A 288,358-nucleotide genomic window follows, 5' to 3' on the forward strand; every position below is an offset into this window, starting at 1 on the left:
CAAACACAAAAAGAACTTATACTGCTCCTTTTAAAATTTTTCCAAAAGATTGAAGAAGAAGGAAAACTCCCAAGGACATTCTATGAAGCCACCCTAATACCAAAACCAGACAAAGATATGACCATAAAGGAAAATTATAGGCCAATATTTTTGATGAATATAGATGTAAAATTTATCAACAAAATTTTAGCCAACTGAATCCAACAACACATTAAAAAGATTAGACACCATGACCAAGTGGTATTTATCCCACTTGGGGGATTCAACATATGCAAATCAATCAATGTGATACACCACATCAACAAAAGAAAAGTCAAAAACCACATGATCATCTCAATATATATAGAAAAAGCACCTAACAAAATACAACATCCATTCATGACAAAAACTCTGACCAAACTGGGTATAGAGAGAACATACCTTAACATAATAAAAGCCATTTATGACAAACCCACAGCCAATATAATAGTCAACAGAGAAAAGCTGAATGCCTTCCCACTAAAATCTGGAACAAACAAGGATGCCACTCTCACCACTTTTATTCAACATAGTATTAGAAGTCTTGGCCACAGCAATCTGACAAGAGAAAGAAATAAAATGTATCCAAACTGGAAGGGAAAGGGTAAAGTCACCACTATACACAGATGACATGATACTATTTATAGAAAACCCTAAGGACTCCAGGGTTCAATCTGATAAACGAATTATGCAAACTAGCAGGGTACAAGATTAACATTCATAAATTGGTTGCATTTTTGTATACTAAGAATGAAACATCAGAAAAGGAATATTTAAAAAAACTTTTTAAATTGCACAAAAAAAAAACCTACAAAAAAACTTTGACCAAGGAGGTGAAAGACTTATACGCTGCAAACTATAAAACATTAATAAAGGAAATTAAAGAGGATTCTAAGAACTGGAAAGATATCCCACTCTCTTGGACTGGAAGAATTAATACTTGTAAAGTGGCCATACTACCCAAAATAATCACCAGATTTAATGTGATTTGTATCAAATTATCCATTATCAATGTCATTTTTCACAGAACTAGAAAAAAAATCCAAAAATTTATATGGAACTATAAAATACCCAAAATTACCAAAGCAATCCTGAAGGGGTTAAAAAACCCCGAAGCAGGAGGCATAACTCTCCAAGATTCAGACAATGTCACAAAGCTACAGGAATTAAAACAGTGCGGTTATGGTACAAAAACAGACACACACACAGATCAATGGAACAGAATAGAGAGCCCATAAATAAACCCAGACGTCTATGGTCAATTAATCTTTGACAAAGGGGGCAAGAATATAATATGAGAAAAGAGAGTCTCTTCAGCAAGTGGTGCTGGGAAAACCAGACACCTGCATCTGCATGTAAATCAATGAAACTAGAACACACACTCACATTGTGCAAAAAATAATCTCAAGATGGTTAAAGACTTAAATATAAGACAACACACCATAAAACTTCTACACCAGAACATAGGCAAAGCATTCTCTGACATTGACAGTACAAATGTTACAAATGTTTTTGTAAGTCAGTCTCTCAAGGCAATAGAAATAAAAACAAAAATAAACCAATGGGAACTAATCAAACTTACAAGCTTTTGCACAGCAAAGGAAACCATTAAAAAAATGTAAAAGACAACCTATGGAATAGGAGAAAACATTTGCAAATGATGCAACAAACAAGGGCTTAATCTCCAAAATATGCAGAGAACTCATACAGTTGAGTTCAACAGCAAAAAAATAAACAGTCCAACTGAAAAATGGGCAGAAGATCTAAAGAAAAATTTCTCCAAAGAAGACATATGGATGACCAACAGGCACATGAAAAAATGCTCAACATCACTAATTATTAGAGAAATGCATATCAAAACTGCAATGAGGTATCACGTCACACTGTTCAGAATGGCCATCATTAATAATCCACAAATAGCAAATGCTGCAGAAGGTGTTGAGAGAAGGGAACTCTCCTACACTGTTGGTGGGAATGTAAATTGGTACAACCACTATGGAAAAGAGTATGGAGGTTCCTCAGAAAACTAAATATACAACTACTATATGATTAAGCAATCCCAATCCTGGGCATATATCTGGACAAAACTTTCAATCAAAAAGATACATACAACCCTATGTTCATTGCAGTGCTGTTCTCAATAGCCAAGACATGGAAACAACCTAAATGTCCACTGGCACATGAATGGATTAGGAAGAAGCAGAACATATACACAATGGAATAATACTCAGCCATAAAAAAAATAATGCCATTTGCCGCAGCATGGATGGAAATAGAAATTCTCATACTAAGTGAAGTAAGTCAGAAAGAGAAAGACAAATACTGTATGATATCATTTATATGTGGAATCTATGGCACATATAAAATATGTGCACAGATGAACCTATCTACAGAATAGAAACAGACTCAAAGACATGGAGTACAGACTGATGATTGCCACGGGGAAGGGTCAAAGGACTGGGACATACTGGGAGTTTGGGGTTAACAGATGCAAACTATTACATTTAGAATGGATAAGCAAGGAGATCCTGCTATATAGCACAGGGAACTCTATCCTATCACTTGTGAAAGAACATGATGGAAGATAATATGAGAAAAAAAGAGTGTGTACACATATGTACGACTGGGTCACTTTGCTGTACAACAGAAATTCTCAGAACAATGTAAATCAAGTATGATAATAAAAAATTTAAAAAACAACATCCATCTTAAACACTTAACTCTTTAAGAGTAAAATACTAAGGGGAGTTCCTATTGCAGCTCGGTGGTTATGAACTTGACTAGTATCCATGAGGGTGCGGGTTCGATCCCTGGCCTTGCTCAGTGGGTTAAGGATCTGGTGTTGCTGTGAGCTGTGGTGTAGGTCACAGGCACAGCTCGGATCCTGTGTTGCTGTGGCCGTAGTGGAGGCCGGCAACTGTAGCGCCGATTCAATCCCTTGCCTGGGAACTACTACATGCTGTGGATGCAGCCCTAAAAAGCAAAAACAAAAACATTACACCATAAAATTCCTAGAAGAGAATATACGCAAAACATTCTCTTACATAACTCATACAAATGTTTTATTAGGTCAATTTCCCAAGGCAAGAGAAATAAAAATAAAAATAAACCAATGGGACCTAATCAAACTGACAAGCTTTTGCATAGCAAAGGAAACCAAAAAGACAACCTATAGAATGGGAGAAAATATTTGCAAATGATGCAACCAACAAGGGCTTAATCTACAAAATATATACACAACTCATACAACTCAAAACAAAAAACAAGCAACCCAAATGAAAAAGAGGCAGAAAACTTAAAGAGACATTTCTCCAAAGAAGACATAGGAATGGTCAGTAGGCACATGAAAAGATGCTCAACATTCTTAATTATTAGAAAATGCAAATCAAAACTACAATGAGGTGCCATCTCATACCAGTCAGAATGGCCATCATTAGTAAGACTACAAATAACAAATGCTGGAGACGGTTGTGGAGAAAAGGGAACCCACCTACACTGTTGGTGGAAATGTAAATTGGTACAACCACTATGGAAACCAGTATGGAGATTCCACAGAAAACTAAATACAGAACTACCATAAGATCTAGTAATCCCACTTCTGGGCACATATCTGGACAAAACTATAATTCAAAAAGATACATGCGGAGTTCCCATCGTGGCTCAGTGGTCAGCGAATCTGACTGGGAACCATGAGGTTGCGGGTTTGATCCCTGGCCTCGTTCAGTGAGTTAAGGATCTGGCGTTGCCGTGAGCTGTGGTATAGGTTGCAGACACAGCTCAGATCCCACGTTGATGTGGCTCTGGCGTAGGCCGGCAGCTACAGTTCTGATTAGATCCCTAGCCTGGGAACCTCCATATGCTGTGGGAGTGGCCCTAGAAAAAGCAAAAAGGCAAATAAATAAATAAAAAGATATATGAACACCTATGTTCATAGCAGCACTTTTCACAATAGACAATACATGAAAACAACCAAAATGTCCATCAAGAGATGAAAGGATTAAGAATGATATAGTACATATATACAATGGAATACTATTCAGCCATAAAAAGAATGAATAATGCCATTTGCAGCAACATGGATGAAACTAGAGAGTCTCATGCTAAGTCAAGTAAGTCAAAAAAAGAAAGACAAATACCATATGATATCACTTCTATGTGGAATCTAAAATATGGCACAAATGAACCTATCTACAAAACAGAAGCAGACCTACAGACATAGAGAACAGACTTGTGGCTGCCAAAGGGGAAGGGGAGGAAGTAGGATGGACTGGGAGTTTGGGGTTGGTAGATGCAAACTGTTATATTTATAATGGATAAACAACAAGGTACTAATATAGCACAAAGAACTGTATTCAGCCTCCTATGATAAACCATAATGGAAAAGAATAATTTTTTTAAAAAAGAATGTATAGCACCAGGAACTCTATCCAATCTCCTGGGATAGACCATGATGGCAATAACATAAAAAAAAGAATTTGTATATATGTATGACTGAGTCCCTTTGCTGTACCACAGAAATTGCTACAACTTGTACCCTAAAGAGACGTTTTCTTATCTAACCTTACAAACATGTGAGAATTAGTGTATTTGCAATAGCAAGAAAAATAGAAACAATGCTATTACTGTAGACTGGAGAAAAAAAAAACTAGTGTATTAATACACTGGAGCAGGGCACAAAAGAATATCTAATCTGTGCTTCTGCTAAATTAAGTATGTTAGCATATTAATAAGATCAGTAAAAATGAACTACAGCTATATACATCAATAATGGGTGACTGTTAAATATAACATTGAGTAAAAAAGCCAGTCACCAAAGAATGTACACAGTAAAATTCTGTTTTTTATCAAATATTCAAAAACCTGTGAAGTGAAACAAAATTTTGTTTAGGAATGCATAAGAATTTTGGTAAAAAAAAAAAAAACCCAAGGGAATGACAAATACAAAATTTAGGATAGTAGTTACCTGTGGAGGTGGGATGGGCTACAAAAGTAATGTGCAGGAGAATTTGGGGGAATTTCAGAAGTTTGGGTAATATTCTCTTAAGAGTTGAAGGGTATGTGGATTATTTTAGTATTATTTAAACTTTATATATTATATACTCTTTTACGTCTATGATATATTTAATAAAGTTATAGTACCCATGAATGGAACAGTTCTTCTAGAACTGTGCTTTCCAATATGGTAATCCTGAGACACATGTGGCTATTTAAAATCAAATTATTTAAAATGAAAGAAGCTTAAACATTCAATTCTCCAGCCATACTGCCACACTTGAAGTGCTCAACTACCACATGTGGCTTCTAGCTACCATTTTGCAAAGTGCATATTGGGCAGCACTGTTCTACAACATTCTTGTCTCCTTGGAGACAACTTTTATCCACTTTTAATAAAATCAAGGAATTCATTGGCTTTCTGCAAAAAATGAAAGTTTCCGTAATTCTTCCAACAACAGCAGTAGGAGATGAAGCAAAGATTTACTTCCTATGGATTTTGTTGCTCCTCTTGATTGAAGGAAATTCCATGAACAAATTTGTTAGACTTAATACTTCAGTTCACTTAACTCATCAAATGCCAGCATGAGCCTGATTATTCTTCTGCTTCAGGAAGTCAAAGATTGTTTCCATGTAGCTTCTTGTGCCAACAGGGTGAGAAGAATTTCATCTGCCAAAAAATTTCATTGTGTGAAGATTTCCAAAGTTATGTATCCTCCAGGGTAGAATTCAAAAGCAGACAAGGGTCTTCTAGAATGAGATCCATAGGAATTACAGAGAAAGGAAATCTTCCTTCTTTCTATTTTTTAAGGTCCTCTCTGAAGCAGGTGTTGCTGATCTGAGTGGTTCGGACTCTAATTCTTTAGTGTGTGTTTTGACCCTGTGTGTTAGAGGGTCAGATACGTGGGTATATTGCTTTGTTTCTCTGGCCTCTATGGAGCAGAAACCAGCCTTAGACTCTAGCTTCCTTTCCTTCTTTTCTATCTCACATACACTTGGATGTTCTAAAGCTTGACCTTACATTCCTAATACAGTATCCATAATGGTGATAAAACTTGACAGTGCGCTTTGGGGTTGATTAGAGGAGGGGTGAGCTCACACTGCACCCTTCCTCCTGGTCCTTGGTCAAAGCCATGGATTCTTGTCCAGCTGCCTAGAAGTCTCTGCATTGGAGTTTCAGGCACAGGCTCACTGAAAAGAAACGAAGCCTTCCTTCCCTTGCCATTGTCCACTGTGGGCACAGTGACCTTGGGGTCTTCAAGGAGAAGAGAGGGGATGAACCAAGATAAGATTCAGGTGATGCTTTATCCTTTGCTTAAAATTTCACTTAATGTCACTCGAAGCCCTATCATCACCCCCAGAGATTCCAGATGATGATTCACGATTCAGAGTTCAATGGGGAGTTAGAGAAGTGGCAGTCATGAGTCTGCTCCCAGCTAGTGTACCACTCTGTGAGCCAACATTCCTCTTTAAACAGGTCTTTCCTCAGCTAGTTTGATCATCATCCCATCACCACCAGAGGTTCTCTGGGAGGAAGCATCAAGTTACCTTCCACTTTTGCTTAGGGCACTTGGGACATGCCTACCCATCCTGGCAATATTACATCTCAAAGCCATGAATGTCTGCATACTCTGCAATCCTGAATCCCTGAAGGTAACAACCGTCTTTAAAAACCATTGTAGGGAGTTCCCATCGTGGCGCAGTGGTTAACGAATCCGACTAGGAACCATGAGGTTGTGGGTTCGGTCCCTGCCCTTGCTCAGTGGGTTAACGATCCGGCGTTGCCGTGAGCTGTGGTGAAGGTTGCAGATGCGGCTCGGATCCCGCGTTGCTGTGGCTCTGGCGTAGGCTGGTGGCTCCAGCTCCAATTCAACCCCTAGCCTGGGAACCTCCATATGCCGCAGGAGTGGCCCAAGAAATAGCAACAACAAAACAAAACAAAACAAAAAAAACCCATTGTAATAGCTAAAACCTACTTTTCATGAAGACTTATGATGGCTCCATTAACAGTTTGTTTACTCAAAAGCAGTAAGTACCCCTAAATTCATCACAGATATTCACAGCAATAACAGGAATTATCACAAAATAATTCGCCCTTTACCAATCAAAGTAACGTAATTCCAGACTCAGCAAAGAGATTTGCTTCTTTCTGTTTTACCAAGTCCAGGTTTGTTTCTCTCCCGCCCCAATTATTTCTTTTTTGTATTTATTCATCTGCCTCTTTATTTAATAGCATTCATTGTCTAAGTCACTGGCTTCAAATCTGTGCATTTCAGACACTCAGAAATTCTGATTTCTATGCTAAAGGACCTTTCATTCCTCTGCTCACCAAATGTTGGCTGCATCATCAATAAAAATAGATCTTCCTATACATGGACTGCTACTTGCAAATGTATTCAGTTGCTGTGACTGATCAGGTAAAAATCATTTAAAATTGGTTTTGAAACTGTAATCACTTATTTTCCTAGTACAAGTATTTGCTCGACCAACGAATATTTGAAACATAGGTAAAATTATATGATGATTTGGAAATTTTTCTGATGGTATAAAGGGGTCCTCAAACTCATAAGGATTAGGAAACTCTGGTTGAAGACCCTCAAAGCTGGCTCCTCTCACATTGTGAATTAAGCTCCACAAATGGGCTTTCCATATCCTTGAGTAACGGGAGCCACTGATTACATTAGAATATGGCTGGAGCAGAACCTGGGACAGATATCTGGGATGTTAATGATACAAAATAAATAAAACCCTCTCACAACCAAAGAAAAAAACCTTTGGCTGATATAAAATGACTGTTTCCTTCCTCTTTCTGAAAAATCCTTTAACACTACAATTTCTTTTCCAACATAAGGGAAGACCAGCACCTAGAGGGAGCATGCTGAGTAATCAAGGGATCCCAGGCACCTGTCCACTGAGTCGCTCCCACAAGCATTCCCTCCTCCTTCTTCTGACTTCTCTAGGTGTTCCTGGATGCAGGCAGCAGCCAGTTGGTCTGTTAGTCGGCACCCCTATCTTTCAGACAATCTTTTGCCTCTTTCTCAGGCTACTCATCTATCTGCCTGGCATTCAAGCTGCAGGAAGATGAGTAACCAACTATGATTCCTCCAGAGGATGCTTGGGCAATGTGCCAAATATCTCTGAGGTTCTGGTTTAACAGTCAATGCCTCTCCTTCTTCAATGGGCTGCAGGTGAAGTCTAGGTGGGGCAAAAGTCTAGATGTGGCAGAATGAGGACTAAAACTGATAGTGCACCTGAGCTCCAGTCCCAAGAGCAAGAGATGAGATATGATGATTAATTTACTTCTTTTTTAGAAATGTTTTACTTTTTAAGAAAAACATAAACATTTTAGACTCATTCATCTCTAATGAATTTTTTCATAGAGAAACTAATTGGAAAAACATATCATGTGCTATGTCTCTTATGCTTAAAGTTTGAAGAGCAGGGATAGAAAATTCACCCACAAATAAAATCCTTCTGAATTATAATCCCTTTTAACGCAGGTCCATGTCCAGGTCCTTTACCCCCCTGGATTTCGGTTCGTCAGCTTGCAAAATGCATGTTTTTTTGTAGTAACTGGGAAGGAGGAAGGTGAATTAGAGATTCTTCATTGCTGGATGAAACAAAGAAACAGTGGAAGTCCTGTGGCCTTAACGCTAAATCAGTAATGTGAGTTTCCTTGTGGAGGAAAACATACCTTGATAAGGGGTGGGTAGGGAGACTGCAGAGGAATGGAAGGGGAGTACAGAGGGAAAAAAGAAAACTTTATCTTCTATTGTCTACATGAGTTTTGGTGGACATTTTATAAGGCTAGCCTATCATACTTCCAAATTGGTATAATGATGGCCAGCCTCAGCATGAAGCACATGCTCTGCCCATAATAAGCACCCAATAAATATTTATTAGCAGCATCTGACCAATTCAAGACCAATTTAGAAGACTGGCTTCTGTCTTTTTGCCAGCTTTTCCAGTTCCCCTCTAGTTAATTTCAGCTCTCAAACTTCCTCTAACTAGGCTTAAGACTGAGAAGATATCCAGAATTACTCTAAAACTTGTTCAATTTGCCCTACTGTTATACTCAGAAAATAATTTCTTTCCTGAGGGAAATACACCACAGATAGCTCTACCTTTTCCCCCGTTTTTTGGTCATTATTTTTTTGGCTGTTCCCATGGCATGCAGTGTTCCTGGGCCAGAGATCAAACCCGCATCACAGCAGCAACCCAAGCCACAGCAGTGACGACACCAGATCATTAACCTGCTGAGGCACCAAAGAACTCCTGAATATTACTTTCCAAAACATTAATTATAAGGAAAATAAGAAATTTTCTTTGTTTAAAAATTACTTTATATTGTGGGCATTTCCTAAAATAGTTCAAAAATAGGGTTGCATTTTTACCTACACTTCACAATACTATTTTACCACCTATAATTGTAAAAAGAGAGCTACACACTCATCAGTTGGAAGTTTTGTTCACTGCTATTACTGAAGCAATCTTAGTTCCTCTTTTTTTTTTTTTTTAAGTGTAGGGAAGTCTGGTCCTAAAAGAGTAATAAATCAACACTCAGTAGAAATTTGAAAGTATTGGGAAAGGCATCTCATTTCCTATTTCCAGCTTTGAAATTCAGCTTTGTGATAAGTATAAATGACTAAGCAGTGGTTCTTGAACTTCAGAATGCTTAAGAATCCTTTGGAAAGCTTGTTAAGATACAAATTCCTGCATCCTCCCCAAGAGATCTGATTTAGAAGAGGTTGCCTGAACACTGTGAGTTCTAACAGGCTCCTAGGTGATGTCAGTCCTGCAGGTCTGCACACCATATTTTGAATAACACTATCCTCATAGCCTGGATGAGTTCATGGAGCCATCCAAAACACCTGACATCCTTCTAGAGGATTACATGTGGGTTCAAGTAATCCTGCCTAATAAGTGAGAATGGATGTCAATACTTGGGCATCTTAAGACTTAAGCTTTGGCTATCCCAGAAATATGTTTTGAGACCAGGTCCAGGTTGACAAATGTGTTGTCATCATCCTGACCCATGCCTACAAATTCTGTTGTCAAGGCAGCCTAATTGAGAACTATGTGTCCTTTAAAGGAAAGCCTTTTCCTTCCCTTCCTTGAAAACTACTGCATCAATTCCAACTGTGGAAAAGGGAGAAAGCATCCAAGCAGATCCAATTACTTTCTATGATAGCCATTTAAAATACCATAACCCAAGGGGAACGGGTGAACGTTTCTCCTTGGGAAGCAAAATGGGGGCGACAGCCAGAAAAGTGTGGGGTATATTTTCAGTTAACTCCCTCAAGTTCTTTTGCCCCCTGGAATTTTGTAGGAGCTTATACAGAACAGCAAACTCTCAACAAACTGGGAGACATGATTCAAGGCATAGAGATGTCCTTGAGGGTCATGGAGATGTGTTTATATCATCTAGACTCCTCATTCTGTTAATGCTCCATTTATTTGCTGTGTTATCTGTGAGATCAAACGAAAGCACAGTCGCTGAGGAGTATAATAAACTAGATTCAAAAGGTATTGAGGACTTCGCAACTACCTGAGATGGAGCAAGCACCATTCACCCTATCCTCCCACTGATTACAAACAAAATACCCTGAACAAAGTACGTAAAGTAACTATCTGAGGATGGCAAGTAAACACATGAAAGTATGTTCAACATCATTAGTCATTAGGGAAATGTACATTAAACCAACGATAAGAAATCACTCTGTAACTATCAGAATGGCTCATAAAATAACCTGACAGTAATAAGTGCAGATGAGGGTGCAAAGCAGCTGGAGCACTAATCCATTCCTGATAGGAACTCAAAATGGGACAGTCATTCCAGAAAACAATTTTTCAGTTTCTCATAAAGGTCAGCAAAACACTAAATAAGCCACTCTTCCTAAGTAATTATCCTAGAGAAATGAAACTTAACATTCAAACACAAACATGTATATGCATGTTTATAGAAGCCTTAAAGTGGAAAAAAAAATCCGTTAACAGATGGATGAACTAACAGTGATCCAAACAATGGAATGCTACTAAGTAATAAAAAAGGACTGAACTAAGCATATATAAACAACCTAAATGAATCTCAAATACATTGTGCTAAAGAAACCATTCTAAAGGAGTTGATATACTGCATAATTCCATTTATTTAAAAAAGAGGCACAACTATAGAGAGTGATCAGTGTTTCATCAGGGAAAGTGTAGGTGAGGAGTTGATTAAAGAGGGGCAGAAAGTGGGGGAACTTTTGTTGTTTAATCTTGATTGTGGTGATGGTTACAGGATTCTATGCGTTTGTCAATACTCAAAGAACTTTATGCCAAAACAAAAATAAATTTTACTATATGTAAATTAAAAATAAATAAAAAACGGTCTCTACTAAGGCTAAATATATGCATATTTTGGGACTCAGCCATTCTACTTTTTGCTTCATATCCTATAGAAATGCACACATTTGTTCACCCAAAGACATGCATGAAAATGTCTATAGTGATACTATTCACAGTTCAAATCTAAAAATGACCCAAATGTCCATGAACGATGGAATGGATAAATAAAATGCGGTATGTTAATCCAATGAAACATACATGGAAGTTCATGAACAGCAACTCAACTACATATCATATGGTCTAATTTCAAAAGCATAATGTTGAATTTTAAGAAGCCAAATATTAAAGTGTGTATACTACATGATTTCATGTGCATGAAATTCAAAAGCAGGCAAAAACTAAGGTGTTAGAAGTTGGGTTAACATTTACTCTTGGTGGGCTAGTGACTGAAAGGGGAAATAGGTCCTATAAAGGTACTAGTAAGACTTTTTTTTTGACAATGTTCTATTTTGGATCTGGGTGCTATTGATATGGGTCTACTTATTTTGCGAAAATTTATCAAAGCTGTGACCTTTTGATTCATACACTATCTAAGCTATACTTCAACAATGTGAATATACATAGTTTTCCTTGGAAGACTTTTCACAGCTTTTATCAGTTTTGCAAAGGGGTTCATGCCTCAAAAATAAGTTTAACTATTGAATTGGAGAACAGGGAGTAGATCTTAGATGGCATTAGATTATGGGCTGACCAGAATTGTTTTCTTGATTTTCCTAAATTGAACGAGTGACATTTCCCAGCCATGGCTCTATTTATAAGAAAGCTTGTGGTGCTTTCCTGAGACTGCAGGGTTTCCGAGGTAAAGCTGGTAAAGTCCTGGGCAAAATGAACAGAAGTGAAAGAGACTCCTGTTTTGCTTTTTAAAGAAAAGAATAAAGCTTTGAAGTCCCATGTCATTGGAGTTTTGGGGATTTAGGCATTAATTGTCCCCACAGAAGCACCTATATGGGTTTTTTAGAGGACACAGAGTGGAATTTCCCACATTTCTTGTGTTAGAAGAAAACAAATGCGGGTCAGGGCAGCATTTAGAATTTGTTCTGAGGCTGAGGGTGACCATATAGTACCTGATCTTAAATTAACCCTCTGTAGGATTTCTCCTTTCATTTCCCACTCTAAGCGCAGGGACTGGGCTTCCTGTGTCACTTCAGCTGGCTGCAATTTCAGCAGCAGTTTCAGGACAAGTGATTAAATGAATGTCTTTCAGAGTCCTCGCTGGTAGATCAGACTTAGCCAAGGCAATCATGTGTCTCCATACGAGTTCCCTAATGCCCAGAGAGAAGGCATAAATGGCCCAAGAACCCCTGAAGGTTTTCAGCGTGGTGGTTTCTCTCTCTCTGGGACTGTGGGTTTTGATGGTTAAACACCACTTAAAAACATTGCATATAAGATAGTCAAAACTTGTCCCCTTAAGAAAGGACCAAAACAAGCTTTTTTTTTTTTTAAATAGGTGGTCTCTTTGCCTTTTTAACAATCATGTTTTTTTGCACTTGGGTTTTTTTTTTTGTCTTTTGTCTTTTGTCTTTTTAGGGCCGTACCTGTGGCATATGGAGGTTCCCAGGCTAGGGGTCAAATCAGAGATGCAGCTACTGGCTTACACCACAGACACAGCAACGTGGGATTCAAGCCACGTCTGTGTCCTACACCACAGCTCATGGCAACGCTGAATCCTTAACCCACTGAACAAGGTCAGGGATGGAACCCGTGTCCTCATGGATACTAGTCAGGTTAACCGTGAGCCATAAGGGGAACTCCATGCTTTTTGCACTTGTGATTAACAAATGATCTCAGCATAGAGTGGAGGAACAGACAAAGTGGCTGGATTCGCTAAACATGGTAGACAATTATAATATAGGCTGGTGGACCACATGTTTTACTTTTGAACGTGGTTTTAAATTTCCTCCAAAGGCACAGATGTACACATGGATTTTTTTAGGTGACACAGGGTCCTACTCTAGCCTCTAGAAGAGCTGCCATGATTGGTTTGAGAACTGGAAAAATGGCAGAGAGAGATTACTATCGCTAAACAAGCTTATTCAACACAGTACTTACATGAAATTTCTGGCTGTATATCTATATAGATATCTGACCATATGTGTCTATTTCATGTCTATATCTGTATTATCCTCACATATGAGGATATATATGTGTAAGTAATGTATATGCACATACCTATTATATATGTAATATATATTATGTGTATTATGTGTGTACATATATTACACATATATATCCTTATTTAATCTCAATGACTTTTGAGTGTATTATGATCCATTTGTAAGTGACAATCTAAGATTGAGAAAGATGAACTTGCCTTAACTATGCATAAGAAACAACAGAGAAGGGATTTGAATCCAGTTCTTCTTGATGCCTGGTGACACATTAGGGGCTTTATGAATAATGTGGGCCTGGGAAAGAAAACAATCCATTTTTACAAAGAAGAATTCGGTTTACAGGATAATTTTTTTTCAGATCATTTGCGAGAACTATAAAAAAATCTCAACCAGAAAAATTCAGTACTTATAAAAATATCACTAAACTTCACTGAAAGCCATATAGGAGATTCTCCCCCCCCCCCCAAAAAAAAAAGGAAAGGGCAGAAGTTTGTGAGCCTTTATGTCTGCAGCTGTGAAGAATTTGGCATGTTTTGGGGAGGGAGGAGAAAAAATAAATGAGTATGAGCAAAATGCAAGCTCTGCCTGGAGTAATGGCAAGGGCGTGAAAAAGAGATGCTCAGACTGCGGGGGGAGGGGAGGACCAGAACCCCAACTAATGCATATTGGCTTAGGTGACCCAAAAGTCCACCTTGGCATTGAAAGAGGTGACTGAAACCCAAATGAAGCCATTTTACATTCTCTTTATGGTGCTATCCATCTTTATCCTGAGTTTCTCCTCTTTGAAGTGACAGACTTCTCTATGATCAGCCAAATTAATGCTGTTTGAATCTCACATATGTGCACTGACCTCAGACATCATAACTCAGATTATTTTTGAAGACTTTGATATGCTTTTCCTCAGTTTTCAATGCCTTTATCACTACTTACCATCCTCGACATTATTGTCTAAACATTCATCTCAGCTACAAGGCAGGCAGAGAGACTGCTAACACTGTGTTTGCCTTAGAATCTCGGAAATCAGCGATTTAGCTGATCCTGCTTCCCAACATTATCTTTGTGCTAGCACCAAATTATGACAAATCCAACATATTTCCCAAGTGCATTTAGTCTGAAGAATTCAAACTGTTTTCTGGATTCTTTATTAATCCTCACAATATGTGCCGGAGGGACATGCTGTCAAATGTCAGGCCCATTTTACAGATGGAGGATTTAGCAGCTTAACCAAAGACGTGTCCGTCTCATCCTCCAAGGAGCATGAATCCAGCCCAGCTGTGATCCTGGACCTGCTTGTTCCTTCCTGCTTCTCTGTGTTTCACTCTGGTGCTGGTCTTTGGGTGGTTACTAGGCAACTTGAGCTATTGCAGTCTGGCTGGTTCAAAATACCAGAGCATCAAAGTCCCATAAAAATGAGGTGAAACCTTCTCATTGTACACATGTTAAATTTAGTTCAGTACAATGCCATTCCAGTGAGGATTGGCCAAGAAAAATACAAAGCTTTGAGGGGCAACCAAACAGTGTGCATCTGATGGATTGGGTTAATTTTAGGATGATCATTATTACAGGTGTCTCAGTGCAGAGAAGAGGAAAAAGAAAGTACAGCTGCATGCTCTCCAGAGCTCTGAGCCCAAGGCACTCAAATAAATGCTTGTACCACATGGAAAGATGATATGAAGGGGATGATGAGGGGTCAAGATGGAAGAGAGAAATCATCTGATAACTGGGGCAGCTTGACCTTGGCTTCTCTGAGCTGGCCCAATGATTTCAAAGGAGGGAAGCAAAAAAGGCAAAAGTAGAGAGAGCAGCACCCCTGCTATTTGTTTCTAAATTGTTAAAAGGAACTCCTCTTAAGAGTAAGAGGAGAAAACAAGCTCTGTGAAGTTGTTTACAATTCTTGGGATGTGGATTCACATGGGCCTGGTTATGGGAAGTGGGCTTTTTGTCTTTGAGGACAGAGAAGGGTATACAATGTGGTCCTGGACCTTGCAAACAACAGTGGAACCCCATGCCTGCAGCATAGTCCTTACACACAGTGAGGGGGGTGGCTGATTGGGCTTCTAGCTTCCCACCAGCCCCACATACTTTGCTGGGAGTTTTCAGGCCATTTTATTTAATGAGGGGACATTTTGACCACAGCTAAAAAGTTAAAAAGTTCAAATTTTCTTAGTTTTTTAAAAATGTGGCTACTCAAGTCTTATTATAAAACTACACGAATCAAGACAATATGGCATAAGCAAAAACAGAAAAAAAAACTATCAATGAAATAGAATACAGATACAAGAAATATACTCAGACATGTATAGACAACTTATTTTCAACAGGGGTGCAAAGGCAATTCAGCAGAGAAAGGGTGATCTTTTTCAACAAAAGTTGCTGAAACAATTGGATATCCATAGGCAAATACATAAACTTTGAACCATGTTTCACACCATACTGCTAAATTCACACAAAATAGAGCATACAGCTAAAGGAAAAATCTAAAGCTATGAAAGTACTAGAAGAAAATATACAAGAAAAATCTATGTGAGCATGGGTTCAATAAAGATTTCATAGATACAACATCAAAACCACAATTCATAAAATTAGAGAAAATTGACAAAAATTTAAAACCTCTGCCTTATTATATGTCAATTATACCTCAATAAAGCTGTTTAAAATAATTTTTTTTAATTGTGTGGGACAATCGACCTGAAATGTACTTCTCACCCTGACCCATGTGCTCCATTTCCTTGCTCTCATCAACATCACAGCTAGGGAGAAGAACTCTGTCAAAAAGTGTCCCTTAAGGGAGTTCCTGTTGTGGCTCAGTAGGTTAAGAACCAGACATAGTATCCATGAGGACATGGGTTCAATCCCTGGCCCCACTCAGTGGGTTAAGGATCTGGCGTTTCTGTGAGTTGTGGTGTAGGTCACAGATGTGGGTAGGATCCCGTGTTGCTGTGACTATGGTATAGGCTAGCAGCTATGCTAGCTAGCAGCTACCATGCTGCACAGTAGAAGTAAATATATATATAAACAAATGAAAATAAAAATAAAAGGTTAAATGAGATCATTGATCATCATCCAATATGACTGGTATCCCTACAAGAAGAGAAGATTAAGATACTGATAGGCACAGACGAAAGGCCACATAAAGACATAGGAAGGAGACAGCCATCTACACACCAAGGAGGGAGGCCCTCAGAAGAAATCACTCCTGCCTGCTGGCAACTTGATCTTGGAATTCTATCTTTCAGAAATGGGAGGAAATAAATTTCTACTCTTTAAAGCACTTAGACGTTAGTAGTAACAAACTAATACAACTCCAATATCAGAGTCTGTCTGATAAATAAGACATGGCCCCAGACTCCAAATCGCTCAGAGTCTAGACACTTGTTAGCATCAACTGGAGGCAGTTTTCTCCAGGGAGGTAGCAGTACAGTTACAAATGAGGCTATGGCTAAATCTGGGATTCTGGAACTGCCTGCCAGAATGGGGCAAGGGAGGAAAAGTGCTGGATCTTGGGCCAAAGCCAAGTGGAACATAAAGATGGCCAAGCCAGAACAAAGCACTGGGAGGGATGCCAACTCACAACTACAAGCAAAATGGGGAGGACTTGTGCTGGACAAGAAACACACCAATGATCCACCCAAGAAAGAGGACCCAGTCACAAAGGCCAGTGTTTGAAAAGCAAAGCCTATAGGGATAAAACAGTGGGAAAGGGATCATGAGGACTACTTTCCAGGTCCATAGCCCATCTGAGATCCCATTGACTATAACAGATAGCTTTAAAAAGCTTAAACTCACTTCCCTTTCATGATCTTTTCTCTCTATGAAGCCAGTGTTGAAACAGTTCTAGCATCTCCATTAAAATGCGGTTGAGTGACAGACTTCATAACTGTGTCATGTTGGGTTCTGCAGAGGCAGGCACTGAGAGGAAGACTCTGGAATATATTGTGGTTTTTTAAATAATGATTTTTATTTTTTTCCATTATAGCTGGTTTACAGTGTTCTGTAAATTTTCTACTGGACATACATGTATACATTCTTTTTTCTCGCATTATCATGTTCCATCATAAGTGACCAGACCATAGTTCCATAGTACACAGCAGGATCCCATTGCTAATCCATCCCAAAGGCAACATTCTGCATCTATTTACCCCAAGCTCCCAGTCCCTCACACTCCTTCCCCTTCCCCGTTGGCAACCACAAATCTATTCTCCAAGTCCATGATTTTCTTTTCTGTGGAAAGGTTGATATGTGCCATCTATTAGATTCCAGATATAAGTGATATCATATGGTATTTGTCTTTCTGTTTCTGACTTACTTCAGTCAGGATGAGTCTCTAGTTCCATCCATGTTGCTGCAAATGGCATTATTTTGTTCTTTTTTATGGCCGAGTAGTGTTCTATTGTGTATATATATACCACATCTTCCTGATCCAATCATCTGTCAATGGACATTTGGGTTGTTTCCATGTCTTGGCTATTGTGAATAGGGCTGCCATGAACATGCGGGTGCATGTGTCTCTTTTAAGTAGAGTTTTGTCCAGATAGATGCCCAAGAGTGGGATTGCTGGGTCATAAGGTAGTTCTATGTATAATTTTCTAAGGTACCTCCATACTGTTTTCCATAGTGGTTGTACAAGCTTACATTCCCACCAAGAGTGCAGGAGGGCTCCCTTTTCTCCACACCCCCTCCAGCACTTGTTATTTGTGGACTTCTTAATGATGGCCATTCTGACTGGTGTGAGGTGGTATCTCATGGTAGTTTTGATTTGCATTTCTCTTATGATCAGCAATGTTGAGCATTTTTTTCATGTGCTTGTTGGCCATCTGCTTATCTTCCTTGGAGAAATGTCTATTCAGGTCCTTTGCCAATCTTTCAATTGGGTTGTTGGCTTTTTTGCTGTTGAGCTGTATCAGTTGTTTGTATATTTTAGAGATTAGGCCCTTGTCAGTTGCATCATTTGAAACTATTTTCTCCCATTCTGTAAGTTGTCTTTTTGTTTCCTTTTTGGTTTCCTTTGCTGTGCAAAAGCTTGTCAGTTTGATTAGGTCCCATTGGTTTATTTTTGCTTTTATTTCTGTTGCTTTGGGAGACTGACCTGAGAAAACATTTGTAAGGGTGATGTCAAAGAATGTTTTACCTATATTCTCTTCCAGGAGTTGGATGGTGTCCTGTCGTATATTTAAGTCTTTCAGCCATTTTGAGTTTATTCTGGTGCATGGTCTGAGGGTGTGTTCTAGTTTCCTTGCTTTGCATGCAGCTGTCCAGGTTTCCCAGCAATACTTGATGAAAAGACTGTCTTTTTCCCATTTTATGTTCTTGCCTCCTTTGTCAAAGATTAATTGACCAAAGGTGTCTGGGTTTATTTCCGGGTTCTCTGTTCTGCTCCATTGGTCTGTCTGTCTGTTTTGGTACCAGTACCATACTGTCTTGATGACTGCGGCTTTGTAATATTGCCTGAAGTCTGGGAGAGAGATGCCTCCTGCTTGGTTTTTGTTCTCCAGAATTGCTTTGGCAATTCTGGGTCTTTTGTGGTTCCATATAAAGTTTTGGATAGTTTGTTCTAGTTCTGTGAAAAATGTCCTGGGTAATTTGATAGGGATTGCATTGAATCTGTAGATTGCTTTGGGTAGTATGGCCATTTTTACAATATGAATTTTTCCAACCCAGGAGCATGGAATATCTTTCCATTTCTTTACATCATCTGTAATTTCCTTGATTAAAGTTTTATAGTTCTCGGCATATAAGTCCTTTACCTCCTTGGTCAGGTGTATTCCCAGGTATTTGATTAATCACCTCTTTAAAGACCCTTTCTCCAAATACAGTCACATTCTGAGGTCCTGGGTGGGTAGGACTTCAACACACGAATTTTGGGCAGACACAATGCAGCCTATAACAGTAGTCAAGCTGCCTGGATTCAAGTATACATTCATCTGTTTCTAGCTGAGGGACTTTGACCAAGCTCCTTCATTTCTTTGGGCCTGTTACCCTCTCTGTAAGATGAAGAAGATAAGTGTTTTTCTCATAGGACTGTTGTGAAGATTAAAGAATATAATATATACTCCAATTGCCTGGTTCATAGCAGCAGTCAATAAAGGTAAGCTAATGTTGGTCTCTTTGAGATCCCAAATTTGATGTAAGTATACATTAAAAATTTTGTATACGTAAAACATGTAGATTTTCGATTTTTATTCAGTTGCTCATTTGCCCAACAAGGATTCATTAAGCACATTCCATATACAGTTGGTTCTCCTTATTTGCTTTCGTTATGTTCTATTAAGTCATCACGAACACTGAATTAGCAAAGATTACTACTGAGAGTTTCCAGTCACAACATTTTCATCAACTGATCAATACATAACCTATCTTTATGTATGTTTCTGTTCAAGATACCTATTTAAAAAATATATATAATATATATATATATATACTTGATTCATTAACATTGACCTCACATTCAACATCGTTATAACTCAAGCCAGAACAAACCTTATTGAACATACAGATTTTCTTAGCTCATCACAGCCTTCCTGTGTTTAGCAACACTGGACAGTACCACAGCATTGTAATTGGGAGCCAGTTTCAACAGTTAAATCACTAAGAAAAAGCGCACAAAGTTTTAAAGCAGGAGGCACAAAATTGACCAAGACGAGGACACTTGTTTACAGTGTGAAAGCAAACACAAGTAGGCAGCCCTTCCACTTGTTCACCAGCTGCAAGCATGCCATGGGCTTGGGTGGCTAAAGGCTTTTGTTTCCCTGCACATTACCACAAATTACCATGAAAGCACTGTATTGATTTGTGGGTGACAAAGAAACTTAATGAGTAGATGAACTCACCAGCATGGAACAAGCAAATAATGAGGAGTTGCCCCTACATGAGGTAGTGTATTGGGTTCTAGGGTACACTGCAGAACTAGGGGGTTTCTTTAGTGCTGCTCACTGTCCAGCAGGCACAGAGGGACAGGGTGGTAAAAGGGGCTTAGTGAATCTGCTGACTTAAGCAGTTGGCAGGAATGTTCTGATCCCTTGGATCCTCTGGAAAGGAAGAGGATTCCAAACATCTGCCTCTTGAAGGAGCTGCACCACCACTCTGTTTGCTAGATGATTAACATCACTTTTCAGAGGGGACCACAAGCAGGGTAAATCCAAACTGAGGTATGGAGTATGGCAGCATGTTCTTGTGTGTCCTGTGTCTCTTGGAAAATGCTTGGTGTTGCCTTACACTGAGCTAGCCTTCTCTGTCTTACTCGATTCCTGGCTGCAACATTTTTTCCTTCTCCTGCATGGTTGTGGCACACCTAACTCCAGTGACCTCTGCAATGCCAGTGGCCAGCATTCTGCAAGGTGGCAGCATGTGGGCTGTGGACACAATTCTGATCTGGGTCTCACATGGCCTCATCCTATTCCACTCTGCCAATGAGCTTTAAAACAGGGATTCTGGACAACGGCTGTGTATGAGAACCGCCTGGGGGAAGGCTTTTAAAAAACCATCAGTGTGGTTCAAGATCTACGAATGCATCAATATGATACACTACATTAACAAAATGAAGGATAAAAATAATTTAACCAACTCAATAGATGCAGAAAAAGCATTTGACAAAATTCACCATCCATTTATGATAAAAACCATCAAAAAAGTGAGTGTAAAAGGAACCTACCTCAACATGATATAGGCCATCTATGACAAACCCATAGCTAACATCATACTCAATTGTGAAAACCTGAAAGCTTTTCCTCTAAGATCAGAAGCAAGACAAGGATGCCCACTCTTACCACTTTTATTCGCCATAGTATTGGAAGCGCTAGCCACAGCAATCAGACCAAGAAAAGAGAGAAAAGAAAAGGCATCCAAACTGGAAAGGAAGAAGTAAACTTGTGCGTATTTGCAGATAACACGATACTATATATAGAAAACCCTAAAGATGCAACCAAAAAGATATTAGAACTAATAAAGGAATTCAGTAAATTTGCAGGATACAAAATCAATATACAGAAATCTGTTGCATTTCTATACACTAATAGCAAGCTATCAGAGAATAAGAAAACAATCTTATTTACAATTCCATCAAAAAGAATAAAATACCTAATACATAGGAATAAGAGAAGATATTTGCAAACGATATGTCCAATAAGGGGTTGATATCCAAAATACATAAAGAACTCAAACAACTCAAAATCAAGAAAACAAACAATTCAATTAAAAATGGGCAGAGGACCTGAATAAACATTTTTCCCTAGAGGCACATGAAAAGATTCTCAACATCAGCAATCACCAGGGAAATGAAATAAAAACTTCAATGAGCTATTACCTAACACCTGTCAGAATGGCTATTATCAAAAAGAGAAGAAATAGCTAGTGTTGGGGAGGATGTGGGGAAAAGGGAACTCTTATGCACTATTGGTGGGACTGTAAATCAGTGCAGCCACTATGGAAAACAGTATGGCGGTTCCTCAAAGAGTTAAAAATAGAACTACCATACAATCCGGCAGTTCCACTTCTGGGTATTTATCTGAAAAAAAAATTGAAAACACTAATTCAAAAAGATATTTGCACCCCTGTTCATTGCAGCATTATTTAGCCAAGATATGGAAGCAACATGGGTCCATCAACAGATGGATGGATAAAGAAGATGTGGTACATATGCACAATGGAATGTTAGCCACAAAAAAGAATGAAATATTGTCATTTACAATAACATGGATGGACCCAGAAGGTATTATGCTAAGTGAAATAATTCAGACATGGGAAGACAAATACCATGTGATTTCGCTTACATGTGGAATCTAAAAAACAAATAAACAAAACAAAATAGAAACAGATTCAGAGACAGAGAGGAAACTAGTGGTTGCCAGAGGGGAAGGGAGGAGGGGTGGAGCAAAACAGGTGATGCAGATTAAGAGGTATGAACTTCCAGTTGCAAAATAAGTCACAGGGATGTAACTTACAGTAAAAAGGAACGTGGTCAATAATATGATAATTTTGTACAGTGATAGATGTTTACCAGACTTATAGTGGTGATCAATTCATAATGTATTTAAATGTCAGAACAATATGTTGTACCCCTGAAGCCAATATTGTATGTCGACTAATTTTTTTTTTGTCTTTTTAGGGCCACACCCACAGCACATGGAATTTCCCAGGCTAACAGTCAAATCAGAGCTGCAGTTGCTGGCCACAGCCACAGCCACAGCCATAGCCATAGCAATGTTCAAGCCACATCTTTGACCTACACCACAGCTCACTGCAACACCAGATCCTTAACCCACTCAGTGAGGCCAAGAATCAAACCTGAGTCCTCATAGATACTAGGCGGGTTTGTTACTGCTGGGCCACAACAGGAGCTCCTATATCAACTACTCTTCAATAAAAATTATTTTATTTTATTTTAATTTTTCCACTGTACAGTTAGAGTGTTCCCATGATGGCTCAGTGGAAACGAATCTAACTAGCATCCATGAAGATGTGGGTTTGATCCCTGGCCTTGCTCAGGAATCTGGCATTCCTGTGAGCTGTGGTGTAGGTCACAGACGTGGCTCGGATCCCACACTGCTGTGGCTGTGGTGTAGGCCAGCAGATACACCTCCTATTCCACCCCTAACCTGTGAACTTCCATATGCCTCGGGTGCGGCCCTAAAAAGCAAAGATAAAAATAATAAAATAAAATTTAAAAATTAATTACGATTTGAAAAAATTAAACTTTAACTAAAACATCAAAAAATTTAATAAATAGCAAAAAAAAAATCATCAATGCCAGGCTCCATCCTTGACCAATCGGGTTGGCTCTGGAGGTGGGGCTCAGGCATTCCTATTTTCTACCACTACCAGATAGATTTCATGTGCAATGAGAGTGGAGAACTACCACTTGGATCTGACTCTCACTTTCCTAATCTGTAGAAAAAGATGTTGGTATCCAATGAGTCCCAAGGCAGTGTGCTGTGAGCTACAATCCTAAATTCCAGTTTGAAATTACCCCCTTTATTATTTCTTCCACTGATGTAGCTACTAAGATTTTCTTCCCCATAGCATGTTTACAATATCACTGATGTCTATCTCACTGTTTAGGCTTGGTGGGAAGTAAAGTAATTTTCCCCCTCCAAAGAAACTAGAAATGAAGGGTCAAAAATAAAACTCCATGTTTACTGAATGGAAAGAAAATCACCATGATCTTTCACATGCTAGTTGAACTTGAATGCTCTATGGCTTGAATTTCAATGTCATTTCATGTCTCTAATCGCATCCCCTAAGCACAGAGGTCTGAGTGCCATCTCTGCAGCTGGAAAGAGCAGGAGAGGCACAGAGGTGAGCTGGACTGGTTTTTTTGTTTTTGAAAAAGAACATATCTGAGTCTCTGAAAAATAGTTCCGATCAGAATCTACCAAGTGAGCCTAGAATAGATTTGAGTGGGCAGATGAGCAGAGCAGAGGCCACAAGGTTCTCCCCACAGGCCAAATGCTGAGTGAAGTAACAGGAGCACTTTGGCAGAGTTCTCGTCAAATAAGACTTTACAATTCCATGCTTGAGTTACTTAACAAAACGCTCTTTGGATGCTATGTAGCAAGTCTTCTTAAGGTAAAACTAAATGGTAAGAAAATTTTAGATATACTGATCAGCAGTGGTCTAAAGAGACTTTCTAGTTGCTTGATATATGGAGTTTTTTAAAAAGTATCCCCTTCTAAATGTAATACTTGGCATCCACTAACCCCAAACTCCCAGTCCATCCCACTCCCTTCCCCTCCTCCTCAGGCAATGAGGACCTACTGTATAGTACAGGGAACTATATCCTATTTCCTGGGATAGAACATGATGGAAGATAATATGACAAAAAGAATGTACACATGTGTATGCTTGGGTCACTTTGCTGTACAGCAGAAATTGGCACAGCATTGTAAATCAACTACACTTTAATTAAAAATACATTTAAAAATTATTCCCTACTAATCTGATTGGTCTAAGCACTCAGGTCATGGACTGCATGGGGGATAACATACAAGGTTGATTTCTACCAGCCAAGATACAGTATTTCCCAAAACTGTCAGTAATGAAGAGAAAAAAGTTGATGGAAAGAAGCTCTTGACGCAAGTCTGAATTTGGGTCTAGGACCTTCCAGAATGTATGAGAAGTTTGGCAGGACTGATTAGGAAAGTAGCCAGCAATTCACAGTTACTGAAATTCGCATGGACAGCAAATGATACTCAGTTACATCTTCCATGACTACATGTGATTGGATTCCAGAGGTTATGGGGAAAAAATCAAGTCCGGACAGAGGGTGTTGTCCAGGATAGAAGTAAGCAGACAGGATGCATCTACACAAGTAAGAATCAGAAACCTGGAGGCCAGAAGGCAGAATTGAAAAAGCCAGGCTCAAAGACTGGTCTCAAGGTTGAAGGACTCTCTGAGGCTCTTAAGTGAGACCAAAACTTACTCAGGATTTCAGCAACAAAAACCAGAGTTGTTAGTAAAGAAAAATCTGGCAATCAAGGGCTTTTTGATAGGGTGACCAAGTGCCCTGGTTTGTCTGGGGCTTTCTAAGTTTTAGCACTCAAAGTTTGACAGCCAGGGCAACCTCTGAGACCCGGGAAAACAGGGATGGTAGATTACCCTGTTGCTGTATAATCCTAAGCCAAGGTCAGATGTTTTCTGAGTAAGAGGAGGGCTATTCTAAAGAAGATTGTGCAAGAATACAGCTGATCTAGGGGCAAAGTCAGAGAACGACGAGGGACTCAAGGGTGCTCCTTATAGCCACCATACCTGGCCATGAGATCTTCTAAATGACCTTTCATCTCTTTGGATCTGTTTCTTTATCTGCCAGATGATTGCATGGCCTTCAATCGCTTTTATCTTTCTCTTTTAAAAGCAGCAGAATCCTTTCCTCAAGTGAAATCTTATCCCAAAAAGGAATATATCCAGGAATTAAAACAGAGCCACTAGGTTGAAGCCTGGCAGGGGACCTATAACCCAATTGCTCTACACTCAACCCTCCCCTATTCTGCCCCAGACAGCCCCTGAGACATCTGTGCTGAACCAATACATCTCTGAAGAGCAGACTTTTAAAACTACCAACTGGACGATCTTCAAGTTCTCTCTGGGTCAGAAATCCCACGATGCCTTGGCCATCTGCAACATTATCACTAATTTACAGAAATGGATTAGCTGCCCCTATTTTCAGAGCTCTGGCCTCTACAGCTCTCTGTCTCTTCAACACACACACACACACACACACACACACACACACACACACACTACTGCAAACACATTCAAAGAGCCAGCTTGAATGGGCTTTGCTTACTTTCAAAGTCAAATCACATATAGAAACACTTTGAAATAATCATCTCTGGAAGGCAGGAATATGGGCAACTGATTTCTTAGAGAGACAGTGTGTGAGTGCTTTTCTGTATTTTCTACCATTTGAATGTAATACTTATTCCTGGGCCTTGGACAAGTGTTCATCTTATCTATGACATCTGACCTACTACCTCCTCCTGCTCAGACGCTTTTTCCTTGGCTCTCCCCCTTTGCCTTGCACCCCTACTTTGACAAGGCACTTTCTTCAGCTTCTCCTATACCATTTTCCACCTTGCATTTCTTCCTTGACTTTAGCTTGCAATGCAAGTTTCTATTATTAGCTTTAATGTCCCCTGCTCCCAGGGGACTGATCCAGCCCTAAGACACCATACTTTGTTTCCATTGGGTCTTCCTGGGAGCTAATTCCCTAGTGAAGTCCTCTTCTCTCCGTGCAAATAGCTGACTAATCCCTCTCCCTACCCACCTTCCAGCCATAGGGGGTGATCTACTCTCAGTTCTACTGGTCTCATAGGATGAGCTTCCAGGTGAGGAGGATGTTCTGATGATGAGGAGCCAAGTTTTTGAATTGTATGACCCTGGATAGTACACCATTTGGTTTCCATGAGGATAAAGACTCTCCAACTGAGCCTCAAATCGCACTAAAGGATATGTCCTTCCCTCTGCCATATAGAGTAAAGTGTTATGGATAGATATTGATGACCTTAACATCTTAAAAGAATCAGGACCACAGAGTTATAGTGAGATCCAGAGAGTATAATGGAATGCGGTAGAAGAATCAGGTAACAGCTGTTAATAAAAATATTAATATTTGGTTGCTTTAGGCAGTAAAAGAATCTTAACAAAAGGAGAATCTTTTTTTTCCACTTTTTTATTGGGGTAGTTGCTTACAAGGAACACTCCAAAGCCTGGCAGCCAACCCAGTTTCAACCATTCTTATCTTTAATTATCTAGTTTCTGACTCATGCCTGACCTGGTTCTCCTGGTCTTTTGCTTCCAGCATTAATTTGTGACCTTGGACTATCGAATCTGATTCTTCCTGATGTCACTGTCTGTCAGTAACCCTGCACATTGCAACCATCCAACCTTACTACTTGCTCATCCTTAAGAAAAGATGGCGGTGGATGGATTTGAGTCAGGAGGAAGCATTCCAACCTGGATTCATTTTGTGACTTTCAGCCTATAACCTAAACTCTGTCTAAACTTCATTTTTCATCTGTAAAACAGAAAAGAAGAATTGCCTCACAGGACTGTTCTGAAGATTAAATTATGATATTTATAAAACATTTGGCATAATGTTGCCATTAAAAGGTGCTGACCATTATTTACTTAGAACCAGGCTAATCAAAGTGTGGTTCATGGACCAATACTGGTTTGTGATGAAAAAGAGTACAGAAATTGAGAGTTAAAAACTTTTAGACTAGAAATTTTCTTTTAAAAAATGAGTCTTTTCCATAGATACTTAGAGAAGCAATGATAGGAATGGGGCCTCAGTGGAGGAAACTATCCAATACACAGTATAGCATATGTCGCCTGGAAAGACATCCTTAAGAAATATTACTCGACCTGTCCCTTTTCTGTTGGCCTATTACCTTCATGGCATGGTTAATCCTTGAAAGTCCTGCCATCACCATCACATTTGTGAAGGACCTTTTTCTCTTTTCTGCTCATCTGCTGGTGTCTGTTAAGAAAACACAAATTAATGTTAACATTTGTTCAAAACATAACTCAGAAAATCTGTTTCAAAAGCACGCAGGATGCATTCCAGGGCCAACTGGCATTTCTGATTTGTGTTACCCATGCCATTTCCCAAAGCTGTCAGGGGATAATTAAAAGTCAGAGGGGAAAATTTGATTCTCTTCATGTTAAGGTATAGTAGCTGTAGTAGAGAGAAAGCATTAACATTTTCAGGGGAGGAGGGGAGGGGAATTGATTAAATCAAAAGAAAACAATCAATTCTAGGTGTATGCTGCGGTCACTTTATCCATTAGCTTCAGGACAAGAGTGCCATTTGGAGCACAGTCTTTTCAAGGCATTGGCACCAGGCCATTCCTGAAACACACAGTCATTGTGGAGACATTTAATTAGTGCATTTTGCATGATTGCCTATGGACACAAGAGGGGCAATGTGCCATTTAACCCTTTTAGGGTCAACTGATGGCTGGAGAGGAGTCCGGCCTGCAAAGTCATGGTAAATTCTGTAAGGTTAGGGACTCCGTATTACCTTCACTTTTAACATTCCCCATGCCCAAAATAGGTCTGGAACATAGTAGGCACTCAATGAAATATCTGTTGAATGAATATATGATTTCAAGGTCACCAAAATGAGAATACCTCAGGAAATCTGGTTTTATCCAGCTTGCCTGGTTCTAGTAAATGACAGAAGCAAGATTCAAACACAACTCTGAAGTTCAAGCTTGCTCTAGAGATGGACATCAGAAACAATCACAATGCCCTCCACATTTGGGGTGACCCCAGAATACCCCCTCCCTTCACTGCTCTCACTCCTCCCTAAAGAGGGGTACAGACAGGTGCCTCTTAAGCTTATTTCCAGGAAAACTGAATTTGACCCTTCTACTATGGGCTAAGAAATCCTCCCTCTCCCTATCATCCTCTACAGAGTGTGTTCTGGCCACATATTGAAGAACATAAGCAGACCCTCGAGAGTATAAAAGGAGACATTACTGTAACAGACTGAAGTATAAAGTTGTTCTAAAAATCCATTTCAGCCTCCTTTTTACTTATCCTCTATGGTCCAACAGCCTCATGTACTATGTGACCCTAGAGCATCTTTCACTTGAATTTTTAAAAATACAGTAAAAGAATTAACAACACTGTTTAGTTTAAGTAAACATGATAGCACTTTCCAAGTAAATTGACCTCCTTTCTTTGATAAGCCCCCAAAAATGTTTAAGATGAGCTCTGTGTTTTGCCCTGAAGGGTGAAAAATTCAGACTTTGCTATATTGGGAGAGCAAAGGGCTTCCAGACTCATAAACTCAGAGCCCTTTGCTTTGTCATCAATAATCTAATTTAGTGACTTTATAAACGGATGCTCAGGACTTAAAGGGTTATAAGAATAAAAATAGGAATGAATGCATGGGTTAAGACTGGAAGAAAAAAATAATGGTTAGAAAGAAAGAGAAGCAAATCAAGAAATAATGAGTTAAAATCTCAATTCTTGCTCCTAACTAGTGCCTCTTCCTGGACCAAAGGCTGTGAGAAATATGAAGAATGGATTTCTGTGTCATCTTTAGGTGAAATGTCTTACACTTAACCAAATATTCTATATGAATTTAAAACAAAATGTAAAAATCATATTAGAGCATAGAAAACATGTGCTAGAGGTGATAGCAAGAAGAGAAAGTAAAGTTGAATTGCACCTTGCAAAACAGACGCAAAGAATAGGAAAGGAAGTTAAAGATCAGAGAGAAGAGTTGGGAATGTGATCCATGGGTAGGCAATGGTGGCCTGTATGGGTTCAGTGAACACAGTTTACTAAAAGGACTATTTATAAAGGCCTGTGGTCAGCATTAAAGTAAGCTAATCAGAAGCCAACAACAAGGGGAGCTGTTACCCTCCTAAGGCTGAAGGCACAAGAGTGGAGCCATTACTAATAACTGGAAAGAACAGCAGCTATAAGAGAGCCCCATCTTCCAGGAACTCTGTCTTTTTTCTGTCAATGTACTTGGGTTGATATAAATGATACATTTTTCTTCATCTGTATTTTTAATATTATAATTTTAGCTTTTAGTGTTTTCCTTTTTGATTATCCATAGTTTTTGTTTTGTGCTACGAAAGTTTAGTTTGAGACTTTTCTATCCATTTTTTGAGGTATAATTAGCATACAACTATATTAGTTTCAAGTGTCCAACACAATGATTCCATATTTGTACATATTGTGAAATGATCACCAACGTTATCTGTCACTATATATAGTTTTAACATTTTTCTTGTGATGAGAACTTTTAAGACATGTTCTCTTAGCAACTTGCAATATTATTATTATTATTATTATTTTTGCCATTTTGCCATTTCTTGGGCCACTCCTGCGGCATATGGAGGTTCCCAGGCTAGGGGTGGAATCAGAGCTGTAGCCACCAGCCTACACCAGAGCCACAGCAACGCGGGATCCGGGCCGCGTCTGCAACCTACACCACAGCTCACGGCAACGCCGGATCCTTAACCCACTGAGCAAGGGCAGGGACCGAACCTGCAACCTCATGGTTCCTAGTCAGATTTGTTAACCACTGTGCCATGCTGGGAATTCTGCAATATTATTGTTAACTTCAATCACCATACTGTATATTACATCCCCATGACTTACTTTATAACTGGAAGTTTGTACCTTTCGACTCCCTTTACCCATTTTGCCCACCACACCTCCACCTCTGGTAACCACCAATCTGTTCTTTGTATCCATGAGCTTGTGTTGGTTTTTACTTCCACATATAAGTGATGTCATGTGGTATTTGTCTTTTTCTGACTTATATCACATAGCATGTCTTCAAGATCCATCCAAGAATTCCAGTTGTGGCTCAGCAGAAATGAATCCGACTAATATCCATGAGGATGCAAGTTTGATCCCTGGCCTCACTCAATGGGTTAAGGATCTGGCACTGCTGTGAGCTGTGGTGTGCGTCACAGACATGGCTTGGATCCTGCCATTGCTGTGGCTCTGGCTAGACAGGCAGCTGCAGCTCTGACTCGACCTGAAGCCCGGGGACTTCCATATGCCACAGGTGCAGCCTTGAAAAGCAAAAAACAAACAAACAAAAAAACAGGATCTATCCACGTTGCTGCAAATGGTAGCATTTCATTCCTCTTTATGGCTGAATAATATTCCACCTGCATATTTTCTATCATTTTAAATTGAGAAAATTCATCCTTTTAATATGCACAATTAAATGGTCTTAATATATTTGCAAAGTTTTGCAACTATCACCAATTCAAGAATATTTTAATCAGCTGCTAAAGCCCCATATCCATTAGCAATCACTCCCCATTTTCCTCTTCCCCAAGTTGCTGGAAAACACCCATTTATTATCTGTCTCTTTGAACTTAGCTTTCAATAGAAAAACAAAGCCACTAGCAAATTTCAGCACAGCTGGGAGGGAGCAGATGGAGTAACTATTCTAACTTCACCTTGCTTCTCAACACTGATCACCTGTTGGTGCCTCTCACTGGCTGAAATCAACTGGAAATCAGATGTCAGTAAAGCCTAATTTGTATAGCCCATTGACATCAGTCTCCAGGGGCAGGAGAAAAGAAAGTGCCCAAGGGCCCTAGAGATTCTTGAGAAGAAGATCCTGGGAAGAGAACAGACTGCCAGACAGAAATGAAAAGTAGAAGGGGCATGTAATCCTGATGCAAAAAGCTGTGACTCTGGAGTTCCCATCGTGGCTCAGTGGTTAACAAATTCAACTAGGAACCATGAGGTTGCAGGTTCGATGCCTGGCCTTGCTCAGTGGGTTAAGGATCTGGCGTTGCCGTGAGCTGTGGTGTAGGTCGCAGACACAGCTCAGATTTGGCGTTGCTGAGGCTCTGGCAAAGGCCAGCGGCTACAGCTGTGATTAGATCCCTAACCTGGAACCTCCATATGCCACAGGTGTGGCCCTAGAAAAGACAAAAAAAAAAAAAGCTGTGACTCTCTCGTGAAAGGATGGATCTCTGGGGATAATGAGTATATTCAACATAAAGGAAAAAAGAGTCTAAAGTCCACCACAAGACTGTTTTCAATGTCTTTATGTAAAAAAATATTCATCATGGCACCCTTTCATTTTAATTTTTAAGTGGCTTCTGGAGACCCAAGAAAATGATTCATCATCCATTATTCATATTTCATTTCCATTCTTATCTGTATCAATGTGACTTTATATACATGACCTTGAGACTTGCATTTATTCTTTCTTTATGGTACCCTATCAATAAATAGAAAAGCTTATTTTCTGATTATATGATGGGAGCCTATGCAACTAGATTTGTCTAGTATTTATTTAAAAACTGATTTAGTTTTACAATGTAATTTCACCTTATCTTGAAGGCATCACAAGCCAAAACAAAAATAGTTTTCCTTAAAAGGAGAAAGATAAATGGTTACTCAATTGTTTCTGTCTCTTTAGTTGATTACATTTCTTAGTGCGCTGGTTGAGAAGCAAATACAACTCAGTATTCTCCAGACTTGGTCTTACGGTTACATTAAATTATCTTAAATCCCCTTCGAATTTTTTTCTGACAGGAAAACCTTTTCTTTGTGTCAATTTAATTCTCTCCTACGAATATTTAGCAATTTATCCAAGTTATTTGGCGTGATTATTAAACACACTTTTTATTATTAAAGTCAATAACTTAAAAGTTGAATTGGGTTTTTCATTCCGAAAACTCATATGATAATTTCCCACCTGAAAAATAATAGAACCTTGTTTCTTCACCCACGTTTTGCACATACTATCCATCATCACTGAAAAATACATCTCTTTTTTCTATTTCCCTAAATTAATGTTAAATGTTGAATACAAAGTATAACCCTCTCCTTATAATTAAGTAAATGATTAAGGAAGCTATTATACAAATGGCCTCATGTGACTGGGATAATGAAAGCATTTATTGAAGAATAACAATAACTTACATTTATTGGAGTCTTTGAAGTTTATATAGCCCTCTAACCCATGTCATTGAACCCTTCCTACAACCAGGAGGGTAGGGTAGAAAAGGAAGGAGAGACATCTCCCATTTTAGTGAAGGGAAACTGGAGCTCAGAGAGTTAGTCATTTGTCTAAGATCATAGAGCTAGTAAGCAGAAGCTAGAAACTGGACATACATCTTCTCTGTCCCCAATATCATGTGCCATAGATACATAAGTCTGGAAGGGAATAAGTAGGTTTATGACAGACTTGCCATGTTTTTCAAAAGGCTTGGTTGATGGAGATTTCATCCATTTTTTTCCTTGTCTGGTCCAAGAGTCAACCGTTTGGCAGGAATTCCCATCATTTATGTATCCTAGACCCATGACCCCTATATGGCTGTCCTGAAAGATGGAGCTGTGAACCTCTGGCATATTTTAGAAAATGGATGTTATATTCGTGAAGGCAACAATTATGTTGTCCTTTAACATTCCCTTTTTTTTTTTTTTTTAATGGCTGTCTCTGCAACATACGGAAGTTCCCAGGCCAGGAATTGAATCAGAGCAGCAGCTGTGACTTAGGCCACAGCTGCTGTAAGACTGGATCCTTTAACTCTCTGCTCTGGGCCAGGGCTCGAACCTGCACCTCAGCAGCAACCCAAGCCACTGCAGTTGGATTCTTAATCCACTCTGCTACAGCAGAAACTCCTGTCCCTTAACATTCTTATATAAAGTGAGCTGATTCAAGCATCTTGGTCTCTGAGAAGGGAGTTAAGGGGAGAGGGAGAGTAGGGTGGGGAAAGGGGGAGAGGGAGAGAGAGAAAAGAAGAAGATGAAGAGGAGGAAGAAGAGGAAGAAGAAGGAAGAGGAGAAGGGGATGGGGGAGGATGTAAGGGATATTCTGGGGTAACTCTTGTCTTTAGCATTTGAACTTCAATCTGGACTCATGCTATCTTGTTTTGGGTCTCAGAATTTTTCAGTCCATGGTCAATTCAACTTTTCTCTTAAAAACAGATTTTTACCCATGAATTTTAGGTGTTTTTTTTTTTTTTTTTTAGTCTATCTACTCTTCTTTATTACTTGAATTAGGTGACACAACACTCTGAGCAAAATTAATCCAGACAATACTTTGATACAGCTGTCTAATGAACCATAGCCTCTAATATTCACACCCTAGAGAGGTTCCCTTCTATACTAAAATGGAGCTGGCCATGGGTAACCAGTAAAGTGCAGCAGAAGTGACACAGCATGACCACCAAGACTGGATCATAAGAATCCTAGCAGTGGTATCTTCCTTGCTCTCAGAATGCTCACTGTTGAGACACACCTTCTCAGAACCCAGGTACCATGGTGTACGAAGCCCAAGTCCTAGGGAAAGGCCATATGTTGGTCCTCTGGTTTATCCAAGCTGAGTTCCCATCTAGTATGCAACAACCAATATCAACACCAATCATGCAAGTAAACTACCTAGAAGTCTGACTCAGTTGAGCCCTCAGATGACTCAAGCCTGAGCTTCCATACACCAACTTCAAAGATCCCAACTAAGAATGTCTAGAGGAACCCACTCCACATACAGAACCTTGAAAGATAGTAACGGTTGTTCTAAACCATAAAAGTTTGAGAGTAGCTTATTATACAGCCATATATTACTAGAACAGCCATTAAATCTTTTTGGATTACAAGCCATTTTATCTCTTTGAAGTGACTTTGCAAAGTTAGGCTCTAATGTGCCATGCTGATATCATAGGGCATTTTAATTTTCAAATTCTTAGAAGGATAGCACCTAGTTCCTATATTCATATATGATCTACACACATCAACTAATGACTAAAAGTACATGACAGTCACATAGATAATTAGACAACATTTGCTCTAGGTACTAATTGTTCAAATGTGAATGGAACTAAAAACAGAATAGAGGAATACATCTTCGTAATTGCAATATTGATACAGATATTATAAGACAAAAACAGCAAAAATCATAAGGGAAAATTAATAAATTTTACATTAGTTATATGATAAAGAAAGTGAAAAGCCACAAACTGGGAAAAGATATTTGTAAAATAGACAACTAGCAAAAGATCACTATAAAATAGTTTTTACACATAAATAGGGAAAAGTTTTCCCTATTTTTCAAAAGAAACAGGTGTTTCACAGATAAAACACAAATGGTCAGTAAACATATTGAAAAGGTACTCAAGCTCATTAGTAATTAGGTAAATGCAAACTGAAACCACAATGAGATGCTATGCTATTTAACATTCTTCAGATTGGCAAAAATTAAGAAGTCTGATAATGCCAACTGTTGGTGTGTAAATAAAGAAACTAGAACTTATCTCCACCATGGTGAAAGTGTCAGTCATTAGAACACTGTAGGAAACAACTTGGCATCATCTAATAATATTAAAGCTCTGTATACCTTAGGATTCAGTAATTCTTTCTCTAAATATGCACATGTACAGGAGAAGAAATGTACAAGAATATTATGCAGCATTATTTATCATAGCAAAAAACCTGGAAACAACTCAAAAGCTCATCAGCAGTGGCATGGATAAATAAATTATGGAATGCTCAGAGAATGGAGTGACATGGTATAAAAATGAATGACGTCTTGCTATGTACAAAAACAGATTATGGACCAAACGAGTCACGATAACATAATACAATGCAAAAGAATATAATATGGACCAAGCAAATCATAGAATAAAAACAATCTCATTGAATTTATGTACCATTTAAAACATGAGCAACTAAACAATATATATGCATTAGAATAAAAAAGCTAAGCAAGAAAATGTTGACAGAGTAGATGAGTATTCAGGAGGCTTCAAAAGTGCTGGTTCTTTTCTATGTCTTATGTCATATGTGGTTACATAGAAATGTGTTTTATCATTATGTATGCTTTATATAATATATGTCATTATGTATACTTTACATATTATGACATATGTAATATTTAATAATAGACCATTTTCCAAAAGCAATGTAAGGTAATAGTTAGCAGTGGAGTTGATTAGACATAAAGTATAAAAAAGATGTCTGAGAGCTAAATCAAATCCCAAACCAAGGAATGACTAATAAGAACAGATAATACAAATATTCGGTTTCACAAATGGGAATTAAGAAGCTGGGGATAGCTCCATCAGTCAATATGAGATATATTCTACTCAACTTTTTCACATTTCATACAGTCAGATCCTATAAGTCCAATCTCATGCTCATGACGAAATCTTCCCAGGCAAAGTGCACCCAAGAAGCTTACACACTGCTCAGCCGGCATGGGCTGTTTGGTAGCCCAATAGCTGTATTATCTTTTTGAAAAAATATTTTTATTTTTTTATTTTATTGCTGCACCCGTGGCATATGGAAGTTCCCAGGCCAGAGGCTGAATCCAAGCTGCAAGCTACGCCACAGCTATGGCAATGCCGGATCCTTTTAACCTACTGCACAGGGATGGGGATCGAACCGTGCCTCCTCGGTGACCTTAGCTGTGGCAATCAGATTCTTAACCTACTTCATCACAACGGGAACCCCCCAATATCTCTATTTTCATTCTGGTTTATATGTCAGGCTCTTACATCTTATAAAGTTAGTATGTCACATCCTTTATTAGCGACATATTTGGGGCACTGACAAGACTAATTTTGGGAACTTGCCAAGCTAAGAACCAGAGTTTAAACTGTGAAGAATACATAGGTGAATGCCACATTTTGAAGTTTTGGGTGTCAATAAGCTGATCGTTCCAGATAATACTCTGACCTAGAGTCCCAATTCCATAACGTTTATTTTTCTTACCTTCACATTGAAATCCTAAGTCCCTAGAAGGCAGAGACAGTAGCTTATATTTCTATGCCTCATCTTCAGAGAAATACACAGTACTTTGCATATAGTAAATGCTCAGTTAATATTTGCTGACTGGTTGATTGACAGGACTGTTGATTACATAGGTACTTTGCTGTTAGCATCTGTACTATGCTTTACCACAACAATGATACAAATGCCAGTCACTGAATTTTATGAATGGAACTCCAACTACCTTGTACTAGCTTCCTTGCAAAAGTAAAACTATTGTTATTGTTCAACTTCAAATAATTCACTCTTTCAAAATCAGCCTCTTTTCGGCCTTCTTTGAACCAAGAAGAGGCATTTTATATGGGGGGGGGGAGCAGACATTATCAAGTAAATAACAAAACTTGAAAATCTGAGAACACTCCCAAAGAAAATTTCAGCAAGAGTATCATGATAATGAAGGTGATGCTGAGGCAGTTTTAAAGTCAGCTGCAGAACCAAACTTAGGAGATTCTAAGACAAATGAGACTGCAGCAGTCAATCGTATTGTTATTCATTATTTTCATTTTGAGAATTGTAGCATAGGAGGAAGCTTTCTAGTACATTCAAGTGAGATTATATTTGATTTATCCTCCAAATTATTGTTTGGCTACTTGATATTTATGAAAAGAAATGTTGCATTTCTCACATTAGCCAACAGAGAAGCAATCACTTGTATGAATCATCACTGGAAATAGAAATTGTTTCAAGTGCTGGGCACATTTGTGGTCTGTGAACACTGAACACTAATAAGCTGAAGAATTCCAATCCTAAAATGATTTTTCTGACTTCCAAATGATCTAATCCAGAAATGTTCTGGTCAAACATCCAATTGTCTGCATGGAACCTGGAAGAACATTGATTTCACATTTACACTTTATGGCCACGAAGCTTTCCTCTCCACATGCGGAGCATCTTTATTCATTCCACAAGATAAAGAAGAGAGAAGCAAGCCAGATTTCTAAAAATTAAAGAGAATAGAAGCAGGGTGACATCAGGCTCTTTAGGCATCTTTGCCCTGTGGACAATGCTGGCTATTGAAAACAGCTTTAAATTCATCAGTCCTAGTGCTTGTAGCAGTCTGCACAAATAAACAAGCAGGAACTATGCTTCACTTTTTACCTTCCATTTTTTAAAAATTCCTGTCCTCCTCTCAACTTATTTAAGCCAATGGAGTGTGCTCTATAGTGTACCTTTTATTTCTAATATAACCACTGCAAGGAGATAAAAGACATATGAGCCAGGGAATGGCAATGAAAACTGAGAGCCAACTGTTGACTCTGCAGTGATCACTTAGAGATCTAGGGTTTAAGAGATAGACTCTCTACCTGATCCTTGAGATATTAGATATGGCCAAAAAATGGCAATCACTAATCTTTAACCTAGGGTCCTATACTGAGAAGAGGGTCTGCTGGAGACAGGAGAATTTCTCTTAAAATTCAAAAGGTGCATTTTATCCAGATGAAATTGGCCTTATTCTCTGTATAGAAGCATCCTCAAGCAACTAAAGCTTTGGTAAAACAACTTCTTGCCCTAACTTTTCTCTAACCTCTACTTCTCAGGTGATGTTAATTACAAATTAAAAAGTCCTTTCTTGATCTCTACTTCAACTTTTCAAATAGAGGAAAGAATGTCCTCCATTCGAGGAGGACCATCTATCTCTGCAGGAAGACCTGTAAGAGTTTACGAGGAGACCTGATGCAGGATATTGATATATTAGACATCTTTCAACCTTTTTCATAAGGAAATTGACTTTGAGACTCTTAATAATAGGCTTTCATTTGTCATTTGTGTGCATGAATATAATGGAGACCAAAATGCCATCAAGAAAGGGGTATTTACTGAAATGGAATCATAAACACAGTTCTTAAAAAAATACTTGTGGGTATACAGTAGGTTTTCAGTGACTTGAAAAATATCAAACATACCATCAGAAGTAAGTTTGTTCACTTGGTAGGAAAAACAGTATGACTTTGTCACTTAATAACCATGTGGACTTGGGATAATTGATCAACTTACATGAACTTTAAATTCCTCATTGGAAAAAAATATGGTGGTTAATTATTTTTCTACCTATCACATAGTATGGGTATTTTGAAAAGTATAAAGCATTTTGCATATATTAGAGATTTATCAGTGTCAGTAAATAATGCTGATGTTCGAATGATTCTGATGTTCATAAGAAATGTCTATTTTGTTTATATCTATTTAGTTTTTTTTAATACATAGCTTCACATAGACCAAATACTGCGTACTGGTCCTTGTGATGTTATAGGATGCGTCAGAATTGTCTCATTTCTCTAAGATGAGCAGAAAACAAGGGTGCCCCACGTCTTAACCAGCTGTAATTTAGTGAATTAGAAGCATAGGTGGATTTCGCTTCATGATTCCATTGCATTGCAAATAAGAACTTTTCCAAGCTCTTAGGTTTACTGTTCTTGAAAGTGAAACTAAGGGACAGAGTGAAAACATGAATTTTAGTAGTCAATAGATGCTAAGAACTGAGAATAAGAGACTAAAACACATAGTTAGCTATGTTTTCATAAGACCTTCCAGAGTAGTCCATATTTTATGTAGCAATATCATCATCTACATTTTAATATTATAACAATCAGTGGTATTAAATGACTTGGCAAAGGTCATATAACTGATCCGTGTTAGAAGTAGTATCTGAATTAAGGACATCAGATTCATAGTAGTATATTGTTTTCTTTAAGCAGCACTTCTAGGTGTATTTTAAAAATTACATATTCTAATCACCATCAATACCATTATGATTACTGTCATTAATATTGAATGTATGGATATTCAATGGTGGAGAAAAACCGATGCTATCTCTGTCTGTTATAATGCACATTACCTAAGCAATTAATCATACACATGTATACATGCAGTGGTAACAAGCTCTTTGAATCAAAGTTGTGGAGTACTAAGAGAGCCTGTAACAGGGTGAATTGATGAAGTCATGAGGGTCAGGGAAGTCCTTCTTGAGGAAATACCACTTGAGCAGAGGATTGAAAAGTAAGCTGATGTTAACAAGACAAAAATGGGAGGCATGAGCACTCTCAAGGATCAAGAAATATTGTAAGAATGAGAGACTAACAAAAGACCAATATGGCTAGAGAAGAAGTAATGAGATGAAGGACAATTATATACGTGGGCCAGACTCTGAAACTTTTAAGTAGTTTTCTCATTCTACCCAAATCTCAATGGAGACTCATCACGTTAATCATAGGGTATGACACAATCAGACTTTGATTTGTGAACAACCATTCTGGATGTAGTTTAAGAATGAGATAGAGGAGGATCTGCTGTTGGTCCAGGGAGAGTAGTAAGGTTACTATTGCTGCAATACAACCAAGAGAGAACGATAGCTCAATGAGGGCCATGGAGGTTGAGAAGGAGAGAAGTGTACAGACTCGGGAAATATTTGAGAGGAAAATCAATAGAGCTTGGTAAAAAAATGTATATGAAAGGTGATAGAGAGGGGGTCTTAAAAGTTGATGCTTTGGGAGTTCCCGTCGTGGCGCAGTGGTTAACGAATCCGACTAGGAACCATGAGGTTGCGGGTTCGGTCCCTGCCCTTGCTCAGTGGGTTAACGATCCGGTGTTGCCGTGAGCTGTGGTGTAGGTTGCAGACGCGGCTCGGATCCCGCGTTGCTGTGGCTCTGGCATAGGCCGGTGGCTACAGCTCTGATTCAACCCCTAGCCTGGGAACCTCCATATGCCGCGGGAGCGGCCCAAGAAATAGCAACAACAACAACAACAAAAAGACAAAAAGACAAAAAAAAAAAAGTTGATGCTTTGGCTTTTGGTTGGTGACAGTGAAACATGAACAGTAGAATAGAAACAGGATTTGAAGTATTAAAAATTTGCTTTTGAGGAGTTCCCATTGTGGCGCAGCAGAAACACATCTAACTAGGATCCATGAGGATGCATGTTCGATCCCTGGCCTCGCTTAGTCGGTCAGGGATCTGGCATTGCTGTGAGCTGTGGTGTAGGTCACAGATGAACCTCAGAGCCCATGTTACTATGGCTGTGGTTTAGGCTGGCAGCTGTAGCTCCAATTCGACCCCTAGGCCTGGGAACTTCCATATGCTATGGATGCGGCCATAAAAAGCAAAAAAAAAAAAAAAAAGTTTGCTTTTGATATGTGGATCTTGTGGAGCATTTGAGCTATTCAACAGGAGTTGCTTAGGAAGCAACTGCATGTGCAGGTTTGGCTAGAAATATTTATTTGTGTGTAAACTGCATAAAAGGAAAATGCAAGTTATAGATGTGTATAATATTGTTGATGAAAGTGCAGTGTAAGAAGATAAGAGGGTCTAGCGTATAGACTTCTAGAAAATCCAATTTACCTCTTAAAGCCAGGTAAAGGAGGATATATGCCTGCCAAGGAGATTGAATAGGAGGCAAGCCAGAAGTGCACTGTGTCACAGGGTCAAGAAAGCACTTCCAGAGAGCAGAACGGTGGCTGCTAGGGACTAAGGAGGGGGGAAAAGAGGAGCTGCTAATCACTGGGTATAGTTTCAGTGATACAAGATGAATACATTCTAGAGATGCACTGTACAATATTGAGCCTAGAGTTAATGACATTATATTTTACACTTAAAAATCTGTTGAGAGAGTAGACTTCAAGTGTTCTTACCACAATAAAATAAAAATAAATTTATTAAAAAGGGAAGAGATCGATGATGCGAAGTGCCATGGAAATGTCAAGTAAGATGACAACAGAAAAACATTCCTCAGGTTTAATTCCAAGAAATCCACTGGAAGACTTAGTGAGAGTTGTTTCTGTAGATTGACAAAGCTGGAATCCAAACAGAAGAGCAGAGAAGCAAGATGAGGTTATACTAGATCCTCCCTAAAGTTCCTTCCAACTCTAAAATAATACATGTGCTGACTTCATGCTGCTGGCCAGAGTCTCCCTTTGTCACAGGTTTCCCTACTCACCCTACTCTTGGATAAGAACGAAACTCTGCTGTTGAAAGAAAGTACTTGCAAAGACTATATTACTTGAAGTATCATCACAGCCTCAAAAATTTTTTAAACAAATCATTTTCAGATATTTTACATATCATTTTTCTCTTTTGGAAAGAATCCTGAGCATCAACAAAAATCTTGTATGATTTTTCCATAGCACCAAGTGAAGAAATATATTTCCAGGAATTGCTTTTATTTTGGGGGTCAGGATGGCAGGGATAAAACCAGGTCTAGAGTTTCCATGTGGATGAATTTGGAAGCAAACAGATTTAAAACTGCAGTCCAGGGATGTCTCCCACTACACTATATTGTTTTCCTTTTAAATGGAATCCCTTTCTCTGGGCTTTGAGAGTTAAGAGAACACTTCCAAAGAATTGATTTTGTATGCAAGCAGAATGCCTGGCACTGCTGCTTTTCATCTGTAGAAAGCTCCTATACTCTCACTGTCATGGAAGGATAGAAATCTGATAAAAGGGCATAGAGACCATTGCTACTCAAAGGGTGATCAGTGGACCCGCAGCATCAACCTCAGCTGTTAGAAATGCAGAATCTCAGGCACCACCTCAGATCAGAATCTGCATTTCAACAAGATCCTCTCCTTGGGTGATTTATGTTAACATTAAAAGGTAAAAAGAACATGCATTTTCCCCTCAGAACCTACTTGTTACAAATAGAATTCTATGTTACTATGTTATGATATTTAAACTTATCCAAGGGCATATTAGTCATTTATGGACTAAAGATTAATCATTTTATTGTGTTTTAAAATTAAGACCTGCAGTGGCGTGCCAAGGTGATGAATAAGGTATATTTTACAGACAAAAAGTAGGTTACTCACCCAGCTCATGGCAGAACATGCATTTTTCATTTCCCCTTGCCGGAAGCTGATAATTACTAACACTGAACTATTTATGCTGCCTCCTTTTTTATTAATAACAATGTTTGTAAGTTTAATTTGAGATAGCAAGGTTACCTGTTATGCTTTTGTACAGGATTTACAAACTTTCACTATTTTCTGTCACTTTAGCCAATTTAGGAAAACGTTTCCACTTTATTACAAGACCCTCCCTGGTGATTAACATCTGGAATGGGCAAACGAAACTAAACCCGAGGTCTCACCCTTCTGTGCTCCAGCTTTTACTCGGAGCCTTACTCTAACCTTTAACCAGGGCAGAAAAAGATTGCTACTGCCCCCTGCCGGCCCACTGTATTTTTTCTCCTCTACAAATCCGTGACTTGAAGAGGATGCCCAAGGATTTTGAGCCACTAAGGAAAACTCAGCGAAGGGGCTTTCCCTAGTAAAGAAGCAGAGAGGTCCTTTAAGAACAGGCGGCTGAAATCAAACGAAAATACTCAAGGGGAAAGGAAGGTCTTCTACATTAATGATTGATCCTCATGAACCATTTTCTGCATATGGGCTTCTCTGTGCCAAGGAAATGTCCCCTCCCCTTTCAGCACAGGATTCTTCTTTGGCTTTCAGGATCCAGCGATAAGGAGTAGACTACCCACTCCGCTATTATAATTTCACTACTCCAGATCATGTTCTCTGCCTCCTCCAATTTTCTTTTCCCAAGTCTGGACATTATTCCCTTTTTTCTGCTTCAAACTCCCGTCCCGCCCACCCACAGACAGACTTGCATTTCCAGCAGCTCAGACCCTAGCCTCCTTCACCCTATCTACCCTGACCTCTGCTTTTCGCTGGTCATCACCGCACCTGCTTCAGCACCCCTTTGCTGAACCGGCCAGTCTCAAAATCGTAGGCATATCCGCTCTGGAATGCCTCTCCCCGACCCCCGCCCCAAGCGACTGAAAAAGGAAACATGCGCACTTCAGAGCTAGGAGCTGTCCGAGTGCTGAAATTTATAGGCTGGGTAAGATCACGTCTCAGTCTCTTTCTGTAGCCCTCATTCCAGCACAGGATCTCAGCAATTTTGCCCTTTTCTCCCTATCTACTCTAGCAGGCAGAGTCCTTTCTTCTCTCTCATTTACAACTTCTTTTAAAAAGAGAACATTTTCTAGAGAAAAGAGATTCGCTAAATAGGACAAAAAACAAAAGCCACAGCAACTCGACTTCCAGCATGGCATTGTCACCAGCCCCCTTTGCCTGGTAATGCGATTAAGATAGCAGCATTTTTATTATTCAGGAAAAGCAGCTGGGGGAATCCATCAGTTCTAAGGCTTTGTCTTTCCTGGGTTAACTGATGGTCCAAAGCCCCGGGTTGACGTGACCATGATGCCTAGTACTGGCACTTTTTGTTTTTTCTCAGCAAACTGTACAAACCCAAATCTCTTTTTGATTTTCAAGGAAACTAGACTCCTGCCAGATTTTGAGTCTGGACGATAAATAGATACTTTGTCCTAGCTTCTTTCTGGAATCATTTCGGGAATATTTTCCACAAGCATCACAGATACAGGAATGAACCGGCAGCTAGTGAACATTTTGACAGCCTTGTTTGCATTTTTCTTAGAGACAAACCACTTCAGGTAGGTGAAACGACTTTGCATGCTAATATTTTCCACATGTAAACTGCTTGAAAGAAAACGTGTCATGAAATTTTTATCTATTTTACTATGTCCCAAACCATATTATTTTAATTTTATAAAGGAGAGTTAGATTTCTTTTGTTCTTTTAAAAAGCTTAATTATGGTTGGAAGGTGGTAAATTTTTGCAAAAGCAAGTTTTATAATGCATTTCAACACCTTATCACAGCCAATGTGATATTAAGTAAGATACTCTGATGAGTTGCATTCTCTTTACATTTCTATATAATGGTGGGGTTTTTTTGGGGGGGTGGCCTTCAAATTCTTCTGGAAGTAATTTAAAGAGATTATTGAATGCAGTGTTTTTCATATGGTGGGAGTGATTGAATTAATTTGCCAGGAGCATGATTATTTTATATAAAATATAAAAGGACCCAAATTCTTAGCCAACTTGGGACTTCTATTATATTTCAGCAACTAGATACATATTATGAGAACAATTCAGGAAATTTCTTCAAAGGTCAAAAACATTTAAAAATATCATTTTACCACTATATTCTATGGTTTAATATATGTGGAAATTTACTGCCTATCAAAACTGAATTAATATGACATCTTTGTACTTATGCATGTGTGAGAAATGGACTATGCATAATTAAAATAAGTGAGAAATCATTATTTGTATGCTTGCATTTTCTACTTAATTTAAAAATCATCTAATCTATTGATATCTCAAAATATCAGATCATTACCAGTAAGTGAAATAGCCATCCTAATGGCTAAGAGGTTTTAAGATAGGATAGAGATAGATGTTCATACAACAAAGTGTAGCACTCTTCATTTAATTTTCACCAAATTTTGATATTTTTTCACAGAACCAAGAGAAATGGAACATATAGCAATAATGCTATGAGTACTGGGAAAACCCACTATGTTCCTTTCAGGTTCATACCTCCTACTATGGTTAAGAAAAATTGTAGGCTGGGTTTTATCATCACCATCTTCATCACCACCACCATCACCATCATAATTAAATAATACTTGTTTAATCAGATGAATCTGCCTATGGGAATGTGAGTATTTCTAGGTGATTGTATCAATTTTTAACTCTTATCAAATGTTTATATCATCTTTGCACTTATATTTAATATCACTTCTTTTAAAAACCAGCAAGAATGTAGTATTTTCTTGGTGATAAGAATTAATAAAATTATGTGTTAAGTTACTGAAAATAAAGCTCGTAAGATATATACTTTAGGGAAGAAATCAACATTCATTCAGCCACCATATACTGTAAAAGAATTCATTTCACTACAAACCAAATATGTTCTTTTTATAAGCCCTTTAATGAAAATGAAAAAATCTGAGAAATTTTCCAATTATCATTTAGTGGTTTTGATAATGCAAAAGACAAAATTATTTAGAAGTTCTTTTTTTATGTACTTTATTGGAGAGCTAACAATTTAAATGTTAATGTATAAATAACAACTGATAAAGTAATAGAAGTCAGATATGCTCATTGTTGACCTATTTTAGAATAAAGTTAAATTTCCAAGTGAAGATTTTGTTTTAGATAACACACTAAAAATTACTTATAGCTGACAGCTGGAATAGAATCTAGCAGGTGAGAAAATAAGCAATGGGGTAATTAGTTCATGGTTTACTTTGTTCTGTCCATCTTAGTATATTATATAAAAGTAGAGGACTTATATTAAGGGCTGAAATGCTGGAAGAATATTTTAAAAGTCATGGGGAAATAATTTTAAGACAATCACATACATTTTAGAAATTATCTTCTTCATTTCTCTGATGACTCCAGAAAGAAACTGGTTTAACTATATAGCTGTAAAACCTACAACCTAAAGCTATGCATGTTGTATCATCTTCAACATTTTATGGCAGTTTGGTAACTCAGGAAACTTAGGAGATATGACTCAGGATTTATACCTCTCATCACTTAACTCTAGACCATGTACAAGTTCGGAAGTTGACCAAAGAGTTTATAATTTTCTTTTTCTTACTAACATATCAAATATGTTTACAAAACTTGATGTCAACATTTTGTGAGCATTAGTTCTGAAGTGATAAGAATGGAATTGTTGCTAAAAGAGTTAATGATGTGTTTAGGGCGGCTCTGTGCAAAGACCATGACTCCAGGTCTGGAAAACAACCTTCGCAGACCCTATCTCCTTCAGATTTCTTGGACAAATTAATGGGAAGGACATCAGGATATGATGCAAGAATCAGGCCAAACTTTAAAGGTAGGTTCCACTTACACTTACATTAATTAAGCCTGTGGGAAACCTAGATGCTTAAAGACTCTGGGAAAAAAAGTTTTCAGGGCTTTTTATTTTAAAATGGAAACAACAAATATAGTAATGATTTTGTTTTGGCATTCTTTTGAACTAGTTGATAAAACAGTTTAAACTTTACAAGTTGCTTGCCAGTTTCCAAAACTTTCCTTATTTGTGTTATGTTCCACAAGGAAAACTAACATCAAAGATGTTTGCCACATTCCCAGTGTTATCTTGAGTGGGAGTGTGACTGGAAACGAATACAAGAGCAAATGATGGCCTTGATTAGCATGAGTGATTATACCAAAATCTTTGGTTTTGGTTTTAAATACCTACTCCCCAAATGAAGTTTAAATCTCAATATATAACATGACATTTTATATAATTTTAGGCCCCCCCTCTCATTTTTAAACATTCTGAGAAAAGGCTCTCAATATATTATGAATTTTTGGTTTCCCTCTTGCTTAAACATTCTAATTGTTTACTTGAAATTATTTATCTGGAATTAACAAAGAAGATCATAGAATTACAAAATACATGTCAAAGACTGTGGATACTTTTTTTGTTCAATTAGAAACAAATCGGAAAGTTTGGTGTTTTGTTTAACATTACAAAAATGTAACTAATAGTCTGCAGAAATTATTTTTTATCTATTTGACTTATTTTCATTCTGAATCAGAAAAATGCTGAAATAAGAACCAACAATTAATTTAATAATTTTGGATGTTTTAGTTTTTAAATACGTTTTAAGTGAATTCTATCTTTTAATTTAAAATAATGCATTGTGAAGTGTTTATAATATTTTATAAGAAGACAAACCTATAATATTATCATAATTATGTCATAATTCATGCATCATTTTGGTTTTGCTTATTAGCTATTTAATTGGATTGCTTCCCTTAAGGTTTAATTTTTATTATTGGTAAATATGAGCATGAAAACTAAATTATAAATTCATTTCTTCTTTAAGTGATGCACCTCTGAATATACCCAGCTAAGGGCACATTTCATAAAGAAACATGTCCATATTTTGACAGTACGAATGTTTTTGATTTATAGAGTATTTCCAAAAGAGACAACAGAACTAGGTTCAAAGCTCCATTTTCCTGAAAACAATTTTCATGTTTACCCCATTTCATATTAATTTTGTGGTCATTGCTTTGGAAGTCAAAGTCTGAATTTAAATCATATGACTAACAAGTCGAGAAGCAGCTTTCAATGGGACTTCTCATTCGTACATTTATTCACTGAGCCATTCAATAACTTCTGAGTCTGAACTATGTGCAAAATACTAACTACTGTATATGCTTTGAAAACTTGAGAGGTGAAACAGGTTTGGAAACTACTATCAAAACTTCAGTGGAGAGAGCAGATGTTACATAAATACTTATATAATAATACAATATATAATAATAAGTAGAAATAGTTAAGTAGCTAATAGTAAAGTAACATTAGGAAGTACAAATAAAATACTACAGGATTCCAAAAAAAGGAGAGATGATTTCCTATTAAGCAATTCATGGAAAGCTTCATAGAGAAGGTGCACAGATGGAAAATTGTTTCAAGTTTATGAGCACCTTGTTTAATAGAAGCTATTATTATTTTCTAGAAATAATGTTTACAAGGGAAGAAAAGTGCAAAGAGTAATAAAACACCCATGTTGCCATCGCTATTTTAAGTGACCACGATGAGCAATAATTTCCACACAGAGCTTTTTCTCTAGTTCTTTTGGGGATGTCAGCCTTTGGAAATGACATTTCTCATGATTCTAGAGAATAAATAAATGAGGAGGAATCAAGCATAGAAAAGCATGGTAGTGTTTGTGAGATGAATCCAGTACTTACAGACCCTAGTATAAGATGTTTTAAAGATTTATAAAAGGGGGGATGGATGAATATAATTTAAGACTCTAACATTAATGAACTTTACTAACTTCTGTCTCCCTCTCCCTTTAACTCCACTTCAATGAACCCTGATACCATTTCATAAATTTTACGTACATGGACCATTTATATCAGATCAATTACCTAACAGTTGCCACAATTCTCTTTGCTATGAAGATCTTGGCTTTTCCTGGATGTAAAACAGTCCCCATTATTTTAGACTAAAATGATTTTCCCTCCTTGGTGTTCCCATGGAACTTTATATATCTAATATAGTTCTTTTGCATATGTATGTTTTATCAACCCACCCCCACGCCACATTTGAGAGGGCAGGAAGGTACTACATACATACATACATATAACATTATATATACACAGGTATACATGTGTGTATATTGGGTAAAAGAAGTCATCTTTTTCTCTAGAATGAGGAAATGAGGACTGAGAAAGAAAGGAAAATGCAGATCAATTATGAAGGCAATTAGTTGTAGTAGAAACTGAGGGTGTGAACTTTTAAAATTCAAGTATAGTAGATTTATAATATTGTGTTAGTTTCAGCATAGTGATTCTGTTTTTTTTATGCAGATTATAGTCCATTATAGGTCATTACAAGATATTGGGAAGGGATGGGAACTTTTGAGGGACCAATCAGTGGTCATAGTGGCTAGAAAAGATGATTTCAGTTGAGGTGGGAAGGAAATAAAAGAAAGAGATAACAGGGAGCTTGTAATAGTGAGGAGGCCAAGAAGTCTATTATTGGTATTATCACCAGTACTTATTGCAGTTGATTAGCAATGTATCAATGAGAAATTTTACATAGTAGGTAGAAATGAAGTGTGATTAGGAAATTTGATTGTAGCTGGAATAGTGATAGGCTCCTTACACATGCCAAAAAAATAAACTGACTATGACAACAATAAACATGGTGATGAAGATGACAATGATGCTGAAAACAGTAATGGTGATTAGTCAGGAGACAAAAGAGCAAGATTTCACCACAAAAATAAAAGCAAGAGCCAAATATGGGCTGCTTGGATAAAGGGAATGGATTTTCTAGAAGTCTTATTTAATCTTAGCACACTTCTCTCTTTTCCTTGCTGCCATGCATTGGCAAGGGAAAAGAAATGTATATGCACAATTTTTCTCATTGGAAGGAATTTTTCCTGCATACTTTCAAGTCACTAAAATATTTCACATCTATTCCATACCCCTGATGAGCTCTGAAAGATGTCATAATGGGCGTATATACAAGAAGGAAGATGGATGTAAGCTAGAAAAGGGAACCAGAAATGATTCAGACTTAGACTGTAATTGAGAGCCATTCTTAGAAACTATAGGGAAAAAATAGCTTTTCTGATGTGCTGAAGCACAAGTGTATAAACAAAGTCATGAGTCAGAGTTGCCAATTGCATTCCATCTATGAGATCCATAGAGACTTGGGTCAGATCTTGTCAAAACAAAAATTTTCAAAATCCTCAGTTCAGATAAAAACAACAAGCCATAAGCATTCACAATTACCTGTTTCTGAGACCATGGTAAATGTTGATTCTATGTCAACAGAGAAGCCTCTTTCCCCATTTGGGTGATTTGTCTCGTTGTCAGTTGATTTATCATGTTGTTATTCCATCATCCTATCAGCTATCCCTTTCTCAGTATTATTGTATCTTGCAAATGCCACTTTAAACATTAAGCTTTTAAAGAAACCAAATGAAATGCTCAAACCTGGGCAAAACGCATTAGTGCTGATTCTCTCTATTCGAAACAAAGCCTTTATCTTTTTGAATGAAATCTTCTTTGAAAATAAAATTAACTTACAGTTATATCCTAAGTTTCATCCTAACGTGAATAAGTACATTTCACCAGAACATTCATTTGGGGATAGGATCTGGAATAGATAATGCCAGGAGATAATTATTCCCTCCACTTCTTTGTGCATGCCATGCACACTCATTTTTTTTTTCCATGTCTGGAGACCTAAATTTGAAAGTGTGATGTGTGACATTCAAACCTACATTTGCATGCAATATGGTTTCCTTTATTTTCCAAGGATTTATCAGCTCAAAAGGTGTTACAGACGTAAGAAAGAAACAGATCCACTTCCAAAGACTAGAGTGCTTCAGGTTGAGTGCAAGTTCACCTGGTGTGCTTACCAATCCCTGGGTGGGAGTCAGGGTTTGAGCCCAAAGGTCCAGGAGGGACACTTGGAAAGACTGATTCTCTCAGCTAGTGATAACGTAGCCCAAGCATGATCATCTATTTGATCATCCTGGTAGACGCGGGCATCAGATATTACTGTGGATTCTGAGAAAAGGAGTGCAGTGCTTGCAACTATTGGAAGTATTTGACTTTGGTGCAGAAAGAATCAGAAACCTTCAGGCACCACAAAGTGTACAGCCATTTTAGACAAGATACTGTGTCACCATTTATTTTGGCTTTTATGTGCTTTATGTATCTAAACCAACACTAGACTGCTATGATGGGCCTGCAATGTGCATGTCAGGGATTTGAGGTTACATCAAGAGGAGGCATCTATAGCATTCTAACACACTCTGGCAAAGTATATTCCAAAGGATAAGTTTCATTATTGGAATAAATCACTCCATGGTGACAGAGCAGTGTCAGGGGAGGGGCCCTGGACTTGGACCCAGACAACCCAGGTTCATGTCCTGGTTCAGCCACTTTTATGAAAAGATGTCTTCACTTCTCCATGACTCAGGTTTTCTTCTGACTGTGCCCACCTCATTTGGGTTGTTCTGAGAATCAGATGAGAGTAGGCATCTGAAGAATTTGTTTTCAACTATTAAAATTATTACAAATAATTGGAATTATTACTAGTATTCTATTTTTCTTTTATAACTGACACTGACTATGTATTTTCAAAGCTTAGTCTTCATGGTGACTGGATCCTTAGAGTTGTTTGAATTTTTTAAGGCAAAAAACCAAGTCAAAGTTCGAGCATTTCAGAGTCCTACCACAGTAACCAGGATGTAGATATCACATGTCTCAGCTGGTTCTCTTTTATTAGTTTGGTGGGAAGACTTCCAATCTGAAAGGGCTCGTTCATATTTCTAAAGATGAAACAAAGAGGGAGCCATTTGTAGGAAGGAATTATCTTTATCCATTCGAATGTCATCCCTAATCATTCTCTTAGACTCATTTTTTTTAAAGGAACCAAGTAAAAGACATAGAACTGATTCACTTGGTCCTAGAAAGGAGGAGTCTAAATTTAATGGAAGATACGTGACTATCATTTTTGATGCCTTTACTGCAGTTGCAAGGGTCATTGCACAAACGTGCTGAATTGATTTTCTCTTTTAGAATAAGTATTTTAAAGAGAACATTTAGTCTCTACACATGGCAGGTTAAGAGCACTGGAAATGGAAGCCTATAATTTAGTTTTTGAGAATGTATTGCTCCTTGGTTGATGCTGAGTGACTTTATAACCTTAATTTTCATTATTGAAAATGCCTAAGCATTTTATCCTGAATTCTATAGTGCGTTCTGTTACTCCCCATCCTGAAGAACAATTCAGTCCATTTTGCTAATAACTGGAGACTTGATTTAAAAAAATAATGGCAGGGATATCAAGGTAACTTGGTACTTAATGACTGGAAAGTATAATATGTCCAGTCAGCATGATCAGGCTTAGAGAAAAAAAGAAAAGGTCACTAGCTTGTTCTTGGTGGTTTTGGATATTTTTCTTGGTGTGTTGGATCAGATGTGTTTGGAACAGGTCCTGAAAATGAAAATATAATTAAGCCTCATGACAAGGTCATGGGAAGCATTCTCCATTCTCCTTGGAGTTAGCACCTAAGAGGCTGTCCTGACTGAAGCATGAAGCATTTTCTCATTGACTCATTACTTGAGAGGGCTACTCTGAACACTTGTGACTGACTGCAGACACTTTTCTCCACGTGAAGCCCACTAAAGGAAGGACATGCACAAAGGGAATAGGTCTCTAACTGGTATTCTTAAGTGTGAAGGACATGTAAGAATAAAGTCGCTAAATTCCCCTTTCAGAGTCTTGTCTGGCTAGCCAACCAAGTGTGGTCATGGAGCAAGCACAAAAGGGAAATTGGACACTCTGACTCATGCCCTGGCTTGTGCACCCACCACTCCGCTATGAACACGAGTACACCAAAGGGTGGTTCTGTCTTATTAACACAGCCATCCAAGAGGAAAAATAAAATCCTGGATTGAACCAAAATGTGGAAACTCCATAGGCAATTATCATGAATGTGACTGGATAACACTTGTTTTCTATTTTTTCTTTTTTCTCTTGGGAGATGGGTCATACTTCCTTGAGGAAAATAAAGGCTACACTTGCCCATGCATTGTCAAAGTAAGAGAATGAATTTGCAGCAAGGGAGCACATATGTGAGCACAAAAAAAATTACATGCAAAGGTTTTACATCAATCTTTATATTTGACTCTAAACACACAATTCCTTTGCTTATTCCTTTAATAAATAAGTAGTGAGCAATACCTATGTGCCAGGCACCATGTTCCTTGCTAAGTATACAGTGGTAAACAGAAATTTAAGTTTCTAAATGTCAGCTCTCACTTCAGTAAAAACTGGAGTATAATTTGTAAGTTTAATGCTGTACCATCCAGGATCTTTACAGAAAAGAAATGGCACATTCCAACAGGGTGTGGGAGGGTTTGGAAAAAACTAATTCCAAAAGGGAGAATGTAGTACTCTGGGACTGTCAATAGTAGACCTGCAGAGGCAAGGGAGGGAGTGGCTGCCAGAACCAAGAGAAAATGGCTCTCTAGTGAGGCCACCTAATGGGATCCAAGGAGCCAGGGAGTCCATCTGTGCTGTCATAGCAGGGAAGAAGCTATGGAATAAATATTTTGTCCTTACTCTCCTACTGCCTTAGGTTTTCTTGTGGGAACCTCTCATTGATCAAATCCAACTAGAAGCCCAAGGGCAAAAGGGCTCAATGATACAAAACCTGAAGGTCAGCTTCCCAGAGTAGAGGGAAATATAGAAAAGAGAAGAGATGGGTCTCTGGGAGGAAATGGAAGATAATCAGCACAAAGTCAACTTATGAGCAAAGCCCCCACCCCACGTCCGGGTGGTAGAGCAGACAGTTCCAAAATTATGATGAGTTAGTAAGCCTTCCTTTATCAGTCTTGGGAAAGCAAGAAAGTGAGACAGGGATATCACTGGATGTATTATCCCAATAGATAAAAAAATATCTCCAAGGGCTGAGAAGAGAGAGGAAGGTAATGTAACACAGGAGTTGTGTCTCCTAAACAGACAAGTGAAAGAGGTGAAACCAATGGACTGGGGGTTGTGAGTGGTAGGGAGGGAGGAGGGAGGGATCTTCCTGTGAAATATATGAAAATAATTAATATACTTTCCTTTCTGATTTAACATGTTTATATGTTTGCTAATATTGTTATGCTTGCCCCCACAATAATTCCGCCCCACCCCAACCCAGGCTCCCCATGATGGGATGAGCTTCGGGCTTAGATTTGAGCCCAAGACTCAATGCCAAGTCTCTTGAAGCATCATTTCTAAGACACATTGTTTCCTTCATTCTCTTCTGTTTTATGCAGAGCTAAAGGAGTGTTAGATAAAGAGAAGATGCGGGGGGGAGGGGGGTAGAGTAACAGTGTGCCTTTGAGGGAAATGGTGAAAGTAAGGAAGAGTTGCTTGTTTCCCACTCCTTGGTTGGTTTGCTTACTGCACTCGGAATACAGCTACTATTGTGGCAATTCTGCTACTTTAGGAAAACCTCAGAACAACTTTATGACACAATTTTTCTTTCATTTTTAAAACCCAAGTGTACAGAGAAGATAATATAATCTATCTTCTTCTGATTTATTTACATTTAAATACTTCAAGATGTTGATTTCTAAGAACCAATTCACGTCCAACAAGGCAGCTAAGATTTCTTTTATCAGGCTTTCTCTTAGAAATAGAATTATTTGTGCCTCTCCCCCTCCAAAATTATTCAGAAAACAAGGGTTTTTTTTTTTTTTAGCTTTGAACCTCAAATCCTGTGAAAAGTGAATGATACCCACATTTGGCAAACCACACTGTCACAGCTCCAGTTAGATGATCTGATTCAGGATAATTTATAAATATACTACAGGGCTCACAATGGGTTTCACATGTTCTACTTTTTCCTTTGAATCAACTCTGGTTTTAGTACTTGAACACTGTATAGAGTACACCAGGTTAAAAGACTTAGGATTTAATGTAAACCAAATTAACAACAAATTAAACGTGTTTCTCAAATCACACTTTTCAGAACACCTGCTTCAGAGCCACCTGAGTCCTACTCAAAAGGCACATACCTGGACCCCGCATTTCTCCAGCTCTGCTTCTCCAGAATTGCTCAAGAGTGGGATTCTGAAACACTCTAACAAATTCATTACTCCCTACAGTTTAAGAATGACAGGACTAGAATAAGTAATTTTTGATCCTTACACTGTTTTTCCCAAGACCCTATGTGCCAATATTCCCACATCAAATAAAGGGGATAAAAACATCTCACAAGAGGAAAAAAACATTTAAACGGAGACTCACAAGGCCCAGTTTTAACTACAGTTTTTCCAGCTGTGACCTATAGCATGCCAACTAACCTCCCTAGGATTAATTCTTGTCATCTCCAAAATAAAGGACTTGGGCCAAGATGTCTACATTGCTTTCAACGTTGATAGTCCTCAGTCTTTTTTTCTTTTTGTCTTTTTAGGGCCACACCCACAGCATATGAAGGTTCCCAGGTTAGGGGTTGAATTGGAGCTGCAGCTGCTGGCCTACACCACAGCCACGCAACGCCAGATCTGAGCCGCATCTGCAACCTACACCATAGCTCACAGCAACACCAGATCCTTAACTCACTGAGTAAGGCCAGGTATTGAACCTGCATCCTCATGGATACTAGTCAGGGTTCGTTACCACAACAATGGGAATGCCAGTCCTTTGTCTTTATAGTCCAAGTTAACATCCTTGGATATGTTCTTTTGTAAGTTATTGATTTGCCCATAGAGGAGCTTGAATGCATCCAATCTTCCTAGAGAATTGGTCTCTGAGAAATTATTAATTCACCCTAGAATTTTTTCTGAAGTTGCTCACATCTTATTTCAACTCCCAATATTTCAAGGCTGATGATTATTCTCTGGAAAGACTCTGGAAACTTATGAGGGGATAACTGAAGAAATCAGCCATTCACAATTTTTGTATTGCTTTTAAAAGGTCTGGAGGTAGCAAATTCATGTACAAAGGCTGCTTCTAGGAAAAGTGGCTACTGTGTTTCTTCAGTTTAGTATCTGGCCAAAGAGGTTTCTCAAAAATGCTAGTCCCATAAAATGCTCTCAGATATAAGGTTTAAAATATAGAAGAAAATGGAAATGCTACAAAACTTCCTCTAAAAGGGTTCCAATATTCATTAGCATATTTAAATGTTTTAAGAAAACCGCAAGTAAAAATATACAAATAAGTATTTTTAAAACTTTTTTTTTAACATAGGGGCTTATCCTATACTTTTTTATCATAGTCTCCTTAAATGGTAGTGTTTTATGGAATACACTTTGGAAAATGTGTTCTTAGTAAAATCTATAAATCTACAAGAAATTTTGCCATGAAAATAGGTGATGATGATGGGAAACCTAAATAGACATAAAATACAATGATCTGCTAGAAAGGTAATATTCATGAGTGGGAAGGCCCTGGCATTCAGTAAATATGGCTTTCATTATGATACATGGTCAGCATTAGCATTCTGATGCCATAAGAGAATTACTCTACAAGTTATAATATTATTGCAGGCTATTTATTTCCTGCTTCATTTACATGAATAAATAAGCAAACAGTGGCATTTTGAAAAAAACAAGCATTGAAGACAAAAGGCATTAGTACAGCAAAATATTTTGATCTGATAATCACCTTCTGTTTTAGTCTTTATGATTCTTGAATGCTGAATGACACATACACACTTAAACAAGTTACCATTTACCTCGAAGTAGACATTTTTTTGAGCAGAATATGACAAAACTTCATGCCTGTATGGAAAATTTCCTTTTGGATTGCCCTCTTTTCTTTTCAGGCAGTTTTCCAAGACTGACAAAACTTGCAATTGTACAATTTCCATTCAACTATTGAGAATTTTTTACCCATCACTTCCTTGAAATGAAATTTTTAAAAATTTGAATCCATACTAAAAAAAAACTTCATTTAACAACTTAAATCATGCAATATTTATTTTAAATAACTGTGTAGATTTAAGGTTAACAGCTTCGTTTATTAGTATTAAAATATATTCTAAGTTGCTCTGCCCAAAAGTGATGTTTCATATAGTTAGATATATCAATTCCCAGGAAAAACTATTAAAAATTGTTTTCAGTGAAGATGGATGCAGAAACAGAAATGTCTTTGAAATATCACTAAATGTGTTGAGAAAAGAGTTATCCATATATAAAACTTCTTTATTACTAGTTCGTCCTCCATGCTTTCTCTTAGTTTGTCAAATAAACAAGTATGAGTTTTCCTTCCTGTTTCTTACTCCAGGGTCTTAGTAAAATATAGAGAACAAAGTAAGGGGTGGGGAAATATTAAAGCTACCTTGGACTTAGTGGCTCCTGAGCAATGTTATTTACAGTTGATCCTTGAACAATATAGAGTTTGGGGTGCCAGCCCCAGCAGTTGAAAATTCAAGTGTAATTTTTTAAATTTATTATTATTATTATGACTCGATGAATTTATTACATTTATAGTTGTACAATGATCATCACAATTCAATTTTATAGGATTCAAGTGTAACTTTATAGTGGGCCCTCTCCTATTCACAGTTCTGCATGGGCAGATTCAACCAACCACAGAGCAGATCCTTTATTACTAGTAGGTATTTATTGAAAAAATTTGCATAGACATGTTTCAAACCCACATTGTTCAAGAGTCAACAGTATCTCATAAAGTAGATGAAGATACATTGGTGATGCAGCCACTGCACATTCTGTACCACACTAGCCCTTTTTATGAAACATTGCTTTAAGGTATCCACAGTGATGGTATTAACGCTGCTGCCATCCTACTGTACAACCCACAGATAAAGGAATACCAATTCTTAGGCTTTTCTGGTAACTGAGGGTTGGCATATACTGGACCTTGAAGAGGAACCAAGTGAAGATTAACGATAAAGAAGTTGTTAAACATGCATACAGTTTGCTTATTCTGTCTTGAGAATTTGACACCCCGGGGTGCCTGACTCAGGTTCCTTATATTTGTTTCCAGCATCACTGTGGCTCCTCCGTTTCTAGGAGGCAGACAGTGTCATTGTATTGGGGGATGATGGGGAGATTGGTTCCATGTATCCTTTTGTTATCAAAGTCATAGAATACGAACAAGAGGCTAACATTTTCTCCAGCCTTCTGAGATTTTATTTTAAAATGAAGTATATAGTGTCTTCCCAAAATATAAAAATTTAAGAGATCATCTCTGTTTGAAAGGAAGTGTCACACAGGTCCAATGCCGTGCCTTGTGAATAGGAAACTCTGGCACCAACATTTCCATTTTTTTTTTCCAGGAGGATTTTTTTTTTATAGGTAAAATGCTATTCTGCGTGTTCTAAAATTCGAGCTCAAAACTTGTTAGTGACAAGGATGATACACTATTAAGTATTTCTTTTTTCTGGAATATCCCTGTTTTATTTTCTGGAGTGAGTGACCACTCTGTGACTGGTGGCACATTTGGCCTGACCCTTATCAAACTAACCCTTTATTACCAGACCTGTATTCTCTAGGTCTCACCAAGTAGGAGGAAATTAGCACAGTCTGGGATATGCATTTCTTTTATTTCCCCCAAAGCACCCAGACTTCCAATATTCACATTTGTTTATCATGCACATATGCCTCATTTAAGCTCATCCTTTATTCAAATTTTCTGAGCAAATATTCCAACTGCAAACTCAGCAGGTAGCTTCCTTTTTCATAGATCTCCTGACGCCAGCCAAGTCTGTAACATACAGGGCTTTCAGCAAAGTGAATCAATTTGTGACTTGGGGCAAATATCCCAAAGCCCATTAAAAAAAGGATTTCCTCGGCAAGAGAATACACTTGGCTCAAGGAAAAAGATTCCACATCTCTACTTCTCAACCAGACTCTGCAACTAACATAATCATACACATACTTTTTAATCCCCACCTACTTTTGAAACTGGGCTTGCAGGAGCCACTGGGTGAAAAGTTTTCCAAAGCACTCACCCACTCCAAGTGAGTTCATTTAAGAAGTGTCAGTGTACAGTTAGCAGCAATGTACCTTGAGTGAAAGAATGGCTGTGGAGCTCAGTGGAAGTGGATTAACATGTGAAGCTTGCATGGTTTGAGTTATAAGTCCTTCATCATGGGACCTTTCTCACTCATCTTCACATTTAAAGATCATTATTATATAACAGTCTGGAACCAGGTGCTAATAACATGGGCTATAGTAAACTGCATATGGAAAGTTGAAGTAAGCAAGGATCCTCTCAGTGTCTAACTTTCCATATAAATGTCAGAATAAATTATTTGCTTAGGTGATAAAGCAAAGTAGTTGAGAATATGAACAAAAAGTGTCCATCAGTGACATCGTACAATATGTCACATTAACTGTAGAATAACACCTTTGAAAAAAGTTACTGACTTCTGAGGGGGGAGGTGGCAGTTGCAAAGAAGGCAAAGAAATATAGAGTGGATAATAAATAGGTCCTTCAGGAAAGCTAAGATCAGAAATAAACTCCTGTACTTTTTTTAGAAAATCCATAGTGCAGCTGCTCTGGGGTGCCTGATTGGCTATGTCTTTATCTGAATGCACAGGAAAAGCAAGCTGAGCTGTCACCCAAGCAAGTGAAGAGCTCAAAATACTAGTATCTTTGAATTTCTTGGCCCCTCATGAGTCTTGAAACTGCCCTGCATAAAATCCATACACCTGTACATCACTTCCAGATAAAGTCCATACACCTGTATATGGCTCACATTGGTGAAGCAGAATTCTGTCATCTGCACAGAGGGGGCCATAGCCACTACCTGGGCTGGTTCTGGGTATAGTCAGCATGAAGGTGAAAAAGAACACCAGGCCTTTGATGTTTTTTCTCAATGGTCCTCTTTACCACCTAGATAGGCCACCCAGACATTCAGGAAATATTTGTAAAACTTAAATACATCACAAAAAAAAGTTTTCTACTAACAATATACTCCTCAGTAGGCTTATGTAGTAGGGAGAATTTTTTAAATGTATTTTAAATGTAAGACCCAGAAGATGAAGCCAGAAGGTATTATATACAATATTCAAACAAAAGATGCATGGATATAAAGGGGATCGATGTCCAAGTTATCCATCATTTGCCTTCTTTTCCAACTGTTATTATTATTATTTTTTACTTTTACAGCCACACCTGCAGCATATGGGAGTTCCTGGGCCAGAGGTCTAATTGAAGCTGCAGCTGCAGCCTATGCCACAGCCATTGCAATGCCAGATCCGAGCCACATCTGCGACCTAAGCCACAGCTTACAGCCACTCTGGATCCTTAACCCACTGAGCGAGGCCAGGGATCAAACACACATCCTCATGGATACTAGTCAGGTCCTTAACCTGTTGAGCCACAACGGGAACTCCTTAGCCAACTCTTTATTCCTCATTGCATCCATCCATATTTTTCATACCATTTTAACTGTAGAAGTTCAGAAACCGTTAATAACATTATGTTTATGAGTACTTACCACGTGTCAAGCATTCTTCTAAGTACTTTACATATTAATTCATTTAATCCTCCCAATAACCTTACAGAGAAATACATGCATGTTATTGTTACCCCCACTTTACAGATTAAGAAACTGAGAAAAGAGAATTTATATGTTTGCTCATGGTCATGTGGCTAGTAAGGGTGCGGAGCTAGCTTTCAATCCCAGTCAGTCTGGCAGGCGTCCACCCTGCTACCAAAAGCAGAAGAGCAAAAGCCTAGAAATTTATGTTTTTGTACATCAAGTTCATGAGTTAGACTTGGATCTGTTTCTTAATTGCATAGCCATGCTAGAGGCTGAAGGCCTGCAATAGCCTTTGGAACATTTTGCCTCAGAATCTGTTTATTATTCAAATTTGTATCCTCAGACTCAAGCACATTATTAATCCTCCATAAATGTTTGATGAATAATTAAATGAATGAGCAAAGCTTATTCCTCTCCAATCACCCAACAGCTTTTTGCTTAGAATGTACTGGAACTAGCTTGTAGATAGTGGCAGGAGGGTATGTGGGGCGGGGGAGGCAGTCAGTGGCTGAGGAAAGAAGATGGGATGCAGCAACTATTACCTTCATGGGTTACACATTCTCTGATTTTGTCTCTGGCTAATGGCATTTTGCAGTCATTTTTTACATCTTCTTTCAGTGCAAATTTGTGATGCATTTAAACATATTCTAGGAAAATGCTGACTATGACATACCAAGAGCATACCCTTCCATCTGGCATTTTCTCTAATCCTATAGTCTACTTCCCAGTGCAGTTTACTATCTGAGAAAGTTTTCATTTAATAATCTCGGTCATTTGGGCGTAGTGGAGGAAAACACTAAGTCTGAGACCTGAAGTCTGCAATTTGCTTCTTCTTACTTTCCAGTGTACATCAGGAGCTCAAGCCTGCAAAGGGAACAGGGCACGGAAGGTTCTGAGTGTGGCGCGCTGGGGAAGCATTCTTTAAGAATTGAGGCTGCTCTCCGAAATAACATACATGATTGTTTCTTAAGCAGAGGAAGTACTTACCACTTACCTACAAAGTCAAGTTGACTCTGTAGCAAGGTACAAATGAATCACAAAGTATTGGGGAATGACACTTATGATGTGCCTAACTTAGAGGGGCTTTGGGAACTTCCTGAAAGCAGTATCAGACAACCCCTATCCCCTAGCAATGTGATATCTTGTGGAGCAAATGAAATCACACACAGAAAAACAAGTCTGAGCAACATAAGCCAATTCTCCTCTCTATCAACATACAGCTACATAGGGAATTATGTCATGGAAACTAGGAGTTTAGGATAAGGGGAAGTGGTGATGGCTGAAGTGTAAGAGGGAGAAAATGAGTGAGGAAATGAAGTAGGGGTGGCATTTACAGGGACAACGCATGCATCATGATGTGCCAAGTAGCACGTCAACTGTGTTACATGCACCAACTCATTTACTCCCTACCAAATTGAGAAGTACTCCTCTTACCGATTCCCCTCTTTCCAGATCCAGAAACCAATGTTCAGAATCCTTCCAGCCGATATAGCTATGAGAGACAGAGCAGCTAGTCAACTCCGGGCTCTCTGGGGCTGGAGCCTACACACTTACCCACTGCACTATTCCTGGCAGTGGTCTAGGCAGGCTACTGGCATTCATATTTACACATGTACCGCACATCTGACTGGAAGGGAACATTTAGGAAGGTATGCACTGACTCAGGCTACACCCCAGAAAGAAGAGTCTCTTAGAAAGGTTCTTGCCTTTTAACCTGAGGGACATGCTCCCACCAATACCTGAGAGTCTGAGAATGGGGCCATTTATCCTCACAGGATTTTCTTTTTTTATAATCCTGCTCTATTGTGTTGGGTACAATACACAAAATTAGAGCCTTTTAAAAGCCGCAACAAATCTTGTCCCTAGTGTGAAAGGATTAAGTACAAACCCGACTCTGTTTCTTTAGCAAACCATTCAAATGCTCCTGTCTTCAAAGTGTAAGCCTTGAGAGGTCCCCAGGTAATAGTGCTTGCCCATTGTCATAAGCCCACAGGAAGTGATGGTGTCTAATAGGAGAATGGCATTCTCCCTGTCATATATAAACACAACTGTGGTCAATGAGAGGAGGGCACTTGGCTTCCTCATTCTCAGAGGACAGCTCTACTCAGGTAAGCATCAGAGAACCTGTCACACTGAGATAGGGTAGAAATACATAATATTAATATTCACACATAGGAAAGTTTCTCCACAGCTTAAAAAAATTCTAACAATACGAAATTTGAGGGGCCTTGGAATTTCAAGGTAAATACGCAATACAAAGGTCAACAATGCAGACTCAGCCTTCAACTGCTGATGACACTTTACTTAGTGATGTATACTTCTTATAAAATAGAGCCATCTCTCCCCTCCTCTGTATGTAAAGAAATACATCAGCCTCCCAACAAAGAATCTCTCCTCTGCTTTCTCTTTCTCCTTTCCCCATCCTTAATCCATTGCCTCCTCTGCTACATTTCCTTAAAATGTGAGACATTATCACGTTACATTATAATTAGTCTAACTCATGTCTTTATGCCATGACAAATTATGAGTTTATTAAATACAAGGACTGGGTACATTTTGGTACTCACATCATCTTATGGGCATCACTTTCAGCACCAAACCAATATCCCCAGTCCCTTACCACATCAGTGCACTATCTGACTTCCAAATGCCAGCACTTGCAATTCTTTGCTTGAGGGCTTGCTCTGACCCAAGCCACTTTGCCCACCCCTGTGGCTGATCAGGAGTGAAGATGAATCTATGTCCCATGAGAATATTTCCATCTAATGACTGATGGATGCTGATATAAATTACCTCAGCTCCTTCTCCCCTTGAGCAGAATAGCTCAGAAGAGTACATCTTTCAGAGTTGCTTGCAGGATAAAGCTTCATCTGCCTTTGGGGAATAATAGACTTGCTAAAGCACCTTTTTCTTGGCTTCCTTCCTTACCCTGTCCCTCTTCCCCATTTTGCAATGGGGGTATCAGTCACCTCCCTAATAAACTACTTTCACCTGAATCCTTGATTTGAGAGTAACCCTAAGTAAGCTCTCAATATACAGAAGAAGGCCAGTAAATATTCTTTAAAGTGATTACAATGATGGGTGTTTCTACAGAGATGGAAGCACTATGCTGCATAAGTACAAGGGGGCCTATCAGTCAAAATTGAGCACACAGAACCACAACAAGCACCACAATTTCAGGGTTTCCCTTTGCAGTAGGCAAGCAGCTGTCCTAGTTGTTAGTAGAGAAGAGTGCATGTCAGGAACTCTGGTTTCTATTTTTAGCTATCTTGCTGACATAGAAAACTTCTGTTTCCTAACAATACAATGGTGACCCTCCTACCCTCCGAGACATGGTGCAGAATGCCTAATGAGGAAACAAGTCCCAATGTGTGGAAGCCACAGTTGGAGAGAGGAAGGATGTGAAAGCTTAGGTACTATTCACTAGCAGACATGATGCTCTAAGATCTCTTTTGACTGTAAAACAGGAAGCACTGGGTTGCCCAGCAGTGTCATAGACTCGAATAGGATTCTTAAAGCTTCCACAGTTTGGCTCTGAGTGTCACAATTCCAAAGGAGAATCATTTCTTCTAAAAACTCACATGAAAAGAGAATTTTCCCCCCAAAAAGGTAAAATCACAACTCACATGCAGATATAAAATGAATACATGTTAAAGATCTTATTTAACTCATTAATGAATGAGGGAACCAGGCAGATAGTATAATGGGGTCAAAAGAAAATCTAATAAATAGACACATTTATAGAACAAGAATATTGGCATGAAAGTGCAAATGGAGGCAAACCCAGCCTCTTCCACACTGGGGGATGGAGGTCACTTGAACCTCTGTAGGACAGGGCAGGGCAGGACTTGCATGAGAGAGCTATTTCACATTGCTATCAGTTATACAATTTAAAGAGTTATAAAATGGCTCCTATAGAATTAGATATCAGGGAGGGGCATATTATAGACAATCCATAGTTTTCTCTCAAAGTACAATTTTCTCTACACTCTTAATTGTTACATTCAGTACTACACTCCTCCAATAAGGAGGAAATTTCTCTTTTCTTTCTTTCTTTTTTTGGCTAGAGCTTATTTAAAATCCAGGTATTTTTCTTAACACTGTGAGTAGGGGTGAGCATAATAAAATGTAGGGCAGAGATATGGTACTTGAGAAAAGTACATCTGATTGTTAAATAAAGGGGGGAATCTCAAGGTTTAGGAGGAAGAACCATCCTTGATAGGGGAAGGAGATGGTAAGAGAAAAGAAATAGGTGGAATTTCACACACACTATGACATTCAGTCTTCCCAATGAACCTGTGAATTAGATGAAGATATTTCTTCTTTTATAGACGAGGAAGCAGAGCCCAGAGTGATTAAATAGCCTACAGAGAATTACACAAAAAGTACACAGCAGAACCAGGCTTTAAATCCAGTTCTAGCTCTGAAGTTTATGGTTTTTCCCATTATTCCATGCTGCATCGGTGGGGGATAATGTCAGGAGGGAAGGCAATAGTCAAGAAGTTTCCCGACCCTCCCCAGCCTCCCTCAAACAAGGCAGCCCAGTAGTAGTTTCAAAGGGCCATATTGTTATGCTGCTCATTGGTAACTATCATGATTTTGTCATAATTTTCTCATTCTTGATGAGTGCTTTGGAAAGAGCAAACAGAAATCACTTTTGATTTCACAGGCTGAGATGAAACAATTGATTTAAATGAAGGCTCTTTTGAAGGAACTACCCTTTGAAGCTGAAGTGATGGAGGCCACCTGATGGGGTTAAAATGCCTTGTATTGAAAGTTGCTCTGAAATGGGTTGGAAACGCACAGATTTCTTGGCATGCCACTGGCATTTACTGACACAAAAAGGCTTATATTCTGATGAATAGCATTCACTGAGCATTTACTGAATGCCTACTATGTGCTTAGTACAATACTAAATGCCAGGGGAAACACTACAATTGATCAGATGTGATTTATACCCTGTCTATAGCATACTAGAAAAGGTCAAACATGAGAAAATGGTATAGTATACTCTTGGAAGTTGCAAGAAAGATGATATTCAAGTGGGGAGAATCATAGGAAAATTCATTAATTATGTATCATTTGAAGAATGAGATGTTTTGAACATGGGAACATATATGTATATGTGTGTGGATTGCACCCACCAATTTCATTATTATAATCTCAAAAACAGCATAGTTCCTTCTTTAAAATTATTAATTCAAAACAAATTCTTTTCAATTTGTCAGGACCTAACAAGTTGATGAACTTGCTATTCATTTTGCAAAGTAGTAGAAGATTCAATTAACATGAGAGAAAGTCATCTTTAATTCTACTTTTGTTACTTCCCAAAATGAAAGGAAATATCATTTGGGTTCACAAGAAATTCTCAGATCTCTTCATTTAAAAACTCATTCCAAATGGCATTTAAAATTGTCTTCTTCTAAGGCTAAATAGGCCTTTATTTATTACCTACCCCAATCCCAAGATAGCAAGAATCTCATGTTTTCCAGCAATTCTCCATCTGATGACATTTTAGTATAGCATAAATAGGAATATATGTACACTTATAAATTATTCCCAATGTGAAGGGTTCCATTTAGTCTCTGAGATCTTTAAAATAGGAAATGAACCTTGTCACCACAAGTCAAATGCCCTAAATCTCCCAGAACATAAACTGCTCACTTTAAGGTCACTATGATCCTGCAAAGAATAAGGAAGCAGCAGTTCACTTGTATTAGAAAGAGGCTTAACAAAAATTCCCTCTCTGTAATGCTAGGATGGACACACGCTTTTTGTTTCATCTGACATTTCTTGCAGAATGACTCAAAGGCTTTTCAACAAATTACTTCTGACTTGTCCTTAATACTTGATTTTCTTATATTTTGTCCCACAATTCACATCTAACTGTAAATGATAATTAGTACAACACCAAGTATATACCAGGCACATAACGGATACTCAATAAATATTTGTTGATTTAATAAATGGGTGAAGTTTTATAAGATTAAAATGCACAGAATTCTGCAGAGACACCAAAGTTAATTTCTTGACAAACCCAACAAAGGAGCATAAATTCCATAATGCTACCATACATTCACCCAAAATGCATTTAAATATTTTTAAAAATCCACATTCTGTGTTAAAATAAATGTCATATGACCAAAAATATCATAATGACCCTAGCATTTATTAGGCTAGGCAGAAGCTCATTTCACTGTCACATCACACGTAATCCTTGTTAAGTAGCCTTTCCATTCATCCTGCATTTTTACCTGCTTTTTATAATTTAGTTGTTCTCAACCAGGGGTATGGTTCCTGTCCCTCAGGGGGCATTTAGTAATGTCTGGGCACATTTTTGGTTGTCACAATAGGGCCTATGGGAGGTGGAAAGTTACTGGTGTCTAGTGAGCAGAGATCAAGGATGTTGCTCAGCACCCCACAATGCACAGGACAAACTCCCACAACAAAGAATGACATGGCCCAAAATGCCAAGAGTCCTTAGGATGAGAGACCTTTATTTTATTTTAATTTATTTTATTTTTGCCTTTTTGCCATTTCTTGTGCCGCTTCTGTGGCATATGGAGGTTCCCAGGCTAGGGGTCGAATCAGAGCTGTAGCTGGCGGCCTACACCAGAACCACAGCAACGCAGGATCCGAGCTGCATCTGCAACCTACACCACAGCTCACGGCAATGCCGGATCCTTAACCCACTGAGCAAGGGCAGGGATCGAACCCGCAACCTCATGGTTCTTAGTCAGATTCGTTAACCACTGAGCCACGACAGGAACTCCAAGAGACCCTGTTTTAAATAAACAAGCTAGCAGCAGTTATCTCAAACCCACAGTGTTACGTGATTCTGCAGACATGAAGAAGGCTTATGCCTAATTCCTAGAAGCAAGAAAGTTATTAAAGGTGGTTGGATCTTGCTAAAACTTTCTACAGAGCTGAGAGAAAAGTTTATGGAGAGAAGAAAAATAAAACTGGATGAGATAGGCATTATTTCAGGTAAAGATGAGCATAGAAAAAGTTGGGAAATCTAAGTTGTAATCTCAACATTCAGCTTACTGTATATTAAAATGGATTTAATGGTATACCTTCCACAAAGACATACTTTGACAATCCAGTGAATGTGTGATAATGATAGCAATACTATTACTATAACTATAAATAAATTACAATTTATTAAACAACTATTACAGGCTTTCCATACATTACTCTCATTCTCACAATTAACATCAAGGCAAACATCACTGTGCCCTTTTAAAGAAGAAATAATAGACCCAGAGAGTTTCTATAATCTGTTTAAAGTTCACAGGTGATAATAAGTGGAGCTCCTGGCAAAAATAAGACAGACTGGTGGTTACCACAGCACACATATATCTTTGAGTACTGTGACCCAAAGTCCAGGTTTCTCAGACAGTGCTGCATTGTGCCTGGTGTTCTTACATAATATTACCTACTTTCTCTCTCAAAAGTGATCATCCTACATCAGATACCAGCCACTGTCTTATCCCTGCTTTTTTAAATCATGGACACATATACAGTTTGCAAAGACAGAAACTTGCCAGCATTCTTGAAGCCCTCTGACATGGATCTCAACTGTATGCATATCTGTCCATTCCCTCATCTTTGAGTCAGAGCAATTGATAACTAGTAGTCATTAGTGGGAAGGACTCACAGAATCTTCCATTTAGTTCTCTATAGTCAAGCTACCTTTGTTGCTAATTAATTGTCTTCTCTGGCAATTTTATCATTTGATCAATATGGCTGGTCCAAAGCAAATGGTTTGTTTGCTGGACTACGTCATCTGGCCGTGGGAATCGGTAAATATCCACAGTTTTAACTTATCTGAATAGTTTTCCCTCTGCACAGACCTGGATGTAAGCAACTAAATGGAATGTAGTCAGATGGATAAAACCATTTTGACCATGTGTTGGGCAGAAGAATCTATTGTATATAATTCATTAGTGCTGAATTTTTGAGATTTTAAAAATGTAATGGGTTAGTTTGTGTGACCATTTCTAATTACAATCATGATATTACAAAAAAAAAAAACAAACCTTTTTCCATTCTTTGAGATTAGATGCCTCAAATCACCCCTCACAAAGGGAGTGCCACCATGAAAAGCCAATCGCTCCCTTTGCAATCTTCTCATCTTCCAAGACACTCTCTTTCATGGGCATCAAAGCGCCATGCAACACAGGAAGCCATCATAAGAAATGGTGCTTCCCCATGTTCAAAGTCTCTGACCCTTAACTATACATCTTCTTGATTCCTCTATGTGCTTTTTTCCCCCTCCCTTTATCTCTTGAGCTAATAGCAAGAATCTTTCTGCCAGACAAAAATCTTCTTATTCCGAAAGAAATTTAATTTCTGAATAAATCAAGCACATATGTTTACTATTCCATTCCCACCCAAGGGTCCCACACTAAAGCAATTGTGATACTTGAGGACACATTAAATTATTTACAAGGAATAAAATGTAAAATGAAATGTCATTCTTGTCTATTTGTGACAAGAGGAAAAAAGTAACATTTTCATCATGGAACTCTAAGAATACCCTCTGCTCTCAAGTCTTTGCCTTAAAATGATGTTGGAAAATAACATAACTAAGGCAAAACTAATGAATAGTGACTAGCTGTTTTTGTGTTACACAGATCCTCGAATGTTTCCTGATGCTTATTTTTTCTATCTTTGCTGCAGCCCTGATTTAAATTTTTTGAAGCTTTCTTGAAATATAACTGACATATAACACTGTAATTTTAAGGTCTGAAATGTGTTGAGCTACACACATATATTGCAAAATTATTACCATGTAGCATTAACTAACATCTCTGTTGCATCACATAATTGCAACTCTTTTTGGTAGTGAGAACATTTAAGGTTTACTCACTTAGCAATTTTCAAGTATATAATACAGTATTGTTAACTATAATCATCATGCCATACATTAGATCCCCAGAACTTACTCATAACTGAAAGTTTGTACCCTTTGAGCTACTTCTCCCCATTTCCCCCTCCCCTTAGCTTCTGATAACCACCACTCTAATCTGTTTCTATGAGTTTGGCTTTTTTAGATTTCACAAAGAGGTGAACTTCACAGAGTATTTGTCTCTGTTTATTATTTCTAAATAGAATCCATCACAAAGTTTGGAAATAGTATTTGTTATTAATTTAGAAAGCTTTGGTCAATACAAATATATATGTTTATTTTAATATAGTCATTGTGAATAGTAAATAGAATTTTCATTACCATGGTAGAATTTTCAACAATCAGTTCCAGGTTTTTTTTTTATTTGAAATATTTAGTAAGTTTTTATTTATTTTTTATTGTTATTTTTCCAATACAATTTTTTTCTACTGTACAGCATGGTGACTCAGTTATACATACATGTATACATTCTTAAATAGCATATGATATCACTGATATCTGGAATCTAATATACAGCACAAATCAACCTTTCCATAGAAAAGAAAATCACGGACTTGGAGTTCCAGGTTTTAAATATGCAAGATACAGAATACTCTTACCATTGATTAATTTTTTATGAGCAAGGCTGAATCATATCAAATATAATTACTGAGTCAAATATATTATATATTTGTTGTCCACGTTATCTATCCTGACCCCATTTTTACTTCCATACTGCCTCCTAGCTCTTGCGAATGCATAGTGGTATAATTGGAACTTGATGGTTTTCACTTGGGCCCATTACAGTGCAGCTGGCCCAAAGGACATGATTTTCCATCCAACCTACCTACTAAAGTGGATTTTGTTCATGCCACAAAACACAGTATTGAACTCATTGCGGAGAGTCCTATAGACAGCCCCTATGCTCCTTGATGTCCATGGTCAGTCCTTACTTCCACGTATGGAAAGATTATGGAATTCCAGTACAATTTCTATTGTTCTCCAAATTCCAACTCTAATAGTCCACAGCAGGGCTCAGTAAACTTGATCAATGGGCCAAATCTAGTCCACTACCTGCTTTGCACATAAAGTTTTACAATAACACAACCACACTTGTATATTTAAATATTGTCTATGGCTACTTTCACTGCAAAGACAGAAATGAGTAAATGTAACAGAGACCTTGTGGCCCACAAAGCATATTTACAATCTGGCCCTTTACAAAAAATGTTGTAGGCCTGTCATCTAGGGCACTGAGTTTTTAAGAGAACTCATCCAGGAATTAATACATTTATCAAATGTGATTACAGGCAGTTTTTCACTTGAATTACACCTCTAGACTACAGGATCATTACATAAATTTGGAAAGGTTGAGCTGATCTTTACTGATGATTTATTCTCTTCCATTACCTCATAATCCCAGGCACCCATTCTGCAGACCCCAATAAAAAATTCCCTCCTTGGCAGAATCATAGGGTTCTATAATAGCTCTATGACTGCCTTTAGTCTTAATAGTTATTTAAGTATCTTCTAATTTATTGTTCAACAAGAATTCAATTAATACATGAATTAATGTAGATCAGCACTTTCCAAACTATGTTTTAAAGAATGCTTGGCGTCTTTGAAACATGCTCCATGAAAAGGATGGTACATTAGGAGTTCCTGTTGTGGTGCAGTGGTTAATGAATCCGACTAGGAACCATGAGATTGTGGGTTTGATCCTTGGCCTTGCTCAGTGGGTTAAGGATCCGGCATTGCTGTGAGCTGCAGTGTAGGTTGCAGACGCGGCTCGGATCCCTCATTGCTGTGGCTCTGGCGTAGGCTGATGGCTACAGCTCTGATTAGACCCCTAGCCTGGGAACCTCCATATGCCGTATGGGAGCAGCCCTAGAAAAGGCAAAAAGACAAAAAAAAAGGAAAAAAAAAGGATGGTACATTAAAAAAAAAAAAAGAATCTCCTTCAGAAACAACATAATCCGCATGAATGTATTAAAGTATGGGGGGAAAAAAGGCTGACATCAATAAAACGGCAGAGTAGGCAGCTCCAATCTCTTGTTTTCCCACAGAAGTAAGCAGAAATTGTCAGAATTAACTTTGTCTAACTTAGTAGTCCTAAGTTTAGAGGAACCAAAAAACTACTGAATTGAGAAGAAGCTAACTTCAAAATGGTAGGAAAGTTTTACAGTGTTTTTACTTGTCCTTGCCCCATCCCCTCACAGTAGTGATTTTGGTTTTGAATCAGTGGTAACCTTCATTCTCACTGTGGAACCCAGGTCCCTCATTCTGGAGGGAGGCAAAGCAAACATTACTCACAAATTATTGCTTATGTATTCTAACCAGTCTGTGTGCTACCAGAAGGACATATGCAAAGCACATGTATTAGTTTGCTAGGGTTGTCATAACAAAATACCATAGACCAGGTGACTTAAACAACAGAAATTTACCTTCTCATAGTTCTGGAGGCTAGAAGTCCAAGATCCATGTGACAGCAGTATTGGTTTCTCCCAGAGGCTCTCTCCTTAGCCTGCATATGGCCGCCTTCTCCCTGTACCCTCATATGATCCCTCCTCTGTGCACACACATCCCTGATGTCTCCTTTCTCCTCCTTTTTAAGGACACCATTTTATCCAATTAGGAACAACCTTTATGACCTCATTTGATCTTAAGCACGTCTTTAAAGACCCTATCTCCAAATAGTTACATTCTGAGCTACTGGTGGTCAGCATTTCAAAATATGAATTTTTTTTGGGGGGGGGGGACACAATTCAGCCCATAAGAGTGCTCATCTTTGTTGTACCTACTCTGGTGGAACTCAGGATAGAAAAATGGTAGGAAATGAGCAAAACACTGCAAAACAAAACAAACAAAACCAAAACCAAAACCAAAACAATAAAAACAAAACAAAAAACCTTCAGATGTCTGGAGTAAAAGACTACAGTTGAAACATAAAAAAGATCATCTAAAGCCAGCAAAACCTGCAGAGGGTTTCTTAGAGAAATTAGGAAATTCAAAATGAGCCATGCATGCAGGAAAATCTAGAAAGAATTATGCATTCTCAAGGCAAGATGCATGCTCAGAAAGGACCTAAGCAGATCCTAAGATTTCAACTTGAGCTGACCCCTAGGTTCAGTTCAAGAATGTCTAAGTACTAAAGGAAAGCCTCAAAACAAGGACAGTCTACAAAAACTGGGAAAGGTGTTTTTTGTTTGCTTGGTTGGTTGGTTGGTTTTTTTGCACTTGGCATTCAAGAAAATGTCTGTCAAAACCTTAGCTGAACATAAGCTGAGAAACAGAGATTATATAGTGTGGGAAAGTCACCAAACAGATGGCCTGCTATAGCTTTCAACAATCAAAACATCCAGCAAACTCTGAGTGAAGGGAGATAATCTAATTTCCAGAGTTATCAGTTATAATAGTCAAATGTTTAATTATCAACAAAAATCACAAAGCATATAAAGAAATAGGGAAGTATGTCTTAGTTGAAGGTAAAACAACAACAACAACAAAAAACAAAACAGAGAGTTCTCTGATGGTCTAGCAGGTTGAGGCTCCTGCGTTCTCACTGCTGTGGCTCTGGTTGCTGCTGTGCGGCGTAGGTTCAATCCCTGGCCCAGGAATTCCCACATACTGCCTGTGTGGCAAAAAAGAAAACACACACACACACACACACACACAAAAGAGAGAACCTGAAATAAACGTTGCAACTCTCATTAAAAAACAAAACAAGGGAGTTCCCGTCGTGGTGCAGTGGTTAACGAATCCGACTAGGAACCATGAGGTTGCGGGTTTGGTCCCTGCCCTTGCTCAGTGGGTTAACGATCCGGCGTTGCCGTGAGCTGTGGTGTAGGTTGCAGACGCGGCTCAGATCCCGAGTTGCTATGGCTGTGGCGTAGGGGCTACAGCTCCGACTCGACCCCTAGCCTGGGAACCTCCATATGCCGTGGAAGCAGGCCCAAAGAAATAGCAAAAAGACAAAAAACAAAACAAAACAAAACAGGGAGTTCCCGTCGTGGTGCAGTGGTTAACGAATCCGACTAGGAACCATGAGGTTGCAGGTTCGGTTCCTGCTCTTGCTCAGTGGGTTAATGATCCAGCATTGCCATGAGCTATGGTGTAGGTTGCAGAGGTCAGCTCGGATCCTGCGTTGCTGTGGCTCTGGCGTAGGCCAGTGGCTACAGCTCTGATTAGACTCCTAGCCTGGGAATCTCCATATGCCGCGGGAGTGGCCCAAGAAATAGGAAAAAGACAAAAACAAAAAACAAAAAAACCCCCAGCAAGTCCAAAACAGACATTGGACTTACTAGACAAAGCCTTTAAAATAAATGTCTTAAATATGTGTAAATATCTAAAGGAAAACAAGTACAAAAAATAAAAGGCAATCAAAAAAGTGTTGTATCGGAGTTCCTGTCATGGCTCAGTGGTTAACAAATCTGACTAGGAACGATGAGGTTGCAGGGTCGATCCCTGGCCTTGCTCAGTGGGTTAAGGATCCCGCATTGCCGTGAGCTGTGGTGTAGGTCACAGACATGACTCAGATCCTGCGTTGCTGTGGTTCTGCTATAGGCCGGAAGCTACAGCTCTGATTTGACCCCTAGCCTGGGAACCTCCATATGCCATGGGAGCGGCCCTAAAAAGACCCCCAAAAAAAAAGTGTATCAATAAAATGAGATTATCAATAAGGAGATAAAATTATAAAAAGGAACCAAAGAAAAGTTCTAGAGCTGAAAAGTAAAACAAAACAGAAATAGAAAATTTGCTAGAAGAGGTTAATAGCAGATATGATCAAGCAGAATAAAGAATGAAGATGGGGCAATTGAATTATTGAGTTTGGGGAGCATAAAAGAAAAAGAATAAACAAAACTGAACAGAGCCTAAAGGGAAACAGATCATCATACACTTTCTGAGACTGAGAAAGGGGTGGGAAGAATCTCTGAAGACTCCCTGAATATTTGAATAATGGCTTCCTAAATTTGATGAAAGAGATATATCTAAAAATCCAAAATACTCGATGAACTTCAAGTAGGAAAACCCAAAGGGATGCACACTAAGAAACACTATAATCAAACCGTTAAAAGCCAAAGACATTGAAAGAAATTTTGAAACAACAAGAAAAAAGCAACTACTTACTTATAGGGGGTGCCCAATAAAATTATTAACTCGTCTCTCAGAAAAAACCTTGGAGGCCAGTAGGCAAGGGATGATATATTTAGAGTGTTGAAAGAAAAGGTAGCTGGTCATGGTGCACTGGAAATGCAATGGAAATGAATCCAACTAGGACCCATGAGGTTGCAGGTTTGATCCCTGGCCTTGCTCAGTGGGTTAAGGATCCGGTGTTGCCATGAGCTGTGGTGTAGGTCACAGATGCAGCTTGGATCCTATATTGCTATGGCTGTGGTGTAGGCCGGCAGCTACAGCTCTGTTTGACTCCTAGCCTGGGAACCTCCATACGCCATGGGAATGGCCTCAAAAAAGCCAAAAACAAAAAAAGGAAGCTGAGAGTTTATATTCACCAAAACTATCTTTCATAAAGGAAAGATAACTTAAGACACTTCCAGATTAAAAATACTGAGAGAGTTCATTACAACCAGACTTGGCCTACAGGAAATGGTAAAGGAAGTCCTTCAGACTGAAGTTAAAGGATGCTATATAGTAACTCAAAGCCTAATAAAGAAATAAAGATCTCTGCTAAAGGTAGATACACTGGCAAATATAAAAACAGTTTGGTTTGTAATTCCAATTTTTGTCTCCTACAAGATTTAAAAGACAAATACATTAAAAAGTTATTAATCTATACAATTGGGAATACAATTAAAAAAAAGATATAATTTGTGACAAAAAAAAAAATAAAAGGAGAAGGATGTACCTATATAGGAGTAGAGTTTCTGTATGTTATAGAAGTTAAGTTGGTATCAAGTCAAACTAGATTATTATAAATTTAACATGTTAAATGTAATCCCCATAGTAACCACAAATAACTAAAAAGTACATTTATTTGAAATAAAAGAGAATCTACATGGTTCACTACAGAAAAATTCAACTAAACACAAAAGAGAGTAGAAATAGACAAAAGGAGAAACAAAAAATAAAATATGCAGACATCAAATACAAATGGTAGAAGTCATTCCTTATCAGTAATTATTTATATGTAAATGGACAAAACTCTTCAATCAAAAGACATAGACATGAAGTATAGATAAAACAAACTATGATCCAACTATATGCTGTCTAAAGGAGACTCACTTGAGATCCAAAGACACATGTCAATTGACTGTGAGAGGATGGAAAAAGATATTTTATACAAAGAGCAACCACAAGAGAGCTGAGGTGGTTATAGTAACATCAGGGAAAAGAGACTTTAAGTTAAAATCTCTTTAAAAAGGCAAAGAATGACAACGTATTGATAAAAAGATCAAATCATCAAGATGATATAAAAATCCTAAAAATATATGCACCAAACAACAGAGCCCCAAAATATATGAAGCAAGGCTTGATAGAATTGATGGAAAAAAATAATACTTCTACAGTAATAGTTGGAGATTTTATTTTTATTTATTCATTTATTTTTGCTTTTTAGGGCCACACCTGCAGCATATGGAGGTTCTCAGGCTAGGAGTTGAATCAGAGCTACCACTGCTGGCCTACACCACAGCCACAGCAATGCAGAATCCGAGCCGCACCTGTGACTACACCACAGTTCATGGCAATGCCAGATCCTTACTTAACTCACTAAGCGAGGCCAGGGATAAAACATGCAACCTCATGGTTACTGGTCAGATTCATTTCTGCTGCACCACAATAGGAACTCCAGTTGGAGATTTTAATACACCATTTTCAGTAATGGAAAGAACATTAATACAGAGATCAGTAAGGAAATATGGGATCTGAACAACACTATAAACCAACTAGACCTTATAATATATAAAGAATGCTCCACCCAATAATAGCAGAATACAGGTTCTTTTCAACTCTACATGCAACATTCTCCAGGATATATCACATATTGGGCTACAAAATAAATCTTAATGCACTTTAAAAGATTAAAATCATGACAAACATAGTAGAAAGAAGGTAAAAGTCAGTAATAAAAGGAAAAACCACAAAGTTCACAAATAGTTGGAAATCAACACACTATTATACACCAATGGGTCAAAGAAGAAATCACAAGGGAAATTAGAAAAGAATGAAAACAAAAACACAACATTATCAAAACTTATGGGATACAGTGATAGCAGTATTCAGAGGGAAATTTATAATGTAAATAGTTGTGTTATAAAAGAAGAAAGATCTCAAAATCAATATCCTAATATCACACCTTAAAGAACTAGAAAAACAAACTAAACCCAAAGCTATCAGAGAAAACAAATAATAAAGATCAAAGTAGAGAAAGATAAAAAATAAAATAGAAAAGCAATTAGACACAACAAAAATGAGTTAGTTCTTTTAAGAGATCAACAAAAATTACAAACCTTTAGATAGATGGTCAGAGACAGAAGATTCAAAAAACTAAAATCTACTGACCTTACAGAAGTAAAAAGAATTAGAAGATTGTAAACAAATTAGATGACATAGATAAAACGGACAAATGCTTAGAAACACATAAATTACTTAAACTGACTCAAGATGAAACAGAAAAATCTTGGATCTATAACAAGTAAAGAAATTGAAAGAATAATCAAAAACCTTCTAACAAAGTTCAGGACCAGATGGCTTCACTGGTGAAATCTTCCAAATATTTAAGGAAGAATTAACACCAATCCTTCTCAAACTCTTCCAAGAAATTAAAGAGGAGAGAATACATCTTAACACATTCTATGAGGTCAACATTACCTTGCCACCAAAGACATAAATATACCCCAAGAAAAGAAAATCACAGACCAATAACCATTGTGAATATAGATGCAAAAATCCTCAATAAAATATCTTCACAACAAATCCAAGAGCACAGTAAAAGGAGTATACATCATGATCAATCGAGATTTATCCTAGAACTGCAAAGGTGGTTCAATATAATTAAATTGATCAAAGCTATATACCACATTAATAGAATGAAGGAAAGAAAATACATGATAATCTCATTTGATGTTAAAAAGGCAGTTGACAAAGTCCAACGTCTTTTCACAATAAAAAAGGAAACCACTCAGAAAACTAGGAATAGAAGGGAATTTCTTCAACACAATAAAGGATACTTATGAAAAATTCAAAACTAACAACATGATTCAGCTATATGCCATTTACAAGTGGCATACTAAATGGTAAAAGACTAAATGCTTTCTCCCCGAGATCAAGAACAAGACAAGGATGCTTGATTTTACCACTGCTATTTGACATGTAATTGGCAGTTTTTACTAGAGCAATTAGATAAGAAAAATAAAAGGTGTCTAAATTTGAAAGGAAGAAGTAAAACTATCCCCACTCGCAGATGCCATGGTCTTATATATTCAAAACCTCAAATAATCCAAATGAAAACTAGTAGAGCTAATAAATGAATTTTATAAAACTGCAGCATACAGTTGTGTGCTATACAAAAATCAGCTGTATTTCTATACAACTGCAATGAACAATCTGAAAAGTAAAGAAAAGAATTCTATTTATAATAGAATCTAAAAGAATAAATTATCTATGAATAAATTAAACCAAGAATTTGAAAGATTTATATACTGAAAATCACAAAACATGTCTGAAAGAAATTAAAGAAGACAAATAAATAGACACAACATGTTCATGGGTAGAAATACTTAATTTTGATAAGGCATCAATACTACCCAAAGCAATCTATAATTCAGTATAACTCCTATAACAATTCCAATAGCCTTTTTTTGGTAGAAGTAAAAAAGCCAATCCTCAAGTTCATATGAAGTTGCAAGGGGCTCTGAAGAGCCAAAACAATTTTGAAAGAAAAGACAAAGTAGAAGGGTTCACAATTCCTGATTTCAAAATTTACAACAAAGCAACAGTAATCAAAACAGTGTGGTATAGATATAAGCATAAACACATGGACCAATGGAATATAATTGAGAGTCCATATATCTATGGCCAGCTGATTTTGACAAGGGTGGCAAGTCCATTCAATAAGGGAAAGACCAGTCTTCCAACAAACACTGCTAGGTCACTGGATTTCCACATGTGAAAGAATGAAGTTGAATCTCTATCTCACACCATAGACAAAAATTACCTCAAAATGAATCAACATCTGAAATATAAGGGGTGAAAACATAAAACTCTTAATTAAAAGAAAATAGGGGTAAATCTTTATGACAATGGATATGCCAGGTGACTGGTTGGTTGGTTTTGATGACACCAAAGTACAAGCAACAAAAGAAAAAATAGGTAAGTTGGACTTCATCAATACTAAAAACTTTTGGGTTATCAAAGGACATTCTCAGGAAAGAGTAAAGACAATACAGAATGGGAGAAAATATTTAAAAATTATATATATGATAAGGGTTTAATACCCAGAATATATAAAGAACTACTGCAATTTAACAACACAATCCACCCAATACAAAAATGGACAAAGGACCTAAAGACTTTTCTCCAAAGAAGGTAATGAATAATCACAAGAAAAGATGCTCAAAGTCATTAGTCATTAGGGATTAGAAATTCAAAACCACTTTACAACTACTAGGACAGCTATTACCAAAAAATGGAAAGTGTTAATGAAAATGTGGAAAAATTCGAAGTCTTATACAATGCCTGTGTCAATGTAAAATGATGTGGCTAATGCGGAAAACAGCATGGCAAATCCTTAAAAAGTTAAACATGTAATTAGCATAGGATCCAGCAATTTCACTCCTAGGTATACATCCAGAAGAACTGAAAGGAGAAACTCAAATATTTCATTGTAACATTACTCAAATAGCCAAAAGCTGAAAAAGACACAAGGGTCCATCAATCAAAGAATGAACATGAAGTATATACCTACAATGGATTATTATTATTAGGCTATAAAAAGTTCTGATACATGTTACAATACAGATGAACCCTGAAAATATTATGCTAAGTGAAAGAAACCAGACACAAAGGACAAATATTGTATGATTCTACTTAAATAAAATGTCTTGAAAAGACAAATTTATAGAGACACAAAGTAGATTAGAAGTTACCAGGGGGTGGAGAGAGAGGAGTATGGGGCATTATTGCTTAATGGTTACAAAGTCTGTCTGAAGTGAAGGAAAAGTTTAGAAATAGATAGTGGTGATGGTTGCACAACTTTGGGGAAGCCTACATTAAAGAAATTTGCCTAACCTTATTCAACAGTTTTCTGAACTTATTTGACCTTAGAAGTTTTATTAAATGGACTATAGCTAACATCTCAAGAAAAACTCGTGAAAGACTGAAACAAAGTAATGATCGTGATATTGAAAGGGAGAAAAATGATCTTTAGGAACAAATTCCCCTTGTTAAAGTAGACAACTTCAGCAGGACTTGAATGGGGCCTGAGTTTCTGGGACCGTTAGGGCCCCAGGTGGTGCTGGTTCTGCTTATCTTCCAAACCACAGTTTGAGTAGCAGAGGATACAAGAGTTGGATGCCTTATGCACAGTGATCCTATTCCCTATTAACATCAATTTGATCAACTGATCCAAAACTGAGGATGTTAATGAGCAATAACCAATACCTTTATTATCCCTCTCAAGTAGCATAATCATACTTTTACTTGGGCTACCAAAACAAATACCTTACTCCAAAGAAGATAATCTGAGAGATATAGAGTAACAAAGAGGATCAGTATGGGATGGGGCTTGTCACACTTTGTGCTGGGAGTCAGGGAGGGGAGTCATTTTTCCAAATACTTAAAGGCATTCCAAACATATTTTTTACTTCCATTTATTTATGAGTTACATACTTGGTTATGGCAATACTGTTCTTTCTCATAATAGGGCAAAAAATAAAGGAGGAAAGAGAGGGAGAGAGAAAGGGAAAGAGGAAGAGAGGGAAGATGGGAGAGAGAAGACAAGAAAGGAAGGAAATGAAGGAGAGAGAATAATGATATAAAAGATTAGATATCTACATAATTCCTCCCAAACTCTCATCCAATTCACTTTGGAACATCTTTGCTGATAAACTAATTAGATGAAGTTAACTAGTGTTAACTCTTTTTGCAGTTTATAGAATACATTCATTTGCAGGTGAACATACCTAAGAATGTGCCCCTGTTAATTAGAATACCTTAGCAGATTATTAGGCTAAAACACAGAGGGAAGGTTGTGCTGGCACATAAGAGGGTAACTCTCAAAACTGAAAAACAATTCTATCACTTAACCCAAAGAACTTGCAGGCGTAGTCCCATATTTAGGTAACCTCTATCATTAGGATAATTCTACTGGTCTCAGGCATTTTAACCCTGTAGTTTTAAAAAGTGTCCCTAAAGTTAGGTAGTTTCTGCCTCTTATAAACTCTGCGACGTTGAGAAAAATAACGAATTCTTTTTGTGCCTCAGTTTCCTCATCTATAAAATGGGGGACATGGTAGCATTTAATTACTGAAGAACGAAAGAAGGCACTCACTGTCAAGCAGTGAGGTTTTAATATGTGTGAGCGCTTATTATATGCATGTGATAACCCCATATCAAAAAAACCCTATTTTTTCTTACCAAGGTTTTATATCCAAATGCAAATGAACCTTGAAGCAATACCCAAGTTTGAAGCAATTAGATGTAAAGTATCAAATTATCCTAGAAACATACAAGCCAAGGGGAAATACCACGGTTGGAAGGTCAGAAGAAGAGAGGTTATTACTCAAATGAATCTAGTGCAGCAAAGTGTTGAAAAGTTTAGGTTTTGGGGGAGTTCCTGTTGTGGTATAGCAGAAACGAATCTAACTAGTATCCATGAGGATGTGGGCTCAATCCCTGGCCTCGCTCAGTGGGTTGGTGATCTGGCGTTGCTGTGACCTGTGGTGTACTTGGATGCTGCATTGCAGTGGCTGTGGTGTAGGCTGGCAGCTGTAGCTCTGATTCAACCCCTAGCCTAGGAACTTCCGTATGCTGCAGGTGTGGCCCCTCCCCAAAAAAAAGAAAAAAAGAAGAAAAAAAGTTTTGGTTTTGGAATCAGAATGATGAGACATTGAGTCTCAGCTTTTCTAATTACTGTAGCATGACTTTGAGCAAGTTACTTAACCTCTCTAACCCCCAGTTTCCTCATCTGAAAATATTTATTGGAGCTGTAAAACAATTCCTCTTTTGTGAGCATTAAACTAGATAATTTTTTGACATGCTCAGTACAGTATGTCAATATGTAGTAGGTTAAAAAATATTTTGAGTTCTAGCAATATACTCATACTGCCATTTATTGGGAAGGATAAAAATAGCTATGTGATGGTATGACCCAGCCTTTTAATTGGTTCCAAGCCAGTTGGGGAAGCCAGACACACAGATAATGTATAGTACAAGACAACCTATATTTAGATTTTCAAATTCCTCCTGTTAAAATGACATTTTTCTTTTCTGTTTCTTTCTTCACATCATTCACTTTCTATCTTGCACATAAAAATTCATGAAAGTTTTCCATCCTGAATCTAACCATCTAAAAGGAAGTATTTTATTGTGAAGAAAAAAGGAAAGATACACGATTCCTCATGACTTGCCTCTACCTTGTCTAATTTATTTCTTATTAGCAGGAAATTTTGTTATAGAATAGAATTCTATGGCCAAGAAAGAGTCCCTTTGTTGTTTGTTTTTGTTTTGAGCAACCAAAAGAGGAAAAATAAGACCAAGCAGAGTAGCAAGTGACCATGGAAAAGAAGTCAGGTTGGCAGATGCTGAATAACAGGGGGATGAACTAAAAAGACGTAGGCTGAAAAATGTTTTGGTAATATGGTGGTGCCTATGATTCCATGCCTGCAAACACTTAAAAAAATAAACACAATTAAACAGGAAAGCTCGTTATTTAAAAACAAACAAACAGCTTAATACATCTCTTTTACCAAAATTCCTGCTCCTTCTTTTACCAAAAGTCTCTGCCTCGGGATTTAAATTAGCTGCTTTGCCCAAGTTTCATCATTTTGAGAATGCAACGTGGACTTGTAGCAGTAAAACCACGGCATTCAAGTGCTGTCACAGCTGTATTTTACTACCAGCCTTTGAGAGAGGCCTCAAGCCAAACTCCTCCTCATTCAGATCCTTCCAGCTTGTTGGGTACAGAGCCAAATGGGGCGTAGCTTGCACCAGGTTGCTGAGCCTTTGTCAACTGAAGAGAGACACATTTCCATAGGGGAAAGCAGAGGCTGAATGGATGGTTCATGGCAGTATGTTCTTAACTCAGAAAGCATGATGGGGAAACTACATGAGTGCAGTAAACATACTGCCCAGCAAAACATGAAACTAGAAGTCATTGGAAAGTGATTTACCCACTTACAAAGAGCAAAGAGTCTGAGGTCATGCCTTCTTGAACACATCTAATTTATCTGATCTCTGAAGCTAAGCAGAGTGGGGTTTGGCTAGTGCTTGGGTGAGAGAGAAAGGGCAAGAGGAAAACAGAATTAGACCCTAGGTCTCTGGAGGGAAAAGCAAGCTCTTTGTTCAAAGCACATCTAGGATTTATAAACCTCACTCTATACTATATTTATTGAGGCAATCATCTGGACATTGACATGCTATATTTCTTAAGAGGAGCCAATTGTCTTTGTTTTTGCATTTCTGTGCATCATTTTTCATTGGGGGCCACAAGAAATAAGGAATGGGGTAAATTCAGAGGTATCAAGAGAATCAAACTAGACCCACCGATTTAAAGGTTATCCCACAAAAGGACGTGGATGTCTCTGATCCATCCGCAGTTCAAAAATACAGCTTCTTGGGAACTCATGACCCAGGCTATTTCATCACCATGGCATCCACTGTTGACATCTACAAGGTAGATGAGCCTAAGGTCAAAGAAATCCACCCACCCAAAAGGCTATTTTGATAACAACTATTGACAATGAATTCTGTTTAATAATATTCAGCTTACATTTTCCAAATCCAAAACTCTTTAGGGTAAGTTGTCATTGCTTAACTGTCGACTTGAAATGCTAGTGGAAATGTTACCACTGTGAACCCCTCTGGGAAAAACTTTTTTTTTTTTTGCAATTTCACCATCATTTTAATTTTGTTTACATCTCTAGTCATCTGCACAGATGTTAATGGAGCTGTATTTTTGCTTCAATGTCTATTGCAACATTCTTATTGCATTCTGCAGGTCCTCCAGTAAACGTTACTTGCAATATTTTTATCAACAGTTTTGGATCAGTCACAGAAACCACCATGGTAAGTGCTAAAATGCCACTGGCAAGACAAAAACGTGACTTGATTATGCCATGAACACAACCTGTCAAATTTTCTATTTATTGTTCAACTTGCAGGGCCTCCTGTAAATGTTACCTGCAACATATTTATCAACAGCTTTGGGTCAATAGCAGAAACTACAATGGTGAGTGGGACTGAGCATTGAAGCCATCGTGTGAAGGAATGGGATATGTGACCAAAGAGCACTGTTGTCTATTTGTGGGACATTTACTGAGTGCCAACTTCCAAATTCATTCACCTTTAGAAAGCAATTAGTTATACTCTTTCACCTTAGAAAGTCAATAGCAAGAGTTCATTACTTAAAATTCAATAATCTTTCATCCCTAACACCAGACATATTTTGCAAACATGTTTCATTAGATTTAGGTGGAATTATCGGTAACAAGCATGTTGCAGTTAAGGATATTTAAATATTTGCACCTCCAATGTTTAAGAAATACAAATATCAAAGTTCAGGAGATATTTTTCATATAATGGAAGTTTTAACATAATCAAGCCTTGGATATGCTACATTAAACATACACACAATTTGGTGGCAATAGAAAGTTGTTCCAAGTCCACAGCAATTACATCACATGCATGGCTTTTCCAAAAACAAACAAAAAAACCAAATAAACCAAAAAAAAAAAAACAAAAACCCCAAAACCCAAACCCATAAACATAAAATTAAAACTCATCATAATCTATGTGGAGACATGTTTCACATATATGTGAAGATTTGGACATTATAAAATCCACCAAGATTTCTTATTAATGGCAAGGTGGTATTGTTGCCTATAGCACAGCCTATTAAATCAGTAGCCCTACAGTACTAGGCTATAGCATGGAAATTATGTTTTGGGTGAAATATTTTCTTGGTACCCATACAATTTAAGTCCTAAGTCAATTGGCTGGGTCTAATTTTCATGACTGTAAAGTATACAGCCATATTATTAGATTGGATCAAAATAAAATACAGTTGAACTTGACTAAGTGCTATGGTGGCTGATGTCCTAGACATACTCAGGAAGTGAAATAATGAGCATAATTCCACCGAAAAGTAAAAAATAGCGTTCCCCTGTTTTTATGAATTCTTTTAGGCTACTAGGATCATGTTTAACAAATTACTGTACTTTTTGGTGCCCCTGATGTTAGGAAAGAATAATGTACTTTTACTATTCCTTTCTGCTGGCGAGTCAGACTTAATGCAACTCTACTACCCATTTTAATATTATTCTAACACAGCACTGTCCAGAAATGAGACTTTTGAGTTTTTGAAAAGATGTAGTGCCTTAAGAATTTTACCCAAATTCTGAGTTCCTGTCGAGGCTCAGTGGTTAATGAGTCTGACTAGGAACCATGAGGTTGCAGGTTCGATCCCTGGCCTCACTCAGTGGGTTAAGGATCTGGCGTTGTCATGAGCTCTGGTGTAGGTCGCAGATTCAGCTCGGATCTGGCGTTGCTGTGGCTCTGGCATAAGCCGGAGGCTACAGCTACGATTAGACCTCCTAGCCTGGGAACCTCCGCATGCCAGGGATCCAGCCCTAGAAAAGACAACAACAACAAAAAACAAGAAATAAAAAATAAAGAATTTTACCCAAATAGGACCGTTTTGATAGGGTTATTAAATGAGTCATAAGAAAAGCTGAACAGGGAAAGAATAACTCAACTCTGGACTTGGCATTCAGTTTCTGTCTCTCCCCTCTTGGTTTCATCCTGATAACAGAGGGGCAAATCTTCCCACCCGCCCAACTCACTATCACCAGCTTTACACGATGGCATTCAATGACAATATTTGCACGACCTAATGCTGATTGCATTAATTAGACCCCTAAGTTGCTTTGATTAAATCTCCTCATTGCATTTTATCCTCAATCAAAAATGTAAATGTACACCTTTTCAATGTTCATTAAAGCAAGGAAAAACTAAACATTTAAGGAGATGAAAACGAAAACTATAGATATTCTTTTCAAAAAAATTTTCAGTTGATTTACAATGTTGTGCCAATTTCTGCTGTACAGCAAAGTGACCCAGTCGTACATATACATATACGTTCTTTTTCTCATGGATATTGTTTTCCTATATCTTTAAAAGCTACTGAAGGTATTGAATAAATGGGCTGCTTAGGTGCTTCCTAGCCACTTATTAAGGTGTCCTTTGTCATGTTTCCTATGAGAAAATGTGGAAATCATTGCCCAAGTGTAATATCAATGGCCTGTCTATCCTGCTGTATGAGACAGACTGAATGGCATGATGAGAAGACTGGCATGTATTGTGCCGCTTTTATTCCTCAGCTTCTGATGTAATGACAAACTGAATTTGGCTTTGAAAATTATCTTTTACTTTCTTCAATTATGGCTTTTGTGTGAAACTCAAAAAATTTTTTTGAAACTTTACCATGCTGAATTCAAAGAATAAATCCTCATATCACGTAGGGTAGGGACAGGCAAGGTTTTTTTTTTTTTTTCTGTAAAAAGACAGAAAACAATATTTTGAGGACCAGTCTCTGTCACAAGTACTTAATTGTTTTTTTTTTTTTTGGCATAAAAGCAGCCATAAACAATAGTAAGCCAATGGGTGTGACTGTACTCCAAAAAAAAAAAAATCTTCTAATTATAAACACAGACTGTAGCCAAATTTGACCCACCGATCATAGGTTGCCAAATCTGAGATCCACCTTGAAAAGATCTTACCTTCCTAGACCCCTTAGGGTCCTGCCTGGGAATCCACCTGGTGTACAATGCAGGTGTCATCACAGCATGAGCTTCCTTTACTCAAACCCTGACATTCTATCTTCCATGAATACAACACACAAAATGTGGCTCCAAAAAAAATGGTCAAAAAGTTAAAGAGAACCAGATTCTCCCCTGAACTGTCTTTAGCTTGAATCAAAATATCAGACCCTTAGCTTTTCTGCACAGTAATGTATGTAGTCATTGAGGACACTGATTAGCCAGTGAGGAGGGGGATAATAGTTTTTGTTTCTCTGTGTTTTGGGGAGTGAATTTTGCCAAGACTGCCTTAGATTTTTGAATTTCTAAACATGATGATTTTCCTCTCTGCCCTCATGTCCCACTCCTACTCCATGACCCTGATAGTATTATGGAAAGGATTTGGTGTGGATGGTTTTTTTGTTTCTAAATAAGAGGCAATAATTACCTGTTTTAAGAAGTCAACACAACTTTCTTTTAGTGCTATCCAGTCTATCATCTTAGGTTTGATGAAATACCACTAAATTATTGTTGGTATGAACTGCCCACAAAATTTTACTCACAGACCCAATGTTGCCTCTCATTCCTTTAATACGTTGGTGTTGAAGATGTGGGTTCACAGGACAACATATTTGTGCTATTCTAAGGAATATTTCGTGGATCATTAATATCATACACATCATTTCAAAATATACACTTTTGTTCACGAAGAGTCATGGGGATCTGTTGATTTCCTTTTCTTTCTTTCCCCTTTTTCTTTATCCAGTGATGGCAAGTGACTTCACAGGATGAGGAGTATATCTGCAACCCCTCTTTCCTAATATAAAGGCATAGTTTGGGAATATTAATCATGTCTGTAAAGGTCAAGAGTATTTGCCTGCCTTTTGCATGCAGCTCAGCCCAAGGCTGGGACATCAGAAAATGCAGAAGCTCAAAGCTTCCAAATGACTACCTGGAAGGATGTGGGTGAAAAGAGTGTGATTTGGACCTGTGGTGCTGGACCAACCACTCACTACCCATGCCACAGCAGCAGATTCTGACCTTATCCTCATGTAATAGATTGCAATAGGGGAAGGGGTTAGAAAGAGCTGAAAGTGTCCACAGAGCCTCTCCAGGATATGATTCCAGCTCCCCAAACTCTTCTCCAAATTCCACATGTTCTGCTGGTTACTGGTGCAGGGTGAAAAGTTGTTTTATCTGTGATCTGAAATCACATTCCTGAGGAGCTGGACAAGAGGTAGATAGCTAGCCCCTTAGGAGAATGTATACCATACTGTAACTGCAGAAATGACACTCTGGGCTCCCTTTCATTCTACAGCTACATATGCAACTCATAAGGAGATGCTAACTTACTGGGAATAGCAAGGAGCTAAATTTCTTATTTATGACTTAAGGAAGAACCAAGAATCTACCTGGCATTTTGTCAATCTGAGATATAAGATGATCTTGGTCTCTAAATTAACAACGCAATGTTAAAACCTGAATTCATCATAAAGCAACTGTCCCCCTTCCATAATTTCAAATTCAAAGCTAAGTTCACATATGCAAAGCCTGAACAGACTCAAGATAATGAAAACTTTACTGTAGTGTAGCTAGACTTTAAAACCAAAGTGCCATTTAGGCCCTGTGGGAACTCCACATAGCATATCTTTGTCTCTGATAACTATAACATAACTGGGTCGAAAAATAATACATATAAAGAGAGAGTAACGGTAAAGTTTAATAAGAATATGTATGAGACAGAGTGGCAATCTCTATCTACAAATGCTAAACTAAATATAACAGTACCAAAATAATTCAATTTAAGGAAACTTTCTTTGCAGCATGGATATAGCATTAGAAGATAACAGAAAAAGTGAAACTTTATAAATTCTAAATTTGATATGAAATATTAGTATGGAATGTAGATAGTTATATTACCTGTTAAGAATATAATGACGATTCTATGACTTACACATGGTTTTTTAAAAAATAAAAAACGTGTATTTACACACACACTCACACATACACACAAACACATTTTTTAATTTGAATGTTTCCATTACCTAATCCACTACCCAGAGAGTCAACCATAGGAAAAAAAATGTAACACAAGGAAATATGCCATTTATTTGAAGTAGAATTTGTCTCTGGAGAGAGAAGGCAGTGTAAAAGCAAAATCAGTCTGCTCTTAAGCATGTCTCTCAATATTTATTTCTCCTTTAATATTTCATTAAACCTAGGAGCAAAAATAAGACAAAGAAAGGCTACAGGACAATGTAACTATCTCCCGTGGTCTGGAATATCTTGAGAGAATAAACCTATCTGTAAAAAACAGAGATGATAAATTACACGTATCATATGTTTACCCTACATTAAAAATGAGAGTGAAATGAAAGAATTAGAGAGACCCAGCCCAGAAAATCTTTTCTTTGCTATCTACTTCTCTATATCCTTGGGTGTTCTTTTCTACTCTTAAAAGTTTTAAGGATTGTCATTTATTTTGGAATAATTTATATCATCATCATAAACAAAATTACAGAAAATTTTAACTCTGATACATTATAAAGGACAAATAATTCCAAAAGATCAAATAAAAGTGTTACTACAGATAATTCCTGTCATTGTAACCTAAATTATATCTTCTCTTTTCTGCTTCTTCTTGCTTAAAAATAGGAAAATTAACATATTTTAAATTAACTGTTAGACATTTAATGGTTTTATTGTGATATGAGAGGTTCAGTGCTCTTTTTAAAGTTCTGATATTGCGATAATTTGTTTTATTATTTTCTATACATAAAATTCAAAATAGAAAACCAGGAAACAGTGGAGAAAAATGCTTGTGGTAAAGATTTTTTAAAAAAGATGTACATTAGCTGTGAAAATTTATATTGAGATTTTTAATTTTTATTTTATTTTTGTTTGCTTTTTTTAGGGCCACACTTGTGGCATATGGAAGTTCCCAGGCTAGCGGATGAATCAGAGCTATAGCTGCCAGCCTACACCACAGCCTCAGTAATGCCAGATCCAAGCCACATCTGCAATGCAGCTCACAGCAATGCCGGATCCTTAACCCACTGAACGAGGCCAGGGATTGAACCCACATTCTGATGGATACTAGTTGGATTCATTACTGCTGAGCCACAATGGGAACTACCAAGAATTTTTTTTACAAGGTCATTGTTTTTATACTTTATGTCACGAAGGTCTCTAGCGTCTCTCAATATGCATCTTTAAACCATTCTCGGGTTCAAGGGAGGCCTGCAATGATGGTCTCCTGATGATTTTGATATCCAGTGCTCACTGGCTTTTCATGGCCTCTTCTATTCTATAATTCCTTCATGTGTGGGGGCCTCAATGGCCTCAGAAATTTAACCCATTCACCTTTGCTATTTCTAGCTATCATTACTTCCTGTACGTCAGAGTTTCTCTACCTCCAGAACTGGCTGGGATGACATCTTCTTCTTTCCTACCTCCTACTGAAACAAGATCATAGACCCCCACACAAAAAATTTATTAAGCATAACTGGTTCCCACCCTAAGGGAAATAAAAGGGGTAGGTGTCACATAATGCCAAAACTGCATTTTTTTCCTTCAGGAAACCTTAAGAAAATCTCACAGTTGATCTATCCAGTGCACATTTATATGCAAATTGATTATATTTTCATTAGCCCCTGTTTTGATTTTCCACAAATCACACATTCCCACTCTTTACTCACACAAAACTTCAAAGCTACCAGGAACTCCTGTTGCCAATGAAACACTGAACTGGTCCTCTCTTTCCAGTTACAATCTTCTGGTTCCTTTGGGCAATTCCAAAAATGCAAAATATATGATAGGGAGAACGCTGAGGTTCTGCCATTCTCTTGGTTCACTCATGGAAGACGGGGGCAGCCAGTGAACAAATAGGATGGGATGGGAGCCCAGCTGGGCCCACAATAGTACCCTCTTAGGTGTGGGAATTTGCTGCACAACCTGGTATCATCCCAAAGAAAGTCCACTGATGAAAATTTCCAAGTCAGAAAGTCCTATATTGTACAAGGTAGAAGCTTATGGTTATTTCTTTTAACATTTGTTTTTCCAAATGCACTGGGTTTTGATGACTGACTTTCAGAAGCTAGTGGCTATTGATTATTAGCATTCTTGAGGGCCACAGTGGGCACTCCCTTCTAAGAACAGTCACCTCTAAACTACTCTATCAGCCTGATCATCAGGATGGCTGTATTTGAAAAGTCATGGGAATTTGAAGAGTTTTGTAATAAGTAGAAGGAACTGGATTGAAACTCTTTTCCATACACCCTGTTTTACAACTTAGTTATTGCTATTTCTTTAGGCTCTAAAAGGATTAAGCAAAAGTGACCATCCTGTAGTGGTCTCCATTGCACCTTGACTGAGTAACCAACCATCCAAATTTTTCCTAGGACTGAGTGGGTTCCCTAAATGTGGGACTTCTGAGGCTAAAACTGGGAAGTTCTCAGGCAAATCAGGGCATATTGGTCACCATTACAGAAGAGTAAACAATGACCCCAAATGCAGATGCCAGAACAAAGATGTGGAGACAAAACAAATGAAGGTAAAAAAGGAAAGAGAAAAAGATGGGATGAGAATATATCAGCCTAAATGACCATGTGGCAGACATGGACAACTGTTGGTTCTGAACCATAGTCCTGCTTGACTACGCAATACTGTTGAAGACTCTATTGGGTCTGCTCTGTCAAGCGAAACAACAGTTGCATGAACCTAAAGACCTTTGAGTAGAAAACCTCTGGAGAGAAGTTACTGGCCCAAGATGATTCATTAGTCCAGAAGAAAATTCCCAGGCCAAGTGGGAATAACTGGAAGGTGTACCTGAGGCTCCCACAAGGAAGGAATGCCTTTATCAAAATGTGCTCAGATTAGGAAAACATGAAAAAGACCTCTATTTTGATGAAGCATCAAGTCGACTACTATAGATACAACCCATTCAGAGAAATGATAAAATGTTTAAGAATTTCAAAAGTAAGTAGCTGGAAGGGAATTATCTTGTCAACATGAACCATGTTAATATTGATGTTGATGAATTTAAAAATATTGACCCATCACGTCAGAGTTTTATAATAAGATTTCCACTACCAAAATTACAGAGTGGGTTTTCTTCTGCCCAGAGCATCTGAGTAGAATGAAAATAGAGATCATGTCATTTCTGATTTGGAAAATGAATTAGTTTTATTGGACAATCTGCCATCACAGACTGACTTCTGTCTCATCGTTAGCTTTTTCTACAACAAAATCAGATTGAGTTAGTATTATTTCCTTCCAGAACTATGAACTTAAAAAATTCAACCAACTCAACTTCTTCCATTAGTGTTCTGGTTTGGTTGAGTGTTCTTTCTTTCCCCCTCTGTTCTAACTCCTAATAGAACTGGGTGGTTTATTTTGACCAAGACATACAAGAGCCTTGTTTACTCAGACACCAACACTGCATGCACCAAATCAGGGAGAAGAGTGAGGATGAAATGAGCCAGAGTGGGTGATAAGTAACTCTTCCCCATGGCATTTCTGTAGGACTACCGAGTGAATATTTTTCTGAGACAACAGTGGAATGATTCACGGCTGGCATATAGCGAGTACCCTGATGATTCTCTGGACTTGGACCCATCGATGCTGGACTCCATCTGGAAACCAGATTTGTTTTTTGCCAATGAGAAGGGTGCCAACTTCCATGATGTCACCACTGACAACAAATTGCTTCGGATTTCAAAGAATGGCAAAGTGCTCTACAGTATCAGGTAAGCTTCCTTTGGTTGTCACCTATTCCCTTCTCCATCTTTCTCCTGGCCTAGAGCTGCCTGCTTCTGCAGGGCAAGATGTATATCAATGCTATCCTTTCTGGTCTCTTGTTTATTATTTCCATCTTAAAGTTGGTAAGAGTGCCAGTGGTTCCCAAGGTCTCAGAATTGTAATTCTCCACAAACAATATTTATTTTGGTAGGATGGTGGGTAGGTGATGGTATTGTCTAAATACCTGCACAAATATGGTTTTGATTGGTTCTATAAAGGAAGTGAAGGCCTTTTAGTTCAATTACCACTGAGCATAACATACAAATTCTCATTTCAAATAATTATACCATTCTATAGCATTTAACCACACACACACTCACACACAAATTCAGTAGCTCAGCATGGTCACTAACAGCATAATTTGAGCCCAGTGAATGGAAAAATGGTTCTAATCTCAGTTTTACTTCTAACTAAACATCTGCGAACTTTTCTGGGGCTTGAGTTTGGGATAGAAAATTCCTCAGATGCATTTTTTGCTTTTGTAGTCAAATATGATCTTCTCCAGAATCTTTATCACCCTAAGCTCAAAATAATCTCTCCTTCTCTGAACTCTAGTAATTAATAGTGTCTCTTTGAATCTGTAAGGCTCTTACTTATTCCTACATTATATTTTGATTACTTCTGTATACAAATGTAGCATAAGAACATAGATTTTTGGGAATCAGACAAATCTACAATTAAATCCAAGTTTTTCCCTCTTATGAAGTTACATAAGCTATAACCATCAGTTACCTTAGTTGGAAAATGGGAAATACCGTATTTACCTCTGAGTATTCCTGTGAGATGAATTATGTACAGCAGATGTCAGCAAATATTTTCTGTAATGCACAGAGAGCAAGTATTTTAGCTTTGCAGGTCAGACTGTCTCAACTCCATCAAAGCTACTCAACTCTGCCACTGTAGCACAAAAGAACCATAGCTAATACTTAAACAATTAGGTGTGGCTGTGTTTTAATAAAACTTTATTTACAAAAACAGGTGGTGGTTTATACGTGGCCCTTTGGCCATAGTTTGCTGACCCTTGATATTGAGTATATAAAAATACACAGAGTTCCCACATGGCTCAGCGGAAATGAATCTGACTATAATCCAAAAGGACAAAGGTTCGATCCCTGGCCTTACTCAGTGGGTTATGGATTCGGCATGGCCGTGAGCTGTGGTGTAGGTCCCAGACGCGGCTCGGATCCTGAGTTGCTACGGCATAGGCCAGACGCTACAGCTGTGATTCAACCCCTAGCCTGGGAACCTCCATATGCCAAGGGCGCAGCCCTAAAAAGACAAAAAAAAAAAAAAACTTGCCACAGTTTCTGACGAAGAATATGTTTTCAACAAATGAAATGACAGCTGTTTGCATTTTAAAGTTAACAATCTTTCTAAATAATACACTCTTTAACGCCAAGATGTTTGGGCTTTGCATCTTTTATAACCCTTCCTAAAGAGCCAAGGCAGTGTACTGTATATGACAGATATTGAATATACTGAATAAATATTTTAAACATCCTTTAAAGAATGAATTCCCCCTTTCTCTCTGGTCTCTTTTAAAAAAAAAACCCACAAAAACAAACAATAAAACACGTTCATGGCTAGTGTCTTTGCAAATGATTTTCACAAGTTTGCAGACTCACCACCACCACAACCTTATTTCACAACTCTATTTACAATTTAGGTCTGTACTATATATTCCATTCTTAACCTAATAATTTCACAGCTTGCTGATGGCAGATAGTTCCAGTGTCTTTTCGATGGAAAGAGGCCATGCAGTTGAAAAAAGTGGCATAGTCACTGCTTCCACAAAGAACCAGGGAAACGTCCCTCGCTTTATTTTTTAAGGAACATATTTTTAAGAAACACAGAATATTCCACATGGTAATGAATTTGGAGAAAGGTGCAGTATTAGCCACAACCTAAGTTGATGTGACCTGATGAAATGGGACATATGTAGAGCGTGGTGCTTGGAAGAAGAGTTATAAAAAGCAGCACAGGGTATCAGCTGCTCCAGCTAACCCTCTGGGCCTTGGGTGGCATTTGCTCTAGTAAATACCTGGCATCATGCACTGCTGAAATAAAACCAGGCTGTTTTTTTTTTTATTGCATTTGGAGTGGATAAGCAATGAGGTCCCGCTATATTGCATGGGAAACTATATCCAATCACTTGTGATGGCAACGTGTATATATGTATAACTGGATTGCTTTGCTATACAAGCAGAAATTGACAGAACATTGTAAATCAACTATAATTTTTAAAAAACAGGTTGTTTTTCCTACTGTTCTATAAAGGTCCTTCCATTCTTGAAACATGAAGAAGATAATGATCCCTAGGCTAGATGCAGAGGCAATTATTCTATCTCCAGTTCCTAGTTGGCTCTGAAATAGCCTAACAATTGTTTGGGGTTTGGTGGAGTTTGTCCTGTGGCAGGCTGGTTTAGACATTTCCCTTCACTGTGAGTGTTCTACGAAATCAGGGGAAAGACCCTTGGTGTAGGAGAATTGGGCATGCCATTTTAGGGAAATGAGGCTCTTGGCAGACTTGAACTGCAGGAATCTAATTTTTGCCTGGAAGAGTTTTCAATGAGCCAGACACTGTGCTGGGCCTAGAGATCCAGAGCTGAGTAAAACGTGGTGTCTGTCCTGGAAGGGCTCCAGTCTAACAAGGCAGGCAGACATAAGATAAATTAAGTAGTAGGAGTCAACAGGGAATGAGGGAAAGAACAGTGGCTCTAACTTTGAAGCTCGTGACTTAAGTATTGTTAGAATTGGGGGGTTGGCACCCACACTCCTATTTACTTGAGTCACTGGACTCAATTTCGCTAGAGGCTAAGGAGTAATTAGTGCTAATAGATGCCCAGCTGCAGGTCCAACTCAAGTTTACAGTCAAGTGGGCTACGGTTTGTGGTGTCTTAAAGATGCTAGAAAGTCCCCACTAATGTTCCATTAGGAAGGGCTTTCCCTCTACTCTCAGGTTTACAATGCAAATACCTGCAGGAGAGCGAATATACTGTCTTAAATTCATACTAAGCTGTAAAGAGCTGGTATGAAATTTTCTTTCTGAAAGTAGATTTAATGTCTGTGAAGAACAATGAGAATGAGCATGTTGGATGCCTGAGAGGAAAAAATCAGGACAAAGAGAGTTAACAAAGATACAAGGAAGGAATACAGAAGTACCAAAGATAAACTCATGAATTGCCTTCACCTGACACAGTTTAATAATTACTTCACCATTCGTCCACACTTAAGAAATAATGTTCTATGGTGATGTTTTATATTTGAATTTCTCTCAAACCTAAAGCAAATGGATGATAGCATTTCATCCAGGAACAATTCTATGCTTTTTTAGCTTTGGAGAAGCAAAGGTAGAGTTAACTCTGCATGGAAACTAAAGGTCAAGGCTTTGATGGCCAAACAAAGCACAAAGAGAAATATGCATCCCATTGACTTCGTAACAAGCAAGATCACACTGCCTAAGATTTAATATATCTGTTTGCCAAAAGATAAAGGTTTAAAAAGGGGATGACAGGAGACCAGAAATCCATAAGTGTCCTGCAGATTCAAACACTTGGGCTACTTGTGTAAAATTCAAACAAATCTTTTAAATATGAAGCAAAGGTCTTAGCTCAGTGTTAGAAAATTTCTATCTAGTGATGCAGGACACAGTCTCTGTTGATAAGAAAGTGTCAAGTCTATTTCTGTCCACTTCTCCTCTGATTTATTTTTTTAATATTCACTGATATGCCTGATATTCCTCTGTTTTCAAGTTTTTTTGTTGACACACTCCATTAAGTTTTGGCCACCCTTGACCAAAGTGTAAAGAAAGATACACATCTTGCTTTATACACTCTCCTCAGAGACAGTCAAATTTGAAATTGAAGTTGCTTTAAAAGGCCTGAATCCATGGGGAATAATGAGGTGAGCCTTGAGTATCAGACATATTATTACCCAAACAATATTGAACTGAGTGTAATAAACTGTAGTAGAAGGCAGGTGATCATGGCATATGATGTGCAGTATGAAAGGAGAAAGGAAAAAGGAGAAGGTGAGCATTTTTAAAGAGGACCAGCTGGTCTCAAATGTCTATAATGTCTTAGCTAGTATTTGTTTTCTTCCCTTACTTCCCACTGCTTCTGAGAATTTTCTGCCAGAACACTGACTTTTACAGAAGCATAGGATTTTTTTTTCATTTGAAGGTATTACTTCACAAAATATATAATCCAACACCCTTGTTTTACTGATGAAGAAGCAACTGCTTTCCAAAATTAAAGGAGCTAAAATAATGGAGCCTATCAATAGGCAAGCTAGAACAAGAATCAAAGCTCTTGACTTCTATTTCAGTGCTATCATCTTCTATCCCACATTAATTCTTCATTTACCCCAACTCAAATCCAAAAACACAAATACAATTCCAAAGACAAGTCACTTTGGAATCAACCGTTTGGGGACTCAATTTTCAAAGCACTATTGGAGGAAGAAGGTAAGATTTAAGATGAGAATATAAAGTATCTTCAAATTTTGCAAATGTATAAAAAGACTTTAAGATGCAACAATTGATTTTCAAATAGGAAGCTCGTTTGATAGTTTAATATAGTCTATGCAGCTTATGCAGCATATCTACTTTCTGAAAAATTTTACTATCCCAAGGATCAAGGGGTTGAAAAGATCCATTAAAGTTATTAAGTCAACTTCCCTATCTTCAGGCAACCTGTTGAGAACTCATTCTATTTTTAAAGACCTCCAAAGAAGGAGATTTTACATTCTCTCCTTAGATCCCATAATAACTCACTCTAACACTGTGCAAAATTCTCCCTTACATAACTTAAACCATATTTGCTACAACTTAAATCAGTTGCTCTTTCCTGCATTTGTTAACATGATAAACAAATGGTTACCATTTTTAGAAAGATGGAGGGATTACCTGTTTTTGCTTTCATACATTTTCATCCCACCAGACTTAGCAGACATGTTTGGTCACCAACATTATGTTACTGGTTTAATTTTACAGTGTGTAAAATCAGCACCAAGATGCTCTTCATCTTGCAGTTTTCAGTTTGCTGTGTGGCTTGGGGGCACTACTCTTGAAGCTTATGATGGTAAATGTTATCCTGGTTACTTCTGATACTATAGTAGACATGAGGTTTAGAGTCAAATACCCTTGGGCTAGGGTCTCTGGCCTCAGAGCTAGCCTTGTGACCTGGGAAATTTATTCTCTCTCTGAACCTCTATTTCTTTAGCTTTGAAAAAGATGATTTGGTTAAGAGCTTTAGCAGAATATGCTATATGGATAGATAGTCAACAGTGACACTGCCATATACTCTAGGGCCCTTGGCATTTTCTTGCAATTTAATGATTACGTTTTCTATCCCAATCTTTAAGACAAAGAGTAAACTGATCAGGAAAGATCTCTACCAACTCCAGACATTAGGGATAGGACTGACCCGCTCCTTGAGTATAACCCTATAAAGCAAAGGTTCTTAACTTGAGGACAAGGGAAAAACTCCAAGGGGCCCTTGACTCCCCCTAAAAGTGTATGCACATTTTGTGTATTAGAGTATTTAAGGTCTTTTTTATTTGTTCCTTTAGAGAAACAGGTCCTTATCTTTCTTAAAGATGCTACGACCCTCCAACTGTTAACAGTTTTGCTTCAAGGTTTATGGTGTGCCTCCAGAATGGGTATGCCTGAGGCAAAGTTGTTAAGGAAATACTGTTTTATCTTCAGTGTCTTCTTATTTAACTGCCCAAATACCTGGGGGCCCTATGCTCCAACCCAACTGCAAAGAATTCTCCAACCACTATAAAATTATGGAATTGTTCCTCCACGACAGCACCCCCCATCACCAAGATATCTATGCCCCTTGCCCTCAAATTTTAGCTGACATGTCACTCATTCCTTTATGGTGTTGGAGATGATTTGCTTGTTAATTCCTCTGGATGCAATTCATAATTCCAGGTGTTGATGACTCAGTGTTCACCATCCCAGTAGTAGCTGAGTTGTAATAGAGAACTCTTGGGGATTGACCTGGCTTCTCCCTCTGATGATAGATTACAGGCACCACTAAGAGTAGGTGGAGTATCGATTTCTAGACACACATCCAACAGTGCTCCTCAAATAATCCTGTCTAATGACCAACTCTATCCACACATGTAAAAGGCCAAGTTATCTAGCATAGCCTCTCATCCTTGAGTCATCCTATGGCCTAATGCAAGAGCTTCAAAAGATTCTAACTTTATATATAGAATGATTTTTATGGTATAGGAAAAAAGAACATCTTTTATTTAGATGGCAGAGCTGAAAATAGACTGCACAGTGAACTGAGCCCTGCCTAAATGTTACCAATGGTGATACTTTATCTTACTCTCAGTTTTGATGAGACATGTAAGCCCATATTTTCAGTTAGAAGGCAGCTATGAAAAAGCTGTGATTTCTTCTCTCTGTGCCTATGTGGATCATGTTTATCTTTATATCCTATAATCCAGGCAAAATTACATTCTCATTTTCCAACACTGTGTCCAAATCCTCATTAGTTTTGTGACTTGACTTAATGCAGTAATTAATGACTGTAACATAAGCGCCCACATCAGAATTAAGCAGTGAGGCTTCAGAGAAGCGCTGGAAAATGCCATGGAAACCACAATGATTCCCTTCTTCCTAGAGGCAGGCGAGGTTGGGAGGGTGGGAGGCGCTGGCAGGCATACACGCTGCTGGATTCAGTAGAAGCTGACTAAGTGGTGCAAAGCGGGCATTTTTTGGAGAGTGGTCTTCAAAAAAGGTGTGGCTGAAGGTAGGAGAATTAAAGTCTAGAAAGTGTATTCTGTACATGACAGACTCTCAAAAGTGCTGGAAAGCTCTGTTGAGCTCCCAATTGCATTAGAAATACACAAACACTCAGGGGCATAATACTGGTTAAAACACAAGAGAATAAAGATCTTACCTTTGTTTGAAGGAAAAGAGGGAAATGAGCAATGAAATACATGGCAGCTGGCATGACCACTTGTCCTTGACTGTTTACCTGATTGGACTACCAACAGCAACCAGTAGGTTTCTCTCCTTTTGGAGGTAACTTTCCACTGCATTAACATTCATCAGGGTTTTCTCTGAAGGTGATGGTGCAAAGAACAGAATACCTAGAAAGTAGCTTAGGGCATCAGGGACATCGCACTTCCTTCCATCACTTACTGTATCCTCTAGTCTCACAGACAAGGCTCTCTAACCCCTTCAGTTTATCATTGAGTCTCAGTTTCCTTCCTATAGAATGAGACCGGACCAGGAGATTAGATGAAATCATAGGCTCCTTCCTGCTCTAGAATAATTCTCAAAATGATCCCCTCCTTCTGAAACCACAAAGCTCTCCAGATGAGGAACTAAGAATGGTTCCTTCATGTTCCTTAGTGCCTGAGAGTCAGCAAGAAGCAATTCTGATTTTTAAGGTTCCTATCTCAAACTACCTTTAGATCATTAAACGTTTTTCTTTCGAGGTGAATATCCAACTCCTGAGGAGAGGAACCTGATTTTGGAGTAGGGAGCAGAAGGTTGGACTTCCTGTTGTTTAAGAGGCAACATGTAGTTTACACAGTGACAAATAATACTGAACTCCCTATTGAGAAATTTCCCAATTGCAAATTAGATCATTTGTACCCTCTGATTCAACCAGCAGGAGTATCCATGAGATATTATTTTAGAATATTGTCATGAATTATGGGTTTATATACTTTTATACAATTATACAAAGATGGCTGACTGGGATAATTATTAACTGGATATGTAGACTGAAGGAAATCACCTGGTAGATTTGAGGCAGCAGAGTTGAAGGGCTAGTCTGCCATTATTCATGACCTGAATTTTCTTGTGGCAGGAAGCCAAAGGAAATTCAGAGGTCCTGGTGAGCCTGCTCAACTTATGTTGACGACGTGGGCTTCTGCCTGGTCCATAGTGCTGCTTTGAAAAGGCTCCCTGGATGGCATTAATCCCAAAATAAACACACATAATATCACCACAGCTTTTATGAGACACATGAATTACTTTGGCGCATTCTCCTAGCACATAATGCAAAGAAAAGGCGCTCTAGTTTAAAACAGGAAAAAACTGTCCATCCTCAAAACTCAGCAGTCTTTCCAGCAAGTCTGTCCTTGCTTGCAGCACGTAAAATTACAAACCAGCATCAGATCCAACATTTATCATTGGATAGTCGTTGTAAGACAAGTAAGCACATACAGAATTATGAAAAATTCTACACATGACACACACTCAGAGCAAGACCTGCCATATGGTATGGATCATTCCTTTCAAGGGACAACAGAACAAATGTTTATTTGATGTTTCATCTTAGGAGGGATATTTTTCAAATTCAAACAGATGAAACTGAAAACAAAACCTGAGCTAAGGGATTAAAGACGGAATGCTATGGGGTGGGGCAGATGTAGTTCTGAAGTTCAGGAAGACTTGAGCTCAAATCCAGTCTCACTAGGTGATTTGAGAAGTAATTTAACCTTGCTTTGATCTGCAGTTTTTCTCAGTTCCAGATTCATATTAAATGTCATAATCACGCTGGTTGGCTATAGGATAAAGGTGAGGAAAACGAGAAGGCAGTTCTCCCCGTTCTCCCTTACCCACACATGCGCACACTTCTTGTTACACTCAGGCTCCACTCACCTTCCACGCTGAGTCTTAAGCAGGTGAATACTCTCTCTGTCTTGGGTTTCCTTCCTTTGGGAGGCACAGAGTTTCTACTAGAAATGAAAGTTGCAGAAAAAGCAGTTGCATGTTTTTTTTTTCAGATAATGGCCTGGGCCTCCTCTTTAGCTGCCTGTTAAGAGCAAATTAAGGAATTGTGCTTGGTTTCAAATCAGGAATGGACCATCCTACCATGTGACCAAGACTCCATTTTCTCTCCAACCTTCACCACGAGAAACAGTGGCCAGCAGCCCCCCACCAGTTACCACAAGAGAAGTCTTAATGTAGCACAGCACCAGCAAAGTAACACAATTTTGCTTTCAGCTGTCAGCAGATGAAAAGTTGCTCTGGTTTTCTTAAAATCAAATCTGAAGTTCACAAGCATTTGTTCTTGTTCTCTTTTGCCAAAAGCAAAATAATCCCAAACAAAGCATTAAGAACATTGTTATACAGTGCTTTTCTCTCTTTCCTCACCTCAGTGCCACCATTAAATAGCTGTGAACTCAGACAACAAAGTGACCCTGTGGACAAGTCAGTTCTCATTATTTTAATGCATAAGCTAAAAATGTTTTATCTTCATGAACATTTGGGTGTATAAATAAATACTAGCTGTGAAATGACTGGATTTTGAAATATAACTAAAATATGGGCAGAATTGGTTATTTGTATCTTTGATAATTTGAGCTCTTCCTTCTGATTGTGTTCAAGTTAGCCTTCTCCCATTCACCACTTTGAAAACATTTTTGTCCAGGAAATATCAAAGCATTTGGAAAAGTTTTAGCTGCAGATTTATCAGTTGCTCTCCAAGTTGAATCCAATCCATATTTGGACTTAATTAACATGGGCCAACCATATGTGTACACATTTTCTAAAGGGACCAGGCACAGATTGGAGCAGATATTGTATTTTTGTCCTTCCCAGCTAGTACTGTTCAATGCATATGGGTATTTTCTGTGATGCCTTTATGATGTTTTGTAAACATGGATCTTCCGAGTCAGCCACTGGCATTTTAGTTCAAGGAGAGGAGTAGAACGGCTGATGAACCAGCAGTGTGGCCATTCATCTTCTCCAAATTCCAAGGTCAACATGGAAAAACAGGTCTTCTACTTAGATGAAATTAACTAAGAGGACAGAGTCTAACCATACAGATCATGACCAACCTGGGGTTTAGTTTCATCCCTAGATAGTACTGAAAATATGATTTCTCTCTGGTGCCCCATCCACACATCTCTGAGCCCTGTTTTCCATCTAGTTTCATCCTTCCATGTGATACTCTCGGTATCAAAGTACGCTCTTGGGGATATCAGTAGGGAACCTGAGAATCTATCAACTCAACTCTATACACAAAGGAGGAAATGACTAACAGAACTTGAAACACTATTCTCTCCCTAGATTTGCATCTTAGTAATCATGGAAGCCTTGAGCTAAATGTCTATTAGTTGGTTATATGTAAGAGTTTGCAGGCATTTGAGCAAGGGCATGCACTGAGTTATTTCCAGAATTCCTAATAATTTACACATCTTCAATTGTCAACCTTTACTTATACAAGAAGTCCTTCCCAGGCACAGCCACATCTGTGCCTGCCCCTGGACCAGGTGAACAGCTTAGAGCTGGCATGAGCAAGACCATCTCTATGCTTTATATGATGAGTGAGTTCAAATCAGCCATTTAATTACAGAGCTTTCAGTAGGTGAGTTTAAAAACTTCATTCTGTATCTGCACAGCCAAACTTGGACCAATTACTTTTGTCCTTTGTGGACAAAGACCCTTTTGCGGGTAGCTTGGGTTTTTTTTCTTTATTATTATTATTTTTTTTATTTTCCCACTGTATAGCAAGGGGGTCAGGTTATCCTTACATGTATACATTACAATTATATTTTTCCCCCACCCTTTCTTCTGTTGCAACATGAGTATCTAGACAAAGTTCTCAATGCTATTCAGCAGGATCTCCTTGTAAATCTATTCTAAGTTGTGTCTGATAAGCCCAAGCTCCCGATCCCTCCCCTCCCCATCCCCCTCCCATCAGGCAGCCACAAGTCTCTTCTCCAAGTCCATGATTTTCTTTTCTGAGGAGATGTTCATTTGTGCTGGATATTAGATTCCAGTTATAAGTGATATCATATGGTATTTGTCTTTGTCTTTCTGGCTCATTTCACTCAGGATGAGATTCTCTAGTTCCATCCATGTTGCTGCAAATGGCATTATGTCATTCTTTTTTATGGCTGAGTAGTATTCCATTGTGTATATATACCCCATCTTCCGAATAAAATCATCTGTCGATGGACATTTGGGTTGTTTCCATGTCTTGGCTATTGTGAATAGTGCTGCAATGAACATGCGGGTGCGGGTGTCTCTTTTAAGTAGAGTTTTGTCCGGATAGATGCCCAAGAGTGGGATTGCGGGGTCATATGGAAGTTCTATGGGTAGATTTCTAAGGTATCTCCAAACTGTTCTCCATAGTGGCTGTACCAGTTTACATTCCCACCAAGAGTGTAGGAGGGTTCCCTTTTCTCCACAGCCCCTCCAGCACTTGTTATTTGTGGATTTATTAATGATGGCCATTCTGACTGGTGTGAGGTGATATCTCATGGTAGTTTTGATGTGCATTTCTCTTATAATCAGCGATATTGAGCATTTTTTCATGTGTTTGTTGGCCATCTGTATATCTTCTTTGGAGAAATGTCTATTCAGGTCTTTTGCCCATTTTTCCATTGATTGATTGGCTTTTTTGCTGCTGGGTTGTATAAGTTGTTTATATATTCTAGAGATTAAGCCCTTGTCGGTTGCATCATTTGAAACTATTTTCTCCCATTCTGTAAGTTGTCTTTTTGTTTTCTTTTGGGTTTCCTTTGCTGTGCAAAAGCTTTTCAGTTTGATGAGGTCCCATGGGTTTATTTTTGCTCTAATTTTGATTGCTTTGGGAGACTGACCTGAGAACATATTCATGAGGTTGATGTCAGAGAGTGTTTTGCCTATGTTTTCTTCTAGGAGTTGGATGGTGTCCTGTCGTATATTTAAGTCTTTCAGCCATTTGGAGTTTATTTTGGTGCATGGTGTGAGGGTGTGTTCTAGTTTCCTTGCTTTGCATGCAGCTGTCCAGGTTTCCCAGCAATGCTTGCTGAATAGACTTTCTTTTTCCCATTTGATGTTCTTGCCTCCCTTGTCAAAGATTAATTGACCCTAGGTGTCAGGGTTTATTTCTGGATTCTCTATTCTGTTCCATTGGTCTGTCTGTCTGTTTTGATACCAGTACCACACTGTTTTGATGACTGTGGCTTTGTAGTATTTCTTGAAGTCTGGGAGAGTGATGCCTCCTGCTTGGTTTTTGTTTCTCAGGATTGCTTTGGCGATTTTGGGTCTTTTGTTGTTCCATATAAATGTTTGGATTGTTTGTTCTAGTTCTGTGAAAAATGTCATGGGTAATTTGATAGGGATTGCATTGAATCTGTAGATTGCTTTGGGTAGTATGGCCATTTTTACAATATTGATTTTCCCAACCCAGGAACATGGAATATCTTTCCATTTCTTTACATCTTCTTTGATTTCTTTGATTAAAGTTTTATAGTTCTCGGCATATAGGTCCTTTACCTCCTTGGTCAGGTGTATTCCTAGGTATTTGATTTTGTGAGGTGCAATTTTAAAAGGTATTATATTTTTGTATTCCTTTTCTAATATTTCATTGCTGGTATACAGAAATGCAACTGACTTCTGAATGTTAATCTTATATCCTGCTACTTTGCTGAATTTATTAATCAGTTCAAGTCGTTTTGGGGCTGAGTCCTTAGGGTTTTCTATGTATAGTATCATGTCATCTGCATACAGTGACAGTTGTATCTCTTCTCTTCCTATATGGATGCCTTTGATTTCTTTTGTTTGTCTAATTGCTGTGGCTAGGACTTCCAAAACTATGTTGAAGAGCAGTGGTGAGAGTGGGCATCCCTGTCTTGTTCCAGATTTGAGTGAGAAGGCTTTCAGTTTTTCCCCATTGAGGATTATGTTTGCTGTGAGTTTATCATAAATGGCTTTGATTATGTTCAGGAATGTTCCCTCTATACCCACTTTGGCGAGGGTCTTGATCATGAATGGATGTTGGACTTTGTCAAATGCTTTTTCTGCGTCTATTGAGATGATCATATGATTTTTGACTTTTTTTTTGTTAATGTGGTGTATGATGTTGATTGATTTGCGTATGTTGAACCATCCTTGTGAACCTGGGATGAAGCCTACCTGATCATGATGTATGATTTTTTTGATATGTTGTTGGATTTGGTTGGCTAAGATTTTGTTGAGAATTTTTGCATCTATATTCATCAAAGATATTGGCCGATAGTTTTCTTTTTTGGTGGTATCTCTGTCTGGTTTTGGAATGAGGGTGATGGTGGCATCATAGAATGTCTTTGGGAGTATTCCTTCTTCTTCAACCTTTTGAAAGAGTTTGAGGAGGATGGGCACCAGTTCCTCTTTATATGTTTGATAGAATTTGCCCATGAAGCCATCTGGTCCTGGACTTTTATTTGTAGGGAGTGATTTTATGACCTCTTCCATTTCATTTCTAGTGATCGGTCTGTTCAGTTGGTCTGTTTCTACTTGATTCAGTTTTGGCAGGCTGTAAGATTCTAGAAAATTGTCCATTTCTTCCCGATTGTCAAACTTGTTGCCATATAGTTGTTCATAGTATTCTCTTATGGTTTTTTGTATTTCTGCTGTATCTGCTGTGATTTCTCCTTTTTCATTTATAATTTTGGTTATTTGGGTTCTTTCTCTCCTCTTTTTAGTGAGTCTGGCCAGGGGTTTGTCAATTTTGTTCACCTTTTCAAAGAACCAGCTCTTGGTTTTATTAATTTTCTCTATTGTTTTTGGAGTCTCTCTTTTATTGATTTCTTCTTTGATCTTTATAATTTCCTTCCTTCTGCTGACTTTAGGACTCTTTTGTTCTTCTTTTTCTAATTCATTTAGGTGGAGGGTTAAGTTGTCCATTTGGGATCTTTCTTCTTTTTTGAGAAAGGCCTGTAGTGCTATAAATTTCCCTCTGAGCACTGCTTTCGCAGCATCCCATAGATTTTGAGCGGTTGTGTCTTCATTATCATTTGTTTCAAGGTAGTTTTTAATTTCCTTCTTGATTTCCTCATTGACCCATTGGTTTTTTAGTAGCATGTTGTTTAGTCTCCATGCAGGAGGTTTTTTCTCTTTCCTTTTCCCATGGTTGATTTCTAATTTCATGGCATTGTGGTCAGAGAAGATACTTGAGATAATTTCTATGCTCCTAAATTTATTGAGATTAGCTTTGTGTCCCAATATGTGGTCGATTCTTGAGAATGTTCCATGAGCATTTGAGAAGAATGTGTATTCTGCTTTTTTTGGATGTAGTGTCCTGAAGATATCAATGAAGTCTAACTTTTCTATTGCTTCCTTTAGGATCTCTGTTGCTTTATTGGTTTTCTGTCTAGAGGATCTGTCCATTGATGTGAGGGGGGTATTAAGGTCTCCTACTATGATTGTATTCTCATCAATATCTCCCTTTATGCCTGTTAATATTTGTTGTATGTATCTGGGTGCTCCTGTATTTGGGGCATATATGTTGATGATAGTAACATCCTCTCCTTGGATGGATCCCTTAATCATTAAGTAGTGTCCTTCTTTGTCTTTCTTTATGTCTTTTAAAGTCTGTTTTGTCTGATACGAGCGTTGCGACTCCTGCTTTTCTGTCATGTCTATTGGCGTGAAATCTTTTTCCCCACCCTTTCACTTTCAATCTATATGTATCTTTTGTCCTAAGGTGAGTTTCTTGTAGGCAGCATATTGAAGGTTTTTGCCTTTTTATCCACTCAGCCACTCTGTGTCTTTTGATTGGGGCATTCAGTCCATTGACATTTAAGGTGATAATTGATAGATGATTATTTATTGCCATTTGAACCTCGTGTTCCAGTTGATTCTATGGTTCTCCATTCTTCCTTTCTTTCTTTTTTTTTTGGTTGGATGGTCTCCTGTTATTATCTGCTTGAGTGTATTTTTTTTTTCATTTTTTGCAAATGAAATATTTGTTTTTGGCTTGTGGTTGCCCTATTTTTTAAGTATGCTAACCCCTTCCCATAATTGTGTGTTTTAGCCTGATGGTCCTGTAAGTTCAAACACTTCATTACTATATTAAAATTAAGAAGAGAAACATACAAACTAACAAACAAAAAGGGTTATTTACTTCCTAACATCCCTTGCCCACATTTTATGGTTTTGATGACTCTTTATTTTTTCTTTTTAACTTTATTTTGTTTGAAGCATGTTCATGATTAAATCTGTATGCTGGCTTATCTGAGTGACTGCTCTCTGATTGTGGTTTCCTCAGTCCTAGTTCTTCCTCTTCTTTTTTTTTTTTCTTTTTTCTTCCCTTTCCTTTTTTTCTTTTTGGTTTAGAGAAGCCCTTTCAATATTTCCTTTAACCTGGGTTTTGTGTTGCAGTATTCTTTAAGTTTTTGTTTGTTGGAAAAAGTTTTTATTTCCCCTTCTATTTTAAATGATATTCTTGCTGGATAGAGTATTCTAGGTTGCATATTTTTTCCTTTTAGCACTTTAAATATCTCTTGCCATTCCCTCCTGGCCTGTAGTGTCTCTGTAGAGAAGTCAGCTGATATTCTTATGGGGGTTCCCTTGTAGGTAACATTCTGTTTTTCTCTTGCTGCCTTTAGGATCCTCTCTTTATCACTAACTTTTGCCATTTTTATTATGATGTGTCTTGGTGTGGGCCTGTTTGGGTTCAGTTTGTTTGGGGCCCTCTGTGCTTCTTGTATCTTGAACCCACCATCCTTTAGATTTGGGAAGTTTCCAGCGATAATTTCTTCAAATATATTTTCCACCCCCTTATCTTTTTCTACTTCTTCTGGAATTCCTATTATGCATAGATTGGCCCACTTTATATTATCCCATAGGTCTCTTATATTGCTTTCCAGCTTTTGGATTCGGTTTTCTGTCTGTTGACCGGATTGAGTGATTTCCATTATTCTATCTTCCATATCACTGATTCGTTCTTCTGCGTTATTCATTCTGGTTTTTACTGCCCTTAGTTCAGTTTGCATCTCTGCAAATGAATGTTCTAGTTTTTCTTGGCTCCTCCTTATATTTTCGAGTTCCTTTCTGAGGGTATCTGCATTACTGTTCATATCTTCTCTTAATTCCTTCAGTATTTTCACTATTTCTCTTTTGAACTCCAGGTCTGTCAGACTGCAGAGATCTGTTTCATTGTTGACTGTTTTAGGTGAGTTCTCCTGTTGGTTTGACTGGGGTGGTTTCTCTGCTTCTTCATCTTGCTTGTTGTTTTCTTTCTCCTGAGGGAGTTGTACTCTCCGTTATCGGGCAGTGTTTGCCTTGTCACTGCCGTGGAATATTTCCTGAGGGCTGGCGTTGTTGGTCAATCTTTTTTGAGGCAGTGTGGCTTTTCTGGAGTGTTGATGGGGCTAACAGTGTTTCTTTGAAGCAAAGGAGGACTTCCTGAGGGCAGACAGGACTGGGAGGTCCACACCACGATGGTAGCAGATTTCACTTGGTCATGCAGAGCTTGCTCTGGTGTTTTTAGGCTGTGGGGTTCTTGCGGGGGTTGGCGGTGTTGGGCAGCTGTTCCTCAGGAGTGCAGCACCCCCTGGGGGCTGGAGCAGCTATCTGGGTCACTGAGAACCTAAGAGGCTCTTCCCTAGGGCAGCCCAACTCAGAAGGCTGGCCTGAGAAGGTAGGCAGATCTTTTCACAGTCTGGCCAAGGTTGTTGCAGCTTTTCTGGGCTGCAGGGGCTCTTCTAGGGGGCTGGTGGTGCTGAGCAGCTATTCCGCGGGAGTGGGGCACCCCCTAGGGTCTTGGACGGGTAGCAGGGCCACTGGAAACCCAAGAGGCTCCTCCCCAGGGCAGCCCGACTCAGAAAGACCGTCTGAGATCTTTTCCCAGCTTGGCCAGGCTTGTTGCAGCTTTTCTGGGCTGCAGGGCGTCCTGCCTGGAGCTGGCAGTCCTATGCAGCTGATCCACTAGGGCACCCCCTGGGGGCTTTGGTGGGTAGCAGGGCCATTGGAAACCGAAGAGGCTCCTCCCCGGGGCAGCCCGACTCAGAAAAACCGTCCGGGAATTAGGCAGATCTATTCACTGCCTGGGTAGGCTTGTTCTAGCTTTTCTGGGCTCCAGGCCTTTTCTCGGGGGCTGGTGGTGTTTGGTGCTACTCTGCGGAAGTGTAGCCCCTCCAAAGGGCAAGCAGACCTGTGCAGGAACAGCCCCTGCGGTGGTAGGCTTCAGGCAATTGTTGAGGCCAGCCCTCCTGGATGGCAGGCAGCCCCAGGTTCAGCGAGAGCATAGGGGGTGGCGGGGGTGGTGGGGGGGAATGCACTGGGAAGCACAGCTTTCAGCTAGCTAGCGGGCCTGTAAGCTTGCTGTGGCATGGGGAGTATTCTATGGGGACCCACCCCTTCTTCTCTCCCCTCCCCAGCATGGGCGCAGACCAGGCTCTTTTCCCAGGTTCCCTCTGATGCGGCTTTCCACTTCCCCGCCCCTAGAGTATTGCTCCCTTCCTCTGCGACAGCTTTGTTTTCTAGTCTCCCAGGCAGTCTCTGCCTGATCAAATGGTTTCTAGACCTCCCAAGCAGTTTCCGCTCTGCCCCGCCCCCCCCAGCCTGGGGACTATCCTCTGGAGCCTAGGTCTCGGTGCCCAGCCCCCACCCAGGCGTCCCCCAGCCCTTTCTCGGGGACTAACCTTCAGAGGCGAGGTCGCGGTGCCCAGCCCCCACCCAGGCGTCCCCCGGCCCTTTCTCGGGGACTAACCTTCGGAGGCGAGGTCTCGGTCCCCAGCCCCTACCCAGGCGTCCCCCGGCCCTTTCCCAGGGACTAACCTCTGGAGCTGAGGTCTTGGTGCCCAGCCCCCACCCAGGCGTCTCAATTTTTGGTGACTGTGCCCGTAGTTCAGATGGTCCGTTCGGTTCTTGATCGGCTTTTCCATACTCCAACTTACTGCTACACTCTTCTCTGCATCTGGAGATTCCTCCGGTTCGTTTGATCTTTCCCCCGTGTAGGTGACTTTCCAGGGTGCGGGATCCCTTTCTCCTCCGCAGTTCCCTTTCGGGAGCGCCCGTCCCACTTGGATTCACCTTCTCTCACTCTCCTCTTTTCTCCCGTTCTGCCCCGTAATGTCACGAACTTCTTGCCGTTATTGGAGTTTAGGTTCTTCTGCCAGCGATTGGTTGCTGTTCTGTGCGAATCATTTATTCTGTAGATGTGCTTTTTTTTGTTGTGTTTGTGGGAGAGGGTGAGCATGTCCCCCTACTCCTCTGCCATCTTGTCCTCTAGCTTGGGTTTTGATTCAGGATCACCAAAAGATTATTGCAATTCATACTTTCCTGACAGACCCAAAGGGCCCTCTCAGGATCTAGGTCTGTTAGGGTAGGTTATCTGCTCTATCCACTCAGCATTAGCGCTCATCTTGACCCCAAGGTAGTAATGAAAAGCCTTTTACTTGACTCAGTTCCAGTATGAATGAAATACATAATCAGAAGAGTTCTTTAAATGAGAACTTGGGAACAACTTTAGAAAGTTAAATAATAAACGCATAACTACTAGGGTAGACTCCATGAAAAGAATATACATACACATACATATATATTAATACTACTAAACTATGAGATCAAGAGATCACTGTTATTTCAAGGGTCTACTAAACGTGATGGCCAATGAATCCTTGCCCTTAATTGCCAAATGGATGTATTAGATTACAGCCCAGGTGAGTTCTGTTTAACACTAATCCCTTCTCACTGAAGACCTGGAGCTGGTCTTCCTCCATGTTCTGTCCTCCTCCCTGACCAGGACCATGAGCTTTTGTAAATTTTTAGCTGGGGTTCATCCAGTGCATGCTGCAGCCACTACCTCAACTTCCTTTGAATTTCTCGGTGGCTGACTTTCTAGTCAGAGACCAGAGACAGGGCCCTGAGTAGAGTTCCACTGCCTACCTGTGCACGTTCATGTGTGTTCATAAACATCTGGTTTGGGTTCCTCTCTGATGTACCTTCCAATCTTTTTAGCGGCTATCGCAGTTTTCTAGCCACACCTACTATGTTCTTGGATGCCAATGAACTAACCTTGCTTTCATTGCCTTGACCTTACCAGCATACCTCTCCATGATGAGCCCCCCCCCATCTTAATATTGCTGGTTCAGTCACTTAGAAACCTACTGGAGCCTAATTGTGTGGACCTGGTTTTGATTAGAAAGTCCTATTTCCCAAAGAGAGTGCTATTGCTACTGAAAAATCACAGATCCCTTTCTCAGTCCTTTCCTATTTCTCTTTCAGAACTCTCTCCTTTTAAGCCATCCCATTGACAGTAATTAATGTCCTTCCTTAGGACATGCTGAAGTAGAGCTTCTTCAAATATGATCCACATGACCAGCATCAGTGTTACCTCAAGAGCGCCTGAGAATCTGCATTCCTACCAAGTCCCAACACTGAAGGCCCAGCAGTTTGAAACCCACTGTGATAAAAGATATCTTGAACAGACTATCAGCCCAGTGGTGTCTTTTAATCCAATGACCCCATAACTCTTTCCTCTCTCTCCTCGCATGTGTGGGTTGTATTAATGATGCACATTTAACTTGACCTCTAAGTTGGCCCAGGATGATTTCACTTAAGGTCTAGGTGGCTTAAGATGACACTCTTGGTTCAATACATGATGCATCCTGTCAAATCTCCCTAATGTTACAATGTCACATGGTCCAGAAATTTCCAGCTACACCTGAGAGGAAAGAGCCTTCTTAGTTTGCTAAGAAGGTTGGCCTTATGTTCTTGGAGAAAGAGTAGACTGTGTGCTAGGATGTTGGATAACAAAGCCCTATGGTGGCAACAAGTATCTCACCTACATACCCAGGTTGCCAGAAAGTTCCTATTTTAAGGAGCACTATTATTTGCACATAAGATTTTCATCATGTTTAAGAATACAAATACACCTATAAGGGGAAATATTCTAAGCTGGGCACCTTCAATTAGCATCATAGCTATTCTGAGAGAGATAGGACTGTGGGTGATGATTGAGGCCCAGAGACTGAATTAAAGTCAAATCACTCTTTCTCTGTAAGCCTGGCCCACCACCCAGTCCCTAGATCCCTAGTCAATGATGTTGCTATTCTGGGGGGCTGCTGAGGAGGCTGGAAGAGTTTTTAAAAGGACGAGACATAGGAAGTCTGGATGCCTGCAGGAAAAATGAAAGGGGTGTCCCTGAGCAGGTACAAGGCAACTAAAGTATCTACGACCTATTCTGCCAGCTTCGCAGACAAGAGAGGATGAGAAATTCTTTATCTAAGGAGGAAACATGGTAGAATGGAAAATGATAAATAAAGTCGGGTTCAAATCTAACTTTGGTTGCTCACTGGTTTTGTGACTTTGGGGAAATGGCTTAACCTCTCTGAGCTCCAATTTGCTTATCTCAAAAAACCAAGAAAATGCTGTCTGCCCCGTGGGATGGTAGGTCATGATTGTAAAATAATGAGTGCTTGACCTATAGCAGGTGCTCACGGAGTGATTATTAATACTATCAACATCACTTGAATTTTTTTCTTATCAAGTATTTTAATCCTAACAGAACACAGTAGGTTGTCTCCTCTCTGAGATTTGGGTGGATTGCTGAGGGTTGGCAATGCGCTACATGGAGCAAGCTAAGCATGGTTCCCAACAGACCCTTGCTTCCAGAAAAACACAGAAGCATTCCCTTATCCCTTCTTCCCAAACTAGAGAGACTACTATCTCCACTAGAATTAACTGGCAATCTTTGCTTTAGGCAACAGATCATTCATAACAATTTGTAATTCCACCTGAAAATTTATTTTCTCTTTAAATAGCCTTTTCCCCCCTCAAGAATCTTTGACTGGCAATGGAGTACCTTTTTTTGTTTTTGTTTTTTTTTTAACTTTGTCTTTTTAGGGCTGCACCTGTGGCATATGGAGGTTCCCAAGCTAGAGGTCAAATTGGAGCTGTAGCTGCTGGCCTACACCACAGCCACAGCAACTAGGGATCCAAGCCACATCTGTGACCTACGCCACAGCTCACAGCAATGCTGGATCCTTAACCCACTGAGCAAGACCAGGGATCGAACCTGTGACCTCATAGATGCTAGCTAGTCAGATTCCTTTCCAATGAGCCGCAATGGAAACTCTCTGGACTACCGTTTCTGATACTGAGTCCCTTACAAACAAGTACTTGTTTCAGGAGTCAAGGAACCTTCCATCTGCCATAATGTTCTAAAGTAAATGATTAATTCACATCCTTCTGCCAATCTGAGAACAGCTCATGGCCATGGACTAAGGCTTGAAGACAGGTGGAGAGGGCTTCCTGGCTTTCTTTCAGCTTGATTTGCCTTATTTCTAGTTCAGTCTAGAAATGCCAGCAACTTACAGAAAGTCCCAGGCAAGCTCTCTGGCTTCCTTTGCTAACTAGGAACTTGGTGATACTCCCTGAGCTCTGACAACCCTCCTCTTTTCAATCCTTTGGCTTTTCTCATTTCTGAAGAATAAAAGCCTTAAGTTCTCCCAAGAGCTTGAGGATGCTGATTCTTTCACTTGTTCAACAAATATTTACTGAATACCTACTCTGAGTGCCAGGCATTATTTCAGATGATAAAAAAAAAAGAGTTCTAGCCTTCGTGGTTCTCGTATAAGGGAAGAATCTTGCCTAGGCGTGAAATAAGTAAATTTAAAAATATATTTGATTGAAAAAACATAACATCAACGGAAATAATTTACAATGTCTTCATCAATCAGTCATTGAAACTTTAAGGAAGTTATAAACCCAATAGCTGGTTTGATGAACAAGGTGAACCAAACAGGAGAAGAGTAACGAAGGGAAGAGAGATTTGCGGTAAAAAGCTGACTTCCTGTGCTTTGTCTTATTCTTTTGCCTTTAAAATGGAAATATTTGCTCAGCCTTCTTACTCTCAATAAAGCAGCAGGGCCTTTGTAAGGGAACTTCATTCCTTCCCTTGTACAAAGGGAGCAGGGGCACCCTGAATGCATGCATGTCCCCACAATAACAGTGGGGGATGTGTGATAATGCTTCAGGAAATAAGTTCTTTAACAAAAAATCCAGGGGAAGATGGGCGGCCTCAACTCACTGCCTTCAGGTGCAATGGCCTTAACATTTTAGATCATGAGGAAGAGGAGAGCAAATCCGACATGCTGTAGGCAGTATCTGCCAGGCAAAAGTTTGAGTTTCAATTAAAATACTTAATTCTGTGAGACCCACCAAAAATAGAGGGAGAGCCAAAGTAAAGGAAATCAAAAATTGTTCACATTTTACCACAATGTTGGGTGTGTCAGTCTTATTTGGTGCAATTTCTACATCTCCATACAAAATAACATCAAGCTCGTTTTCTCCTCCCAAACTCATATTTTCAAATAAAAAATAGCTTTAAGAAAAGCAGTGGTAGGGGAGTTCCCATTGTGGCTCAGCTATAAAGAACCCAACTAGTATCCATGAGGAAGCAGGTTTGATTTCTGCCCTTGCTCAGTGGGTTAAGGATCTGGCATTACTATGAGCTACGGTGTAGGTCACAGATGTGGCTTGGATCTGGCGTTGCTGTGGCTGTGGTGTAGGCCAGCGGCTACAGCTCCAGTTTGACCACTAGCCTGGGAACTTCCATATGCCATGGGTGCAGCCCTAAAAAAAAAAAAAAAAAAGGCAGTGGCAGTTACTTTTGAAGATTCTTGACAGAGAAGAGAGCACAAGGGAATATTCTAGGGTGATGTGAGTATTCCAAATCTGGATCTGGGTGCTTGTTAAACAAGTGGGTATGGATGTAAAAAGGTTTCACATTGTAACTTAAGATCTGTGCACTTTTACTGTGTTTAATTTATAATTCCGTGAAAAGGGAAAAAAATAAAAGTCTGGTCTGAGTTTTAGGCCTGCAGGTGTGTGGTAAACTAGACATCATAAATTATGGGCTCTTTGGCCCATGAAAGAACTGATTGAATCTTTACAATCACATCCCACTTGCTCTGCTGATGACATGATTTAGCAAAGTGGGGAGCTGTTAATTTGCCTCCTTGTTATTGGCACCCAGTGGTTCCAATACAAAACATCCCTGGAAAGGAAATTAGAAAGGCAAATAAGGAAGAAGGGAAATACCCGCTGAGTTCTCAGCTGAGGAAAAATTCAGAGATAGTTTCAAGCTCTTTGGGAATTTTTCTTAATGGGGTTTTTCATGCCCCTAATAGTTTTGACCCCAAGAATTCTGGGTCCCTGTAGGATTATTAGACCTGCTGTATAGGGAGAAACACTGTGTCTGAAGCCTCTTCTCCCTAAATAAATGTGAAAACTTCACTTCACAAAAGAATCACATTCAATAAGCCTATGATTAAAAATATTAGAATTGGGTTGTTTCCACTAACAAAATACAGCTGAATTCCTTATTGCATGTTTTTAAGCTGTATTCTTTTCCACTATTTTCTAATATCTCAAGAGTAAACTTTCAAAATCCTAAAGAAATGTCCAGGTTTTATGGTTTTGATTCACTTAAACTATGCACATGTGCTCTCATTATTCTTCTATGATGGACAGACCTTTGATGAAAATATTTTCCTCTTCAAAAAAAAGGAAAAAAATAGATTCTATGTTAAAAGCAATTTTAGACCCATAGATCCTTTTGATGGCTTTCCCCTCCTTAATAAAGTATCAATTTTTTTAAAAAATTTTGATTCCTAGAGATTTTCATTTTGATTCTTTTACTCTTCCCTTACTTCAAGGAGTTCATGACATTGACTTCGATAAAATAAAATCTCAAAAAATAAAGTCTTCATCATGTGAAGAAATTTAAATATCTTTAACTATATTTATATCAATATTTCTAAATGAACTCCACAACTGACAAGAGTTTGCCTGTCTAAATGTTATTTTAAGTCAGCTATTTAGAACTCAAATCTATTGTTTTTCTTTTAGAAACATGGTATTTGTGTGCTCAGAATAGCCCACAAAACTTAGGTCATTTAATAACAATGGTGAAATACTTTGTTTTTTATGTTTATGACAAAATTTTAATATAATAATAGCCAAACATGAGTGAATAAAACAGAATTTAACCACTTCAGCTTTCATCTGTTTGAAGAAAGGCATGTTTAATTACATAAAGATGGGACATCTTCAAAGTGCCTGTACTCATCAATATAGATAATGCAGAAGGAACAAAGAGTAAAAACAAAACATGAATCATCCCACCAAGCAGGAATACCTGCTCTTAATATAGTGTCATGTTTATTTCCAATCCTGAAAACATTTTTACATAATTGAGACTGCAGTGTACTGTTCTGCCTCTGGCTTTTCCCAGTCACTGTTGTATTTTAATGACTTTGAAGACTGTCAGCATGGATTCTTTGTCTATTCTCACTTCAAATCCCAAACCTTTTCTTTGAAATAACTGTTCCACTATTTTTCTGTTCTGTCTTGGCTTGTATAGACAGGATAATATGAAGCTGAGAAAGGAAAGAGGGGGGAACCAGGTGGCGAGAAGCATGACAGTCAAGGCATGTTTAGGTAACAGTTCAAGAGTCGGGGGTGAGGGGGGCAGGTCTATGGATATAAAAAATGTTTGAGAGAAAATAACAGCATTTGGAGCAGTGGGATCCCAGAACAGCAGGGATTCTAGTATTAGAGCTAAATGGTAATAAGCATCCTTTTAGCCTGCCCCACATAAGGATGCATATTTGACCAAGGATGCATGTTTATTGAGTTTAAGGTCTTGCCTAGGGGACAGAGACAGTTTGAGGCAATACTGGAAAGGGAACATGGATCTGCTCATTCTCAATCTTAAATTCCTTCCTTCAATCTCTGAGGTACAGAAACATTGAAGAACAAGAGGTGTCCTTGAGGACTAAAAAAGGAAATGGTGGAAAAGAGATGGTAGCTCAGTCAATATCCTGATACAAGGCTTGATCAGAGCTGGCTGAAGCCTGGAAAAGTCACAGAAAAGGGGAGCACAGTAGTCTCTTCAGGGTGCAGAGAAGTGAAGACTATGTACAAGCCACCATCCTCAAACTTTTTTTTTTTTAGATCAAGGATTACCTGCTCCAGATTTGTTAATATTCTAGAATGAATGCTATGATATACTGTTAACCAATTTGCATAATTGGCAAATGAAAAGGTAGTGAAGTATTTGCCCATTTGATGGAAGGAGAACCAATAGTTATCACAACCCATTAGGCTTATCACATCATTTACTATCCTTGAAGCAAAGTCCACATGTCCAAAGTATAATTCTAAAGCAGTACAAACTTGGTCTTTTGCTCTTCTTTTGGACATCAGTGTGTGCAAGAGTCCACTGTTCTTGTGAAAGTATCTCTCAGTGCTCTTCTTCTTTCAGGATTTTTTTTTTTTTTTTTGGCCATGGCATGCAGCAGCTTGACCTAGGACCTCAACTCCCAGCCCAGGGTTTGAACCCTGGGCTGATTAGGCAAAGTGGGAAATCCTAACCATTAGACCACCAGGAAACTCCCCTTTCAGTGCTGTCCTTGATTCTAGAATAAACTTGAGACCAGTGGGGAGGTGAGAGTCAGAGGGTGGAAGATGGGAAAGTGGGAGTAAGGAGCTTTATCAGAATCCTATAACATTTTAAACATTTACTACTGTTCATTTGAAAATGAGAAAGCATTATCCTGAGTGAGAGCTTAGATTTCATTATTTGAATCAGTGTCAACTTTGCTTAATGTCAAATGTGTTTTTTGTTTGTTTCTCAAGAATCAGATCTCACAAATTAAAAACTTGTTTTTATTTTTTTCTCTTTGCAAAGACTCACCTTGACCTTATCCTGTCCCATGGACTTGAAGAATTTTCCAATGGATGTCCAGACTTGTACAATGCAGCTGGAGAGTTGTAAGTCCCTACTATTGAAATGACCACCTACTTGCTTTAACCAATGACCTGGTTCTTTCAGTGTGTCATTAAGGAGGAAAAAAAAACCCCAAGACTCATTCTCTACCTACTGAACAACTCCCAAGGTTCTGACGGAAGGATAAGGAGAAGTATGTGTGCATGGCTTACCCAATAGAGCGAAGACAATTTTTATTTCCTTTCTTTTTTTCTTCCTTTTTAGGTCCACACCTGCACCATATGGAAGTTCCCAGGCTAGGGGTCAAATCGGAGCTGCAGATGCCGGCCTACACCACAGCCACAGCAACGTGGGATCCAAGCCACATCTACAACCTACAGCACAGCTCATGGCACCGCTGGATCCTTAACCCACTGAGTGGGGCCAACCTCATGGATACTAGTTGGGTTTGTTACCACTGAGCTTCAAAGTTCAATGGGAACTTTGAAGACAATTTTTCAAAGTAAAATGCCAAATAACTTGTCCTTCCTCAAAAAACAAACCTGATTTAGTAGGTTTTCCTTGAAATGAAAATGTCTCCTGGGAAAATTATTAGTCATTGAACTTCTATCATGAATCACTCCCTAGTCGGAAAATTATATTTCCTTCTGTGCTTATATAGACCTTCACCCCAAAGGAATTTTGGCAGGAAGGGATAATTGATTTGAGGATAAGACAAAGGGGTCTTAGCCAGAGGAGGATGCAATGGTGAGGAGCATGGGATGATACGGAATAAAGGCATCTCCTTCAGATGAGTAGTGGGTAGACAAAGGCCTGATGCAGGAGGCAGAGAAAATGCTACTTCTTTGTCCCCTGTATGCCCTAGCCCTGATGCCAATGAAATCTTTGACATGTGCCTTAAGTTGCTGATGCCTCCAAGGTAATGGGGTTGGCAGTCAAGAGACACGAATTTTTTTTTCTGGCTTGCTCTGTCAGTTTCTCTGTTTATAAAACACGGAGAATAATAAGTGCTACTGACCTACAGGGATGTCAGGAGATTTAATGAGGCAGGGGCAAGAACATACTTTTAACTTCTTGGTTTAGAAAAATAATAAATGTAAAAATACACGTCAACTGTTATTAAAAAAAAAAAAGAGGTGGTGACAGGGTTTCCTTCTTATCATTTAAAATCACTGTAGATTTCCCCTGAAACTTCCTACAGAAATAAACAAAATAATGAAATGTCTTTGTTTTAAGAAGTTGTCAGGGATAAAATAAGAATTTCTGATTTACAATCCATTTTATGTATTCATTTTTTTCCTATTGCCCTTCTCTTGAGAAGAAAGTTGAGAAAAACATTCTCTTACATAATGATTCCTTCTCTGTGTCTTCTCTATTGCTCCAAACTTTCCCCGGCCTCAATCCAACACTTAGTTTCTCTTTAAAACAGCAACCATAGCTGTCATCTGAGGCTCCTCCATGGCTTCAAAACTCTAATCAGTAAATATGCGGGGTCCTTGCAGGACCTGGAAGTAATGAAATCAAAGAAGCAGTGATGTGTTTACCACTAACTTTGACTGTGAAGGGTGGGAAGTGCCCTTTACTTTCCTACCCTCGTATTACCTTCTCCTTCCCCACATCTTTACCTCATCTATTTGCCTCAGGCTGGGGCTTCAGAGTGGCTGACAAGGACTATTATTATGGTGGTCAGCAAGAAGCTGGCCAGACAGAAATACGGAGTGTCTGATGAGTTGCCAGTATTTGCTGGAGATACTCAAGAAGTCCTCATACAGCATTAATGTGGAAGAGATAGGGTAGGCCATTCGCTTTGTGGACATCAATGCTTATATGAAGCCCTCTTTGTGTTTCCTTGCTTGATTTTTTTTTTTTTTGGCTTTGAATGGAAAAGGTGGTCCAAAGAAAGAGGACAATAGATTCCAATCAACTTTACCATTGATTTCTTGGTAACTTTGGTGAGGTACTATCTTGCAATAAACAAGAATAAGAATCTCTAAACTTAATAGAACAGGCTGAGGTCACTGGCCAGCTAAAACCTCACATAATAATGCTCATTCTCCTTGCACTCATTTTTGAGTTCGAATATCACAAATAAAGGAAAAGGGGACAGAACTGATATCTGAAAGAACAGTAACTTTCCATTCTGGAGTGTAAAAAGATCCAGAAGCACTTGATGTTATGATCTAGTTAGCAGGAGTTTGGCGACTAAAGGCAACTTTAGTTTACTAAACTGGTAACAATCTTACTTTGGATGGTTCAAGAGTCATATAACTATATGACTTTACATAATAGAGAATCTGTTTTGCTTCATATTAATCATTGTGATGAGTGGGACCATTTGGCAAGGCATTAACACCAATGAATATGCTTGATCTGTATATTCCGCAATTTATTCTTAGGTTATCTGCCTTTAGCCTTCCTCATTTGCTAAAGTAACTGAGGATTTGACCATAAGGACTTCAACATAAACTTTCTGAAAACAAAGCTAATAGACCCTAGGAGAGGGGCCAAGTTTTCAATGGGAAAATTTTAGGCAGGCCTGTGATTCATTCACTCTTTTTTTAAAGAATGCTGTTTCTTTGAAATACTAAGACTGGTGCCACGAACTGCATTATCTTATTGTATATCCAGACACCAGCTCTTTCAAGTAAAGAAAATCTTCAAAGGATTTTTGTTTATTTACTTGTTTGTTCTTCAGGAAGATTTAGTGAATGAAGAAGGTAGAAGAAAAATTGACTTTATAAATTCCATCCTCTCGTTACACAGAAAAAAATCATTCAGAAATAGCTTGCTGTCTTCAATTTCTTTGGCTCCAATGACATGTAGTCACCACGACGATTGTGGTTCTTTTATTAAAGATGCTCTTGAATTGACTGAGCATGTCTGCTTTCAATGATTTCCTTGCTTTTTTTTCTTTATATGGCTGGACCTTCAAGCTTTCTTTGAAAGATGCATTCACTTTTTCACTATGATCTGTTTACTCCAGTTGGGTACACGATGAATGACCTGATATTTGAGTGGTTAAGTGATGGCCCAGTTCAAGTTGCTGAAGGACTGACCCTGCCTCAGTTTATTTTGAAAGAAGAGAAGGAACTTGGCTACTGCACAAAGCACTACAACACAGGTAAGCTTCCTTTCAGCTTGAAATATATAACCCCTCACCTTCATTGATACATATTTACCAAGAAAGTGGAGCTACAAGGTGCTGTCCTGGGCTTGGCTTACAAGCCCCTCAACACCTAAGATGCCTATACCCTTTGGAATAGGTCAGTGAGCACAGCAGATAACATTTACATAACAGAGGGAGAAGCAAAGATATTGGGAATCTTCTGCTATTCTCTTTATGACCATTTCCTAGCAAGCAAGTCTGAGGAAAGATGTATAAGACCTTGTAAATGTGCAGGACATGTATAAATTCTGGCCCATTCCGGGCACCTACTCTTGACATTGGCTCCTTATGGTCAATTTGTACCCTCTGCCTCAGTGGAAGACAGGAATAACAACACAGGTCTTTTGCAAACCCAGAAATACAGCCACTGTACTCTCCAGTCCTGGAAAGGGGGCATGAAAATCAGCTGGTGGGAACTGGGCTGGTTCTCAAGCCATGCATGTTAGTACTGCTGACAGATACTTGGGGGCAGGGAAGAATCTGAGGCAGTAGCAACAAGTGGGCATCTGTGGTTACCTGGAAGATCATGCCTGCCCAGTAAGGTTAATGGCTTTTCCTATGAGTGTCCTGGTCTTTGATACTCCACACAAGCTGATCTGGAGAGGCAACTGAGACATGACGGTTTGTTCAGTGACTGCTCTAAGAGTGACTGCTAAGTAGAATGGTCCAGAAACACTTGTTTGAGGAGTCAATGCTCCCTACGACATAACTGAAACCTGATTCCAAGATGTTTTTCCTGACCAAGAAGAACACAACCCTATCTCTTATAATTGTGTGAACTAAGCCAAATGACCTTAGCGGTTTCTAAATCTAAGCCAATTAAAGAGGAAGAAAAGTGGTAAGGGGCAGGAACAGCTGTCTCTAAATAGAATGTTAAAAGTTTTAATATCTTTATATGCAATTTTTTTTATAGGCAATGTAACACTGTACACAGATTCTAGGGATATTCTAAATGTCCTCCCTCAATTACTTACGAGGTTATGAAGTTTTTACAATGACAAGGTTATATGCATGCCTTACACAAATGTATACTTTTCTCTTGCTCTTGCTAATATAAAGACAGATACACAATTATCCAAATCCTTTAGAAGCCCCATGTGAACTTTACTGCTTTGGAAGAAACGGTTGCGACTATTACACATTATATATATATATACACATATATATATATACACACACACACATATATACACTTACACATATATAATAAGCTGTATAGTAATGCTATACATATATGCCATAGGTTATATATTGTATGCTATATATTACATACTATAACCTCCACAAAATGTATTTTCTTTCCACTGGACAGTATAGAAAATTCTGAAGCTCTGTCTAAGTAATCAGGCTGCAACAAGCACAGATTTGAAAATTAAATATGCCACATGCTTTTGGTCCAGTGACTCTTTAGATCACTCATTCTTGCACTGTCATTTCCATTACTCTCTGAATTGAAAAGGAGTTGAATTGGATATGTAGGCTCAGCATTTTGTGCAATCTTTCAAATCTACCTGTAATGCTCTTTTTAGAAAAATTAAGTGGAAGGCTGGAATGGGAAAGATAAATTCAAATTGGATTTTAAATCATCATTTCCTGCTTCCAGGCAAGTTTACCTGCATCGAGGTTAAGTTTCACCTGGAACGCCAGATGGGATATTATCTGATCCAGATGTACATCCCCAGTCTGTTGATAGTCATTTTGTCCTGGGTCTCTTTTTGGATAAACATGGATGCAGCCCCCGCCAGGGTCGCATTGGGCATCACGACAGTCTTAACGATGACCACCCAGAGTTCAGGCTCCAGGGCATCTCTGCCAAAGGTAAGAAATCTCCTCACTTGACAACAAGTGATCTGAGAAGTTTGTCAAAGGTCTTAGGGGGTGGAGAATTCTGTGGAGATAGAAATGTTTGCCATCATGAGCACTGTTGGAGATGCAAATGCAATAAGGGAATGAAAAGCTGAGTTTGAGAGATTAACAGCTCTGAGGACATAGGGGATCTTCATAATCAGACCAATTAGGGGAAAGGGGAATCAGGGTTAAGAGAGAAGAGTGGAAGCAGAAGCATGTCTCAGGAATTCTAAGAAGCCCTTGAGTGTTTCTGACCTCATGTTGTTTAGGAGGCATGAAGTTTTCAGGAACTGGAGTAAGACTGATGCAACTTATATTATCAAGTATTTATTGGTGAGGCTGTTGTAATTCATGTACTAAGCAAAGTCATTTGCAGTAATAAAAGACTGAATTAAGCTCCTGTAAGTCTACACAGAAAAGCCGTATGCAGTAACTAGACATAAGAAATGAAGGTGGACTATTACAGTGTAGCAAAACAGGTATATGGACGTTTGCTATTCCTTTATTTACCTTAATGGGTAATAACACTATTTTGAGCAACATGGTTACCTAGAGAGCAACAGTAGTCATCCAAGATGGTGAAAATTCTGGCATCGTGGCAAGTTGACAGAGAAGTGTGGAGTGGATATTGGGGACAAAGAGACATTTTGTAACACCTTGAATAATCATAAAGGCTGCATAATCTATTTTTACATAGGAGATGTATACATTCACATGTGTTTTTATGCATTTATAAATATTGCTTAAGTAAGGAATGATAAATATCCTGCTAATGAAATGCCCCAGCACCCTAGAATGTGCCTATGTGTATTTCCCTGTTTCAATGGGTACGTTGAGGCATTAGCTTCAATTTTCCAAGAGTTTGAGTTCAATTTAGTATTCAGTGTTCACTGCCTCAGACTGGATTAGCAGTCCCTCCAAAACCCAGTTCCAGAAAATAATTGAGATGTAATCCTCTATCTCTGCTGGCTTGGGCTTATGTTCACTTGTGCTGCAGCGGACATGATGAGAAATGTTACATCATGTCGCACATTATCTCTTATGTTGGGAGATAAGATGACATATGGAGGAAGTCTGTGGCTATAATGGAGTTGGGATGAACAGTGGGAAAATAGGTACACAAATTTTTCAAGTTCCATGTTGCCAAAGATAAATGTTAGATTTTGTATGCCAAAAGAGGAAGGAATAGGTCTGTCTCTGATACTTTTTTACTTTTTAGAATAAAAAATAGTACAAAATACCTGTGCTGTATTTTTATTGGAATATAGATGTCAGAAATATGAAGAGTTTTTTTTCAGGTACATAATCACATATCAATATTACCTAATAGAAATTCTAACCCACTCTATGCCTCCTCCAAAACAGGTTCATTTGCTTATTTCCCATTATTGATTAGTTACTGCCATCATTCTATGCTATGCTGTTAAACCATAGAATACACAAATATATCTTACAATTTAACAGACAGTTAAAGTATTGGTGGCAAACTGCAAGCAGATAATGTCAAAACATAAGACATTTAAGCTCCAAGTACTCAATGCTATGAAGACAGTAGTCATTTATCTTCAAAATAGGAGCCTGAGTTTTCATAATGTTGTTACGCATTCTCATTAGTTACTGTGATCCTACAATGGTAGTCAAAACTATGTCTAAAAAGGAGATCGATCAAGATGGTAGGGTATGAGGATGTGGAACTCACCACAAATATATCAAAAATGCACCTACACATGGAACAATTCTTACGGAAAAGTAAATGGAACCTGGCAGAAAGACTTCTGTACAACCAAGGCTGTAAGAAAGATACATATAGAATTAGGTAGGAAAAGAAGAAAGCAGTCAGGTCAGGACCTGTGCCCCTGAGAGAGGACTCAGAGAAAAAGGGAGAATACATGAATGGACCCTTGCCTTGGGTAGTGAGCAGTGAGAACAGCACACTGGAAGCCCAGTCCTAGGGACCTATACAGGGGAGACGAGACCCCTTGGCTGGTTGGAGGACCACTGGGACTAACAGGAGGGTTATAGGCAGCCTGGACTCTGCTCCTGAGGAGCATGCATGTGCACAAGAGTTTGTGCACTGACTTGCCCCTGGGGTAGGGAAGAGAGGGTGCTTAGAGGACTGCTCCTGGAACAGAACCTGGTGAGGCAGCAGTACCTATTGTTGGTGCTTACTCAAGCATCCTATCCTATGATGGTGGTGACTCTATCACACCTCACCCCAATACAAAAAAAGAGTCCATACTGGCCCTACCTGCCCTGCATTGTGGCTCCATAAAAGGGTAGGAGCAGCAGAGACTGGGGAGAAGGGCTAAGCAGTGAGGGACAAAGGGGACTTGGGCCAGAGGCTGCATCTGAGCAGACAAAGGGAAACAATTGCTGGCACCTACACAGGCAGCACATTGGAGACAGTACAGATCTCTGCCTGTAGCCAAAATGAGCTGAGAACTCACATGAACTTCATTTGCTTCAGCAATTACCACCTCTACCTCTGGGGTGAGGTCCCAGTGCTGAGAAAAGGGAAAGCATACACTTAAAGGGAACAGAGCCAGCTTAGGCCCAACCCATTAGGGTTTCTACTACAGCAACTTGGAAGGCAATGAGGGCCAGTGAACAGAGGGGCAGTCCCACCCTACATGTGGCTACAGCTCTAGCCCCTCCATCTCCAACTCCAACTGCTACCAAGGCCATAGCTAGTAGCACACCCTGAGGGAAGACCTGACTAATGTTCATGCCAAATTTACTCTTCACCAAAGCCATTAGGCATATAGAGTCTGTGTAGGGATGTTCCCACATAAGAACACCCCTTTGAGACTAGAACAGGTAACAGTTTCAACTGAATTCATAAAAGCAAAGAAATTTAAGTAAAATAATAAAGCAGAGGAAATACTCTTACTTGAAACAGCAAGAGAAAACCACTGAAAAAATGAATAATGAAAACAGAAATAAATAATTTACTAGATAAAGAATACAAAGCATTGGTAATAAGAATGTTAACTGAACTGGGGGAAAGAATAGATGAACACAGTGAGAATGTTAACAAGGAAAAAGAAAATATAAAAAAGACCCAATTAGAAATAAAGACTTCAATAAATGAAATAAAAGAAACACACTAGAAGGAATGAGTAACAGACTAAGTGACACAGAAGAATGTCTAAGTGATCTGGAAAATAGAGTAATAGAAACCACTCAATCAGAAGAGCAAAAAGAAAAACCAGTTTTTTTTTTTTTGTCTTTTTGCCATTTCTTGGGCCGCTCCCGCGGCATATGGAGGTTCCCAGACTAGGGGTCTAATCGGAGCTGTAGCCACCCGCCTACGCCAGAGCCACAGCAATGCGGGATTCGAGCTGCGTCTGCAACCTACACCACAGCTCACGGCAACGCCGGATCGTTAACCCACTGAGCAAGGGCAGGGACCGAACCCGCAACCTCATGGTTCCTAGTTGGATTCGTTAACCACTGCGCCACGACGGGAACCCCATGGTTTTTTTATGATTTTTATTTTTTTCCCATTATACCTGGTTTACAGTGTTCTGTCAGTTTTCTACTGTACATCATGGTGATCCAGTTACACATACATGTATACATTCTTTTTCTCCCACTATCATGCTCCATCATAAGTGACCAGACATAGTTCCCAGTGCAATACAGCAGTATCTCATTGCTAATCCATTCCAAAGGCAATAGTCTGCATCTATTTACCCCAAGCACCCCATCCCACTCCTTCCCCCTCCCCCTTGGCAACCACAAGTCTATTCTCCAAATCCATGATTTTCTTTTCTGTGGAAAGGTTCTTTTGCACCATATGTTAGATTCCAGATATAAGTGATATAATATGGTATTTTTCTTTCTCTTTCTGACTTACTTTACTCAGGATGAGACTCTCTAGTTCCATCCATGTTGCTGCAAATGGCATTGTTGTGTTCTTTTTTTATGGCCGAGTAGTATTCCAATCCTCTGTTGATGGACATTTGGGTTGTTTCCATGTCTTGGCTATTGCGAATAGTGCTCCAATGAACATGCGGGAGCATGTGTCTTTGTTAAGCAGTTTTGTCCGGATATATGCCCAAGAGTGGGATTGCTGGGTATAATTTTCTAAGGTACCTCCATACTGTTCTCCATAGTGGTTGTACCAGCTTACATTACCACCAACAGTGCAGGAGGGTTCCCTTTTCTCCACAGCCCCTCCAGCACTTGTTATTTGTAGACTTACAAATGATGGCCGTTCTGACTGGTGTGAGGTGGTATCTTGTGGTAGTTTTGATTTGCATTTCTCTAATAATCAGTGATGTTGAGCATTTATAAAAACCAGTTTTAAAAAATAAGAGTGGCTTATGAGCTATCTGGCATAACATTAAGCATACCAACACTATTATAGGGGTACCAGAAGGAGAAAAGAGAGAGAAGGGGTTGAAAATGTAATTGAGGAAATTATGGCTAAAAAACTCCCAAACTTGGGGAGAAGGAAACAGTTATCCAGGTATAGGAAGCACATAGGGTTCTAAAGAAGATAAACCCAAACAAACCCACACCAAGGCATGTCATAATCAAAATAGCAAAAGTTAAAGATAAAGTGAGTTTTAAAGGCAGCAAGATAAAAAAAAAAAAAAAAGAGTCATATACAAGGGAACTCCATAAGGCTATCAGCTGATTTTTCTGTAGAAACTTAGCAGGTCAGGAGAGAGTGGCATGAAATATTCAAAGTGCTCAAAGGGGAAAACCTGCAACTCTACCCAGTAAGACTGTCATTTAGGATCAAAGGAGAGATAAAAAAACTTCTCAGAAAGCAAAACCTAAGAGTTCATCAATACTAAACCTACCTGAAAAGAAATGTTGAAGGTCTTCTCTAAGTATAAAAGAAAAAATCTATAGGAAATGGAAAATTCCAATCAGAAAGGCAAACACATAGTAAGGACTGACAATCCACAACTTAAATAAGCCACTACAAAGATTAAAAGAAAAAAAAAACTTTAAAAGCAACTATTACCACCATAAATAGTTAATGCAGATTAAAAGCTCTAATGTAGATCTTTTAAAATGTGTTTGAACTTAAATGATTACTAGTTAAAAACAAGTAGATATAATTATAGGTCAACAGATATTAACCCAATGATTACCACAAGTCAAAAACCTTAAAATAGATACACAAAAACTAAAAAGTGAGTAACATAAACATACTGCTAAAGAAAACCATCAAAGCACCAGAAATGAAAAGAAGTCAACAGAGAAAAACCATAAAACAGCCAGAAAACAAGTAATAAAAAGGTAATCAGTACATACATATCAATAATTACTTTAAATGTCAATGGACAAAATGCTCCAATCAAGACACAGGGTGGCTGATAGTATTAAAACAAAAACCAAGATCCATCTATATGCTGCCTAAGAGAGAATTCAGAACTAAAGACACACAGATTGAAAGTGGGAGAATGGGAAAAGGTGTTTTATGCAAATTCAAATGATAAGAAAGTGGGGGTTAGAAATACTCATATAAGACAAAACAGACTTTAAAACAATGGTTTTATCAAAAGACAAAGAAGGACATTATATAATGATAAAGGGATCAATACAAGAAAATATTACACTCATTAATACATATACATCCAATAAAGAGGCATCTACACATATAAAGCAAATACAGAAACAAAAGGAGAAATTGACAATAACACAATAAGAGTAGGGGGCTTTAATAAGGCTCACTTACATCAATGAACAGATCAGCCAGACAGAAAATCAATAAGGCAACAGTGGCCTTAAATTACACAATAGACCAGTTGGACTTAATAGATATCTACAGGAAATTCTATCCCCAAACAGCAGAATACACATCCTTTTCAAGGGCACATAGGAAGTCCTTCAGCAAAGATCAAAAGCTAGGCTACAAAACAAGAATCAACAAATTTGAGGAAAGAAATTATTGGAAGCTTCCTTTCTGACTACAACAGTGTAAAACTGGAACTGAATGACAGAAGGAAAAAATGAGAAAATACCTATACTATGAGAACTATAAAATGCTAATGAAGGAAACTGAAGAGAATACAAACAATGGAAAGATATCTTGTGCTCTTGGACTGGAAGATTTAATAATGGTAAAATGGTAATACTACTAAGATTTAATAATGGTAAAATGGTAATACTACTAAAACAGTCTAGAGATTTAATGCAATCCCTATCGAAATATCCATGACATTTCTGCACAGAACTAAAACTAAAATCGTAAAATTTATATGGAATCATGTAAGACCCCAATTGCCAAAGCAATCTTGTGAAAAAAGAACAAAGCTGGGACATCACCCTCCTTGACTTCAGACTATACCACAAAGCTAAAGTATTCAAAACAGCATGGCACTGGCACAAAAAACAGACACATAGATCAATAGCATATATTAGAGAGCAGCAATAAACCCACACACCTATGGTTAATTAATCTATGACAAAGGAAGCAAGAAAATACAATGGAGAAACGATAGTCTCTTCAATAAGTGGTGCTGAGAAAACTTGACAGCTACATGTGAAAGATTGAGATTAGAACATTTCATCACATCATATATAAAAATAAACTTGAAAGTCCTAAATTTAAGACCTGAAACCATAAAACTCCCAGAAGAGAACTCTTTGACATAAATCATAGCAATAGATTTTTGGATCTGTTTCCTAAAGCAAAAGAAAAGAAAAATGAATAAATAGGATCCGATTAAACTTTAAGCTTTTGCACAACAAAGGAAACCACTGACAAATTCAAAGACCACTCACTCAATAGGGTAAAAAATTTGCAAATGATATAACCAACAAGAGATTAAAGTCCAAAATATATAAACAGCTCATACAACTCAATAACAACAACAACAACAAAAAAAACAAGAACCCAGTCAAAAAATAGGCAAAAGACTTGAATAGATATTTTTCCAAAGAGGAAAGGCATATGGCCACCAGACACATGAAAAGTTGCTCAATGTCACTAATCATCAGGGAAACGCAAATCAAAACCACAATGAGATATTGCCTCATACTTATCAGAATGACCATCATCAAAAAGTCGACAAACAACAAATGCTGGCAAAGATGTAGGGAAAAAGAAATCCTTGTACATTGTTGGTGGGAATGTAACTTGGTGCAGCCATTAGGGAAAACAAAAACCATAAGGAGGACCCTCAAAAAACTAAAAATAGACTACCATATGATCCAGCAATTCCATTCCTGGGTGTGTATCCAGAAAGAAAATGAAAATACTAATTTGAAAAGATACATGCATCCCAATGTTCATAGCAGCACTATTTATAATAAACAAGATATGGAAGCAACCCAAGTGTCCATCAACAGATGAATGGATAAAATGCTGTGTGCTGTATACACACACATAAACATATGCAATGGAATATCACTCGGCCATATAAAAGAATGAAGTTCTGCCATCTGCAGAAATGTGGATGGATCTAGAGAATGTTATGCCTAAATAAGTCAGAGAAAGACATGCTATATGATGTCACTTTTATGCAGAATCTTAAAATGAACGTATATAGCAAAACAGAAATAGTTTCACAGATACAGAGAAAAAACAGTGGTTACCAGTGGGAAGAGGAAAGTGGGTGGGAGAAGACAGAGGTAGGGAATTAAGAGATACAAACTACTGTGTATAAAAATAGATAAGCAACAAGCATAGGGAATTATAGCCATTATTTTGTTATTACTATTAATGAAGTATAATCTACAGAAATAGTCACTATGCTATACACTTGAAACTAACACAGTATTGTAAATCAACTATACTTCAAATAAAAAAAAAAAAACTATTCCTAAATACATGATCACTGATAAGTTATCTTTGTATGAGAGGCAATCAGGGAACTCAGATATATCAAAAGAGGGTATAATACAAAATCATTTTATTTTTGGCTCTGAACTCGTAGTTGTTGTCCTTTTGCCATCATAGGATTATCATCCTATGTATGTTTTTCTTAGGCTATTACTTAACTTGGTTGGCTCACAAATGACTGTGGAGACATCGAACTCATGGATGACAGAAAGGAAAATTGGATACAAAGTGAGTCATGGAAAACAAAGAATTACTTACACACACACACGTTTTAATTTGTAAACATGCCAGTCCCTGAGAAGGTGCTTCACTGTACGATTGTACAGTTGTTCCAGGGCCTGTGGCAACTCCCTTTACAGAGTAGGCATGCAAATTACACTATCTTATCTATAACAAGTAAGACATGCTTATTATAGATACAATAACAAAAAAATATATCATTAACATTAACCATCCAGTATATAACTCTTGTTAATACTTCAATGTACTTCGAGTTTTTTTCCATGAACATTTGTACAAATGAACCCAAAGAAAATTTAGATCAAACTTTTATACAGTTATATTCTATGTGCCACTTTGGGTGGCATCAAAAATATATCATGAGTAAAGTTTACGATAATAGTCTATCTGATATGATCATTTATTTTACCATCTTGGATATTAAGGGTTTTCTTTTTTGTGTTTGAGTATAAGCATTATAAATATATCTGTATATGAGTGTTGCATCTTTGATATAGAAGACATGCTTATATTTTTTTAAAATATTATTTTGCAATGGAAAAAAGAATGAGCTGGGGATGAATAGAGAAAATGAGGGACGATGCTCAATAGGATATACGTTCCATTCAGGTAGAAACTTTGTCTTGTTCATGTCAATTTCAGCACCTAGAAGAGTATGTAACTTAGAGTCCTTGATCAATAAATCCTCACCGAGTTCTTGTCATGGCTCAGTGATTAATGAATCCGACTAGGAACCATGAGGTTACAGGTTCGATCCCTGGCCTTGCTCAGTGGGTTAAGGATCCCGTTGCAGTGAGCTGTAGTGTAGGTCACAGATGCGGCTTGGATCCCGTGTTGCTGCGGCTGTGGTGTAGGCCAGAGGCTACAACTCTGATTAGACCCCTAGCTTGGAACCTCCATATGCTGTGGGTGCGGCCCTAGAAAAGACAAAAAAAAAATCCTCACTGAATAGATACATAAATTAATCAACAACTATGTTCCCCCTTATGAAACCACGTAGAAGATAGAGAGTAGACCTGAAGCAGAACTATGGGCAAAAGTCTTATAGAAAAATATTAGAGCTCTAATATATGGAAGAATATAATAATAATATGACATATACTATAGAAGCAAGTCATTTCTCTAAAGGCGTATGTCTTCCTTTTCAGAAGTTTTCAAGTAGATTTTGGGAAGTTAATGTATCTGTGAAGGTGTATTTTGAAACACAGGCCTGTACCTAAATCTTAGAACTTCCACTTCATCAAATTCTCTAAGCCCGTTTCCTCATTTCTAAAATGAAAACAATATGATCTGCCCCTTTCAAAAATTAAATGAGGATCAGATGAAGCATTATCTATATAAATTGTTGAGCCCAGTTTTTGCACAGGATAGGCTTCCGATTCTTCTGGTTGTTACTGTTTCCTGTCCATAATGTCATAGAAAAGACCACTCACTGGGATGGAAGGTTATATAAGAAGACTCATGCAGGGCCTTATGAATGGAAGACCTCATGTTCTTTGGATGATCGATTATTTGGTTATGGTCATAGTGCCAATGTGAAGAGCCAAGATTTATCATATGCATGCACGTTACACATGAGTATATTTTTCATAGGCAGGCAGTTTATTGAATGAACTAAGCTCTAGAGGGTCTAAATAAACAATGGCTCTGTTTTTCTCAAATCACTGCCATTAAACAATTGGTTATGTCTTCCATGCAAGTGGGGGATTCTTTAGGAAGATGCCACAGACTTTCAGTCACTACACGCTATGCCCTTAGACCCAGAAAAAACAAATTGTTTTACAATTTCACAGGCAGCTAAGATATTCATGATCGATATCTAGGATAGTCCACTATCAGATTTTTAAAAAGTCATCTAGCCTGAAGCAAAACTTTAGTCTCACACCCCAGTTAATGTTCTTGCCTTCCCTTGTCCCTAGCTCAGGCCTGCTCTTTGGCTTGAAGTTACTTTCAATGAGGTAGGCACACTGATCCTTCACAGTTCTTCCCTCACTTTTTCAATTCTCTTTCCCATTCCTGTTGCTGACTTCACCAGGCTGAGAGTGAAAGGGCTGATGGAAGGTGTATGCAACTGTCACTGCTGTATTCTAACTCTTGGTTTCTCTAATGGTGAGCCTCCAAATGTTAGCTTTCTTGTGAACTGAATTTGATTTCTTTGGCGATTTCTGGGGGTCCCATGCACTACGCCATTCCTGGATGAATTAATGCCCTCTGGATGATGTCTTACAGTCTCCTCCTAGCTACTGTCTCCTAGCAACATAGTCCATATGGCTTCTTACTGACAGGGTCTCCTTGCTCAAGTAGACAGCCCTCCTGGTTGGCATGTTTACAAGATGATTCACATCTGGCTATCTACCATACCATTTATTTGGCCCACCAAGAACAAGTGTTCTTGCCTTGCTCAATAGTGGAAATGCAACTTAATTGTCTCCTGTGTCCCATTATCTTTGGTATTCCACCTACCTACTGCTTTTGGAGTTTGTCCAGGTAAGAAAGCAGTGCTGGTATTCATAAACTCAAACTCCTGAGGATACACGACAGGTTCTCTTAAGAATTCTTTTATACGCCAATCTCAGGGCAACTTGTTGGAATTCAGCAGCTCAGCAGATAAGACATGTGGAGGAGATGTCAATCTCTTCTCTTACTGCAGTGGGGGTAAGCCACATTTTCCTTACCTTTAGAAGAGTAGGGAAAATGCCATAGCACTATCAACATCCACAAATTCCATTACTTCAATTAATTATTTTTAAATGTCTAGTCTTCCATAGTAATAGAGTGTTGGGTATAATGGTCTCTAGAAAGCATTTGCTTTCTTTGAGGAAATCCTGCATCCTGCATGCTTATGCGTAGATTCTCCCTTCAGAATGGGGCTTTAGTCAAAATTCTAAGACAACAAGAATATCCCATACCCATGGTTCACACTTATAAATATACATACTTAATTCTAGAGTTTTAGCCCTATGAGGGCAGGGACTCCATTGATTTGTCTGAGTTTACACATACCCACCATCTAGCACAACATCTGAATCATAGTAGGTGCTCAGTAAAGAAGTGGTTAGTGAATGAATAAACAGTGATGAGAAGAATTGTGTTGAAGTAGTATTCCAGGTGTAATTAAATTGCCAGTTCACTCATCTATTCATTTATTCAACTGTTATTGAGTGTCTTCTCTGTGCTATTCATTGTGCTAGGGGCTGGGGAAATCAAAGACAAATAAATGCAATCCCTGCCCTCAGCGGCTTTTAATCTGGTGCTCCAGAGACAGATATGTGCAATGGGGGTATTAAACATGGGCCATAAGGACATCAATGAGGATGCCTAACCTATTAAATGGAGGAGGTAGAAATGGAGGAGAAAGAAAGCAGAAGGAGAGGGGAAGGGAGTCAGAGAAGCAGCAGCAGCAGTGCTAGGAAAATGGCCTGAAGGAGGAAGGCTGAGCTGAATCTAGGCAGCAGACTAAACGGCTGAAGTAGGAGGAAGTAAAGGTCATTCCAGGCAATGAGGACTTCCTGTTCGTAATATTTGGGCTACACTAATAAAATGAGCTTTTCTAGAAGACAATCTGGGCAGGATTCCAACATGCTTCACAAATTTTAAATGCATTTCAAGTAAGAAAGTTGTGTTTATTGATTCCAAGTTAATTTCCTGCCTTCCTGCCAACCAAAGCTTTTTGTGGTTTTTGTTTTGTTTGGTCTGGTTGTGTTTGGTTTGGCATTTACAAGTTCGACCTCTTCCCTAAATATAGAAAAATGAAATATTGGCATGAAACCTGTTCCATAGGTACTTTCCCATTTGAAGTTATAAAACTGTTTTTTTTTTTTAACATACCAAACTTCAAGAAGCTGTTCTGCTGGTATTGTTCTAACACTCTGAAGCATAAAACCACTAGTGGCAGACTAAAGACTGGCTGTATTGTTGTCTTTCTGACTAACAGGAAAATATCAGAATGAATTGAGCAGAAGAAGGCTGTGAGACATCCATCAGGCAGGCTTTGAGTGTGACCAAATGGAGTTCAACAATTCTTTTCCTTTATACTGTGTTTGTTATTATCAGTAAATGATTTGCAGCCACTCCTGAGTGTGTCTTGGGTCCCATTTGTGGCTACAATTCACAGACTGCAGAGGTGAGAGCAAGCAATGAGAGGGGACAGTTAGGATACAGTGTGCAGGTGACTCTGACAAGTCCATAAACCATCTCCTTGGAGCAAGGATCCAGAGGTATTATCTTTAGCCATTATTAACTAAAATGCTCTATTGCCATTATATAAGGAAATATTGCCTTATTTTTCAGCCATCTGGTCAACTAAGACCAGCTGCACCATTTTAAGAACCTGCCAAACCTAAGACAGCTTTAAATTTTAAACAAAAGAGTCCTACCATGTTTGGTCTTGCTTTAATCTCCCACAAGAATGTTTCTATCTAGAGACTGCACTAAGAGAAACTAGGGAAGCAATAAGACCTATAATTACAAAAGTATTGAAATCAGGGTATTTTTTTTGCATGTCTGTTTTAACTCTAAAAACTAAAAATGAATGCTCCCTGAATCAGGTACATCCCCAGCTAATTGGAATTAATTTCCTAGGTCAGAATGGTATTTCTGAAAGAGGTTGGGGAAAATTCCGTTTTGTGAAATCAGGATTTTACTAAGTTCCTGGATAAAGATGGAAAAGTAAGAAAGCCAAGCTTTGGCAAATTGATCTGCAGGCCTGCTTGCTTCAGCCAGATGTCTGCACACGTGGGAGACTTCATAAACCTTCCCTTCTGACATTTCCTGAGCCACAGCAAATTGAAGAGTCACTGATGTAGTGAGTGTGTGATAAAAATATGCAAAGAGATGATGTGTGCAAATTCTCTTGGGACAGAGCTGGAGCACCATGGGCACTTTAGGTCAAGGATGTTGTTGGCAGCCTTGCCAGGGAAGCTGACAGCAGGATAAGCTACCCAGGGTGTGCTTCTGCTCAACTCCTGGTGAGGCTCATACATCTTTCTGGGATAGCATTTTGAGGTTCAGGATTATTTTGAACTCTTTCCATTGCACTAAAATGGGTAACTCTATCTGGGTCATACAGCCTAAATGTCTTTCTTATAAATGCCACATAGTCAAGAAAAAATGAAATATTATGGAGTACATACTACTTACTTGGACATAGACATGAAGAAACAGACCGACATATACATAAGGGATTGTAATTCTGCAAAGTAAGGGGAATAGGGTAGACTTTTTACAAAAACGGCTGCAATAGCTCTCATCTCTGTATACATACCCTTTGGGTAGTATCCCCCTCCCACACTGTCAACTTGACTGTCACTTGCCCTGGCCAATGGGATAATGGCAAACATGACAGAAGCAGAGACTTCAAACATGCTTGCTAGCTTTCTCTTGCTGCTCTTGGGATCCTATGAACACCACCATGTGAATGAGGCCAGGCTAGCCTGTTGAATGATGAGACACGTACACCCTGGTTATTCAGTTACCAAGATGGCAGACAGCTAACCATCACTTTCCTGCTCACTTACTCCAGGCACGATGGCCTCCTTGCTGTTTTCCGAGTATGCCAGGCACATGTTGCCATCCCTGGGCCTCTCTAATGACTGTTCTCTGTGCCCGGAATGCTCTGCCTCCAGATATTCATATGATTACCTTCTCTACCTCTTCCAAGGCTTTATGCAAATTTTATCTTCTCAATAAAACCTTCTAGCCATTACTGCCTCACCCATGCCCTCATCAACACCTAGACCCAAATGAACTTTTCAATTTGTTTCCCCACTGTATTTTATTACCTTAGAGCAACACTGACTCATATCAAACTCTATAATGAATTATCTTTATTTATTTATTTATTTGCTTTTTAGGGCCCCACTCTCAGCATATGGAGGTTCCCAGGCTAGGTGTCTAATTGGAGCTACAGCTGTCGGCCTACACCACAGCAACGCGGGATCCGAGCCGCGTCTGTAACCCACACCACAGTTCACAGCAATGCCAGATCCTTGACCCACTGAGTGAGGCTAGGGATTGAACCCGCAACCTCATGGTTCCTATTCAGATTTGTTTCCACTGTGCCACGACGGGAACTCCAGGATTATCTTTATTGCATACTATCTGTTTCCTTTAGCTTGAGTATGAGCTCCATGAAAGCAAAGCTCTTTATCTGGCTTGCTTCCTGTAACAGCAATTAGCCTACAGTATATGCTCAATAAATGTTTGTTGATTTAATTATACAGCTCTAGAGTCTAGTCACTTAGAAAAATCCATCTAACCTTTCTCTAGGAGAAATAAAAGGTAAACCACGGAGTTCCCATTGTGGCTCAGTGGTTGGCAAATCCGACTAGGAACCATGGGGTTGTGGGTTCAATCCCTGGCCTTGCTCAATGGGTTGGGGATCCGGCGTTGCCATGAGCTGTAGTGTGGGTTGCAGACATGGCTCGGATCCCGCGATGCTGTGGTGTAGGCCGGCAGCTACAGCTCTGATTGGACTCCTAGCCTGGGAACCTCCATATGCCACCGGAGCAGGCCTAGAAAAGGCAAAAAGACAAAAAAATTAAAAAAACTAAAAAAGGGAAACCACATATCCCAGGGCCCATCTTTTTTTTAACCAGCTATTCTTTACCAGAGAGAATCCTGCCTACCTTCCTCATGTCACTCTAACATAAAAACAATTTTATAACATTTTACCTCTCCGATTGATTATATCAAGTCATGTTGTACTATTTTTTCTTTGAGGACTATTTCTTATAGAGTAATATAACCAAATAAATAATAATAAAACAGCAATAGTTTAGATGAGAGGGCATCCAGACAGGCTATTTTCATCTCTGTTTTGCTTCCTCAGCACCGTCACAACCGATTTGTAAGTTTCTCAATGTACCCATGCAAGCGTCCATTTCCACTTCCAGCTCCTCCGGTTTGTTTGGGGACAAACATCTTCTTTGAACTCTAACAAAAGTATCCAGGGGTCTCCTTACCTGAACTCTCTACAGCCACTCTTGGCCAGAGGTGCAGCCCCCATACTCTTCCATAGGAGCCCAAACATCAGAAGAGACTTCCTTTATCTATTACGAGTCAACTGGGGTTTTGTTTTCCTCTGATTTTAATATGTCATTAAAAAGTATCTCTGCCACTGAACCTAAGGACTGTTTGTACTATATCATCTAGGACTTGAGAGGCCATGAGCTCCAATCTGAAGCAAACTGCCTGAAATGCCTAAATCAAACCATTTTCCATCCCTAGTGAGAAAAAAAGGGCTGGGGGTTACCTCAGTTTGTTCTCCAAAATTAACTGTGCCTTAATGAAACTGGAATATCACAATATTTCCCAAACTACACATGAACTGAAAAATCTTAAATTTTTATGTTTCTGGCAGAAGAAGGGGCAATCCTGTTAGGGATGGGAAAACTGTTGACTAGGAGGTGAATTCACTTTCTCTTTTTTTAAAGATCTGCTTGAAGTAGCTGCCACTTCTTACATGAAGCCCTCATAGATCTTCACCAAATGTAAATAGTCTCTCTCGCTTCCTTGCCTCCATGGTAATTTGTGTCTTACATCAATCATGTGTTTGGGTGTGTGGCTTAGTGATTAGGGCCTGCATGTACCTACCCTAGTCTTTGTAAACTCTTTGCAGCGAGGACCAAGTATTGTTCAACTCTGAATGACCGGTGCGACTAACATTGAAGAGGCCCTCAGTTGTTATTATAAAGGGACCATGTTCAGTGGTTCCTGATATTCTGTGATCAGAGTAAGAATAAGTGCAGGAGCTTAACTGGCCTGATATGGGAGTGTCACTAAAGCAGGGGGTGTCACCCTTTACTACTCATTAAAATCAGTTGAGATTGTGAAGCTTGCCCAGACTCAACCACAGCAAAATTAAGTTACATTACCTAGTAGAAGGGTCCAGGCATCCGGCATTTTTTTTTTAAGCTGCCCAGATGAGGCATTCCTTCTGTGGCCCAGCAGATTAAGTATCTGGCGTTGTCTCTGGGGTGGCATGGGTATGAGGCCCAGCCCTGCTCAGGTTAAGGATCTAACATTGCAGCAGCTATGGCTCAGATTCAATCCCTGGCCCGGAAACTTGCCAGTGCAGCCAAAAAAGTGGGGGGAAAAAAGCTGCCCAGGTGATTTTAATGTGTAGCCAGGCCTGAGAACTGTGGTTCTAAATTTTGCTGTTGTCTTGGGAAGTGTTTTCACTGTGTTTATCATTTATCAGAATATATAAGCATTTAAACTTCACAAAACCACTATGAACTGCATGTTATTATCCTCACTTTGTTGATGAGAATACTAAGGCACAGAGGGGTTAAATAACTGGCTCAAGTTCACACAGAGCTAGACCTTGAATCCAGGCAGTTGACTCTGACTTGGTATGATTAATCACTCTGCCATACCACCTTTCATCCTTAATAGTTATTGAGTTTCTTCTACATGCCTGGCACTGTGCCAAATGCTTCACATAGGTTATCTCACTGCAAACATACAAATACTATTCTGCATCCAATTTACAGGTAGAGAAAGTAAAATATAGAGGTCAAGCAATTTGCCCACAGTTATGTTGCTTGCAAGTAAAGAGCCAAGATTCAAACCAGTGGTCAGTTCAAATCCCCCCAAAGGAAGAAGTAAGAATTTAAAGTTTCATCACGTTGTCTGTACCATGCTAATTACAGGTGGAAGCTTTTGACTGTGAGAAAAATTATTTTCCAGGCTCTGTAATCCCAGTCTTTTGGCTGTGCATGCAGCATTCACTGTGTATTACATGCAGTTGGCAACTTTGTTCATCATTATGATGAAGAGACAATGTTTGCCTGATTGCTCTTTCTCTTTCATATTAAGAATAACTTATCATGATTCCTGAGGTTTCCATTACACATTAGTCCTCAGCAGACTTTCTAACTGAACTCAGTTGCTGTTCATTGCTTGTGTCAGCTGTTGCCATTTGAACCATCATTTTCATCACTGTGATTATGTTAAGAGCCCAACCAGGTAGAAGCTATTATCTATCATTTAATGGCACCTAAAAGGTTGATTAAAAGCAGCCTGGATGACCAGGAACACTAAAATGGTTAAATAAATTGTGGCCTATTCATACAATGAAATACTAGATGCAAATAAAAATGTAGGAACTGCCGTAACACGTAATAACAGAGATGAACCTCCCAAATCTAATGCTGAGAAAATGTGAACAATCACATACACACAAAAAAAATCAGAGGGAATATTCATCTATGGTGCTTGAACCAGAATTATGGTTGGAGTTGAGAAGCAGAGTGGGACTAGTGATTGGGAGGAATCATGAGGGGTTGAGCTTCAGGGGGTAAGACTTCTATTTTTTGACCTGGGTGGCACTTACGTGGGCATGTTCATTTTGTGGTGACTCACTGAACTGGATAGTTGTGATCTTGGTACTTTTTTTTTTCAATATGAATGGGACATTTTGTTTATAAAAAGATGAAAAAAGGTTGCTTGGTAAAGAAAAGAAATACAGTCTCCAAATAAGCTTGGAGGAATGTTTTAGTACAAGCCCATTCTTCTTCTTTTTTTTTTTTTTTTGATCCTGGTGCTTTTAAATATTTTAATAAAAAAGTTAAAACAAACCAGATTGCACCAATAATGAATAAATAATGGAGAATACTCATACACTTTAGGCAGTTCCCTTTTCCTCTTTCAGAATGAAAATAACAAAAGCTGATATTTACTGACTCCAGACCTACTACTAAGTGCTTCTCATGCATATATTAATCTTCTCAACAACCCTATGAACTTAGATATTATTGGTCCCATTTTCCAGATAAGTAAATTGAGACTCAAGGTTATACAACTAATAAGTCCCAAAGCCAGAATTCAAACTTAACTGGACCCTCATCTCTATTACTGTCTTATGCTAGTCTCCTTCTCACCTGATAGCCGCTAATGCCCCTTCGGCCTTTTAAAATGGATGTCTTATATGCCTGTTGCAATTTATATGCTTGAGAGTTGATTGATAGGACTCAAAGGATTCAGTAACCTAGACATTTTTCCGCATTATTAAATGCTGGCTCATAGTTTGGAGTCATCATGGTAAATCTTCCACCTAGTTCTGACTTCTCCCTAGAACAGCCCCACCCTTTATTTTGCTTCCACTGCTGTTTTTTTTTTTTTTTCCTCATTTCCTAAACAACCCTTTGTTATGAAAGGGAAATTAGCACCTGTCATCTAAGAGAATATGAAAGCACAAGATACTAAACAGAAATTGATACCTATTCATGTTTCTTACCTCATGTAACCCTAATTAAAAGAGGAATTTAAAAAGGAATGAACATTTTGTAACTGGCTTATGTAGAAGACCATCCCCCTTTACCCATAAATTTCATTGGTGGTTCTAAACCATATGCATGGATTTTTATTTTTGTGGGACTCCAGAGAAAGTATGCTCTGCAAATATGGAAACACACGTTATGGGATTAGTTTTTACTCATTCATTCAGTTTATTTAATATTCATGGTATATGGTGTATTCTAAGCCACTTTTCCCTCCTATTTTCACAGCTCTGAGTTTGGGTTGTAGCTTAAAATTGAAAACAAATCAGAGTTTAATTCAAGATGTTTTTCTTCCTTAGTGGTGTGTAAAATAATGGTGCACCTTACAGTCACTGGCATCTTAGATTTAATGAACTACTATACTGAACTTCTAGAGTCAGGTATTATGCTTAACACTGGGCATACAGAAGTAAGTAAAATAAACATGCTCTACACCCTCATAGCCCACTGGAGTGACAACTCGAGTACGTAATTAGCTGATAATGCTTATTAAGAAGTAATCCTGTGTGCCATGGGAGCATGTAACAAGGAAATGGGTTCATCTCCAAATGTTAGAGAAAGCTTTTCCTGAGGATGTGAGGTCTGAGTGGGACTTGAAGGCTAAGTAGGATTTGGCAAGATGAAGGTGGAAAAGGAAAAAGCTGGTCTTTAAGATTTCAGGTTGGAAAGAGCCAGTGAACTTCGGAGAATTAGAAAGAAGGAAAGAAAACTTGGCTAGAACGTAGAAAATTAAAGGGGAAGTGGCAAACACAAGGGCACCCAGGCCACAAGGACCTTGTAGGCCTCAGGAAGATAGTTGAGTTTTCTGACCATAGAGATATGACATGATTAATTTTTTTTAAAGTGCCATGATGACCACTCTGTGGAGTAAGATGTGAGAGGGGCCAGGGTGGATTCAGAGAGACTAGTTGGAGAACTATAGCAATAACAGTAGAAAAGTACGTTGGATAGGGTATTAGCTGTGGGAATAAAGAGAAATGCATACATTTGAAATAGATTTTGGAGGTAGACTTAGATACAGTAAGAAACATGGGGATATAAGTAAGGAATTGGTAAAGACAGAAATGGAGCCAAAGTCAAGGACGGGAGGAAAACTCATCCTAAGGGAATTAAAAATGAGGGCCAACAGTCTTGAGCCAAGGAAAACATCCCAGGATTAGAAGTAGGTATTTTTGAGTACAGCCAGGGACCTGTAACTCAGACATAAATACCAGGGAAGGAAGGCTGGGAGAAACAGCGGAAAGCCTCCTCCATAAAGCACTGGGAGCACAGGAAGCATTGATTTGCAGCTTACATATCAAAGAGTAGTGTCACTGGGTGCCAAAGCATACTTCCTGATTCGAGGTTCTTGTCAGAACACGGTGAAATGAGTACTGCTCCTCTGAACCAGAGAAGTAGTGGAAGAGTCCATGGCCTATGACTGGTATTAACAGCAGGCAGTAAGTGCATCTCCACTTTTGTGACACCACCAACCTGTAGGTTCGTGACCATTAGCACTAAGCAGAAAACCTCACCCAGTGGTTCTCAATTGGAATGTTTTGACCATTTATGTTTAATATGATTACAGATATAGTTAGATTCAAATCCATAATTTTGGTCTTTGACTTGCTCTATCTGTTCTTTAACCTTTTTCCTCTTTCTCGACCTCCTTTTGGATATAGTGCCTTATAGTGCTGTACGTGGTATCTTTTGTTGGCCTGTTATGCATGTTCTTTTTGTGTTATTTTTGTGGTTTCCTTAAGGTTTATAATATATATCTTTAACTCATCAAAGTCTGCCTTCAACTAATACTATATCCTTTCTCATATAGCACAAGAGCCCTACAAAGCAAACTTCCATTTTGTCTCTTACAGCTTTTGTGCTACTGTTGTCATGTTTTTTCATTTAGAATATAAGCCCTACATTATTTTTGCCTATGCAATTATTTTTTGCACGATTCTAATACTTTGAAAAATATCTTGTATATTCATCTGTATAGTTACTATTTCCAGTGTGCTTCCTTCCTTGGGTAGATACATAATTCTATCCAATATCATTTTTCTTTTGCCTATGAGACTTTTTAATCATTTCTTGTAATGCAAATGTGGTGATGAATTCTTTCAGCTTTTGTGTGTCTGAAAAGTCTTTTCACATTTATTTTGGAAATATATTTTTATTGAACTTAAAACACTAGGCAGTTTTTCCAATCAGTACTTTAAAGATGTTGCTCCATTGTTTTCTTACTTGCCCTGTTTCCAATTTGAAAATCTGCTGTAATCCTTTTTCTGTGTACATCATGTATCTTTTTTCCTTTGATTATCTTCACTATTTTCTTTTTATCCCTACTTTTGAGCATTTTGACTATTTTGTACTTCAATGTCATTTTCTTCATCTCTCTCGTCCTTGAGGTTTATCAAGCTTCCCGGATTTGTAAATTCATAGTTTTTACCAAATCTGGAAAATTTTTATCCATTAGTTTTTAAAATAGTTTTTCTGTACTCCGTCTCCTCTCCAGAATTAAACTACATGTATATTAGGCCATTTGACCTTGTTCCACAACTTACTGAGCCATTGTTCTTTGTGATCTTTTCTGTTTCATTCTAGTTTCTATTGTCCTATTTTCAAATTCATTCATCTTTTCTTCTGCAAAGTATCATCTTCCATTAATCACAATCTAGCATTTTCATCTCAGGCATTATATATTTCATCTCTAAGAGTTTGATTTGGGTCATTTTATAGATCTTCCATGTCTTGTGTTACCCTGTGCAGTCTTTTTTCCAGCTTTCTTGAATAGACAGAATACAATTACAATGACTTTTAATGTTCCTATCTGCTAATTGTAACATCTGTGTCAGATCCGGGTTAGTTTCAACTGGTTTATTGTTATCCTAGTTAGATGTCTCTCTGTGCTTCCTTGCGTGCCTAGTAATTTTTTATCAGATACCAGGCATTGTAGTTTTGACTTTGTTGGATAAAATTATTGACATGCCCTTAGACACAGTTAAGTTACTTGGAAACAACATGGTCTTTTGATCTCGCTTTTAAGATTGGCTAGGTAGGCTCAGAGCAGGAACCTAGTTAAGATTCTTCTGAGTACACTGAAAATACCGAATACAATGCCTTATGAAGAACCAGGTGTTCTAATGTGGCTCATAGAAACAAGGAGCACTGTTCTCAGCCCTGAGGGGTTTGTTTGTTTGTTTGTTTGGGGGATTTTTGTTGTTTGGTTGCTTTTTTGTGGTTCTTTTCTTGGCCTCAGATACCTTCATCACATGTATGCATTTATCAGTACTTTGGTGACTGGTCCAGAGGAACGCTCTTCAGACCTCTGAAATTCTCTCCCTCTCTGCATTTCTCCTGATTCTGGTACCCTGTAGTCTCTAACTACTGTGGACCCTCCAGATCCTCAGTTTCACCTCTTTAACTTTGGGAGTTTGTTCGGCTCTGCTTAGATTCCTCTCTGCATCATGACCTGGAGACTCTCAAGATAGTAACAATAGTAGGACTGACTTTATTTGCTTTCCACCTTTCAAGGATTACCGTCCTTATTGCCTAATGTTTAGTCCCTTGAAAACCACTTTTTCATGTTGTGTTCAGATTTTTTAATTGATACAGGGTGGAGGATCAATCTGGTTCTTGTTACTCTACCTTGGCCTTAAGTAGATGTGACTGCCAATCTTTTGAATCTTTATTATTTTTTGCTTTTTAGGGCTGCACCTGTGGCATAAAGAAGTTCCCAGGCTGGGGGTCAATTCAGAGCTATAGCTGCCAGCCTATGCCATAGCCACAGCAATGGGGGATCCGAGACACATCTGCAATCTACACCACAGCTCACGGCAACACCAGATCTATGACCCACTGAGCAAGGCCAGAGATGATACCCACATCCTCATGGAAACTAGTTGGATTCATTCCCACTGCACCACAATGGGAACTCCTCCTTGATTTATTTTTAAAATTAGACATGGAATGTAAATAAATTGAGTGTGACGACTTAGATAATTGAAGTAATTATCAGAACCAGCATTAGACTGTGAATGCTAAATGTACAATTGTTCTAAGCAGTGAAGTCTGCACTTATTAAATACATGGTCTATGAACTCTAAGACTGAGAACAAGTGTTTTGCAAAAAAAATAAATAATTCTATGTGTGGGCAAAGATAATATCCTATTGGGAAAATTGGTTTTGCTCTACAAGATGTTTCATTAAAAGATTTGCTTTGAAGTGATATATTCTGACATATTTAGGCTGATAATTGACTGATTATTCTCACCTCTTACTTATCTCTCGCACAGCAACTCCTCTTTACATGTCCATTTCTCTTACTGGTTCCTGTCTGCCCCCTCATGGATGCAGTCACTAAATCACGTATTTAATTAGGTTCAACACAATTCAATAGGTATTCAAGGTATACCTAAGTTAGGTATTAAGTAGGTTTAAAAATAGTAAGATAGTTCCTGACCTTTAGGAATTTGTAATCTATTGTAAGAGTCAGCAAGTAATGTCTGCAAAGGGCCAAAGAGTAAATAGTTGAGGTGTTGTGGGCCATAAGGTCTCTGTCACAAGTACTCCGTAGCTGCAGCACTAAAGCAGCGGTAGACAGTGCATAAACAGATGAGTGAGTCTGTGTTCCAATAAAATGCCTAATCTAATGGGAAGAAGCTGAGAAGAACATAGAAAAATATATGCATCACAAAGACGACCAGAAGTACTACGGGATGTCAAAGAAGGGAGATTCATGTCTTAATGCATAGTTTCTAAAAACAGTGATTCAACCGAAGCAGCAATATTTGAGTTGGTGTATTAAGATTCGATAGAATTACAAAATACAGAAGTGACCAGGGAAGATCTGAAATAAACATTAGAGATGAGTAAACACTGAAGATTTGGGGGAAGAAGAAAGAAGTCTTATTTATCTGGAATGTTAATTATACTCAAGAGTGAGGTAGAAAAATAAGGCCTTTGGATACCACCAGACAGAAGTAATGCCTTCCTCCTCTACACTAGTTAAGCTCCTCTCTTTGGTCCATTATCTCATTCTGTTTTATAGTACGGTGGTTTGAGGACTTTTGTTTCTCTACTAGACAGTCCTCACCTTTAGGGTAAGGATTATAAAATACTCATAATTATATGTGGCTCATCCTTCAGTGTCCACTGTTTCTACCACAGAGATAGAACCTAGCATTAGAATAAAAATATCTGTGGGATTAATAAAAGAAACCATCCTCTTTGGTCCAAATTATATGGACTTAGTCGACACTGAGGCCTTGCAGAAACAGTTTAAAAACTAGGTGACTGACAAGGAGTGAAAATGTTCACTTGTTTCCACATAGTGCCTTTATTTTTCAACAAGGGTTTTGGTAAGAGAGCTTATAATTGTGCATGGGTTAATTCCTTCAATTCCTCCATCAAGTAGATTTGACCATAATTAGTAGTCACTTGAAATACAGCTTCTAAGGTGCAATTCCCAAACAGTCTATTTCAAGTGGAAAATCCATACAGAAAAGTACTAGGGTTTTATTTTTTAATCAAAAGGTTAATTAAGTGAATTAATCTTTATATTTGAATACATTTTTGCATGGAATTTGGAATAATTTAAATGGGTTAAAATCAAATCGGTGTAGTATTAAAATGAATAATAAAACTTAGGGAATCCACAAAAACCTTACGCGTTCTATTAATTATGCAACAGCAGACAAAACTGCCTATGGCAAGTTTAACCTGAGAAGACAGAAAAGCTGATGAAGATTCTCAAATCTCCTTGCAATTGCTAGTATCCCCATAGAAATCATTTTGTAAAATGTATCGTGTTTAGCAAAGACATAACTTTTGAGCAATTCTTTAAAGAAAAACACCAAGCAGTTAGCATTTAAATGAACCTTCTGAATTGCACTGAGAGTAAATTAACTGCAGAATTATAAATCAGCTTTGTCATGTCCACGGAGAAAATGAAGACAGACAGCAAAAATGGAATCTGACTACGCACGTGTGGCTGAGAGAAGAGGAGGCCCAGAATCATTTACTGAAGATTTTCTAGGAGCAAATAGTGACACCATCCATCAGCAGCATCTGTTTATACAACACCTATATGTGAGAGTACGTAGGTGGTAGCTTATAAGTAGGAAACTTTTGTTAGCAAATGTCACTAAATAAGCAAGTAAGTTGAGAGAAATATAAAGGCTGCAGTCTGTGTCACTATTCAGAAGAAAACAGAAGGATATAAGAAGGATATAATACACATATCAAAACATGAGAAGGCAAGACAATTTCTATCATGGCCTTTGAGGGCCTCCAGAGAAGGGCTCATTTGTTGTTTATGTGAAATTAATTGGGTCATGTGAGACATGTATATCATGTTCTCTATTAGAAACAAATCCTAGGGAGGACTTCTGAGTACTACATGTGCCTCCGACCCCCAAATCATGGGGATCGAACATTGCACGTTGAACTGAGAGCAAAGAGGTACTTGGTACTCCCCCCTCTTGCCCAAGTAGAATCACTGCTCCTGGTCTTCCCTGGCCATACTGAGATTGGGTCAAAAACAAAACAAAACACACCCTTTAAGGGTAGAGGTGTGTCAAAGGGACATAAGAGCTAACTGAATGGGTTCTCAGTGGCCAAATCTGGAACAATTTAAACAACAAAACAAAGTAGCAGTGGATTATAACCTATATTATAAAATAAATATCTAGAAGTCCAAACTGATATAAATAAATGATTGGATAGGAGTTCCCATCATGACTCAGCAGAAACAAATCTGACTAGTATCCATGAGGACACAGGTTTGATCCCTGGCCCCGCTCAGTAAGTTAAGGATCTGACGTTGCCATGATCTGTGGTATAGGTCACAGATGAGGCTTGGATCCCACATTGCTGTGGCCGGCAGCTACAGCTCTGATCCCATACCTAGCCTGGGAACTTCCATATGCCACAGGTGTGGCCCTAAAAAGACAAATAAATAAATAAATGACTGGATAAAAATCGTTCAGGAATAGGGAACAAGTCTCCCATGTGGAAGAATTCCAAATAATTTAGGGAGATATTCTACCCTCAAGGAGGTGCAGGATATTTCCTCCCTTCTGTGGTGTGGGCTAGGTATAGTGACTTCTTTCCAAAGAGGACAATTCAGGAGGAGGGGAAAAAAAAAAAAAGAGGAACTGGACAGTGGAGAAACTTGACAAACACAAACTCTGCCAGATGATCAAAGTCAACATTAACAGTGAGAAGTCCGGCTGATAGTGTGTACCTTTGATATGATGTGATGAGAAGGGAACTTTATTTCTGTGGGTTTCCTCTCCCAAATCATCATCCTGGTCTTATCATGAGAAAAACCTCAGATGGCTCCCAATAGAGGGGCATTCTACAAAATGCCTAACCTTTCCTCCCCAAAACTGTCAAGGTCATTAAAAAAAAAAAAAAGGTAAAGTCTGAGAAACTGTCAAAGCCAAAAGGAGAGACAAGTGCAGTATGCTACCATGGACTGGATCCTTGAACAACAAAAATAGGCAAAAAATAAGGTATTATATTGGTTCATTAGGTGCAACAAAGGTACCATACCAAAGTAAGATGTTGACATTATGGAAAACTGGGTGTAGGGTATAAGGAAGCTCTCTGTGTTATCAATGTAACTTTCTATAAATCTAAAATTATTCCAAACTTTTTCTCAGTCTTTCTTAAGTGATAGCTATTTTAAAACAAATGAAATATCTTACATAGGCTAAGAAGTGATGTGCACCTGGACATCCAAACTGGACTGGAGGAATGAAAAGGACTAGGGGAATCCACTTTGTCTGTCTTGAAATAAGAGATCTGATTTATTCTATTCTCTCAGTCTCTCTTTTCTTAGTATCTTATTTACACAGAGTAGAAAGCCTGGCTGTCGACAGTGCCATGACGTTCGTTTACGTAATTCCAGCCACATGAAAATGGACTGCTCTTTTTTTCTGGCCCAGTTCCAGATTCCCAAAGGAGAGGATCATCTGCTTAGACAGGAGTCTACCTTTGTTTCCACCAACTGTGACAGGCAGGGTTGGAGAAAGGACTCGGATTAGCTTAGCTCAGGTTGCCATCAAGGGAATAGTTTCATGCATGTTCACAGCCGTTCAGAAACCCTACTCTGTGGATGGGGGGAACCATGAGGAGGTGGTACGAGGAAGAAAAGCAGTTTCTCCCAGGGTGGAGAGCAGTAGAGATGGCGGGGTAGCTCCCACCAAATAAAGGAATGATCATAAAGCACCTAAGATTAGCGAGGGCAGTAGGGGTTGGGGGAGGAAGCCAACTTAATGTGAAACATAAATAGTTAGCATTTCTGAAAATGTACAGGTCCAAAATCCCTTATCTATACTTCTGAAATACCCAAAGCTCTGAAAACGAAAAGTTTTTCCATAGCTCATTTGGCAGCAAACCTGTCCTGAACTGATGGGAGGCTAATTATAAGCTCTACACATACCGTTTAGTGTGAATATTCATACCATTTGCCAAAGAAATATTAATGTGTTTGATTACAGGGTTGTCCCTAAGCCCCAGCAGAAGCAGTATGTAATAAATTCTATATGTTACAGTATTACTTTAATAAAATCTGAAAAACTGAATTACGCTGCTTAATTACTCCCATGAGCTTCATATAAGGGATACACATATAATAGTACATATACTGAAGAACATAAATGTCAATTGACAAGGAGCTTCAAAGTAAGAGCCACAAAAATAAAAACCATAGACGAAAACAAAACAAAACAAAAAACCTTTTAAACAATGAAAGTAAATTATACAATATCTATGCTAGGTCTGAAAATAAGCTAACTCTATTAATAAAACATTTTTAACATAAGGTTTAGTCTTCAAATCTTTTTTTAAAAAAGCATCAAAACACGTCTTGGATATAAACAGGGCAGATAATATTATTTCCTTTTATGGCTAAGGGAGTGCTACCAAGAGGAGATTTTGCTAGAAAAAGGGTAGGGTCTCAGTTGCATGTCTCCTAAGTGCTAATCCAATGCCCTTGAATTCTGGCACTCTGTCTCAGATGGAAAGGAGTTACTGAATTGGCATTTTCACTATGTAGGTAAAAGAATACTGAAGGTACTTAAGATGGGGTTTCTTTGATGTCTGAGGACTATAAAAAGAAAGGTTTGCCAAGGATCCTTGGGAAGGGTGGTGGAAAGGCAGCTTTCCATAGTAGAATAAAATATCCATGGGTCAGATTTCCTTGCATCTGAATCCCTCTCAGCCACAAGTGCCCTTCACCAGGCCAGTTATTATATCAGCTACTTCTAAAGATTGATGTAGGGTCCCACATGACTTCTATAAATAAAGTATTGTACGGCATATTCCGTAAAAGGTAGGTAGTTCTCTTCTTCAAACTCTTCTTTCTCACAAGTCACCCTAACTTCCTTCCCCGGGTGAATCTTAATGGGCATCACATCCCCCATGCTGTAGACCATACACCTCATGAAGGCAGAGACCCACTGTGTACCCAGCCTAGCACAGAGCTTGGTATGAAGCAGGTGCTCAATTTGTATTTGTTGAATGAATAACTAGAGGAAGATTGAGAATTTCCCATTAGAGGAAATCTCACATTAGAGGCAAGGAAATATTTAACTAGTTAAATTAGGCGATTTAATACTCAGGGAAAAAAAATCCCTCTGGCACCACCAATTATTTATGGTATTCTCTCTTTGGTGACAATGCTTGTCTATTTCAGTGTCAGTATGGGAACCCCAGGGATGATTGCTAAAGCCAGCTCTTCAGTTCTGGGCCCTGCGCCCTTCTGCTTTTTGCTCCTCAAATACTGCCCATCATTAGACAATGCTGAGACTTGTGTTGCCTTTATAAGATTATAAATTCTTAAAAGTGCCTGAAAACTCCACAAAGAGGGTTGAAATCTATCTAAATGTGAGAATCTAATCCTATCTAAATAAACCATTTGTTGGTTTGCTATACTTGCTCTTTTTACCTTTAATGGAAATGTTTTCATACAACTTTTAAAAATTTGCATCATTCAGCAGAATATTTGTAATAAAGAGAATGACTATAATAGATATCAAAAGAGTCATAGAAAAAAGTTTTCTGTGATATATAGAACAAGTATATCTTAGATGTGAATTTCATGTATTTGGTGATCCAATCGTCATTTTAATACTGAAATTCCGAAGTCCCCATTGTGGCTCATCGCTAACGAGCCCAACTAGTATCCATGAAGATGTGGGTTCAATCCCTGGCCTCGCTCAATGGGTTAAAAGATCCAGCGTTGCTGTGAGCTGTGGTATAGGCAGGCAGCTACATCTCTGATTCGAACCCTAGCTTGATAACTTCCATATGCCACAAGTGTGGCCCTAAAAAGCAAAAAACAAACTGAAATTCAATTTTAATTCCTAATTGGAAGAATATTTTGTAACTCTGTTCCCACACTTTGTGGTTTCTTCCTCTTTGCATGGCCTTAATATAGTGACAGTCAACCCAGATCATAGCGTGTGGGTATATATGTTAAACGGATATAAATTTTAAAGGTTTGCCTTCCTTAAAAATTTTTGTTTGTGGTCTAAAAAGAAAAAAAGAAAAGCAATATCCAGCACAAATGAACATCTCCTCAGAAAAGAAAATCATGGACTTGGAGAAGAGACTTGTGGCTGCCTGATGGGAGGGGGAGGGAGTGGGAGGGATCGGGAGCTTGGGCTTATCAGACACAACTTAGAATAGATTTACAAGGAGATCCTGCTGAGTAGCATTGAGAACTATGTCTAGATACTCATGTTGCAACAGAACAAAGGGTGGAGAAAAAGAAATGTAATGTATACATGTAAGGATAACTTGATCCCCTTGCTGTACAGTGGGAAAATAAAAAAAAAAAAGAAAAGCAGCTCATTGCTATACCAAGAGGTAGGCAAAATATAGCAGGCATTTTTAGGGAAGATAATGCACAATCCTTCAAAATTTTTGCATGGAAGATACTTTGAATTGGGTGGTAAACTCATCATAAGAAAAATAATTAACAAGTATTGCACCAGGAGGAAAGGACTATCATACACGTGAAAAGGAAATGAAAAAGATAAATTGTCCTATTCAATCATATGTAAAGCAATTTCCCGGGCACAAATCTTTTCCTTTTTACTGGAGTCAAAGACACATATACACTAAAATGCCCTAATTTTAAGTGTACTGCCCAATAAATAGTTCTATTTATTGGGCAGATAGCTCTGTTTCCCCTTGACAGTCAACACCTCCTCCCAGAAGCAACCATTGTTCTGACTTATTTAACTATTGATTAGCTTCGCCTCTTCTTGAATTTCATATTAACATAATTTTATAGTATGTATTCTTTTATGACTGGCTTCTTTTGCAGAATGTAATGGCTATGGGATGTATCCATGTTTGTGTAGCTATGACTTGCTTCTTTTTGCTATTCATTTTCTGACTGATGAGCATCACTGCCAGGTTTTAGCTTAATATGTGTTAAATCTATGAACACTTGATATATAACTTTTGATGGATATGCACAATCTTAAAATCTTTAAAAAAATCTATGAATGGAATTCCTGGACCACAGGGTATGAATATGCTTGGCTCCAGTATCTATGACAGTTTTTCCTTTTTTTTTAAGCTTTATTGAAGTATAGTTGATTTACAATGTTGTGTATATACAGTTTTGCCAATTGGTTGCAACAACTTACACTTCCCTAGCAATGTGTGAGAGTTCCAGTTGTTCCACATCTGTGTCAATGCTCACTGTTGTCAGTCTTTTTCATTATGGCCATTTACATGGTAGAAGTACTTCACTGAGGTTTTAACTTGCATGCGCCTAATGACCAACGATGACGAGCACCTTTTCATATACTTAGTGGTCATTTAGTTAGCTTCTTTTGTGAAGTGCATGTTCCAAGTTTTTGTCCATCATATTACTGCCCCAGTACAATTTGTGAGTTTAACTTGATTATCTGAGTAGACTATGTTGAGTTCTACATAATTTTATTTAACTTTTCTGTATTTTTAGGGCTGCACCTGTGGCATATGGAGGTTCCCAGGCTGAGGGGGTTGAATCAGAGCTGTAGCCATGTCTGTGACCTACACCACAGCTCAAGGCAATGCCATATCCTTAACCCACTGAGCAAAGCCAGGGATCAAACTCGTGTCCTTATGGATACTAGTCGAGTTTGTTACTGCTGAGCCACAACAGGAACTCCATCTACATAATTTTAGTAAACCAGTCTAATACGGTTTTTCGGGGGTATTTTTTTTTTTTTTTTACCTTTTTAGAAGCTCTCTGTGGTGGTGTCAAAAACAGTGATTTCAAAATGACCATTTTTTAAAACTTAGAGTTCTGTATGATAGGATTCTTATCCTGCATATGTTATCAGAAGTGAGATAAAATCCTGCACAGTTTACTACTTCAGAGCATAGACTCTGAAGCTAAGATGCCTGGGTTCAAGCATTTACATGCCTCGGATACCTTATCTGTGTGATGGGGATCTGATAGGACTTGCCACACAGTGTTGAGGAGATGACTGGGGTTAACCCATGTAAAGCTCTTAGGGTATGTGCAGTGTACGGCAAGCCCTCAGTAGCATTATTGCTGACATTACTTGGGGTGTCAGAGTATGCCCTCATTGTGTTTTGTTCAATCAAGAGAAGGTAAAAACATTATTCGAAAAATTGGGTAAATATTCACATGTGGATCTGGACCACTCAAATAAAAATTATGAAATAGGATGTGAATCTCCAGAACTGGCTGTGTGAAATGACCACTGAAATGATTACCCAAGCCTGTTGAAAATGTTCTTTCTGGTCCATTTGGCTTTGAGAACCCAACATATGCCTAATGGCTCCATTGCTGTATGAGTTAGGATGGCCCAGCCCAAATTATACACATTCATGATTGTAAATTGTTCAGCCTGGCTCCACATAGGAAGTAAAAGATTTAAGAGAAAAAGAACACCTCTCTGTTCAGGCAGCCCAAAACACAGGAGCACTATAATGAGAACTTGGGTTCCACAAGAATCAATTTCTAAAATCTAAAATACATGGCTTTAAAGGTTATATATTCAAAGCCATCCAAGTGGCCAAAGCACAACTCAAATGTGGCAAGGGAGAAACTGTCTAAGGAAGAGCACTTCCTCTCCATCAATAACTTAAAGGAGAGGAAGGGGGCCTTGAGTTTTTTCCCTCATTAAGTCCATCTGTCTAGGCTGGGTGCCTGGCAGTTCTTCTGCTAATGAGGAAATGCTCCTCCTGACACTGGAAGATATGTCTTCATCTGTACTCCTGTGCATGTGCCAGTGTCATATTTAGAACAATTTTTCAGGAAAGAGATGTTTCAAGGTACAACCAAGTATGATCATTTGGTGACCAAGCTCTTCATTTGAGGCGATGAGGACAGAGGACAGTGCTGAGGGACTGTCCTTCCTCTGCTGACTCATTAGATTCAGAGGGGAGTCACACCCTTTATTATCCAATGCCCTTGAGATGCTAGCTTCCCACAAATGTTCACGTGAGAACATGCAATGATTTGCACTTGGTCATGATTTTTTTTCTTTTGCACAATTCAAATTAAAACTACATGGATTTCTTGCTGTTAATATGTCCACTGATCAGATAGTTATTTTTTAATTTTGCTCAGGTTTCTTTTAAACTTTCTACTCATGGATTCTAGTAAAATGATTCTTGGGAATTACTTGGATCAACAGAAAGACAGTCCTGGGACCCTTTATCACATGCTTTTTGAGCTATTATGGTAGGTAGAACTCTAAAAGTGCCCTTCCCCATCAAGGCGCTATGCCCTTTCCGTCCCAGAATCTGTGACCAGGATGAGATATCACCAATGGGATTGTGTTTTGCTGTATGGCACAGTGGACCCTGACAAAGATGATGTGAGTGGGCCAGATCCAACCACAGGAGCCCTTAAAAGCAGAAAGCTTTCTCTGGCTGGTTGCAGAAGAGGAAGTCAGAGAGATCTGAAGCACAAGGGAGATTCAACCCTGGCTTAAAGACAGAGGAGACCTTAAGAGGAGTGTGTGCAGCCTTAACGAGCTGAGACCATCCTCTAGCTGACAGTGATCAAGGAAACAGGTACCTCAGTCCAACAAGTTCAAGGAATTGAATTCTGCCAATAACAGGAATGAGCTTGGAAGTGGCCTCCAAGCCCAGATGAGAACACAGTGGCTAACACCTTGACTTCACGCTTCTAAGACCCTAAGCAGAAAACTCAGCCAGGCTGAGCCAGACCTCCAACCTACAGAAATCAGCTAATAAATGGGCTTTGTTTAAAAGCCACTGAATTTGTGGTAATATGTTACACGGTAATTAGAAAACTAAACATTCTGGTTTCTTCTCTTTGCACTTTTTTAAATAGCCAGGTAATAGATGAGGATTGTGTAGAGAAAATTAAAAGGCCTGAGAAACATGCAAGGATTAATTCATGTTATTAGAGGTCAAGGGGTCATCTCAAGAAGAGGAGGCTCCAACTGACACCATCAGTAATTATCACAATACAACTGCAGGAAGAAAAAGAATATTGAGTCGTCCAATGGGAGTGCAGGAGAGTTCACCTGGTGCTGCGTTTGATGGTCACTTTTCCTCAAATTTGAATCAAACCAGGAATGTCATTTGGCTTTTTGTGCTTCCCTTTCTTCTTAGACTTAGAAGGGCTCTTTCTCATTCCTGTAGCAACATGGCCAAGCTCAGGAGTGCCTTGACAGCTCCATCAATGAAATGGGAACATGCTGATATAGTGCATCACAGTCACGAAATCCATTATTAAAATATCCACAGCAGGGAATTCCCGTTGTGGCCCAGAAGGCTATGAACCCAACTAATATCCATGAGGATGTGGGTTCAATCCCTGGCCTCCCTTAGTGGGTTAAGGACCTGGTGTTGCCATGAACTGTGATGTAGGTTACAGACGTGGCTCAGATCCTGAGTTGCTGTGGCTGTGGTGTAGGCTGGAAGCTGCAGCTCTGATTGAACCCCTGTTCTGGGAACATCCCTATGCCATAGCAGGTACCCGCCCCACCCCCATCACCAAAAAGAATAATAATAATCCACAGTATACATGTCATAGAGTATTAGAAAAATGAAAGGTAGGAAGTGGTGATTGAAAAAGCAAATAATTTCCAGAATTACAACAAAGTATAACATGTAGACTCAGGAATCTTAGAAAGAGGATAGGAGTATGGGCCCTGTGTGGGTTTAACATAGAGCACCAGTAGGAAGCCACTAAGGGAGGAATACACTTCTCCACCCCCTACAGCTCCTGGGAAAAGCTCTGTAGGCCCTCTACTCTGGTGCAAATCACTCGCCCCACAGGGCTCTGCCTACCCAGGTGTGCCGCCAATATTGCTGGATTTTCTCTACACTCCTGACTTCTTTTGCCTTTCTCTTTCTGTGGCCAATGAGAGAACTGGCCAAATCCAATTCTTAGATTTTTTTTTTTCTAGAGAGGGTCTTCATGATTATACCCAAATGCCACTCCCCCGCTCCTTATTTCCAGGGTCCTCTCCTCACCAGAGCTCATGTATCTTGCTTTATTTGATGAAAAGTTGGAGTTTGGACAGACTAGTGGGATAATCAAAGAAAAAGAGAAAGTGAGGGTCATGGATTTTAATAAACTAATGGGGCAATATGGGTATTTAGAAAATCCTTCTTTCAAATAATATTCCAAGTTTCCTAAAAATAGAGTATTCTGTATGGAAAAAAAAATGTGAATTCAAAGTCTGCTAGTTCAAGCGAAGTACAGAAGTATGGCATTCCCTACGGCCAAAATCTCATAAGGAAAAGCTCAGGATATCAAACCAGGGTAAATTAATCTTCTAATCCTAACTTATAGTGTTTCTTTTGCTGATATAAGGTTTCAGAGGATGGATTTTATTTATCTTTTTAATTAGAATGCTTTTTTTTAAAAACCCAAACACTAGAACATTCCCGAGTCTATCAAACAATAAGTTTTATTTTGCCTACCTAAATGAGTGGTTTAAAATTGTTTAAAGTATTGCTCTATCCTTAAATATTCTTACTAGTCAAGTTAAATGCTGGTTTGAGGGAAAGGAACGAACAGAAGATAATTCAGTTCAGTATTGGCTTTTGGCTTTATAGTATGATGAAAGCAATTTCTTGCTTGTTTATCCTATCCCTTTCTAGTGCTAACCTCTAGTACTAATCATAGCACTTAAATGGGTATTGTAAACAGTCTGCATTGTACAATCTCCGAAAACATTAATGCTTAAGCCTTCATCTTCAGGGGAAGAATTTTGATAAGAGGCAAAAATAAAAATGGCCCAAGTGACTTTCTTCTATGGGCATTAATAAGAAACAACGATTTTATACAACTGATAAGACTTCTGTGATCCACAATAATGGCGTAGGCAGGTAAACGTAAAGAGCAAATTCCATGCTATCTCTGCCCATGGCTTGATTACTCAGCTTGGGTAGATAAAAGGTAATTCAAAGGTGGAGGATGTTCATTTTTGTTGATTTGAGCCATAGACTCTTTTTACCTACAGATCAGAGTGTCTAATAAGTATGCTCCCTTTTCTTGCACTAAAGGTGAACACTTAATTGATGCCTTCATTTTTCTCTTCTCCATTCCTGATGGCTGTACATGCTTCATATTATTACTGGGTTCTATTTCCCAAACTCTTCCTCCAGGAAGGGAATTAAGTTGTACTTTTTGCAACAGAAAACTGAGAAAAATATGGAGAAACAACCATAAACTGCTTTTTGGTCTTCTCTGAGCCCACAATTAGACTCTATGCACAAATGCATATGCAAATGGCAGAGTCACTTTTCAAAGAAAAATGCTTTGAACATAGATCCAAACAAAACACAGTTCTAGATCCATTATTTTGCCTTTTTGTAATTAAAGAAGAGAGGAGAACAAGAACTCATCACAGTTTTTGGAACAGAATCCACCTGGGGCTTGCCAGACTTGGTACACTATTAGACAGCTGGTTTTCCCACAGAGTGAGATAGATGTGCTTTGAAAAATAATTAAAGGGCTTTTATTTGTTGGGTTCATTAAAACTGCCCATTTGCCTACATGTTCCCATGCTTGTCTTCCTTGTACAACACTTCTGTTGATCCTCTGTGAGTTGAGAAATATCACAAACCTAGTTTATGAAAAAATAGCTCTTCTACCTTCCAACTTGACTTTAGGAATATACAATTAATGCCATCCCCCAGAATAAATGGGGACATTTAGACACTGTTCCAGAAGACCATAATTAAATAATTAGGAAGGGGAATTCTCATAATCTAAGGAATAAAAGTACCCAATTCAAATGCATGTTTATTACATACTAAGCAGTGTGCTAAAGGTGATTTAATACATACTGTTTAATGCTTAACACAACCCCATATGATGGTCCTATTATTACAGATGAAGAAATTCAGCCTACCGAGATTAATTGCCTGACTTAGATTATGTTGATCAGTAAGTGGCAGAAACAAGAATAGAACCTAGAGAGTTAAAAGTGTGAAGCCATGTGCTTTATGGCTCTGTTCTAGATTCTTCTAAATCAGTTAACTGGTATATAGTACTCGTATTGACCGCTTACTTGGTACTAGGCACTCTAATGAAGTCTTTATATGATTAACTCAGTAAACCCTTTAATTGACCCATTTAACCCAACAAAAAATGAGGAAGAGACTCTCAGTAGCCCATTTTACAGTTTTATAAACTGAGGCAAGAGAAGTTCAATGGACAATGGTAAGGCAGAGCTCGAATTTGAATTCAGAAATTCTTGCAGCAGAGTCTATGCTTTTAACCACGACCTCTCCCTGCATCATTAAATAGCTTGAGCTTGACCCTTCTTTGTGAGACGGAGTCGATAATAATAATAATTGGGTGAACCAGACTCAGTCTCAGACCAAAATACAAGGCTTGTAAGAAGATAGCCAGGATCTACGGGTGGACATGTGACAAAGATGACTGAGGGTGACCACGGTCCAGAGGGGAAGATTTCGCAAAGGGAGGGAGGGTCCATTAGTCAAGGAAGGTGGGCAGCCCAGCTGCAACCACCTTCCAGTTTTGGCTGGGGAGGCATGATGCTCTGACGGTATTGAAACTAGGAGGGGACTGTTTACTCTGGGCTTCAACTTTCCTCTTATGCCATCTGTATCCCTGGCCCTCACATAAGTCAGTGACAGACACATTCAGGACAGCTTTCACAACTACAACAATCTAAGTCAATCAGGCAAAATAAGTCATCATTCCCCTTCACATGAGCTGTAGAAAGCACATCAGGAGGAAGTGTGAACAGATGTTGAACATCACACAGAAAGACCCCGAAGCATCTAATTAAACATAAAGCAAAATGCAGGGAGGGACAAGAAGGTGGTGTTCAGGGCTCACCTTGGCCATGGGGAGGGTCAGGAGTTAAGGGCCATTTTGAAGAAATGCCAAAAATACACCTGCCCAAAAAACATTTCTCCCAAACGCATTCGTCTTCAACTGTGGGGCTTGAGAGATGCATGGAGTCAAGCTAAGGTTGATTTCAATAATGGTTATAATAGCTTATATTTGTATAAGCTATTGACTTCCCCATCCACTGTATTATTTAATGTCTAGAGCAGTCTTCAAAGGCAGGCAGGGCTAGGTCTCCTTTGCAAAGGAGACAATTAAGGGCCCAAGACCCACTCCCTGTGCCTGACTGCATGACTCTTGGTCTGAGGGTATATGAGGCTGAACTGGCCAACTTGGAGGCACAAGGGGAATGAATGAGGATTCACATCTAGCTGGTCATTTATCTGGTCAGATTGTGGGAAGGGACATCAAAGTGTTGGCTTTTGAGACAGGTAGGATATTCTCAAGCAGAAATGGGGTGGGAAGAATTTTAAGGTGGAAGAGACAACCTGGATGAATGTGAAGAGGCAGAAATCAAGGGCACAGGTGAACAACAATAAATTGCCCACTGCAAAGGTTACCTCGGCAATGTCAAAGAGGACAGCAGCAAACAAAGCTGGAAAGGGTGGGGGTGGGGGAATATTATCATGGATGGTTCTGAATGTCAAGCGAAATAGTTTGATCTTAATTCATTAGGCTTTGGAGAATCAATAATAGTTTATGAACACGCAATTAGCACAATGCCTATCTCACAGGTTTCTTCTGAGATTTTAATGAAGTACAGACACTAAAGTGCTTTGTAAAACTATGATTTAAGGAATTTCCTTAAACTGCATTCTTTCATTTATGCATTCATCTATTCATTTCACAAGTATTATTTGAAGGCCTATTCACTGGGAGGCACAGTCTAGGCACTTGGTATTCATAGAAGAGTAAGACTTATCACTATGCACTGAAGCTCACAGTCTATCGGGGAAAATGAACACTTAAATAAATAATTTCAATTAAGTACTCTGAGGTAAAGGTCCATATGGTGCTATGAAAGTACAGAAGGAAACTTTGATGAACTCTTTCTAGAAGAGTGACAAGGGAAATGACACTTGAAATGAATCTTGAATAACCATAGATCTAAAAATGTAGGAGTTAAAATTATTAAACTTTAACAAGACATAGGAGAAAATCTGAGATGTTGGATCAGACAAAGTTTTATCAAATCACAAGACGCACCAACCATAAAATAAAAAATGCTAATGTGGATTTCATTAAATTTAAATTTGCATTGAAGTAAATTAAAAAAAGCAAGCCATAGAATGGGAGAAAATATTTGCAAGACATGTAACTAAAGAGAAAGCTTATATCCAAAATATAAAAAGAGCTCTTCGACAACCCAATAAAATAATGTGCCAAAAAGTTTTAATAGACACTGCAGAGAAGATATAGAAATGGCTAATAGTTAATAGCGTTGTACAAAGTCAAATCACAATGAGACCTCATTATACATCTAGTAGAATGATTAAAGTTAATGAGATTGACGATACCTAACATTGTTGAGAATGTGGAGTAACTGAAATCCTCATGAATTGCTGGTAGAATGCAAAATATTAAAGCCTATTTGAAAATAATGTGATAGCGTATTTTATAAAATCAAAGAGACACCATATAACACAACAATACCACTCCTAGGCATTTACCCTAGAGAATAAGATCCATGTCCACACAGAGATTTGTATGTAAATGTTCACAGTATTATTCACAATATTCTAAAACTGAACACAACCCTAATGTCCATCAATAGTTGAGTGAATAAGCTCAATGAAGTTTATCTACACCATGAATTTTAAGAGTATTAGGACTAATTTTAAGAATATATTCTTTAAGAGTGTAAGGACCTAGGAAGTTCTCCTATGGCACAGCAGGTTAAGTATCCTCTATGGTCACTGCAGTGGCTCAGGCCACTGCTGTGCAACAGGTTCAATCCCTGGCCCAGGAACTTCCATGTGTAATGGGTGTGGCCAAAAAAAAAAAAAGAGAGTTTAAGGACTTATTTGCCTGAATAACTAAAACTAAATTAAGGCTATACAGGAGAAAACAGAGTACCTAATGGCTTTATGCATTGATGATGTAGATACAGCACAGCTAGCAAAAATGAGAAGACAGTAAATTTCACTACGTAATAATTTGAAAATATTTAAGCAACTTCAAATAAACTATTTTTAATGCTGAGAGATTAAAATAATTTAGAGTAAATAAAGTTCAAGATGCAGTGTCATCTTTCACCCTAATACTTAAGTTCTCTGACTTGCCTAATATGACTCCAAACACATATTCCTAAGTATCCTTCTCTATCTCATCAGGGATACATGGTTTTTGACCACTTACTCAAAAAAAGAAAAAAAAAAGTAGAGGTAAAAAAAGTTAAGCAGATACAGAGGGTGATTTCCGAAAAGTTGATCTTTAAACTTCTTTATCATTGTTTGGAATTAACTGACAAATATGTAATGATTGTCAACTAATTCAGAATTCTACATAAGCCAAATACAATCTCAAGTTATAGATTCATAGGAAACATAATCTTCCAGCCCAGGTAATGTTATATTGCATATATTATAAAGCATAACAGGAGTATTTTAGTTTCTGATTATCACAGGACTGCTGCACTAATCACCTTCAAAAACTAGTAACACATTGGTGCCAGTAAAACAAAATCTAAGTACACCGTAATGACTATAGGGAACTCTCTGATGAAATATTATTATATATAATAAATGACAATTTTGAAGCCTTTCTCAAACTGTGTTTTAATCATGTTTGTCTCCATTAAGCCTCTAAGTTAATTAAATAGGCAAACTAACTTGAGACAAGGAAATTGATTTTCTGTATAGGACACTCTCAACAGAGTTGCAAACATAAGAAAAGGATCAATTTTTCTTCATGGTGTGCAAATTAAGCTCTGTTCAGGAAAGAAAAAAAAAATCCTTGTTCCCTTGTTCCCTTCTGTTCTTTTGTTCTTAAGTGACATGTTAATCAAGTAAATATGGCAGGAAGGGAAAATACATCTGAATGTTCTTGTACCCTTTACCTTTGGGAAAGCAAAGAAGTCTCCTATCTCATTAGAGAGAGTCTCTAAATCACTCCTTCCAGCCTCCTCCCTAATGGTGCCTGGGCTTTGGAACCTAAGGGGTGGATCCCAGGGCCTTTCCAACTGGCAAGGAATTCCAGCAGCAATCTATTCAGCATGGACAAAAAAAAAAAAAAAAAGAAAGAAAATGTAGCCTGTGCATTGTGCTTTTATTATTATTATTAGAGAGACGGCCTATTTCTTTGCCTTCCATTTGATCACAATCTTACTTTTACCCCAAAGTCCTCAAGTGCACAAAGGTCTCATGAGCATTTGCACTCCCCAAAGAGAGATCAGGAGGGCCCACATTTGCCTGTATTTGTAAAGCCAGGGAAATCTTAGCTGTGACCTCCCAAGTTTGAGCTCTCTGACCTGGGATTTTATTGCTTTAGTGACTTCATCAACACCCACTTATAATCTAGAATGAGTGCTCTGCTGCTTAACTAAAAATCCAAAGCATGTCCTTTTGTGAATGGTGATGCTAAGAAGTAGGTTCTTGGATGGAAGACAGAAGGAAGGATTTTTCTTATATCCTTCTGATGATCTACATAATATTAATAAAATTATAGTCCAGAAGATGTGTGTCAACAGTTCAAACACCATAGTACAGTATTCACTGTGGAGCATGGCATCTGAGACAGCTGTGTGCAAACGTGAATGTATTCTTTCTTCTTCTCCCATTGAATTTGAATAACACCTAGACTTAATCATTTGTGAAAGTGGCATTACTGTTTCATGAGGGCAGAATCTGCCTGCAAATGAAATTCAAGCAGCAGCTGTTAAACTCAGCTGACCCTTTAAAAACACAGGTATGAACCATACAGATCTACTTACATGTGGATTTTTTTCAATAGTAAATACTAAAGCACTATGCCTAGATCTACGGCTGGTTGAATGAGCAGACGTGGTGCCATGGGTACGGAGAACTGACTATAAAGTCATACTCAGATTTTTGCACAGAGGGTCAGCACCCCTAACTCCCAATGTAGTTCAATGGTCAACTGAAATTCTACAAAACTATTTTTCCTACACTTTGTAATTCCAAACCGTGGATAGGGAGCAATGAGCTATTTTAGATGTGAAAAGCTGAGTGTTGAGAGAGTTCAAGGTAAAACTATGCCTGATATAATATAGCACATTAAAACATAAAATTACATGTTTATACTTATAAATTATACAATTTATTATATGCATAATTATATATTAGAATATAAATTCTAATCCATATTATAAAATCATACAATTATATAATTCCAATATATATTAAAATATACATTTATATTCTATACATGTATCACACAATCATAACCTAACTCCATGTTATCATATTCAGATATCCCACAGTAAAATAATGTATGTTGAAATGTAAAGCTCCAAAGGACCAACCTAACTTAGAACATAGGCAACTAACTTTGCTTAGCATGCTTTCTCAAGGCTGTCACCCAGTCACTGCTTCACTTGCCTGAGCAGAAATTGAATCAGGGAAGTAAATGAGGGCAGGGTCATCCTGATGTCCTTGAGGTAGGAGGAGAGTCCTCTGCCCTCCCTCCACACATGGTGAGCATGCTGACGTTTCCATCCCTAAAGCATTTTTAGTCTCTGAAATCAGCATCCACCTCTGGTGAGCTTATATTTATACTCAGTGCCCTAAGCATGTTAGATACTGAAAATACTTGAGGATGAAGGATATGGCACCTTGGATTTTCAAGGTATTCTGAGATGTAGGGGAGAGAGAGAGCTGTTTGGTTAGAAACCAGTAAGCCAGGTATGACAACTGCACTGAGCAGGACTGACGTGCACATTGGGAATTCTCTGAAGGTGGAAGTAAGTGCCCACTAGGATAAAGCCCAGAATCTTGAAGTTTCATTTTGGAGACAGAATATGCCAGGTAAACACAAACCAGGTGAGATCAGAGCCAGGCCAGGCTGTGGGGAGCATCTGTGAGCAGGGAGCGGAGTGCCTGCCAAAGCTCTCTATTAGCCTCGCAGTGGTGGGTACCCCTTCTCCCAAACCCGTCCTCTGGGCCCGAACACATAGACTGGACCTTTCATTTTCTCTTCAGTCGCCTCTGATCTACTTCCTGCTGCAGATCAGGAAAGGTGATGACAAGATCAGATTTCCATGAGAAGGCTGTTACTTTGGGTGAAAATTTTCCAAGCTGAGGGTTCCTGTATAAATCCCTCCTGACTCTTTGATGGCCACTACTCCCTGGAGGAATCTGCAGTCAGCTTCTTCAGCTGCACTTTTGGATTTGTTCTATTCTCAGAATCAGCCCAGAAGAAGGTTTCCATAGCTTGGTACTTACTTTCAGTTCTTTGGATATTTTTAAAATTTTCATTGTTTAATAATGTATAGTTGAATTACGGTATTAGTTTCAGATACAAAGTAAAGTGATTCAATTATACATATATTATTCTTTTTTCAACTTTTTCATTTTAATTTATTACAAGATAGTGAATATAATTCCCTGTGCTACACAGTAAATCCCCGTTGTTTAGGTTATTTTCTTAATTGCTTCTCTCTACAATCATGCTGCCAGTATTTCTGATGTGTTTCATAATGGGCTGAATTTCTTGCATTTGTACATTGTGGTTTTTCAATTTTTTCCCCAAATATAAAGGAGTCTCACTATGAAATATGTGGTCTATGCCATGTGTCCATCTATGTTATAACAGGGCTCTCTGCATATCTATTTCCTAACTATACAAAGACATTATTGTCTAATACAGATCACTTCCTACACTCAGGAACTTCCATATTGTATCAGCATCACCTGGGAGCTTGTTAGAAACATTGGCTCTCGGGCCCTGCCCCAGACCTACTGCACCACCATGTGCAATTTAACAAGACCTGCAGCTGATGCACATGCACATTACCATTCGAGACACACTGGGCTAGAGCGGTGGTTTCTGAAACAGGGGCTGTACAATAATTACACAGAGAAATTTTAAAAAATACCAAAGGTGGATCCTAGTCCAAGTGATTCTATTTTTAATTGGTTTCAGGCAGAGTCCTGATATAGGGTTTAAGTTTATTTTCTTTAGGTTTCATATTTAATTTAAAGTGCAGTCATAGCTGAGAAACACTTCTCTAGAATAAGCAACATCAGATAAAATTTGTCTCCTTTTAGCTGTACATGTTTTATATTCAATATTAAACTGGAATATCTTTGAGGGTCAAACCCGCCTCTTCCATTTTTTTGTGTCCTCCAAATTGCCCTTTGTATAGGGCTTATACGGTGATCACTCAATTACATGTTCATACTTGATGGGGTACAAAAACAAAAGAGATTTGACTAGTGTTCATGTCCTGGCTCTGCAAGATATATCATCTTTGACCTTGGGCAAACCCCTGAACTTGGTGGGAAGTCCATTTCTTTGTCAGTCAAATACAAATGACTTTATTTTAGTCATGCATTCATTCAACAAATTTATGAGCATCTATTCTGTTCCAGGTACTATACAGCAATAAATAACAAAGACAGGAAAAGCTCTTGTCCTCACAGGACTTTACATTACCGTGAGAAAGATGAATAACAAACAAGCAAATAAAAATATAAAGTAGAATAAAGGCATAAGTAGTTATAGTACTAAGAAGAAAAATAAAGCATAGTAAAGTATTGGAGAGTAGGAAATTGTTAGGTGAGAGTGGGGAAAGCTAACTCAGCTGGGCAATCAGAGAAGACCTCTCTGAGGAAGGGGCTATCTTAACAGAGACTTGAACAATGGAAGAAGCAAGCCAGGCAAAGACAGCCCAAGATTCTGCAAGAAAAAGATCCCTGAGGCAGAAACAAGCTAGGAGTGGTCCAGGTTGGCTGCAGCAGGATCCATTATAAATCCCTCCAGTCCATGACTTAAAGGATTGAGTAGATTTATTTGTCTTAAAACTATCAAAGCTTTAGTTCATTTATGGGAAAACATAAATTACTTGAAGGCAAAAATATCCAATATTTGGGGCAGCAGAAAAGTAACAGAAAACCAGAGCATCACCATCACTGGCTCAACCTCTCTTCTCAGTGTTTTACTTTGGAATCAGCAGGACTACACTGCCAAACAGAGATAATATCACTGCTCTAGCTAGTGCCTTGAGTTCAGCGGATTTCTTCTTGCTCTCTTTTAAGAAAAGGTCTATTTAGGCACTCCCCTATTTCTGTCTCTTCCCTTTGATTTATCAAAGCTCTGTGAGCTGCTCAGAACCAAGACTGGGAGAAAGCCAGCCCTCTGGGCCTGGAGTCCACGGCTCTGGTTCCAGCCAAGATGCATGTCATCGTTATTTTGTTGCGAGCTTCCTTCTTCAACCAGGTTCCCCACTCATCCTCCTCTGCCCAGATGTCGTGGTTTTATTTCTACAGTCCAAATGCCAAAATCCATCAAGGGTTCAGAGATTTGTGTCCCAATGATGGGAGTCTTCTTTACAAAATCTTGGTATTGGAATATAAGTCCCCAAAGAAATAATATTTGATGATGATGATTCATGATAATGATTCATGTGTCTATGATGAGTCTCCCCTTTTCCACATGCTTTGACTCCAGTAGTACAGGTTAAATATTCATAATTACAACAACATTCACTAACACAAGATAGACTTGATTCCGTTTCATCTCTCTTCAAAGTACCTCATATGTGTTGTCAAATTTGATCCTTATACTGTCATCTTTTTTCCCCAGGAACCTGAGTCACACAGAGATTGGGCAACTTGTCCAAAGGCAAACAAGAAGAGAATGAACCAGAGTTTCTGGTTCCAAAGCCTGAGTGCACAGTTGCATTGCTTACCTGCTTGACAAACACCTATCTGTCTTACAAAATTCAACTTAGAGTCAACTCCCTATATAGGTTTTTCCTTCTCTTCCCCTCATCAGGTATAAAGACTGTAACAAAATTACATAATTACTATTTTAAATTCTTTGTCTGTGTCAGACTCTGTGCTTAGTCCTATACTTAGGTAACCCTTATAAAGTCAGGCTGCCTCTTCACCAGGCAATAAAATGGTTGTATTTCCAGTCCTATACTGTAAAGTTAAACTGTAGTGTTAGTTTTTACTGCATTCTCTAAAAACTCCAGTATTACATTTATAACACATATCAAACTTTTTGGACTCCTTCTCTCCCTCCTTCCCCACCCCTCCATGCAACCTTCCAGCATCCCTCCAGCCTACAATAATCCACTTCTGTGCAACTTCTAAAACTCTCCCCCAAAACCTATCCCAGTATTAGTCTTCTTCTGTATCCTCTCCCTCCACCTCCTTTCCAAATCTAGTTTTTTTTTCCTTCTCTAGAGCAGTTTTGTGTCCTTTCCAATATAAGCCAGTCTACTGTGTTTTAGGCTTCTTTTGCCTTGGCCTTCGATCTACAAAGTCAAGGATGAATGCTGAATCAAGCGACCTTACCACAGAGGCAGATGTGTTAGCAACAATTAAGAAAAAAAAAACAAAAAACAAAAACAACTTCCTCTTAGAAGAAAAGGAGAAAAGACAATGGCCAACCATATGTTTATATTTTGCCCTTGTCATGTACACTTTCTCACCACTCTGAGATGGGGTTTAAATTTTTGCCATTTTAAGATTTTTTAAAATGAGGATTAACTCATTTAGCCAACAGGTTATGTTAAATTAATGCAGATCTAGAATCTGAATCCAGTTTCAGTAGATAAAAGTTCTTCAGTATAGCCACAACAGACATTGGGTATTTGACCTAATCCCTTCAACCCCCACTAAGGGCTCCAGTGCCTTCTAGACCTGAGGTCAGCAAGGGATGGCCCCTGGGCCAAATTCAGCTCACTCTTTTGTAAATAAAGCTTTACTGGAACACAGTGAGTCAGTTATTTACATAGTGTCTACATCATCTTTTGCATTACAAAGGCAGAACTGAATACTTTTAACAAAGAAGGTATGGCCCACAAAACCTAAAGTAATTATCATGTAGTCCAGAAAAGGTTTGCTGACTCCTGCTCTAGTAGAAAACCCTCATAGTATGCCTAACAATTAATTGGAAATGAGGCAAGTCACCACAAATTGTTTAAATAATGTGGTAATTTGAAAAGTTTAATATGGTAAATTGGTCATTTGATAAATTTATCTGGTACAAATTGGGTTCTGGCAAATGTTTTAAGTCAACAAATTCATTCAAAAATGTTAATGGAGTATCTACTACATGCCAGGTTCTCTTGGAGTTTACAAATGAAAAAGACCCTCCATACTCTTACATGTTATGTTTCAGCAGGGGGAGACAGATAATAAACAATACATATAATAAATAATCACATGGTACTTTAGAAGATAGATAACCAATAAGGACCTACTGCATAGCACAAGGTACTCAATATTCTGGAATAATCTATATGGGAAAAGGACCTGAAAAAGAATGAATATACGTATATGTTCACTGTACACCTGAACATGACATTGTAAAGCAATTATACTCTAATAAAATAAAAAGGAGATATGTGCTTGGGGAAAAGGGGAGGAAAAGTCAATGCAAGATTCAGAGAACAAATGGAGGGGTAAAATTTTAAGTAGTGTGGTCAGAGTGGACCTCACTGAGAAGATGATATTGAGGAAAGACTGAATAGGGTAAAAAGAAAGGGACATAAATATCTAAGATCATTCCAGGCATAGAAAAGAGTCAGTGCAAAGACTCTAAGGCAGGAACAACAAAAAAGACAGTGCCTCTGGAATGAAGAATGAGGAGCAAAACAGTAGATGACGTCAAAGTAATTACGACAGATGGACCATGTAGCTCCTTGTTGACCGATGGAAGGATTCCAGCTTATATTCTAAGTGAAATATGGGCCATGGAAGGTTTTGAACAGAGAAACAACATAATTTGATTTATATTCTAAAAAGATTGCTACAGCTACTATGTTGATTATAGACCCTGAAAGAACAAGGAAGGGAGCATGGGTACTAGTTAGAAATCTATTACAGTCACTCAAATGAGACGATAGAGTGGTAGATGGCAGTGGAGAGATGAAAAATGGTCACATTCTGGTGGATGTATATTGAAGTTAAGCCAACAGAACTTCCTTATGGATTAGATATGTAATTTACATGTAAGAAAGTAAACTTTTTAGTGTAGTGCTTAGAATGATGGAGTTACCAACCACCAGGTCCATGAGAAAGACTATAGATACAGCAGGTTAGCATAGGTGTCCATTAGACATCAAAATAGAGTTATTCAATTGATATACAAGTATGGAATTAATATAAGGTTCTGTCTAGACATGCAAATTTCATTGCCTGTAATGAAATGAAAAGCTCATGGCATTTGTTTCTTTCACTAGACTGTAAATTCTTTGATGGTAGGATCCTGGCTCATTAATTCTTTTATCTCTAGCTGTTAATATGGTACCAAGCACAATGGATAACATTGTATTTTACTGATGTTCAAATATGCTACAGGAATGAATGAACAGATGAATGGACAATATACTTTCATGATACCAATTTATACACTTGATAAAGGATTGTTTTCCATCTGTGGAACAAAGAAAACCTCAAGTTGTTTCCTTTACCTTTAATGTTATTTAGGAAGGTATGTTCAAGTAGGTGTCATTGTAAAGGATCAAATATGGCCTTCAAACTTGGCAGTATACTGTCTTTCGCATCTTTTTAGTTGTATCAATAGGTAACAATTACATTGGCAGTCTTAGTTCTTGTTATTCTTGATATAAAAGAATGGCTCATACTGATCAGAGTTGTCAATTTCTGGACAAGCTGGATGATCACAGCAATTGTATTCCAAAGAAAAAGGGCAGAAAAATTAATTCCTCTGGGAAAAACTCTAGAGTTGAAAATTACACCAAGAGAAAAATAATAAATTCTAGGAAGTATTTTACTAAGTTAAAAATTTTAAGAGAGAAAAGACTTGTCAATATAACCCAATCTAAGAATTAAGTATATTTTGAGATGAATAATATTTGAGCTGATTATATTAAGCCTATGATTTATTAAAATTTGTAACTCTGTCAAAAATGTAATATTATAGTTTATCACTTTTAATTTCCATATCATATTTGAGAAAGGGTGGAAAGAAAATGCTAGTGCCTCTGGGATTTATAACTTTCCTGGATTATTTGCTAGTTTCTCACTATAATTCCATTTGTTGACTTGTGATCAATGAGAGTGAATTATACATTCTAAGATCCATATCTTTAAAATTCATGAAGCAGAACAAAGCACACACTTGTGCCTGCATATACACTCACAGACCTATTAGTGAAAATTCATGATCAATAAGATAATTTTACTTCAAGTAACAGATATAACTTGATTCAGAGTTCCAGAAAGCTTTGTCCATATTTTTTCACATTAGCTTCAGGTTATACATTACTGCACAGGAAGATAAGCACCACCATTCACTTAAGCTAACTTGGTCCCAAATGGTGTTTCAAATGTGAATAGTGATTTAAAAATAGAGAAATTACCCTGGTAAGAATTCTGGGCACCAAACTATATATATATATAAAATCTTCAGACTTTAGATGCTTAGTTGTACCTGACTTATAACAAATATTTAATTTTCTGAACAGGTAATACATTTACATCAATGCCCATAAAAGGTGTTTAAAAAGTCTCCCTCCCCTGACCCCATCTTCCAGAGTACAGTTCCTAAGTTTGTATCCTTATCAACAGGTAAACATTTCATATATTTATCAGAACACACTATAGTTACAAATTTCACCCATAAAAGGATCAAAACTTAAATGATAGTGAACCATCTATGCAAGTATATGGAATGCCTTTTCATTTGTTCAAATCAGCTTTTGGGTTCTTACACTTTTCCTTTTGAATTTACTCAAATTTTTATTATTTTCCTATTGCTATTATCAAACATTTAACATTAAAAAATTTTTTTCATTTATGTCTATTAATTTTGTACTTTGTTACTTTAGTGTTACTTTAGTGAATTCTCTTAATACTTGTTTACCCGTTGATTCTCTAGAGTTTTCCAGATAAACTATTCTATCATTCACAAGTAGCTATCACCTTTCCAATTTTTATACCACTAGTTAAGTTCTTTTGCCTAAGTGCTTTAATGTCAACCTCTAGTACAATGTTGCATGATTATGGTAATGGTGGCATCCTTGTCTTGTTCCTAATACTAGTTGGAATTCTACCAGTGTTTCCCCATTAAACATAGTGCTGGCTTTTGCATATTTTCAATAAATTAATATTATTAAATATAAATAATTTACACTCAATTTTACAAACATCTGTTTAACATTTCAGTAGATGACCTTATAGTTTTTTCATATTTGATTTCACAGGTCCAGATGATTTCCCAGAGGACTTCTAGTATACCTTGAAAAAGAATAAGTAATTATGATACGTTTTGTCAATTGCAGAAACTAGTGTATGAAATAAAAGCATCTCAAGTGTTAAAACTAGAATGAATATGTGATATCACAGTGGAAATAAGATTAGATCAAGAATCCTGTTCCAGGTCTAGCTTTGTTCTTAACTGCTGTTCTCCTTTTTTTTTTTTTGGAACATTAAGAAAATCAAACTCTCTGACCTCAGTTTTCTTCACAACTATAGTATTTGGAGATAGAATAAACTATATACTGAAATATTTTTCAATGTACCCTACACAACATACATTATACTAATTGGTCATAATGACCATGTGCTTCAGAGTGTTAGAGAAAACTGGGCAAAGTTATGCAAATTTAGTATTTTCATAATGTTACTCATAACGAAATGCCTTCAATATTGCCACCATGAGTGATAATATTGGATAAAGCTCAACCAAAGTTTACAGAAAAGATCAAATTCAATTATGAACTGTAAAAACATAAATGATTCTCTAGCATTCGAGAGAATATGCAGGTTGAATCCTGTTCATCTAAAACTGTACAGGAATAATTTTTCCCAGTTCTCTAAAAATTAGCAGTTTGGAATTTAAAGGTAAAACAGAGCCATTTCAGGCCAAAGGGTAATTTTAAAATAAGAATAGTTGCAGGAAAATTGGCCCCTCACTGATAGCACTGACTTCAAGATACAGCAGTTGCTCAGAATCTCTTAAGTGCTTCCATCCAGGAAGAAGTCACATGAGACTGACTCCCACATTGAACTTTAATCAAGATGCTAAATTGGATGAAACTATTAATTAATCTAACTGGCAGCACTTAAGGCATCGATTCTAATAGCAGAACAGAGTCCAAGAGGTCAACTCCACCATGATGATGAGAGCTAATGTGTTTTAGTATTTGCAAGGTACCATGTCCACTTTGAAGCACTATACACTTGTTATTTCACATGTACACAAATCTTTACAGCAAGTCTATAAGATGGGCTCCATTACTGTCTCCATTTTTCCTCTGAGAAATCTGAGGCACAGAATGATTCAGTATCTTCCCCAAGGTGTACCATTAGGACGAGGCAAGACCTGATTTGGACCCTCAAAGTCAAACACTAGTGTTAATGTGTTTTACCACCACCTCAACCCAGGATAGATAGGGAACACAGCCATCATCTATTTTCTTGTCTTTTGTTACCTCTACAAAGCAGGTTTCTGAGGGGAAGGAACCAAATACTATGATCTTTGTGTATCTTTCAGCATCTCACACGTGAGGAACAGTTTACAATCATTTTTTGATTGACTGCTGAAAATAGGCAATTCATTTTGAGACCTTGTATTTGTACTGGCAACACAAAATGAAGAAAGGATTTAAATGATTCCAGAAAAAAAGAAATTCCCACAGTGGAAGGTTTGGGATTGTGCAACTCTTCAGTTTTACTTTCTGTGTTAAGTAGAATACAGAGAAAATGTATTAATTCAGACTATCCTGGATAGTGGTTAGCTTAAATTAGAATATGTGATTCGATTGGGAGTCCATTAAAATTTTTTTTCAATAAAAGGCTAGCTGGTAAATATATTGGGCTTTCTCAACTGTAAGATTCCTGTTGTAACTCCTCAGTTCTACCACTGTAAGTAGAGAATAGAGAACCACACACAACATGTAAAAGAACGGGAATAACTTTATTTATAAAAGAAGGTAGCAAGACAAATTTAAGCCATGGGCAGCAGTTTACCGAGGCCTGGACTCCAGCATATGTAAATCGATTTTGAGTAGCTACTTGATACAGTTTTAGCAGGGATCTCACTTGAACAAATAGATTTTAAAAATTACTATGGTCTTGTTCTCTTACACAGATTATCCTTGCAGGTATCTTACTACTTTTCTTATCTAAACTTCCCTTTTTAAAAATTGCAAAAAAAAAAAAAAAAAAACCAAACAAACAAACAAAAAAACCCCGCCAAATCTTACCAAATTCTAGATCCATGAGGCCCAAAATAAACAACTTTCCTCTCCCTTCCTCTCCTGAAGATACCATATATGAGCATCTACTGCTGCCTAACAAGTTACCCCACCCCACAATTTAGTGGCATAAACACCACCACTTTAATCTCCTACTTTCTATGGGGAGGAGCCCAGGCACAACTTAGCCACCACCTGTGTTTCAGGGTCTTCAGGAAGCTAAACTCAAGGTGTCAGCTGGGATTGCAGTCTCACATGAAGGACCAACTAGAGAAGCATCCACTTCCAGCCAAACTCAAGTAGTTTTTGGCAAGATTCAGTTCCTCCTGGGCTGTTGGACCGAGGTCTCAGTTCTTCACTGACTGGTGACTGAACGCCACACTCAGTTCCTTGCCAGGCAGCCCTCTCCAGCAAGGCAAGCCATGTGGAGAGCCAGGGAGAATGCCAGCAACAAAGAAAGTGCAGGCAAGATGAAGCCAGTCTTTTATAACTTCATCATGAAAGTAACACTTTTACCATACTGAATGTTAGAAGCAAGTTGCCAGGTCCAGGCTCTAGTCAAATGGAGGGGTTAACCAATAATATGAATACCAGGAGGCAAGAATCACTGGGTTCCATTTTAGAAGGCTGCCTACCACACACTCTTCAAATGAAGTCTTCATTGGTCTTTTAGTGTAGTGCCAGTAACATTCTTAATTGATGTCCTGTCAACAGGAGTGTATAGCTGTTGACCTAACTGATGCCACCCTGGGCCCTTACAATTTCTCCTGTCCTTTTTCTGACCCAACCCAGAACTACACTGAGCTGTAAGGAAAGCTCTTCTCTGTCAAAAGCTTTGTACTTAACATCTATTGTTTAATAATTATTACGACCAGATGGCCACTAGGTTGTTAGTCCCCAAACAGTGATGAAAATCTTGGCTGATGTATTCCTGGTACCCACCAGACTAGTTACCCATTCATGAATTTTGACTTGGGAATGTACCTCCTGTTTCCAAGAACCCACCCCCATACCCTGGGTTACCTATAAAACTCTCCCAGTGGCCCCCTTGGCTATGCAGGGCTGCAAATGCTTCCAGATCTTTGTCTGCCTGACCCCCAACCCATCCTGTAAATATGTTACCCTTTAATCAGCTGATTCATTCATTGTATGCCCGCCTTTTTTTTTTTTGGTCTCAAGATGCCCTTTCAGTTCAGTGGGCACTTTTTGTTCCCTCGGTGTTCCAACAAGGAGTAGTTTGTACCTTCATGATAGTTACATCCTTTAAGCTCAAGATACAACTGTGATTCAATCTCCCTAAGAAACTTCATATCTAGTGTGGAATAGTTTATATGATGTTTCTACAAATAAGCTGCTGCTCTCGTTATTTCCCCAATGCCGGGAGGGTTGGTATATGCAGAATAACTCTTGCACAGTATTAGAATGGAAATTAGTTTTTGTTATAATTACACAACTCTAATTTTGTCAAATTAAAACTAGCTGTGCAGAGCAAAAAGGGACGTAATGGGTGTTAAATTACATGGGTAATATACATCCCAAATTGATTTGATGCTTCCTTCTCCAGATTGGTTTTTGAACTGTGTTGACACTGCATTCTCATTGATGATGTGCAAACCAGAGTTTTGAAAAGGAGTTTTCAGAAGGGTCTGTGGTTTGTCTGCTATGCTGGTTCTAAATAGTGCATGATGTGACAGGCATCATTTTTGTGTCAGACTCCTCAGATCCAATTTTAGGTTTGGGTCATTTAAGTCACCTGCAGATCCCGTGACAAGTATGTAGATACACATAGTTCCTTTGGGAGATGGTCTGAGGAAGGACAAGTGAGAATACAGAGTGTAAAGAGGGAAAGGAGAAAAGCCAATGAAGTCGATTATATCAGTTGCCATGGATGGCAAGTAAGGTTCAATCCTGCCCGGGAGTCTCTGAAAAACCACAGAGAATTCTTATCACATTTATACCATCAAGTAAGTGGAAATCTAGGGTCTTTATCCATCAATTACCCTCCCTCCATGGTTGAGAGCCATTGCCCTGCAGCATTCTAGGCTTCCTTGCATCCAGGTTGAGAAAGTTATTAAAACGCCCCCTTCCCCCTCCCCCCCAGCTCTTAGGCAAGAAAGCAGCAAGGTTCAGGAGCTTGAGGCAAGCTGCTGATGATTTACAGACCTTCCCATTGAATCTGCTAGTGAATTCAGTACATCTGCCACACACAGTCTTAAACAGATAAATGTTTTTCATCAATACAATTTGTTTCCAAGCAAGGAATTCACCATTTGGGTAAAGTTTTGCCTGACACACAGAGGTGCTCCATGAACGTGCATAACTGGATGACACTGAAGGCTAAAGGCAGAGCCAGAGGTCTGCTTAGACACTCACATCTGATTACCTTGAGACTGGGACCCTAGCCTGCTACTGACTTGGTTTCCTCTCTCATCACTTTCTCTTTCTCTGGAGTCATAGATTGGAAGAAGCCTAGAGATGATCCTCCAATCCTTTCATATTTCCAAGAAGAAACCTGAGGGCCAGAAGGGTTAAATGATGTGGCCACATTTGCAGTCATCTAGTGGCAAAGCCAAGACCTACATCCTTGGCCTCTTCTCTCTCCTTTCTCCATCACAGCCCTCCTGCTGCCTTCTCTTCATTCCTGTAATGCTCCAGGATTGATGTCCACCAAAGGACTGAGACTGACCTAAACCCTCTGAAGCAGATAGACACTACTGATGTCTTAGAAACGGATGTGCTCAAGGAGCCCAACCCAAATCTTTCTACATTTGCAGTTTATCTTTTTCTCTTGTTTAGCAGTCTGTACACTTCCGTATTGAAATAGAAAAATGCCTCCTGATAGCACAGTCTTTTTAATTTCTTCAAAGAGCTTGCCTATCTATTTGTGTCATTTTATTCAAGAGGCTGTAGGATTTCTTTTTAATTATGGAGACTCCTGCAGGCTAGTATCTACTGCAAATAAGTATCTAATTATTAGTGGGTGGTTTGTGCTTCTGGTTTTCGGAGTGAGGAAAAAGGCATGGAACCGACTGGCATAAAAATGCTGCTCAGCTATAAGAAATGGACCCAGTGGAGGTCAGGTTTTTGGTAATTTACAGAAATAAAAAGTGAGGGCAGCAGCCCAGCTAGAGGCTTCTTAAATACGTGAATCCCCAGCCTCTGAGTGGGAGTTTGTTTTCGTGGTCTGCTCCCCACATATTATCTCAAACACGATCGGGGTCTGGAATTTTTCCGTTTGGGGTTCACTGTGGATGGGATGAAACCGTATGGAGCTGATTAACTTTAAGAGCTTGAGGTTAGCATGAACCAGGCAGGAGTGCCCCAGATCTCATGCCAAGAAGGGAAGGTTTCTGTCAAAGTGGCTCCCATGGAGCCATCCTCACTGACCTGCTGCCTCCAGTGTTACCTTGCATTAAAGTACAGAGCTGATGCTAATCCAGGCCATAGGCTAGAGGTTAGGTGGTAAAGTTTCTTGGGTACCACTGACTGCCATTCAACTAACATCTCATACTGTGAAATACTCTTTGGCCCTCCCTCCATCAAAAGAACACCTGTCCTTATCTCCAGACAGTAGCATCCCAGGGCTCAGCGGATTCAGGTCCATCATTGGGAAGCTTGGCACCTGGAGCAGCCTCTTTGCACCCCTGTGGCATCACAGGATTCAAGGTGTTCTTGAGGAAATATCTTCTCTATCACTGCAGGTTGAAATGAGCTTCTAAGACTGCCACCATTTTGCAGTCCAGAGCCATCCATTTCTCACCTATCTCACTCACCCCACCGATCACCTCTAAACTTCTCTGGCATTAGAAATACACGATCTTGATGACTCTGGGATGACAATATGCCTACTCATACTCAACACTGGCCTACTTGCTCACCCTGATGAGGTTCAGAGTTTCAGAAATGGTCGCAGGGGACAGATTTGGCCTGTTCTGCCTTCCTGATCTGGCCTCCTCATCCCACTCTAGGGAGCACAGCCAACTTGGAAATCATGAGCCAATGAGCCCACTCTAAGAGGTGGAGACTGCTCAGCTTCTCCAGATTCCCCCTCCCATCCAGCCACCTCTCTGATGAGCACAAGACGGAGGGCAGGAGAAAACCTCTGTCATCACTCTAAACCCTACCCACCATTCCAAGGCTTTTCACTCAACCCTAGTTCCAAGAACAAGAATGGACAGTTTTTACTCAACTTCCCTTCTTCCTTGTTCACAGGAAGGAAATTTGACCCTGGGGTGAGGTGGGTGGGGATTAAATGAAGTGGATACAGCACTCATGGGGGACTGAGAAAGAAAATGAAGGACAGTGTGGTTATCTCTTATTTTTCAACATTTACTTTCACAATAGCTCCATGGTGGCAGGTGCGACTGTACTGTTTCTCACTTGCCCGGCCCACTGCCTGCACTTTCTCACCTCTCTTTCACATCAGATGCTCAGATGCTGTCATCTGGTGAAACCAGTCTGTAAGTAATTCTCCTGACTCACTCCCCAGAGAAGGAGCTTTCCACAGGGGTCAGTGAGCCAGAAAAGCACAGAGTGTGGAGTCAAGCCAAAGTAGATGTGAAGAGCAGCTCAACCATTCTTTTCCTGTGTGATCTTGATAAAGTTAATGGGTAGACTGTTTTCTTATCTTTATGAGAAATGACTCAGAGTTGAGTGGTTGCAAGCTTTTCACTGACGATGGTGGTTGATAGTTTGTTGTTTTGGTTTTGTAACAGCCTATCTCAGCCCTACCCCGGACATACAGGAGTGCTCACTGCAACCAGGTTCCATTTGCTGTGAACTTAGCTTATGTAGATTTGAAATAGGGCAATATAAAAACACTAATAAAGTCTTAATGCATGCACAGGACATGAAATACAACAAATTCTACTTTACATGTATTCCTCTAAGGAAAACAGCCTTGAATTATACAAGTTTTGAATTATGTAATGTCTTTAGGAGTTTATCCCTGGCAAAATGACATGACCGAGTGTCTACAGTCTCCCAAATGAGTGTTAAGATTTACATAAAGTGTCTTATTCAATCCCTCAATTACCCCGATCACACTGGAATCCTTGGGTCTCTATTTCAATATGAAAAAACTGTGATTCCAAAAGGTTAAATAATCTTCCCAAGTTCACTAGCCATTCAGCTAGGATTCAAATCTAAGTTGGCCTGGCTACAAAGCTGTTCATTTCCTTCCCTCCTTCCCTCCTTCACCATCTTCATATTCTCCCCAATTTATTCCCTCCCTCCCTTTCTCCCTTCCTCTCCACTCCCCGCCACAACACACACTGACTACACACATATCTATTGAGTAGAGCATCACCTCATTATGCCCCCCAAAGTCTGTGGTTAGCCTTCTGATACAGAGATCTGCCAATTGGCTTTAAAAAAAAAAAAAGGGGAAAACAAACAAACAAAAATTAAAAAGGAGTTCCCATGCAGTGGAAACGAATCTGACTAGGAACCATGAGGTTGTGGGTTCGATCCCTGGCCTTGCTCATTGGTTTAATGATCCGGCGTTGCCATGAGCTGTGATGCAGGTCACAGACGTGGCTCAGATCTTGCATTGCTGTGGCTCTGGTGTAGGCCAGTGACTACAGCTCCAATTAGACCCCTAGCCTGGGAACCTCCATATGCCTCGGGTGCGGCCTTAAAAGGACAAAAGACAACAACTGCCCACCCAAAAAAACACCTTAAAGTATAGTTGACTTATAATGTTGCATTAGTTTCAGGTATACAGTGAAGTGAATCAGCCATGCATATACATACATCCATTCCAATTGGTTCTTTTCTTCATTGGGATTGTTTCTATACTGCTGGGCAATTTGTTCCAAACTTTAAACTCCCTCCTCATCCCTGTCCTTGCTTAAGAAGCAATATACTGCGCTTATTTTGTCACTGAAGGTAGAGCCATAGTAAGCAGATGAGGGAAGGCATCAGTTCCTGCCCAGCAGCTAAGAATATGGTGAGACATGTGGCAGACACCAGCTCAGGGTAGCAGATTCCTCCTAGGCCTCCTTCTTCCCCTTCTTCCATATGCCACTCTACCCTCACTTTGGCTCTCCCCCAGATGCCTATACTTGCAAAAGGCTAAAACTTGGGGGTGCCTTTCTCTAGGGTGTGCCTATAGTGCCTCTAACAGTGGTTCTTACCTAGTATTACTCGTGCATTCTGGGGCTGCCAATTTTACCCCCTCTGACCTTTCAACTGACAAAACTCAGCAAATAGTGTGCTTTGACAAGCTGCTTGGAACAGTTTTCTGACCACCAGAATGGAGAGAAATTTATTCATATTTGGAAATAGTACCAGCTACCTAGGCCTGCGTGCCAACAAACTCCCCAATTCTTTGGTCCCTGAAGGTTGTTCAGGTCCTGTCCTGATGAAAGTGTTATGATCTAAGGAGCATCGTGTGTAACTACTTGGTTCCTGCAGATACCAGCCTTGGAGGCAGTGCCACCCGATGGCTGTTTCTACAAACAGCACCTTCCCAAGAGTTGGCACTTGTTCAGTACTCTACCCAGAACCCAACAAGAGTGTAAGACATGGAGAGAAAATGGGGTGGGGGTGGTTACACTGAGACAGGCCAGGTAGTCATTGCTGCCATCATCCTTCTCTGCCTAGGAATTCTGATTTTCCTGGCATTAAACAGCAGATGTGAGCTCTTTAATTAGGCAATAAAAATGGCAACTTGGCAGTAAAATTGTCAAGATAAAATTGTACAACACCATCAATCTTTGGCACTAGGATTAATTCAACTGTCTATATTTTTTCTGATGATATTTTTACAGTGACTGAATGTATGTAAGAGGCAAAACAGAAAGTCAAAGCCAGAATTCTCACTTCCATCTTTGCTATTAGCTGTCTAAGATTTAGACATGCATCTTTTCTCCCCCTTAAAATGAGGATGGAGAGGGTAGCAGTATACTTCAAAGCACTCAATAAAAGACAAACTGCCTAGAGCTACCACAGGCCTCTGTTCCAGGTAATGGAAACACAAGTGAGGCTACTGTGACCCTTAAGTATCTATTCCCACAGCTGCAATAATCAAGGTTAATTAAAATTTTTCTTTCTAAATTAAAGAAACCGTATTGTACAGAGCAGAAAAGCTTCTATCCTGGCTTAGCAAGGGTCTGTATCCATGATTTGAGAATAATTATATGTTGACTCAAGGAGGTGGATGTGAGGCCTCATTCCACTAAAAGCAATAAAAATATATTAGTATGTTGAGATTATTCCATAAATTCTATTTTGTCTCTTTTTCTATTAAGAGTAATAATTAATGTATCATCATCATTTGTGATTTTTCTCTACTACAGAGAACTTCTCCTCTCTGTACATGTTCATAACTAGTCTTCCTTAATTGGCCGCTGAAGGAATATCACAGCTCTCTGGGGTCAGCCTAGGGGCTGGGAACATGGATGTATTATGGTTGGCACATTGTCAAATGGGAGTGCCTTGCCCAGGAGGGATGGAGAGGCATTCAAGCTCTAAGGACATTCAGGCAATCCTTACACAATAGTCCACTCTTCTGTGCTAGGGATAAATATTGGGTAGAAAATGGCCCAACCCATGAACAACTGTCTTCATGACACAAGAAATGGTATAGTCTTTGTAGATATCTTATGGGACTTAGGTAAATAAATTCATGGCTTGATGCTCCAACCTTGAAATTGTTACAATTTATGGGGAAAAAAAAAGCTCAAGAAAAATTGCCAGAGTTTTCAAAAATACCTAGACAGTGATGAAAACTATTAATGAAATGTTATCTCTAAGAAATGTGAACATGACGTCAAAGTGAGCAATGAGCTGAACACCACCATCCAATTGATCTGTTCAAGTATCAGATAAAGGTTGTTTATTTAGTGCCACAAAAACCTCAACCATTTGACTGGCTCTACTGTTTCACTAGACATTTTTATAAACTACATGAACTATAAAAACATAAAAATAAGTGTTCTTCTTTCCTTTAATGCAGATAAGTCTAGAGTAATCTTAATGTCATCAGCTATTGGCTTTAAAAGACCTAAGCTAAATTTTTTTCACTTTAGTGATTGTGAAAGGAATTTGAATTTATATGCAGTTCATATAACTTGTCAATCAACAGAAACTATGGGGCACTTACTCTATGCCCAAAGACTTACCATTGGTGGTATAGATACAAAAGACATTACTGGGTCTTTATCCTCCAAGCATCCTCTACTTTAGTTGGGCAGATAAAACATGCACACATGAAGCAAACACTAAACCATCAGATCCTAATTCTCAATGTATGACAAATTCTAAAGATGGGTAAGACCATTGTGGGCTAGAACAGGCAGAGAAAGCATCATTCTGAAGATGGAATTTGAGCTACTCCTTGAGGAATTACTTGGAAACGAACAGGTAAAGAAAGAAAAGGGAGGAAGAGTGTCTATGCTTGGACAGGAATAGTGACCAGGATTTCTTAACCTTAACACTATTAACATTTGGGGCTGGAGAATTCTTTGTCCTGGGCTTGTCTTAGGCCATTGTTGAGCACTTAGCGTATCCCTGGCCCCTACTCAGTAGAAGCCAGTAGCAAAACCTCGCTGCCCAGTTGGGACAAACAAAAACATCTTCACACACTGCCACATGAGCTCTTGGGGCAACGTCACCTCCAGTTGAGAATCCCTGAGCCAGACAAAGATACTTGAGTTGGGGTTGGGGGTGCTTTCTCTATCTCAGAGTTTACCAGTCTCACAATTATTGACTTTTGATGCTGGATTCTATTCCTGGGGAGGGGGGGCAGTCCTGTACATTAGAGAAAATGCTTAGCAGCATCCCTGACCTCACCCCTGCCTCCCGTTGAGACAACCAAAAATATCTCCAGACATCATCAAATGTCCCCTGGTGTGCAAAATCACACCCATTTGAGAAGCGCTGGGATCCTCAGTAGGAATGGACTCAGCTACCGCAGCACGAGGTTCGTGTTAGGAAAGAGTGGAATGAGATTGAGTAACAAGGATGGACACAAGCGATGTGAAATCTTGGATACTAGAGCCTATAACAGGCAGCCACAGTAGTCCTTAAGCAGATGTGTTTCAAAATGAATTGGTGTTTAAATTTAATCTGGCAGAAGTAAAAGGATAAAGTGCCATGGGGAGGGACTGAGTTCAGGGGGATCTGTTGGGAAGTTGTTATGATAACCAGGTGTATGTTTCGATGGCCAGGGTTGTAGTGACATCTTTGGAATGGAGGGAAAAGGGTGCTTTGCAGAAAGAAACGTTGAGCTTTTGCAACAGATGGAGTATTAAAGATGAAGGAAGAGGAGGAATCAATGGTGAAACTAGTGTTGCTAGGGAAAGGAAGATTCAAATAAGATGAATGGGAAAGAGGGGCATTTAATGATTTTGATTCTGTGACTCCTAACTACAAGCATTCTAAAGAATTAGCACAGGAATGCTGGTGAGAGATCAAGGTTGAGTAATGGGTTTGGGAGTGCTAGAAACACAAAACCCTGAAATCTCCATGGCTTAGCACAACATAAGTTTATTTGTCACTCACATTACATTCCACTGTGAAGTGGGTGGCCCTGTGTCTTTGAGGGATCCAGACTTCTTCCACCTTATGGCACTGCCATCTTAAATGAATGGCATCCAAGGTGGATGCAAAAGAGTTAAGTCCTAAGAACCTCTTGGACGATTTTAGAGGTCCTACAGTGGTGTACATTATTTCTGCCCACATTCCACTGGGGATCCAGCTGAAATGGACGACCTAGTTTACTGGTGTCCCAGGCAGAGGAAATGGGATTCACAAGAACTTGGCCAATCTCTGCTGTGGGAGACACACATACACACAGAAAACTACAGAAGTGGATGAATTTTTTGAGGACCTGAAGATACAGGGAAAACTGAAGAGCAAGTAATTCAAGGAACACAAATAACAAATGGAAGAAGATTCAGCAAATGAATCTGATGAATTCAGATAGCAAATGGACGAAATTCAGAGATGTGGTTAGACTGCTTGGAAGAGAAGCAACCCTGTGTAGAGAGAAGGTAAATTTCCACAAGGAAGAGAAATGTTTCTTTCTGCTAAGACACTGGCTATTGAGACAAAGAAATTCAAGCTAATTATAAAAGGACTTAGAGGAGTTCCCTGGTAGAAGAGCAGGTTAAGGATCCAGCATTATCACTACAGTGGCTTGGGTTCACTCCCCGGCCTGGGAACTTCCACGTGTCATGGACATGGCTGAAAAAAATTTAAAAAAAAAAAGAAAAGGACTCATAAATCTATACCCTACTCAAAACCATCACTAGCTGATATTTGTAAGCAGCCTGAAACCCAAACCCCTCTGCCCGGCTTTCAATGTGCTGTCCCAGCCTATCTGTCCACATCTCACCATGTGCTTCCCACAAACCCAGCACATCCTGATCACTGGGTTGTTCACCACTCTCAAGCCAACCTACTCTCTCCCATCCTCACGGTTTTACTTTCACAGCTCCTTCTACCTACCAAATCTTGGCTCTCCTCCAGCCCTCAAATGCTATGCCATCCATGAATGAGGGCTTTCCTCATTTTCCCTGTCAACACTGAAAGCCACCTTTTGGGTTTTCCTCTATTTTGGCACATGGGACCATCTGCTTTACATCAGGTTTTTTTGGTTTGTTTTTGGTTTTTGTTTGTTTTGCTTTTTGTCTTTTTAGGGCCACACCTCCAGCATATGGAAGTTCCCAGGCTATGGGTCAAATCAGAGCTGTAGCTGCAGGACTACGCCAGAGCCACAGCAACGCTAGATCTGAGCTATGTTTGTGACCTACACCACAGCTCACAGCAATGCTGGATCCTTAACCTGCTGAGTGAGGCCAGGGATTGAACCCACACCCTCATGGATCCTAGTTGGGTTCATTACTACTGAGCCATGACAGGAACTCTCTGTATCAGTTTTATGTTCACTTGACTGTCACCTTCAGCAGACCAAGGTTTTCTCAAGCACCAAGTAGGGCCAAAATACCAGGACAAACCAGACAACACAACGATCTATGTTAGGGGCTGGCAAACATTTTCTGTGAAGGGCCATATAGTATTTTAGGGTTTCCAGACACATGGTCTCTGTTACAACTACTCAGCTGTGTCATTTTAGTGAAAAAGCAGCCAGAGACAATAGGTAAAATGAATGCGTATTGTGGCATTGCAATAAAACTATAAAACACATGGTGGGGTGGATTCAACCCACAAGCCGTAATTTGATGCTCCCTGACCTATGTGAATGACACTTTCTGGAGGATAGTGCAAACGGGTTCCTCTGGAGTATCACCTGGGAAGTTCTGTGAAGAATCCATGTGCACATTCATTATCCTTGTACCCTCCAACACACCTCCCGCCAGCACCGAGGACAGCATCTTCCACAGAGCAGGCCCTCAGTGTTTATGTTTCTGAATTCAACATACTTGGAAAGGTAACATCTCAGTAAATTGTAATAGCATCTTAAGAGCTTAATTAATTTGAAAACTATTTCAAGAGACTGTAGTAAAGTAGTTCAGGAAGAGCTCATGTAAGCCCAAGGGCCAGAAAAAGAAAGTGATGGGGGAAATATGAGCTAAACACATCAAAGGATTAGCCGCCAAAGAGAGAGAATCTGACATCAGGGCTGGATAAAGGTAGCAAAAAGGCATTTCAATTCTAAGATATAAGCACTGAGGGACATCATATCATACGTAATAGATGTCTCACAACACCTTCTAAATCCATGTGAATAATGCATTTTATACCAGCACTTCAATGCTGGAAAGATGATCGTGATTTGGAGGAAACTCAGAGACCAACCAAAGTGATTAAGAGACTGAAAACTCTCATTTATGAGCAGCTATAAAAGAAGCCAAATACGTGCCCAGCCTGCTGATGGCCAGAAGGAGATGGGGAAAAGGTTTACAAATTACTGAATGCTGTAAACACCAGGAAGGGGAGGAATGATGGCAAGTTCTACGGGACTTAGCACTTGCTATGGACATATATCAGGCAATGACAAATTCTTCTCACTATTAGGTGTTAAAACATTTACGGGTCATCTGAATAATATATAACTGGAAATGGTGCTGTGATTGGTAATGTTGTATTATTATAGGAGAATAGGACTGCTATAAAAGGACAAATACAAGAAAATTATTGCTTATTAAGGAAAGAAACATTCCTGGGATGCTAGCTGAGCTGAGAGAATGAAAATGTACTAATAGTCACTCTCAGAAATTTCCAATATATGAAACTGTGGGTATTGTTACATAGGGAAGAACTCCTGAAGGTCAAAAATGCAAAGATGGGGGCTCCTGTTGTGGTGCAGTGGAAACAAATCTGACTAGTATCCATGAGGATGCAGGTTCGATCCCTGGCCTCGCTCAGTGGGTCAGGGATCCGGCGTTGCCATGAGCTGTGCTGTAGGTCGCAGATGCGGCTTGGATCCCATGTTGCTGTGGCTGTGGTGGAGGCCATCAGCTGTAGCTCTGATTCAACCCCTAGCCTGGGAACTCTGTATGCCCTGGGTGTGGCCCTAAAAAAGACCAAAAAAAAAAAAAAAAAAGGAAAGATGGCCAGATATTTCCTCCATTCCTTCCCTTCAGTCATTCAATCATCCACTGATCCATCCATTGCATGTATCTAACGTTCACTCACCATCTGCCAGGTCCTGTGGCTGTTGACACCAAGAGTAATACTACACAGAACCTGCTGAATGAAAAGGCTTACAGTCTAGTCAGTCTAGTGGTAGGGTCAGAGAAGCTGGTGGACTATGAAGCAACAGACAGGATTGATAGACAATTATAAGAAGCAAAGAAAAGTGGCTCCCAACCCAGATGAGACAAAGTAGAAAGGTTAGGGAGGCTTCTCAGAAGACCTGGTATATCCAAGCCAAGTCATAAAGGATTCTGAGTCATCTGTTAATCAGAAAGACTGAGAATAGTCTTTCTAGATAGAAAGAGTGATATATTCAAAGTGCTGGAGATGACAAAGTACTGGACCAATTTGTCACAACATACGCAGGACTGACAAGTAGTTCAGAGTGATGGAGAAAAATAGGTTGAGGCAAATGGTAACCTTAAAAATAATTTGGAATATTTTAGGATTGTGGGTGATTTTTACTTTCCTTGTTGATTTTTCTGTCCCTTCCAAGTTTTTTCCAGTAACAAAATCACACCCTTATGTAGCCAAATAATTGCAAACATTTATATAGCACATTCTCTGTGCCAAACCCTCTTCTAAGCACTTTATACATTAAGTGGTTTTATCCACATAACTCTGTGAAATAGCTCTTATTATTGTCCTTCGTACAGATGAGGAGGCAGAGAGAGGTTAAACAATTAGGCAAAGTTAACAGTCAGGAAAAAGCAGTGTGTCTTACTTCAGGCACCTCATTCTAGAGTCTCTGCTTTTACCTCCTCTATGATTCTGCTGTCGTTTTAAGTTAGGAGCCTATATTCCTATCTTTTACTCCCATGATGTTAGCCTAAAAATTGATCTAACAAATAATCAGAGACACAGTCAAGTATTTGGGGGAAACAGTGCTCAAAGGCCCCCAAATTTGTAGTAGCATAAAATAAAACTAAAAATCACCTACATACCCTATAATACGGAATGATTAATCACGGGATAGACAATTAAACAAGCACTGAAAATTACGACTTAGAAGAACATTAAATCATATGGGAAATGCTTGCTATAAAGGTCAAAGAGAAATGCAAGATACAAACACTATAATCCCAGTAGTATGTTTCTGTATGTCCAGAAGTGAAATTCAAGACTGGGTTCCAATTTCTATTTTAGCTCTGCCACCATTTAGCTTTGTGACCTTGGGTGATAATAGTACTCCAGTTTCCTCATCAGAAAACAGAGGTAATATATCAGTATTACAATAGTTAGAAAATTAACATATGTAAAATTCTGGCTGGTAAACAGTGTCAGCTATCGAAAAGTAGGAAACCCTATTTAAAATCAGAACTAGATACTGCACATTCAGTTGGCAGTTGGGCAAGCATTCCTATGTAATCTGTGGTCCAGTATGTTACAACTTCATCAATTTATTTTCTCTCTCATATTTTAAAAAATAACAGGGAAGTTGAGTCAGATGAGGGAACTTTGCATTGCAAGTAAAAAGTACTTGCTTTCAGAATCTGCTCTATCAAGTTATAAAAATGTATGAAAAACTCAATAAATGAGAAGTTACAAGTTTCCTTTTGAACCAGATACCTTCCCAAAGCTAGAGCCCTGATATTTTCCTTTGGTTGAATATTCTGGAATTGTGATGGTTTAAAACTCTTTAATCTCAACATAACCAAGCTACATACAACAAACCCACAGCTAACATCATACTCAAGAGTGAAAAGCTCAAAGCATTTCCTCTAAGACCAGGAATAAAAACAAGGATGCTTACTCTCACCACTTTTATTTTTCATGGTATTGGACATCCTAGCCATGGCAATCAGACACGAAGAAATAAAAGGATTCCAAATTGGAAAAGAAGAGTAAAACTGTCACTTTTTGCAAATGACATGATATTATACATAAAAAATCCTAAAGACACCACCAGAAAACATTACTAGAGCTCATCAGTGAATTTGGTAAAGGAGCTGGATATAAAATTAAAATACAGAAATCTGTTGCATATCTATACACTAACAATGAACTGCAAGAAAGAGAATTAAAGAAACAATCTCATTTACCATTGTATCAAAAAGAATAAAATACCTAGGAATAAACCTACTTAAAGAGGTAAAAGACCTCTACCAGGGATACTATAAAATGCTGATCAAAGAAATTTGAAGATGACACAAATAGATGGAAAGATAGACCATGTTTTTGGACTGGAAGAATTACTATTATTAAAATGGCCATCCTACTCAAGGCAGTCTATAGAGTCAATGCAACCCCTCTCAAATTACCAATGGTATTTTTCATAGAACTAGAATAATTTTAAAATTTGTATGGAAATACGCAAGATCCCGAATAGCCAAAACAATCCTGAGTAAAAAGAACAGAGGTGAAGGAATCATGCTCCCAGACTTCAGATTATACCACAAAGCTATCATCATCAAAAGAGTATGGTACTGGTACAAAAACAGACACACAGATCAATGGAATAGGATAGAAAACCCAGAAATAAACCCCCACACTTATAGTCCATTAATCTTTGACAAAGGATGGAAGAATATACAATGGTGCAAAGATAGTCTCTTTGATAAGTAGCTCTGGGAAAACTAGACAGTTTCATGTAAAATAATAAAATTAGCATATCTTTCTAACACTATATATAAAACTCAAAATGGATTATAGACCTAAATTTAAAATCAGAAAGCATGAAACCTGTAGGAAAACATAGGCAAAACTTTCTAACATATATTCACACCCATGTTTTTTTGGCCCTAAGTCCTAAAGCAAAGTAAATAAAAGCAAAAATAAACAAATAGGGCCTGATTAAATTTAAAAGCTTTTGCACAGCAAATGAAATCACTGATGGAATGAAAAGACAACTTTTGGAAATGGAGAAGATATTTGCAAATAATATGACCAATAAGAGATTAATATCCAAAATATATAGACAACTCATATAACTCAACATCAAAAAAAAAACAATTAAAAAGTGGGTAGAAGACTTAAATATACATTCTCCAAAGAGAAGAGGTGGTCACTAGGCACGTGAAAAGATGCTCAACATCACTAATCACGAGGGAAATGCGAATCAAAACCACATTGAGGTATCACCTCACACCAGTCAGAATGGCTATCATCAAAAAGAACACAAATAATAAATGTTGAGTATGGTGTAGAGAAAAGGGAACCCTCCTATACTGTTGGTGGGAGTGTAAATTGGTGGAGCCACTATGGAAAACAGAATGGAGGTTTCTCAAAAAACTAAAAATGGAACTACCATATGACCCAGCAATTCCACTCCTGGGTAAACCCCCCCCCACACACACACAAAATGCTAGTTTGAAAAGATACATGCACCCAAGTGTTCATAGAAGCATTATTTACAATAGCCAAGATATGGAAATAACCTAAGTATCCACCAACGGATGAACAGATAAAGAAAATGTGATGTATATACACAATGGATTATCACTCAGCCGTAACAAGAGTGAAATTTTGCCACCTGCAGCAACATGGATGGACTTGAAGGGTATTATGCTAAGTGAAATAAATCACACAGAGAAAGACAAATACTGTATGATATACTTAAATATGGAATCTGAAAAATACAACAAACTAGTGAATGTAACAAAAAAGAAGCAGACTTACAGATCTAGAGAACAAACTAGTGGTCACCAGTGGGGAGAGGAAAAAGGGGAAGAGCAAGATAGGGGTAGGGGATTAAGAGATACAAACTATTATCCATAAAAATAAACTACAAGGATATATCATACAATACAGAGAATACAGCCAATAGTTTATAATAACTATAAATGGGAGTATAAGCTTTTAAAATTGTGAATCACTGTATTGTACACCTGCAACTTATATAATATTGTACAGCAACTACACTTCAATTAAAAAAAAAAAGAATAAAGGTGTTTCCATGTTAGTTAGAATCAAAAAATTAAGGGGAATTACCAATTGTTTTTTGAAGGGGCCCAGGCCATACATAGCTTTTTCTCCTCCTTGTTTTGGAATTATCTTAGTGAATTTTTAAATGCTAAGAAAAAAAAATACAAGAAAATGAGCAGTTTCAAGAGTAGCATATGCTCCGTTTTTACCTCAAAGTTTTGTTTTTCTTTTTTTCATTAAGAAAATTCTTGCAATCTTCTTTGGAGCTGGTCTCAAGTATGAGGCTACCAGAGCGAGGGGCTACAGTGAGAGAGATAAAACAAGGGCCTGGGGCAGGGGATGGGATGGGGACATGTAACTTTCACGGCTCTGCCCAGAATCTGCAAAATGGGATGGAAAATGCAATGGCAAGCCTAGAAAATAATCCTTGATGAAGGGAAATGAGGTAATTCTTTTGCTCACAGTAAGAAACCTGGTTTCCCCATGAGTTTTCATGGTGTCTCTGTCTCTTTCAGGTCTCCTACGTAAAAGCGATTGACATCTGGATGGCGGTGTGCCTTCTGTTTGTGTTTGCAGCCTTACTGGAATATGCGGCAGTGAACTTTGTCTCCAGGCAGCACAAGGAGTTCCTGCGACTCCGGAGAAGACAGAAGAGGCAGAACAAGGTACAGCTGACCTCCGGGGCAGACAAAATCAGTTAGCGCTTGAGATGGTTAACCAGGCAATGTAATTTGGAAAATAGAAGAACACATAGGTATCAAGAAGGTTAATTTTTGTCCGGATTCAGCCTACTCTACTAAACTACTGCTCAAGTTAGTCATTTAAAATTGGGGTAGGGTTGTCACATTTAACAAATAAAATTCATCAACAGAGGAATGGATAAAGAAGATGTGTAATATAAATATTACACACAGTGGAATATCACCGAGGCATAAAAATGAAATAATGCCATTTACAGCAACATGGATGGACCTAGAGATTATCGTACTAAGTCAGAAAGGTACCCAAATATCATATGCTGTTACTTTTTCATGGAATCTAAAAGACGATACAAATGAACTTATTTATGAAAAGAAAGACTTGGACTTCAAAAACAAACTTATGGTTACCACCGGGGATGGGGGGGGGGAGATAAATTAGGAGTTTGGGATTGACAGTACATAGGACTATATATAAAACAGGTAAACAAGGACCTACTATAGAGCATAGGTAACTATGCTCAATATCTTGTAATAATCTATCTATCTATATATATATAAACTGAATCATTTGGCTGTACATTTGAAACTAACACAACCCTGTAATTTAACAATGAAAATCACAGTATACAAACTTAAATTTCAGATAAATAAGCAATATTCAGTAAAATCATGTCCCAAATGTTACATGGAACCTACTTTTATTAATAAATTATTCATTGTTTATCAAAAATTCAAATTTAACTGGGAGCCCTGTGTTTTATCTATCAACTCTAGTTGGAGATACATACTCCATTTGATTTTCAAAATCCTGTTTTGAACATTGATAATCTGCGTATGCATCTTTGTGCACATAATTGCTTTGACTTTTTCATCAATTGCTCAGCTTTATGTAAATAAGGTCCCTACTCATGTTGATTTCAATCTGGTAAATCCAATTAGAGTGCCCTCACGGTCTCCACTTAAACTTTAATGCATAAACACAAAATTCACATTCTCTAGAAGTTTGTGGTTGGAAACATAGGACTCGAAATCTCCACTTCAGAGGTTCCCAGCTTGCCCACACATGAGAATAGCCTGGAGATCTTTCAAAAATCCCACACCTTGGCCAGACCCCGTACCAATTAATCCCAGTCTTGGGGTGGGGCACACAAGTAGCTTCTGTAGCTCCCCAGGTAATTCCAGTGTGCAGAGACACTTGAAAAGCACTGCTCTACTTTAAAATTCAATTTCACATAGGATTCCAGAAGCCTTGCGCTTGTTTTCAGTTTCAGACTCTGGCCAAAAAAACATGCTCTTTGACACGGAAGATGCCAAGGCCTGGAACAGTATCACTAGAGAACTGAGGTTAAAATTTTACATACAGGAGATGAGAGATATTTTTCAAAATCTGTTCCTCCTAAAAAATGACAAATTCAATCTGCTGGTAAAGCCACAGCTATATTACTACTCTGTCAGAGTGAAAACAAAACTGTTTCGTCGCCAGTTTCCTTGCTTCCAGATACCTAGATGTAAAGCTAAACCTTTGTTGTGATTTAGATGTTGCTTTAGTTGGGGAGCTTATATGTCTATGAGCTGAGTGCTAAGTACACCTGCCAAAATGCTGTCTGCACATACTCTGGGCTGGGATTCTGGTGGCTGCCCTCTTTCTCCTCCCCACCTCTGGCCCTGCCATAGCTTAAACAAACACATGAACACACACATACACTGCTGTATGTTGTTCAGTGTCCGGCCTTTCTCAATTTTCACCTCCCTATTGGTGATAACCATTTCTTTGACGTCATCCACAGGTGTCAAAAGCACAAAGTGGCAGAGGTTTAAGGTCACTTGTGCCACCCAAGCAGTATTACTAGAACGTCAGGGTATTTCAGCGTATCAACTATATTCTTGAAATCTCTGTCTTTGTATAGTAGATAGCCACTGACTGACTGCTTTCTCAGACCAGAGACAGAAAATGAGTTTCATTCTGCTTCCTAATTCTGAATAATTGGTAGGACTTTCATGGAATGCCGTGTGGAAGATTCTTAGGCTGTATCTGTATCTTATTTCATCATATAAGTCACCTGGAGTTCTTGTTAAGCTTATAGATTGTGGAGTTCCTATCTTAGCTCAGTGGTAATGAACCTGACTAGTATCCATGAGGATTCGGGTTCAATCCCTGGCCTCGCTCCATGGGTTAAGGATCCTGCATTGCTGTGGCTGTGGCGTAGGCCGGCAGCAGCAGCTCTGATTCAACCCCTATCCTGGGAACTTCCATATGCCTTGGGTGTGGCTCTAAAAAAGACCAAAAAACAAAAATACTATAGATTGTAATCTGCACCAAACTCTTATGAAATAGAGTCTGCAGGGAAGTCACTGAGAATGGCTACTTTTCACAAGCGTCCCAGGGAAGTCATATGCGAAGTTAGTCTGGGGAAACCTGGGCAGTATTAGAGCAGGTGGCAGAGAATGAGAAAGACAAAGAAATAGGAAACAAAGTGGGAGGAGTAGGTCGAAGTTCACATAGGACTTCTTAGGCCAGTATGAAGAAATGGATTTTCTTCTGACTGGAATCCATTGGTTACAATACAGCAAATAATAGACTATTAAGTGGACAGTTTATACAATCAAAAGTAGCAGGAGCTGATTAGTCAGAAGACTATTGTAGAAATAGAAGCGAGATGCTGGTGGCTTAGACTTTAGAATCCAGCACGGAAATGAAGGAAAGTGGTCAGAGTCAAGATTCATTCATTCATTGTAAAAGTATTTGCTTCATACAGTGTGCCAGAGGCTGTTTACATCCTTAGAAAACATTTTTGCATAGTATGGACAAAATACAATACCTTGATGAAACCTACATTCTATTCATTATTCTTTTGAGGTAAAAACCAATAGGTCATGCTGATGCATCTGAGGTGGGGAGGTGGGGAAAAGAGAGGAGTACGTCTCAGATTTTTGGTTTAAACAATTGAGTAGGCAATGCTACTACTTATTGAGATGGGGACTATTATGAAAGAAGATTTGAAGTGGAACTCAAGTCACTTTGATGCCATTAAATCTGGATGCCTCCAAGACATGCCAGTCAGATTGGCAAGAAACTATATAGATACATGCACTTAAGGCAGAGACAAAAAATCTAAAAAGGTGTATTTGAGAGTGACCAGCAAACAGATAATGTTTTACATCCACAAACCTGAGTAAGATCACCCACTAAGTGTAAATTCCAAAAAAAAAAAAAAAGTAACTATGTGAGGTGAATACATAAATTAGCTTGGTTGTAGTAATCATTTCATGGTGTACACAAATATCAAAACATCATGTTGTATCTCTTCAATACACACAACTGTTATTTGTCAATTATACCTCAGTAAAACTGTTGGGGGGGGGGAGCTCAATTACAGCACTGAATAATGAACTCATTCCTCTTCTTGAGGAAAAGAAAAAAAAGCTCTGAGAGTGGAATACTCCATCATTTAAAAAGCTTGTCAGGAATCAAAGAAAGGGAGGCAGAGTGTAGACATCACTTGTATTTGCCTCTTCTGTGTGGAAAAAAATGTGACTTCACGGGACCAGTATTTTTTTCAAAATCAAAGATAAAAGAACACCTTTGACAGTGGTGTGCTGTAGTGCAAAGGAAGAAATTAATACTGCAGCAAAAGAACAGCATGAGGAAGAAAAAAAAAAAACCTTGAGAAGATGAGAAAGGGTGAAATCCAGGCCAAGGGTGAGGATTGGCCTTACCGGGGGACAGATATTTCAGCCATTTTAATAATGACTTAAATTAGTGTCAGATCATTGACAAGGATACTCAAGTACAGAGAGTTTGCGCATGCTCATGAGCCAGGAAGCAGCACAGCAAGATCTGAAGTGTGACACTGTTTGCAGAGCCTGTGTAATCATCACCATACAGACAAAAACTGCAGAATGGCAACGGCTGTTGATCCATTGGTAGTTTAAGGCTGGTCAGATGTAAGAGCTCATAACTGCTTCTATCATTTCCATGCATTATGAGGCAGGTTTATCTGCTGCAAATGAGGTGTAAAGAAGGAATGCAGAGGTTTAAGGAGGAAAGAGATACAGTATTAAATAGTGGTTTGGGAGAGTAAGAACGCCATTGATCTGAGCAGAAAGATGAGCTCAGAATGCTAAGGCAGAGGTAGTGGGAGAGGCTGTCCAAGGTGTGTGGTTATGATTTTCAAGTTTAAAATTAAATTTAAAGCTGTAATTAAAATAAAACAATTGGTAGGTGAACACCCCTTTGCAGTCAAGGCTCTTATCATTGACAACTTATTTTTGGGAAAAAAAAAAAAAAAAAAGGCCACTTGGGCTATCAGCCTTGGTCCAGGACATGGCAGGCAAACTCCAAGAAGTCACAGGCCACCACATGGTAGGGTCAATGGAAAACATGGGAAAATCAGAAGTTCTGTGAACATGAGACAAAACAGAGGCCAACATTCTTGCTTTGAGCACCTGAAGGCTCAGGATTGAATGGCTTTGTTTTTTGGGGTTTTTTTTTTTTTTTTGTCTTTTTAGGGCCACACCTGTGGCATATGGAGGTTCCCAGGTTAGGGTCGAATAGGAGCTGTAGCTGCTGGCCTACACCACAGCCACCTCAGAACTGAGCCACATCTGTCAACTAACCCACTGAGCAAGGCCGGGGATCGAACCCGCAATCTCAGGGTTCCTAGTCGGATTTGTTAACCACTGAGCCACTACGGGAACTCCCATTTTTGTTCTTTTACCACCGATGTCGTTTACCACCGAGTCACGAGTCACGACGGGAACTCTGCTTTGTCATTTCTTGATGATTTAAATCTGTAACTGACTGTGTGGTAATTACCTTAAAATTAAAAAGCATTAACATTACAGAGCTGTACTGTCTGTGCCACTTTCCAGTATCGACAGTCCTTGTTGAGATAAATTAAGTGGTCACCCTGTGTTCTTACCTCTATCTTACAAATGAGCACAGAGATGCACAAAGAGGTTAGGGGAAATGCCCAAAGCCTCAGAACGCAGGCAGCCTGGCTCCAGACAGTCCCTGATCTCAACTGCTGCAGCTCAGAGTTCACAGTTTGCATCTTACATTACGATCCAGTATCTCTCACTCACACACACACTTGAAACAAACATCTCTAACGTGCTCTAAAATTTTCTATCTTGTTTTTTAATGCTGGTCCATCAGGAATGAGATTGGGGTGAGGCAGGTGAAATAAGTCACCCAAGCACAGGGTCAGATCTTGTTATTTAAATTGGATATTTTTTCACCAGGGATTTTAGCGTTATCAAGGAACACTTCCAATATCGCATTCAAATGTTGATCCAGAGTACTGTGGGTTGGGCATCCCCTAACATTTTGCATTTGAGGTCTTATTCACCTTGTCCTAGTTCCAGCCCAGCTAGTCACAAACTGTTAAATTTTCACAGACACTAAGAGGTTGTGGCTTGAGTTTGAAAACAAAAACAAGCCACCGTTTTAAAAGGTTCAATATCCTCAATGAAAAAAATTATTTCTTTAAATTTCCCACTGGGACAATAAACTCATCACAGTACAGGTCGATTTTTCAGATGTGTAAGAAAATCCTAGAGCAGATTATTGCCCAAAGTGACACTAACATGCTGATGTAGTCAAGGAAGATCTTTACTGAGAGCCCCTGAGATCCCACTGACTTACATGCAAAGAGCGCCTGGTGCTTATGGAACCATCCAGTTATGAAACGGGGTCACTTTCAAGGAGGGGCCAGGCAATTCATAATTAGGTGTTGTTCTATGTTTTGCTCTATCTCAGAAAGCAGCCAGTTTTATCAAAGCAGAATTTCTCAGCAAAAAAAAGCCCAGATCTTCACCAACAGAAGTTGTAAATCCCTATGGTTCAGCCACCCCCAGTCTATTAGAAGCTGATGTCCCAGGTCTATGTGGTAAAATCCTGTTTTTACATTATGTCCTCAGCTCCAGTAACTCTCCACACCAAGCGATGGCTTAACAACTTTCCCCCAAGAACTTTAAAGCCTCCGCTGCACTTCCCTCACCCTATCTTTTTAAATTGGGCCATACCATACCTGACTTTGGCACTGGGCCTGATTTCGGGTGTTTCCAGTTACCCATATAGCCCTGACTTATTTTCAGGGACTGAATCATAGCTGCTTGAGAACATGGTTGTGGCTTTGAGGCTGCCTAAGGATGAACTACCTTTTAAAAAAGGATGCTGTTAGGAGTTCCCGTCATGGCACAGCAGAAACAAATCCGACTAGGAACCGTGAGGTTGCAGGTTCGATCCCTGGCCTCACTCAGTGGGTTAAGGATCCAGCATTGCTGTGAGCTGTAGCACAGGCTGCAGATTCAGCTCGGATCTGCCGTTGCTGTGGCTGTGGTGCAGGCTGGCAGCAACAGCTCCGATGAGACCCCCCCAGCCTGGGAACCTCCATATGCCATGGGTGCAGCCTTTAAAAAAAAATAAAATAAAATAAAAAGGGATGCTGTTAAAACTCTGTTTAGATTTTAACCTGCCCAGAGGAAAATATGGGGCCTCAACCTAATTAAACAGGGTGAGGATGCAATGCCCTGACCAAAATGTCTCAGATGATGGGAACATGGCAAAGTACTCTTTTTCCCCCCCAAATTTTCTCTTTCCTGCCCCTCATTTATCTGTCTTTTACTTCCTAGCTAAATTGCTAATTTCTCAAGATAATTCCCCAGTAATCTGAAATACATATATACATATAACTGAATCACTTCCCGGTATACTTGAAACACAATTGTGTAAATCAACTATACTTCAATTAAAAGATAATTTCCTGATCCTACAGGGCTGAAATGATGCCAGGCTTTCAAGCACCCATAGTACCTAATTTGTTCCTTTTCCTAAGATGGTACTTTCTACCCACTTGGTGTACATGTCCTTATAGAAAAATATGAAATAGAAATGGATCAGGAGTATTATTTAAAACACTTTATCTAGAAATACCTGGATCCTGCTCTCAACCAATCACCTTCCCATTGAACTAATGGAGGGGAATAAACCTACAAAAACCATAACCATTTTCACTTCATTCCTGGCTTTAGCCCCGAGCCCCAGTGCAAGGTCCCAGGAGGGAGGGGAACAACTTAGTAGAAGCCGTGCACCATTTTCTCCCCAGTGTCACAAGCCCCACTGGTGAAGGCAAGAACAGAGAGCAAATGGTCACCTGGGAGTGGCTTCTTTAAACCCATGGGGTCCGGGAACATCCCAAGTCAGACCAACACTCCTTCAGGATCAAAGTCTCCTTCCTCTCTCCCTGGAGACACTTAGGGATGGTAAGCCGGCAGGTCTTCTCAAAGCTTCTGAGCTCAGCTCACCTCGTCCGTCCTATGATATGGCTGACAGCCCCTCAGCACACTGGTCACCCTTTCTCTAGTTTGCTAGTGCCATCTTAAAGTTTGGGTCACAGAAAGTGACAGATAGTCCAGGCATGATCAACATCACAGATAAGCAGTAATAACCCCTTCTCTTTATTTGCACTTTTTAATAGAGCATTAAATTCTAATAGTGCTTTTAAGAAGTCATATTCACGTTGCTCATGCTTGCTCACTTCCCAAGTCTTTCTTTCCTATTGTTAGAAAAGGCTCTCAAGTTCTCTGTTCTTGATTACACATTTCATTTTTTTTCCCAAACCTAAACAAGTGGCTTTATTACTGTAAATTCTCAACTCATTAAATCTGGCCCATCTTTTAGAATGTATGAATCGTTTTGATACCGATTTAGTCATCTGGAAAATTACCTTCCACTTCTAGCTTTGGAATACTGGCAAATACAGGGCAATGCCCTTCAGCCAATGGCCACCAGGAACAAGCCAGTAGTTGAGTTGGGCTCAGCACTCTCTGCTGTCAGGGAGGAAATGTAGCATAGAGAGGGCTTTCAACTGGGTGATTTGGGAGGAAAACCTAGGGAAGCAGGGCTTTGCTCTAAACAGGATGCCATCCAAAAGCAGGGGAAATCCTATGATTGCCTATCTCAATACATCTTATTTAGAGGAGGGCAGACTCGAGTGAGAATAAAACTATTTGATAAAGCAGCAGTTACTCATTGTAACTTAGAGAAAGGTGTTTAGTATTTTCTGGATAGCAGGGTAACCTTGTTTTGTTCTGTGCTCTGATAACATGATGAAGCAGCCTTGTTTTGTCTCATTTTATAGTGGTCTTGGAGTAACCTTGAGATTGGTTTTCTCTGAGATGACTTCAACTGTCAACATTCAAATAGAGGCTCTATAACTGACCAGTTCTGTGACCTTGGTATGTTACTTTAAAAAAAAAATACCCTCTCTGTGCCTCAGTTTTCTCATCTGTAAAACAGAGTTAATAATATGAATTCACGTCATAGGATTGTGCTGAGAATAAAGTGAGTTCCCATAGGTAAAACTGGTTAAAATAGGCCCTGGCATGTGCTAAGTTCTGTGTCCAGTGATTGCAGTTTTAGTGTCCACTTTCTCCACAACAAAGTAGGGGGTGAACTCGGAGCCATAAAGCTTTTGCTCACTTTATGGGAGAACATATGCTATAAACTAAAATCAATTATATTAGAATATAGCACTAGGCTGCCTACAGGTCCCCCTCCATTTTTATGCCTCTCGCCTTTCTTCCACAAAGGGAAATTAGACTGCACAGTAAGATGTAACCCATGTACAGCTATTTTTATAATCATAGGGTTGAAATTATGAGTTTGTGCTTTGACTCTACAGTGTCCAAACAAGAGAAGGAAAAAGATTAAGGGCAAGCTGAATTCTTCCATTTTACCTCCCACTGCTAAGATGAAGTTTAGCCACAGCAAGTACAAGGGCACTTCTCTCAAGGTTAGACAGCCCATTAAGACCCTTCCAATACAGCTAGAATGTAAACTGACTTTGAAAGAAGGCTATTGAAATGCAGATGTCACTACCACCAAACCTAACCAACCAAACAAACCTGAGCCAATGGAGAACCCACTGAACTATATTTAGTGTAGCGTCAACCTTGGACAATCTTGCTTATTAAGGTCCGTCACCTTTTACTTCCTCTCCAAAGGCTTAGAGCTGTGGTTCTCATCCTGAGCGATGTCGGAGCTATGTTTGGTTGTCACATCCAAGGGAAGGGTCCTACTGGCATCTAGCGGGTAGAGGCCAGGGGTGCTGCTAAAATCCTACCGGGCACAAGACAGTCCCTCCCAACAAAGAATTACCCAGCCCTAAAAGTTGGTAATTTCACAGTAAAGAAAAAAAAAAGCTATTTTAGCATATTGTTAGGATACACTCCTTAGCATCAAACAGTCTTAATTATTTTGTTTCTTGAATATAAATTTTGTCTCCCTTGCAAACATCTGCATACCTAGTCAGGAAAGCACTTCTGGTGATGCTCACTCGAGTCAATTCCTGCAGGACTCATATATATGTGAGGCCCACTGGGTGAAGGCCTGGTGTCTTTCCCGTACATTAGAAAACAACAGATTTCTATCCAGCAGCCTATCTTCAAAACTGGATTTATTCAAATGACACTCAGTTGAATATGAAGTAAAACTCCATCCGATTGACTTCATTCACTAAAACACAATTCACAAGGATGCCCCTCCACAAAAAAAAAACAAAAAAAAAACAAAAAAAACAACAGCTTTATGATGCTATGCATAGCTTCATGCATGAAGTAAGGCAGGGTCACGTCTAGGAAATAACTAGGTTCGGACTGAATGAACATTCTGATTGTATGCAATGAAGATGCTTGTATGGGGGTGGAAAAAAGATTAAGTTCTTTATCACACCTATTTAGGGAAAAGTTCAGTGGTGTGAAGAGTCAGGATGATAACTTATTTTTAGGATTAACATTCAAACATGTGTGGTTCAAGAGGTGCACACAACCATGTCCGGTTTTTTTGTTGTGTTTTTTTTTTTTGTTTTTTTTAAAGGGAAGGCAGTAGGACAGCGTTAAAGCAACACAAGACAATTTCATGCACTCTAGGAAAAAAAAACCCTAATGGGAACTCTTAAATTGGGCGACTCAAACTGCTAGAAGGCATAGCAATCCGAGACTAGCACAGGAATCGAGACTTATCAGTAACAAATGCACTTGGGCACTTGTACACTGCAATCCACAGTTCACAGGTGGCACTAGGGTATGGCCTCCATCTTGACTGCCCTACTCTACAAGGGTGCTTCTCCAACTTGGGTGCACATAATAATGACCCGAGGCCTAGGTAACACATGATTCCTGGGCCCCAGCCCAGGAGATTCTGACTCAGTAGGTCAGAGCCTGGGATTTTTCCAACAAGAGTGTGCTGGGTAATGCTGATGCTGCAAGTGCAGAGACCTACATGTTGAGTAGCGAGCCTCCAGAGAACTCCTAGAATGGCTTCCAGTAATAAAATGCCGTGACTGCCAAATACCTTTGCTACCAGTGTGTCCATAGTCCTGTCAAGGACATTAACCCCAGAGATTCCATGCTGGCCAACTAGACATTGAAAGATTAACAGATAGAATACTTTATAAAGACATTTTTAGACTGAAGATCTCTATAGGTCTCCTTTTTCCTTATCCTTGGAAAGGAAGTTTGTTTCTCCCTGTTTTCCAGAAGAATACAGTGTGTGGTTCTCTTTTGTCATGCAGCACTTTTTCCATATTCTGTCCCATGTTTGCACAAGGTGTTTAAAGAGGATTTCATAAAGCAGGATGTTGAAGAGGTTTTAACTGCCTCCCCTGGGAGCCAGGAGGCATGTTTGGGGTTTTTGTTGTTGTTTTTTTTGGTTTTTTTTTTTTTTTTTTGGTCTCAAAGGCTAAAGAGTTTAGATGAGGCTTCAACAGATCTATATAGATTAGAAGTTTGGACTTAAATATCATGGTTCTTTGTAATGCCCTTGAGGCACCAAGGTAGAGAGCTAATGCTTGCCAGGGACAAAGAACCCTGAAGTATTTTGAAGGTGTTTCTTCTTCCAAGCTTATTCCATTTTCCCAGGTATTGTGACAGTTATGTTAGAGTTATGTTATGGAATTCTTTTGCAAGATGCAAAGTGACTTGCAGAAGCAGCCTTACAAATTAAATCCCTATCTTTTTCTTGTCTCCAATCCTTTCATCTCAGGCTATTTCCCATTATCTGTTTTCTTTACTACCTTCCTTCCTACTAGATCCTATTTTTCCTTCTCCGATTTCCTTCTCTGCAAAATTTTTGCTTTCCCTTACCTTTGGACTATTTATTCACTCATTCATGGACTCTGTAAATGTATTGCACACCTACTGCAAGCCATCCACAAAGTCCAACTGACTCTGCCTTTAGGATACTTACAGTTCAGGGAGAGGCAGAAAACCTGTCTACTTAGTAGTCTATGTACATATACTGTGATAGAGGCCCTGTGGTAAACACTGCCGATGCCCCACCCCTAGCCCCATGGCCCTCACTGTTTCTAAATACAATAATGGCTTCTACTAAAAGTTCTGCTCTGCCTCGGTCCAAGAAGGAGGTATCTTAGGTCTCAGAGGCATGCTCAAATGTTGCAGGGCAACCTGTCAACACTTCAGGGCTTACTCCAGGAACAGCTCTCTATCAGTAACACTTTGGGGTGGAAGATCAATATCCCAGCTTCCTTGTCCCTCTGAGGGGTGCTCTATGCTGACTTCGGGGGACTCGCAGCAGCACTGCGCCCCAGTTGGCCACACTGTAACCTGCTTACCAATGCCCCTTGAACTGACATTTTTTCCCCCCATCTCATTTTCCCACTCCTCTACGGGTACCTCTGGAGAACACCTCCCACATCAACTATGTGTACTCAAATCCTTGACTCAGGGCCTTCTAGAAAAAGCCAACTAAAACAAAAGCCAACACACCTGGGCTCTCGAGTTGAGCAACAAGACAGGAAGCTGGAGAGCTACAGAGTTGCCAGGAAAGGCTCCACAGAGTAAGGTTGAACTTACTTCTCAAGGCAATGGGGAGACACAAAGTTTTTAAGTCGGGAGTGAGTGGCATGGTCAAATCTGCATTATGGGCAGGGAAGGCGGGGCGGGGGCGGGGGGAGCCCAATTGGGCACCATGGAAAATGCTTCAAACAAAGCAGGTTAGGAAGCAAAAGAAACAGAAGGTTCTTGTTGTAAATCAATACCAGAGATGATGAGGGGCTAACAGCTAACAAGAAATTAACTTGTAAAAAACTAAAGTGAAATCACCCACTGTCCACTCTCACTCTGCACAGTCCTAGCCACATCAATTAGGCAAGAAGTCAAACACATCCAAATTGGCAAGGAAGACATAAAACTGTCACATTTTGCAGATGATATCAAACTACACATAGAAAACCCTAAAGACTCCACCAAAAACCTGTAAGAATTAGTAAATCAATTCAGTAAAGTCACAGAATACAGAACATCAATATATAAAAATCTGCAGCATGTCTATACAGTAATAATGATCAGAAATTAATGAAATCATCCCATTTACAGTTGCAGCAAACAATAAAATATCTACAAATAAATTTACTCAACAAAAAGAATACTGCTCAGCCACATGGGAAGAGTGGGAAAGAAGTGCAATTTTGGTGAACTGGGGAACACATCACCAGGAATCCACAGCAGTTTTCCCAAAAGCGTTACAGTCCACCTGAGATGGAGGAGGTTTAATCTATTAGGGGGATGGATGTGCCAGATTGCGTGAAGTTCTCCCAAGGGGCTCAGCAGCTTGTGGGGGAGGGGGGGAAAGGTAGTTGTTTACAGAATTGATCCAGACAGGACCAAGTCAAATGAAAAGGCAGAGCCCTTTGTTCCAAAAATTAAGAATTTTAACATGGCAACAACAAAACATCAAACTAAGCATAGGACCCCTCTGAGCCTGGGACCTTGTGTGGCTGCACAGGTTACAGGCCTTTGAAGAGTAAGGTCTTTGCCAGACAGGATGGATGAAGGGACCAAAGACTCATGTGATGGTCCAAGTCGGTGGGGGGATGGTTTAGAAAAATAGACAATGTCAAGAGGACAAGAATGACAATGAAAGGGAAACATTTTCCACATAAATGAAAATATGAGCAATAACATATAGCATCTACTGCCACTTTTTTTTTTTGCAATCAGTTACCTCAGGTCCTTAACATCAGCGATCCTTTACACGTCTATGATTATCAAACGTAGTTCTGGTTTTGCACATAGGACTCTTCAGAGACTTACACCATGCTTTTTTTTAAAAAACAAAATTCAACCTTAAAATGAGCAGAAAACGTCCATCAGGCAGACTCCTTTTTGTGCTATTTGTGTCCCACTTGCTAGGATAGACTCACAAATAAAGGCAACGCAGACTGGGTGCCACATGAATCATAAGCAAGATTTACTGATGACCTAGAGTATATCCTTGGGGCACCAGGGCATCGGAGTAAGATTTTGACAGATGAAGAGGGGGTGCGGAGGATATTCAGGCTGAGGAAACAGTTATGCAAAGGCTCAGAGGCAAGAAACCACATGGTGCTTTCAGGTCACCATCAAGAGTTGGGTCTGGACAAGTATGGGGGACATGGGGCGATGAGGAAGAAAGATGACAGTTGCTCACAAAGTGGGACGCAGCGAAAGGTTTCAAAGATGCTACAATCAGAAGCAAAATGCAGGACTGTCTGTCTGTATAGAAAGGGTCAGACTGGAATGGGGCACAGCACCGGGAAAGTGCTGCTTCAGACTTCTATCTAAACACTTCTCACTGTACAGTTAGTCTACACTTGCCCCTCCCCACAGGCACAGGTTATGAATACACACTTACCTCTTTGTAATTTTGCTGCAACTACCTTTCCAAGTCAGAGATACATACTATGACCTTAGCAAAGCCTGCTTCCAACAAGGATAAATAGGAAAATGCCCTTGTGGTTTGATTTATTTGCAGTAACCCATGCTTCCGACCTACCACGGCTGCAAGGTTTCCAAAAATTTAATACCTTGAAACGAGACACATTTATCATCTGTAAGTTGAGGTCAGTGCAATACGGGGCTGCACTGGGCAAAAACCAAGGTGTCAACAAAGTTGCATTGCCTCTGGAGGCTTGTGGGGGTTCTCAAGATTCGGGGGCTGTTCAAGGGAAAAACTGTGCCGATGAGAGGCAGTATCCGGCAAGGGACAGCGGCAGGGGAACGCAAGGAAATCCCTTGCAGCGTGCGCTGCTCTGGAGGCTGACAAGGACTTAGCAAGAAGAAGGGAAGCACGCAAGGGGGTTTCCCGGGCCAAGGAGGTCAGAGGTCACCTTACCTGCCTCGGTGATGTCACTCGGCAGAGTGACTGTCAGAGAGCTCCCAGGGGCAGCTGCGGCATGGAGGTCTTAATCCATGGGCTCTAGTTCATCATGGGTCAGCCGGTACTGGTGTCGTGGGAGGGAGGCCAAGCAGACAGGCTCTAGGAGACAAAAAAACAAAAAACACAAAACACAAAACTGCTTTAGACCATTTAAAAAGGTATTCAATGTGGAAAATTCGAATTTAGTGCCAGCAGGCTTTGGCACTCCTAAGTCTTAGCCTACAATGCAGAAATAAACAACCTAGGGGCAGGCACACAGCAGCCACCTTTGTCTCATTCAGCTGTCAAGGTTCCGGCGAAGAAGCTGATTTCTTGCCTTTTCCAACTTCTAGCGGCCACCCGCACCTGACTCACAGCCCCTTCGCTCCATCTTGAGAGCCAACGACGCTGCATTCCCCCGACTGCCTTCTTAGCGGTACTACTCTCCCAACATGGGTGGGGCGGATTCTCCCCTTTTAAGAGCCATGTGATGAAATGGGGCTCACCTGAATAATCCAGAGCCCGCTCACTCTCCATTGCTAAGGCCTTAACTGACTCACACCTGCCAACTCCCTTTGCCCTTAACATCCTCGCGGTTCCAGGGTGGAGGCTACAGACATCATGGCATCCATTGTTCTGATGCCCACACAGAGCAGTGGTTCCCTGCAACTGTCTGAGAGGGTCTGCAGACCACACCAGCGGGCTCCATGGGTACCTGAGGCAGGCTGGAAGGGCCAGCCTAGGAAGGGAATTCCTAGGAAGGGAAAATACTTTCAGCTGATGAGGAGGGGCTCTTCTTGATGAGAAAGTAGCATCTGTAAACTTCATTTCATCGTGGAACTTTAAATGTAAATTATTCTCATGCCATCTTCTTCTTGTGACTAAATAAAATGGAAGTACTTCAACAGGTAGTGAATATACCGCTCTTGAAGGCGACCTTCAAAGCTCTCCAGAAAATGGCCTTGTCCTACCTTGCTGTTCGTTGGCCCCTCATTTGCATCACATGAGCCTGGAGACATTGGAAACATTCACGATGAAAGCGAGAGTCACTGACCTGGAAACTTCCTTTCACCTATGGCAGTGGTTCTCAAGCAGGGACTAGTTTCCCCCTGCCCCAGGGGACACCTTGGCAATGCCTGGAGGCATATTCTTGGTTTTCACAACTTGGTGGAGGTGTGGGGAGAGACTTTGTGTGTTACTGGCATTAAGTGGGAGAGGCCAGGGATGCTGTTAAATATCCTACAGGACACAGCATTCACGGCAAAGAATCATCTGGTCCAATGTCAAGGGTACCAAGGTGAAGAAACCCTGATCTCATGGAAAGACACACACAAAGGTCTGAGGCTTTTGAGAGAAAAAAAAAGTTTAGCTTCATAATCACAACACTCAGGTGAGGGGTAATTAATGAGAACTGGTATAACCCCTGCCCCCCAAAAAAAGCCAAAGCCAGAAAATCCCATTAATTAGGAATTTCCTCTTTAGTGAGCTCTTTATACCATATAAACTTCTATTTATGCCAGACAGTAAAAAGCGGGACCCAAACTATGGGTTTTGGCCCTGGTAACCAGGGTATGAATTTTATTGGGCATGCAATTTAATTGCTTTTCAAGAAGTTGGCATGGGTGTAAACATGACAAGGTTAAGTTATTAAATGTCCCCACTACATTTCACTCTGTTACTGCTGGATTTATTCGAGAGCAAGGAAACTCAAATCAGAAAGGAGTCCTGGTATTGTCTAGATACCAGGTAACCCACTAGAGCAAGGTTCTCAATCCTGGCTTCACAGTACAGCCACCTGGGAGCTTTTTACGGTTTCCACATTGCCGAGACCACACCCCAGACCAATTACATCAGTCCCTGGGGGTAAAGCTTTACCAGGTGACTCCAATGTGCAGCCAAGTTTGAGAACCACTTCACTAGATCTTTGCTTCGTGTTTTTGGGGGTTTGTTTGGTTTTCTTTTTTTTTGTTTGGTCACATCCACGGCATGCAGAATTTCCCAGGCCAGGGTTTGAACCTTCGCCATAGTAGTGACAACACCAAATCCTTAACCACTAAGCCACCAGGGAACTCCATAGCATCATTTCTTCTAATGTCACCTGTCGACCAGCAGTACCAGTATCACCTGGAGCCAGTTAGATGCAGACTCCCAGGCTCCATCCCAAACCTACGGCAGCAGAATCTGCATTAGGACAGGATCCCCAGTGGATTCGCAAGCACACTGATACTTGAGAAATGCTGCCCTAGAAAACACTACAAATAGCCCGTTTTTAAGAATGTACACATTGCCATATGCAGGCTAAAATAAGGCATGCTATGAAGGCATGGAAAAATGCCCCCAAATCTCTAAATAAAATTAATTTTCATGTGATGACAAATGCTAATTTCACCACTAAGTTCTGTTTTTCAGTAAATTTTATTTTGAATTATGAAAGATTTCAATCATAGAGAATAATTTAATCCTATGCTGCCTGTTGTTGCTGTTATTTGCTTTTGCTTTTCCTGAGAAGAGTAGCACTAGCTGTTCAGTGGCCTAGGACTCTCACCTAGTATTGAGAACCAAGCAGGAAGCCCATGCAACACCTTTCTCGTAGGTGAGAAGGTGCCCTCTCAGCTCTGTGTTCAAGACGAGGGGATGGTGTGAAATGCCATCCAACAGTATCTGTGCCAGCGTGTGGAATCTCCCCATAGTTGACAGAACTGAACAGGCACACATGTATCATGGTAAAACAATTGTTCTAAATAGTCATGCGACTTTCTTATGGAAAGAACAAAAACGCTTCAAATTAAGATAGTTTGGCTATGGTCTCTCCAAAGGGAGTTTAGGTTTGCTAAGTCATCCAGCCAGTTCCTGGCTGCCAGACCATAGATGCCTTAAGTCATAATAGTATCAACAAATGCTCTTTCACACTTCCAGTTTTTGCAGACAGATTGGTGGAAAAAAAAAAAAAAACTTATAAAAATCCCTGTCATAAAGCCAGCTTTTTTCATGCCAGCCAAAAACCCTGTCAACATGTTTCATTATAGCACCCTTTTCTAGAATGATTCTGCCATGAGAATTCCCAACCTCTTTAAAAACACATACTTCTTCTCTTAAGATCATACAAATAGAGAGATGGGTGATGAGCATGGTGTAGTGAATGAGCTTTGGCCAGTAGTCCAGCTGGCTGAATTGAAATCCTGGCTGGTACTGCATGTGCTGACTGCCATGGTCTAACACTCTGAGTCTTAGTTTCATCGTCTGTAAAAAGGGTCTAATAAGCCCTTTCTGATGGGATTACTACTAGGAGGAAGCAACATTATGCATGTGAACCACAGTGCCTTGCTTACAGCCACCACTCATCAAATATTTCCTTTCTCTTCCCTTCGCCTGTTTAAAGAAAAAAAACACAACCCCAGTAAAATGTTATCAGAAATCTTCTGAACAGCAGAGGCTATTACTCATCTTTCAATCCAAAGAGGCTGCCACACTGTCTGGTACATCCTAGATACTTGAGAAATGTTGAACGAATTGCTGGTTTCCACTCAGGGTTCAGAGCTCAGGGGTCTGAAGGTAGAAAACCAGCCAGCACGAAGTCCTCAGGCCATCTCTTAAATGGGGCACTTTCAACAGTCAGAGCCATGTCTTCTTAAGAATCCAGCCCACTGGCTTCTCACTTCTAGCGCAACACACAAAGCTGTGGGGAAAGGAATGGACAGCTGCCTGGAAGAGCATAACTGAGCTCTTGATGTAAATGTATCTCCTCAGGCTCATGTCAAATGTCCTCTGACTCTTCAAAATGACCCTATGTATTATTTTGATTAATTTTATTATCCATCATTTAGTGCACAAGGTATACTCAACTCCACAATGATATTATTCAACTCCAACCTAATAAATGTTAGCATTTAGGAGAGAATGGGGGAAAGGTGTGGCTACTGCTAAACAGGTGGCAGGAGTCAGGTGGAAGGTGCCTCCACGAGGGGCTATCATTTGAGCTAAGGATGCAAGCGGGAACCGTTGTTCAGCAGGCAGACAAAAGTCAAAGAGAATCACTAGACAGAAAGAACAGGACATGGAAAGAGCCAGAGATGTGGAGAAGTTTGGGCCACTGAGGGAACAGAGAATTTCTAAAGGATAGGCTATGTCAAGAGAAATGAAGTAAAATGAAACTCGAACAGCTATTAGGGGCTGATTATAAAGCACCTGACAATCTGTGCCAACAGGATGGGCCTGTTTGTCCCTGGGGCAAACAATCTGTTCAGGGATAACCAGAAAAGTGAATTGAGAAGCCTTGATTACTGGATCTTAATTCTCGTAACAGAGGGTTGCTCCTCCTGAGAAGCTCCTAGACACTAGGAAGCATTTCCTGCCACCTTATTGCTAACATCAAACAAAAGCTGTATGCACGCAGTGTCTAGGACTCAGAAGGAAGTGCCAGGGCCTAGCCCCATGCCCAGGCACAGCAGAGAGTCTCCCAGACTCGCTGTGAATCCGAGAACCCTCTCAAGCCCGACAGGGAGGTCAGCTGCCGAGAGCTTAAACAGAAGGTGGGATTTTATCAGGGCCCTGCTGTGTATCTTGAAGCCTCTTTTTTCAATTTCCCCATGACTAGCACATGCCTATCATATGGGCAAGGCTCAGTAAAGCTGTGATGGATGCCTAGTGACAGCGAAGAAACCAACCAACCAAGACCATTAAACACAATACTTTTCAAACTTCGGGCTGTGACTGACTTGTGGGTCATCGAGTCAGTTAAGGGGCTCACCAGCAGCTTCTGTGCAAAGTAAAAATTAGAACATGTCAGAGTCCATCCTGCTTTGGAAAAGTAAATACCATTTTGTGAGCCTTTCATTTCTGTTAGATATATTTATGTGTGGGGGAGTGTGTATGTGTCCTGGTTAGTTACGGAAAAAATGTTTCCTACCTTGGGCCACAGCAAAAAAGTGACCTCGGGGTATAGTGGCTTAGGTAAACAAGTTCACCCAAGCTTTTTTGGCTTAACCCTTCTCAAATACCCTTAGGAGCCAGTCATGGATCCAGAAGCAGGGGACCTTATTTGAAGCTATGATGACAGGGACAAAAGGCGTACCTTGCACTATGACACCCACTCCAACGCAATGAGCTCCTTGCCCTTGACGCAACAGCCCACATCCACACCCAACCTGAGGACTGTGGTACCCAGGACCTTGTGGGCTCACCAGGAAGTAACCTTTGCCTGTAGTGTGGAAGCTGTGTCATTCTCAACTGGATGTGACACCTGCCTTAGAAGGAGTCGCACACTGGGAGAAAGACACACCTACCCAGGACTGAAATCTATTTTCTATGAAAATATGTCTTCTTATTGCCATATAAGATTTCTTCTTTGCCTCTGATTGCAACCATTGTGCTGGCATCTTTGAAAAGGAAAAGGTCAGGGAGTTTGGGGTTGGTTGATAAAAACTGTAACATTTAGAATGGATAGTAAATGAGGCCCTACTATACAGCACAGGGAACTATATCTAGTATCTTGGGACAGACCATGATGGAAGAGAATATAAGAAAAAGAATGTATGCTTATGTATGACTGGGCCACTATTCTGTATAGCAGAAATTGGCACAACACTGTAAATCGACTAGACTTTAATTTAAAAATAAAAAATAATTTAAAAAAGAAAAGGAGAAGGAGGCAGAGTCCCCATTATGGACCACATCCTGTGCTACATACCTTAAGGCACACTGTCTTAATAAGAAACTCGACTGGTCGGCAATTAGATCAATGGAACCAGGTATTTTTGAGTTGTGCCCAATCCCTGTCTTCCGTGCTTATTATAATCGATCTTCCCTCTGGGCCTACAGACAATTTGCTGTCTTAAATCTTAAATCCGGTAACCATAGTAATGAAGCAGAGAGGAGGGAAGATCTTGGAGATGCAGTACAGATACTTCAAAACAAAAAACAAAAAAATACCCCTCCATTATTTTCCATTTTCCTAATTTTTTTTTTTTTTGGCACGAGTGGCTTACAAGAAGCTATAGTTGAAAGTGCCAAGGAACCAATGGTTGCAGGGAAGGGAGAAGAGAGTTAGGGCATGGCTGATCTGCAGAACTAAATAATGATCCAGAAGAATGGAGCCTCGATTGTGGTTTTTTTGTTTGTTTGTTTTTAACCCTTTCTTGGGCCGCCCCTGCGGCACATGGAGATTCCCAGGCTAGGGGTCCAATCGGAGCTGTAGCCGCCGGCCTACACCACAGCCACAGCAACGTGGGATCCGAGCCACGTCTGCGACCTATACCACAGCTCACGGCAACGCCAGGTCCTTAACCCACTGAGCAAGGCCGGGGATCAAACCCGCAACCTCATGGTTCCTAGTTGGATTCGTTAACCACTGTGCCACGACGGGAACTCCTTGATTGTGTTTTGAGTTCACTGCGCCACTCTGAATGTCCTTGGGAGAAGCAATACAAAAGTACCTTCTGAGGGTTTACAGTGTTCATCTGCTTCAGTAACTGCTTTTTTTTTTTTTTTTTTTTTTTTTTGTCTTTTTAGGGCCATACCTGCGTCATATGGAGGTTCCCAGGCTAGGGATCCAATCGGAGCTACAGCTGTCACTTTACGCCACAGCCACAGCCACGCCAGATCTGAGCTGCGTCTGCGACCTACACCACAGCTCACGGCAACGCCAGATCCTTAACCTACGGAGTGAGGCCAAGGATCGAACCCGCAACCTCATGGTTCCTAGTTGGATTCGTTTACCACTGCGCCACAACAGGAACTCCAGGAACTGCTAATTTTAAAATAGAACCTATGGTCCGTACTCAGAGAAGACCTAGCTGACTGGGATCATCCAAATTCCAAAAGAAATATGACTGGCCAGAGAAAGCAGGTTTATAGTTTTTCACCTGGAGAAAATGTGTTTGTTCTGCAGCTATTGAAAGTGGTGAAGTGATGGGCCAGCGACGCCTCTTCCCTCAGGCTCTGCCTCACTGCCCTTCCATCAAACCTTCCTAATGCTTCGCCGAGTCACACCTGGGTGATTTCATCATGATGTTAACCTGCCTCTTCAAAGTTGGGAGGAAGAGATCAAGGCCAAAACCAAATATAGAGCCGATCCTACTGATTGAGTTCTCAGTTCTTAAGTTTATTGAGCTCCCTGCAGAAACAAACAGCTCACCAAAGTTTGATGGCCAACAGCATTGATTCCTCTCCCTCTGACCTCCTTTCAGCAGAAACTGAGTGATGAGGAGAGCAGAGGAGAAAAAAGCAGTGCTCTTTGGAAGGGTGTTATTATGGCGTAAAGCCTCTAGGCAGTCAAACCTGGCTATAAGAGGGGCCTCCACAAACATCTTATACAGACCTCTAAAAACACATCCATTCTGTGCCTAACTCTCTATATAACATGAAGTTACACATTACTATTTGGGGTTTGTTAATTATTCTATATGATCTATCATATATTCTATATTAGAATCTTCAAAATTATAACAGCAGCAAGGGATTTGCTAGTCAAATGAAACCCTTAGAAGTGATAAAATATTTTGCAAGGCAAAAATAAATGAAAGAGAAAACACACAACCAAATTGTTGCTGTGGGTTGATTACACTAGAGCAGGATTTTTCTAAATGGGATCAGAATGACCAGAAACTTCCAGGAAGTCAAGGAGGGCACAGCTTATTAAATACAGCTTTTCTGCACTTGGATCAGCCCCTTCAATGTGGTCTGCCCTCCTGGACTTCTTACCTTAGCAATTTTCATACACAGACACTCCCACAATGAGGAGGTATGTAAGTGGTCATCTCGTTCCCTAACCCACATGCTACATCAATACCCAACATCGCCAACAAATGATTAAACACTTAAGTACCTCCAGCAACAAGGAATTCATTACCTTGACGTCATGCTCCATGTTCAGTGAGGGAGTTGTCAAAAGTTCTTGCTCACATTGAGTTGAATTCTGTCTCCCTGTAACATCAACCGATGGCTTTGGATTAGCAACCTTGGAACCATTACCACAGATCCTCTTCACTCTTCTGAAAACACCTGTCGTGTGAGCCAGGCTCATCTGTTTTCAAGGCCGGCCTCTCTTGCTCCTTCTGGGCTGCCTTGTGTGGTGTGCTTCAGGAACATTCAGCGCCCTCAGGCTCTGCCTCACTGCCCCTCTGTCAAACCTTCCTCAAGCTTCGCCAAGTCACACCTGGATGATTTCATCATGATGTTAACCTGCCTCTTAGCCTGCACTCAGGCTGTCTTATCTCCTACCCCCTTTCCTATCCAGGAAATCAAGGACAACAGTCCATAAGCTGGGATATCAATGACATTCTCTCTTTCAAGAATTTGAAGAAAGAGGGCTCTAATGAGATGATAGTAATGACGTTCTAGATTGTTCTAATTGAAAAGGTTCCCATAGGGCTGAGGTTGGGGATGGCCCGCTTGTAATATGCATAAGTAAAGGAAGTTGAAAGGAGAAAAGCAGAAATGGGGGAGAATAACAGACCTGCGAGATTGAGAATCATCTCATTTTCTGACTTGCACATTGGAGGTCCTGGACCGCGGAGCCCTGTTCACATCATCATCAATATCTTCACCGTTGCTAACATTTCCTGAGTACATACTGTATACTGCAGTTATAAGCCCTTAATGTGCATTAGCTCAGTGAATCCTTTCAAAGCCCCTATAAGGAAGATGGTATTATTCCCCCGTTTACTACAGAGGAGACTGAGGCACGTAGAGGTCTGTATGAATCACCCAGCTCCCACACTGCTTAGTGGCAGAGCCAAGACTGGAAACCAGAAGTCCTGGATCTAGAAGCCAGGCTTCTTACCTTTACAAGCTGTATCTTCTCTATCCTTGGAGACTTAGGAGATTTTCTTACTATATTCTTATAGTCATTTCTTTAAGAAGTTCCCCCACTTAAGCTGTCATGAGGAGGTTTCAGTCCTTTGTAACAAATTCTCCTTGATTAAGATACAGGAAGATGAAAAGAGACTAACACCGGACCAAATGGCACAGACAAGTGTCTTTGAGCTGCTCTGTAGCTGCATTAAAAAGTAGGTGCCAATAAAGAAGATGTGCTATGTATATGTGTGTACACACACACTCACACACACAACAGAGTACTACTGCATCATAAAAAGAGTGAAATTTCCCCACTTGCAGCAACATGGATGGACATAGAGATGATCGTACTAAGCGAACTCAGAGAAAGACAAATAGTAGATGATATCACTTATATGTGGAATCTAACATATGACACCAACTTATTTACAAAACAGAAGAAACTTATAGACATAGAAAACAAAATTAGTTCCCCCAAAGGGGAAAGATAAATTAGGAGTTTGGGATTAGAAGATACAAACTTCTATATATAAAATAGATAAATAACAAAGTCCTACTGTGTAGCCCAAAGAACTATATTCAGTATCTTGTAATAAACTATAATGGAAAAGAATATGAAAATAATATATAAAACTGTACTTCAATTTTTAAAAAAGTAGGCTCAGGGAGTTCCTGTTGTGGTGCAGCAGAAACGAATCCAACTAGCATCCGTGAAGATGTGAGTTTGATCCCTGGTCCCGCTCAGTGGGTTGGAAAACCGGGACTACCCTGAGCTGTGGCATAGGTAGAAGATGCAGCTTGGATCTAGCATTGCTCTGGCTGTGGTATAGGCCGGCAGATGCAGCTCCAATTCACTCCTAGTCTCAGAACTTCCATATGCCATGAATGTGGCCCTAAAAACCAAAAAAAAAAAAAAAAAAAGCAGGCTCAACTAACCAAATGAGGCTCTCTTTATATAGGTCACTTTCCAGTAACATATCTGTAATATTCGTGTCTATCTTCCAGAGGCAGTGCATTTGTGGTATTATTACAGAAAGAAGTGCCCTCTAACTATCCTTTGATTACTCTAACCTGACATTACCTCTTCCATAGTATCCTGTGGCCTGTACATTCCTTTACCATAGCAGATATCACATTAGATTGGAATCATTTGTCTGTATCAGGGTTTCCAAGCCTCAGCACTACTGACATTTGCCTGGCTTTATTGCGGGGGACTGTGCTGTGCATTGTAGCAAGTTTAGCAGTATCCTGGCCTCTACCCACTAGATTCCAGTAGCACCCTCTGCCCCATTGTGACAACCAAAGATGTGTCCAGACATTGTTGGATGTCCCCTGGGGGGCACAAATCACTCTTGGTTGAGAGCCAATGGTCATCATGTTCTAGACTTCTCCACCAATCCCACAATGACTTAAAGGGCAGAACTCTGTCTTTTGTACCCTTATTTCTTTCCAATGTTTGGTATATTATGATACTCAATAAATCTTAATTCGACAAAAAAGAAACTATAGTAACTTGCATCAACATGGTATTTTATACTCATAAGCCTAGTACCTGTATATCTGTATCTGGTTGGGTTTAGTCAGGACACAGACACTATACATATTACTAGGATAAGGGGATTATTATAGAAATTACAGTTTATATAATGGGAGACTAAATGAGGGAATGAAGGTCTGGATGGCTATAGCTAGGAGACAACTTTAAGCTGAAGCTCTGGTGGGGAAAGCAGGTGTTTACAGAAAAAACTGAGAAGTTACCTTATCCAAAGTGGGATCATAAGATGGAAGCCCACAGAAAGGTCTGGAATGCCACTGTGTCTAACAAAGCAGCCTCATCTGACCCCCATAGATTCTTCAAAATAATGGCCTCTGCTTCCCTTCTACCTTCCAAATCTCCCACAATCCTCTCACTGGCAAACCTTTACCTGGAATCAATCAAGGAGAGAATTCTGGGAAATGTAGTTCTTTCCAGCTTTAGACAGGCACTTCTACACGAGTGGCAGTGTCAGGTAAACAACAGATTATCTCACACAGTAACCACTTTTTGACACCAAGTATAGATGTTATATACAAAGATTAAAGCATAACAATGGACTGAAGACTTTGTCACAATCACCCAAGTTAGAAAGCAAGTCAATGCTTGATATGATTTGTTGTTGCTACTATTGTTATTGCTTTTAGTTTGGCAGTGGACTCATTCTCTGATCACTTGTACCCTCCAGTCTGCACTGTATAGACAGTCTCAACATTCACTTTGTTTGCATCCTGAACAGATGGCAAACTATGTTAATAATCGAACAGCTCAGACTCCAGATGGAAGATGTTCACCTTCATGCTTCTTAGAATTTAGTGCATCTTCCAAGCACTCTGGTCAGACCAGAATTGACGGAGACCACTAGGCAAGAACTTCCATATGCAAGGCACTGTTTCCCTCTTGAGGCACTGAAACATCACAACCATGTTACTGATTTCTTAAATGACTCTCTTTAGTTGACATTAACTGAAAACATTTCTGCTTTATAGATTTTGAGCCAAAAGTCAAACAATTCTTTTTAAAGAATGATTTCCAGTCCATTAAAATAGGGTGCTATAGGTGAGGTATGGTCCAAAATAGAGTGAAGTATATATTTTACTTTAGAAAATTGGATTCAAATTGTACATGAAAAGGACCTATACTTCAGGATGGCCCACAAAGACTAAGATGTTTATCTTGGGCTGGCCCTTTCCAGAAAATGTTTGCTGGCATCTTAACCAGAGGGAGGGCAGCAAAAGTTGAGTTCTGAAAGGTAAAAGGACCTTACAAGAACTTGGCTTTTACTGTGGTGAGAGCCACTGGAGTTGGGACTAATGAAGATCCGACCCAGCTCACATTTTAATAAGATTCCTCTATTGTTGAACCGAGAATAGACATTACTGCTGGAAGGAAGGGTCTAGAAGCCAGGGGATCAGATAGAAGATTATCACAATAATTCTGGTGGAAATGACTCTGATGAGCCACTACTGGGTGGTGCAGACCAGCATGGAGTGGAGGGGCTGGTAAGCTCCTCGCTCTGGTTTGGAGATTGAGCTGCTTGAACTTCCTGGTACTAGATGTGTTGCATGGCCCCACTTAGATGCAGGGGAAGCTAGAAAATACAGTGTCTTCATGCTAAAGCAGGGCTTCTTAAGTAGGGGCAATTTTTCTCCCTCAAAGATCTTTGGCAATGTTTGGAGACATTTTTCACTGTCCCAACTGTGGGAGAGGGGTGTTACTTGCTTCTAGTGAGGAGGGGCCAGGAATGCTGCTAAATATCCTAAAATATACAACATAGTTCCGTGCCACAAAAATAATAACCTGGTCTCCAATGTCAACAGTGCTATAGTTGAGCAACCTTGAGTTCAAGAAAGACTCAGCATTGGAAGAAAAAAGATGGCTTTTCATGGACAACTAGGGGGCTTAGCCCAGGTCAACTCCCAATGGCCCACCCCCTGCCAGGTACTTCAAGGCTATGGCAACATCAGTTCTGGAACCCTAGCACACCCCAAAGCTGAGTTGTTCGTCTCTTGTCCACACATCCCCCCCCCCATTATTGGAGGTGAGCTTTGTCCTGATAAGAAACCCTGCTAGCTTTTTTTTTTTTTTCTTTTTTTTAAACACACAGAGGTGGAGTTCCCGTTGTGGTGCAGTGGAAACGAATCCGACTAGGAACTATGAGGTTGCGGGTTTGATCCCTGGCCTTACTCAGTGGGTTTAGGATCTGGCATTGCTGTGAGCTGTGGTGTAGGTCACAGACTCGGCTCGGATCTGGCATTGCTGTGGCTGTGGCGTAGGCTGGTGGCTACAGCTCCAATTCGACCTCTAGGCTGGGAACCTCCAATATGCCACAGGTGATGCCCTAAAAGGACGAAAGACAAAAAATAAATAAAGTTCAACAGCTTGGAGCCCTTCCTTGTGTTGTATCTGGTTTGACTGCATCCTAAACACAATCAACTGTAGTAAACTGAAGATGAGGCACCCTGAGCACAACTGAAAAAAACCAAACCAAACCAAACCAAAACAAAAAAAACCACACAGAGGTTTGTCAAAATAACATGTGTGACTGAGGCAATGAACATTTTGTGTAATGACAGCTAAATGGTGCACTGTTCCATAGTGCAGGTAGTAATTTAAGAGATTTATGGGGAAAAAAAGTTTCCATTAATTAAAATTTCAAGACTTAGACTGATGTTTGGTGATAACCATAGATTTATAGGAATTTTACTCTCTAGGTCTCATTTATTTGTTGAAATATTTGCATGTATATGATACACACTGGCTTTTCATTTACTGAGCTTTATTATTTTGATTTGTGAATAGCCGCATAAGTGAAAAAAAATCTCTCTGTACTCTGAAGTATTCGTCTATTCCATTTATTTTCTTTGCAAAGAAGTTCACATTTTTTGCTAAGATTGTTAATAAGATGGATCTAATTTTACATATTTTCACACTATCTGGGCTTCTCACTAGCTTAACACTGGGCCAAAAAAAAAAATGGGCAATGTTTCAAATACAGATAATAAATACCTCAGTTCTTGAGTGGCACTGTTGAGTTTAGGTTTGCCCTAATTTTATATAAATTCAATATGCAAAAATAAACCACACAATAAATAAGAAAGGAAAACATTTTTTATATTATGAAGGACTTTTTTTCTGTCATTCACTGAAGAAGCATTTACTGCATATATCGTATTTAACATAGGCAGCTTTAGCCAAGTATTGTTTTAGGTTCTGCAGCTATCAAGATATGCAAAACTGGGTCCTTCCATTTGAAGGTCACATGAAAGAGACTGACATGTAAATAGCTGATTTTAAAGTATGATGCAACAGGTTTCATCATGAAGGCATGTAACCACGTGCTACAGGAGCTGAGGAGAAACCCATGGCCGAGGCTCGGGGGTCAAGAAAAAGCATCTTGATGGGAGCTCGCCAAGTGAAGAGAGGAGAGGGGTATTCTATGCAAAGAATAAAGCTAAAGGCCATGGAACCCCACGAGAGAAGTAGGTTTAAGGAAAGACATAGGAGTCCTTGACTGTCACACAAAGGATCTTGGGACTTATCATTACGGAGATGAGAAACTGTTGAAAAGTATGAAGCCAGGAATGGAAGCAACAGGCCAAGGCATTCCTTCAATTCCACTTGAGCAGAAAGCAGGGCTGGCTTCAAGAATTGGGGAATCCAACGCAAAATGAAAACATGGGGTGCTTGTTCAAAAATCATTATGAATTTCAAGATGGCTATAGCAAAGCATCGCACCAAGTATACGACCCTTCTAAGCACTGGGCCCTGTGTGGCACAGTACACATGCTCACAGCGCCAACCCTAGCAGAAGATAACAGGGCAGGGAGAGGAAGAAAACATTAAGACCCCTATTTGCATACTGCCTAGTCTGCTGTTGGGAAGAAGCAACCAGCTAGAGGTTAGTCTCAAGGGACTATATGAGTCAGCATTATAGTCATATAGTCAAACTCAGAAAATGGCCAAATGGCTAATCTCTTGATTTTAAAGGAGAAATGGAAGAGCAAAACGGTTGAAAGACTGTCTAAAACTCACCAATCCAGGAGGTAGTAAAGATGAGAATTCAATCTGAGCCTTTCTGATTCTATCCCCATGTTTCCTTCGCTCCTCTATAATATGAAGGTCAGGGAGTCTGCAGTGAAAGGAATAAGATGGACGTTCTTTGGGCAAGACTGATCCAGAGGCTGCAGAAAGGGCTGCAAATGGCAAAGAAAGGGAAATCAGCTAAAAGACAATTGCTGTCTTTTCCCTTCCCCCAGGGAGCACATCCTTTCTGAGACCTTATTCAGAATCAACAGGATCACTTTAAGCACAGTGGTTGAATAACTCAAGGGCCCAGCATTGTACCAGGGAATAGGGCTCCAGAGATGACTTTGGCACACACCCAGGAGCTTACCCTCTGGTGAGTGAAGATTGTAGTGGAAATAAGCTATCATAATCCAGAATCCCTGTGTACCTATTCTTTAATATAATTGGGAAGCCAACAATTTTAAACAATGAAAAAGACATAGGAAATGAATTTGAAAAACCCATAGGGAGCTACAGAGTCTTTTCCAGATTAGGGGAATCATAGCTGATTTGCACATTGCCTCGTATAGCTCAACAGTATAACCATCTATACCTTCTCCAACTCTAAAGGCTTCAGGCTCATCTGCACTCCAGTAAACCTTCGTACATATCTCAAGAATTTCATATCATTCTCTATTTAGAGCTCTATGATCCCCCCAAAACCTAAAGTCTTATTCATTTTTCTGCTTCCCTTGGTTCTTAAAATAAAGCTCCAAACAGGCACCATGGTTTGCAAGACTGCACGTGATCTAGCCCCTGGGTCATTCTGAAACGTCTCATCCTACTTTCCCCCTGCATTCCACGAGGCATCCTGCCATATCTCAGTAGCAAGCAAACCTTCCTATCTCAGACATCTCTTGATTCTGCCTTCATCTCTTTAATGCCTCTCATTTTTCAGATCGCTAATGAAATATCACTTCCTCGGGGCAAAGCTTCTTCTATCGGCCAGATTAGACCAGGACCTCCATTAATAAGCTCTTAAAACACTTTATAATTTTCCTTCAGAGCCCTTATCATAGTTAGTAATTCTGGATTCATGTGATTCTTTCACAAATGTTTGTCTTCGCATCAAGACTGGGAACGACCTGAAGGCAAGAGTCATCTGTTTTGTTCACCACTCGATCCAAGGCAGAAGGCAAAGGGCCTGGCCTCTCCCTCAGGCCTTTTCTGACCACTCAATCAAAAACATCCACTCCTCTGCCACTCATTGCTCTTAAGTCTCTTACCTTGATTGTCATTCTTCAAAGCATCCATCATTATCTGTTTGTCTATGCTTATGTATAGTGTATACATGTGTGTGTATACATGTGTTTATATACATGCATAAACAAGTTTGCATGTGGACATAATTTCTCTACTTGTTACTGTTTTCCCCACTAGAATGTAAACTCCAAAAAAGAAGAAACTTCATCCTTTTGTTCACTGCTGTATGCCCACCACATACCTGGCACATAACAGGTACTCAAGGAATTATTTGTTGGAAATATAAATACATAAATGGCAAGTGCTCAAGAAATGGACACCAGAAACTTCTTCAAAAATCAATCATCCTATCCTGAAAAGGAGATGATCCAATGACATGCTTTTCTTTTGGAAAAAAAAAATGCTATTCACTGTCTGCCCCCAAATGACATTGTGACAGTTTTCATCATTCATTTCTCCACATCTCATTAAGCAACATGGATTATATTTGGTTTATTTAATTTCAGATTTGTTTTTCTACTAAGTTCAGTCAGATTCTTCCTCCATAATTGAATGGAAGCCAGCTGGGGTTTGATAGGGACAAATTCATAAAAACCAAAGACTCCCAGAGTCTTTGGAATCAGACAGCTTGGGGATCCAACAGGCCTGATCCGAATTTCAGCTTCAGCATTTACTAGCAATATAACTTCAGGAAGCCACATACCTCCTCTCAGTCTCAATTTCCCTTGAAAGCATGTGACTTGCAGGGGTGGCTTGGTGAGAGGACTGAGTGTGGTTTTAAGAGCATGGAATATCATTATAATTAATAAATGATATCTACTTATTATTCATATCTACTCCCAAGTCCCCGTGACATAGAGAGGAGAAAAGTGAGGCCACCAGAACTGAGAATGTCTCAAGGATATCCCTCTTCCCCAAGTCTAGGGGATAGAGATTGGCAGGCCTAGAATTAAGCATCGTCCAGCCTTCATTTGCTCAGGGGACTTTGTTTTTGTTGAAGACCTGTTTGTGTTTGGATTCACACTGTTTCCTAAGGAGGGCTGGACACTCCATTATGTCCTTGCGTTGACTGAAGTTCACTACAACCTTCGGTTACAACTGAGCAATTTCTGAGTCCAACAGAATGATGAAGATTCAATCAAAGAATCTGGGTGAGAAAAGGGATGAAGAGTTTTCCCCTACTTGAGTTTTCAGGAGTCCTTTTATTTTCTCCTTTCTAAGACAGAAAAGAAAAATTGGAAGTCTGGGTCTCACTGAAATCTTTCATTATATAAATCCCATATTCTTTAATTATATTGAAGTTATTTGCTTATAACAAAGAATTCAGTACAATGCAATTCTGGTGAGCTTTAGGTTCAATTTCACATCTAGACAAGAGCTATTCCAAACCCAGGAAGGAGTAAATTTTACAATAAGAAAAACTGATGGATAAGATAAATAAAATAAGATGGTGAGTCTCAAACAAACTGCATAGTTCCATGGCAGTGCTTCATACAGCAGACAGGATTTAGGGAGATTTTATCAAAGTGGGATATAGAAATTGAATGTACTGAAACTTTGACTGGATGATTCATTCTCTGTGGGAACTTAATCAGTGAATAACAAAACAGTGAGCTAGAAGTATTTACTGCTCAAAGTTACCGAAGATGGTGGGTCAGCAGCAATAATTAAGACATTGGTTTTCTGGCTAATTAGAAGAAGCGGTGAATGTATGCCTTAAGTTCTTTTCTTATGGAGAGGATCAAACTGACTCTCCCCGTGAATACATTCAACTGAGCTGTGCCTACAGACTGTGCTTTATTTTAGCTTCAGTTTATCCATGACTCAAGCTCATCTCCATTTTGCCCTCATATAGGAATCTTGCCATATTAACATTTTATTCTGAACCTGCTATAAAGGCAATTAGTCATTCATTATAACACAAAAATTCAAATTGCTTGCAATTATGTCTTCTGAATCAAAACTATACCCTTTGATGTGGGTAATTTAAAGCTCTATATTTAAAATGCATTGAATGAGTCATAATGGTAAATAAGAAGACCCTGAAACTAGCATTCATATCTCCTTCACATGAAAAATTAAATGGATAATTTCTACCTACGACAGATTTATTTTTGTGGTGGAAAATTTTAAAGAATTGATTTAATTAGTTGTAACTATGTTCAGAAGCATAATTTGAAAGTGTTGAATGAATGAGGAAAGTATTTTCAAGCATAGAGAAAACTCTCTTAAAATTCCCTTTGTTCATTATTCGACAAACATTTATTAAGCACCGACAGTTTGCACAGCAATGTATGACATAATAATAACCTAACCTGGCATCATTCCACTCTAGTTCTGCTAGTTAATTGAATGAGTTAATCTCTCAGTTGTCCATTCACAGTATGCGAAGAAACACTACAGAAATTAAATGAATGACTCAGTCTGAAAAGAAACATGGATGTATGTGTTTAGGTTTCCCTTTGCTTTATGAGCTAAAAACAGGTTACTAGCTAAATGCTCTTTCTATTTCTTCAGGGGCCCAGGAATTTTCAAAGAATCTTATCTCACATAGGCAGTGAACTCTATACTTAATCATGGCTTTTTAAATATTTATAGAGGTGAGAAGAGCAATTTGCCAAGATTCTACAGATATGGAAAAGAAAAACAGCAGAGTAAATTTAGGCAGATAAAGGTAAATGTATATAGAGGGATTGTTTCCACTTGAAAAGTAATCTTAGACTTAATAATATTAAATGGGTTGAGCATTTGAGAGCTGGACATTAGAGCTGATCAAGGCTACTGGTTTCCAATATTTTACATTACAGTCACTGAAATTTTTCTTTTTAAATAAGGATCCTCAGAATTTTTTTTTTTAACATGGATCCTCAGTTCTCATTCCCAGAGATTCTGATTCAGTTGATGTGGAAGAGGCTGGGAGGTGAGGCAGTCATAGATACACCTATAAAAGTTTCCAAGCAGCCAAAGCTGAGACCCATAGCCCAAGTCCAGCCTTAGCATTTTGGCATGAGGTCTCCAAGCCCTTGAAAGAATAAATACCTTGTCTAAGATCAACATAGTTTATAACCCTTGGAGCCAAGCCTAGAACCCAAATAGCCAAGTTCCTAGCCTGGACCTCTCTTTACTAAACCAACTGGCACCATTTCTAATTCTCTCACATTACTGGTTAAGATCTAATTACCAGTTAGCAATAGGTAGGAAGCTTATGACTGCTTATAACCCATGTGACTAACAAGTCCCCTCTTCCTAGTGACTAATAAGTCTTCCAATGACACTATAACAATTCATATATCTGTTTAGGGCACATTTAAAAATACATCACCTATTTGAAACTTTTGCACCCATAAAATGTATCATTCAAAGAAAGCAGATTTAGGGAGCTCCTGCTGTGGCACTGTCTCTGCAGCAGCTCAGGTTGCTGCTGAGGTGCGAATTCAATCCCTGGCCTGGCGCAGTGGGTTAAGGATCTGATGTTGCCACAGCTGCGGCATAGGTCACGGCTTCAGCTCAGATTCAATCCCTGGCCCAGGAACTTCCATATGCCATGGAGGGGAAAGAAAGCGGATTTAATATTTGAATCTGAGGTCTTAATATAGTCTAATACAATCTATTATAGAGGCAATATAGCTGAGTGCATGGAAGTTCTCTAATGTCAGGCTGGGTTTTCTGAGCCAGCTTCCTTACATGATAATGCCTTTAGGGTGGCCACCTCCACTGGGTTCTGAAAGTTCCATGTGGGTAGGGCTCTTGTCCAACTTCATTAACTGTTTCTAAGCATCTAGCAAAATGCTTGCCATAGACTCAACACTCAACAATTAATTGTTGAATGAAGAAATCCGTATTACATTTTGTTAAGAAATAAGAGTATCCTGAACCAACTAGTGCCGGGAAATCTCATATACATAAATGCACTGGGAAGCTGGTTTTATAAAGGAGTAGTTTCACAATTATTTTATTAGAAGAGCTTTGGCCTGATTTTCCGGATCTAAATTTGTCCTTCCTGTACCATCTGGATTACAGTTGGGCTCTCTCTCATTATTATGTTAAAACTCCTTCATTCAGTATATCTTTTATATGTGTGAAGGCACAACTGACATGCAATAAACACTGAAATGAAATTAATACCAAATGTTGCTGTCTATTGGAAAACATAACCAAATTAATTAATGTAATATTATTCTCTGGCAAAATAAAGAGTGCAATGCCTTTGGTGACTCAAAGCAGTGGCACCATATTGTAGAAAGCAGTAATCTAGCTGCAGAAGAAGATGATTCAATTGATGGCTATTTAGAATTAAATTTTTCTTAAGTCATTTTAATCCCATATTTTCAACCCTACCATTGTGACCCATCCACACAAATTCCATACATTTGTCTCTACTCTGGGTATTTGCTCTTCACCATGAGGTTACAATTATTCAGTCTTTTATCTAATTCAAGTAGAAATAATCAACACACAAAATACCACTGACATCAGCTAAAATGACACATGTTTAAATATGGTAGAAACGAACAGCCGAAGAATCAATGTAAAAAAACTGACGCTAGAAAAATTAACCACAGTAGAAATATTCAACACCAAACAATGAATATTTAATTTCTGCTATATAACTGCGATGAATTAGTGGGCTGGAGGGGAAAAAGGTATACATTTAAGGGTTTAATATTAGATCTAACATTGACATTTAAGCCAACATCAATGGAAAGAAGTGGGCTGTGAATGGGCCACAAATACTAGAAGTTCCTAGTTCAGGGTCAGGTACACAGCAGGGATTCAGTAAACACTTTTTTGAATGAATGAATGGGTGAATGAATGAATGAGTGAATGAATGGTCGTCTTCATAGACTTAGAGTATAATGTTGGGATTTGGAGACTTGGCTTTAAAATACTCTCTTCAAAGCTGTGGATTAATAAATTAGATTTTGGGAAAGTCAGTGCTGAATATAATATAGGTGTTTCTGTTTAATTAATTTAAATGACCACAGTCATTATTTTTACCCTTAATTTCTCCACCTGAAAAGTTAACAAATTGTATCTGTTCCATGAATAATTGAGTGAACTTGAAAGAGAACTCCCCATTCCAAAAGCCTCCCACACTACCAGTTAAACTGATTTATCCTTTTACTTCTGAAGAATTTTAGGCATCTTCCATCTGATTTGACTGACAACCAGTCTGTGCTTCCTCTGTCTTTATTCTTCCAGGAAGAAGATGTTACTCGTGAAAGTCGTTTCAATTTCAGTGGTTATGGGATGGGTCACTGCCTCCAAGTGAAAGACGGAACAGCTGTCAAGGCCACACCTGCCAACCAGCTCCCACAACCCCCCAAAGATGCAGATGCCATCAAGAAGAAGTTTGTGGACCGGGCAAAAAGGATTGACACGATATCTCGAGCTGCCTTCCCACTGGCCTTCCTCATTTTCAACATCTTTTACTGGATCACATACAAGATCATTCGGCATGAAGATGTCCACAAGAAATAGATGTACCCTTCAGACCCTGGGACATTCTTGCTAACTGTTGTGCTTGTAAATACACAGTGAAATTGTCTTTACATCACTTTGACAGAGGAGAAGACTGGGGGAGGGGGGAGGGAGGAACATGGGAGTGGGGTTCCTGGCACCTACATGAATAAAGATAAGTTATCCGGGCAATGAAGGAAAATTGTTTGCACAAAATTAAGGTGTTACAGAATCACATGAGCATAATTCCCTTCATAGTCTTTAGCATTGCTCTTTCAGATGACGCATTAATTAGACATGATATGCAAGGTCAAGTACTTGAGGGTTATTTGTCTTTTGGTTTGGTTTGGTTTGGTTTTGACTAATTCTGATACTGAAAAGTTAGTTCAGAACAAATGCAGGTGTGAGGGTGGGCGTGCGCATGCACATGCACACACACACAGACACACGCATACAAGGAAAATGCTTACCATTTGACCATGATGACTAGCCTATAGTTAGTCGAGGACCAAACTTTTTCAGGAAAATGCTGCCTCGTTTTTAAAACTAGCCTCCTGAGCTACGTTCTTTACAATGTCTGTAATTAGTGTTTCACCTGAGAAAACCTTTTGTGAGTCATAAATAATTTCTACTTATTGAGAAAACAACAACAAAAAGATAAATATCAATCACAAACAAAAGATTTCTACTTTACTGTCCGTGTAGGTGTGCATTTTAATATTCTTTTTCTTTCCTGGATGTATTCGGGGATTTAAATTGTGTATTGTGAAATTGATTTGATAGTATGCCCTCTTAAAAATAAATGCCCATTTTCTTTTAGATCCAAGTTAGCACACTACATTTTCTTCGCTTTGGCTATATTTATGTGCAATTAAGTGCTCAAGTGTGACTTAGCCATTGCAGCCTCTCAGCCACAGTATTTATGGAGATGATGTGTCCTGAATGGTGTAGCTCCTATCAGCTTGAACTTTCCATTTCTGCTCTCATTGTAGGTGTAACTATTAGTCCTAATGTCAACTGATCCATAATTTCTACTGTTAATTCAAGTGAATATTGTTTTAAAGAATATTGTTTTAAACTTAAAGAATTTTAAAATTGTACTGTGATTTTCATAACCCGTTGCCTTTTTGGTACCAGAGCTATGTGGTTTGAATCCTGGCTACATGTTTTAAGTAAGAAAAAAAAAAAAAAAAAGACGTATTTTTGCTTACTCAGATAAAAGACAATCTGTAAAAATATAATGAAATAATTAAATTTTACATGTGCTGTAAAAGGGGTTGTTAAAAATATTTGTTCAATTTCAATAAAGCTAAGTGTGCCACAGAGGTTCTCTAAGAGTCTTTCAATTTTTGCTTTCAATGTAAATGATTTAGATAACAATGATATGATAACTTGGATTTTTGTTTCTGCTCTTCTGCATAAACTTGAGGCACTTATATAACTATTACACTTTTGTTGTAATATAATAGTGGCTTATATTATCCCAAAAAAGTAAGAAAAAAATGTTATCCTCATTGCAGAAATAGGGGAAATGGAGACATGGAAATATTAGTAGTCATGGCGAGCAAAATCAAATACAGGATATTTCACATGAGATCATGGAAAAGATCCAAGAGCACTGAGGAATCATAAAATACCAAAGAGAAAAGAAATTTAAGAGACCATCCTAAATACCTATCCACTTGGTTTTGTCAGGAATGAAATTTCATGATGAAAAACAATGCTGAGAACCCCAGTGAAATAACTCATCTTGGCCCTTGCTGATTTTCCTTACCTAAAGTTATCCAGCATAAAATTTTCAAGATGTGCATTCACAAGTTGATATTTATGGCCTTTAAAATCTACTCAACTACTGAATCATTTCCATAGACAGGAATATCATGGAATGGCTAACAGCAAGAATTTCAAAGAGAAAAAACTAGCTTAGCCACGTATCAACGGTGTTAACTTGTATAAGTTACCTTCTGAGTAACTCCGAATTCAGAGTTTTAAGAGGATAAAGTGAGAAAAATGCAAGTAAAGCCATTAACTTGGTGTCTAACAGTAAATTCTCAATAACAGATAATAATAAAAATTAGTATTATAATGAATTTCACTACACTGGGCAAGAAGCTACACACAATTCCTAGCTTTGGCAACATTAATGCCATGCTTTTGCCTCATTCCTCTTTTTTTGGCTGCACCTATGGTATGTGGAAGTTCCCAGGCCAAAGATCGAGCCTACGCCACAGCAGTAACCCAAGCCACAGGATTAACAATGCTGGATCCTTAACTGCTAGGCCACCAGGGAACTCCTGGCTCATTTCTAAAATAGTATTTCTTCTGTGTTATTACTCATGCCTTTCCAAACAAATAAGGCAAGATCTTTGGTTGTTCTCAATTCTCTTCCTTCCACTGAATAATAGTAAAATTGAAGATAAAATGCCTCCCAAACATGGGCCTGACTCCCTAAGTGTCCTAGGAAAAGCCCTGATGCTACATATGGTGGGATGGGGTGGCACCATAGGGGCAGATCCTAAACTAGAGATCAAGTCTAATCAAAGTGTGTACCATATAATTTTAGGATGGAGGGTGTGGTCCCCACATTAGAAAAATTATTAAATATTCACCTCTAAACATATGTGCCAGCCACTCAGGTCGGGAAAAGTATTCTGGATGGCAGGGGAGTTTCTCGACTTTTCTAATTCTAGGCCACGTTCGGTGGAAAGAACTCTTGAATTTGGGTCATATAAATGAAATCTCAGGGAAAGATTTTGAGCATTACATACTCTGGCAAAATAGATACTTCCCCTATAATGTTATAGGATATTTTACGTAAGACATTTTTCTTTCACAATGGTACTTGAAAGGAAATACTCAAGAGTGGCCCTGAGGAAGAGAACTTACTCCCAGTTTTCATTAGATTGGAATCTTCTGGAAGAAAACAGTTATGTTTCCATGCATTCTCTGCACCACCTGCCAAAGCTCAAATGCTCAATGAATATTATTACTATCACCAGGAAAAAGTTGGTGAAGGAGGATATGCTGTGCCTGTTGACAAAATTATATTTTTTTCCCAATCAAGAAATGACAAGAAGTAACCAACTATTGCTACCATTTTTCAGATAATGGATTACTGGGGGATTTGCCTTTTAAACATTTTTCAATCCCTACCACTTGGTTTTAAGAACAGATTGAGATGACTTAAGGGCTAAGACTCTTTATGGCATTTTCAAACACCTTGTTCCAAAACAGATGCTACAAACCAGACTGGCTGTAGATTTTTTAAAATCCTTCCAAACAGTATTAACATTAAGCTCCTCATCTATGCTGCTGAAGAGAACTGCCAAATTCTGAAAGCAAATTTTCCAATAAAGATTAAATGAATATCATTTTACATTTCACTTACTCCATTAATATCAAGTAGGTTCTAACCAAGATGCAGCATAAAATTGTATATCATATGATTCGCAGCTTTGGAAAAGAAAAAAAAAAACCTCTTCAGAACATCTTTTAGGATTTTTGCATCTCCTAGTTTAAGCCTGAAGCCAATTTGTGGAACAAATATTAAGTCATGCATCTGCCAAATATTCTTTTTTGACCTTTTAACCTCTGCTTTAAAGTTTTTCTTATTTGCACCAATTTTGGTTTGTTTTTTTCTTTTTTTAAAGTATAGACTGAATGATTCAAGGAATGGATGCTCTTCATAGATCACAAAATAGAAGAATTAAATATACACCATAATTTCATATTCATATAGTGTTTTGAACATACCAACGTATGTTTCCATGTCTACAACAGCATTCAATTCTAATAATCATCCAAGGTAGCCAGATCACAGAGTCAATATCCATCCTTTGGTCAATGATAATGAGAAGCTCCATGAGTTAGACACCTCCTCCAAGTCATCTATCATTTTAGAGGTTGAACATCTGGCATAATTTGTTTCCTAATTTCTCAGACTATATATTTTCACTATATCCACACTGACTAGGAAAATAAAAACCTGGAAAATGAAAAGTCACGGTACAACTGACCTACCCTCATGGGTGACAAAATAAATCAGTAAAGGACAGCATACAATAGAATATTTCTGTTGAAAGTGCCTAAGAGAAATAGCTCAAATGCTGCATACAGTGTTAAGAACATCTTCACTGAGAGTAAATACCTTGTGTTATTTAACAGCCAAAAAAAAAAAAAAAAAAAAAACAAAAAATACTGGAGTTGACAAAAAAATCCAGTGAGGTTCAATTTAGAAGGTATTTATTTCCATTTCTGAAGGAGGGAAAATGACCTTCACATTGTCACACATGCCCCCATATAAGAAAAGATGCAATATTGTACTTTGGTGCACATGTATTTTAAAAATAACAAGTAATACAGTTTGCTCCCAGCTGAGGGTAGTATGTAGTAGATGTTTTTAGACCTCAAGCCAGCATTTAGAAAGCCCATTATTATTTGGGCATAAATGATTCATAAACAGAGAGGAGAGCAAAGCTCTGAGATGCTCTCTGTGAAGCATGTGTCGCTGCAGCCTGCATCTAGTAGGCACTGGGGCTGGGCATGGAGTAGACTAGCTGGTCAGTCCTCACACAGACTGAAGCCTCATCAGAAGCTCCAGGTCCTCAGAAAGGACAGAATCAAGAGCTAGGAAACCCTTCCTGTACAAGGATCAAAACTCAATGAGACTTGATCAATTTCAATGGATAATCATTTCTTAAGCTACCCGTGCTTTCTGAGGAGAAAACTTTAGGAGCAGGTAGTGAGAAAGAGGGAGGAAATAAAAAGAAGACAGTAGCGAGAAAACCCCCTTTGAGGCATAAATCCAAACATGTCACTCTGCCTTAAACCTCCAAAGGCTTCCCATCTAACTCAGAGAATAAGCCAGAAGCTTCATTGTGGCCACATGATCTGACTTCCTCTCCTCTCCCACCACCTGTTCCCATGCTCCCTCCCTCCAGGCATCCCGCCCAGTTCTTGAACATACCAACCACACTTCTACCTCAGAGCCTTTGCACTCCTTGTGTGGTCTACTATAACTACTGCAATATGAAATTATCATCTAAACATCAAAAAGCCTGACTAAAAGTGAAAAGGTCCTATCAAGAGGCAGCATGAACAAACTTCTTTGATAAAAGGGGACACCAGAGCTTGTATTGGTTCACTTTGACTTAACACAGAAAGGAAAGCATTTTCCTGATTTAAGTGTTGAAAGATTAAGTTGGTATCTAGGGCCAGTTAGAGGCAGTTAGTAGGGGGGCTCTTGCTATATCTGACTCACATTTGTGTAGCACCAGTACAGTTACAAGTTGCATTCACATACATTCTGCCACATCATCCCGTGATCACAGGAATGGTGGCCTTAGGCAAGTTTCTCTCACAGCCCCAGTTTATTCTCCTATAAAACAGCAAAGAATGGTTTCCCATCAGAGCCCCTGGCATGGAGTAAACCTGCAGTGCATGGCAACCATCATGGGCATCACTATCAGAGGCAGAAGCATCATCATCATCATCGCCATCATCATTTGAAGGATGAGAAAATGGAAATACAGCACAAGTGAGAGACTGGTCCACCATCACAGTGGCAGATCCAGCCATTGTGCACTGGCCGTGAGACTCAAGGCAATGTTTGCAGAATGGGGATGATATTTGCTCCACCTACCCACCTCTCAAGGCTGCTGTGAGACTAAAATGAAACCACAAATGTCAAAAGTATCAGAAAACTCTTTTATGAATGAGGAAAGCAGGACACAGGGAAGTAAATTAACTTGCCAAGGGCACAGAGTTTACAAATGGCACCACCAAGATTCAAACTCAGGATGGAGACACAATTAAGATGGTGGAATAGAAGGACTGGAGCTCAACTTCTCTCCTAAAAACAATAAAATTCACAACTAAAGACTGAGCAATCTCCACCCAAATGGACCAGAAACCTTAAAAGATACCCTCCTCCAGAAGAAAAAGAGGAGGCCACATCAAGAGGTAGGAGGGGGGATTTCGCGATATAAACAACCCCATACCTCCCAGGTGGGAAGCTCCACAGACTGAAAACTAACTGGTTCACAGAGACTCACCTACAGGAGTGAGAATTCTGAGCCCCACATCAAACCCTCACGTGTGGGGACCTGGCACTGGGAGAAGGAGCCCCTGGAGCAGCTGGCATTGAAGGCCAGTGGGGCTTGTGCACAGGAGCTCCACAAGACTGGGGGAAACAGAGACCACATTCTTAAAAGGCACACTGGGTCCCAGGGCAGAGCGAGGTCTCCATGGGAATCTGGGTCAAACCTGACTGCAGTTCTTGGAGGACATCCTGGGAAAACAGGGGTGAATGTGGCTTGTTGTGAGGGAAGGACATTGAAGGCAAAGCTCTCAGGAATATTGAGCAGCTGCCTTTCTCTGGAGGTGGCCATTTTGGGAAAATCTGGCCCCACCTATCAGTCAGCTGAGAAGCCCCAGGCCAAACAACAACCCAGGTGGGATCACAGCCCCGCCCCTCAGTAAACAGGCTACCTAAAGACCCCTCAGGCACACAGCCACCTCTAATCCCATCCAGAGACTAAGCCCCACCCACCAGAGGGATAAGAATCAGCTCCACCTACCAGGGGGCAGGCATCAGCCCCTCCCATCGGGAAGCCTACAGCAAGCCCCCATACCAACTTCAGCCACAAGGTGGGCAGGCGCCAGAAGTAAGAGAGGCTACAACTCTATTATCTGTAAAAAGGTCACCACACCAAAAACCTATAAAAATGAAAAGACAGAGAACTATACCTCAGATGAGGGACAAAGAAAAAAACTTAGAAAATTAGCTCAGTGACCAGAAGATTCTCAGCCTCCAGGAAGAAGACTTTAGATTGTTGATGCTGAAGATGAGGCAAGACATTGGAAATAAACTGGAGGCAAAGATGGATAACTCACAGGAAACACTGAGCAAAGACATACAAGATATAAAACTTAAGCAAGAAGAGATGCAAAATACAATAACGGAAATAAAAAATTCACTAGAGGCAGCTAACAGCAGAATACAGGAGGCAGAAGAACGAATAAGCGAGGTGGAGGATAGATTAGTGGAAATGACGGATGCAGAACAGAAAAGAGAAAAAAGATTGAAAACAAATGCAGAGAGTCTCAGAGAACTCTGGGACAACGTGAAACACAACAACATCCGTATTATAGGGGTACCAGAAGGAGAAGAGGGAGAGAAGGAGACAGAAAAAAATATTCCAATAGATAATAGCCAAAAACTTCCCTAACATGGGAGAGGAAGCACTCACTCGAATCCAGCAAGCACAACGAGTACCACATAAAAATAAACCCAAGGAGGAATACACCAAGACACATATGAATCAAACTGACCAAAATGAAAGACAAAGAGAAAATCTTGAAAGCAGCTAGGGAAAAGGAGTAACATACAAGGGAACCCCAATAAGGTTATCAGCAGATTTTTCAGCAGCAACTCTGCAGGCCAGAAGGGAGTGGCATGATATACTTAACATGATGAAGGGAAAAAACCTCCAACCAAGATGACTCTACCCAGCAAGGCTCTCATTCAGATTTGAAGGAGAAATCAAAACCTTCACAGAAAAGCAAAAGCTAAGAGAATTCAGCAACATTCAACCAGCCTTACAACAAATACTAAATGAACTTCTCTAGGCAGAAAAGAAAAGGCCACAACAGGAAACAAAAATACCACAAATGACAAGGCTCACCAGTAAAGGTATATATAAAGATATGAAATCATCCATGCACAATTATACCACCAAAATCAGAAATCATGAGAAAAGGTGGGTACAAATGCAGGACACCGGAGATGTACTTGCAATTAAGGGAACAACAACTTAAAACAAAATCATATACATATAGACTCTTATTATATCAAAACTTCAGAATAACTGCAAACCAAAAACCTACAATTGATACACAAACATGGAATCTCTGGAGAAGACATATATCTCCTAGTAAATAAGTGCATATTCCACCATGAAGGGGGTCATTTGACATCATTCTTGGAATGCTGAAGTCTTCTTACATCTGATTCTGATTTCCCCTCCATCAAAGAATTTATGATAATTACAATTAAATAATGCCACTGTACAATTAAATAATACAGTTCGACAATTGTATTATTAATAACCACTTCTCTCCATGGTACAATGTAAGGTCTATAATGTCTTGTTTATCACATCACCTAGAATGGTGTAATGCCTATATTGAAGAATCAATACGATGTAACAAATTGTGAGGACATATTTATATAGTTACACTGTTTTTTAACCAATTTATGCATTTTGCATTTTACTTCTTTTCAGAGGGTGTATTATTTTTGTTATTCTTACCAGTTAAGTTATTCTTTTTATTATGCTGTACAAAATATTTAATGGTATATAAGGCTTTCTTGTTTATAAATTTTAGTTGCATAATATAACAATTTTAATATAATGCTAATTGTTAAAGAAAAATTGAAATGTAATAGATAATACTAAATAGTAAAGATGAAAGCCATACAAAATGGGATAAAGTATAGAATAAATTTCCTATTTGTCTCAGCATATTTTCCATTCCACTTCTCCAGAAGGAGTCACTAATCTGTTTCTTAAGATCCATGATATAATAATCTGTGTGAATGTAACTGTATTTAAATGTATGTATTTTAGTCTGTAAAAAAAATTAAAAATTAAAAAATAAATAAATAAATAAATAAAAATAATAATTAACTTATGGCAAAAAAAAGATTCAAACTCAGTCTTTCTGCATAATCCATGCTCTTAGTCACATAATATTGCTTCTTCAATATAAAAAAATTAACTTGATGTGGAAGCAACCTAAATGTCCATCAACAAAGGAATGAATACAGGTGTAGCACACATATACAATGGACTACTACTCAGAAAGACTGAAATATTGCCACCGGCACCAACATGGACCTAGAAATTATCATACTAAGTGAAGTCAGACAGAGAAAGACAAATATTATCTATCACTTATCTGTAGATGCTAATAAAAAATGATATAACTTATTAATAAACAGAAACAAACTCACAGATTTCAAAATTGAACTTGTGGTTACCAAAGGGGAAACTGTGGAAACCAGGGAGAGATAAACTGGGGGCATGGGACAGGCAATATATACACACTACTATGTAAAGCATAGATAACTCGCAAGGACCTGCTGTATAATACAGGAAAATCTATTCAACATTCTGTAATAACCTATATGGAAAAGAATAATGGCTATATATATACTATATATAAAATTGATATATATACATTTATATAATTGATGCATATATATCACTGATTCACTTTGCTATATGCTTGAAACTAATACAACATTGTAAGTCAACTATATGCCAATAAAATTTTAAATCATTAGCTTGATGGATATACATTTATATATAACTGTATGTATATAATTATCATGACAGATAAAATACATATTTCCATTTATTTGGGGTAGATTTTATCATGTCATTTAAAATTACTAATTTCCTTATCCAATTCTCCTACTAGCCTCTGAGACTTTCAAGGGCACTATCTATATTAGTCTCCTTGGGATGCTGTAAAAAATTATTATAAACTGAGTGGCTAAAAACAACAGAAATTTATTCTCTCACAATTCTGGAGCCCAGAAGCATAAAGATGTCAACAGGGCCATCTTTCCTCTAAGGCTCTAGGAAGAATCCTTCCTTGCCTCCTGGCTTCTGGTGGTTAATGGGAATCCTTGGCATTCCTTCACTTGTAGCTGTATCACTCCAGTTTCTGCCTCCATCATCACATGGCCATCTTCCCTCTGTCTGACATTTCATTAAGCATAACATCCTCTATATCCATGGATGTTGCTGCAAATGGTAGAATTTCATTCTTTTAGATAGCTGATTATACACATATTCCACTATACACATTTACACACACACACATCTTCTTTATCCATTCCTCTGTCAATGGACACTTGGGTTGCTTCTATATCTTGGTTTTTTGTTTGCTTATTTGTTTTTTGCTTTTTAGGGCTGCACCCGTAGCATGTGGAAGTTCCCAGGCTAGGGGTGGAATCAGAGCTACAGCTGCCAGCCTATGCTACAGCCACAGCAACACAGGATCTGAGATGTGTCTTTGACCTACACCACAGCTCAAAGCAACACCGGATCCTTAACCTACTGAGCAAGGCCAGGGATCAAACCCGCATCCTCATGGATAATAGGTTCGTAACCCAATGAGCCACAGTAGGAATGCCCTATATCTTGGCTATTGTAAATAGTGCTGCTATAGATATGAGGTGTGTGAATCTTTTTGTATTAATGTCTTCATTTTTCCAGATATATACACAGGAGAGGAACTGCTGGATCATCTGGCAGTTTTAGTTTTCTGAGGAACTTCTGTACCATTTTCTACAGTGGCTGCACCAACTTACATTCCCACCAACAGTGTATAAAATTTCCCTTTTCTCCACATTCCCATCAATATGTTATTTTTTGGTCACAGACATTCTGACAGGTATGAGAATTATGGTTATAATTTGCATTTCTCTGAGGATTAGCAATGGTGAGCATATTTAATGTACCTGTTAGCTATGTGTAAGTCTTCTTTGGAAAAATGTCCATTCAGGTCTTCTGTCCATTTTTTGATTGGGTTACTTGGGTTTTTTAATATTGAGTTGTATGAGCTGTTTATATATTTTGGATATAAACACCTTATTGGTCATATAATTTGCAGATATTTTTCTCCCATTCAGTAGGTTGTCTTCTTGTTTTATCAGTGGTTTCTGTTGCCATGCAAAAGCTTTTAAGTTTAATTAGGTCCCATTTGTTGATTTTTGCTTTTATTTCTTTAGCCTTAGGAGACAGATACAAAAAAGTATTTCTACGATTTATGTCAAAGAGTGTTCTGCCTAGGAGTTTTATTTTCTAGTCTTACATTTAGGTCTTTATTCCACTCTGAGTTTTTTGTTTTTGTTTTTTTGTCTTTTTAGGGCTGCACCCACAGCATATGGAAGTTCCCAGGCTAGGGGTCAAATTGGAGCTGTAGCCATTGGCCTACGTCACAGCCACAGCAATACCAGATCTGAGCCTCATCTGTGACCTACACCACAGCTCCTGCATCCTCATGGATACCAGTCAGATTTATTTCCACTGAGCCACAAGAGAAACTCCCTCGGAGTTTATATATGATATGATGAAATGTTCTAGCCTCATTCTTCTACATGTAGCTATCCAGTTTTCCACTGGGAAATCACTTATTAAAAAGACTATGTTTTCTCCATTGTATCTGCTTGCCTCCTTTGTCATAGATTAACTGACTATAGGTTTGTGGGTTTATTTCTGGGCTCTCTATTCTGTTCCATTAATCCATGTGTCTGTTTTTGTGCCAGTGCTATACTGTTTTGATTACTGTAGTTTTATAGTATAATCTGAAGTGAGAGAGGGTAATAGCACAGTTTTGCTCTTTTTTTTTTTTTTAATCAAGATCGCTTTGGTAATTTGGGGTCTTTTGTGGTTCCATATACATTTTAGGATTATTTGTTTTAATTCTGTAAAAAATGTCATGAGTATTTTGACTTGCATTAAATCTTAGATTGCTTTGTGTAGTATGGCCATGCCACTTTAACAATACTAATTCTTCTATTTCAACAGCATAGGAATGTCTTTCCATTTCTTTGTATCAAATTCAATTTCTTTCATCGATGTTTTCAGGGTATAGGTCAGTATGAGCTCATCTTAACTATATCTGCAAAGATCCAATTTCCAAAGAAGGTCACAATTTGAGGTTCTGAGTGGACATGAATTTGGAGGGAACTCTACTCAACCCAGTATAGGCACCAAGTGTGTTTAATTTTTACAGTCTTCTAAGCACCTAGCCCAATATAAGGTACATACAGATTCAGCCACATATAGCTTAGTGGCTTTGTGTGCAGGTGCTCTAAGTAAGAACACCTGGGATCAAATCTTAGCTCTGCCTTTACTAGCTATGAACCCTTGAGTAAAGGTTCCAAACTTTCCATGCACTGGAGTCCTAATGGTAAATAGTACTTATTTCACAGAGTTCTGATGAGATTTAAATTTGTCAATTCTTATCAAGTCCTTAGGACAATCATTAGCCTTAAACAAGTGTTTAACCAATAGTATTAGCATTATTTTAGACAAAAAAAAACACAACTAATCTTTGTTAAATAAAATAATGAAATCAGGTAGTGTCAGAAAGCACTGAAAACAGCTTACATTCAAGCTGTTGATATTATCAAACATTTTCACATCAGCCCTTTTTCAGTGCATAGGCTTTTTAGAGCATCAGTGAACATTCAATTTAGAAGAGAGAAGGGCTGTAGGAGCAAAGAAGGTGAAAAGGAAAAGCTTGCTTTTCCTTCTCCCTCAGGGAAAAAATTTCAAAAGAGCCAGAGAAGAAGCATTATTTCTAAGAGACCAATGCTAGAAAAATGGAATTGCTTTCTTGAAGGAACGAAGAAGATTAATACCTGGAAGGTCAAAAATGTAATTATGGTATTGATCTCAGGAAAGCCTTGAATGTATCTATTTTTTTTTTTTTTTGCTATCCAGTATCATTAAAATGGGCTCACATGTGTCTGCAGACTGCAAATATCTGAACATCACATCACACATCAAGAGAGGCAAAAAAATTCCTGTTAATGGATCCTGGGAGGTATCAAAGTGACATTCAATACAGGTGCTCCCATTTGTTCCTTCTTACCAGGAATTTTCTTAAAGGCTTTGGCAATGGATTTAACAAGGTTTTAATAAAGTGGCAAGGCCACACCAGGCTGCAAATCAACCTGAAGTTACTGTGTCCTGGCTCCATCCAGCCTGTGGGTTGACTGCAGGGCTGAGAGAACACTCAACTTCAGATTAAAAATGAATTAAAGCTGACTTCCATCTTTCCACTCTAGTCCCACTGAGAAGACTGTTTTTTGATTCCAGTTATACCTCGTCAGCTTCTGTGCCTCCTAAGCTGTTCAGAATCCAGCAACAACAATCACCTTTCCCACTTGGTTTGACAAAAACAACCCAAAGTTATCCTGAGTGCCTGTGGTTGCCATTAAACCCAATAAAACCCTTAAGACTAATGACTGAAGGCTCTAGATTTTTAAGAAACCGTCTTAACTAATTATGAGTATATTAGGGGTACCTGGGGCAGTTCATGGGCATGTTGGAGATGTACTTGAGGCCTTTGGGGGATCAGATTCTATGGTTATATTTTTACTAAATCATTTAAACCCCTGAATGTTCCACATTCTCGTTCATAGAGAAACTCTGCCAGCTGCAGATAGTTTAAAATGGTTGGCTCTTTTTCTGAAATGGGAATGACAAATGAGGCTGGAGAAAAAAGCAGATATGAAAAATATAAAGTCACCTGCCTGGTTAAGGATCTTGGGATTTCTCTTGTAAGTAATGGTATGGCATTATAAGGTTTTAAGTAGGGGAGGAACAAGATCAATCTTGCATTTCAGAACATAGTTCTGGCTGCAGAGTATAAAGGAAATCAGACAAAGATGAAAAGGGCTGATAGCTAAAGTTTTGAAATTAAATATTCTTGTTGTAACTTGACATGATCCAGCTGCTGCTGAACATAACTAAGCAAAGGAGAAAAACTTCTAATCTGGACAAAGCTAAAGCAAAATGGACCCTAGAAATGTGGATAAAAAATTTTACCAGTTAAAATTCATCAAAATTCACCATGCTATCATGTGAAAATTCAGCAACATTCCACTTCCGGTACAATCGAGACTTGAACACAGTACACAAAATAATAAGGTATTATCACTCTGTGGTTAAGAACACGGGGTTCAGTACCAGATAGGACTGGGTTCAAGTCTCAAATGTGTCACTTTCTGTTCCTTTTTGTTCCTGTTTCTTTGAGGTGTTGCTTCATTTCTCACATGCTCAGTTGCCCCATCTACAATGGCAATAATGATAGCAACACCTGATTTGCAACACCATTGTGAGATTCTAGCACCTAAAGTGTTAGAACCTATATAATAGAGGGTTTATGGGGAGATTTTTGTCTCCCAAACTCTTTACACGTGGAGGGAGCTCCCTAGTATATTTCTTCTGGCCTCTCTCAGCCCTTCCCTAGAAAGTAAAAGTGAGTGAATCTGATTATGAAGTTTGAAAGTGGTTTCCTGCCCCCTCCTCTCTCCTTTTTCTTGGGGGATGGCCAATCTTCCAGAATGACATGTTGTGCTCTGGTCTTGCCATATGCTTTCAACATAATGGAAATGTTTTCCATAAAGGAAATGTTTTCAACATTTCCCTTCAGGGAAAGCCCACGGTTCTCCAGCACGATGTATGACTCAACAGATAACTCTGAATAATTCTACAGAGCAGAATTTTAAGCCTGCTCGCCCACAGATGTAAATCACATTTTCCAACATCAGCACTATTTTCAATACAAATGACACAGGTATACCACACACAATGTATCTTTGGTTAATGTTTTCTTAGGAAAATATCTCTCGGTTTTTAATATGCAAATTTTATCTGAGTACTTTCCAGGGGAATTAGGGTTGTATTTAAAAAATTACGTTTGTGCCTTAACAAATCAATACGACTTCTTTGTAACAAAAGATCATGCGGGAAACATCTCAAGCTTCACTCCTAATACAATTGGCATTTAGAATAAATCAAGTTTGGATGGATCAGAAGCATGCAGAGATGGTCTGAAGTTCTCCAGAATGTCAGCAGAGGAAATTTGTGGCTAGGATGTTGCTGGCACTAAGAAAGACATGTCTGTAGACAAAGAAATTGCTTGTTAACAACCATATTAATTATTTGGTGCCAAGGAAGCAATGTCTTAATCACTTTACCTCATATGACAGTTTGTTCTCTACATATGGGCATATCAAAATGTTTTAGTTGGTTGGGGATTTGGGTTGATTTATAATACATAGCACTTTTTCCCATTTAAAATAATTAGAAAAGGGCTCCTTTAGAACTTTTGTGCAGAACATCTAATTTCATTACCAGAAAACCAGTATTAAGCAAGAGATGTCTGCATTTGGGCCTCCCATCTGCCTCACCTATCTGTCTGACTTTTCAGTTGGTTCACAACTCAATGGGAAAAGCAGATGGCTTTTTGCTGGTCTCGCTAATAAACAGAATATGGCAAAAGTGACAGGATGTCACTTCTTGGATCAGGTTATAAAAGACTGGGATTTCTGTTTTGTCCTCCCTGGTTCTTATTGCTTGGTTGCTCTGAAGAAGCAGGCTGCCATGTTTTGAACTGTCCTATGTGGCAAGGAACTGAGGGAGTCCTCTAGCCAACACCCAGCAAGAAACTGAGGCCCTTCTGACCTCTGAGGCCTATGAGAAACTGAATCCTGCCAATAGTCATATGAATGAGCCTGGAAACAAATCCTCCACCGGTTGAGCCTTCAGTAGATTGCAGTCCTAACCAACACTTTGATTTCACCCTTGTAAGAGACTTTGAACCAGGGCACCCAGCTATGCTCTGCACAGATTCCTCACCCACAGAAAATGTTAGTTGTATTAAGCTGCTAAGTTCTAGGACAATGTGTTGTGGAGCAATAAACAACTAATACATTCAGCAAATGTATGATGAAGAAAGAATACATACATGATGTAATGATTTCCCAAAGAGCCCAACTGATTTGGATCCTTAGGAAGTTACTGCTAGGAAATGTACCAAGACCTTCGGAATCTACTCTGGTGTTTATGGAAAACTAAGGAAGGCATTCACCCCAAACCTGACTGGATCCCATCAGTGTAAATCAAGCCTAGATAGAGAGAATTTCTGTCTGGAAAGGAACTTTGAGGTCATTGGCCAAATGCCCCCATATTATAGCCATGGAAACAGGCTCAGAAGAGCTAAGTGATTTGCCCAGGGTCACAGGGTCCATTGAAGTGGCAGGCTAGATCCGGGACTTCTGGTTCCCTCTCTGGGGCTCTGCTGCAGCACCTCATGGCAGTGTTTAGAGGACATGAATGTCAGAAGGGCTGGGGAAACCCCACCTACAGAAAGTAAGGCTCAAGCAGGTCTGGGAAGAATGGGTAGGATTAGGGAAGGCGTTCAATACAAGGGGCACATGACAGAAAAACAGGGATGGGATTATACCTTATGAGAATCAAAAGCTCCATCATTTGGCCAATTATCTTGAATCTCAGAAGAAAGGTAAGGATGGAGAGGCCTTGCAAAGAAATGGTACCTGCAAGGAGGAAAAGTCAGCAGAGAAATAAAGGGCAAATCTTGGTGGATAGGCAAACCAAGGAAGGAATATTTGCATGAGACTGTATGGCTGGCAGCCGCAGTGAACGTGGAAGTAAGAAAAATGGGTGGGTGAGGTGGATGAAGTTCTGTCAAAAGGTAAAACTTCCAGTTATAAGTTAAATAAGTACTAGAGATGGAATGTACAACATGATAAAGATAATGAATGCTGCTGTATATAATATATGAAAGCTGTTAAGAGAGTAAATCCTGAGAGTTTCCATCACAAGGAAAAAGTTTTTTCTATTTCTTTAATTTTGTACCTATACATATGACATTATGGATGTTCATCAAACTTACGGTGGTGATCAGTTCATGATGTATGTAAGTCATGCCAGGCTGTACACCTTAAACTTCTGCAGTGCTATATGTCAATTACATCTCAATAAAACTGGGAAGAAAAAAGAAAAATGGCTGGGCAGGAAGAGATTGTGAGCATCAGAATTTTGGAACCTTGCTAGTTTCACAGTCTTGAGATAGAAGGAAAGAGGAAGGGATTACACCTGTAGACAGAGGGCTTAGGTCTAGGCTTAGAACATGCCAAAACCCTTACCTGGACCTTGGGGCAATTATGTCATCATTATATGACCGTATGAGCTGCCAGATATGGTTATGTAGTGATTCATCTATGCAGCTGTACAACACAGACCTGTGACAGGCCGCTAAGGCTTTAGGAACTAATATGTAAAATTAGCCCACAAGAAACCAATTTCAAAGACATTATTAAGAAACTGATTTCTAATTCTTCAGACCCATACTGAAGAATCTCAAATGTAAGAGCCCATCCTAATGAGGTTTGGTGGACTCTGCAATGGTTCTTTGACTCCCGACACAGACAGCGGGACATCAGAGAGGAGCCAAAAGGACAGTGGTCTGTAGTTCAGCATGATTGAACCTCTTTGTGCTTCATTTTCTTCAACTGCCCACTGGAGATAACAAAAGCCGCCTGTCCTACGTCACAAAGCTTCTGTTAGAGCTGAAGTTTGAAAAGCATAAAAGAGCTGTATAAATGCTTGGTTATATATAAAAAAAAGGTTCCACTAAATTTTCCATTGTTGCCATGAAAAGTCCTTTTTTTCATTCTGTAATGGTTTTCTTCACAAAGAACAAAGAGGTTCAAAGGCTAAATTACATTAAATTACATCACATTGTCACAGCACACGCAATAAATAATGGGGCTTAAGATGATTCACAAGGATAATCAGATCAAGGCCCTGCAAGAGCAGAGCATTTACTTCCTATGATTCTGGCCAATAAGAAGAGGCAGGGAATTAAGTCTGCAGGGTTTCAGCCACGGAAGAAGTACCAGAATCCAAATGATGGAAGCAGGAGGAGATGGTGGGATGAGCCTAGAGATTTCCCATGTGTATTACAGTCAAGGTAACAATAGCTTCTGTAACAGATAAGGCCCCAAATCTCAGCAGTTTAACACAACAGAAATTTATCATTCTTCACTCCTGTGAAGTTCAAATGGGCATTTCTTTCTGATCGGCAGGTAGCTTTCCTCTCTTCCAAGCTGTAATTTGGGACTCCGGCTCCCTAGATGGCTTCGGCATCATCATGGACTTAAAGGCCTGTATTGAATTCTCTGTGTCTATCTAGTGTACAAAAAAAGATCGAGAGGAGTTCCCTTGTGGTGCAGTGACTTAAAGATCTGGCACTGCCATTGCAGCGTCTCGGATTGCTGCTGAGGTGCAGGTTAGATCCCTGGCCTGGGAACTTCCCCATGCTGCAGGTGCAGGAAAAAAAAAAAAAAGAAGAAGAAGAAGAAGAAAAGAAAAAGATAGGTAGAAGAAGGACACTTGTTTTTAACTATTTATGCTTGGAGATGACACACATCACCATCGCACACATTCCTGTACTGAGAACTTCTCACGTGGTCCTACAAGCTGAATAGGAAATGCAGTTCCTGGTTTCCCAGCAACAACGCATCACTACAATGGGGAGCTCAAATTTGGGGGAAACTGATAGCATCTCTGCCTCACCTGGGAACAAAGAGAACACCAATCTCTACCATTTTGCATCCTTTGCTTTTCCCAGCATTTCTAGGCAACACACACACACACACAAAAGGCTTTTGTAACTAGAAATGTTATCAATAAAATAAATGAATAAATGGCATTGCTTGGAAATCCACTGCCATTTACCTTTTTTTTTTTTTTTTTGGCTTTTTAGGGCCACATCCGTGGCATATGGAATTTCCCATGCTAGGGGTCCAATCAAAGCTACAGCTGCCGGCCTATACCACAGCAACAGCAACCCCAGATCCAAGCCACATCTGCGACCTACACAACTAATGGTGAGGCAGAATAATAACGCAGGTAAGTCAGTGTAGGAGAATGGGTTTGATGCATTTCTTGATATGGATACTGATTAACATTTGTGGCTTAAGGGCTCCAGGGAGTGACATCCCCACAAGCCTTGTTTACTCTAGGGAGTGTGCCTACGACCAGATGGACATTAATCCCTAACCCCCTGTGAACTCAGTCTATGGGAAGAAAAGGGCAAAGAAACCATAAGACTTACAGGACATTTCCACCCCTAAGACCCGATGGGACAAGGACTGATATAGGTAATTGAGCAAGGCCAAGAGGAGAAAACCACATCTTTCTGGACTCCACGTTGGTGCCCCCCCCCCATCTTTAAGAGATAAAAATCCCTATAGGACAACAGAGAAGGGGAGCTCTTCTCCCCCTTCCAGCAATCCTGGGAGCTATGTGCTTTCCTTTAATAAAGACTTTGTTTGCTTGCTGCCTGTGTGTTCGCAGAGTTCATTATTCAACTGCCGTGAACAAGAACCTGGATTCTGGTATCGTCTTTCCAACATCAATGGCAATGCCAGATCCTTAACCTACTGAGCGAGGCCAGGGGTCAAACCCACAACCGCATGGCTCCTAGTCAGATTGTTTCCACTGCGCCACAATAGGAACTCCTTAAATCATATGGAAATAGTCTGAAGCTGATAGGAGGGAATCATTTAAAAACAAAACAGGCTTTGAAGTCAAGGTAGAATGGGTTCTAATCTCTGCTCCAGTCCAAACAATAAGCGACCTTGCACAATTTATTTAACCCTTCTAAACCTCAGTGTCTTTAGCAGCAGCATAAGTTGAACAATAAGATCCTGAGAGGATTCTCTGAAGACTGACTGAGATGGCCTGGCCAGTGCTTGGGCCATAACAGGCATTTGCAAAATAATGCCCTCACAGCATCTACTGGAGCTGAGCACATATCTCCTAAGGCCCAGCGGTTTTACTCCCATATACGCACCCAACACAAACACAAGCTTACCAAAAGGCAAGTACCAGCACATTCAGAGCAGCACTGTCCGTAATAGCTAAAACACAAAAATAGTACCTATGCCCACCAAAACCAGAATGGACACATATACTGTGGCAGATCTTACATGCAACATGACCCAGCAATGAGAATGAATGACCATGTGCACCAATGTGGGCGAATCTCACACCTGCTGAGCAAAAGATACAAGAGAACACCTACTGTGTGATTCCATGTGCATAAAGTTCCAGACAAAAGTAACATGCAAAATTAATTAACCGAGGGTTGGTTACTGTTGGAGGGAACTACTGAATGGGAATAGAGTGAGAACAGCTTGTGGGATGCAGGTACTGTTCTCTTTCGGAATGGGAGTGGCGGGCTGCTTACAAAAGGCATTTCAGTTTGTGAAAATTCCTGAAGCTGAATTTTAAAAGTTTTTTAAAAATAGCGTCCTTCCCCTGAGAGACTCCCAAAGTGCTTAAATATTGCTCATGAGTGCCACCAGCCTTTGAAAGGGGGTAAGAACTAAAAAGCAGCAGGAGAAGAGAGATGAGAAAGCCAGCCACAAAGTGGGAGGAGAAAGAGTGAGAGTGCATAATCCGGCTTCGGGGTACCAAGAGCCAGAGACATCTACCACTTTTCTAAAAAATGCCATTTTGTATTATGTATCCCGAATTGCTGACAATAACAAAAGGGTCCAGGACTTTTCCACAGTGACACTGGCATTCTTATTTGGGCTAAGTTTTAATGTTGCTAAAAATACATGTCTTCCCTATGGGCAATCCACTGCATGTCTTCCAGATTATAATGTGTATTTATGTTCCATATGCCACCCTGTCATTTCTGTCATTGTGATTCTTCTCTCCTGTGTCATTTTGGGGAGCTAAGGTTATATGCATGTGTGTACATTCAGGGGGAGGGGAGCATGTTGATCCTTACTAACCCCAGGCCTTGTGATCTATGTCACTTACCCTGATCACCAATGAAGGCTTCTGACATCATGATCGTGCAAACACCATTCTCTGCTAATATCATCCCAGAGAGCTTGGCTTCTACAGGGAAAAGCAGGTCATAACTCAAGCCTACGCCTACTATCCTTATACATATTTAATGAGGCATCCGCTACAACCATAAATATATGGTTTGTGTAGTTCTCACACCATAACAAGGGGTCACTAGGATTACACTAGAAGTCACTCATCAACCCATTTGGTCTCATTTTATAAGTACTGCATAAATGTTAGCATCACTAGGAACCTGAAGAGATCACCTTTCCATGTCATCTAGCAAGAAAGCTGAGGCCAAGAGAGTGGAATAACTTGCTTTAAAACATAAAGATGGGGAGTTCCCTCGTGGCGCAGTGGTTAACGAACCCGATTAGGAACCATGAGGTTGCGGATTCGATCCCTGGCCCTGCTCAGTGGGCGACGATCCGGCATTGCCGTGAGCTGTGGTGTAGGTTGCAGACGCGGCTCGGTTCCCATGCTGCTGTGGCTCTGGCGTAGGCCGGCGGCTACAGCTCCGATTGGACCCCTAGCCTGGGAATCTCCATATGCTGCAGGAGTGGTCCTAGAAAAGACAAGAAAAATAAGTAAATAAAAATAAAACATAAAGATGGCTGTGACAGAACCAAGACAAAAATCCAGATTTTCTGCTCCCTATCCAGCATCCTTTTCACTGCCCCATACCCTTAGAGGGCTTCTGTTTATCTCCACACGTCTTGGGCACAAAATGAGCATGATTCTAGCATACACCATTTCCCATTTCAATCCTAAGCCCCTAGATCCCATGTCTACATAAATAAGCATCTTGGCTTTTGCCTAAAACAAATGTATTGAGATAGAGATAATGTTATTTGGGAGTTTCTGAAGAAAGTTATATCAGTTCATTTTTTTGGCTCCTCAATTGCTGAGTTTTTTCTTTTCACTTTTTTTGAAATATTTTTAAACTTAAAGATACAAGAATGGTATAAAGAACCTCTACATAACGTTACTCAGACTGATTAATTTTTAACATTTGCCACAGCTGCGTTATAATTCTCTCTTCCTCCCACCTTCCTCCCCCTCCTCCTGTCCCTCCTCCCCTCTCTCCCTGCCCATCCCTCTCTCCCTCCTCCTCCCCTCTCTCTCACACACAATTATTATTATTTATTCTTTGAGAGAGCATATTATTATTGCTGGTTTTCTCTGAGAGTAGGGTGCCTAAATTATTTCACTTAACTTCAGTGTGTATTTCCTAAGTGCAAAGATATTTTCTTACATAATCACAATAACCAATAAGAAAACTAATATTGTCACGATACTGTCATCTATTCTACGGCCCATATTCCAATTCTTTCAATTTTCCTGCCAATGTCTTTTAGAGCATGTCCTCCACCCAGTCCAAGACCTAAGCCAGTATATGCCATATTACACTTGATTCTCATGCCTCTTTAGGTTCCTCCATTCAGGAACAGTTCTTTTGTCTTTCTTTTCTTTCACGATATTGACATTTTTGAAAAATGTAGGGTTTTTTTAATAATAGAACATTCTTTGATTTAGGTTGTTCTAGTTAGTTTCTGCCATAGAATCAACCACCCCTACATCTAGAAGTTTAAAACAGAAGAAAAAGTATCACAACAACAAAAAAAATGCTTTCTCACAATTTAGCAGGACAGCTAAATGATTCTTCTGGTTTGGGCCAGCCTGCCTGGGGCTGGCTGGTCTCGGGTGACCTCTGTCACACGTCTGGCTGAATGTGAGCCAGGGTGATAAGGATGACCTCGCTGTGTGTCTGTGGTCCCCGAGCATGCTAAGCTGGCCTCATTCATGTGATGGCGCTCACAATTCTCTTGCTCAGCTCAGCAAGAGAGCAAGCTCTTTAAGCCTCCTCCTCCATCAGGGCTGTGAATGTCCCACTGGCCAAAGGAAGTCACAAGGCCTGCCTGGGCTCAGTGCAGTAGGGCCACCCCCCCAGATCATGGAGAGAAGAAGTAGAACAATCTGTGGTTACTTTAACCATCTACCCCAGCAGCTAAATGCAGGGGATAAAACTGTTGTGGGGTTTGTTTGTTTTTTAAGGAATAAAATGCACTATTTCTTTTAGATTTCATAATACCCTTTTTTCTCTTTTTAAAAAAATTATGTATTTTTTCCTAAGACCCTTATTATTATTATTATTAAAGTATAGTTGATTTACAATGTTTCATCAAGTTCTGTTGTACAACAAAGTGACCCAATGACACACATTTCCCTGTGCTGAACAGGAGGAAAATACGCTACTAATGGAAGAAATGACAAGACAAAAGCCTCCAAAATAGTGAGGTCTGAACACTTAAATTTATCCTCTTGAAAGAATGAAATGAAGATGCCACACTGGTGAGAGAAAAGGGTTTGTCACCTAGCTTGTTTTTATTGGTCAAAGAGGTCACTTTTTCAGTTTTTTTCGCTTTTGGGGGGAGATCCTAAGCCAGGGATCAAATCTGAGCCGCATGTGTGACCTATGCTACAGTGTGGCCACGCCGGATCCTTAACTCTCTGCACCGGGCCAGGAATTGAATTGGCAATGACAAAGAGACAAGCCTGATCATTAACCCACTGTGCCACAGTGGGAACTCGCAGGGAAGTCACATTTTAAAAGCCTGTAGGAGTTCCCGCCGTGGCGCAGTGGTTAACGAATCCCACTAGGAACCATGAGGTCGCGGGTTCGGTCCCTGCCCTTGCTCAGTGGGTTAACGATCCGGCGTTGCCGTGAGCTGTGGTGTAGGTTGCAGACGCGGCTCGGATCCTGCATTGCTGTGGCTCTGGCGTAGGCCGGTGTCTACAGCTCCGATTCGACCCCTAGCCTGGGAACCTCCATATGCCGCGGGAGCGGCCCAAAGAAATAGCAAAAAGACAAAAAAAAAAAAATTTAAAAGCCTGTAAATGAACTGTAATGCTCACCCTCTGAAGCTACAATGCACTTAGCGCAAACTGAATGAGTTCAGTGCAGAGTCCTAGGTCCCTCTCATCAGAAAACCAAGAGGAGGGAATGATGATAGAGGGAAACTAATGCTCCTCCTCCCTGTGGGGCAAGGCAGGGAGTCCTGGAGCCCCCAGGCCGAGGCAGCCTACCCCACCGGAAAGGCAGCAGCCGCGGCTTCTGGCACTGCTGAGCACTGCTGGGCTGCAGCGCAGGCTCCGGAATACCAAGTTCACCACTTTTTTCTTTTTCATGAAAATATGGAATGCTAGACTTAAATGTGAAATTTCCGAATTTCTAAAGGTTGATATAAGTACTTTTAAGAGCATATTCACAGACTGAGTTAGGCCCCAGGGCTCTGAATTTGAAAACGTGATTTTTCTAATGTAAAAATCAAAAAAATTAAAGTGCACTAACAGAAGCGTTTTAAAAAGTGAATACATGAAAGCCTTCTCCAATCCCCTTAGAGAGCTATAATACCCCTCTTAACCCGTGACTGTGTAAAATACACTTTCATTTATGCTCAATAACTACCAGGCTCAGCATCATTCAGATAGCATGGACACACTTTTACGCTCAGTAATGATCGTTTTTCGCGTGATATATCATATGGAGCACAGACGACTCAACCCTGTGACACTGGCACAGGCAGACATTCAAGAGGTAATGGAAAACTGACAAAGGAGAGGACCATCGCACAATTTCTGAAACCAAAAGCCTGAATGTCCTTCTTACTTAAGTAACAGAGTTCTGCTGGCAAGCAGAGTGTCCCTGGCAAAACAAACTGCTGAGCTGGGGGAAGGGCTTGTTTTCAGGTCACATTTCAGAGATAGGAGTGGTCAGCCTTAGAAACATGTTCAGAATCAGCAGCTTTCTATCAGCTAACTGTCAAAATATGAGATCGTCACTGAATGGCTGCCTTTCAGAGAGTAATCAGCCATGGATAAAACAGTATTAGACCGTGTTCTGGGGTTTGATGGTTCCCATGGCTAGAAAATGGGCTGTTTTTCTCTGGGTATGTAAGGGCTTTTGTGAATTAGCACAACTGTATAAAACAATGGGGCACGCTGCAAGGGATACACTGTCGTGACTTCACACTGGGCTGTGAGCTTATTACCACATGGGGTACGGCTCCTCTGTGAAGTCACAGCAGCCCATGTGTAAAGTCCAGGCCACTTCTCATCTCAATCTAACAAGAGCTCTATCAGTGAAAACGGGTAGACCTTGCTCCTCTGAAAGGTAAGGTTCCCACACTCATGAATCACAAAATCCATAAGTCAAAAAAATGGTATTTCTTTGAAAGCATAATCTCTCTGATTGCCCCAATATTAGGACAAGAGGGGAGAATAAAAGAAAGTGTGGGATACTGAAGAGGAACTGCAAAAAGAAAAGTAAAGGTAGTCTTGTGTCTTATTACATCTATGTTTGGGAACAGAGAATACATTAAAATTCAGGCAGCTAGAGAGCATTCAGTTTTTTTTATAGACTTCTATGAAAGAGCTCCTGAATCCCATGACTCACTTTTTTTTCTTATTGATAACATGCCCCTAGCTTTAAATAAAATAGGATGTGGGATATCTCTTTACAAATATGAAACCCAGGTTAGATCTCACGGGAGATCCTCCTCTCCTGACTTCGCATGTAAAGAGGGTCATGTGTGGCCTTGGAGACTTGGAAGGTCTCCAGAAAGGACCACAGGCAGGAGATGAGCCAAGAAGAACCTTGCCAAATGTTCAGTGCCAAATGACAATGCCACATATTTCAATCAGTCTTACATCTATCTGACCCTTGCACTGGGAAATCTATCTCCCTTTTCCACAAAACTGGCAAGATGGAAGGAAAGACTTTGAAAGCTGTATGACAAGAAAATGTGTTATTTCTCATAATCGTTCACTCATCCATTCATTCCATGAACACTGAGCATTTACTAAGGCATAGACTTAAGAATACAAGTCATCCCCGTGCTGGAAGCACCAGAACCTTAAAAGGAGAAAAAGACACAGATAAATCTACATACCAGGTGAGTACAGAGATACCATCAGTGCCTGAAGGAGGGAGGATTTGAATAAATAACATTCCCTGTGGATACTGAGAATTCACCAAATTGGTATTTGAATTGGATCTGGAAGGAAAGGAAATGGTTTACTAGGTAAAGGAAACTTCATATCCAGGGACTCAGCAGAGACTCACTTTGAGTAAACCACAGGGTGAAGGTTCATGGTGAGAAATGGATATTCAAAAGTAGGTCTGGCCATAGGTTTGGCACTAGATTCCTATTTATTTATCAAAAGCACAAACTTAACAAAAGAAAAAAGATTAATTTGAGAACTTTTTGCAGCAAAGGACACTACCAAGAAAGTGAAAAGAGGAGTTCCCATTGTGGCCCAGCAGGTTAAGAAGCCAACTAGTATCCATGAGGATGCAGGTTTGATCCCTGGCCTCGCCCAGTGGGTTAAGAATCTGGCATTGCCACAAGCTGTGGCATAGGTTGCAGATGGGGCTTGGATCTGACATTGCTGTGGCTGTGGTATAGGCCAGCAGCTGCAGTTCCGATTTGACCCCTAGCCTGGGAACGTCCATACACTGCAGGTGTGGCCCTAAAAAGAAAAAAAAAAGTGAAAAGATACCTTACAGAATGGGAGAAAATATTTACAAATCATATATCTGATAAGGGTCTCACATCCAGAATATATAGAGGACTCTTTTTTTTTTTTTTTGTCTTTCTTTTTCTAGGGCTGCACCCACGGCATGTGGAGGTTCCCAGGCTAGGGGTCTAATCGGAGCTGTAGCCACCAGCCTATGTCAGAGTCACAGCAACGCCAGATCTGAGCCACGTCTGCAACCTACACCACAGCTCATGGCAATGCCGGATCGTTAGCCCACTGAGCAAGGCCAGGGATTGAACCCGCAACCTCATGGTTCCTAGTCAGATTCGTTAACCACTGAGCCATTACAGGAACTCCTAGAATAATATATAGAGGACTCTTAAAACACAATAATAAAAAAGACAAATTTATACAACAGTAAAAAAGACAAATTTACAGGTAAATGGGCAAAGGGCTTGAATAGACATTTCCTCAACAAAAAATAAAAAGATACACAAAAAGCCAACAAACACATGAAAAAATGCTCAATACCATTCATCATCAAGAAAATGCAAGTCAAAGCCACAATGAGGTATCATTTGACATGCACCAGGATACATATAATTAGGGAAAAAAAACATAACATATGTTAGAACAAAACAAGTGTTGACAATGATGTGGAGATACTAAAACCATCATGCACTGCTGGTGGGAATGTAAAATGGCAGCCCCTGTGTGAAACAGTGCAGCAATTCCTCAAAAAGTTAAACAAACAGTTACTGTATGACCCAGCAGTTCCACTGCTAAGTATTTACCCAATAGAACTGAAAGCAGGTATTCAAATAAAAACTTGTGCACAAATATTTATACCACCAGTATTCATAATCACCAAAAGCTAGAAATAAATGAAATGTTCATTCACTAATAAATGAGTAAATAAAATGCAGTATATCCATACAATGGAATATTATTAAATAGACATAAAAATATATATCCTTACAGAGGTAATCTTAAAAGACTTTACTTTTTATATTTATTTTTTGCTTTTTAGGGCCACATTCGTGGCATATGGAGGTTCCCAGGCTAGGAGCCTAATCGGAGCTACAGCTGCTAGCCTACACCACAGCCACAGCGACACAGGATCCGAGCCGCGTCTGTGACCTACACCACAGCTCATGGCGACGCCAGATCATTAACCCACAGAGCGAGGCCAGGAATTGAACCCTCAACCTCATGGTTCCTAGTCAGATTTGTTTCCGCTGCGCCATGACAGGAACTCCAAACAATGATTTTTTTTAAAGTAAGTTCCTTTACTTCAGAAAACATCAACATCAGACTCAATAAACCCTTACAAGATCAAATATTTTTGTGGTTCAGAACTGCTGAAATGGCAGTTAATTTGTCTCCCTACACCAGGCTTGCTTCCTTTCAATTCATTCTCTAAAATGTAGCCAGGAAGAGATATTTTAAATGAAATTTATCTTTTACTTTAACCATTTAAGTGGCTCCTCAGGATAAAGTCAAATTCAAACATGGCTTACAGGGCAGTAAGCAATCTAGCACCAGCCTTTCTTTTTTATTTGTTTTTCCTTTTAGGGCCGCATCTGTGGCACTTGGAAGTTCCTGGACTAGGGGTCAAATTGGAGCTGCAGCTGCTGGCCTCCACCACAGCCACAGCAATGCTGGGTCCAGGCTCCATCTGCAAGACCTATGCTGTGGCTTGCAGCAACATTGGATCCTTAACCTACTGAGGAAGGCCAGGGATCGAACATGCATCCTCACAGACACTACATCTGGTTCTTAACCCACTGAGCCACAACAGGAACTCCCTGGCCTACCTTTCGGACATCTGTTTTGATGACTCTCTCCTTCAAACATTTGTATTTCAGTGGGGTGGTCTAAAGCAAGCTTGGAAAGGTAAGCTGGTACTAGATTGCTAACTTCCCTGTAAGCTACATAAGATGCCCCACTCCTTGGTTTCAAAAATCCAATGCCTTTTGTTTTGTTTTAAGTTGTGCTCATGGCATACACAAGTTTTCCCAGGCCAGAGCAGCAAGCCAAGCCACCACAGTGACAATGCCAGATCCCCAACCCGCTGAGCCACAGAAGAATTCCAAAAGTCCAATGCCCTTAGCCTAGGAGCCAGTTTCACTCCTAGGTGCCTACTCAACGTATGTTGTTGATCACCAAAGCCACGCACAAGGATGTTCACAGCAGTGCTAGGTATATAATAGCTCCAGAGGGGAAACAACCCAGATCATCCAGAGGAATGTAAAATAAATGTGCTCGCTTCTTAAAGGGGAACACTATGCAGCCATAAGACAAAAGTAACTACAGCTGTATGTGACAATAGGAATGAATATCACAAACACACACTGGAGGAAAAGCCAGGTACAGAAGAACACATGCTACTTGAGTGGCCAAGTACGCCAAAGACCAAAACAAAGCTAAACTATGGTGTTACAAGTCAGGACACAGTTGCCCATGCAGAGGAAAGCAAGCTGCTCTTTGGTATGGGACACAGGGGCTTCTGGGAGGCAGGTAACGCTGTGTGCTGATCTGAGCAATAGCTGCATGAGTGTTTGCTTTGTAAAAATCTGGCAAGCTACACACGGGATTTCTGCACTTTTTCTGTCATACCACAACTCTTGACACTTTTGAAAAAGTTTCTGCCTTCATATTCTACATCTCTTCTTTGAGTCAAAATAACTTGCTCTTCCAACTTTCAAAATCACTTTCTCCAAAAGTCCTTCCCAGAATTCCTTGATGGTTTTATAGTCACTCACCATGCCGTGCGTTCAAAGTCCCCTATTGTTCATCTAACTTAGCAACTCTCCACGTTGAATTACAATGACTTGTTGAATCAAGGTTTGCACATTGGCTTTATATCTCTTTTCAAGTACACTGTGAAAGTGCACACATTTTGACATAGGGCCTGCCTGCAAAGGGAGGGCGATTTAATAATACTGCCCAAGCAAAAGACCTGAATAAACATTTCTCCAAAGATATACAGATGGCCAACAAACACATGAAAAAATGCTCAACATCGCTGGTTATAAGAGAAATGCAAATCAAAACTACCATGAGATATCACCTCACACCAGTCAGAATGGCCATCATTAATAAATCCACAAATAACAAGTGCTGGAGGGGGTGTGGAGAAAAGGGAACCCTCCTGCACTGTTGGTGGGAATGTCAACTGGTACAGCCACTATGGAGAACAGTTTGGAGATACCTTAGAAATCTATCCATAGAACTTCCATATGACCCCGCAATCCCACTCTTGGGCATCTATCCGGACAAAACTCTACTTAAAAGAGACACGTGCACCCGCATGTTCATTGCAGCACTATTCACAATAGCCAGGACATGGAAACAACCCAAATGTCCATCGACAGAGGATTGGATTCGGAAGATGGGGTATATATACACAATGGAATACTACTCAGCCATAAAAAAGAATGACATCATGCCATTTGCAGCAACATGGATGGAACTAGAGAATCTCATCCTGAGTGAAATGAGCCAGAAAGACAAAGACAAATACCATATGATATCACTTATAACTGGAATCTAATATCCAGCACAAATGAACATCTCCTCAGAAAAGAAAATCATGGACTTGGAGAAGAGACTTGTGGCTACCTGATGGGAGGGGGAGGAAGTGGGAGGGATCGGGAGCTTGGGCTTATCAGACACAACTTAGAATAGATTTACAAGGAGATCCTGCTGAATAGCATTGAGAACTTTGTCTAGATACTCATGTTGCAACAGAAGAAAGGCTGGGGGAAAAATGTAATTGTAATGTATACATGTAAGGATAACCTGACCCCCTTGCTGTACAGTGGGAAAAAAATAATAATAAATAATTAAAAAAAAATACTGCCCAAGGGTAGAACATCAGCCCCAATGCAGTGATGAACTAGTCATCTACTGCTTGCTTTTTATTTTTATTTTTTCGTCTTTTTAGGGCCACGCCCACGGAATATGGAGGTTCCCAGGCTAGGGGTCCAATCGGAGCTGTAGCCACCAGCCATTTGCCACAGCCACAGCAACGTGGAATCCGAACTGTGTCTGCAACCTATACCACAGCTCACAGAAATACCAGATCCTTAACCCACTGAGCAAGGCCAGGGATCAAACCCGCATCTTCATGGATGCTAGTCGGGTTTGTTAACCACTGAGCCATGATGGCAATTCCCAACTACTGCTTTCTAACAAGGGACCATTCCTTTAGCAACACATTTATTCTCTCAGTTTTCATGCATCACTAGTCCCAGTACAGATTAGCCTGGTCCTCTGCTATGGAGTCTCACAACCAAGGCCACAATCAAGGTATTGTCAGGGCTGTGTACCTTCTAGGAGCCTTGGGATCCTCTCCCAGGCTCACGTGACTATTGGCTGAATTTAGTCCCTTGCCACAGTAGGACTAAGACCCTCACTTTCTTGCCAACTACCAGCCCAGGGCCACTCCATCTCTCCTCCTAGAGTCCACCCACCTTCCTTGTCACAGACCCTCCAGCAGGTCTCTCAACATGGCAGCTTCTTCAAGGCCAGCAAGGCAAAGTCTTTTGCTCTGGTAGGCTAAGCGGTACTCAGATAATGTAAAAGGAATTATGAACATAAAATCCCATCACCTTTGCCATATAACATAACCTAATCAAGGTAGTGACATCTTATCACCTTGGTCATATTCTTTTGGCCAGAACAAAGTCCCAGCTTCTGCCCACATTCAAGGGGTTTTGTTTTTGTGTTTGTTTTCTGCAATCTGCTAACTTTACCTGCCAACAGCCACATGAATGAAACGAATTCCCCAGCCCAGTTTCAATCAAGTCTTCATCTGACTGCAGCCATAGCTGACATCTTGACTGCAACCTTGGGAGGAACCTTGAACCAGAACCTTCAGGCTAAGCTGCTCCTGAATTCCTGACCCCACAGAAACTGAGATCATATATGCTTGTTATTTTTTCGTATTTTTATTGACCTATTTTTTTTTTTTTTTGCCATTTCTTGGGCCGTTCCCAGGGCATATGGAGGTTCCCAGGCTAGGGGTCTAATCGGAGCTGGAGCCGCCGGCCTATACCACAGTCACAGCAATGCAGGATCCAAGCCGCATCTGCAACCTACGCCACAGCTCACGGCAATGCCGGATCCTTCACCCACTGAGCAAGGCCAGGGATCAAACCCACAACCTCATGGTTCCTAGTCGGATTCGTTAACCACTGAGCCATGACGAGAACTCCTGACCTATTTTTTTGTGGCTGTACCTATGGCCATTGGAAGTTCCTGGACCGAGGATAGAACCTGTACCTCTGCAGCGATCCGAGCTGCTGCTGTCTGATTCTTAACCCACTGCATCATGGGGAGAACTCCTATGTTTTTTTTTGTAAACCACTAAGTCTGAGGAGTAACTTGTTATACAGTAAATGATCACTAATATGATAGATAACCAGCTACCCATTATCATGGCAATCAGCTTGTGTCTTTTATGAGACAATACTCTCATATGAGGAGAATAGTTCCACGGCCGAAGAAAGCAAACCCTTCTCTGTAGTTGAAGAGTAGGATGATAGCTCAGAAATGACAGTCAAGTTCGTCATTTATTAAGGAAATGCCTCTGTCTGTATTTGATTAAATTAAATCTGTCAAACAAGACCACTTTGTCAAGTATGTCAGAGAAGGCATTTTTGGTTGTTCTCGCTTACTGTACTTGGCAACAGCAGCTTCGATATAACAAAGTCTGACAGCTTGATTCGGCCCAAAAATGCTGGTGACAGACCAGTGATGTCTGGTGTAAACAGGAGGTCCTGCGGTTCCTCAAGCAAAGACAGGAATGGCAAATGCACATTAGACAAGTGAGAGATCCGCTCATGTCCCCTCTGCTGCTGGAGGAAAGGAAAGAAAGACATTTAAAAATGATTTACACATTATTAAACACATAGCTGGAGAGAAGGCAGGAAAAGGGTAACTGAAGGATCCTAAGAGCCATGGTTCTCAACTAGGGGGGATTCTGCCCCTCAGCAGACACTTGGCCAATTTCTGGAGACATTTTTGGTCGTCAGAATGGGGGGGGCAAAAGTGGTGGAAGCTACTGGCATCCAGTGAGTAGAACCCAGGGATTCTTCTAAACATCTTTTTTATTTTAATTATTTTTTCTTTTCACGGCTGTACCTACAGCAGATGGAAGTTCCCAGGCTAGGGGTAGAATTGGCAAGTGTAGCTGCCGGCCTACACCACAGCCATGGTAACTCCAGATCCAAACCGCATCTGTGACCTAGACTGCAGCTTGCAGCAGTGCTGGATTCATAATCCACTGAGCAGGGCTGGTGACTGAGCCCACATTCTCATGGATACTAGTCAGGTTCATTATCACTGGGCCACAATGGGAACTCCTCTTCTAAACATTTTTCAATGCACAGAACAGCCCCACACATCAAATAATTATCTGACTCCAAGTGTCTTCCATGCCAAGGTTGAGAAATCTTGCTCAAGAGAGATAGAGATGAACTATATGTTATATTGACAGGTCAGACCATGTAATTCTCTAGTACCTAGAAAATTTCTTCTTTGAAAACATTCAGATTCACTGATCTATTCTACACACTTTTATTTATTCAATCCATATTCATTCATATATTCATATATCTATTTGTACATTCAATAAATTTTTATTGAGTGCTTCACTGTGCCAAGTGCTTTGAGAAAACTAATGTGTATAAGAAAATCCATTCAACCATTAAATAAATTAGTAAGCACCTGGAAGTAATGTGGAGGATGAATCAAATTTGTGTACTTCCCTCTAAAAACATCAAATTTTGAGTTAATACTAAATGTGAGGAGAAAACAATGAAAAAAAATGAAGCAAAACCCTGCTGACTTAACAATCAAAGCTTTGTATAATCCCAGTAGTGGGTAATTTTCTTCAGGCAAACATTCAAAGGGCTATCACAAGGCTATAGGCTAGATGAAGAATGTATCATTGGGCAAATGTGTGACACTAGCTAGCAAAGTGTGTTTTCATTGATTCCCCTTCAATTGTCTTTAATCTCAGAGAGCATATGGTAATTTATGAAGAGGTTAAAAAGTGTTTTAAAAAATAGCAATTGAGTAAAACCCAAAACTTCAGTGATGATTGAAGAGGTAGTTCTAGGATATACATGTGCCTTGCACAAAACTTCAGCTGAGAAGAAAGTCTGAACAAACAAACATGAGGGTCTGCGCGTGCTCTGAATGTACTCTTAGGAAAGTTGAAGTATCATAATAGTGCTACTCAAAGCAGAAAATGAGAAGATTCGGGAGTCTTGGAAGAGGTTTCAAAGGCAAGAAAGGCAAAGTCATAAAGCAGTCTGGCTGATGTGCAGCGTATGTTGAGGAACAGGAGAAGGAGACACCCATGGAAATGCCATTTCTGCAACCCGATACTCAATACTAAGACCCTCACATCTATACAAAGGCATGGGGGGGAGGAAGGAAGGAGGGAGGGAGGGCGGGAGGGAAGAAGAATAGCTTTTCTATTGCTCAGCACTACTTCAAGAAAAACTATCTTTCTATCACCCCAAACCTGCTAGAATGGTCACTACCAAAAAGGTGAGATGAGTTGGAAAAAGTGTAGAGAAAAGGGATCACTATGCACTGTTGGTGAGAATTTCAACTGGTGCAGCAACAAGGGAGAAGAGCATGGAGATTCCTCAAAAAATTAAAAATAGAACCACTCTATGATCCAGCACTCCCACTCCTGGGCATATATCCAAAGGAAGTGAGATCAGTATCTTTAGATACTAGCACTTCCATATCCATTGCAGCATTATTCACAATAACCAAGATATGGAAGCAATCTAATTGTCCATCAACTGATGAATGAAAAAAGCACATGTGTTATATACACACAATGTAATATTATCTAGCCATTAAAAAGAAGGGAATTCTGCCATCTGGTTGACAATATGGATGAATCTGGAGGACATTATGCTAAGAGAAATATGCCAGATACAGAGACACAGAAAGAGAAATACTGAATAGTCTCACATATATGGACTTTAAAAATGTCAAATTCAGAAACAGAAGAGTAGTTGCCAGGGGGTGAGCAGAGGGGTAGATGATGGGCGAAGGGTACAAACTTTCAGTACAAGATGAATTAAGTTCTAGGGATCTAATGTACCGCACAATGACTAGAGTTAATAATAATGTACTATATACTTGAAATTCACTGAGAATAAATTTTAAGTGTTCCAACCACACACACACACACACACACACACACAAATGATAACTATGTGAGGTGATGGATGTGTTAATTAATTGTGGTAATCATTTCACAGTGTGTATGCATATTCAATCATTACATTGTATATCATAAATACATCCAATTTTTATTTGTCAATGATACCACAATAAAGTTGGCAGGGTGGGGGGGAATCGCTTTAGCAAAATGGGATTTCTTGGCTCTTATAAACAGCAAGAGTGTGCTTCCAGTTAGAGATACCTAAAGCTGGAGGTCCATGCCACCTCCAGCTCAGCAGGTGTCAGCTTTCTCTTGCTGCGTGCTCTGTGAAGTGAAATTACCCTTGCCTACAACTCTGGGCTCCCATTGGAGAGTCTGGGTTTAGAGTTCAAAAAGAGTCTGACTGACCTGACCTCAGTCAAAAAGAGTCTGACTGACCTGACCTCAGTCACAGATCCATCTGCTGAAGCAACTACCAGGGTGTGATGAGGTTCTTTGTTTAATGGCCCTCAACCAAATCATATGATTAGACAGAGATAGGAGCAATTACCCAAAAGGAGGAGGACAGATAAAGATCTGACAAAACAATCAATGCCTACATCCTAAATGTCCAAAATAGCAATAACAGTATGATAAATTAGGGTATAGCAATATAAAAGAATATTAAGCTGCCATTGGGAGTTCCCATCGTGGCTCAATGGTTAATGAACCCAACTAGGAACCATGAGGTTGCGGGTTCAATCCCTGGCCTAGCCCTGTGGGCTAAGGATCCAGTGTTGCCATGAGCTGTGGTGTAGGTCGCACATGTGGCTCAGATGCCACATTGCTGTGGCTGTGGTGTAGGCCGGCGGCTACAGCGCCGATTAGACCCCTAGCCTGGGAACCTCCATATGCCATGAGTGCGGCCCTAGAAAAGACATTAAAAAAAAAGCCACCATTAAAATTTTTAAATTGTGTTTTATAAATTTAATGAGATCCCAATGAATGCAAATATTTTTTGTCAATGAATTACACAAGCTGACTGTAAAGCCAAATGAGAAAATAGATGAGAATAGTTTGGCAAACACCTGAAAAACAATAAAAGCAATGAAGAATAACAAGTGCTATTAGGAATTAAAACATATTTATAATGGCAGAGTAATTTAAAAACACGGAATTAGTGCCCAACTAGAAATGCCAATGTAACTGAATAGCCTAGAATTATAGGGAAAAAAAACACAGGGGATTTAGCATATGCTAGAGGGGGCATCTGAAACGTGTTGGGTAAACTTGGATTTTTTAATCAGTGGTAGACGGACAACTGGGTAGCTCTGTGGAAAAAGATGAAGTTGGCTCCACACATCATATTGTGCACCAAAATCAAGTCCAAATGTACCAGTGACTTATAGGTAAAATTCTGAAATCTTTAAAGTACTAGAGGGAAAAAATGGACAAATTTCTTTAGAACCTAGGAATAGAAAAAACCTTCCTATGATTCCTGGGAAGTATATAACTCAGAGGAAGAGTACAAATGTTCCAATACATATTTTCCTTCCTATCCTTTCACGGGTAGCTAAGGAATGGATTCTTAAAGCCCTGGCCATGCCTCCATATTATATATAAACTAGAACATTTCCTTTTGGGACCTTCTTCTATGTCTACTTTGTTATTTCCATGCATTTCATCCAATCTTTCTATTTTGGTAGCATGTGCTATAAGCTTTCATAATCTGTTTCAAATATTTTGAAAGAGGGTATATATGAGAAAACAAAGAAATGAATGAATGAATGAAAATATAAAAGAGAAGAAGGGGACCTAGGGAGAATCAGGAACAAAAAAAGAAAAAAAAAAAAAGGAAAGCACTCTAATCAGAAAGGGTGATTATCACAGCCTTTACTATTTGCCACATTAGAATAGGAGGTTCCTAGAAGCCAAGGCAGGAAGGGGAAAATGAGGTTACATACATTCAGTTTTCATTAAGGAGAGTGAACATCAGTTCCTCTGAGGACATAGAGCATTTTTCTGGCACTGTAATCTCAAAGAAATTAAAACCTTATGAGGATAACAATGCTGAGCTCCCAAGGTTGTTAAGTGACTAGAATGTATATAAAAGCCCTAATCAATTGCAAACTCTTCTTTAACACTAATTAACATATACCTCTCTTTTCTATACTTGCAGATTTTCCTACTATCAACCCTTCCCTGCCCTCCTCACTCTTTCAACACAATCCACGTGTGGCCACTCAGTGTGGATGGAGCAGGGGACCCTCAGAAGAGCTAGGCTGAGTGCACGTGGCATTAGGAGGACACTTGGGAATCCTGGTGCTGGGAGGAAGCAGGAGGGAAAGGAAGAGATCTATTCCAGAAGAGTTCGGTGGGCTCAGAAAGAGGCCCACTGGTAGACACATCCTAAGCTGGGAGAATTACTCCAGCACAGTAGACTTGCAGCTGGAACGTCTCCTGGTTACCAAGGGAACTGAGACTGTCTGGACATACCTGTGGGTCCAGTGGCTTGAGTCTGCCAGAAAACCCATTTTTGGTTTGTTTGTTTGTGGAATTAAGGTGCCTCCTGGGACAGAATGTCTTAAAACAAAACAAAAAATCCTGCATAACCAGCTTGACCCAGATACCTGGTTATAGCAATCAGAGGGTTGGGGCTATTTTGGTTTTTTAATTTTATTTTTATTAGAGTATAGTTGATTTACACTATTGCGTCAATTTCTGCTGTATGGCATAGTGACCCAGTCCTATGCATATATATTCTTTTTCTCATATTATTTTCCATCACGTTCTATCCCAAGATATTGGATACAGTTCCCTGTGCTCTACAGTAGGACCTCATTGCTTATCCAGTCTACATGTAATATTTTCCATCTACCAACCCCAAACTCAAAACTTTCATTCAAAAAGATACATGCACCCCTATGTTCATAGAAGTACTATTCACAATAACTAAGACATGGAAACAACCTAAATGTCCATGGACAGATGAATGGATTAAGAAGTTGCGGTACATATATACAATGGAATACTACTCAGCCATAAAACAGAATGAAATAATGCCATTTGGAGCAACACGGATATAACTGGAGAGTCTCATGCTAAGTGAGGTAAGTCAGACAGAGAAAGACAAATACCATAGGCTATCACTTATCTGTGGAATCTAAAATATGACACAAATGAACCTATTTACAAAACAGAAACAGACCCACAGACATAGAGAACAGACTTGTGGTTGCCAAGGGACTATTTTGAATCCCACCTGAAATCCATTACTTAGAGCAATCTCTCTACCCAGCATCTACTACTGGACAAATGTCTGTGCCTGATGGAGGGCGGCTGGTCACTTTCATTCAATCTCTGTAAAGTTCCAGCGCACAAGAAGCTACTACACAGAAGAAAGGAGAACAGAGAGAGTCTGCATGCACTTCACACCGCATCTCCAGGCAAGGGCAGCAGCACACGGTGGACAGGCCACCATGGCCACAAACTCAGCTGGGAAGGGCAGAGCCTGAGATCCAGAGGCCTGCTAGGGATCCTCAGAGGAGCGGGGACACAACTAGTGATTTGTTTGTGAGAACATTTTATATATCCTGATAGCTCTCAACACCATGGGGCGGGGGACTCTGGGGCCCTGCAACTGCAAGAAAGGTGGAAATGAAAAGACAGCTGGAGTTCCCTGGTAGCCTATCAGTTAAGAATCCAGCGTTGGCACTGCTATGGCGCGGGTTCGATCCCTGGCCAGGGAACTTCTGCATGCCGTGGTCACAGGTCAAAAAAAAAAAAAGAAGAGAGGTTCGCTCGTCATGGGAGAAGCTACGCATCCCCAGCTTGGATGGAATATCTTTTCAGAATGCTTTTCAGCTCAACAATGATAAGGCAAATAGTTCAGACTGAGCCTGGGGCAAAATGGCTACCTGCTTCAAACTGTCAAGAACATCTATATGCTGCATATCTATCTGGCCACAAGACTTGGACGGACCACTGGGGAAAGAGTGCCAGGCCAGTTCAAATCCTGCCTCTGTCAGAAACAAGCAATGAAACTTGGAACTCGCGCCTGCAGCTACTGGGGACTAAATTCCTTGTTTGTAAAATAAGGAGGCTGGACTAGACCAGTGATTTGCGAATGATACTGAATGGGCTGCTCCAATCTAAGGACGGTCTGAGGGGAGCAGAGAAGACAGACCAGCCACACCCCTCCCTGGTTCTCCAAAAGCAATGGCACGAGTGTTTGTTTCACAAACAGGCACTGTTAAGATGCTTTTATCTGAGGGAAGTAAGTGGCTGCTAAAATAAAGTCTGATAACCACTTAACCAGACTAAAATAGTTATTCATAAGGAAACAGCAAAGTAAAGCTGTGAGAACTGATGGCCCTTAGCAAGGAAGGGGGGAATTTATTCTGTAGGCTTGCCACACTGAACCCAGCAGGGATTCAGAGCCAAATGGGACTTGCTACAAGGTACACAAGGGGTGAAGACCTGCCTCTGGGCCACACTGGGTAGGCTTTGGGGCAGTCAGAGGGACAAAGCCGGGAATAGGGTGGAAAAAGAAGTAGAAAGAGGGAGGCAGGAAAGGAGGACTCCTGGGTCCTCAAGTGAGGTGGATTCAGGGTACTTAGTGCAGAGTGGCTGGGCGACGCTGGCCCTCTCTCCTGCTCTCTGATGATCTCCCAGCTTTACTGCAAGTAAGAATAGGTTGTTTCAGGAGCCTGGCCAGGAATTGCCGGGTCTAAAAGCAGGTTTACAAAAGTAAAGCCAAACATTATAATGCTAAAATACTTAAAGGTTTTACCAAACCAAATGAAAAAGATTCAAAAGCCTCTCTTAAAAGAAGGTCTGTTTAGAGTGTAAATTAGCTGGTTTTCCCCTGGGGTCCACCCATGAGGGCACCTGCTGGGAGCAGTGTCTCAGCAGTTACCTATCATCACTTTGGGAATGCTTAAAAACAGCAAATTATTCTTCTATGATGAGAAAGTAATGATTTTGTACCTGTTCAAATTCCTGAGATTACAATTTGCAATACTCAATATTTTTTTCCACTTCTATCCGCTCCTAATAGAGATATAAATATTCAGTGGTGAAAACTGAATTAAGGGGATAATTAGTGGATTAGTATAAAGTCGCAATTATAGTAATTTGATGATTTCAATTACTCTGGCTTTCTCTTTGACAAGGATGACTGAAACAAGTTGAAAGTGACACCCACAGGTCACATAAAGATAAGATTATTGGACGGCATTTTGTACGGAAATATTCATTCCTAAATATGCCTCATTAGAATTGTGGTCACAAAACACTGTCGATTGTTTCTTCTAGATAAGAGATTGGCACATCCTGTCTTACCCAGTAACACTCATTCTATTCTTCCTGCCCCCAATAAAACGTTATCTAGGATATAATCAATCATTACTCAATATCATAGTCTGTCAACGGCTGCTTCTCAAACACTGGACGGGTGAGGCAGCTGGCATTCAAACCCTGGCTCCTTCAGAGACTGAGATACAATATATATGAGCTCTCTGGAACTCCGAAACCATGTTGCTTGAAGCGTGGCTCCTCAAATTCCTGAATATGGAATATGTGAGCTTCCTCCCTTTCACCTTGCCCAGTGTCCAAAACAAAGCAAAGCTAAACAGAAATGACCAAAACACAAAAAAATACAAGAAAAGTTATATTATTTAAAGGGGGACAAGGAGGGAAAATATTTCTAACATTTAAAGGGTACTGTTGAAAAGGTACTGATACTCAACCTACATGATTTCCAAGATTGAAATCAACTTTGCACAGCTCCTAGGAGTTTCTTTAACCAGGTGCTTCTCAACCAGGAATGATCTTGCTCACCAAGTGACATCTAGCAATGCCTGATTACATTTTTGGTTGTCACAATTTGAGGCAGTGCTACTAGGATGCACTGGGTAGAGCTCAAGGATGCTTCTAAAAATCCTACAGTGCACAGGGCAGCCACACTCCATTACAAAGGATTTTCCAGTCCAAAATGTCAATTGACGTTGGGAAGTTCTGCATAACCCAACTACAGAGGCTGCATCACGGGTAATAATAGTGCTTAACTGTACTAAACAGAGAAGCTCCTAATTCATCCCATGTGTCACAGAGTAGAGAGTGATTCTAGACAATGATGAAGAGAGCAAGGAGTTGGCAGAGATTGGCCAAATGGGGACAATTTCAGATTTGACATGTGTGGAAGATCTCTTATATGTTAGTTTCCTGGGTAGTTTCTTTAATTGGCAGGGTATTCCTCTGAGGTACATGGAACTAACCTCATTTAAAGAGGCCCAGCCTAAGAGATCAAGAGAAGTTCAGACATATGGCCAAGGTTCCTTGGGTGGGTAGGGAGCCCAGGTTCCCTTCCAGGACACCTTCCTTCCCATGGTATTTGGAAGTAGAAGGTGGTACATGCCATGTGGCAAGCACATGCTAGAGGAGACGACGTGATAGAAACAATTAGGTTGTGATGATGGTTGTACGATTATAAATATAATAAAATTCAGTGAATTATTTAAAAAAAATAGAAACCAAGATCCCTCTTACCACTCCTGTGCACCCTTCCCTAACTTCTGGGGGATTCTGCCTATAATGGCTTGTACCCATGACTTTGTTTAGAAGAAGCCCTTAGATGCCTAGTGCCACTATTCCCACCTGCCCAGAAAGCCCATAGTGCCTGGGATTCTACTTGCCTCTAAGCAGCCCTCAGCCAGTGACTCAGGGCCCAGAGAGTATAAAAGTCCAGGTCCTGCTCCTCACGGCAAGATAGAGGCTGAGAAATAACACACCGGCTGCGGCTGACGCTGAAGGACCCTCTGTGGGAGCTCACCTGCAATCCCACCCTTCCCTCTCCCACTCACTCCACTCCCGCACCCTTCTCTCCAAGAACACCCCCTTAAGAAACGACCTGCACACAAATCCTGGTCTCCACATCTGCTTCTCAGGGCACCTAATGCATGAGAGATGGTGTGGGAGTTCTCACTGTGGCGCAAGGGGACCAGCGGTGTGACTGGGGTGCAGGGACATGTTCGATTCCCAGCCTGGCACAATGGTTTAAGGATCCAGCAACATCGCAGCTGCAGCCTAGGTCACAACTGCAGCTCAGATCTGAAGATCTGATCCCTGGCCCAGGAACTTCATATGCCGTGGGGTGGCCAAAAAAGAAAAAAAAAAAAAAGAAGAGATGGTGTAGAGGGCAGGAGGGTTGGGCATATGCTTCTGAGAGTTGGAGGACGTTTAACTGGAGGATAGTAGGAGACAAGGCCAGCGAGACAGGCTGCCCCCAGGGTGAGTCTAAGGCATTTGGATGCAGCCTGCATGCAATGAAAAACTATTAAGGATTTTTTTCAGTAAGGGAGGGCATGCCACATGAAATAGAATCCGCTATATTAATAAACAGTAGTTGATACTAAACGTAATTTTTTTGGCTATCTTCCAAGTGCGTTACTAAGTCATTGGAAACTTGCAAGTATAGCAAAATGTAATAAAGGAAATTGAAAAATTCTTAGGTGTTGATTACTCTCTGTATACAAAGGGGCTCTGTGCTCTAGATATAAATGGATAGATCAAATGACTTTGAACCATGGTTACAGCCAACGATGAAAAGGAGACCTGCTTCCCTGTGGCCTGAGACCACTTATTTTCAAAATGAAACACTTCTCTCTATAACAAGTTAAATTTCTAACATGAAACAGGAGAACTACTTGGTATTTCAGAAAAATATGGTCATTTTTCATTTATTATTAAATATTCCCTACCTCCCTGCTATGTGCCAAGCAGTCAAAAGATTATCTAAAAAGTAAATATTAAAGTTAAATATTATACTCACTTTCTGTTTTTTTAAACTCTGTGTTCTGTACATATAACCAGTTCTGAGGTCTAAAAAGAAACTTATTAATGATAATTGGGTAGAAATTCTGCTAAACTTTTAAAATGCCTAAAATACTCTGAAAGAAAAGATTGTGATATAACAAAGAAGGTTAGATTTTAGCCTATACTCGATAATGTTACAATTCAATTTTAGTAGCACATGTATGGCCCAGATCCATGGGTCAGCAAGCTTTTACTCTAAAGAGTTAGATAGTAATTACTTGAGGTTTTGGAAGCCAGATGGTTTCTGTCACAATGACTCAACCCTGCCCTGCACTGCAAAAGCAGCTGGACATAATACATAAAATAGGCATAGCGGTGTTCCAATAAAACTTTACAGATAGAAATTTGATTTTTATATAATTCTCATGTGTCACACAACATTTTGATTTTGATTTTTCTCAATCATTTGAAAATATGAAAATCATTCTCTGTTCATGAGTGGGCTGTATAAACATAGGTAGTGGGGTGGGGTCTGGTTCAAGAACCCAGTGTCCCAGTTTTGGATTCCCTCCAAACAGAGGCAAGGGCTTGGGGGTGCAGGGGGTTTATTCCTAGGAAGCAAGAATGAAGGAGCATGGAGTTCCCGTCGTGGTGCAGCGGTTGATGAATCCAACTAGGAACCATGAGGTTGCGGGTTCGGTCCCTGCCCTTGCTCAGTGGGTTAACGATCCGGCGTTGCCGTGAGCTGTGGTGTAGGTCGCAGACATGGCTCGGATCCCGCGTTGCTATGGCTCTGGCGTAGGCTCGGATCCTGTGTTGCTGTGGCTGTGGTGTAGGCTGGCAGCTACAGCTCCGATTAGACCCCTAGCCTGGGAACCTCCATATGCCGTGGGAGCGGCCCAAGAAATGGCAAAAAGACAAAAAAAAAAAAAAATGAAGGAGCATGGAGAGAGAGAGACTGACTGGAATAGAAAAAACCTTTAACAAAGAATATGGACCTGTATCCATTGCTGAGAGCAGCTGGGGTCTATCGCACTGGGGACCCTCCGAGACACTGGTAGAATGTGCCTCAGACAGGACCCTCTGAAGGATGGGAGGCTGCTCCTGATGGCAGTGGCCAACTTAAAGCGTGGAGAACAAAAACCTCATATACCTGAGCTTTCACCTCCAGGCATAGATTAAAATCAAAGATTTTCTATAACATGCTTAAAACAGTGTCTCTCTTAGAGCAGTAAAAGTAAAATATCCCCAAATCTAACTCAGACTTTGAGTCTGATCAAATCCAAGTTTGCTTTTGCTGAATTAGAGTATCAGTTGGATTCATAGCCTTGCCACATTTTTGATGTAAGTGAAGGCAGGGACCTGGAAAAAGTGCAATTCCAGCAATTTGATTGGAAACATCTGGAACACTTTGAGGAGTACCCTTAACCCCCAACCCTCCCATGTAGTGCTTTCTACTGGGCCGCCTGTATCTGCAGAGCAGTTCCTCTCCCCTTGCTTAGAGAAACTCTTATTTCCTGGCCTGTGCTCTCATGGAACAAAATTACTATTTTGTAGCCCACCAGTCATTGTCACTCCGTCAGTAACCACAGTCATACTCCTGCGTACACTGGGGGAAAAGCTGAGGGTGGAACCAAACTAGGGAAGGGAGACCCTGAGGAATTTATTAAATTATAAGAGCAAAAAGCAGGGGGATATTTGTGAGAAGAGATTTTGACCCGAAAGGGAAGAGTATAAAAGGCTCAATATCCAAAATATACAAACAGCTCATATAACTCAATAGCAAAAAGACAGCCCAATCAAAAAATGGGCACAAGACCTGAGTAGACATTTCTTCAAGGAAGACAAAAAATGGCTAACAGGCACATGAAAAGATGTTCAACGTCACTAATTGTTAGAGAAATGCAAATGAAAACTGCAATGAGGTATCACCTCACACTGGTCAGAATGGCCATCGTTAATAAGTCTACAAATAACAAAAGATGGAGAGGTTGTGAAGAAAAGGGAGCCCGCCTACACTGTTGCTGGGAATGTGAACTGGTGCAGCCACTACAGAGAATGGTGTGGACGGTCCTTAAAAAACTAAATATAGAACTACCATATGATCCAGCAATCCCCATCCTGGGCATTTATCCAGAAAGGATGAAAGCTCTGATTCAAAAAGATACATGCATCCTCATGTTCATTGTAGCACTGTTTACAATAGCCAAGACACAGAAGCAACCTTGTCATCAGTTGCCAAGAATGGAATCTGACAAGCCAAAGAACCTCTCCAAAAGGAAACAAACTATTTTTAAACTCCTATTGGTGCTAATGCCTGTTTCACCTAGTCTCTCTTTGGCCTTTGTGGCAAGGGAAGGGAGCTGAGGAAAAGTGTACCTTGAATGAGCCTTTCCATGTCCCTGATAAGAAAGTGAGGAGAGGTTACAGTCCCCGGGTGGCATAGGCAGGTTAAAGATCTGGCACTGTCACTGCTGCGGCTCTGGTTACGGCTGTGGCACGGGTTCAATTCAGGCCCGGGAATTTTGGCATGCCCTGCACGTGGGGCAAAAAAAAAAAAGAGAGAGAGAGAAAGTGAGAAGAGAAAGAGCCTTGTAATAAGTAGGCAGGAAGCAGACTGGGTAAAATTGTCCAAGAAGCAGAGAAGCAGCAACATAATCTCTTATTGGTTCTCTAGTGGTATCGAGAAGTTCATTAGTGGGAGTTCCCATCATGACACAGCAGAAACGAATCCGACTAGTAGCCATGAGGAGGCACGTTTGATGCCTGGCCTCTCTCGGTGAGTCGTGGATCCAGTTTCGCCATGAGCTGTGGTGCAGGCTGGCAGCTGCAGCTGTGATTCGACCCCTAGCCTGGGAACCTCCATATGCTGCATGTGCAGCCCTAAAAAAAGAAGGAAGTTCATTACCACCTAAGAACACCATGAGATAGCCATACCCTGGCTGCCACCTCCTTAGTACCAACTTCTCCAGGTTTGTGATACCAGAAGGATTTGTCCAGAATCCAATGATAATATATTTGATAGATCATGGATTTAGAGCCCAATGACTTGAATGGTGTGAAATGTCAGCATGCAAAATATTTGAATGAAGAAAATGGGTCAAAGGCAAAATGAGGACTGTGACTCTGAGGAGAGGTAACTTTTATATGGACTCTGTAACTACCTGGTGAACTTCTTGGTAGAACATGCCTCACCCAGGCTGGGAGATCCATTAGGGGGAGTTAGAGAAGTAAATACCAGGAAGTGAGAGGAAAGAAAACTTCCATTTTTCTCAGCATTTAAAGCATTATCTCTGGGGACTCAGTGTTTGCTTTTCTCATGAAAAGTCATTTAAAACTTCTATGATGTACATCCATGTTCCTAGAAGCATTACTCACAATAGCTAAAATGTGGAACCAACCCATGTGTCCATCAACAAATGAATGGATAAACACACAATGGAATATTATTCAGCCTTAAAAAGGAAGGAAGTTCTGTAATATGTCACAACATGGATGAACCTTGAGGCTATTATGCTAAAAGAAATAAGCCAGTCACAAAAATACAAATACTGTATGATTCCATTTATATGAGGTACCTACAGTAGGCAAAACCATAAAGATAGAAAATATAATGGTGATTGCCAAGAGGTGGGGGCAGGCGGGGAGAAAGGGGGTTATTGTCTAATGGGTATAGAGTTTTAGTTTTACAAGATGAAAAGAGTTACAGGGATGGATGGCGGTGGTGGTTGCACAACAATGTGAATGTATTTAATACCTCTGAACTGGGCACTTAAAAATGTTTAAGATGGTAAATTTTATGTTATATGAATATGTTACGTGCTACATGTTACATGTTTTTTTAAAAATTTCAGCATATACAAAACAAAATAAAGAAAAAGAAGCAAAGAAACTTAAATCAATAAATTAAAAATAAATTTGTTCCTTTTAAAGTTTTTTTTAATATACCCATCAGAATAAATAACAGAAAGGAAATATAAATGACATAGCTGAGATTTTAAATGAGGAAATTGAGAATAAGATAGAAGAAAACCAAAAGACAAAGCAAAAATAATAATAATAATTAAAAACCCAATTTAAAGCAAATGGAAAATTAACATAAGAGTAAAAACTGAGATCCAGTGAGAAAAGCAACTGAAACTGAAGTTGAAGGTGGTATGGCTAAAATAAACCTTAAAACTTTTTGGCTAAAAGGTGAGGTTAAGAATTAGCAGAAAAGGAAAATCTGCCTAGCCTGTGTCACAGGTGAAGTTCTAGGTGAAGTTGTGGGCCTGGAGCTTCATTGGGCTAAAGTAGCGGGAATATACTCCATGTGGACTGAGATTGTAGGAAGCTGGTGTCATGGTCCAGGCAAGAAAACAGATACCATGCCAGGTACTGCAAATGAAAAGATTTAATGTAGAGAACTGACTGAACTGCTGTCAGAGAAACAGTAAGACAAAAAGAGAAAACTAAAGCAGCAACCTGTCCCCATATAAAAGGTAAGAGTCACCAGAACTTAAAGTTTGGAGGAAGAGCCCATGGAATTGGAGCCCAGACCCAGGGGCATGGGTGTAAAGGGTGAGTACTGCCCTGCTATCTCTGAGGGGTAAAATGGGCTAGTTCTGGGAGTGTGGCAAATACTGAAACCGACTGCCACTGTTGGAGTGAAGAACCACTGCTGTGGTGACACTAACTGACAAGGAATGAAAGTGGACTAGAAGGAACAGATCCCTTTTCCTCCCAACTTTGAAGGGTCTCTTTAGTGCCCTCTACTGGCAGAGCCTAATAGGGCATCGGATGGCAAAGATTTGCCAAGTTCCAACTCCAGCATGATGAAACACAATGCTGTCCAGTCTGGTTGTCACTAGCCACAAGCAGCTTTTTAAGTTTCAACTGATACACATGAAAATTAATTAAAATTAAAAATTCAGTTCCTCAGTTACACTAGCTATATTTGGAGGGCCCAAAACACGTGGCTAGTGGCTACCATGTTGGAGAGCACAATTGTAAGGGATGATGAGGCCCTAAATCACATAAGAAGGAACACAATTCATCTTGGGAACTTTCACTTTCTATGTTGTATCTGCAGACCCAGAGAAATCATCCATACCCTAGCAAAGGCAATCTTTCTTCAAACAAATAATGGTATTAAGCCATTGAAAAAGGATTTTTCTTCAATATGAACATGGTGGTGGAGGTGGCAACATTTTATTGAGCATTTACATTTAGAGCCAGGACCTGTGTAAAGTATTTTGGTTTCAGTATTTCATTTAATACCACAACACCATAAGCAGAGTTCTCTTTTGATCCCATCTTACAGATGTCGAACCTGGAATTCAGAGTGGGTAAGGAATTCATCAAAGCTACACAGTTGACGCAGAGCCCTTGACTTAACCTCTGGAATATATTGTCTCAGTCTGACGAAGAAAGCTGAGGTGAATATATATATATATATATATATATATAGACTATATATAGTCTTTTTAGGGCTGGATCTACAGCATATGGAAGTTCCCAGACTAGGGGTCAAATTGGAGCTATAGCTGCTGACCTACACCACAGCCACAGCAACACCAGATCCCAGCCACGTCTGCGGCCTACACCACAGCTCACGGCAACACTGGATTCTTTTTTTTTTTTTTTTTTTTGGTCTTTTTGTCATTTCTTGGGCCACTCCCGCGGCATATGGAGGTTCCCAGGCTAGGGGTCAAATCGGAGCTGTAGCCACCGGCCTACGCCAGAGCCACAGCAACTCGGGATCCAAGCCGCGTGTGCAAGCTACACCACAGCTCACGGCAACGCCGGATCGTTAACCCACTGAGCAAGGGCAGGGATCGAACCCGCAACCTCATGGTTCCTAGTCGGATTCGTTAACCACTGCGCCACGACGGGAACTCCAACACTGGATTCTTAACACACTGAGCGGGGCCAGGGATCAAACCCGCATCCTCATGGATATTGGTCTGGCTTGTTACTGCTGAGCCACTATGGGAACTCCCCCCCCCCTTTTTTTTTGAAAGAGAGCTGACATTTCACAAGGAGGAGATTTTATTTGCTTGCCATTGTTCAGAAGAACATTATTTCCTCAGAAAAAAATAAACTGAGCCAAAAAAAAAAAAAAACAATTAGTAATGATGCTTAATACCATAAGGAATTATGACAGTGAAAGTAATTTCCCTTTAATAAAATTCACTCCCAGCAGACTTGCAACAAGCCAACAGGGAGAAATAAATGTTCTTTCTGGTCTTATGATGAGTCATCACTCTCCATCAGATTTAATGTTTAGAAATAGCTTGGACTGATTCTTTCGCCTTTCAGTTACGATGTTTGCAAGATGATTGCTTAATTTATGAGTAGAGACTAAAGCTCGTGGTGCCCTCATTTTCTATAGCGTTAACACTGCAGTTATCTAAGTGACGCTAATCAGAGGCCACATGATCAAGATATGGTTGAGCCAATCATTAGCTCTGTGCTGCTGAATAACTTTGAAGCTCCTCTATGCTCCATTTCCCTACCTTACAGGGATATTGTGAGGATTAAATTAGATCATGGATGTATATAAACAATCTTCAACATTCTGTGACATGTATAACTGTGCCATTATTAATGGATTTTAGGTGGCCCTCTAATAGAAGGCAAAGGAGACAGAAACAATTATTTCTTGTCTCTTAGGCATTTGCTCACTCAACAAATGTCTATCAAATGCCTCCTCTGTGTCATGGCCTACTCTAAGTTCTTGCGATATACCAATAAACCACACCAGACAAAAACTCGTGCCATTATGGAGCTAACATTCTATCTATATCTAGCAGCGACTCCAAAAGGCATTAACCCCATTTGTCACAAATATAAATAGGAATCTTCCTTGTCTTTAAGAAGTTTATTCTCCATTACCTTAAAAGTGTGTAAAATACCCTCTAAAAGGAACAACCTTTATTAACATATGAAGTATTCCTGGCTACAGGCCTTAAACGTGTAGTGAGGGAAAATGCTAATTAGATATCAGAGAATCGAGGTTCTAGCCTTTACTCTGCTTCTAACTTCTTGTATTATCAATAAACTCTGTGAGCTTCAGTTTCTCTCACCTGCCAAGATGGGGGTAGGTTTCTTCAGCAATAAAAAGTTATATTTTCTATATGTTTACTATAATCATACCAGCAAGACAGGCCACATTTATGAAGACGAGAAAAACAGACTTTTTCATGGTTAATTCCATAGTCACAGGCACTACTGTCACGTATAACTTGAGCCGCAAGCTTACAGGGGATTACTTAGTTTCTCTACCGAAAATAGCAAGTAGCCGTTAGGATGACCCCAGAAGCAGAGTCTGAGACAAAGAGATCACCTCAGCAGAGTATCGATAATTTGAGAGGGGATCCCCAGAAGTTGTAGTAAGAGAAGGGAACAGTGAGACCGGGGAGCAAGGCAGGGTCAGGGTGCATAATGAAGTTGCCATTGCAGCCATTAGGACCCAGTCTCATTGGGACTTTTGAGGAAAGACAGAATATCTGCCAGACTAACCCAGCCAAAGGAGAGGAGGTTGGTGCATTTTTTCCACTGGGTCCCACCCCTGACAGATTGAGGACTGACCCAAGGGTGTCAGCAGGCTCACCTTCTGAGCCTAGCTGACTTCCACAGTTTCAGCTTTGAGACAGAAAGCAAGATGTGAGTTTAAAGCATGATGCTGCTATGGGTGGAACCGTGTTCCCCCAGCAAACTTTGTAGTTGGACCTCTAACCCCCTATCCCCTCAGAAGGTGACAATATTTGAAGGTAGGTTCTTTACAGAGGTCACCAAATTAAAATGGCATTAGGGTAGGCCCTAATCTAATATGATATCCTGAGAAAAAGGGGGAAAATTTGGACACAGATGTAAACACACAGGAGAATGTCACGTGAAGATTTGAAGTTCTGTTGCCACAAGCCAAGGAACTGCCAGACGCTAAGAGAGAAGCCTGGAACAGACCCCTCCCCAGCGCCTGCAGAGGGAGCGTGGCCTGTCAGCACCTTGATATGGAGTTTTTAGCCTCCAGAACTGTGAGACCTTACATTTCTGTTATGTAAGCCACTCAGTTCATGGTATTTTGTTACTACAGTCTGAGGAAATGAATACAGACACTGTTGTGATGCATTTGAGCGTGCAAGGAACTGTGTGACACAGGTATAGCTGAAGTTAGAAGCAGGTGAGGTGGGTGACATGGACACTAAAGACATCTATGGAGTCCCCAGAAGGTGGACGTGCTAGGACTGAGAGGTAACCCTGTCACTTCTCAGCACCCTTTCAAGAAAGGGTGAGAAAGCTACAACCTGCAATGGCTGGAACTCGAATGCAGACTGTCAAAAGGTATGTTCTGTGTGTTCGTTACACTTGAAGTCGTGATAAACCCCCTATTACCCTCTCAAATGTTAATAATACACCCTTTCCTCCTAAGGCAGCCAGTGAGATTCCATGTCCTCTTTTATATGAACCAATTACACTTGCTAACACATTTGAAAAAGGGCCATCTTAACAGCCTGGTTTCTAGAGCAGCTTCCATTCCTTCTATGGCAAGAATGACAAAAACAAAAAATGTATGACAACTGTGTTAAACCTAAAAATTATACATTTATATTCATAATATTTTATATTGGGAAAGGTTTAAAAATTGTAATGAATTCACTCAAATGTGTCAGAACTGCTGAGGAAATTGGGAGCATGGGTTTTTGCCTGAAATTTGAGATCTTTAACTGGGTCAGGAATATCTTGCTAAAAGCACTGCTCTCAGACACTGTCATTTTGTACTTTCCTTCCAGAAGCATCAACCTCAAAAGAAATATGTGCACAAATTAATGAAAAGAGTTTTTCAAGACACTGTAATATGTTTCATCTGAAGAAAAGGCAAGGCTCTTCAAGGAAGTCACTCATTTTATCATGCTCTACTTAGATTTTTTTTTTTTTTTTTTTTTTTGTGGCTGTGCCTGAGGCAGGCAGAACTTCCTGGAATCAAAACTGGGCCACAGCAGTGACAGCACTGGATCCTTAACTGCTAGGCCACCAGGGAACTCCATATCATGCTCTACTTTGGTTAGAACCTGATTCTTCCTCCCTGAAGCTAAGCAATTCTCTGGGATGAATATATATGTATTGAACCCAGCTGGTCAACAGAGGTCAGGAGCTGGGTTTCAATATCAATGCCCCATTTAAAAAAAATTAGACCTATTGCCTCATTGTAAAATTCATCAAGAATTAAAAAAACAAAAAGTAAGTTGGATGTAATCTAGACACTTCGTTGAATGTAATGTTTCCATTTACAATATTGTAAATTAAAAACGGAAATGTGCCATTTAGGATCTATGTTGTTGGACAAGGAATTTAAAGTTCAGATTTTTTTTCTAACATGAATTCTCACTACATCTTTTTTTCAGTTTTATTGAGACTTAATTCATACATACTGTTGTATAAGTGTAAGGTATACAATGTGACAATTTGATAGATGTATATATTATAAAATGTTCACCACAATAAGGTTAGTCAACACATCTTCATGTGAGACAGTTACCGTTTTGTTATTGTTATGGTGAGAACATTAAAGCTCTATTTTCATAGCAACTTTCAAGGATAAAATACAGTATTGACAACTATAGTCAATGTGTGGTACATTACATAGCCAGAACTTACTCATTTTATGACTAGAAGTTTGCACAATTTGACCAACAACTCCAAATTTCTTCTACCCCTCAGCCCCTGACAATCACCGTTGCAGTTTTCATGAGGACAATGTTTTTAGATTCCATAGTTAAGTGAGATTGTACAGTATTTGTCTTTCTCTGACTTATTTCACTTAGCATTATGCCCCCAAGGTCTACCCATGTTGTCACAAATGGCAAGATTTCCTTCTTTTTTATGGCTGATAATATTTCATTGTATACATATATATTACATTTTCTTTATTCATTCATTTGTCAATGGACACTTATGTTGTTTTCACAGTGAGGTATTAAACACCCCTATTACTATGTATTGTTGTCTATTACTCCCTTTGGATGTTAGTATTTGCTTAATATATTGAGGTGCTCCACTACTGGGTTTGTATATACTACAATTATTACATCCTCTTGATGAAGTGATCCCTTTATCATTATATAATGACTTTGTCTCTTATTATAGAATTTGACTTAAAGTCTATTTCATCTGATATAGGTATAGCTACCATGACCTCTTTTAGTTTCCGTTTTCATAGAATATCTTTTTCTATCCCCTTACTTTAAGCTTATCTGTGTCCCTGAAGGTGAAGTGAGTCTCCTATAGGAAGCATATAGTTGGGTCTTGTTTTTTCATCCCTTCAGCCACTCTGTATCTTTTGATTGGAGAATTTAACCCACTTACATTTAACGTAATTGTCAATAGGTAAGGAGTTATTATTGCCATCTTGTTCTTTGTTTTCTGGATGTCTTATACTTCCTTTGTTCCTTTTTTCCTCCCCTGCTATCTTCCTACCCATGAACTGATAATTTTCCACATTGCTGATATACTGTTGATTCCCTTCTCTTAATTTGCTGTGTATCCAACATAGGATTTTTCTTTGTGGTTAACCTGAGGCTTACTTTAAACATCTTAAAAAGATGTTATTTTAAGCTGATAAGAACCTAACTTTCATTACATATAAAACTCTATCCTTTTACTCCTACTCCCACATTTTATGCTTTTTATTTGTTTTTTGCTTTTTAGGGCCACACCCACATCATACGGAGGTTCCCAGGCTAGGGGTCAAATCGGAGCTACAGCTGCTGGCCTACACCCCAGCCATAGCAACACCAGATCCTTAACCCACTGAGGGAGGACAGGGATCAAACCCAAAACTTCATGGTTCCTAGTTGGATTCATTTCTGCTGCGCCGCAACAGGAACTCTGACACATTTTATGTTTTATTGTCATAGTTTATATCTTCTCATACTGTGTATTCATTAACAAATCTGTAGCTGTATCTATTTTTAATACTTTTGTCCTTAACCTTTATATGAGAGTTAAGTGGTTAACACTCCACCATACTATAGTATTAGAGTATTTGAATCTGACTATGCACTTATCTTACCAGTGTGTTGTATATTTTCATGTTTTCATATTACTAGTGTACTTTCGTTTTAGCTTGAAGAACTCCTTACAGCATTTCCTGTAAGGTAAGTCTAGTGGTAATGAGCGCCCTCAGCTTTTGATAGGGAAAGTCTTTATTTCTCCTTCATTTCTTAAGGACAGTTTTGCTGGTACTATTCTTGGCTGGCAGGTTTCTTTTTTTTCTTTTAGCACTCTGAATATACCATCCCATTCTCTCTTGGAAAAACTTTTTTTCTCTTGCTGTTTAAAAATTCTCTTTGTCTTTGACTTTAAATAGTTTTTATTATAATGTGTCTTGGAGAAGATTGTTTTGGATTGAAATCTTGGGGTGTCTATTAGATTCATGAATATGATTTCCAAGTCTTTCACCAGGTTTGGGAAGTTCTCAGCCATTATTTCTTTAAATAAACTTTCTACCTCTTTCTCCCTCTCTTATTCTTCTAAAATTCCAATGATGCATAGATTATTTCCCTTAATGGTGTCCCTAAGAACCGTAGGCTTTCTTCATCACTCTTCATTCTTTTTTTTGTTCCTCTGATTGGATAATTTTTATATGATTTGTCTTTGAACTGACTGATTCTTTCTCCTTTTGGTCCTATATTCTGTTGAATCTCTATACTGAATTTCAGTTCAGTCATTGATTTTTTTCAGCTCCAAAATTTCTTTTATTTTTTGTGTCTTTTTGTTGAACTTCTAATTTTGTTCTTGCATTATTTTTATATTATTTTCCTGATGTCATTAAAGTGATTATTTGTGCTGTCTTGTAGTTCTCTGAAAATCTTTAGAACAATTATTTTTAATTCCTTGTGGGGCACTTCCTGTATCTTCACTTCTTTGGGGTCAGTTACTGGAGGTTTATTGTGTTCCTTTGGTGTAGTCATGTTTCCCTGAATCTTTGTGCTCTATGTGGCTATGTGACCTATGGATCTATTCCATAGGTGTTTGCACATTTGAAGAACCAGCCACCTCTTCCAGACTTCATGGGCTGACTTGAGTAAGGAAAGACCTGCACCTGTGAGTAGGGGCATACTGGAGTATGCTGTGACCTTGGGCCTGTGGTACAAGGTGCCAGGTGCAAGGGTAAGTGGTGACTCTGACTCTCGGGGCTATGGTGATTTGATGATTCTATGTACTGGTGCCCACAGCATCCACAACTGCATGGTCCTTGGTGAGCACTATTGGGGGGGGCATCCACAAAGGACACTGTTACAAATGTGTCTTATGTGTAATCACATGAGTGACATGCTTCTGTTTACATGGAGCTATGCAATAGTCCAGGTTAAAGAGTCAAGAGTCATAACCCAGGCAGAAGTGGTGAGGATGAGGACAGGTTATAATTTTAAAGAAAGAATTAACAGTTTGTTGACTGACAGATCCTGGGGATGAAGCCTGAAGGAGAGGAAATGAAAGACAGAGGATGATACAAAGGTCTCTAGACTGGGTGACTGAGTGACATTGCTGTTAATTAAATCAGAGAACACCAGAGGAGAAAGAATGGAAGAAAAGACAATGACTTGAGCTACTGTGTTAAAGATGCCCTTATGAGATAACATAGAGATATGCAGTTGGGATCATGGATTTGGATCTAAGGAGAAACGTGGGGCTACGTATCTTTGAAAGTCAGCTGTGAATATGGAAGGAAAGGAAACTGCCACCACAATAAGTGTTTTCAAAATTATCTCACCTAACGTCCATAACAACTCTGAGCTACATACTATTTTTACTAGTGAGGACACTGAGATTCTGAAAGATCAAATCACTTCCCCCAAACCACATAGCTAGCAAGTAGCAGAATCAGCCTTCGGCTAATTCTAAATAAATACAAAGTCCATGTTCTTTCCTCCGTGTCTTGCTGACTCTCTCTAAGTCATGATAGGGATTGATTCCTCCACAAAAAGCCTACAGAGTGAGGAAAGAATAGGCACAACATTGGCTGTAAAGGAAAAAGTTAAATGCAGTCAGTCTGTTGTTTACATTTCAAAAGGAGGATGTAATAAATAACGTGATTGAGAGAGAGACAGTAGGCATCCTGCTACAGTGTGTCTCACAACTACTAATGGCTGTTACTCTGCTTCCTAAGATAATTTTCATTAGGCTCTTTGAGTGAATGTGACTTTCTGACTCTGCAAAATAAAGAGAAATAAAGAACACTCAGGTAGCAATAAAAGAAAGGGTGTCACAGATCTACAGCTTCTCAGTTTCAGTATGATGCTTTAAGTGCTCTAAAGTGGGAGTTCCCATTGTGGCGCAGTGGTTAACGAATCCGACTAGGAACCATGAGGTTGCTGGTTCCATCCCTGGCCTTGCTCAGTGGGGTAAGGATCCGGTGTTGCCATGAGCGGTGGTGTAGGTCGCAGACACAGCTTGGATCCCGCGTTGCTGTGGCTCTGGCGTAGGTCGGTGGGTACAGCTCCGATTAGACCCCTAGCCTGGGAATCTCCATATGTCGCAGGAGTGGCCCCAGAAAAGGCAAAAGGACAAAAATAAATAAATAAATAAATGCTCTAAAGTGGTCATTAGGTTGCCACATTGGCAGTTGACCACCAACCAGACACATCTAGATCTTAAGTTTAATACCTTTGTAGCTTCTTTTATTATATCTCTGGAGAAGAGGCTCTAACTTTCATCTTAGTTTTTATTTTCAAGAAAATGAAATACAAATTTTGGGGTAGATGCTGAAAAAGGGAAACTCTATTCTCCATTCAGTACTTTGGTATTTTCAAAATTAATGCATTCGCTCATGAATTCAATGAATCTTCATTAAAAGACACTGCCTTGCCTTCTAGGAGCCTACAGTTCAGCTGGGGATAGAGTTCAGTCTTTAAGAGCAAATCATGAGCAGTTTCAATGAGGAAACGCTAGAAGAGAGGGAGCAGTAAAGATACAGACCAGCCCATGAGGAGAGGAGGAGAGAGTGTGCTGCAGAGCACAGGTGGACGCATTAGCCTAGGCAAAGAGGACATCCACTCTTCAAGAATAACAGCCAGAGGAGATGAAAGACTGGGTACAAAAGCAGTTTGAAAACAAGAAAAGGCAGGGAATTAATTCGTGTCTAGTGGTTTCTATTATTCTTCCTGTGGAATTTTCTTCCAAAAATCCCAAGAGGAATGGTTCAAAACATCAGAAAAATCTAGAACAATATTATGTCTTTCATAGGGCTTTTACCCCGTCCCAGACACAAAGATGTCCACATTCACACATGAGATAATACAATTTCTGGGGTTGGGGGGGTCAATTCTGAGTGCAAAAAGACAAGGATCAGGGCAGTGTAATATAGTCCAAGTATGAAGCTCACTGATGGGAGGGTTTGTTTGGATATAAAAATGAAACTGGAAAACACTGAGAAGCAGAGAAAAGTTAGCACCACATACCTATTGCTTCACTTAGACAACTGACAGGCCCCTGACAATATAAATAAGTGGCCAAGATCCCTTTGAATGCCTGAAAGGCAGGTATTTCATGATTTTTACTGACAGAAGAGTAAGGCAGTGCTCCTTAACCTTGGCTGCATATTGGAATCACCTACTGTGGCAGGAAACTATTGCTATACAACAAATTACCACAAAACTCAACAGCTTAAAACAAAGAACATTTGTTTCCCCATGCAATTTCTATGGATTAGGAATTTGGCAATAGCTTAGTCAGGGGTTTTGGCTCAGCATCTCTCATGAGGCTGCAGAGTCAAGATGTCAGCTCGGGCTGCAGTCATCTGAAGGCTTGAATGGGGCTTCCAAAATGGCTTTCTCACATGCCTTTGGCAGAAGGCTGTAATAGGCAAGGTTCTCCAGAGAGGAACCAATAAGAGATAGATAGATAGATAGATAGATAGATAGATAGATAGATAGATAGATAGATAGGGATACAGAGAGAATTAGAGGCTGAGAAGGCCCAAGATCTGCAGTCAACAAGCTAGCGTCCCAGGAGCACCAATATTACACTTCCAATTCAAATGCAAAAAAAATCCCAAAAGCCAGAGGAGCTTATGGTGTCAGTTCCAGTACCAAAGACATAGATGTGCAACTCAAGAAGAGCAGACATTTCGGTTCAAGTCTGAAGGCAGGAAGACTGATGTCCCAGCTCAAGGACTTAGGCAAGAGGAGTTCCCTCTTAGTCTTTTCGTTTTATTCAGGTCTTTAGCTGATTGCAGGAAGCCCATCCACATTAGTGCGTGCAATCTTCTTTGCTCAATCTACCCTTTCAAATGTAACCTCACCCTGACACATCCTACAGACACAGCCAGAATAATGTTTGTCCAAATATCTGGGCACCCATGGCCCAGTTAAGCTGACACATAAAATTAACCACAAAGGCCTCAGTTCCTTGCTGGCTCTCTCTAGGGCTGCCTGCGTGTCCTCATGGCCACAGTAGCTGGCTTCCTCCAAAGCACAGTATTCAAGAGAAAAAGCCAGGAGGAAGCTTCAAAGCATTTTATGACCTATTATTGGAAGTCAAACACAGTCACTGCCACCATATACTCTCGTTAGAAGTCACTAAGTCCAGGAGTTCCAGTTCTGGAATAGTGGGTTAAGGATCCAGTGTTGTCAGTGCATTTTGATCCTTGGCCCAGTGCACTGGGTTAAAGATCTGGCACTGCTGCAGCTGTGGCGTAGGTTGCAGCTGTGGTTTGGTTTCAATTCCTGGCCCAGCAACTTCCATGTGCCGTGGGTGTGACACCCCCAAAACAAAATTCACTAAGTCCAACTCACTCTCAAGCAGGGACGAATTAAGTTTTACTTCTTAAAGAAAGGAGTATCCAAAAAATGTGTGGATGTATTTTGTTTGGTTTGTTGGTTGGTTGGTTGGTTGGGTTTTTTGGTCACACCCATGGCGTGTAGAAGTGCCCAGGCCAGGGGCTGAACTCACACTACAGCAGTGACCCAAGGCACTGCAGTGACAACACTGAATCCTTAACCCACTGCACCACAGGAGAACACCTGAGTGTTTTTTGTTTTTTTTTTTTTGTCTTTTTTTGCTATTTCTTTGGCCGCTCTTGCGGCATATGGAGGTTCCCAGGCTAGGGGTCTAATTGGAGCGGTAGCCACCGGCCTACACCAGAGCCACAGCAACACGGGATCCGAGCCGCGTCTGCAACCTACACCACAGCTCACAGCAACGCCAGATCGTTAACCCACTGAGCAAGGGCAGAGACCGAACCCACAACCTTATGGTTCCTAGTCGGATTCGTTAACCACTGCGCCACGACGGGAACTCCACCTGAGTGTATTTTTAAGACACTATATTTGGGAGATTTAAAAATACTGATACTTAGCTACCACTCCTAGCCTTTCTGATTTAATCGGTCTGGGATTTTCAAAAGCAGTCCAGGCTATTCTAATGGGTAGCCAAGGGTTCCATCATCTGCATTCACTCTTGTATCTCAGTACTGTAAGCCCTTAGCAAGCACACAGCCCTGGGATTTGTGCTTTAGTGGCCCTAATGTTGCACCATATCATGCAAATGGGTGTGAAAACTTTCTCTGACAAAGAACTCAATTTCATTAAAAATTTTTTTAATAATTTTTTTTTTGTCTTTTTAGGGCCGCACCCTTGGCATATGGAGGTTCCCAGGCTGGGGGTCAAAACAGAGCTGCAGCTGCTGACCTATGCCACAGGCACGACAATGTCAGATCTGAGCCTGCTCTGTGACCTACACCACAGCTCACAGCAACGCCAGATCCTTAACCCACTGATGGAGGCCAGGGATCAAACCCATATCTTCATGGATGCTAGTCAGATTCGTTTCCACTGAGCCAGGTCAGGAACTCCTCAAAATACTGTCTTGATTTAAAAAAACCAAGCAGTATATTTTACTCTGATACTCAAGAAGAGAGCATTTAATACCTAGTATTTTCAAAATCATATGTATCAAAGCAAGACTATAAAGTAAAACAAACATAAGAGACTCCTGGTTAAGTATGAAAACTAAAACTTATATAAAAATATAAGTATGTGACACTTTGAGCTTATAAAGTATCAGATACTTCTTGATTAATTCATGACAGAATGTGATCAAGTCTGATTTTGGGGGTGTGATGGCTAGATTTACTTATCAACTTGGTTAGGCTTTAACATAACTGTAAGGTAACATTGTTAAGTGCTTTCTTGAGAGTGAGGTCAAGAAAAACAAAGTAGCTGCTACCAAGGATAAGATGTTCTTAAAATATAACTAGAAGTTTCCCAGTCAGAAGGGCGGAGGAAGGACACTCCAGTTATTTAAGCAAACACTAATTTAGATGTTGCTGTGAAGGTATTTGTAACTGTTATAATCAGTTGTCTTTAAGGAGATTACCCTTGATAATGTGGTCAGCTCTCATCTAACCAACTGAAGGCCTCAAGAGCAAAACCTGAGGTTTCTTGAAGAAGGAATTCTACCTTAAGAATATAATATCAATCATCCCTGAGTTTCCAACCTGCCAAACTGGATAAGTAGATCTGGATAAGGACACAGATATTTAGATGTAGATCAATACATCCATATGTATCTTACTAGTTCCATTTCTCTGGAGATCTGTGACTGATACACTTTTGGTACTTGGAAGTGGGATGCTGCTGTAACAAATACCTGAAAATGTGCAAATGGGCTTGGAACTCAGGGATTTTGAGGAGCCTGACTGAAAAAGTCTAGATTGCCTTGAAGAGGTGGTTGGTAAGCATATGGACATTAAAGGTGATTCTGGTGACGGCTCAGGTGGAAGTGAGGAACAGAGTAGAGAAAGCTTCCACTACCTCCAAGAACACATGACACCATGACGAAGAGAATGCTGGCAGAAATATTAACATGCAAGGTGCCTCTGCTGAGGTCTCAGGTGGAAATGAGAGAAACGTTATTGGATGCTGGAGGAAAGGCAAGCTGTGTTTAAAAGTGGCAAAGAACTTGATGGAAGTGTGTCCCAGAGTTTTACAGAGAGTAGAACTTGTAGGTGATGAACTTGGATATTTGGCTGAGGAGCTATCCAAGCAAAGTGTGGAAGGTGTTCTCCTTGCTGCTTATAATAAAATGCTAAAGGAAAGGGATAAATTGAGAAAGAATTGACGAGCAAAAAGGGACCAGCTCTTGATGATCTGGAAAAGTTTCAGCCTATTCAGATAGTAGCAAAAGATGAGAAAGTGAGCTCTGGCGAGAACACCCAAGGTGTGGCTGGATAACAGTTTGTTCAAGAGACTGGACATGTGATTTACGGATCCAATCAACCATCTCAGCAGAAGCCATTAAGGGGGTGAGGTTGTTCAGGAAGGATCTGAGGAGAATCCTCATGTCTAATGGCTCAGCCCCCTGTGAGCTTCACCGGGAGACTGATGTGTTTTTGAGAATTTTATACCAGCGAAAACAATGTCACCCTGCACTGAGAGAGAGAAAAAAAACACCATGTGAAGAGAGAGGTACACAGAAGGGGCCAAGTGAAGGTGGAGGTGGAGATGAGAATGATGCATTAATGAGCCAAGGAGCACTGCAACCACCTGAGCTTAGGAAAAGGCCAGGAAAGATCCTCCACTAGGGCCGGCAGAGAAAGCATGACCTTGTGGACACCTTGATCTCAGACTTCTGGCTCTGCACAACGGTGAGAGGATAAATTCCTGTGGTTTTAAGCCACCCGGTTTGTGTGATAACATCGCTGCAAGGTAACATGAAGTGCCATCATGAGCATGAGGTCAAGAAAAACGAAATAGCTGCTACCAAGGATAAGATGTTCTTAAAATATAACCAGAAGTTTCTCAGTCAGAGGAGAGGAGGAAAGACACTCCAGGCAGAGAGAACATGAAAGGAATGGGTATGTCACAGGACGGCCTGGAAGCACATGATGTCACTGAAACACTGGGTCACATGGCAGAATGTCAGACCATGGGGTGAGGAGGGAAGGCAGAGACCAGCCCATACAGGGGAAGCTGTGGTGATTGTGTAAAGAATTCAGACATTATCCTGTCGGCATGGGAAACCACTGAGGGGGTCTTAAGTTGTAATAAAACAATCAGATTTGCAACCCAGGAGGGTCATTTTGTAAGGACGACAAGGCCAGCTACTGAGCTCAGGGAGGCAGGAAGGCGTGAAGAGACACTGTTAACACAGCACAGATCAGGTAAGATATGGTGGGGACCTTAAGTAAAGCGGTGGGAAAGCAGAGGAAAAAAGAGAAATGAGAGACTGAAGAGACAGAATCAAGAGAATGTGGAGACTGGTGAAGATGCAAGAGGTAACTCCCATCCTTCTGGACTGGGTGTCTGTGTGGGTGGTGGTACTAACCCTTAGGACATGAACTGAGGGAGGAGAGCAACAATGGGGAGACAGAATGAATTCAATTTGGGCTAAATTGAATTACTGTGACTGTAGGACATCCAAGTGAATTAGGGTGTTAGATAATTAAATCCAGTACCCTCTTGTTTTCTAAGCTGAAATGCAATCAAACAACCCAAGAAATATACAGACCTTAAGCCAATCAATCCTTTCCTTTAAAGTCACCAGGCAGTGGTTTCTATGATGGTCCTTGGAAATCTATTTCAGAAGGTAAAAAGATCTGGTATGCACTGAATACAAGAAATTACAGAAAAATTAAGGCACCAATGCTGGTATCTTCAGCTCTAGGTACTGCTGAGACCTGAATAAATTCTCTTCATCCCAGTATATATGAAAACCAAGTTTTATTTTGAGAGTTAAGACGTTTGCATTGGTAGAAGAGAGTCAGACAGGAATTTGTCTCTGACTCCAAGAAAGCTACTGCTTTGTACACTCCAAAAGGATTTGGTCAGGAATCATTCAGCCTTGAGCTCTCCCAAAAGGAAGTGACGTTTATTCCTAGGGACAAGGTGCGAAAATCACCCAGGGATTTCAAGACCTGTCTGTAGATTAGCCAGAGGCATGTACGGTGCTGGGGCAAAGCAGAGATGTTACTTGGATTTCAGCAATGACCTTGGTGCCAGAAAATGTTATTGCAGAACAAGATGCAGCTGAGTATGTCGTCTTAAAGACATCAGGAATTCCTTTCTCCACTGGATATTTTAAAATGATCACCAAGCGTTTCTCCACCAATGAAGAAATTACATTTTGAAATGCCTTTCTAAGTCAAATCACCCAGTGAAAATTTTGGGTGTGTGTATGTGGGATAGGGTGGAGGTGGGGTGGAGGACTGCTGGGGAGAAAAAACTCCTGCCAAGGTGTTTGGGGGGAGGGACATTGAGGGAGCATCATGCAAGCATCAGCAAAGTTAAAATAATAAAAATTAAAGTGTCAGAGTGAAAACTTATCATGCTTCTGGCCTCAAATACCATTCTTGGTTTTCTTCTTATGCATGCAGAGATAACAGAAATAGTTGTGCTGATGTGGATCAGATTTCATTGTCTTTTTCAAGTTCATTACTCACCTCAATCCCTTGGCAGATTGTTAAAGAACTACCTGCCTCTGCCAATTGCACGGGCAGGGGCGCCTTGAAGAATGTAGAGCAAATTCAAAATGCTAGGGCCTGCTTCTCAGCCCCATGCCATTTAGCAGAGTTAAGAAATCAAGAAATCAGGAGTTCCCATCGTGGCTCACTGGTTAATGAGTCTGACTAGGAACCATGAGGTTGCGGGTTCAATCGCTGGCCTTGTTCAGTGGGCCGGGGATCTGGCATCACAGTGGGCATTGCCATGGGCTATAGTGTAGGTCTCAGACGAGGCTCAGATCCCGAAGTTGCTGTGGCTCTGGTGTAGGCTGGCAGCTACAGCTTCGATTTGACCCCTAGCCTGGGAACCTCCATATGCCGTGGGTGCGGCCCTAGAAAAAACAAAAAAAAGAAAAGAAATCAATAAATCAAAGACTGAAGTTTGGCAAAATGAACTCGACTTCTGTTTCCCTAATCTACAGGTCCTGTCCTGATACCACCCAGACTCCAGTCCTGACCATTTAGTGGCTTTTCTGTCACTGTATCCACTCAGACTCCACATGCTTAAATTCTGTTATCTCCTTCTCACCCTACTAGCCATCACTTCAGGCTTCTGTCTCTGAACCCACCCTTTTTGAATTCTCAAAAAGCAGATGTGTGAGTCTCACTCAC

General features: G+C 39.6%; 1 protein-coding gene across 4 annotated transcripts; it reads left to right on the forward strand.

Annotated features, from left to right (window-relative positions):
• The first annotated feature begins 42,897 nt into the window (after nucleotides 1-42,897).
• On the forward strand, nucleotides 42,898-225,374 carry GLRA2 (glycine receptor alpha 2). Of its 4 annotated transcripts, XM_047765799.1 has the most exons (10): nucleotides 42,898-43,105; nucleotides 43,540-43,718; nucleotides 45,843-45,976; nucleotides 82,712-82,779; nucleotides 91,032-91,255; nucleotides 116,741-116,823; nucleotides 119,763-119,900; nucleotides 121,549-121,763; nucleotides 189,797-189,946; nucleotides 224,983-225,268. In XM_047765799.1, the coding sequence occupies exons 2-10, from the start codon at nucleotides 43,651-43,653 to the stop codon at nucleotides 225,259-225,261; spliced, it is 1,359 nt and encodes a 452-aa protein (XP_047621755.1). In that variant the 5' UTR covers nucleotides 42,898-43,105; nucleotides 43,540-43,650; the 3' UTR covers nucleotides 225,262-225,268. The 4 variants fall into 4 exon arrangements, with proteins under 4 accessions (XP_047621755.1, XP_047621757.1, XP_047621756.1 ...); XM_047765801.1 differs by lacking the exon at nucleotides 42,898-43,105 and having other exon boundaries at nucleotides 43,264-43,718; nucleotides 224,983-225,371; XM_047765800.1 differs by lacking the exons at nucleotides 42,898-43,105; nucleotides 82,712-82,779 and adding an exon at nucleotides 82,875-82,942 and having other exon boundaries at nucleotides 43,281-43,718; nucleotides 224,983-225,374.
• The last annotated feature ends 62,984 nt before the right edge of the window (nucleotides 225,375-288,358 follow it).

This window comes from Phacochoerus africanus, chromosome X (assembly GCF_016906955.1).
Source record: "Phacochoerus africanus isolate WHEZ1 chromosome X, ROS_Pafr_v1, whole genome shotgun sequence".
NCBI lineage: Eukaryota > Metazoa > Chordata > Mammalia > Artiodactyla > Suidae > Phacochoerus > Phacochoerus africanus.

Excerpts from the sequence above, each read along its gene's own strand:
- GLRA2 (XM_047765799.1), top strand. The coding sequence starts at position 43,651 with ATGAACCGGCAGCTAGTGAACATTTTGACAGCCTTGTTTGCATTTTTC. Across the intron at positions 82,780-91,031 it reads CAGTCACAGAAACCACCATG|GACTACCGAGTGAATATTTT; the intron begins GTAAGTGCTAAA and ends GCATTTCTGTAG. Across the intron at positions 91,256-116,740 it reads AAAGTGCTCTACAGTATCAG|ACTCACCTTGACCTTATCCT; the intron begins GTAAGCTTCCTT and ends CTCTTTGCAAAG.